This window comes from Anolis carolinensis, chromosome 1 (genome assembly GCF_035594765.1).
Source record: "Anolis carolinensis isolate JA03-04 chromosome 1, rAnoCar3.1.pri, whole genome shotgun sequence".
NCBI classification, from domain to species: domain Eukaryota; kingdom Metazoa; phylum Chordata; class Lepidosauria; order Squamata; family Dactyloidae; genus Anolis; species Anolis carolinensis.
The window spans coordinates 185,621,158-185,827,932 of record NC_085841.1 but is presented as its reverse complement, the minus strand read 5'-3'; the positions used below and the strand labels follow the sequence as shown (position 1 = coordinate 185,827,932).

Below are 206,775 nucleotides of genomic sequence, written 5' to 3'. Positions count from 1 at the left end.
AAAATGTGGTTTGTAACAAAACTTATTATTCAACAGCAGAACCTGGAAAAGTTACTTTCTTGGGCTATCATTTCCAGAATCCCTTTGTCATGCTTTTAATGGAAGTCATTTCTCCAGTCTTCGTTAAACTGTTCAATATATCTTCCAGCTTACATAACACGGATCTAAAATCACTTCCCACTACTTTAAAAGCTAATTTTAATATCCTTCAAATGAGGAGTCTTTCACTGTACACAAGCAGCTATGTGCATGGAGAGGACATAAAAAACCAATCTGATTCTGCAGTAAGACCCATACCATAGGGTAATAAATACACAATGAAGAAGCGACACAGGAATGCATAATGCCCACATAACATACACTATGCATATTACACATATACAAATCAGAGCTCTGTGTTGCCTGTGTTACCTGGACAAAAGCTAGGCACATTCATGTCAAGCCTGAATTGAAGCTGTGCAAAATAACGACACAATTTAAACATTGAAATTGAAATGTTGCCACCTGCAAGAAGCACATCAAATCAGAACCTTCCTTTGTTGGGCTTTGAGATCAAACTTTACAGAAATGCATTTCTACTCTCAGGAATACAAAACATGTTAGCTCCCAATGAAGCGTGGCAAGTGACTGAAATTTCTTTTTCTTTTTTGCAAAGCCCAGCTATTCTAGGATATAAATTAGTGCTTTTTCCTTGGTTAAAATAGTATTTGCTAGTATGATAGTTCAGTCTTTCACTATTGCATTATGCATTTTTGGACAATTTAAACATGCATGATTTCAATCAGTCCTACACATGTTTTAATGGAAAGCATTCGTGGGATAACACTGATGGGCAGAACATCAACCAGATTTTCTTGGATTGCAACTCCTATAACCTCTCTGTACTAGCTAGGGCTGACCATTGATCCAGCACATTAAAAAGAATATGTTGATGAGGTCTAAATGGAACAAGCACTTTCTGTGACACGTTTTGTCAGATAAATATATTCCTGTAAATCATACACATGTACAAAAGATGTGCCACAGAATTAATAGTTTTTATCTGCTCTGACTGTCATCTTGGCTGCAAAGTTATTACTCAAGTCCTAGCATGTGCACACGAAAATAACATTAACAGGTTCCACTGTTTGCTTCTGCCAGTTTAAAATAGTCATATTCAAAAATAGTTTTCAAAAAAGAAACTGGAATCTAGCCAGGCAACAGAGCACTGAATCCCACTTGCATAGCTTGCCTGCAAATCAGTACCTTTATGAATGTAAACTATTGGGCATAGATATTTGTCTTTGCAGAATACTAAAGAAACAGAAGAAAACATGCCTCAGCCTATTTCTAATTCCAGTCTAATTCCATACTTCCTGGCCTTAGTCTTGTGGACTGTATTCAGTATTTTCTGCTACATGGCTGGAAATGGAGTTACACTTATGGAAGGGGCTCTTAATAGCTGCATTGTTGAATGGAAACATCTTATTTTTAGAATAATAATTTTGAATATGGCCCAACGGTTATTTAATTTATTGACTCTACAAAATTAGAAGACTTATTAGCTACTTGAACCGGGGGGGGGGGGACGTGGGACTGGTGCAATTATAAGAACATCATGTTCCTCTCTCATTCAAGAAAGAGATGTACATGGAAACCTACCAGACTTCACTTTCTGGTCTAAAGCTAATGCAAATTTGAGTTTGCCAGGTTGAAATATCACTCACATTAAAAACAATCTGAAACATACAACTTCCATCCACACACTTACAGAAAACCATGAGCATACTGCCCTCAAATTGCTCCTTTAATGACATCACCTTAAAAACATCCAATCCAAACTTCTATCAATACTCCTTTAAGTTTTGAAATTCTAATAAACCACTTTCATAAACAGTCCTACCACTTTCAGGTTATCTTTGATATTGCTCCTATACATACTGTTTTCATTTTAAACTTGTTTCCATGTTGTTGTTATTTTCAAAATTCTGTGGTCCCTTAACATTCTATTAATCCCTTCTATTAATCTATTAATCCCTTAAAATCATATCTGACATCCCTAGTGAGCAAAACTTGTATAAGTATTACAGATTAGCATAACAGTTGCATATGTCACTGTATTTCATTTCCCCCTATATGAAAAAAAATCATAATTATTTTACATCCAAATCAGGTTTCTTTTTTTTAAGAGATAACCTTCTTATAGCACAATCCTCAAGTTTGTTCTAAAGTAAGTCCCATTGATTTCAATGGAGATTATACCCACTGGAGGTGAATTTAGGACTGCACCTTTGGTCAAGCAGAATCCTCACTGTAACTAGTTTGAGTGTGCACAGCATAATACAAGAACACTGATTTTATTCTCATAAAAGACGATTTGCCTTCATCATCTTGTTGCCCTCCAGATGTGCTCCTACTAAACCTGCCAGAATAGCTTAAAAACATTACGGTCCAACACATCTGGAAAGTTTTCAGACACTTCTGCTTAAACATGAAGGCATATCTCCATGCTTTTATGAGTTTCTCCTACCATTCAAGGTACTTTTCAACTTTGAAGCAAATTTGGAAAAAGTGGTAAAGCCATTTTAAAAAAACTGTCTAAGCTTGTGTTCTCAAGCTGTAGGGCCCCCAGGTGTTTTGGCCTACAACTCCCAAAAATCCCAGCCAGTTTACCAGCTGTTAGGATTTCTGGGAGTTGAAGGCCAAACATCTGGGGACCCACAGGCTGAGAACCACTGGTCTAAGCAGACATGGTGATACCATAACAAATTACTGATGATCCACCCTGTCGAGATTACTTTTCTCACAAGTAAAACACACAAAAGAAATCCCAAACAACTAATTCTAAGGGGAAAAAAGATAAAATTGTCCAGTGCATATGCTACTGTTACTGGGCAATACAGTTCCCTTTGTGCAGTTGTGAAATGTACAGTCTAAAATGAATAACTATAACTACATGTAGTGCTTAGCATCCTCTCGTTTATTTTTTCCTCTATCTCAAGAACACTTAAATCAAATTAAATAAATGTCAGCACCCCATGCCACTTTGCATGAGACTTTCTTCCTCATGACAAGCTAACTATCTGTCACTCTTTTGAGAGGGCATTATATGACTTAGTCATGTCTACATTAAGCGCACACGCTCCAAAAAGTGAATACTGCTGTTCAAAAGCACATCAACCATACAAAACAACTACATGAGCATTCACTTGCATCTTTTCTCATACCCTTATCTCACATACTCTTTACAGGATCAGACTCAGGAGGAATTCTTTGTGGAAATCTCTAGTTACAGGTTGACATTTGATGGATCAGATATTTAGATACATTCAACAATCCTTCCACATCTACAGTTTTCAGAGATAAATATGTACTTCAATTACCTTGGAATACTCAATCCCTTTTCCCTCTAATTCTGAATTAATACTCAAAAAAGATTTTCTTAATTTTGGAAGTGAATCATGTTTTGTGTTCAAGAGGGAAGTACATCATATTAGCACGATATGAAGAGCACTGTCCTGCTCTCTACCTCTGCTATGTTGCCATACATATTCATACATATTCATGCATGAGCAAGCCAAGATGTGACAGTAAAACAATGCAACAGAGACACTTCCCGAAGAACTATTCTGTCTGGAGAGGGACAATACAATATTTAAAGCAGATTGTAGCAAACAACAAAAAGACTCATCTAAATAATATATCAATAGACACACACCCTGACGGAACAAATTTCCCCCATTCCTCAGTTGCATTTTTTTCCAGTTCAGATTTGCCAAACTAAGATGGACTCAAGGTGAAATGTGGGAGGTTTTAAAATCTATATATGTGAAAAAATTTAGAGGAATGGCTAAAATGCAGAAGATCACCTGGCTCATATCTGGGGGTCAAACAGGAACTTTTCTTCTTGTTTGTTTTGTTTTGTTCTATTTCTGGCACAGCAACAACATTCCTGTCCTAAAGACTTTTGATCATGAAGCTTAGCAGCAGGTTATCTCAGCATCATGATCCAGTAAATTAGATCACTGGATCATGGCCTTCATAGTCTATAGGTGACAATGAATAGCAGCATTGTGGTGATTTAGATCAGCACACCCAGGTAAGCGCTTTTACAACAAGGAATGCTAACCTAAAAATATTTGCCACATTCCATGATATGTGCCCAGGGAGTTTAGACATCTTGATTTTCATATGGCCATATTTACCCAGGATTGTTACTTTCATATGTGAATGCCAACACCTATTGATCTTTTACACCTCTACATGCACACATACACACTCAATATATTTAGTGCTGAATTAGCTTATTGCTTCCGTTTCTGTTATAAGTAGAAGAAACAACAGATGCCAATTTGCATATCTGCCTGTGGAAATTGTGCTGTTGCCACAACATAACGGAGAAAGTTCAGATATATGATTGAAATATGATCAGAAAGATTTAAATAAATTTGTGGTATCTCTCAAGAGAAGGCAGGAGCAGAAATCACATGGAATCTTGAGTGTTATATTCAGTTTCTCCTGATGAAATCTGGCTGATCCGTTTGCTTGAACCCCATAACTTTCGGGAGAGTTGGCCTGCCCGCATCTGTTCAGAGTAATTCAGAGAAACAAAGGAAGGGGGGGGGGGGGGAGAAGCGGATAAAAGGGATAAATTAAATAAAAACTTCAGACAAATCTGGAAAAGTGTAGGCAGCACAGGATACAGAGCAAACACAAAAGGCCATTTATTCCAGCAATAGTGCTTGGAAAATTCTAAAGCAGACAGACAAGCAAAACAAACGTAGATGTCTCTGTTGTATATTGGAACTGGTATGGGTCACATTGTCAAGTGTTTTTATAGAGACAGCACTTGGCATCTCGCTAAAATGTTCTGATTCTTGAAGAAAGACAAATTCAGACTATTTTTGGTGCTTTTGGGGGGGGGTCCAGTTTCATAAAACAAATAGGAAAAAGGGCACCACATTAAGTAGAAATATCCACATAATCCTGTATTCGTAAGTGAATGTACAATGTGCTGAACACAATGGGACATTTCTAGACTTGCATAGGATAGTGCTTAGAGCTAAAACTAAGCACTTGACAATGTTTTGGGGTGGTGAGGGTTGGACAGCAAAACAAAGTATGATCCCACACAATAGCAATGAGAAAATGGAAAGATAAAATTGTCATGGTCCCAATTCAACATAGTATTGAAATTGTTCTTGAGTGAAATAATTAGCGTATCATATAATCTATTGTGAAATAAAATAAAATTTTAAAATAAATAAGAAATGAAAGCCTTTGCCCACATCCATAATGGCCTGATTAGGCTGGTGCAGTTAGAGGCACATGCCTTTCTATGATTTTCGAAGCACACCAATCTTTTTGGCAAATATGCTTTTGCCTTTCTCAGACCTATGGCTCAGGCCCCATTTTGGATCAGAGGCAATCAGTGCAAATATCTTCCAGAAATGTGCAAGTGCTTGCATGACATTTGAGAAACAAACTGCAAAAGCGTTTACTTGCCCCTCAGGAAAAAGTATAAGAAAATTCTCAGTTATTTCCTGGCATCTTCTGCAGATGTTAGTGCCGAGGTTTGCTTGACTTAAGAATACACCCTGTGAGGCATCACTGTGAAATCAGAAGAAGTTTTCTCACAGAAGACGTTGGTTAATTCCATCAGTTCAGAACGCTTATGTTTGCCTCTTTCCTCAACGGCACTGGAGGACTTTGGCGCAGTTTCTCTAAGAAATACCTTTGGTGAGACCCCTTTTGTGCAGCAGGGCTAAAATGCAGGCCTAGTGAACGCTGTGCAGCGGATACTTACATCCAACATTTTTCTATTCACCATTCAACCCCATGGCAAAATGTGCCATCCAGTCAATGCTTAACTATAAACCGGAAAGCAATTAAGTGAAAACCTAAAAAATATTCTTAAAATATCTCCAGTCTAAACCAGTGTTGTTTCCAACGTCTAATGTCAGGAAATGCAACTAGTGTTGATGCTTTAGGACTCCCATCACATACAAGTGAAGCCCATAGGAGGTCCCTGGCCTCAGGAAGTCTGGGCTCTTCTGAAACTATTCTCAATTCTCCCAACTACCTTTTTGGCCTTCCTTAGTTCAAAACCATAATTGCTGTCCAAAAAGGACAAGACAAATGCTGGTGGGAGGGTGTGCAAAGGAAAGGGCATGAGGATTGTACTGATGTGCTCACCTGCTGAGCAATGATGACTCAAAAAGTCACCGCTCTGAAACAGGAATGACAGTCTACAGAAGACTCTGCTATAAGACAATGTCAGGAGCAGTAGCACTGATGCTTTAAGATTTCATCACATGCAAGTCACCACTTCCCCATTCCCACATACTTCTAAAACAGTTCGTGGACAAAGTACAGTGGAGCTCATAATTTTGCTTCCAGATGTCACCCATAGTGTTTCATCAGTGAACTGTGTCAGAAGTGTGGAGAAACCGGGGGGGGGGGGGGATTTTCCTGCTTCTTGGCAGGGGGTTGGACTGGCTGGCCCGTGACGTCTCTTCCAACTCTATGATTCTATGAAGCTGGTGAGAAATCATCTCCTGAGCTCTCCCTAGAAATGGGAGAAAGTGCTTATAAACACTTGGGATGAGATCTGTTAGATTCACCTGTGTTGAATTGTTTCAGTGATGTGTAGGAATGGGCTTTCTTAAGAACAGTGCCCTGGGTTTCCCCTAGAATAATGGGAATAAGGAGCCCAAAAGTGGTGTCTGTCTTAAGAACAGTGCCTTGGGTCTCACCTAAGTGGATGGCTGAGGTGGGAGGCGATCCTGTGTGATGAGGGCAAGTAAATTCTCTGTCTTATTTAACGACAGAATCCCACGCAAAGAAGACAATTCCACCTGCAAGAAGATGATTTCCCCCGCTTTCCCTTGTTTTCCCCAGCTCCATCTGATGAAGCCCTTAGAATGACATTGCTCTAGGGCATGCAGCAATTCACCTGGTTAATTATAACAAGCAAGGACCATAAAGTATTGTTGGCGTACTCAGCCCAAGCCAGTACAATCTGTATATGTGTATTGGCACACATGGATTTTACTACATGTTTCCCATCAATTCTATTTGTTTCTAGCAGAAGGGCTCTGTTACAAAGAAATGAGAGGAAATTATTTCTTCCCTTTAGGGAGCTCAGGCTTGCCCTGCCAAAGAGGTGATCGCTTGCTCAGCTGGAAAGCAGAAATAAGCGAGTTTCCCACTGTTCGGTAGATAAAGTTCTTGAGGGTAGGTTTTACCTCTGCTGGCTTCCCAACACCAACAATAATCAGCTTGCCGTCCTCAAGGCCCACCAGAATATGACTGAACTCTTTGGTAACAGAGAGGCAGCGAATGGGCAGTCGCATGGCTAGAGGGGAGATGCTAAGGCTCAGGCTGAAACAAAGAGATCAAACATCCTATGAACTTTACAACAGGCAGAAGAATTGCACAGAATCTGTATTTTAAGGAGAGAGAAGTCATACAGACAACAGTGACACCAAACAAATGCCTGGCATATAGGTTAAGGTCATTTTAAGACTCAAATCCAAGCTGTGAAAATTGAAGCAAGGCTTTGTTTCAATGTACATACAGTTCCAAAAAAATTCATTGGCATTACAGTTGACTATTCTGTCTTCTCAAAAGGATGTTACTAATAACGTTATGTAACAACATTGGGGGGGGGGGGGAAGTCTGTACATGGTTATTTCCTGTTTAATTGTGTGGTACTTACTTTACTCCAGAAACTAAGTTATTGGGGCTGAGGGTAGTACTATTATTTCATTTAGTATAGGCACTTCATTTGTAATTTTCCTTTATGAAAATATGTCATTTTTAACCTTTGTCCAGACAGCAAAAACAAAGTTTTTACAGTTTAGTAAACTTTCCCCATATTTTTATGCTATATCAATAAGGAAATGACATTTATAACCTAGGAACAAAAATCATGTTACATAGTGATATTATTTACATATCTTGTTTATATCTCTTTCCTCCCAAGACTGAGTTCTAATACAGCTCACAGCATGACTGTTAAAAACAGATACAGCTAAAAGCTCAGTCACAATAAGAAAATAATAATTAAAATAAGCACCCAATTAACAGATGTTTAAGAGTATACAAAATGTGATTGGGTTGGATCTAAAATTGGGCATTAACTCTCACAGCAGGGCTTCTTTTCAAGTCTCCCTAACAGCCTCCTGCTTTCCCAAAAATCTTCCTCAGAGTATCAGAGAAAGCAGCTCAGTAAGAGATTGCAATGGGAAGGAGGAATTGCCAAAAGACAAAAAGAGGCACCCTGAAGAAGCAGAGGAACAATACAATAATAATTGTTAATAACCATAATAATCATCATAGAAATGTAGCTGGAAACTGCATCCACAGCCCTGTCTAAAGCTTAGAAACAGACCATAAAAAAGGAAGAATAGCAGAAACCGTCAATAAAATGTGCACCACAAATCTGATACCAGCAGCATCTGTTTTTAAGATTCTAAGAGGATGACTCGCAATTCTTCATGCTAGCCCAGGCATGGGCAAACTTTGATCCTCCAGGTGTTTTGGACTTCAACTCCCAGAAACCCCAGCCATCTTACTGGCTGTTAGGAATTGTGGGAGATGAAGTCCAAAACATCTGGACAGCTGAAGTTTGTTCATGCCTGGGCTAGATCATCTAAAGAAATCACAAAAGAGTTCAGATGGTTAAGAAGGACTCATAGATTTCAGGACTATTTAAGTACTAATGTCATCTAATGTTTAGAGGGCTGGACTGAGACTTGGTAAATCCAGATTAAAATTCTCAATGAGCTATTAACACTCTTTGTGTACACGTCTGGGTACATCTACACTGTAGAATTAATGCAGTTTGACACCACTTTAATTGCCATGGTTCAATGCTATCGAATCATGGGGTTTGTAATTTGGGGGTGCACCAGCACTCTTCGGCAAAGAAGGCAAAAGATCTTTTAAAAGTAAAATACTGTGATTCCATAGCATTGAGTCAAAGCAATTAAAATGGTATCACACTGCATTAATTCAATAGTGCAGTTGTACCTTCAGTCACTCTTTGTGTGACTGAAAGTACAGAGATTCACAAAGTTGGTGTTAAGATAATATGGAGAAAAAAGAGTCACATATGTAATCTTGAGCTCAGTGAAGGAAAGGCAAGATATAAACATAAATAATCATAAGTACCCATGTTTCTATTGTGGATTTTGCCTGGGAAGTTGTTTCTGAGATACCAGACCATCTGACTAAGGTGTTTCCATGTCAACATTCCCTGGTGTTTGAAGACTACTATAGAACTCTATAGCTGTTGTTCTGTGGATAATCCCAGGCCTCAAAGCCAGCAAAAAGTTAAGAAACACTATTTTCAATCTTCTCCATTACCTGTAGAGGTCTCTTATGGATAGGAATCCTTGCACACTCCCCATTACAATATATTCTCCAGTCACACAGAGATCTGACACTTCTTCCTTCAGGCTCTCAGAGCCCAAATACTTTCCATTCACAGAATAGAGGTGGAGTGCATTTTTATCCTATTTGGGATGAAAGACAAAATAAGTCTACAGATATAAGGCAGTTAAGACATTTTACAGAACAGAGAGGTAACTTGTCCTCCACAGGCCACGGCAATATGAAATCATATTTACAACACAAAACAAATGATAATTGTAATGGCTCCTGGCATATGTTTTTGCATTGTGTAATTTTAAGTAGTTGTTTTAATTAATATGTTTTAATTATGCGATTTTAAAGTATAGGTTGTTTTATTTTGATATGTATCCAAAGCATCGAATTATACCTTGGTTGTGATCCACCCTGTGTCCCCTTCGAGGTGAGAAGGCTGGGATATAAATAAATTAAATAAATAAATATTTGTGGCCTATAGGCCAATTTTTACATAGTGGCAAAGAGAGAAAGAGAGAACTCTGGAGGAATATCACCTCCACACTTCAATGAAAGAGGTGGGGCTGAATGTTTGAGATCCCCTTCATCATAGTAGAAGATAATGTGAATGGATGCATGTGCAACTAGATTAATCTTTCACCTCTTTCTGGAGGCAGGCAAATCATTACATTATGTAACCTGATTTTTGTTCCTGGGTTATAAATGTCATTTTTCATTACACCATGTAACCTGATTTTTGTTCCTGGGTTATAAATGTCATTTCCTAATTGGTTCTATCATAAAAACATGGAAAAAGTTTATTAAACTGCCAAAACTTTGTTTTGGCAGGGCATCCTGCAGCACATTTTTGCTATAGTTTTTCAATGAATATCTCGTTGAGTCTCTCTCAACAAATTCAACATAGTTTGTAGTAGCAACAAAAATGAAGTTTCTGGAATTTAACAACTACTTCCAACATAAGTACTGCACAATTAAACAGGAATAACACTTTCAAACCAGGAACAGATTTTTTTCAAATTTTGTTACAAAGTGTTATGAGTAGGATGTGTGATAGACAACCGCAGGTGCAAGGTCTAAGAGAAACCAGGAAGGTTCCCTCCGGCTTGCCAATTGTGCACGACCAATACACAGTAATAATCCCTGCTCATTCTTTTCCAGCTCAGCCTTCTGCAGCACTGAGCTGGAATATAATAGCAAACAGAGAGGACTTTTTAGAAAACAGCACCAGAAGGAAAGTCCCAGTCATACTCCATGGAAAAGAAAATAGCTCCAGTGATTAAACAGTTCCCCCCTTCTGCTGTGAGTGAATGCTGAAGTAGGACAATAGGCAGTTCATCATACATGTTAATACCAAAGGAAGGAATTTCAGGGGTTTCCAGATGTTACTAAACAGCTTTCTTCACGATTCCTCACTGCTGGATGTGTTGTCTATGGCTGCTGATAATTATGGTCTATCAGAAATACCTCATCATTCCCAGGGTGAGGAAGAGGGGAGATATGGAATGAAACACCTAACCTAGGCCTGCACCACTTGTGGTCCCTTTGGGTGTTTCAGCCTCCAGCTCCAGAAGCCCTGGCCAGCTTGTCCAATGGACAAGAATTCCAAGAGCTGAGGTCCAAAACACCTGGGAGGGCAACCGTTTGTGTAGGCTTGCTCTAAATTTTCACTATGAACCAAGGATACAGTAAAGAGGCAGGATTCCTCCAGCCACTACATGGAAACATATGTAAAGAAATGAGATGACGAATGCCTTGTGAGATGCTATTTCCAACATTCTCTCTTTCCCTTCACTTGTTTCATACATGAACAGTGATTTCTATAGAAACCATGATCAAAAAGACATATGAAGCTTGAATATTGACCACAATTTCCAAACTAGATATTAAGTTTCATTCGGCTATAACTGCCTTGATTCAAGGACAGTGAGACAGATTAGGAGTCACCCTTCAGATATTCATCAAAGCAGAACAAATTGTTACTTAATAATAATTTTAGATCAACAAATGCTATTTGTTGTCCAAAGTTGGAAGATTCACTACCTTTAGGTTTATCCCCCCTCTCCCACAATTCATATACATTTGGACATGAGTAGCCTTATTCCCATGAGGCTTATTGTTGTTACCTGCCTTCATGTTGACTTTGACTTATGGCAGCCCTATCATCAACAGCTCTACTTGGGTCTTGCAAACGCAAGGCCATGGCTTCCCTGATTGAGTCAATTTGCGACTATAAAACCCATGATCCAGAGACAGTCAAATGTGGCACATTTTCCTGATGCTATCTTGGTTTGTCTTGATTGTGAAAGCCACCCCTTAGTTACTATGTAGAATTAAACTATTGTAATTTAATCTCTTCGATTCTTAATCTTAATTGGGAAGTAAAAAAGGACTAGAGATAAAAGGGAGCATTGTACATCAACAATACTGTAGAATTAATGCAGTTTGACACCACTTTAACTGCCATGGCTCAATGCTATGGAATTCTGGGATAGTTTGGTGAGGGAATAGCCACGCTTTGGCAGAAAAGGCTAAAATTCTTGTGAAACAACAACATCCATTATTCCATTACATTGAGCCATGGTATGTAAATTGATGTCAAACTTATTACTGTATATGCATGTATGTGACTAAGTTTCTGTGGGATCACTACTTGTGTATGTGTGTGTTAAGAGAAAAACACCTGGTCAATTACAACTCATGGTTGAGTAATTGGAACAATCAGGGCTAACAGGCTTGAGCCACTCCCTGAATGGGGTATATCTGGGAAATGTTTGTAATGTCTTTTGGGGACTTACTGAATACTTGCTGAGAGCCTACTATGAAGATGCATGAGTTTAATGCAAGGAACTTTATGTGAGTTTTGTTGCTGGAAGTTTTATTGTGATTTTTTGACTCTGCTACTTAAGAGTAAATTTATGATTTTCTTCCATTTTCCTGGTTTGTTTTATTTTTTGCTCATTGTGGATACAACAAAGTACTGGATAAGTCTGGACAGGACTGCACGCAGTTTGTTTTTCAACAAACCCGTAACAAAACTGAAGTCTTAGGATGCATAAAATTGGCAGCTTAACCATTCACTTCTTACGGACTGCAATCTAATCATATCACATTGTGCACCAACACACCCCAGTCTGTGTTGTTGTACACTGCAGGTGTACATCCATGCATCCAATATTCTTTAGAAAGGAAGGTCTGCAAAAAAATGTCAGCAAGAAAGGGACTGGCCAGAAGCAGTCCTATTTTCCAAGGTCCTAATGCCACGTCACCCCCCCCCCCCCCCCCAAAAAGTAAGTTACAATACATGATTTTAGCCCTTTGTGGGTTTAGTCTGACTTCATACCTTGAGGGATGTCTTTCCTTCTAGACTTGTGTGGACGACTGTGTGTCCCTCTGAGGATACAGCCAGATTCGGAACAGTGAGCAAGAGCGAACTCTCACAAGGTGGCCTCAAAGTCCTCATGTACTGACCTTTCCGAATGGTGTGAACAATCACAGTTCCATCCTATTGAAAATAAAGGAAGGACAAATTTTGATCCCAATTTTTCTGAATAGTTACTTCTAGCAAATTTACTGGACATACATGAAATCATATTAAACAATCCAATTCAATGAGTAGTGGCTTATAAAAGCCACTTAGATAAACAAAAGCAAGCCAACTATGATAGACGCAAAGTCTGCTATGATAGACGATGTTGTAATATGTTTAAAGCATCCTCAATTGCAACTCCCAAATTTGAAATTCCTTTCTTCAAATGGCCTCAGACTATGTTTTAGGAGAAAGCCCAGATCATTTCAAAGAAAGTATTTATAATACTTTTTTACGCTAAGGATGGTTTGATGCTGTCCTTTACCAGTACTCCTCCACCCACACATAAATACTGGTTTTGATTGTATGAACATATTGTAGCTTTCAAAAATATCCTACAAATTTTATCCTCAATATTCAGTTCCTCCTCCTTTAATATATAAAAAGAAATATTTAAAAAGAGATTAAAAATCCTATGACTAAACTTGAATGGTATATCATTTTTACATATAACCTATAATCTGAATCATCAGGGTACACCATTTAGCCCTACACTCTCCCCAACACTCACTTTAGCTGTAAACACATACCAGTACTTGGAAATGAATGTGTCTATTATGTTCAGTGGGACCTAACTTAGGAGAAGTATGCATAGGACATACAAATTTATAGTACAGTGGAAGGGAACGGATGGTCATAAATGAAAGGACAAGAATAAACCAAGTGATCCTAGTCTACGAAAAAAGCAAAAGGTATACCATAGAAGCATGTTGGAGCTATAAGCCCAAAGGGGAAATGATATATAAACTGACCTTGGCCCCTGAGGCTGCCATGTCAAGCTCTATACTGATACCGACACAAGAGACTTCACTGGTATGTCCGTACAGAATTTGCAGAGGTTTAGGGGACAAACCTATAGGCGCGCCTCCCTGGTACAAAAAATTAAAAATAAGAAAAATTTAAAACGCAGAATTATTACATTAAATTAGATGCATTTGCCTCTGGCTGAACACTCATATCATTCATTTGTTGCTACCTTTTTTTTTACCCAAAGGCAACATGAAGCAATTTTACTTAAAGCGACAATGCAAAAAATTATTATTATACCATGTAGTATTATTTTGTTTTAACAGTATAGTAAAGGTAAAGGTTTTCCCCTGACATTAAGTCTAGTCGTGTCCAACTCTGGGGGTTGGTGCTCATCTCCATTTCTAAGCCAAAGAGCCGGCGTTGTCTGTAGACATCTCCAAGGTCATGTGGCCGGCATGACTGCATAGAGTGCCATTACCTTCCCGCCGGAACGGTACCTATTGATCTACTCACATTTGTATGTTTTTGAACTGCTAGGTTGGCAGAAGCTGGGACTAATGGTGGAAGCTCACCCCACTCCCCGGATTTGAACCACCGACCTTTCGGTCAGCAAGTTTAGCATCTCAGCTGTTTAATCCACTGCGCCACCGGGGCTTCTTTTAACAGTATAGGTAAAGGTAAAGGTTTCCCCTGACGTTAAGTCCAGTCATGTCTGACTCTGGGGGTTGGTGCTCATCTCCATTTCTAAGCCGAAGAGCTGCCATTGTCCGTAGACACCTCCAAGGTGATGTGGCCTGCTTGACTGCATGGAGCGCCGTTAACAGTATACTGCTGTCTTATTCATAAATCAAATGCCAGTGTTGTCAGCCAAAGCTTGCCCTCAAAATAACAAGATCCAAATTCCAAAATGGACTTTGCATTACCAGTGAAACAGAGGTTTCTCAGCAAAAATAGAACAGGGGCCTCATTGTCACCTGTATATCTTCTCCCTCTAGTAAAGGTTTATTGATACTACCAGTTAAGCTATTCCGCTGGAGAAAGGCCCATTTGAAACAAAGGATTTGGGAATTTGGGTGAGGGGTGAGGATAGGATTCCCAATGTAGAAGGGGATAACAGTTTAGAAGGAACCAATTACTAAAAATGAGTTACTTGTAACCAATTCCGTTTTAAGCATAGATCTTCTTTGAAGCTTGTAGCAGTAGATCCATTTTGTCACATCCATCTTAAATACATTGCTAATAGAAAGCGTGAAGAAGAGTCTTGCATCCAATTGTGCAGCTAAATCCTCCAAGGAAATGTGTCCAATCAATATACAAAGCAAATCTTTTGGCACTTTAAGAAAAGCTTTCAGGCGGTAGCACCTACTTCACTGTATATGTTATCATCATGGCTCTCCGGCACATGCCCACTGAATAATGCAACTGTTCTGTGACACAATTCGCATCTTTGCATGGCTTATATTTCCCCACACTTCAGAAAAAGGACCAATCATCAAAAAAGAAAAAAAGAAAGCTTTTTAAATAATCTCATCTGAAGCTCAGTCATCTCCTTGCAGCTTAACCCATCTAAAGATGTTGTTTTGTAGTGTTTCAGTCCTCTGCAGGTTGCTGGCAAAGGATCTGTAAAGGTTAACGTACCTGCTGAACTATCTGCCATATCATACAAGTGGTGTCCCTTGAGCCCGAAATTAAATGGATGCCACAGATGTCCATAGCTAGGCACGTCACAATATCTGTATGAAGGTGGGAGGGGAAAATAATTAATACAGGGACTCTTATAACATCCCCCAGTTTTTCAGTTTTTAGAGACAGATGGGATGTGCTTTACAAACCAGAGCCACAGTTTTCAATTGTGAAACAAAGCAGCAGGAGTATTCACTCCGGCAGACACAAACTTTCACATACACAAAACCAATTTAAAGTAGTACAAGTACTTATTAAAGAAAGCGGTTATGCTCTTGAACAATTGCTATTCATTTCCACAGAAGGGGATATTCAAAATGGACTGAGTACATCAATATTCATGGCGATAGGGAATGTAGTCTTTATAGTCAGACACAGTATGCCTCTGAATTATAGTTGCCGGGGAACAAATGGGGCTATAATGAATCACAGTTAACAGGTTGAAGCACCAGAATGTTTCGAACAATGACACTACCACACTTTCCTGTTGCTTATGAGCTCAGCACCCCTCTACACTGCCATATGCAATCCAGATTATTTTATTTGAACTGGATTATATGGCAGTGTAGACTCATATAATCCAGTTCAATGCAGATCATGTGGATTATCTGCTTTGATAATCCGGGTTCTATTGCAGTGTGGTCTGAGCCAAGGGAAATATTTTGTTAAAAACCATAGCTTTTGCAAAAATCTCAGTCTAACAAATATATATGAGCATAAAATAAGGGAAGGACTATATGTGCCACTTTCAGTTTTTGGGAGAAAAGGTAAGATATAAAAGATGTAAACTGATATGGTGGGGATGGAGGAGGAGGAGGAATAATAAGTACTGCTTTCTAGTTCTCCTGCTCCTTCTATTGCTATTAAAGCAGTATGCTAACATTCATTATAGTATTAAATTGCCTTATCTAACATTTCACTGGTTAAGTCGCAGATGTTTCAATTATCTTTGTCTCAGCAGGCCAAATCAGAAGCATGGACACCATATCACATTATCACACATTGCCAACACAAGGAGCTTCCGTTCTTTGTCAAGTCAGAGAGAGAACAAAAGCACTTGCACACAAGCCATTCATTGTTGAGCTATGTTCTGAATCATCCAACGGAATCAACAGGATCAACAACCCTGGATCCCAAAATTACAACCACCGTTCTAATTTTCTGCAACAAAAATATATATTTTCAGTGATTGACTTCTTTTGCCCTTTTTCCTTTGTATGCTGCTTTTGCTCACTGATCAAAGCAACATATAGGCATGCCATTTTATGCTTCTTTGCTGCTGTTGTTATCATCATCACATTTATATCTTTGTTTCCCCCTAAAACTAGGACTAAGCGGTTGACAAAGATTAAAATAAATACAGATAAAACCACACATAAAAAGTAAACATTCAAATAATTTTAAAAATTCAATTAATCTACCCATAGAGGTAAACAAATCTGTTAAAACAGACAAAACATAAAAAAATAATAATAGTGGGACATTCCTTGGTGATGCAAAGACCAAGGAAGCAGCTGGCCCAACTCATCCATTTAAATATTGGTTGTCTTTATGAAACATGACTTACCCATATGCCTAATATGTTGTGCTATCAACTTCCCCTTGGTGAGTGAGGTCACTCGGATGCTGTTATCCCAATGCCCTCCACTGAAAAGCAACTTTGCATCGTGGGACACCACAAACAGCTTGGGTGTGATCTCAAGCCCTGGGGCAAAAGGACCGCTCACACTTCGCTGTGTCCTGCAAACAATGGCTTATGTTAAGAACTGCTAACATGTAGTGCTTGTTCTTCTCAGAATCCTCAAATCAAGCAACAATACTGGATAATACATGAAAGTAGGATATACTACAGTCATCTACATAGATGTACAACGAAATTATGTAAAAGTGCGAACAGTAATTAGCATTTATGTAATCCTTCAATTCCTCCAGGTATTGTCAAAGGCTTTCATGGCCAGAATCACTGGGTTGCTGTGAGTTTTCTGGGCTGTATGGCCATGTTCCAGAAGCATTCTCTCCTTATGTTTCACCCACATCTATGGCAGGCATCCTCAGAGGCTGTGAAGTCTTTTGGAAACTGGCAAGTGGGGTTTATATATCTGTGGAATGTCCAAGGTGGGGGAAAGGAATGCTACTGGAACATGGCCATACAGCCCGGAAAACTCACAGCAACCAGGTATTGTTTGACTGCAGGCCTACTTAGGAAAGCCAATGTTAAAGCTTGCTGGGAATTGCAATCCAGCAACAGTGGGTTGCTGTGAGATTTTGAGCTGTATGGTCATGTTCTAGCAGCATTCTTTCCTGATATTTCACCTGCATCTGTGGCAAGCATCCTCATAGGTTTGTTCATAGATCTCCTAGAAATTAGGCAAGTAGTGTGTGTGTGTGTGTGTGTGGACTGTCCAGGGTGGGGAAAAGAAGCCTTGTCTGTTTGAAGCAAGTGTCAATGTTGCAACTAGCAAACAAAGGTTCTTTGCTTCAGACAGACAAGGGTTCTTTCACCCACCCTGGACCGTCATCAGATATATATACACTCTACTTGTTGCATTTCTAACAAAGACCTCTGAACAAACCTCCGAGGATGCCTGCCACAGATGCAGGTGAAACGTCAGGAAAGAATGCTACTGGAACATGGCCATACAGCCTGAAAAACTCACAGCAATCCAATGATTCCGGTCATGAAAGCCTTCGAAAACAAGTCCAGCAACATCTTAGGGCTGCCTAAATTTAAAACACAGGTGGGAAATATGTGCCCCTCAAGATGATGCTGAAGTGCAATGCTCAATTTTCCCCACTGACAATGTTGGCTGAGGCTAATGGGAGTTACAGTTTAACAACATTTGAAGGGCTGCAGAACTCCTAGCCCACTCTAAATGTTCACAGATTATTATATTAGCTTGATAAATCCTCTCTAAAATAGGCCTACTGTACTATGAATATTAATTAACAGCATATTTATATAGCCAGGGCAGGGAATGACTGTCTATTGGGTGCAATCTGTAGAGGTGGCTATGAAGGGAAGGGTGTCCTTGTTTAGAAATGACAAATGGGGGAGAAAGAGTCAGACTAAGGGTGCAAACCTTAAGCACTCCTATTCCCAATTCAGACACAGATGAATTGAGGTCTGAAGTGGGAGCATGAATGCTTTCAGTCTGCTGGCAATTCTTATCTACTGCATTATACAAGTTTTCAAAGACTTGCAACAAACAAAGGAAATGTCAGACTGATAAGCAACAGTGCATTTCCCCATCACACACACTTTTGCAACTGGCTTCAGCAAAGCTCTGCTTGCTTCTTAAAATAGTTTCCATGATGCTTTTTAAAAGAGGCTGGATGCCCATCTGTTAGAGGTGCTTTTCCTGCATGGCAGAGGGTTGGACTAGATAGTCCATGTAGTCTCTTCCAACTCTATGATTCTATGCTAGAACCTAAAAAAACATAGTTTAAAGATTTCTTTCTAGCTAGGGTATCAAACCAGGATCAGAGCATTATCATTTATTAGACTAAGATGATTATGTCTCCCCTGGCTTAGCGCCTATTTTCATTGAGAAAATATTATCCTCAAATGAAAACACATCCAACCACAGTTATTTATGAAGTGTGCCCAAACATTAACATATTTTCATTACGTATGTGCTTTTCACAAAAAATTATATACTGCTTTTGATAAAGTAGGCTCTTAGTCTATCAATACTATCTCACAGTTAAGTCCCAGAAAATGAAACTTTTCACTCACTTGGGATTTGTCACAGTTTGATCTCTGAGGAAAGTGAAATAGTTGGAAATATTTCGATCATAAGGTAGCCATCCATGGGTTCCAATAACACAGTTGAGACTCACCGTTACCTTCAGATGGACACAGTCAAGGGAAAACAGAGAAACTATCAGTAAAATTTAAAGCAAAATATAAAAACATTATTTCATGACAGTGAATGAGTATGAGCACAATTCATCCTCTTTCACTGCCTTTTTCCTTTTATTGTGTGTCTTTAGATTATACAATTAAGAGAGGACCTGTGCATCTTCACTTGATTTAGGTATAATGCTTAAATACTATACCAAATGTAAAATAATCAATAAGAAGAATCAATAAGAATTACTTCGGCACAATTACAGTACTTCAAATTGTTTGTTCTTCTGATGTTCCACTGTTCTGTAAGGCAACAGCATAAAGCTGACCATAAATTTATCTTTTTAACTGTGTATTTCAGTGATTCTCAACCTGGGGTCCCCAGGTATTTTTGGCCCATAACTCCAGAAATCCTAGCTAGTTTATCAGCTGTTAGGATTTCTGGGAGTTGAAGGCCAAAACATCTGGGGACCCACAGGTTGAGAACCACTGGTGTATTGGATAACTGCAGGTTAATTCTTTCGGCACAAACTTTTTTGCATTTCAGGCTTACCAGGGTCTCTGGGCTCCCCTGCGACATGAAAGAACGGTACTGATTCTTGGGAACGATGGCCTTAACAATAGGTATCCCATCACTGATTCCCTAAAAGAGAGAGAAGCAGGAAAACATTTCAAGTTGACAACTCAAAAGTATAGGACAAATGTATGGCCAATCTCAGACCACTGTTGAAACGAAAACACAGGAACCCTAGGTTTCCATTTGGTGAGAACTTCCTTTCTACATTCAAAAACTAAGACCAGAAACAATTTCCAGACATTGGGGTGAAATCATGTGCTTTCATTTGAGCAAATAGCGTGAATAAAAAGGAAAACAGGTATAAATTGACATTGGGAGATTATTTTAGGAGCAGTGTTCAAAGAGGTAACCATGTTAGCCAGGTATAACACAAAAAGAAGGAAGAGAGAGGTGGGTTGAGAAAAAGGAAAACTACAAACATCATAAAGACTGATATTTTAAAAATACATAGCTTCCATGGATATCAGTCTATTTTGTAAGATGCAAAATACAATGATATTAAAATCTCAGGACATTACACTTATTTATAAAGCTGTGTGGGTGGGATGAAATGTAATAGAAATAAGAAAGATGCAAGACATTATCTTCATTCTAAATCTTCAAAGAACTGTGCTGTCTTTGAAGTATTTCATATCTTTGCAGTGGTCACTTAGTACTGAAAGAAACTTAGGTTCTTCCTTCACACACTTACTGAGGAAGTGTCCAAAGTCTCTCTATTCATAAATGTTAACTCCTCTCTCTTCTACTTCATTTTTAAAACTCCTGCCTTTCAGTTAGTAGGTTTCTCACCTCTCTTCCTGTCAATAGAATACTAGTTCTAACTCGTTAAAAACCATCAAAATATGCTCAAACTCTCATAATCTCAAATGGCACTTCGCTGCAAGAATGAAGTGACACTCTAAATCTCTCCATTATTCCAACTTGACTTATAAGAAACTCTAACCATTTAAATAAGCCTTGTGCATTGGCAAAATAAGCTTTGTAATGAGTAAGATATATTCCAAACGGAGAAGCAATTGTGGAATAGAAGTGAACTCCAGCCACACTTAGATTTCTAAGCACCTAAGGCCAGATTTGATGCCTCATTCTGTGACCTTCCTGGGAGTTCATCTTGCTCACCACAGGAATGGCAGTGGCAGCCAAGGAAGACGTGGGGCTGCAGTCAACTACCTGTGGAAGCAAAGGTCTGCCTACACAGGACAGATCCCTCTGTTGACCAGCCACTTATTTTGATTAGGCTTAAATCATAGCTGATATTGCCTGCTGTTACCTCAATGAAGAAGGACTTCAACTCAGGGAGATGCTGGAACAGATTGAGGGTAGAGCTTTCACTTTTGGTTTGCTTCTGTAGGACTTCCTCTGCAGAAAGTCTCACCGGATGAGGTTCCTGGGGAAATCATAATAATTTAAGCTTAAATCCAGTCACGAGTTCCAACTAAAATAAGCCTATTTATCAGACACACACCTCGTTTTTCATATATTCTCACTCCAAGCTGTTTAGGTCAAAACTAATATTCTGAATTTTGCCTGGAAGCAAACTGGAAACCAATGCAGCTAATACACGAGTACAGGCAATCCCCGACTTATAAACAACCCATAGTTACAAAAGGGAGTGAGGCAACAGGAAGTGAGAGAAACCTCCCCCTCGGAAGGGAAAATCACTCCTGGAACTTATTATGGGGGAAAAGGGGCTCTGCTGAAGTTTTATCACCATCCCTTTCCACAACAAGCCAATTTTTTCAAAATCCAATTATTAAAGGGACAGAAACTAAGGTGAGAAAAGGCAGCAAAGGAAACACCACAGGAGTGTTAGCTCTTCCCTAGGCTATCTAAAGCTTATCTATCTATCTATCTATTTTTGGCTGGAGTTAAATCTATACACAGAATAAAAGTGAAAATCTGTATGTGTACATGTGGCACAAGTGTCCGCTCACACAGACAGCCTCTGGCCTACAAAAACAGATTATAGTTCCCAGTGCTGGGGAGTCACCAAGTCACTCCCTCAAGACATTACAGGTTACAACGAGTACATCTCAGGGTTCCTTTCTCTCTCTATTTGCATGACCCCACCCACTGCCTTTCCTTTAACCCTTTCCTACCCATTCCTTTGACAGACAGCAAACAAAGGAATTGATCAGCAACTGAACATACTAGAGAGAGACGTTTGGGGAGAATTCACCATGATTTTTAGGAGTTGTAGGGACTGGGATGTATAGTTCACCTGTAATTTAAGAGCCCTCTGAACTGCACCAACGATGGACCTATAATTAACTTAGCATACAGATCCAACATGCCAAATTTGCATACTGGCGGAGTTTGGGGCTGATTGCCCTCGGAATCTGAGAATTGTAGTTCACCCTTATCCAGAAAACACTGAACTCATCAGATGACGGATCTGGACCAAACCTGGCACACAGACCCAATATATCCAACTGTGTACACTGGGGGAGTTTTGAGAGGGTTAACCCAAGATTTTGGGGAACTGTAGTTCACCCACATCTTTATGTATCTTCTAATGGGAGCATTCATAAAAAAACAAAAGCAAAGATTGGGTATTTTTTCTAAGAAATAGTGTAACATGTAACAAAACTGATATTACCTGGCATACAAAAACAAACAAGGCCCTTTTCAAATCACTCAGGCATTGCTGGGTATCCAAGCTAGTAAACAATAAACTTTATTTATACCCCGCCATCATCTCCCCAAAGGGACTTGGGGTGGCTCACAAAAGCACTCCAAAGTGCAGCATATAAAGTAAACAGTGCATAAGTATAAAAACAATAACGCATACAATTTAACAACCCCCACAACAGACGTATAGCATCACATAAAATAAAACTTACATACAAATGCAACTTAAGAACAAACCTACAGAACCAATCTTGTTCATAACTTGGGGACTGCCTGTAGTTGCATTTGGTCTCTAAAACACATACATAACGACAGTCTAATCATTACATTCTTCAGCACTGGTAACATCTAAATACTTGGCAAGGATAGCTCTACATAGCATACATTGTTTCTGTTATTAACTGCCACCAAGATGACTTCAACTTATGGCAACTCTATGAATAAGAGACTTCCAATATCATCAACAGCGCTGTTCAGATCTCAAAGTCTCGGGGCCATGGCTTCCTTCATTGAGTCCATTCATCCATAATGCAGTCTTACTCTATTCCTGCTGCCCTCTACCTTCCCAAGTATTATCATCTTTTCTAGTGAATCATGCCTCCTCATTGAAATTTGATAGCCTCAGCTTAGTTTCTTTGGAGGGCTAAGCCTTCATTTGCTTTGTTGTTGCTAATTACTGTCAAATCAACTTTGACTTATGTCGATCCTATGGATGAAATACCTCTAAGTGACCCCATGATCAACAGTCCAGCTCAGGTATCGCAAACTCAGGGTCTGTGGCCTCCTTGACTGAGTCCATCCATCTGAAACACAGTATCCCTCTTTTCGTATGGCCTTCTACCTTGCCGAGCATTGTTGCCTTTTCTAGTGAGCCAAGTTTTCTCATGATATACCCCAAGTATACAGCCACAGCCCCACATCTCTGGATGCTCCCCATTGTATCCCTGTTGTGCCATCTACCCGCAGTAACAGCAAGAGCAGTATCAATCTACCCAGTCTTTCCTCCTCGTTTCCTTCCTCACAAGACAAGCAATGTCAGAACCACAAAATCCCACTCTTATATCAAATCAGGGTCTCTCTTAGCCTGTCCTTTGCACATATATTTTCTGTGGCGGCAGCCAAATCATTTACCTTTAGCAACTGACAAGGTGTTTGTCCAAAATTGTTAATCATCCCTTCCAAAGCTTTCCTTTCTTTCTCATCCGTCAAGGCATCCAGATCTACAGCTCCTGGAGGTGGTAGAAAATGGGAAATAATAAGTGAAATGAAAAAGAAGATTAAAGACAGCACTCTGTGAACAACTCCACACGTCTTCTCTATCGGATATCACACTGGCCTGAATCCTACTGTTTAATTCCAAATCAAGACAACCAATTGAATCAATTGCTCAGTGGTGTGCTTATTTACAACCTGTTGACTCAAAGGATCTACTTTAGTTGACACTGCCAATTTAATTGATTTAAAATCACAAGCTAAGCTATAATTAAAACTGATAAAAGTCACTGAATCGAGAGATGACCCATTGTATCAGTTATTCAGTGGTGAGACAACACTTATCTAAATTTCATTAACTTAATCATTCTAATCTGGTGGACACTATCAATAGAATATAAACCACTCGTATTTTATTTTGCTTAATATTGCATACACAAAAGCTTCTGTCGCTTTCCAGTAGCCTTGTCAGAGAAGGCAAAGTCTAAAGACTTAAGGCTTGTTTGTGGTATAGTGCAGTGGTTTCCACTCTTGGTCCCCAACACTGTTGGGACTTCAGCTCTCAGGAGACCCAACTATAATGGTTACTGATGGTGGGTTCCAGGAGCTGCAGTCCACTCTTGAACTTGTACAGAGGGATTATTGAATGAGAGTTAATCATTCCACCTTCAAATTTTATGCTGCCAACACAAATTAGCTGCAACAGGTTGCTAGCATAATGAATTTTGACATTCTTGACATACACAAACCAAATTAAGAGCAGCAATTTAGAGTTCATAGTAGACATTCTCCTCTAGATAGAGGCCCCCGAGTATGATATAGACATTCCTACCTTACTCATTTATTCAGCAACAGCTGATTTATAAATTAGTAACCATATAATACTGGGCTGTAGTCAAAACAAAACATTATGTGCATCTTCCTATTTATTGTAAATGCAGAAGAAAGCATATTAAATCTTTATGAGTTAAGAACTGTGCTATAAGTGTCACAATTTTGCTACAAGAAAGCTACGGTATCAGACAATCTCCACCTCATTCTCGGTGAGGAGAGGTAGGCAACAATAAATTTTATTATTATTATTATTATCATCATCATCATCATCATCATCACCATTGACACACGGATAAGAAGAAAATATGGTACCTTCATAAGTACAGTAATAGAAAACATTAAATGCTTCTACTGCAGCTGGCCCCCTCTGTTTATATCCAAAAATCAGATCTATCCATTCATGCAGATGAGCAGAAATGTATTCTGACTCCTAAGATAGACAGAAAGTAAATTCTTGAGAACAGGAATTCCTTTTTGCCAGCTTTGCTCTTGTTAAAAATGACAACAGAGATACAAAACACCAACTGGCAAAATATTTACTATGCACAAGTTCTATTTTTTAAAGGCGTGTTATTTACCCATTTACACAAGTATCACAAAGATCCTCAAATTAGGATGAATATACAAGTATACTGGGAAGTGCAAAAAGGGAGTTAACATTGAAGTGTTAGAAAACACTGTGAAACAGTAATATGTCAAGGGAAAACAAATGGTTTTCCCAGCTTGCATTTTGTATTCAGCTAGTATTCAGAGAGATAACATCTGAATCTGTGCAGGCTCGCAAACTAGGAGGTAATGCTTTCCATATCAATGTAGCAATATATTTGTTCATATGCTAGAGTTATATACCACCTATCTCCCCAAAATGAAACTCAAAACAGCTTGTAACACTATTAAATAAAAAAACCATGTTTAAAAAATGAACAAATAAAAATAAAAGCAACTTTTTAAAAAAGTAAAATACACCATAAAAATCCTTGTATCTGCAAAACACAATCATAACAATATATTTTTATAAAAAAACAGGGAGATTTCAAACATCTTTGCGATGAGTGGTTTAGAAAGAGAGAACTGCTTTAAAGGTTTTGATGCATCACTAATCCAGGCAGCCATCAATTCTCTGGGTATTTTTGCCTTACAGACCCCCAAATCCCTTTCCCAATAGCATTCCTCAATTTTATAGACCAAAACATCTGCTGGAATAAAGTATCAATCACTGAAACACAAATGGAAGCTTTTTTTTTCTTGCAGTCACATCACAGAGAGGTGACAAACGATAAGGAAACTCCTCAGAAATGGGAGGTACAGGAAATACAGTTCCAAAAAACACCCAAACAAATTCAGCTTCATTAATCAAATGAAGATGTATTTTTCTGGCATTGGTTTTGGGGGGGGGGAGGTTGGTTATTTTATTTCTGCCTGAGTCCACACAATTCCTGAACCAAAATGAGGCAAGAGTACAATTTTTGCAGCTGTTTTGTTTTCCTTTGCACCTGAGATGTAAGGTGTAATTGATGTTTAGATGAAACACCCCAGTTATCTGCAGACAGTGCACTATTTTCTATAGAAAAGGCAAAACATCAGTGCAACAAGCAAATAAATAAAAGATACCATTCCCTTGGCTTTGATGAGTTCTCACTTTAAATGGGAAAATCTGCTTATTATATTTTCAATATTATTTTTTATTACAAATAAATACACAGACTATATATCACATTCTAATAAAGATGGAGAAATCTGAAAAGTAAAGTACAGTCTCTGAGTTACAGACATCTGACTTACAAACAATTCATAGTTAAGTACGGGGCTGAGACAACAGAAGGTGAGAGAAGTCTGCCCCTACGGACAGAAAGTGAGGTTAAATCTTCTGAACAGAGGCAGACAGCAAAACAGTTTACCTGTCCAAACACATCTCCCTCTATGAACCACTGTGGAGATTAAGATCTTCCAGGGAGGCCCTGCTCTCGGTCCCGCCACCGTCACAGGCGCCATTGGTGGGGACGAGAAACAGGGCCTTTTCAGTGATTGCCCCCCGGCTATGGAATTCCCTCCCTGGCAAGATTAGATTACTCCCCTCCCTCCCGTCCTATAGAAAGATGGTAAAAACCTGACTGTGGGACCAAGCCATTGGGGCAGTGCAATGAGGCAATAATAGGAAACCTACTCTGCTGACCGAAGCCAGCATGGTGTCCTGAATTGGTTTAAACAGCTGATTTTAAAGTAGATATAACTGATTTTAATGTTTAACGTTTTAATGTTTCACGTTTTTAAAGTTTTAATGTTTGTGTATATTTATAATTATTTTATGTCCCAGCATGGAGTGCTTGCCATATATACGAGGGTTATCCAGAAAGTAGATTACATTTTGGAATTAAAAATGAACAAAGTATAGGAAAAAAAGATTTATTCCAGTAGAGTCTCACTTATCCAAGCCTCGCTTATCCAAGCCTCTGGATAATCCAAGCCATTTTTGTAGTCAATGTTTGCAATATATCGTGATATTTTGGTGCTAAATTCGTAAATACAGTAATTGCAACATAACATTACTGCGTATTGAACTACTTTTTCTATCAAATTTGTTGTATAACATGAAGTTTTGGTGCTTAATTTGTAAAATCATAACCTAATTTGATGTTTAATAAGCTTTTCCTTAATCCCTCCTTATTATCCAAGATATTCGCTTATCCAAGCTTCTGCCGGCCCGTTTAGCTTGGATAAGTGAGACTCTACTGTATATGCAGTTGAAAGCCACATTTAAATACTCCTTTTAAACATAGTCCCCATTCAAATTTAGGTACTTATCATAGCGATGAATGAGCTTGGCAATTCTTTCCTCATAAAATTTTCCCGCTTGCATCTTCAACCAGTTGGTCATTGGGGCGAAATATAAATTGTGTGTGTGTGTGTGTGTGTTTGTGGGAAACAGGGCAATAACAGGGAAACAGGGCAATAACTTACCAAAGCTTTCCTGTGTTTATAAATGAAGTCCTCTGGGGAATGTGCCCATTTTGGGAGAACAACATCATTCACAGGCTCTTTTGAGATCTGTAGTTGACCCAGATTGAAATCTGTACAGTGCAGATAAAACAACATGGTTTCCACAACAGACCATACAAAACAAAACAAAAAACAAACCTTTATCAAAAGTTCCTTTTACCAAAGCCAAATAAAAAGGAGGTAACTCAGTACATTATCAGAAAAATTCATTTCAGGAAAAAAATTAAACCTTCGTAACGATGAATGATACATCAGAAGTCAGAATTAAAGATACAAGTGAAGACCTCTCTCTTCTGGCAGGCCTACCCAGGCAGTTTTAATGATGAATTTTAAACTCCACAGCATGCCTTGTTTTTGTTCTGTGTATTTTGATACATATTTTATGGAGGTATGTTTTAATATGTGTATTTTATGGAGTGTTTTAACTTGATTATGTGTTTATGTTTTAGTAATGCTTTAACCTGCCTGGAGCCATGAGGAGAGGTGGACAAGAAATAAAAATATCATCATCATCACCATCATCATCAACAGCACCTTGCTAAATTTACTCTCTTTTTTTGTCAGGTAAGTCTGATTTTCTATCTATGGGATCAGGACTGTAGCCAAGCATCTTACATAATGTAACACAATGTACATTAGGAAAATGTGTCCATTATTGGATAACCCCACTCACTGTTTTGGTTTTCCAAAAATTCTGGGAAGTAGAAGAACTCTGGGATCAGCTCCTTCACATCATTCGGATTCTCCATGAGTGCTTGCCAGGTAGCAGAAATGGAGTGGAACTGTCGATCTGCACAGTCAAATCTGTGGGTTAGGAAACACACATGTGGATTCTGAGAAAGCTTGGAATACAGTTTCAAATTCCAAAAGCAAGTTGTCCTTTATTTATATCCAAAACTCAACTGCACTAAGATTCCGCCCACAAGACACAGCCCTCTGTGCACATCTCCAGCAACTTCTCCATAATCCTTTAAATTAGGGGTGGGCAAGTACAGAGTGGCCAGAGATCAATATCATGCCCCCCAGGAATCTCCTGCCTGGGGGGGGGGGTGTCACAGACGGCCCAAAATATCAAAAAACAGTGGGGGTAAAACTTGGAATTGGCTAGAAGTCTGCTTTTAACTTTAAGTTAAACAGTTTTGATGGGTAGTTTTGCAATCACTGTCTCTCAGTGCTTCCGGCACAGGCAATTTACGCTTTTTAATAGATAGATAAAGTGTGATCCGGAGCCTCCGGTGGCTCGGTGTTTTAAGGCACTGAGCTGCTGAACTTGCAGACCGAAAGGTCCCAGGTTCAAATCCGGCGAGCTGAGTGAGCTCCAGCTTCTTCCAACCTAGCAGTTCGAAAACATGCAAATGTGAGTAGATCAATAGGTACCGCTCCGGCGGGAAGGTAACGGCGTTCCATTCAGTCATGCCGGCCACATGACCTTGGAGGTGTCTACGGACAACGCCGGCTCTTCGGCTTAGAAATGGAGATGAGCACCAACCCCCAGAGTCGGACACGACTGGACTTAACGTCAGGGGAAACCTTTACCTTTTAAAGTGTGATCCAAGGAGCTGAGAGGAGTAAATGCCATAAAACCATTCCTGGAAGGGCATTATTTGGCTCAGCCTGATATAAAATATTTATTATGGATATACAATAAAACTGTGTAAACAACAATCCCAATTATTAATTTAATTTTCTTTCTATAAGTTCAATCGTAAAACTGTTTACTCAGAAGTAAATCGCAGTGTATCCAAATGTGATTTAACTCTCTGGCATGCAATTTTCTGAGGGCAACTTCTAATTTTAAAAAAAAACAACTTCTGCTTTTCCTCTAAGAATTTCAGAATGGTGAACTACACTACTTTCCCCACAGAACAACTCTATCCATCTCATCTCATACGGGTTAGAATCAACAGCATACACAGTAGCATCCCATCAGACAGTGTCATGCCAGCTACATGGGTGAAGCAGGGCAGAAACAACACGCCACTGCAGTAATACAAGATGCTTCCAGTGTTGCTTGTATCTATAGGGGAAAGCTGCACATTCATGTTTTCCCCCATGTAACTGCCCTCCTGGCAAGCCAGGCAAGGTGAAGCAAGGCAAGGCGTGGGGCGCCAGATTCTCCAAGCCTTGCAGCAAAGTGGAGCACCATGCCTCCTGTCGCCAGCCATCTGATGAAGTCATATGAGGTAGATTAGTTATGGATGAGAGCTCCAGCATAGATGAGGGAGCTTTCAACCAAAGTCTTCTAAGTCTAAACTAGGGATAAAAAACAAAAATGGAGGCAGGGACCATGGGACAGCTACCTTTCTCTACAATTCCTGGAAGTTCTCGTTGACAGTAGTATATTATATCTTTACTATCCCTTGGCAGAGATTTCACATAACAAAGACTCTTTTATCTTGGGAAGCAGACAGGGGACACATCTGCGCTGATCCTTACATCAATTTCAAACCAGCATAGAAGAAAGCTGTGGGCAACTTATTAAACTGGAAATCTTGGTTGGAGGGCTAGAGGAGAGCTTTCCAAACATTTCATGTTGGTAACACATCTTTTAGACATGTCTCATTTCCTGACACAATGATTCAGTTTTACTAGGAACTCAGACTCCTTCTACAATGCCTTATATCCCAGGATCTGATACCAGATTATTTGGCAGTGGAGACTCCTATAATCCAGTTCAAAGCAGATAAACTGGGATCAGATCCTTAGATGTTAAAACAATCCTTTATAAGAGATACGGACACATACATGAATGATAACAACATATCTCATGAAAACCTTCTATTTATATTATGATTTATTGATTATTTTATACAGACTCAGAGGTTTCCTTACACAACACACTTACAAACTGCAGTCAACACACTAACAACAGTTTGGAAAGCTCTGGTCTAAAGAGGTTCCAAGATTTGTAGTAGCCTGTTTGCCAGCCTGGAGATTTTTTTTCTCAACTTCTCCAGCCAGAGTGTGAATATGTGGATCAGTGAAGCACTTCAGATTTTGGCACAACACTTCACACTTTGCAGAGTTGCTTCCACTGTATGATGTTATTTATATTGGAGGACTCTGATGTACATTAAGGACTCTATTTCTGACTATTCTCTGACTTTGCTTGTATCAGTTTAAAGCAAGTATGGGCAAACTTCGGCCCTCCAGATGCTTTGAACTTCAACTCCCACAATTCCTAACAGCCGTCAAAAAATCCAAAACACCTTGGGGGGGGGGGCAAAGTTTGTCCATGCCTGGTTTAAAGACTTTAAAGCATGCTGCAGTATGCTTTTACAGTATGGGTTGAATAGTTGCCAGACTTTCCAGCTGATTTAAAGTTACAGTAAATGGTCAGTGTACATGTCCCCACAATCAAGAGAGCCTCATGCAAACCAGATTCTGACCATCTGGATTGATCTTGTGGTTCAGATATCCTGTCATTTTCAACTCTATGGTTGGCATTAGAGACACGTTATACTGAAAGTTCAGCTTGCAATTTATAAGAGAAAGGCATTCTTGTTCTGTCAGAAGAAAGACTTTTGTGAGGTTTATTGTTATGATCAAAGGTCCGCAAGACTTCCCATAACGTCAACAAGAAAAAGAATTTCTCTGAAATATCTGTGGACTCATCACAGCATAATCAGATAATCTTCAGCCGAGGAAAAATAAAATATTTAAGGCAGACATGTTTTACAGAAAGATAACAATTCAACAATAAAAGAGACTACAAGAATCAAGGCTCTTCCCATTTGTTCATGTCATACCTGCCACTCTGAAGCTGGATGTGTAATGTGGTAAAAGGCTCTACTCGAATGAGGTAATGCATCACTCCGGCCGCATTGGAGTAGTGAGTGCCGTAGTGGAACTTGTCAACGATTCCAAGGGGATCCTCAAAGTTCTCATACCTAAAACGCAGAGGGAGGGGGAAAGTGTTTCCATTACTCTGGGACTGGCTGTAGATGTTGAGAAGGATGAGAAAAACAGTGGGGTGTTGTGTGGTTTTGGGCCGTGTTCTAGCAGCATTTTCTCCTGGCATTTTGCCTGCTTCTGAGGATCCTCTGAAAATGCCAGCCACCGATGCAAGCGAAATATCAGAAGAAAATGATGCTAGAACAGCCATATGGCCCGGAAACCACACAAAGTTTATTAAACTACAGCACATTTTGCTCTAGTTTTTCAATGAAGATCTCATAGATCTCAACCAATTCAACAAAGTTTGTGGCAGTCATGAAAACGAATTTTCATGTTAATGTGGGATTTGTATATAGTGTTTAAATGCAATTTGTTTCATGCCTGTATTGCATACTGATTGCATCATCCAGAGTGTACTATAGTCTGGAAAGAGTTAATTGCTAAGAAGCTGTGATGTCCTTGATGTGTGGCTGGAACTGGGGAGTGTCCAGACACAAGTGTGTATGCATTACTGATTGCATCAGTTCTGTTCTGTTCAGTTCTGAGTTGAGTCAAGTCCTGTGTTCGCCTGCAAGTCTGTTTGTCTTGATTACTGCTTACAGTAAAACTTGTATATAATTTTACCAAAGTCTACTTCTGGAACATGACCACACAGCCCGAAAGACATACAACTCTCTGGATGTTTCTTCGTTCTGCGCTCCACTGATTCCATCCAACTACTGCTGCGCTGTGTAAATTACTTTGACAGTTTCTGGGGTATAACAACTACTTTCAAAGTCAGTACAACACTATTAAGCAGGAAATAACACTTTCAAACCAGGAACAGAAAATATTTCCAATTTTGTTGCATAGTGTTATCAGAACAGAAATTATATCCACATAATAAGGAATATTGGCTAAATACTTTTGAGCAATTAAATATTTTAAAATAAAATACCTTTCCTGTACAGCTTTGACATTCTTTTCATTTGCCACACCAATAGGTTTGGACAAATCTCGAAATATAGCAGGATTATTCAAATCTAATTCTTCTGAAGTGTAATCCTTTAGAATCCATGGAAACTTAAAGAAGGGAGAAAAAATATCTTATTCCAATCAGATATTTCTTTATTCATAAATTGCTAACACCATATCTGTATTTGTAATGTATCTGTAATGGGCCAAAAAAACTTACTACAGGATATTGTGCAAGGTCATTGTAGGTTCGCCCCGCCATAGTATTTAATTGAATGAGGTAGTCAAAGTTGGAAATCTCTCTGTTCACCCATTTCTAAAGAACAAACAAATGCAATATTGTAACTATTAACACACAGGACAGGAAATCACATATCTTACCAATATTTCAGTTTCTCTCGACATTAATTAAAAATAGAATTTCCAAGCCATTTCTGGTAATATTCTACCTGGGTCAGTCCTGATGCTTTAAATAATTCTTGGGGAGATCTGGTCCCACTAATATTAGGCGAGCAGAGAGACAGAATTCGGCTATACACTTTATTCCTTGCCTACAAAAAAAGAAGGTACATTGTGTGACTCATCCAATAAAATGCCAAGAAACTGTTCTGCAATGAATGAGCATTTCTCCCTAAATCCACTCACAAACACATTCATCAATTTAGCCAAAGTGTTGTCGAAGGCTTTTGTGACATAAAATGACTACAGCCATCTCTGAATATGATTTCAAAAGATCCAGAACGTATTACTTGTCACAAAAATATGGGAACTCCTTTGCTGCTTTTCAAATGCAACTTCTATATGCCATCATTATCTCCCAGCTCCTATAGGACAACCCTTCAAGTCAGCCATGGTATTTGTAACTTATTACTTTCAAGCTCTAGCAGAGAAGTATTAAATGTTTGTTAGAAAATAAGCAGGTTCTACAACAGGTAAGAAGATCCAACCAGTCCATCTTCCAGGAAATAATGCCCGACTGCTCACTGGAGGGAAGGATATTAGAGGCAAAGCTGAAGTATTTTGGCCACATCATGAGGAGACAGGAAAGCTTGGAAAAGATCACGATGCTGGGGAGAATGTAAGGAAAAAGGAAGAGAGGCCGACCAAGGGCAAGATGGATGGACGGTATCCTTGAAGTGACTGGCCTGACCTTGAAGGAACTGGGGGCAGTGACGGCCGACAGGGAGCTCTGGCGTGGACTGGTCCATGAGGTCACAAAGAGTCGGAGACAACTGAACAACTGAGCAGCAGCAGCAACAACAACAGGCATGCACAACTTGGCAGTAGCAAGTTAAATTAGGCAAAACCTTTTTGGGCGCATATGGGTTTTTAGTACCTCATTTTCAAGTAAGGGTATAATTAATGAATAAACTATTTTGCAAATAAACCATATTATAAAAAGGGGAATTTTCAATTACCGTATATACTCAAAGATAAGCCGAGTTTTTCAGCCCTTTTTTTAAGCTGAAAAAGCCTCCCTCAGCTTATAATGGGGTCAAGGCCAAGGCCAGCAACGGAGCCTGCAGGCTATTGCTTATAATATATGATATATTTTTCTCTTACCCTCCCTTATCAGTGTGTTTTCTTTTGCAAAGCCTCCCTCACTCATAATCAAGGGAATGTTTTGAAAAAGGAAAGACGCCCTTGCAAGTCAGGAAGACGAAAAATATCTATTCATTAATCTTATGAAAGCATTTTCCCCTGAAATATTTGTTAAACTCTCCTAAAGATATATAGGCATTAACCCCTTGCAAGCTTTTGCAATCCTTATGTACCTTAAAAACCCGACTCTTCCAAAAGGCCTTTGACGTTTAATTGTTGTTGGATTGATCTATCTGCCCATTCCATAATAGCCCCATTCTTGATGTGTTGCCATTGTTATACTGCATTTTATTGTCCATTATTATTATTATATCCCTATCTATCTACATTAATTTTTAATATATTTTATATTAATTTCCCCTCATATGTTTGCAGGTCTTTGTTAATCCTCTATACATACAAATCCATGTACCTGTATATCTGTAGCCATACATATACATTATTTTTATATATGAATTTACCCTCATATGTTTTCAAGTCTCTGCAAATCCTATATAGATATAATTATCTATATAAAGAGAGATGTCTGGATAGATATGAATATATTCTTACCTACCTATATATAGGGCTTGCAAATATTACAGGGGGGAAATGAACACACAAATATATATAGAAATGTCTAGATAGTTATGAATATATATATATATATATATATATATATATATAGTTTGCAAATATTGTAGAGGAAATGCACGCGTGCGCACACACACACACACACGCACAGGATTTGCAAACGTTTCAGGGGGAAATGCATATGTGAAATTAATATCTATAATTATAGATCTATATCTAGCTCTGCATTGTTTATATAAGCATTGAATGTTTGCCTGTTATTATGTTGGCAGCTGGCCTGAATCCCCATGGAGAGCTAGGGCAGGGTACAAATCGGTATTATTATTATTATTTTATTGTATGACACAGCAAACAAGATAGACATGCTGGATTTCACAAAATCACAAGTCGAACACTTCCCAAGCGTTTAGGACTGTGTGATGTATTTTCGGATGATGCACGCAGATCCCAGTAGGGTGGCCTTTTGCAGTTATATTATTATTATTATTATTATTATTATTATTATTATTATTATTATTATTATTATTATTATGTTATTGTTCATACCATATTGTTTTTGTTGACCCTACTTTTCCACTTATAGAGCTAGTTTATTGTTTTTCTTTGAAATACGGTAAATATTCAAAAACATTTAACCTACTGATGCCTTGATTAATGTAATTTTATTGGTATCTATTTTTATTTTGAAATTTACCAGTAGCTGCTGCATTTCCCACCCTCGGCTTATACTCGAGTCAATAAGTTATCCCAGTTTTTTGTGGTAAAATTAGGCACCTTGGCTTATATTCGGGTCGGCTTATACTCGAGTATATACGGTAATATCAATTAATTACACTTATTATGTAGGATTTTTATTTATTATGAAATCATATTAAAAACATTTATTAATTAGTGAAATGTAAACAGCATGATAACCTGAAAAAATTATTCAAGCTTACCAGAGTAAGAAGTCTAAGTCTGAAATAAGGCAGAAGCCTCATCTGACCAACCCTTCACAAACCCAGTTTAGACTTCTTCCTCTCTGCCAGGATTTTTTTTTTTTTTTGCATGGCCCCAGGTATATAGGTATGCCTCAAGTGGCAGAAAATTCTCTGTTAGGTCTCCTTTTCTCTCCTGAATTAAGGGACCACAATGGGATGTTTTGGGGGACTTTTTCACAAAGCATCATGAGGAGTGTTTTTGAACTGTGCAGCTAACTTGAAACTAGACATTCATTCATTATGAGGTATTATTATTATTATTATTATTATTATTATTATTATTATTATTATTATGTTTATTTATACCCTGCCTTTTCTCTCTACAAGATTCAAACATTAAAAGCATTTCAATACAATTTAAAATCTGCAAATAAATTAGAAGTAATCTTGCAATAAGAAAAGGTGTCTTAAAAATTTCACTCTAAATGAGTATTCTGCATGAAGGGTCTTTAAAAATACATACCTCCTTTTTAAAATTAAGGAAGTAGTTTGTCTGGTCAATAAAGAAGATCTCCAAGGCTGATCTCCTCAAGTTATAGCGACGTAAGTGAATCTCTCGAATTTGAGAAAGAGGCCACTTAAAATCAAAGCCAATACCTGGAGACAAAAGAATTTGAGACATTATTCTGAAATACAGTAATCAAGTATGCATTTACTGCTGTCATAAAAAGTAAAGAAGCTTGGTAAAGTGGTTCAGAAAAGATCAGATGCCTATAAGAAAAATGTTTTTATAAATGAAAATGCTAAAACTTTCTGGAAAAGTGTCCACAATTCTAAAACAAAGGTTTTTTGGTAGACTCTGTATCATAAATTCCCACAATTTAATGATTACACTGCCAAACAAAATATTTTTAGAGTCTTTTAAACCTGTTCATAAGGTTATTTGGGGTACTGATTCAGAAAATTGCATTTGATAGACAGCATCAGCTCTAGTTTCTTAAATATAGTTATCGTGATTTTCTGTGGGAGAGCATATGGCAACTGATACCTGACATATGTTCTGTATCTCAAAACCTAGTGCTGATAAGGGGAAGCTGGTGCCATTTTGGAAATCAGTAGGTTACATATACAGTAGAGTCTCACTTATCCAACATAAACGAGCCGGCAGAATGTTGGATAAGCGAATATGTTGGATAATAAGGAGGCATTAAGGAAAAGCCTATTAAACATCAAATTAGGTTATGATTTTACAAATTAAGCACCAAAACATCAGGTTATAGAACAAATTTGGCAGAAAAAGTAGTTCAATACGCAGTAATGCTATATAGTAATTACTGTATTTACGAATTTAGCACCAAAATATCACGATGTATTGAAAACATTGACTACAAAAATGCGTTGGATAATCCAGAACGTTGGATATGCAAGTGTTGGATAACTGAGACTCTACTGTACTTAGGAACAGAGCTAACATTTGAGGCACCAAATGTATGTTGGCCAGTGTTCTAGTTCATCAGACTCAAACTTCCAAACCCTTGCATTCCTTTAGTTCTCAACAGGAACGTCTATGTGGCCTGTGAATTATAGGAATGATGGTCCAAGTTATCTAGAAGTCACCCGGCTGGGGAAATATGAGTGATCTCACCTGTCTATTCTAACTGGCATTATATGAAATAGAGGTACATCTTAACTCAGGTGGCAGAGTTATTGTTTAAGTAGAGATGGCACAGACTGAGGGAACATCTCCACTGTAGAATTACTATGGAATCATGGCAGTCATAGTTTTACAAGTCTTCAGCCTTCTCTGCAAAAGAGTGCCTCCCAGGACTCTACTACATTGAGCCATAGCTGTTGAACTGGTGTCAAACTGTATTATTTTGGCAATGTATATGCACCATAAGTCGGAAAACATCTGGCTTATAAAGCATGTGCTCAGCTTCTGATTTATGACCTTTCAAATATGTTAGGTGTAATTCTATAGCACAAACAATTTGGTGAAGTCAACATGAAGTGTGTCTGCATCTGGATATTTGTATTATGCCAGGGAACATGCAGATAAATGTTTACCTCCTTCTACCAAGTCAACAGTTGTCAGTATCCCTGAACTATCTACATGTGGGACAAACTCAGTGGAATTTCTCAAATTCCTCTTCCTGCACTACTGGAGAAAGATCACAGTAGGTAAGTATATTTTATGTGTAATATTGTGCCATGGAATTTTATTAAATTTTGAAATAAAAATTAACAATACAGATAATACAAAGAACACATACAGTACTTCATGCTTCCCACTGTTCAGCAGTTTCTCTTCCCAATAACCAAGTGTAAAATGGAGTTATTGCCCATACGTTTTCCCCCATGTAATGCAGGATTGCAAATGGATCTTGAAATAATACTTTTTAAAAAGCTTCATGTTTATTCAAAACTTGATGTGGGGATATCAGACTGTATGGGGCAGAATGATACCAAGAAAGTCTATCTGAGGCATTACCTTCCTCTTTCTCAAGGCTTCCATCATAAAAATAAATATGTTGCGTAGTGACCTCCAGTTTGCCAGGTATTATATTAATTATTGTAATAAGTTCACAGTCTTCAGAAAGCACTAGTTTCTCTTTCTGACTTTGTTCTTCCTTCTCATCTCTGCAACAACAAAACAAAATAACAGGCTCAACTAGTAACATGAGTTCCAAAACTTACAATAAGGCAATATACCTTTCAGCACATTTTAAGTTAGCATTACATTGATCCTTATAATAGCTCTGGTTACTTAACTGCAGGTAAAAGATGAGAGCTCAAGAATGTTTTCAAACTAGACTTCAGTATGCGATCCTTCTATATCATAGTCACAGGGGTTTCAAGACAATGTTGTCTGCAATTTACAACCTTACCAAGTTCCCCCACTGCTTCTTCCATTTTTTTTCCTTATCATAGAAATGCTATTAAGAAAGAGAAGAGAGTTTCACAGTGACTTTGAATTGGTAGAGCAATGAGCCATCCATCTGGAAGCTCACTATGTCGGAGAAACAGATTTCATTTCCAGCCTTAATCACAGTTAAGGGCACAAATGTCCTAATCTTGTGGTTAGCATTAATCAGGATCCACATCCTTAACAGGATTCTCTAATGCATTTCAGAACCTCTTACATGGGAATGTGTGGCGGCCAGGAGTGCCTTTACACACTTAAGTCTGATGCGCCAACCACACCTTTTCCTTGAGATGTTGGATCTGGCCATAGTGGTACATGCCTTAGTGCAGGGGTCCTCAAACCTTTTAAGTGGAGGGCCGATTCACAGTCCCTCAGACTGTTAGGGGGCCGGACTATGATGAAATAGTCCAAAATTAAGATTGTTGTTGTTGTGTGCCTTCAAGTCGTTTCAGACTTAGGTCACCCTAAGTCTAAGTTTTGGGACAGAGGCCAGGTAGACGATCTCATAAGACCATAGGTAAGCAAAGAGACCTCCAAAGACCATCTAGGTGGTCTCATAAGACCATACATAAGGAAAGGTGCCCCCAAAGGCCATCTAGACAATCTCATAAAACCACAGGTAAGGAAAAGTACTCTCAAAGGCCATCTAGACGGTCTCATAGGACCATAGGTAAGGAAAGTGACCTCCAAAAGCCATCTAGATGGTCTCATAAGGCTGTACCTAAGCAAAGAGACCTTCAAAGACCATCTAGACGATCTCATAAGACCATAGGTAAGCAAAAAGACCTCCAAAGACCAGGTAGACTTAGGTCAACCCTAAGTCTAAAAGTTTTGGACAGGGGCCAGGTATATGACCTTGGAGGGCCGCATCCGCCCCCCGGGCCTTATTTTGGGGACCCCTGCCTTAGTATATTCCATTTGGGTTACCATAATGTGCTCTACATGGGGCTGCCTTTGAGGAGTGTTCGGAAACTTCAGCTAGTCCAAAGAGCTGCGGCCAGATTGGTAACCAGGACTGACTATAGGGAATGAATAATCCCCCTATTCCAACAGCTTCATTGGCAGCCAGTTTGTTTCCAGGCACAATTCAAAGTGCTGGTTGTGACCTTTAAACCCCTAGACGGGTCAGGTCCAGGTTATTTGGCTGATGACATCTTCCTGAACGAACCTGCCCAGGCACTCAGGTCTTCAGGAGAGGCCCTTCTCTCAGTCTCATCTCCATCGCAACCTCAGTTGGTGGGAAGGAGAGAGAAAGTGGGCCTTCCTTCTCAGTCACTGCCCCTTGACTCTAGGTCTTCCTTCTTCCCAGGGAAGCCAGAATGGCCCTCTCCCTGCTGTCCAGAGGCAGGCTAAGATCTTTCTTTTGAGGCAAGCTTTTAAAGATAGTTTTTCAGATACTAGCCAGAGGGTGCTGTGTCATATAGTTTAATTGTTTTTAATGGTTTGTTGGTTTTAACTATGTATTTTAATAAGTCCCATATATAATTCTATTATAAAGTTTATATGCTTTAGGTTTTAATTGACACATTGCATGATTTTTAGCGTTAGCCACTTTGAGTCTCATTTGAGAGAGAAAGCAGGATATAAATACTAATCATCATCAAGGAATAAATGACAGGCCAATCCCATTTATACAAATCCCACCAACTCACTAGGTCTACCCTAGCCATAAGCAGCTCCTAGATTTCAATCTAGGTCAGTTCAACCAAGGCTGCCTTAGGCTTTTGCATCTTGAAAACAGTAACTTATTTATTTATTGGATCTATACCCTGCTTCTCTCCCAGGTTTGGACCCAAGGTGACAACTTGTCAAACTGGAACCCCCAGTGGCGCAATGGGGTGGTCTCCCGTCTGTCAGCTCAAGCTTCCCATGCGGGGACCTGAAAGAAACCTCCCACAGGATGGTAAAACATTTGGACATCCCCTGGGCAACATCCTTGCAGACTGCTCATTCTCTCACACCAGAAGCAACTTGTTCTCAAGTCACTCCTGACAAGAAACAAAAAACCATGTCAAATCCTTACCAAAATGAAGAAATTTGTTAAACGTGTTTTCTGATTTCTTAATCCTTTGTTCAAACCAAAATAAGATACTGAGCATGTCTAACTTCCTGAAAAAAGTATTAACTAGCCCTTTAGATCCTAGACCTTGCCTTCCCAGATCAGGCTACATACATGTTTGCAATGGATGCTGGATCTTCATCTGGCAGTTCAAGGATATCATCTTCCATACCACTGACTTTCACTTGCTTCACAGCTTCCAGGAGCAAAGCCTCACTCGATGGCGGCATTTGCTGCACCCCTATTAAAATAAAGTGAAGTTTCCAGGTAAACAAAGCCAGCTCTTTCATTTGTGAATGAAGTAACTGCTTAAGGACACAACTGTTGCTTTCCAACACTCCGCCCCTATCAAATTTCTACTAGGAATTTACAACCACAAGGTACAGTGATAGCTACCACCTTAGGTGGGACTTGACACATTTATGGAAGCCAGGGTTTTTAATGGCATCAACAACATCATAGGTGATTACTTGTGGCCGATTATGACTGTCTTCCAGAAATAGAGTGTTGGCAATGGGTCTGTACATGACTGTAAAGACCTATTCTAGATCCACATGGCCTTTCGAAGTAAAGACACAGATTTCCAGATGGAAGGTGGTCCTGACAAGAGTTTGCTTGACACACCTTCCTCTTGATGCGTTTCTCCCTTTCACCCTCCATTCTTGCCTCTTTGAATTCCACGGCACTGTTGGTCACAGCTGACCTCCAGTTAGAAGGCTTGAGGGCCAGGGTTTCCCTGTTCTCGGTGTCCATGCCACAGTTTTTAAGGTTAGCATTAAGCCCCTCTTCCTTTCTTGAGTTGAGAGTAGAGTAACTGCTTTGGGAGTCAGTGATCAGGCATTCGAACAACATGGCCAGTCCAGCAAAGTCGACAGCAGAGGATCATTGTTTCAATGTTGGTGGTTTTGCTTCTTCCAGAATGCAGACATTTGTCTGCCTGTCTTCCCAAGAGATTTGAAGGATTTTTCAGAGACAACACTGATGGAATAGTTCTAGAAGTTGAATGTGATGTCTGTAAACAGTCCACGTTTTGCAGGCATATAACAGGGTTGTGAGGACAATAACTTTATAAACAAGCATCTTGGTATCTTTATGAATGTCCCGACTCTCAAATACACTCTGCTTCATTCAATGGCTATTGATCATGGCTACTAGCAAAATTTCATGGTAATGATTCTGTATGCTAATTGCTGAGGAAAACGAAGGGAGGATCCCATATGCTTCCTGATTCAAATTACCCATGAACAGAATGCTGGAATATATAAACTTTCAAACTGACCCATCCTGTTCTTCTGCCTGCCATATTATCAACTGAATTACACTTTAATCTATTTTACATGAAAATGGCTGATTTTTTAAGAATATACAAACACACACGCGCACACACACCTACACACACAAAACACCTACAACTCACATTTTCTTGATACCAAAAAAATAATGATACAACATCATGAAATGAACACAATCACTGTAACAACTTACCGAGATTGTCCCTAAGGGCACTGGCATCCAGGTGAGGGTTGAAATTGTAATTCTGTACTAATTTTAGCCTCATTTGTGAAAAGTTTTCCACATTCGAAAGTTTCCAGTGAGTAATATTTGGTTTCCTGATGAAAAGAATAAATCCAAAAAAAGTTGAAATATGCCATACACAACACTAACTGCTAGAACAATTAATATTAAAAAGTCATGAGAGAAACAAAGAAACATGGGTTTCAAAGTTCCCAGACATGATGATTTCTTATTACTGCATTTTTGTTTCTAAGACAAACTTTTTCCCCATACAAGCCTTTCTAAAAATGGGACACATCTTAGAATTGCGAGTGGTTTTTTTGTATACATAAAGGTTTTTTTTTGCTTTTCCACACAATCTTCCTATACAACTCCAGTACAATAGAAAAGATGCAAGGAATGGGGAGGGGGGAAGAGTTGGTTCTTTCCCATACAACTACAACCACTTAGGCTTGAGCAGAAAATGACCATGCACAGAATCCAATGAGCAACTGATGCAATACTGACATCCAATTAGTATCTAATAGTGATATCCAATAAGCAATGGTACAATGCTGACAATGCTGTCCCAGAATAATGATATAATCAGCCAATGCTTGCAGTGGTCCTCCTGAGGTCTTGGCAGATGATGTCAGCATTACATGTGATACTGTATCTGTCAGCATTGGATCTGATATTGCATCTCTCCTTGCTTCAAGTGAAATTGAATACAAGACTATGTAGCTAATTAGTTTGGCAATTGTACAGGAAAGAAACCAATACAATATGAGACACTGTCTGACCAAACAAGACAGAAAAGAGCACTTCCACCTACCTTTCAGCCCAGGGACCCTGTTCACAAGTGAGGTAGAGTTTGGTGGCCCTCCACTGCCTCAGGGTTGCTGTGTGCTGGTTATTCAGCTGTTTCAGCATGCTATTGTAACGCATATTTTCCTGCCGTGCCCTTCTGTTAAACGGCTCCACAAAAAACTCCTATAGCAAATTGTTATAAATGAAGATGACAAAATCCTAAGTGCTCATGAAATTATAAAAGGGCACTAACTACAAATAAAAACAAAAAACCCCACAAACACTTATTTTATATGCAGTGTTCCCTCACTTATCATGGGGGTTATGTTCCAGGACCACCTGCCATAAGTGAAAATCCGCAATGTAGGGGCGCTATATTTGGACACTATATAGGGACGCTCCCGCCGCTGCTGCTGCTTTGTGAGGCAAAAACAAAGCTGCTTCAGCCTCGTTTTCTCTCCCTTCAGATTCTACATCCTTCCTTCCTTAGGCTTCTCCTTAAGAAGGAAGTAGAAAGAGGGATTTATAATATTTTTTATGATTTATAATATTACTAGCTGTGCCCAGCCACGCGTTGCTGTGGCAAAGTATGGTGGTATAGGAAATAAAGTATTGAGGAATTGGTGGTAGTTAAGGTAAAGGGTAAAGGTTTTCTCCTGACATTAAGTCCAGTTGTGTCCAACTCCACGCTGAAGTGGATCATATGGCAGGGTGGAGTCAAGATAATCCAGTTCAAAGCAGATAATATAAGATTATAAATGGGTTATATAGCTGTGTGGAAGGGCCTTGAGTCTACACTGCCATATAATCCAGTTCAAATCTGATAATCTGTATTTTATAAGCAGTGGGGAAGAGGCCTAAGAGAGGCCTAACTCTGCCTGTCCCCTGGGCTGCGTGGGTTACTAGGAGACCAAGTGGGCAGAGCTTAGCCTTTAAACTGGCAGCAATTGGATAAAAACAATTATTCATCTCCCTCTAATTAAGATTTTATTTTTATTTTATTTTTATTGTATGAATGTAGAGGCATGGATGAGGAGTTGTGCTGCCAAGTTTAGTGTTTCTGGGATGTGTAGTTTTGTTGTTTTGTCCTAGGCCGAAATTTCATTACCCTTTTATATATATAGATTTTAGTGTTTATTAAAATACCCCGAAACAGTGAGTCTGCAAAAAGTGAACTACGAAGTAGTGAGGGAACACTGTATCTGTAAAATGACTGGAATTCCCCTGAAACAATCAGGGCTAGGTAACACGTCCCAACAAACGATTTCCCCAAGCAGTAATCAGCCAGGTTTTGAAGATGCAAGGCTTTTCAATGCTAATCAAGGTAATTAATTGCAACATTCACACTTGCCTCCAACAGACAAGAGTTCTTTCTCCCAACCTGGACTTTCTACAAATATATATAAACCCTACTTGCTTTGTTTCCAATAGACCTCACAACTTCTAAGGATTCCTGTCATAAATGTGAGTGAAACGTCAGGAGAGAATGCTTCTGGAACATGGCCACACACCCCAGAAAACTCAGAGCAAGCCGATGACTCCGGCCATGAAAGCCTTCAACAACACAATTCACCCTCTGCTTACAAAACAACATGGCTTTACCTGGAATTTGAGCTTGCTTTCTCCACGCTCCCGCTCCCGTTTATGGATGTTCACCATCAGTGCCTCGTAGCAATCTTTCCAATATACAGCCATATTTTCATGGCCATCGCTGAAAGTGCTGAGTTCATACTGCTTCATATTTGGAATAATCTGGTGCACAAAGGGCAAAGGGATTAAAGCAAACAAGCTTTCTTTCATCTGACGGAGAAAGAAAAGTACAAAGAGGCAATAAAAGAATTGTAACTTACATATTTAGCAATGTAAACCTGCCATTCATCAGTGCTGCAATAGTCCTGGAAGTCCTCAAAAAAGGAAGGGCTTCCATTAGTAGAAGGCAGGGACGGTAAGTGCAAGTTCATAAACAGAAGGTCGTATATTTTAGAAACCAGTGTCCGAACAAGAGGGATCAAGAAGGAATATGTTTCTGTCTTTTCTCTGATAGATCTGCTCAGGATACCTTCCAACTTGCCCAGGAGGTAGCAGGACTCTGCTTGGTTGTCAAAGGCTTTGGTCTGAAGAAGGGTGTTGAGCTTGGCTGCAGCCATAGCACAAACCTAGAGAGCAAGAAAAATAAAGAGAAACCCATTCACCCATATCCCTAACAAACTATAAAAATCACCCCAAAGCTATTTCAGGGTGGACAATTATGTCCTTCCAGATGTTGTTGTGCTGCAGCTCTCATCAGCTCTAGCTAGCACAGGTAATGGGGTAGGAATATGGGTGGTGCTGTCCAAAACATCTGGAGCTGTGGTTCTCAACCTGTGGGTCCCCATATGTTTTGGCCTTCAACTCCCAGAAATCCCAACAGCTGGTAAACTGGCTGGGATTTCTGGGAATTGTAGGACAAAACACCTAGGGACCCCAGGTTGAAAACCACTGATCTGGAGAGATATAGTTGCCCACTTTGGTGCACAATCAAATCTGTTTATCTTATTGAATCACATGCCAACTATCGTACACCAAGACCAAAAGTATTAAAGTAGAGGATAGCATTTGATAAAACTCATTCTACAGATCACCACACATCTTCTATTAGACATTTTCCTTTATGGATTTGTGTTAGGAAATTTGTGACAAGCCAAAGAAATAACCATAAATTGAACCATATGAGTTTCTCGGAGCCCTTGTTTATCTTGACATGTGAAGTGGGGTAAAAAAATAAGTGATATCCATTTGCTACTTAAAGAAATCATAATTTCTACTTGAATCCATATATGTGAAACTATGGTTTATTCAAACCATTGTTTCACATATATGGATTCAAGTGGAAATTATGACGATTAAAACAGCAAATGGATGACACTTATTTTTTTGGCCCACTTCACATGTCAAGAAAAAACAATAGTTCCTGGAAATCAAGAGTGCACAAGTAACTGTGGTTTGTTCCAAACGAGAAATGGAAATCTATAATTGTGCATAAAAACAAGAAAAAGGTGTACAGGAAAGCTCATATCTGTGGCTTGTCAAAGCAAATTCTTATCACAAAGAAGCTCAGACCTTCCCACTTCTAAAACTATTTTTTTTAATTACTGGATCACACAAGATCTGGATGTTGCTACTTTCTGTTCCTTTCTGTAGCTCCGAATTATATCACATTACTGACAAACAACAAACCTGTAAATTATCCTGTCCGATGAATCCAAGAAGCAGTTGGATCTGTACTTGAGAGAGCTTCACATATTCTGGACCAGATGGGTACCATACTGACAAAGTATCCATGAGAGTCACCAGTTCTTCCAAAAGCTATGTGAAAGAATATTCAGATGTCAGGATAATATAAAGAAAACATTAAGCAAGAAGGTAATCCCATAAGTAGTCCTTGAGAAAACAAGACAAGCAATGTACACAATGTACAACTTAACATCACAGAACCATCAAAAATCAGAATAGCTGAGAAACAAACCACAGGGGCATTATTACTAATACCGAACAATGTTATTATGAAGTGTGTTGTCGAAGGCTTTCATGGCCAGGATCACAGGGTTGTTGTATGTCTTTCGGGCTGTGTGACCATGTTCCAGAAGTATTCTCTCCTGACATTTCACCCACATCTATGGCAGGCGTCCTCAGAGGCTGTGTGGCATGGATAAACTAGGCAAGGAAAGGAATATATATATATATATATATATATATATATATATATATATATATATATATATCTCTCTGTGGAGAGTCCAGAGTGTGGCAAGAGTCCTTTGTCACTGGGAAGCCAGCATTAATGTTTCAGTTAATCACCCTAATTAGCATTGGAAAGGTTTTGTCTCTTGCCTGGGGGGCATCCTTTGTTCAGTCATTAGCGTCCTTGGTTCTCCTCTTTCCTCAGAGTGTTGGTTCCCATCTACTGTTTTGATTTTAGAGGTTTTTTTTAATACTGGTAGCCAGATTTTGTTCAATTTCATCATTTCCTCCTTTCTGTTGAAGTTGTCCACATGCTTGTGGATTTCAATGGCTTCTCTGTGTAGTCTGACATGATAGTTGTTGCAGTGTTCCAGCATTTCTGTGTTCTCAAATAATATACTGTGTCCAGGCTGGTTCATCAAGTGCTCTGCTATGACTGATTTCTCTGGTTGAATTAGTCTGCAGTGCCTTTCATGTTCTTTGACTCTTGTTTGGGCGCTGCGTTTGGTGGTCCCTATGTAGACTTGTCCACAGCTGCATGGTATCCGGTAGACTCCTGCAGAGGAGAGAAGATCCCTCTTGTCTTTCGCTCACCGTAGAATTTGTTGGATTTTCTTTATGGGTCTGTAGATAGTTTGTAGGTTGTGCTTCTTCATCAGTTTGCCTATGCGGTCAGTGGTTCCCTTGATGTATGTATTAGTTCACCTTGGAGGAGGTGAGTTTTGCAGATTCTTTGTGCACGGTCTGTCAGGGCTTTATCTTAGATACCTTTATAAAAACTCCAACCGTCACCAAGTCAAAAAAGAAGCACACTCAATGCTCTGACATTGTGCTTCTTTATCAGTTTGCCTATGCGGTCAGTGGTTCCCTTGATGTATGGTTTATTTCTTGTCAGAAGCATTGCATAATAAATAAGTTTAAAAGTGATAAAATAAAGGAATCACAAACAGCTAAATAGTTTTGGACCAAAAGCGGGCAACAGCAATCGCATTGTCCGTAGCTTTAAACAACTCCTCCTCCGTGCATGAGGCAGGGCATTGTGGGCAAGCATACATATGAGGAGTTGTTTGTTCAGCTCCACAGTCAGTATGGTGAGAATACCTTTCCTCTGGGTGGATCTTTGCCTTGATTCTCCTGGCTTGTTCTTGGCCTTGCAGCTCTTCTGATGTCTGTGGTGGAGTATCCATTGGCCTGTAGAGCCCACTTTAGGTGGTTTAGTTCACCTTGGAGGATGTGAGTTTCGCAGATTCTTTGTGCACGGTCTGTCAGGGCATTGACTGTGCTTCTTTTTTGAAAATCAAAACAGTAGATGGGAACCAACACTCTGAGGGCAGAGGAGACCCAAGGACGCTAATGACTGAACAAAGGATGCCCCCCAGGCAAGAGACAAAACCTTTCCAATGCTAATTAGGGTGATTACCTGAAACATTAATGCTGGCTTCCCAGTGACAAAGGACTCTTGCCACACCCTGGACTCTCCAAAGATATATATCTTTTCCTTTCCTTGCCTAGTTTATCCATGCCACACAGCCTCTGGGGACGCCTGCCATAGATGTGGGTGAAACGTCAGGAGAGAATACTTCTGGAACATGGCCACACAGCCCAAAAGACATACAACAACCCTTATTATGAAGTGCCAACACTCAGATTTTTAATTGGCAACCATTCTGGAAGGTAAAGTACTTTTCAGAGAAAGGTGAAATTTCATCCTTTCTCTGTGTGAACATTTCCAGAGATGGACATCCTGAATTATATTACCAAAGAAGTTTATCTGCTCAGATCAATTTTTACAGGTGAAACTGGCATTTATTGAGTTGTGGCAGTTCTTTGTTGTTATGAACAAAAATTATATAAGTTAAAGTTTGACTAATACTCCAACTCAAACAAAAGAATGTGCTTTATTTATAATGTGATCAATTTTGCCTCAAAATGAGACAACCTCTGAGGATGCCTGCCATAGATGCGGGCGAAACGTCAGGGGAGAATAATTCTGGAACATGGCCATTCAGCCCAGAAAACACACAACAACCCTGTGATCCCGGCCATGAAAGCTTCGACAACGCATTAGACATTATTCTGCCAAACTGAGAGCTGAAATGCACTTGACATCATGTTATGAATTAGCTTCCAAATTTGTCCGTTTCTGAAATCAAAGTAACAACTCTTTGCTTAAAAGTGTTTTGAATAATTGTTCAAAATTTCCTGATAGATACTTGTGAAGTCAGTCCTAAATTTTAACTAACAAACCTACTCTTTAGAGCTCTCAAAACAACAAAAATGGATAGAAATAATACATTTGTAGTTAAAGCTTCACATGGAAATTAAATTTCAACCAATAACTGTAACACTTCACAGAAAGCTATAGAAAGACTTATTTAAACAAATGATAAGTTTCATACAAAATTGATATTCATATTTTTCTCATCAGATGCTTCTTTCTAATCATATACTTCTACTTTAAGTTGGAAGGTGACAATGGAGGTCACTTTTCTCAAGACACATTCTATAAGGCTTCATCCATACCTTTTCTGTCCAGAGACTTGAATTCACAAGACCTTCTGCCTGCAGGAAATCTTGCACAACAAGGAGAAGCCGGAAGGCATTTTCCGCATACACTGGAAGGGACTTGACATCTCTGCTGTCCGTAACTGCCCATTCGAGCATCTTCTCCAACAAACTAAGTAATAAAAGGAAAACATGGCTATAAAATCAACAACTTCCATAGATTCAAATTAAGACCAGGTCAGCCACAATAACATGATGGTTTGGGCACTGGACTATTACTCTGGGAATCAGGGTTTAAATCCCATCAGCTATGGAAATTCACTGGGTGATCTTTGACAAGGCTTACTCTCTCAACCCCAAAGGACAGCAAAAGCAAGCCCCCTCTGAACAAATCTTACCAAGAAAACCCCAAAATAAGTTTAGTATGAGACAGAAACAAATTGAAAGTACATAACAACAACAACAAATAAGCACAAAGGAAACACAAGGGTAATGCAACGATTCAAACTCAAGCCTATCAGCAATAGGGTTAGAAGCATTCCTGTTTCTATAAAATACCTTACTGTCACAAAGAAATAGCATTCCAATTATATTATTGAAAAATGAACAAGTGTTTCAGAGGGTTAAAACCCTGAAAAATAGCTGGGGTTTCTTTTGTCCCCAAATGTCTCCACTAACTGCTAAGGTACCCAGAAGACAATTTCACCACCTTTTTGTCACTCTCAGGTTAGGTCCAGAAGCCATTTTCCAAGAGGAAATATCTTTTTTAGTCAATGTTGTCTTGGGCTTTTTTAGCATAATATTGTCCAGAAGCTGTCTGTCCCCTGGCCATGTACAGTATTACATAGTCAAAGAAGAAGAAAAGAGATCTTGGGTTCTAGGCCTGAGGTATTTGAGGAAATTGTACTGGATGAAGCACATCAGCTCTAGTTCCTCAGATATGGTTATCATGATTTTCTATGGGTGAGCGGATGAAGACTGATAGATGGAATATATTCAGTATCTCAAAAACTAGAGCTGATAGGGGAATTAGCTGGTCAAATATACCCAGAAACAGAGCTAACATTTGAGGCACCAAATGTGTGTTGTCCAGTGCATATAGCAGGTAAAAAATTATGCCTTGTTTCTCAGGGTGCAGAGACTCAACTGAGCCCTGGGTCAACTTGAGAGAGTGTAAATTTGCTCTCCTGCTGATGGAAGGGGAGATATATGATTTTCAGTCCTTTCTCTGGTATCTTTCTGAAAAGCTGCTCAACTCAGGCTGGGGGACCCTTCAAACAAGGTGGTGCTTATGACTCCAGAAAGAAGGAAGTATCAGCAAAAATCACTTCATACTCCATTGGATTTCAATCCCTTTTGCAGACATAAAAGTAATAGTGGATTCAACCCATTAATTCATATTTTAGTACAGAAGTATCAACTAATGAGTTTGTCACGGCTAAGTCCTAAAGGTGACACATACAAAATGTACACACCATCAACTTACCTGAGTTTTATTTCATCAGATGGTTGCAACAGCTCATTAGATATCCCCAGTTTGGTGAGAGCTGAGAAAACTTGTCCTCTCTCAATCCAAGCAGCATCGTCAGACCTTTCTATGCCTTTCCAAATCACACAGAGCAGAGCATCTGTGAGCAACTGTACAAGGTCATCTTCACATGCCTCCAAGAAAGTCACACATTTCGAAAGATTAGAATATTTTCAAAAATGCACTTATCTCATTCCACTTTACATCAACTTAGTAATCAATGGCACATTGCAACATCCTGTGTATATATAAAAGCTCTTGCCCCTTTGTCAATGAAATCTCTCTTAATGTTTTTTTTTGTAATTAAATTATTGATTTCAAAATGTATAGGTTTTTTTGCAAACAGAATTCTAAGATAATATTGTTGTTGTTGTTGTTGTTGTTCCCCGCTTTTTATCTTCACAATTCAAAGCAGTGTACATTAAAAGCATTTCTGTACAATTTAAAATCTACACATATATAAACATTAAAAGAGAATTAAATATCACAGGTATTACAAATCTAGCTAAAATCCATACGTACATATTCAAACTACAAGGAACATAAATTTGAGTGACACAAAAGTGTAAAGTGTAAAAGAGCAAACCATGAAAAACTAAGATCTGGGCCCTGGAGAGGAGTTTAGCAATTTTATTTATTTTATTTATTTACTTATTGTTGTTGTTATATATTAATTCATCAAAAGAGCAACATGAACCTGCTCCTTCCCCCTTAAAATGATTGGATTACTGAACAAATAGGAAACTTCTCTGTTCTATATGGGATCGAGGATTAAGATGCCTGGCAGCAACAATTTTTTAAAAGTAATATAAAACTAAATAAAATGAAACACAAAATTCAAAAGTGAAGCCTCTTTCAGAAGTTGTAAGACAGCCCCTTCCTTACCTCATGAATTTCAAATAATGAAAGATCGGCAGTGAATGCCACCTCCTCTGCAGCACCTGGTTCTTTGTCAAGCTGCCCAGAAAACGTCTTAGTGTGATCACTGGGTGAAGGGGTGCTAGGCAAACTATCTGCCATCTGGCTCCCATTATCACCCATTTCATAGGAGTCAACACTTGACAAGTCCAAACTTAGGTGTGAAGGATTCTTTTGCCATAACTCCTCTTGGTCCTCTGGTCTAAACGACATCTCTGCCAGGGCGTTGTCTTCGAGCACTGACACAGATTTGCCATCTTCTAAGCTCCACTGATCACATGAACCATTCACAGATGCAAAACTGGTCCCATCTTCTCCATCTGCCTTGGAATGGCAGCGTTTTGAGTGGTCTTTGACAGAAGTTCGCCTTCCATCCTCTTTAGCAAAATCTCCATTTCTGACGTCAGCATTCTCTTTCAGGAAGAGTCTCGTCAATGTCTCCTGCCAGCCAAGCTGTTGAGAAATCTGTTGCGCTGCATCCTGCTGGGAATGTAGAATTTGCAAAAGCTGTAGAAAAAAATAAGAAGACAAGTTGAAGACCCAAACTTAATGAACCATGCAAAGCCTTTTAGTTATTCTTCATGTTCTACTTCCTGAATGGATTCGCTCTGTAGGAACAACCATGCTTCCTCCCTATAGATCGAGAAACCATTCTGTCTGGGAAAGAGCCATGAAAAGTATGTTGTCGGACATGTATTAGACTAGAGCCATTCTGTCTGGGAAAGAGCCATGTATGTTGTCGGACAAGTATTAGACTAGAATGTGATTTATAATGGAACTATTGACCTGAATCCTGACTCATGAAACAGTAATAAGATTAGACCCACTGAAATCAATGGGATATAAATTAGTCATTAATAGTTGTTTTTTTATTTCACTGTATTTACTTCAGTGCATCTGTATGAGGGCTGCTAATCATGAGGACCTCTGGATGATGTTGGTCCACAACATCCCACTTTTCTCACCATTAATTGTGCTGGCTAGGAATGCTAGGACATGTAGTACAATTCATACTCCTCACCTATATGTTTAAGTATGATTAGGCTGAGTTCCAATACAATGAATCTGGTTTGCTGTTGTAAAACTGATCTTGCTAAGCATATAATCATTCTATCTTTCTTCTTCTATCTTTCTATATCTTTCTATCTTTTTCTATATTTCCATTTTATCTATTTATATATATTTTATTTTGTGTGTGTGTGTGTGTGTGTGTGTGTGTGTGTGTGTATATATATGAGTGATGGAATCACAGAAGTGGACAAAACAACAAAACTACAGGCCCCCAAACCTCGAAATTTGACAACACAACCCATCATCCACACCTCTAGGTTGATACAACAAAAAGAAAAGAAAAATAAAGTCCTAATTAGACGGAGAGGAATAATTGTTTTTATCCAATTGCTGCCAGTTAGAAGGCTAAGCTCCACCCACTTGGTCTCCTAGCAACCTACTCAGCCCAGGGGACAGGCACAGTTAGGCCTCACTTAGGCCTCTTCCACAGATTATCTAATTTGCACTGGATTATATGGCAGTGTAGACTCAAGGCCCTTCCACACAGCTATATAACCCATTTATAATATTATATTATCTGCTTTGCACTGGATTATCTTGACTCCACACTGCCATATAATCCACTTCAGTGTGCATTTTATACAGCTGTGAAGAAGGAGCCTCATATAATCCAACATAAACAGGCCGGCAGAACGTTGGATAAGGTGAGCATGTTGAATAATAAGAAGGGATTCAGGAAAAGCCGATTAAACATCAAATTAGGTAATCATTATACAAATTAAGCACCAAAACATCATGTTATACAACAACTTTGATAGAAAAACTACTCCCATGCGCAGTAATGCTATGTAGTAATTACTGTATTTACAAATTTACCACCAAAATATCACAATGAATTTAAAACACTGACTACAAAAACATTGATTACTAAAAGGCAGACTGCGTTGGATAATCTAGAACACTGGATAAGCAAATGTTGGATAAGTGAGATTCTACTTTAATATGAAATAATTACTGTGATAGAATAATACAGAACAATATAATCTCTAAAACCAGGACAGTAAATAAAGAGCAACACTTTGAAAGCAGGAAAATTGGAAATTCCACAAAGGAAATAATCAGGGCCAGTTAACATCTCCCCAGAAAGGATTCTTCCAGAAAGGAAGCTGAGAAGGGAGTGAAGCAGTGTGTATTACCAAAGTCATTATTATTACTATCATTACTATTATTATTATTATTATTATTATTATTATTATTATTATGTTACTGTGAACCGTGAAAATGAATACAATCTGGCTCCAAGTATTCAAAAACACTAAAATCAGAATATATAAAAATTACTGTGATATAATAAAACAGAACAACACAATCTCTACAATCAGAACACTAAATAAAGAACAACACTCTGAAAACAGAGGAATTCCACACAGGAAACAATGAGGGCCAGCTAACACCTCCCAACAAAGTATTCCCATCATCAAAGTCTGGCAAATTCTCTGTTTTCTCAGGGCCACAGACAACAGAAGCACATAAAATATCGCAAAGAACACCACTCTGAAAACAAGGGCATTCCAGACAGGAAACAATCCGGGCCAGCTAACACCTCCCAACAAAAAATTAACTCAGGCAGAAAACAGCCAGTCTTTAAAGCTGCAAGGCCATTACATGCTAATCATTTTCCCTAATTGCAGCATTCATACTTGCCTCCAACAGACAAAAACAAACCAATCAGAAATATTGTATATTCACAACCTTTAGGAAATAATATCCCCTGATGGCGCAGCGTGTTAAAGTGCTGAGCTGCTGAACTTCTGGACCGAAAGGCCACAGGTCTGAATTGGAGGAGCGGAGAGAGCCCCCACTGTTAGCCCCAGCTTCTGCCAACCCAGAAGTTCGAAAACATGCAAATGTGAGTGCATCAATAGGTACTGCTCTGGCGGGAAGGTAACGGCGCTCCATGCAGTCATCCCACATGACCTTGGAGGAATCTACGGACAACGCCGGCTCTTCGGCTAAGAAATGGAGATAAGCACCAACCCCCAGAGTCAGACACGACTGGACTCAATATCAGGGAAAACCTTTACCCTTTACTTTAACTACCACCAATTCCTCAATACTTTATTTCCCATACCACCATACTTCGCCACAGCAATGCGTGTCCGGGCACAGCTAGTGAATTATATAATTACACTATGTAACAAAATCTGGGGGGAAAATCTATTCCTGGTTTGAAAGTGTTATTTCCTGTTTAATTGTGCAGTATGTACTTTGAAAGTGGCCGTTCTACCCCAGGAACTTGGTTTTTGTGGCTGCCACAAACTATATTGAATTGGTTGAGACTCTACATATTCATTGAAATACTATAGCAAAATGTGGTGCAGAATGTCCCACAAAAACAAAGCTTTTGCAGTTTAATAAACTTTCCCCATGTTTTACGATAGAACCAATTAGGAAATGACATTTATAATCCAGGAACAAAAAATGTGTTTAAAGTATTATTTAAATCCCAAATTCAAAATTAATTAATGTTCACAAAAAAAACACTCACAGACACATCAAATTTTAGAATACATAGCTATGGAAAAGGGGCAAACAATCTATACTTTCCTTCTAATGTTGTCCACAGGGCCAGTTCAACCGCGGGGCAAATTAGGCAGTTGCCTGTGGCGCCATCTTCTAGGGAATGCAGTTGAGGCGCTCCTGCGTGTGCGCACATACGTGCATGTGTGCACGCGCACCCCCCCGCCTCCCCACCTTTGGGGTCTGTGGCCGCCTTTGGCCTGTGGCTGCCTTCGGGGCCTGGGCCTAGGCCAGGCCCACCTCTGGGGCCAGGCCCGCCTCTGGGGCCAGGCCCGCCTTAACCCACACCTATGGCAGGCATCCTCAGAGGTTGAGAGGTCGGTTGGAAGCTAGGTAAGTGGGGTTTATATATCTGTGAAAAGTCCATGGTGGGAGAAAGAGCTCTTGTCTGTTTGAGGCTAGTGTGAATGTTGCAATTGGCCAGCTTGATTAGCATTTAATGGCCTTGCAGATTCAAGGCCTAGCTGCTTCCTCCCTGGGGGCATCCTTGGTTGGGAGGTGTTAGCTGGTCCTGATTGTTTCCTGTCTGGATTTCCCCTGTTTCAGAGTGTTGTTCTTTATTTACTGTCCTGATTTTAGAGGGTTTTTTTTTAATACCGGGGGCCAGATTCCCTTTCGGTGGCCTTTTAATTATCTGCCTTGATATTCTGGGTTATATGGCTGTGTGGTAGGACCCTCACTGCTCTTACACACAGCCATATAACCCAAAATATCAAAGCAGAATAGCCCACAATATCTGCTTTGAACTGGGTTATCTGAGTCCACACTGCCCTATATCCCAGTTCAATGTTTGGTGCTAAATTCGCAAATACAGTAATTCTTACATAACATTACCATATATTGAACTGCTTTTTCTGTTGATTTGTTGTAAAACATGATGTTTTGGTGCTTAATTTGTAAAATCATAATGTAATTTGATGTTTAATAGGCTTTTCCTTACTCCCTCCTTATTATCCAACATTTTCACTTATCTAATGCTTTTATTTTTCAGTGATTAGTTTTTTTTTTACACTTGAAAATTACCTAGTGCTGGCCCTGACTGCCCAGGATAGTTAATGATGAAGGAGAAGCTGGGAGCTGTAATCCAGCCACATGTGGAAGGCTGCAATTTGCCCATCCTGTTTGCCCATACAAAGACAGTGCTCCACAGAGCTGGTTGGTACAACCACTTGATGCCATTTTCAGCATGTAACTCCATCAACAGAAGCACCACCAGAAAGAAGTAAATTGAGTAAGTACAAGTATTTCCTGTGATAAACCCAATGTCCATTGTCAGATGTCAAAATAACACACTGTCAGTCTTTCACACTCCCAGGGGTCAGAGGCACAAGAACTTAGTGAAAGAGGGGGAAATGAAAATGCTGAAAAGTGAGGGAAAGTGCAAAGAACGTGAGCCTGGCTGCTGGCCCCACGGAGCTGTCGTATTCTTAAGTGATGAAGGATCACCCCCAACTCCATGCCCAGATCCCAAATGTGGGGATGCCCTGTGAATATTCTCATGGCAGCTTTGTCCTCAGGAGGTAAGTAGGGACTGTTGTGGGATTATTCACAGCCAACCGCAAGAAAAATCCAATTTAGTTCTTTATGAAGGCATGATGAATTTCCTTCCAGAAACAGTGGATGTGGATATATCACCAGATTCTGTTCAGTCTTTTGACTAGTGATGCAAGCTATTTCTTGAAAGATCTCATTTCAAAACGATAAGGTGTAATAACATGACCTCCAAATACAAGACTCAAGTTAAGCATGACACTGCCAAAAAGAGCTGCCCGTCCCTTTTGCTATATAATTTATACACAACAGGGTACAGTGCCACAAACAGATCAATTTAATGTTCTGCTCTTTACATTTGGCTAAAACAGAACACACAAGGCCCATATTCCATGGCTTTTCCATGTTTTATCTTCAACTGTAATATTAAGTTCTTCTTCCCAAACTCATTTAATTCTTGAAGGGAAGCCATACTGGGTTTCAATCAATATGTGGAGGCAACCTGTTCTTAGGATCTTTCACAAAATGCTCTTAAAAAACAAAACAAAGGGAGTGCTTGCATGTGTTATAATTAAAGGGTCAGCTCTGAAGTATGTTACCTGAACAGAAGGACCCACACAGTGACAGATTAGCCCCAGATTAAGTGTTGTCAATATGTAGAATCCATAAGGCTTCACATTCTTACATGACACCAATTATCCAGACTGCAGAATAACAGAGGGTTAAATAAAGCCATCACCAGGAAAGGAATGGAAATTAGTTTATATTGCTAAACCTTCCACACCAAGAAAATATCACGATCAAATTGATTGTGAAATTGCCACAGAATGCTGAGTCAGGAGAAAGGGGTTTTGAAATTCCCAATTTTACAAATAAATCTATTATTAAGAAAGTACATAGGATATCCTGCAAAAAGTACTCTGCCTTTAGAAATCAAGCAAATTCATTTGCATCATATTCTTCCTTTTGTTTCGACCAATAGACAATAACCTGGTCCTGCATCATTCCACTAACCTTTCGACAGATGGCCACTCTGATGTTTATATCCGCTCTGTGAGCCAAATATATGACTGCAACAAAGTCCCTGTAATTCACAACTGGATCTGCAGAGTAAAAATTAAGACACATGCAGTGAGAGGAAAATAAGGTTATATTTCACATCCACTTCCAAACACACCTGTGTATTTGCTGTTTCAAATTTGCCATTAAAGCCCAAAAATCAACTGAAGTCACCAGTGTATTTTTATTATTTTCCAGTGAAAAAAAGGGATTCAAATACGTTTGAGTTTCCTTCGTATAGTTGTTCAAATAGCACCTCCCCCCCCCCACCCCAGTTAGGCATGCTGCATAACTATTTAATAAATGTACCAGCACTCAGAATTTGATTGAGAAGGTTCTTGATGAAAGATACAGTAACCGGAGAGTCATTCAGGAGCAGTCCCAGCCCAGAATAACCAACTTCTCTGAGTTTCATACGTTGTTTGCTTCGTTCATAGACTTTTGTGCACTTCAGCATCTGGTCCACAATCTGCCAAGAAAGGATACAAAATGCTCCAGCAGCTGTCAGACATATAAAAACATTATTTACTTGACAACAGAATGCAAGCAGATTCTTCATATGTTGAATGAAATCTTTAGGAAATCACAATGAATTCTGGACTAAAGTCTATACAAAGTTGTTTTTGTTTTCCTTCTAACAACAGAACACTTTGTTGTTAAGCTACTACAGGGACATAATGAGTGTCACTAGAATATGGGATATTAATATACTTATCATTTTGGTATCTGAGGTCTTTGAAGAGGGAGGGGTCTGTCAATTATATGGATCCACAAATGCATACAGTGCTTTTCTGTAAGATTTTCTCACAAAAATAGTGCAGAACATATACATCTCTAGGAGCTCTATTCACGAGGAACAAAGACGTTGCAAACATGAGAGTACTACAGAAGTCTGGCTAAACTAAGGCTGGGTGAAGTGTCCAGAAGCTGAAAAGCAGTCCCCATCATTTTTCATCATTGAGCTATGTTAGTTATAGCTATGGGCAAGTCAAATTCCCACTACCTGGAGAACCATCCATTCCACACCCCAGGGATAAATCTTCTCCCTGTCCTTACTGACTCAAGACAGTAAAATCAAACCTGCTTCTTTCTGTATAATCCCATTCGGGTACATATTTCTTGGTCATATTACTGTGGACGATTGGAAGGAGAAACAGCAGAACTAGAGTTATGTCCAGTTTATCTACAGTGAGTTCAACAGAAACAATAGTTTCTTGGCACGCTACACATATTATAAAACTAGTTAATACCCATGCCTCATGGGGGCTCTCTGGACCAGTATATGACATCTACTTTCTGGATCCGAATAACTTCAAATAATTTCAAATAACTTCCTCTACCATTCATACAGCTAACTAGTCACCTTGGCAGTGAGCTACATTTTTTTGCTCCTGACTTCATTTCCAAGAGACAAACTGAACTTGTCACCTCATTACCATACTCACAAGTTTTGTATTTCTATTGCTGATCACACATAAAACAAGCACATTCATAGCTATAAAGGCCTGTTCCTACGTGTTTCAATCATCAGATGAAACAGATCTAAGGCTGTGAAACCTTATGCAACCAATTTCTTTCTTTTTGTTAGTTTCAAAGGTGCTACAAGATTTCTTTACATACTAGCTCATCTATGCCTTTGATACTTGAATTATTATTATTATTATTATTATTATTATTATTATTATTATTATTATTTCTTATCCACCTCTCCTTGTGGCTTGAGGCGAGTCACAGCAGAGTCAAAACACACAAATACTACAAAAATTCTACAAACACACATATCAAAATGTAGTTCTATAAAAGAATACATAATAAATGCACAGGACAGAGATTAAAACTGCTACTGCCTTGTATCCTATATAAAATTTTATAACCACCATGACACAACTTTTTGCCAAAGAACAGCCGTTTTTGGCAAAACAAAAACACATTTATACGAATTCATCTTCATCTTGCTAGAATTATAATTTATGAGGAGGAAATAAAAATACCTTGAAGACAAGCTCCTTTAGTCTATCAGAGTACCTCTGATTCAGCAACAGAGCATAGAGGATGTCTGCATTTCCTGGCTCAAAAAGCAACAAGAAAAGCTGGTCACGGGTTGGACTGGTGTGAAGCAGGCCGAAGAGCACCTCCAGGATCCCAATTAGCTTGGAAAGAGAAAAGAGGGAGAAAAGCAAACATTCAGTAAGGCTCAATAAGCAACATTTAGGCAATTTTCATTATCATTCCCTGCAAAGAAGTACTGGTTCTCTCTCTTTCCAAAGATGCAGCAGTTGTTTGAAGCATGAGGTACTTCATGGGAGCCAACTCTGGCTGAGTGAAAGAAGGCCAATATGACTCTAACTATAGGCTGTGCCCTGCCTCCATATACATTGAAAGATGGGGACCATGGAGAGATGAGCCAGCCTAGGCAGGCAGGCAGGCCAGTGTAACATGGATTGGGATGCTCACTGTTCAACTGTGTCCATACCACAGAATTACAGCCGTTTAATACGACCTTTCACTGCCCAAACATGCTTTGGAATCTATGGTTTGTAGTTGCAGTTGTTAATAACCTTATAATTCTCTGCCAGAAATCAAAGTCCACAGATCAATATCAGTTTCTGAGCCACTGGCTACTGGTCTCTGGCAAGTTACTGGACAAGAAACATATAGTTGTTTTCAATGGATACAAACTTAGTGCCAGGCCCTGGCACACTAGAAGCAAAAAAAAACAAAAAACAAAACAAAAACTAGCTGGTTCCTCACAGCGTAAGAAACACTACATCATGACCAAACTACAAATTCCAGGATCACATAAGATGAAACCACAGCAGTTTATTTTTGCTGTGTTTGTGCAGTAAGATAAACCCAAAACCCACATAGTTTCTTTAATGTGTTTGACCTAAACATTTAAGTTGCCCGATTAATTCCTAGAGCAAGCAAGTTATTACTTGCCCATCTTTATTCCCCAAAGACCAAAGGTTCTAGCCCATTTAGTCTTTATTTAAATAATTGTACCTCCATTGTATTGCTTAGCTTTCTAAAAATGACTGTAAATACAGTAGGAAATGGCTGTGCTTTCTAAGTAAAGCTCTCAGCCTTCGAGGATCTTGCTGGAATTTAACATCATTTTATCATATACATCACAATAAAACAAGGCTCAGAATTGTCCAGATGATCCCAATCCCGGAGCAGAAACTATATGGGGAAAAAACATGGAAAAAAATGTGACACTGCATATGTTCTTGCAACTCCTATCAACCCCCCACCACAAACTAGGCTGGATAGAGTTAAAGAACACCTGCAGGGCCATATGTTTCCTAGCTTTGACCTGGTGAACATTAGTAAGATATTAATCAAATTCATTTCTCCTTTATACTGTTTTAAAGAAGGATTTAGCATTACATCTGCACCCACATCAAGTCTGACATCAATTTGCTTAAGCTGTTTCTGGAAAACCTACTTCACACCCTGATTAAGAAACTTGACAATACAGTAATATCAATATCAACTAGGGTTGATCAGTTTGAACAAAAGTGATTTGTAAAATTTGGTGGTTCGTTTTGTATATCCCCTGAAAACAGGCTGGGGGGGGGGGGGGAGAGAGAGACTAGAAAGCCAGCGGAAACCAATTAAGAGAGCAAGATTTTCAGATACTGGAGGGGATGGAGTTAACACTGCAATATACCTGAGGCAGGGGTCTGCTGTGGGGGCTAATGGAGCAGACAGGATTACCTGCAGCGTCTTTTCTTCCTCCCCAGCAGCAAAGTGTCAATTTCTTTTGGAAAAGTTCCCTAGGCTTTTCCTCCAGAGAGGACCCTGCTGGGAACTCACTTTCCCAGCTGCACTTGCATGGGGCGGGCATTGAAAAGTCTCTGAGTTCCTTTCGGAACATGCTGGGAGTTGAAGTTTCTCTCTCTGTGTTTCTCAGCCACTAAAAGGCCTATTTGTATCCATGATCTGATTGACTGAGAATGGACACAACCAACCACTATAATTCCCAGAACCTTCTCTTGTGGTTTGTCTTATTTTTTAAAAATGTTATGGTAAAAATGAAAAATAATTCTAAAAAATCGGTAGAGGTCTAAAACTGATGTAGGTTTCATGCAGATAGGCCATAAAATTACTGAGGACTAAGCCTCTATAGGTTTGGGTCAAATCTTTGCTGAATGAAAATGGCAACCCCTCTCCCTCCCGATTTGAGAATGTGGGATTATCCAAAAAAGTAACCAAAAATGGCATGCTTTTTGGCCCAAAACTAGTATCTTTGTACGAGACTAATATCAACTGCTTTAGAAGGAAAAAGCAAAGTTAAATTTAATCCAGGATTAAATATATACTATTATTTTATTTACTTATTTCACATTATGTACAGTGTGGTTTTTATCACACCACTGTGAAGATATATGGAGAAAAATATAACTGAATATATAACTGAATATAGACACACGAGCTACCTGTTCTTCATCATTGATAGCTGCTATATATCCCATAATGCTCTGGACCTCTTCATGTGCCCCTCCTTTACTCAAGAAATATTTGATTAATCCATAAAGAGATGTTCTTATGGTTCTAAGATCATCTGGAGCCAAGTCACTATCTTTGTAACTATTCCTAACAAAAACAAAGAAGAGAAATGTTAGTATATTAGGAATATGAAAGTCATAACTGGAACTAATTCACTCACTTTTCTTTCCACTAACACTTTACACTATGCATATTATTTACTTCGATTAACCACCCTCTTTTGTCTGTAACCAGTATTGAATACACAGTCTTAGCACATTTTTAAAATGTTGTTCAAATAAAATTATAATTCTTGTTATAACTAAATTTTTAAAATGTTTCACATGTTTTAACTAACATAGAAAGGGAGCACCAACAGAATAAAGATGAGAACAAAGAAAATTAAAAATGTCCTAATCGTATATTTAACCATTACAATCCCAATTTACTTTGAGCTAAAGCTCTCCTTTAAGACAATTGCTTTTAAATTATTACCCACCTTCAAGAAATAACTAACACTTTTTAACTACCCTTAAAGCCTAGACTTTAAGATCTAGACTATCAGGAAGGCTATATAGCCAGAATATCATCCTACAAAAGGCCCAGGGATGGGAGCTAACAAGTATACTATAGTTTCCCATTCATTAGACTGTCATGCTCACAGAAGGAAGCATTGCTTTCAATAGTTTTGGTTTATGTCTTTACCTCATAAAACTAAACTCAAGATCACTATATAGCAAATTAAGAAAGAATCTGAGATGACATACCCATAATAAATCCTCAGAGTATCCAGTAAAAACTGTACGCCATATTTTTTTCGGAAAAGCCTCCTGCTGTCCCTGATAATTGTAGAGATGTACTGGATGTGGCCTAAAAATGGGTACATTTGCCATTAGAACAGACCAAGCAAGCCTTTAAAATACTGTGGACCACTCTGCTTACTAGATTGGTAGATGTGCTCAACAAGATACTGAGACCACCTAATTTACCACAAGATTAAAAATCTTTATGTAACCTAACTATGCACACAGGGTGCATTTATTATTATTTTTTATAATTATTATATCCCACCTTATATCTGAGAATGTCAGGGCAGAGTTGAAATATGTAGGAATAACACTTCTACACTTCTTTCCTTACATACACAGACCCTGATTTCTATTTTATTGGGCACATACACATAAACCCACATGACTATCTCAAAGTGAGCCCAAATTAATAAACCAAGTATAATTATGATATGCCAATTTGAATATTCCACCAAACTGTTAGTTAAAGCAATGGTTTCCAATTCCACTGTTGAACCGTGATTTCAAACTCTGGTTTTCTAGCTGATCAAAAACCTTGGCTTCTCAGTTTAAACATCACAGTTCTTGCATCTCACTATGAAGTGTCTCCAAGACTGGAGACACTTTCTCATATTATAATAACCAGCATTATAAGACACAAAAAGCAAAGGAATTTATGCATACACACACATGCACAATTCATATGCACAAAGCATATTTGATTTGACATTTGCTGCACTGGCCTAAATCCAAATTAGTCCCAACTACAGCAGACTATTAGTTGTGCCTCTGCTTCTAGCAATAACGCAAGCATTGCCACCAGCCAAGTTTAGGGGTGGGAGAAGTCTTCCTTTCATTCTGTTGCCCAACTTAGTCCCAGAGGCTGCCAGCTATTAAACCTTGCATGGGAGCTTGTTTCCCTCTCTAATTCAGCAATAACTAATCTCACCAATTCGGAATGGGAAGTCTCCACGGTTCCAGATGCTGAAGTCAAAAAGTAAGTGCTGATACATCTGTTGCAAAAGATGTGTGTTCTTGGCTGCAGAGACCTGTTCTATCAGTAACTGGACAGCCATCAATATGTTAACATCCACAAAACTGGTAGATACCTAGGGGGGTAGAGAGAGGGACAAGCAAACAATTACACTGTGTAACAAAATGTGAAACATTTTCTGTTTCTGGTTTGAAAGTGGTATCTCCTGTTTTGAAAGTAATAATTCTACTCCAGAAACTTTATTATTGTGGCTGCCACAAACTATGTTGAGTTGGTTGAAACTCTATGAGTTATTCACTGAAAATTAGCACAGGATGTCTCTCCCACAAAAACAAAGTTTTTGAAGTTTAATATACCTTTCCCATATTTTTATGATAGAAACAACTAGGAAATGACTTTTATAATCCAGGAACAAAAATCGTGTTACATAGTGTTATCTGTATTTTCTTTTCTTTTCTTTTTTTAAAGACTAGTCAATTTTGGTCTCAGTTGATAAACCTGTTTGAGAGAGTTATGGGAAAAATGGAATTATCTCTCCAACCAAAAAGAGGACAGCCAACTCTTGAAAGCAGCATTGCCCCTTTTCTGGAGAAAGCAAAAAGGAAGTGTTTGAGTGACCAGCCGGAGGTATATTTTAATCTGTTATACGCCAAGTCTGGCCCCTAATTTAGAGGCACAAACCTCCCTGAAAGGAAAGGCTTTTAATACTTTAAAAAAACAAAATGTACATTGTCAGTAGTTCTGAGGGTAGCTTTAAAAGTGCCTTTAATTATGTTGAACTTTTGCTAATATTGTAATATTTGTGTGTTTTAGCAATTTTAGGTCCCTTCTACACTGCCATATAATCAAGATTATCAAAGCAGATAATCCACATTATCTGTGTTGAACTGGATTATATGAGTATACACTGCCATATAATCCAGTTCAAAGCAAATAATCTGGATTTTATATGACAGTGTAGAAGGGGCTGGGAAAAATGGAAGGATATAAATGTGTTTATAAATGAATTTTAAAAAATGAACCGATGAATATCTATGATAATGAGGAAACTATGCCAGCCACTGTGCTGAAAGAAAAAAATTCAAAAGGAGGACTACTACTAGAACAACTGGTATTGTGATATGGACTAAGGGCTAATCAACAATAACAATAATAATAATAATAATAATAATAATAATAATAATAATAATAATTATTATTATTATTATTATTATTATTATTATTATTATTACAACTGAAAAAAGAGTTATCCAAAAGCACTGCACATTCAAGTTCAACATGGAACAAGAACTGGCAAACTGAACATCACACCTACGGCCTAAATTATCAACACTGGCTAATTTACCAGAGAGATAAATCACATTCTCTGCAATTTGGCGAAGGACTAACATTCTTCTGTAGCTTGTTCATACCTTCTTCAAAAGGGCTCCTAAAGTTGCAACTCCGTGCGTATGAACGAGATTATCCTGGTTGATTGGGTGCCTCTGAATAAAGTGCTTTATCATCAAGATGAAAGTTGCAATAATGTTCTTCTCCAAGCGGGCCTCTAAAAGGTAGAAAATAAGACTTCAGCTCAAAATAACACTGCCAAGATACTCTTATTGTGGTCATTGTTCCTATTATTGCTATCAGCATCAGAATTATGTATACCCTGGTTTTTCTTCTGAAGCCAGGACTCAAGAACAGAAGAATGGCAGGAGAAGGACGTAAAATATGGCTCTTGTTTATTTTTTTGTCTGTTGCTTTTGTTGCCCAGTCCCCATTCCCACATAAAAGGCTACATGAATGTTTCATTGTGCAACTCTTTCCCTACCTGAAGCTCTGGTGGAGGTTAACATCACCCAGTCTCCTTCTACAGGCGTCAGTAGCTCAGGAGGCACAAATTCAACCTCTGGCCTCTCAATTAAATGTCCATCCAGGAAGCTGATCTGCTCTAGCAGCGGGAACAGCACATTTAGGCCGCCTATACAATTGATCATATCCTTAAAATAGGATCAAGGTGGAAAGGTTGGGAAGAGAAAGAAGCAGTAGTAAGTCTGTTGAAATCAACTGCAAACCAACCAACTGCAAGGGGAAAATCTTCAACAGTACAAAAGCAGAATAAAATGATCACTTCTAAAGCAAGGAACTTTTTGTATGCTTCGCAATAGAATGCCAAAAATACCCTGTAAGAGCTTGGAAGTTCCCAAAATATGCCCCCGTGCTATCTACAGGGTGCATTTGGAGACAAAGGTGGTTTTTTAGGAAGCAAGTAAGGTGGGGATACAGTCCTCCAGGGTCTCCCTTAGTCTTCTACAGGTGCCTACCCCATCTTACATTTGTGACATAATGAATGAAAAATTGGACCAAATGAAGCACAATTCGTTTACAATTTGTTGGATTTGAAATGAATGCCATGTAAAACAATATGCATATTAATTTATTCTTTTTAGAATACTTGCTGGCTAGGGTCACATAAGGCTTCTGGCAGAACAAGATGGGCAATGTGTGTTGGACTGCAAAGCCACTAGGCTTACTGAACATAGCTAATAGGGAGAAATGGCTGGAAATGCAGCTCAACATCACCTACAGGGCCACCCAATCCTCTCCTGGGGTAAAGCGTAACCCGTCCTTTTCTGAAACGAGTATCAGTTCTTCCTTTCTTGTAGAAGACAAAGGGTTCCCATTTATTTATTTTGGAAGGCAGTAAGTGGGGACACCACGGAGACACAGCTATTAACCTTCCAATTTGTTCACCACAGTCTGGGGAAGGAGACCACTTGTGTCTCTACCTCAGTATGTTCCTGACTGCCGCAGTTTAGATTCTCATCCAAAGAAGCTTGCTTTTTGCAAAGAAACTTAGTTAAGACACTCACTTTCATTGCAATTTTTTTAGTTATTAAATGGATTGCAGCACATGATACAAAGATGGAGCTTCATTGTGTTTCATACACAATACAGAAAAGAACCAAATTGGGATCAACCACATATGGTGGAGTAAATTCATCCAACTAACTCTCCAAGTAACAAATGGGTAATCATAACTGTCCCTGAGAAAAGGGGTTGTATTGTTCTTATTTATTTGCAGATCACTCTTAGGTCCACTCTACACTCCCATATAATCCAGATTATCAAAGCAGATAATCCACTTTATCTGCTTTGAATTGGATTATATGAGTCTACAATGCCATATAAAAGGAGATAATCTGGATTTTATATAACAGTGTAGAAGGGTCCTCTGAATCTTTCCTGTTGTGATAAATTCAAAAATGATCACACACTACTATAGTTCTCCACTGAGGAATTCCTCCTCCAATACTGTGGGAAGCTGTAGTGCAGGCATGAAATGAAGATTGCAATCCTAGCACATATTTCTAGATGGAGAGGACATGTTTCTATCAGTCATGTACTATTCCACCAACATTATGACCAGCTGAATTCTCAAAAGAAGAAGAAAGCACCAATGGAGAGAACTATTCACCACTCCCTGAACAAGCTGGTATGTTGCATATCTGTTTCTCAGACACGTAAACCATTCAGATCTATAGTAAATCACATAGAATTTGCAACAAGCTACTGAAGAATCCTACCTTAATGTCCCAGTTCACAACTTTGTTCCCTGTTAACCTTCCATGCAGAAGATTTGGTGAAAGGTCAAGACATATTGGACTTCTGCAGGCCTGCCCATAAGAAAGAGAAATAAAAGGAAATTCTCATAGTATTCTACATACCCAGGGAAATTCTCCCCTTTTGCTTTCTACATCACCAACAGCCTGCATTTCTCCATCATCCTCCCCCTAATGCTGATTATGTTGAAACACTTTTAGATGGACAGAAGACAAGGAAAAGTTGGGGAACTGAACAGGTGTAAAATCAGTGTTGTTTGTCAGAGACAAGGTAAACTGAGGTATAACTATATGTGATCGATCTTCCACTTTTAACAGAGAGTACTTGTTTAGTTGCTAGCTGGGGTTCCAAGTACTGGAAGAGCCTTGCTTAGACAGAATCCATCTAATGCAGCATCCAAAATCAACAATGCTGGCCACCTAGATTGGTCTGGATGGGCACAAAACATTGCCTAATTGTCCTCCTCTGCAGGGCCTCGGAAAAGAGAGCTATCCTGAACCTTTGAACCCACTTTCGATTTACCCTAAAACCATCAATGGCAGAAAAATAAATGGATTGCTACCTTGGGAGTATAGTGAAGAAGTATTTTACTAGGCAAGTCAGACACTTCAGATTCTTGAGACTTCCATGGAGTTAAGCAATTTGGACCTTAAAAATGAAGAAAAGAACAGTAAATTCATATGGGTGTTAACAGTTGTAATGACACTTCATCCTGTTGTAAATACTAAAAAACAGTCTTTCTCAATCCACCAATAAGTCATGTATACAACAGAAGCATGCCAATACACATAGCCAGCTCAAGGCATGTGTCTCAATGCACATCTGTACTGTGATGCACATCTGGTTCCAATGACCACTGGGCAAGCATCTCCTGATCCAAATGAAGTGTATGAAGTCACTGGTTAAGTAACAACCTGCTCAAGACTAAAGTGAGAAAATATAAAAGTCCAGATCCAGTGAAAAGCACTGTCAAAAGAAAACCACACTCTCTCCCTTGTAAGCCTACCAATCCCTCCAAAATATATCTACATTTCTATCTGGAATTATGTCTCATGACTTATGTACATTCCAGTTTCTCTTGTGCATAAGACTTATACTGGCATAGATATCAATGATGCTTAAGAGCAACCAGATTTTCTCATTCATCAGGAGTACAAGCTAATTGGGCATTCAAAAAACCTGAGGTCTAAAAAAGTTAATTTTCCAAGCTCTGTCCCAATCCATGGAAGGAATGTAAAAAGTAAGCCAGCCAGAGCACAGCCAGCCAATCACAGCTCATGGCATGCTGGGGGAAGGCGATAGAGGATACAGCCAATCATAGATAGAAATAGTCAGTTAAAACCAATAATAGGGTAAATAGGAAGAAGGGAAAGGATGAAATCGGGATAGAGTTTTTGCGTGATAAAAGCTGAGAATATGGATAGAATTTGAGGAGAGTACTATTTTTTTGAAACTGAAATGTTACTTAGGAAGGAAAAGAGGAGATGGTGAACCCAACAACCAACACAGACATATGGCAGCCACTAAACAAAGATGTGTTGTCGAAGGCTTCCATGGCTGGAATCACTGGGTTGCTGTGAGTTTTCCGGACTGTATGGTCATGTTCCATAAGCATTCTCTCCTGACGTGTCACCCACATCTATGGTAGGCATCCGCATTCAGGAGAGAATGCTTCTGGAAAATGGCCATACAGCCTGGAAAACTTAGAGTAACCCACTAAACAAAGATCTCAAGTGCAATAGGGCAACGTTGGGCTATCTCAAAGAGGTCTGTCATAAGGACCTCTCTCTAGATATGGATGTGTATGTGTGTGTGTGTACGTGTTTATGTATATATACATATACACATATATATATATAAAACATTTTACATTTTCATTACAGAAAAATAAAGGAAAATGCCCAAAAAATCCACATATTTATATATACCATTTTGGTGTAACTTGTACTCTTAGCCTTTCCATCTCTATACTTGTCTACTAATATCTATCTGTTCCCCGCCCTCCCTCTCCCTCTCATCCCCTTCCCTCCAAGAACAGTTTTACCTCTCTTTAAAATATTATTTTATTTGTTCGATCATGAAAATAGTCTGATTTAGTTCCTTGTATTTTCTTTTCCCTTTTCCCACAACAACAAGGACCTATATGCATACCAGTAAGGGTTACAAAATGGATAGCAACAAATTGCAGAGACCAGGAACATGAGAAAGTAGATCAGAAAGTCAGTTTCAGAGACTTGAAGATATAACTGCAAATGGAAACCAAAATGACTTCTGAGCAGACTGAAACTGAAAATGAAGAAAAGAGAAGAGGCTTAAAGTAGTACTTTTAAAAAAAGTGCATTTTGGAATGCTCACCTGCCAAATACAATACTTTCACATGTGAAGGCTGCAATATTTCATGGAATATGATGACTGATCCCAGCTGGCCTTCCAGAGAGGTAGGGCATCCCCACTCACTGTCTTGAGTCCCTGCTGAGATCAGCTTGGTGACTAACTCTGGCTTCGCCATCAGGCCGCCCCAGTTGCTTGGACTGAGGATCCCGCCCAACGAGGTCCGATGGGGCATAATAGGGGACGAAAAAGGCGGGTCCGGGATCTGTGATGGTGGGGGAGTGGTTGTCCTTTGGCCGGCAGAACCGATGCAGCAAGATGTGAAAGCCTATAAGATTTCCACCACGTGAGGGGAAAAAAACATGAGGAAATCAAATGCAGTAAGACACACTGCAGATTTCTTTAACTGGTAAATGTCATACATGGTAAACGTTGACAGAGAGAGATATCCAAGCAAAACCCGACTTTTGAGGGATAGGCTACACTTACTCAACAGTACAGAAAATATTCTGTGTATACTGCTTCATGTATCTCAGGATTCAACAGCACAAATAAAAATAAATTCAGAGGCTCACAGGCACAAAACTGAGCTTTGGCTACACAGTATTGACACTTAACAAGAAAATTAGCTACTGATTGCACAGACCACATTTTGAAGCAAGGGGAGAGAAAAGCAACAAGTACTTGTGGAATCAAAAGACACCGTCAGAAATATATCTGTATTGCATTTATAAAGCGATTCAAATAACGTAAGGGTCATTAATATGAATATAATAAATCTAATGCTATCACTCTCTTCTTGCAAGCAACAGACCTACTGGACAATTACTCTTAATGTCTCTCTGCCATGTGAATCTCAAATTGTTTTTATCCCCTTCCCTTTTGCCTATTATTTGTTATTTACTCTTTTGAAAATACAATCTTGCAATGCAAACTGTCTAGAAGAAATTATTATTATTATTATTATTATTATTATTATTATTATTATTATTATTAAACTTCATTTTACTTATACCCCGCCTTTCTACTCGTGGGGACTCAAGGCGGCTTCAGTGTGAAGGTAGTGTAAAATATATTAAATAAATGATGTGCACATAACCATTTTATTACAATAAAATAGATTGTGTGAATTCAGAGGCAAAGTACATAAAGATAACTAGTACTGCCAATATTAAGCAAAAAATCATACATAGGGCATCAAGGTGCCATATGGATGACATAACACGATTTCTTTACATTTGTTGTTGTATACTTTCAAGTTATTCCCAAATCATGGGAATCCAAAGATACAGGGTTTCCTGGGTTTGGGAGTGTGAATTGCCCAGGACTACCCAGTGGCATTTAATGACCTATTTTTACTTATTCTTTTCACATTTTAATGTACTTTTAAGAACCTTTTTCAAGGGTGGGTGGGTGGATATTCAGGCATTGTTTCCAAGGGTTTACATCAACACCTAAAAGGACAGGGTCCAGTTCTCCTTGGGTTCCCCAGATAACCCCATTCCCTTTCCATAGCACCATAAATAGGCATTTTCCCATTCCTCTCCTCAGACTTAGTTACTGGCAAAAAGTGCTGACTGTTCTCTACTATTCACGCAAATCACTTATTAAAATTTATTAGGTTTGTTGAATTGCTTGTTGTAAGGACAGAAAACAAAATATTTCCCAGTAATACCACCCTTTCAACTAGTGCACACTATGATTCATTTCCAGTTGACCTCTTTGGAAACAGCAGCAACAATGAGTCAAAAACTGTCCCAACTAGCCTTGGCTCTGCCACACCAATGTGCACCACTGTGAAAAGCTAAAAAAAAGAGTCCATTGTCACCTTGCAGGCAACCCCACTCTGGAAGGAAAAGCAGGTCGGAAAGAAAGAAAAAAGGAACCAAGGAAGTACAACAGAGAGACGGGGAAGGAGGACAAGTCAGTCAGCGAACACCTAGTCCTTAATCTTGCACTGGGTTCTGCCTATTGCTTTCAGGCTGTTCCAAAGAAGTAAAATAATCTTCCAAAATACGTTGGGTTTTTAAAAATATTGCTCCTGTTTGGGATTCCATTTCCCCCTTGGTTTTACATCTACATAAAGTATCTTTTGCCTTTGCTTCTCACAAACATTCACAATTGCTACAAGCCTATTTTCATCTATTATTGGTAGTCTGCTGTTGGAAGAAAGTACAATATGTGAAGTGAGAGAACAGATCGTATTGCTCCTTGATGTTTTAAATAAACATACTTATTTTGCAATTTCTAGTAGACTCTAGGTCAATGTATTTCACTGGCCAGGAAGAGCAGCTATTCACTCACATCTGGTTCCTGCTGGCAGCTTTCAAAAGCAGCTGCCTTGGTTGAAAGTTACATTCCTGTCATATTATGTCACAGTAGCTACTGAGAAATATAAATAGATTTAGTCACTCAGTTTGCTATACAAGTTGCTCTTTTTAAAAGCAAAGAGTTGTCATGGACTTGACACAGGAGAAAGAACTGAGAGAATCTCTCAACATAAATAAATACGCATTGACATGAGACAAAACAGGAATGTGTTGTTGAAGACTTTCATGGCCAGAATCACTGGGTGGCTGTGAATTTTCCAGGCTGTATGGCCATGTTCCAGAAGCATTCTCTCCTGACATTTTGCCCACATCTATGGCAGGCATCCTTAGAGGTTGTGAGGTCTGTTGGAAACTAGACAAGTGGGGTTTATATATCTGTGGAAGGTTCAGGGTGGGAGAAAGAACTATTGTCTGTTTGAAGTAAGTGTGAATGTTGCAATTGGCCACCTTGATTAGCACTGAATGGCCTTGAAGCTTCAAAGCCTGGCTGCTTCCTGCCTGGGGGGATCCTTTGTTGAGAGGTGTTAGCTGGCCCTTATTGCTGTCTGGAATTTCCCTGTTTTTTTAGTGTTGCTCTTTATTTACTGTTCTGATTTTAGAGTTTTTAAAATATTGGTAGCCAGATTTTGTTCATTTTCATGGTTTCCTCCTTTCTGTTGAAATTGTCCACATGCTTGTGGATTTCAGTGGCTTCTCTGTGTAGTCTGACATGGTGGCTGTGAGAGTGGTCCAGCATTTCTGTGTTCTCAAATAATATGCTGTGTCCAGGTTGTTTCATCAAGTGCTCTGCTGTCGCTGACTTCTCTGGTTGAATGAGTCTGCAGTGCCTTTCATGTTCCTTGATTCGTGTTGGGATAATGCTGCATTTGGTAGTCCCTATGTATGCTACTTCTCTTTTGAAAGCCAATATACCTTGGAGTACAACAAGAACAAAAGCAGAGACTTACTTCATTCATAGCAGGAAATCTGAGTGGTGCTGAGAGCTTCTGTTGCCCGTTTACATAAATGTAGACAAGGCTTTGACCAAAGGGTCTTTTCCCAGGCATATGAACAATGGTTATGTTGTGCTGTTGAGAAATTTAATAACAATGTTCAGTCAGTTTAGAATGGTTACAAATTATAAAATCACAGAATCAAAAAACTAGACAGTTCCTAGCACTGGCCAGACAAGACCATGTCTATGTTTTCAAAGTGCTATACGCATGCCAGATGGAAACAGCCTCCCTTACCCAGAGAGAGTCACAGAAGCAATGGTCAGACAGCATCACAGTCGCATATTCCTTCTTTGTGCACACAGCCACCACAAGAACTCCAGAACATGTAATGAATGCCTCAAAGCCCATTCCGCTTCCAGTGAAAAAACTAAAAAAAAAGAGGGGGGAGGGAGGAATTTTCAGGAATGAGAGTCACACTCAATCTTTTTACACACTTTCCTCATAAACTCGCTACAGAGACAATGCAGGTTTCTTTCTAGCCCTTGCAGTTTTCAAATATTGCCTGGTTTCAATCTGCACTGCAAATTCATTAGGCTACCAAAATGTAGCAGATGGAAATGAGGATTTAGGAAATTGTTCTTCAATGTATACAGAAATCATGCAAGTGCTTTTCAATAGGTGGCACTCTTCACTAACATTTTTGAATATTGTATTCCCAACATTAGACAAGAAGATGCTAGGCTATTCACTGAAATATGAATATGGATCAGTCATCTCTCCCAGCTATTCAGAATGACAATAGCGCCATCTATACTCTCAATTTGCCTTAACAGAAGAAAAACCAATTGTATTGTCAAAGGCTTTCACAGCCAGACTTCTGGGATTTTTTAAAATCGTGTCAGAAGCAACTTGAGAACATACTGCAAGTCGCTTCTGATGTGAGAGAATTAACCATCTACAAAGACGTTGCCCAGGGGACGCCTAGATGTGTTAGTTGGTAGGCTTCTCTCATGTCCCCGCAAGCTAGAGTTGACAGATGGGAGCTCACCCCATCTCGCGGATTAGAACCAGCAACCTTCAGGTCAGCAACCCAACCTTCTGGTCAGCAGTCCTGCCGGCACAAAGGTTTAACCTATTGTGTGGTTTCTGGGCTGCAGGGCCGTGTTCTAGCATTTTCTCCTGACGTTTTGTCTGCATCTGTGGATGGCATCTTGAGAGATCCTAGAAACCACACAACACCCCGAAAAGCAGTTGAACAATTTTAGTATTAAACAGGAATTTGTTTTTGTGCTTTGTGGGAGCCCGAGTTCAACATCTGGAGGACAACAGTTTCCACGTTCCTGGGCTCCTCCAACAGTTCCTCCCACAGAGTAAGATGTCAACTACTATGTTTAACTTCTAACTTCTTATCCAAAAATTGGAAGATCTCTTAGGAAAAGGGATGCTTTGCTTGCATTTCATGCCTTGAATAAAGGTCCAGATTCCTTCAGTACATACCATGGGCCCTGTCTCTCTGTTGAAAAAAATCTTAGCTGAGTAAAAGCAGAGAGTCTTGGAAGAGCAAAATGCACCCTAGGCAAGTTGCAGTCAAAATATATGCTATAAAGCTAAATAGGGACCAGACTGGCCAAGATATTGTTCTGGGGCCCCTTCTACACTGCCAAAGAAAATCCAGATAATTTTCTGGATTTATATGGCAGTGTAGACTCATATAATCCAGTTAAAGCAGATAATGTGGATTATATGGCAGTGGCAGTGTAAAAGGGGTCTGGGAGCTCCCAGGAGTGTTGAGCTTTCTGGAAATAAGACTGGAATAATATGCCAGTACACACTTATTAATACATTCCCACACACACACCTCTTATCTGCCCAAATATACCTTTGCTTTTTGTCTTCACATGCGTATCAACATCATCCCCAATGGGTTTATAAGTCAAAAAGACAGTGTGAAAACACTTCACTGTCTGAAGCAACACAACAATTGGCACTCTATACTCATACAAGACAAGATTCACAGTATTCAATCAGCCATGTTAATTTGGTGCATGAGACAGGAAACTTCTCCCCATCCTGACAGCAGAGTAATGAGTAAGGGTGGATCTAATCTGCCCTATATCCCAAGATCTGATCCCAAATTATCTGCTTTGAATTGGATTATGCGAGTCTCCACTGCCATATAATCTGGGATAAGCAGATAATCTCGGATCGGATCCTGGGATATAGGTCAGTGCAGAAGGGGCCTGAATCACATTTTCACACCACCCAGAATCTGCTACTGATTTTTGGGAACTGTCTCCCTCTTCCTGATGATAGAGCTAGTGTGGCCTCTTAGACTGAAGCTTGCATGAATTCTACAATTCTCAAACTCACAGGCTTTTTCCTTTCTCCCACATCACAGACTGAGGCCACCTTGGCCATTGAAATGCCTTTTGCCTTAATTTACTGAGCTATGAAGGCACAAACAGAGGATTAGAAAAAACCTTTTTCTTCTAAAAAAGTACAACCAAGAACTTTTCTTCCATCTTGCCATCATGGTTGCCATACCTGTACAGTTGTTTTCTCTTGCCGCCCTTGCAACTGGCATTGAGAGTCACTTGGTCTTGGTCCAGGCACAGCCAAGCACTGAAAGCAAATGCAGAACCCGGCCACTTGTGAATGGCTGGCAATGAAATGCCCGCCATGCTGTGCGATAAGTCAAAATACTGCAAAGCACTGTCCAGGCCCTGTTTTCGAGCCATTGCAAGGATCGCCCTCATCACAGGGACAACATACGGGTGTGCCTGCTTTGGGTCCTGAGTCCTGAGTAGCCTAATAAGCTGGTGCAAGTCTTCAGAACTCATGGACTGACTCCCCAAAGAGCCCAAGAGGCCGATCAGATTCTCCGCACAGACCCCATGCAGCAGGGAGTGTCTACTCAGCGTCTGAATGATACGAGAGACCATGTTTGTATTGACACAGATGGCGCGACTCTGCCGGTTAATGCAACAAATCCGCTTCAACAAGTTTGAGATGAAGACCTGAACATCATGTGACTCGAGCTCCGGAAGCCACTGGATCAACAGCAACAAGGGCTGGACGTTGCTTATGCCCAACATACCAACAGATGTGTGGTCACCCTCAATTGCCTATATTGGAAAGAAAATCAAGTAAGTTACCAGGAGGTTGGATAGCTAGAAACTGAGCTTAAGAATTGCCCTTAAAAACAAGAACAGTGTGTTCTCTGGCACATAAAAGTCTGGGAGGTTTTTCTTTGAGGAGGAAACTTCCGTGGTGGTTTCACAGAGTTCAATTTATCATCATGAGCAACAGTATACAAAAGTCACAATAAGTCAATCACTCTTTAAAGCAGCACTTTCCAAACATTTCATGTTGGTGACATGCATTTTAGTCTTGCATTATTTCGCGTTACAGTAATTCAATTTTACTTGGAAATCAGAAGTTAAACCAACCCCTCATATGAGATAGGGACACATACTGTCCATCAATTGTAATAACGCAATGTACAGTGGACACAACGTATCTCATGAAAAACTTTCATTTATATTTTTAAAAATATATGTAAGATAGTAACATAATTTTCAATATTTTTATAATTTATAAATAACAATATGTTATCAATACTAATATTAGTAATGTTAATAATACCAATCAGCACTTTTGCTGTGTAAAAATGCAAGCAAGTTGGTACAGTAGAGTCTCACTTATCCAAGCCTCACTTATCCAAGACTCTGGATTATCCAAGCCATTTTTGTAGTCAATGTTTTCAATATATTGTGATATTTTGGTGCTAAATTCGTAAATGCAGTAATTACAACATAACATTACTGTGTCTTAACTACTTTTTCTGTCAAATTTGTTGTATAACATGATGTTTTGGTGCTTAATTTGTAAAATCATAACCTAATTTGATGTTTAATAGGCTTTTCCTTAATCCCTCTTTATTATCCAAGATACTCGCTTATCCAAGCTTCTGCCGGCCCGTTTAGCTTGGATAAGTGAGACTCTACTGTATTGCTTATTTCATATTAGACTCAAGAAGTTTCTTGTTACTTTCATGCAACAAACTTACACACTGCAGTTGGCACACTAACATGTTGCAACACACAGTTTGGAAAGCTCTGCTGTAAAGTCTTATTTATGCTACAACACAGTAAGATAGCTTTGGAATTTTTTCATGATTGCTGTTTGCAGTTGGCAGAATTCATATGTATGGTACAAATAGACTAAAATGATAATTAGTTCATATTTATTTCACAATGAGATAAACTGAAATTCAACTAAAGTAGACTTCTTAAATCAATAAAAACTTAATCCACTTCTGTTGTTCCAGTGGATTTGGTCTAGTCGAAAACAACAACTAGATTAGGATCATTATAGATCTGTTGTAATGTATAATGTGAAAATCTACACACATATGTATTGTTGAAGGCCTTCGTAAATAATAATTACAACAGCAACAATAGCAACAACAACTTTATTTTTTATATCTCGCCTCTATTTCCCCGAAGGGACTCAGGGCAGCTTACATGGGGACAAGCACGATCCAACAAAAATTAAAACCAAAACATAGATTAAAACATCTCTCAATAGAATCACCAACATTACAAGAAGACAATAACATAAAAACAACATCATCAACATGGCTGGAATCACTGGGCTGCTGTGAGATTTCCAGGCTGCCACATCTATGGTAGGCATCCTCAAGAGGTTGTGAGGTCTGACCTCACAACCTCTGAGGATGCCTGCCATAGATATGGGTGAAACACCAGGAGACAATGCTTCTGGAACATGGTCATACAGCCCAGAAAATTCACAGCTACACAAAGATATATTTATGTGCATGTGCCGGGCTGTGGCGCAGCTGTTGAGCAGCTGCCTTAAATCACTCTGACCATGAGGTCATGAGTTCGAGGCCAGCCCGTGGCGGGGTGAGCACCCGTCAATTAAAAATAAAAAATAGCCCCTGCTCGTTGCTGACCTAGCAACCCAAAAGATAGTTGCATCTATCAAGTAGGAGATAAGGTACCACTAATAAAAGTGGGGAGGCAAGATTAACTAATTTACGACCTGGTATGAGGAAGTGCCGTCAGTGTGAATGATGAAGCAGCTGCTCCCCCCTGTGGCCAGAATCGAACATCCCCTCAGAAGAAAGTTAACTTGCCTCTGCGTGTGTGTCTCTCAGTCTCTGTTTGATGTGTTTATGGGCATTGAATGTTTGCCCTATGTGTGTTATAATGTGATCCGCCCTGAGTCCCCTTCGGGGTGAGAAGGGCGGAATATAAATACTGTAAATAAATAAAATAAATAAATACATGCAAATCAAGACACACACACAATGTGTATATCTATAAATTCATGCAAAGAAAAGTAAGGATTAAAAACATATACACAAATGGAAATTAGACTGTGACATTTCTATGGAAAGTCAGAATATATACAAGACAAGAAACAAGTATAAGTTGTTGTTCCATTCTTATGTACATTTTGCCTTTGCATAGAAATGCCACGGACCTTGCTCCTGCCTCTTTTTCTTTGTACTAATTGATATGCCTACATATGGTGCTTTAGTTCACAAAAGCTTATGAAATTATAAACCTCGCAAGCTTCTGTGATTGTACAAACAATCTCTGTTGATTTGGTGACAAGCAACTAATGCAATGACCCTGTTAAACAACATCCAAAATAACTATGCCTCTCACCATGTTCATAAGTTCTTCAAGTAGTTCCCGTGAAGGCTGACCCATAGATTTAAGGACTTCAAATATATGAGCATAACCAATCCGTTCCTTAAACACTTCCTGGGGAAAGGGGGCAAAATTAAGATGGGCTGTAAGCAGCGTTGTCTGTGAATTTACAGAGGTATCCCTAAATCACAATTTCAATGCCAAACAAGTTCCAAGGTTAAATGTAAACTCTTCATTTAAAAGTGCAGAATTTATTTTTGGTGACTTTACATACTTTTTCTACAACAACATCAAAATGGCCACAATTTTATGTAGCTAAGATTCCCTCCCTCACCTTTGGAAAAACCAAAAGGAAATGTCTCAGCATTCCCAAAAGAGAGTCCACGAATGAAATAAAATGTTCAGGTTTCACTTACCTGCATCCAATAAATTTTGTCCTCCCCAGGAATTTTCCAAGTTCCCTTAAATTCTGTGATATGCTTTTGCCAAAATTTACCAAAGAGTCACACTGGAAGACCTACAAATTCCTAAATAAGATACCTCTCTATGAATGTTCTAGGTCCTCCAGGGCACAATTATGATAATTTCCGACAGAAGTCATTCATTTCAATATGATTTCCTAGTATCCATGGTTTCCATTTTCCATGGTAAGTTCAGGAACATTTCTCCTGCAGATATAGGGGTAATGCTGTATTTGTTTTATTATCTGCCCGCTAACCTATACTCTGCAAAATGGCAACTAAAACTGGAGCAACACATAAAGCAAAATAAGGTCTGAATGTGCCACTTCAGACTACAGATGAAAGATACTTCTTTTGAGTGCTCTCCTATATATAAAAAAGAAATAAAAACTCATAATCGAGATAAGTTGAGACCCAGTCCTTTGTCCTCCTAGTTTTCCAACTGCAGTAATTTTTTTGATGTAAGCAGAAAATTAAAAAATATTATTTTCATACCTCAAAAACAGTGCCATCTATTCTAGCTTCTCTGCAACTTACAAGGTCATACTGATAAATGTAAAGAAGACAGGTTTGCGGACAACAGCATCCATGCATTGGCAGTAAAGAACATATGCTTTGATGTTTTAAATATACAGTGGAATCTCGACTTACGAGTGTCCCAAGTTACAAGCTTTTTGAATTACGAGCCATCACTCATCCAATTTTTTTATTCGACATGCGAGCCAGATACGAGTTATGAGCCCCTTCCAAGATGGTGACCACGCTAGGGGACTAAAGTAGAGAGAGAATGGCCAGAGGTTGACCGCTCCAGCCGCCCGCCGAGGGATTCCGCCATTGCTCGGACTGTGGGGAGGCTAAGAGGGAGCTGCTTAGGAAAGAAGGAAGGAAGGAAGGAAGGAAGGAAGGAAGGAAGGAAGGAAGGAAGGAAGGAAGGAAGGAACGAAGGAAGGAAGGGCTGTCTGAAGCCCCTGAACCCTATGAGGCCTTGGCAAATGGGTTTACGTTGTTCTGTGACCAAGCTCTGGAACTGATTAATAGCATTTCAGTGGGGAAATTTGCTTTGACATATGAGCAAATTGAGTTATGAGCTTTATGACCCTCCATAGATAACTGAAACAATGGATAATACCGAGCCCTGTATTTTAGCCCAGTAGCATGAATGAATGAATGAATGAATGAATGAATGAATGAAGCTTTATTTATATCTCACCTCATCTAGCAAAGGGACTTGGAACGGCTTACAAGCATACCACAGAATTGCACTGGAGGTCCTAAAGAAGCCCACAAACCTTTCAGCAGGAGAAGATATTGTTGAAGGCTTTCATGGCTTTCGGAGAGGATATTGTTTTGGAGCATGGGTAAGTGTCCCCATGTATCTCAAATATGATGAGAGGAGGGCTATACTGTATAATGTCTCACACCCTCACGGTGACTCTAATCAGCATTACTACAAAAAGAATCACCAATATAAATTACATTGGGTGTGTTCACATTTCATAGTAAGTCATATATTGTTGTTTAAACTGTGTGTACATAGCAAATGACCCAAAAAAAATCCTCCCAAAACAAACCACAGCTTGCCTTTCCTCCTTCTGATTTCTTACTTTGTTAGGTCACCCACCCATTTTGTCAGTTCCTATTTCAGGGCAAGCAGCTGGAGAAACAAGACAGTTATAAGCTTGGGAATCGCAATAAGCTATAGTCCATGTAAGCCAAGAAGTAACTATGGATTCAAAATGCAATTTTCAGCTGGTTAACAAACCACGGCTTGTTAGCAGAAGCAGGTTTGCACATCACAATGAACCAGATTTCAACAAACCACACCATGGCTTACATCAACAGAACATTATCAACCAAAGTGGTGTAAGAAGACTGGAATTACAGTTGTGACGAAGAAGCCCTGCTTACCTTAGCAGCCGGCGATTTGTGCATCACTGCTGTGAGGGCTCGAATGGCCGATACTGCTAAGTGGTCCAGCTGTCCCTGAAACACCTGAAAGCCGCAAAATACAAAATGTATTATACATAAATGTAATTAGTGAACACTTTGAAGAAGGCACCCCACCCTGTTGTCACTTGCCAGGAGGAAAACAAGGGCTCATCCACATGCTTCTCAATAATCACCCCACAAAAGGAATGGATTTTGTGACACCACAGCCTACAAAGGGAGAGGACATCAGAGAAAGGTAGCCACATATTTGAAGGAGGAAGAGGAGCATCCACACATACTCATTAAGACAGTTCGACTGACAAAGTTTCCTCATGCTGCAAATGGACAATCTCAAGAGGGAGGGATGTCTACCAGTGTTGTAACTATCAATCCTCTGTTAGAGATGTGCAAAACCAGTGGTTTAGAAGTGAAGCATTCTCCAAACACATGAAATCTTCTTCAGAAGAAGGGACTTTTGATTATTCACTGAGGTCCCTTCCGCACTGCCATATAAAATCCAGATTATCTGCTTTGAACTGGATAATATGGCACCGCAGACTCATATAATCCAGTTGAAAGCAGACAATGTGGGTTATTTGCTTTGATAATCTCGATTATACTGCAGTGTAGAAGGGGCCTCAGTCTACAGCCTGTTGTTTCTTCAACGTATTAATCTCCAATCCTTCCTTCATAAGAAGCCAATAGTATCTCAACTCAGAAGAGTCACAAGTCTTTCTTAAAAGTTATTTCATATTAGTAAGAAAATTTTGCTACTCTTTTTTTGAAAGACTAGATACGGTATATTTTGCCACTGAAATAGGGAGATCTATTAGTTAACCTGCATAGAATAATGTGAAAATAAAGTGATACTGTGCACAACAATGAAATGGGCAGTCGTTAAAAGATGTTAAATGAATTGATTCTTATGCAATGATCACCATGCTGAGTTATAAACAGATTAATTTAGACAGAACCAGAATTTCATCAGTGCATTATTTTCACATATTTAGTCATTTGGCACAAGAACCTATTTGTTGTTAAAATCTCTACATGATGGTTAAAGAAGTGTTAAGTAAGAAGTGGAAGGTCTGAAGTTTTCATGATGACAAAAGGAAACATTAAAAGTAAAACCCACTGTCTCTTCTTCCCATCTCCCAGATTCAGTCTGTCCATTAGGAACATTGCTTTTGGCAAAAGAATCAAAACATCAAATCCAACCACACAGATTCCACAAAGCCCAGAGCCCAAAACACCACAGTGCTTAGACAAATTTTAAAAAGAAGTGAAGGTGAAGGAAGAAAGGGGGAAACTAAAATAAAATGAAATCACGAAGTTGATGATTTTGAAACTGGACTTCTATTCCTGGACTTCACCTTTGTTCGTTTGCAGTAAAAGTAATATTTGGAGCTTCTTTAAACTTGAATTGTAGTTTTCAGTTAATTAAAATGATTGGATATTCTGTGTAAATGCTAATCTGTGAACAAATCAGAATTGACCAGGTATTTGAAGTGAGCACATCTGAGGTGAAGTTCAGGAAACAGTTCGTTCCACCAATTGGTCACTGTGCCTCGGATTCAACTAAAAGCAAAATGCAGTCTTGCTGGAGATACCTGTTCCTGATTCATTTCTGTCAGTAATTTGTTGGCAAGGTCTTTCTCATTCTTGTCTGCCACCTTATTGTTAGCATTTAAAAACAGCTGTTAAAATGGGAGATAAGAATAATGGTAACTGGTGTGTTAAGTAGTTCACCCACAGCTGGCACGATGAAGACTGGGGCAAAGCATTACAAATATCCCAAAAACCTTGCCACTGATAAGTTAACACAACGATGGTCACAAGTGAATGTCATCCTTTCCAAAGGGAAGAATGAGGAGTGTTTTTTCTTCCCAAATATGGATTCAGCATACTGAAATATGCAGAGAGGAAATTGCCACAAGCGGCCATGGATGCAGAAAAATGCACCAACATTTTTACTTTTACTAATGGAGTCAGAGTGGAAGAGGAGCTTCTCTTTTTTTTTAAAAAAAACACTTCACCACAAGCATTTTGAATTCAGTAGGATAGTCTGTATACAACACCTTGAGCTTTTTACCAAGGAGGTGCCATTTTGCCACAAATTTTCAATGTCTTCATCCTGTTCCCCTTAAACATGATTAAGAGTTAAGAGCACTTGTTTGACCACAGTTCATATTAAGCATGTTTTTTATTACTCCAAACTTGAAAATTATTCAGATCTTACGTCTAAATTTCACATCCCATTTAATTGAGAAAATCTGCTTTCAAAACCTGTCAGTTGAGAGGATGAGAAAATAAAAATGATGCTATGCTCCTAATCATGTAACTATGACAGAGAGATAGGGAGCATTGTATATTTTCAAGCAAAGTTTGTCAAGATACAATGACTTTATACCACTTGCAAAGGCCTGCTGCCATACATGTTGTAATCAAGGTCAATATTACAATAGTCCTTCCACATTTGCCAGTCCCCACAAAAATGGAAAATGCATGTAAATTATGAATGCTTATTTCTAATCAGAGAACACCTCCCTATACATTTGCAGGTTCTCCAACATGATTTTATGGCCAAATCTGGTAAAAGTTGACCACAGATTTGCTCTGGCTGACCTACAAATCATTTTTTTTTTTTTGGTTTCATGTAAAGTAGGAGTGGAGCAAGCAGCAAACACAGCTATCCTCCAATAATCAAATGTGCCAGTGCTTAACCTGCAAATGTGAAGAGACAATGTTTTACATTTCTATCTTGCCTATATTCCATAATCAAATTTAAGATATCTTATACTATATTGCCGGTCAGTTTCGCATACAGATACTCATCCAAGCTACATACCCTGTTTCCCCGAAAATAAGACAACCCCTGAAAATAAGACCTAGTAGAGGTTTTGCTGAATTGCTAAATATAAGGCCTCCCCCAAAAGTAAGACCTAGCAAAGTTTGTCTTTGAAGCATGCCCACCAAACAGAACACCAGAGCATGCAGGATTGTACATGTAAATGTACATACCATATTGTTGTACATGGAAATAATGGTAGTAAAAAGAAATTCTTGATAGGATTCACAGTTTGTCTGATTATGCTGGTTTGTGATGACAACTACTGTACAATATATAATAAATGTTCATTTTTGTTCAACAGTAAATGTGAATTCTTCTTCATGTAAAAATAAGACATCCCCTGAAAATAAGACTTAGTGCATCTTTGGGAGCAAAATTAATATAAGACACTGTCTTATTTTCGGGGAAACATGGTAGGTATAGTTTCACTAAGGGCCTATCTACACTGCCATATAAAATCCAAATTATCTGAATTTAGGATAAGACCTGAAGTTTCATGCTGCTGCCAGTTCTTGAGTAATAACCTTAACTTGTTCATTTGATGAGATTGTTAGGATATCTGTAGGATATTGGTAGGATAGCACAGGAAAACAAGTAAACAAATTATACAAGTAAACAAATTATACTTAAAAATAAATTTGGCATTATACAAAACAATTAGCTGTGGATGTCAAGCATACATGAACACCTGGAACCCTAAAGAAATGATACTGGGAACTCTCCAGATTGCAATCAAAAGCAATATGTGAGGTTCCAACAGGTAGAGAAAAAAAAACATCAGATAATGGCTGATGGCTAATTATGAGGAGTAAGGGGTAGAAAGAGTAAGAGTATGAGTGTGCATCTTTGGATGCCCAATAATGAGTAAGCATTGACTGTAAGAAGGACAACAAGTGGCGTGAAGATGAACATCATCAAAGAGATATGGATATGTGCAATTCATTTGCAGAAAGTTGATCCAGAGATGATTTTCCTGTTCACATTGGAAGAAAAATTCATTTTAGGGAAGTCTAACGCTGATTTGGGGAAATCTCAATTGCTTTGCCTTGTATGAAATTCTGGTAAGTATGTTGCTATACTATCTTGGGTCAAATATAAGGACATTTCAGTATCACGCCAAGTCTTCGCTTTGTACTCAGTTTCTTGAGCCCATTAGGTTTTGCATTCCCTTCTTTGAACTGGATAATGTTTTAACCACAGAAGTGATAAGTAAGGCCTGCAGTTTTTCATTGCACTCACTGTAGTGCTTGATATCTGGTATTTCCTAATTTGGGGAACTGTAATTGACACTGACTGCAACTGTCTCTGCAAAGAGCTTTACCAGCTTTTTTGGAGAAGTGAAGATAGAGCCATCAAACTTCCTTCATGCACATCATGTGCTCTACATCTGTCCTTCTCTGAAAGTCTTACTTTTACTTGGTTCCAGTATTTAAACATACCGTTCATATCCTTTTATGGCCTCCCTATTAAGATAACAAAGCTACTCGAGTTTCAGTCTGGCATAATTTGCCTTGCAAATTAAGCAGATCTATTACTTGATCCAAGGATAATTATAGTGTTCTATACCCTCAATATTCTGAAGAGTGAAATCTATGGAAGGACAGAGACCTCTCTCTCCCTCTACTCCAGGGATAGTAAGACTGAGTTACTTCCATCTTACTCAACAATGGCCCTATTGGGAATCTAACAATAGGAGCTCCACATTAGTAGATACAATTTCCTACCATTGTACCTTTTACTTGTGGTGTAACATAAGTAGAATAACATATACAAGATTGGTATTTGGGCATGACTGCTTGAAAAAAAACACAAAGGAATGCTCAGTATTTCAATGATGGACAGACATACAATCGTGACAATGGCCCAAATTAAAAGCTCAACCCTTGATAAACAATAACTAAACCTTTGAAAATGTCATGAAACAAAATTGAATGTTTTCTGTGCATATTCTAATTGGCACCACATGTCAACTGGGAACACCGCTACATTCAGATTTACTCAGGTGTAAGTGCCACCAACTTTAATGGGATGTATGGCTTCATGGCCAGGATACCTGGAGTTTATTCTGTAGAATCTGATCGTCAACATGTTCGGATTTCATTTACATAACAACTGAAGGTCAGGTTCAAAGGTCCACAGGCTTCCTGTACATGGTGTTTTGCAAACTTAGAACCATCTTAAGGAACGAATACTCTTCTCACCTCATTTTTCTCCTCATCAACATGAGCCCCTTTTCCTTCCCATGCTAAGTTTTAAAGTAACGTATGTAGCACTACTTAATAGTTAATGTTCACCAGGTTCCTCTCAAAAAAAGTCTGAAAAACCACATTCTAGTGTACAAGAGAAGTTTGGTTAGTACAGTTAACCACCTTTTGGAACCTAATAGACACTATGCATCTTTACTTAGAAATCCTAGAGTTTCGAAGGAGTTACTTCTATCATACATAAACGTAGGTAAGTATACTAGTTTATGTTGGAAAAGGGAATGGGGAAATAATCTTCAGATGCTGTGGGAAGGACATATTTCTTAGTATAACATCTGCCTGACAAATTACAATATTTATATCCCGCCCTTCTCACCCGAGCGGACTCAGGGCGGCGTACACAATTGGCAACAATTCGATACCAACACATAATTAAACATAACAGTAAATAAAATCCATTACAAATAATTAATACAGTATAAAAATATAAAACATATGGTTAAAATCCGTTCATCCAATATCCTTGTGCTTCAGTCCAGGCTGTCTTAATCATTTATTCATCGAAAGCTTGGGCACATAGCCATGTTTTTAAGGCTTTTCTAAAACTCAAAAGGGTTGGGGCTTGTTGTATATCCCTGGGGAGGGTGTTCCATAGCCGAGGAGCCACGACCGAAAAGGCCCTGTCCTTCATTCCCGCCAGCCGCACTTACGAGGCAGGCGGGACCGAGAGCAGGGCCTCACCAGATGACCTTAAGGATCTTCCTGGCTCATAGGAGGAGATACGTTCGGACAAGTAGATTGGGCCAGAAGCATTTAGGGCTTTATAGGTCAAGACCAGCACCAATAGAATGGTATTCTGAGAAGCATTCAACGACTTCAGGAACAAAGGGACTGCTATCCAATTTATATCTGACTGCATAATACAGAGCTCCATGTAATTAGAATGAAAATATGTGGGTTGTTTCTTTTGTGAGTACAATGTATTCTTCTATTATTCATGCCCCCTCCAACTGCCAATAAAACAATTGAATATGAGCTGCACATCTGAGCAACAAAACAAAAATGACTCCCCTCCAATGTTCTGGAAGCACTCATGGTATTAATAGCGTTAAGGAAGCACAAGCTGTTTCTCAGGGGAAAAATATTCCTTGCATCAAGTCACTCCATACAGGGTTATGGTGAAGATTTTATCTAATGTATAGTCAAGACATTAGAACAACTAAATGCTTATAAAAGCTGGAACAATGAGACATACACACACAGCAGGAAAGAACTAGGACACAATATTCTGTTTACCTTGCAATTCTGCATCAGTCGAATAAGATGCTCAAAACAGTTGCTGTTAAGGAAGATAGCTTGCAGTACAGGCCTATCTGTGCAGTCTAACATGGCGGTGATGGTATCTATAAGCAGAAGTGGTGGGGTTTTTTAAATCAAAGAGAAAGTGATAACATATTTTAGAACTTCAAAACTATTAATATACCTTTCAGAGCACAGATGGTAACAAGAATTCACTGTAAACTTTAAGGAAGGACATGTCAAATGTGCTGAATTGAGTACTAAACACACAAGAACAAGGGACGCTTTTGTGAAGACTGAAAATAAGAGGAGTCCCACTGTGTTTAACTGAAAGGTCATTGTAGTGTCGTATTGCCTTAATAGACACCCAGATGCCTATGAGAAGGCCACAATTAGTGTATAAAAGCAACAGTTATCTCCATATATTACCACCTAGCAACTAAGGCTCACTTAATAACAGTTGTTATTAATTGTCTTCAAGTCAACTTCAATTTATGATTATCCTATGAATGAGAGACCCTAAAGTCACCTTATCATCAACAGTTTTTACTGGCTCAGAGCATGGCTTCTTCAATTGAGTCCACTCATCAGTTATGCAGTCTTCCTCTTTCCTACTGCTTTCTCCCCTAACAAGAATTATTGCCTTTTTTAGTGAGTCATGTCTTCTCATGATATGCAGTCTTAGTTTAGTCATAATAATAAATAATAATAAACTTTATTTTTATATCCCGCCCCCATCTCCCCGAAGGAACTCGGGGCGGCTCACAACAGGGACAAGCCCGAACAACAACAACATATTTAACATAAACGTAAAACATTCTAACAATACACAAAATAAAATAATGGATAAATACATTAAAAACCAAGCAGATAAAATCAGAGTAATTAAAAGCAACCCAGTGGGGACAGGTCATCTTAGCTCCTAGGAAGAATCTCGGCTTGATTTGCTCAGGGACCCATTTATTTATCTCTTTAGCAACCAACAGTATCTGCAGAACTACAGAAGCCCGATTTAGTCACCATCACTAATAGACTGCTTTGTCCTCTGAGAAAACCGGGTAGACATTACAAGCAGGGCTGTAGCCAAACCGGGGGGGGGGGGGGGGGGTGATGGGTTCAACCCCCCCTGAAATTTTTCAGGTTTTAAAAAAACATGGTTTACTCATGAATTTTAACTGATTAACCAAATCCCCACGAGTGTCCGCTGAAGCTTATTGGTGGAGACCGATTTCTAAATTATTTTGCATTATGGAACTACTCTTCATAATTCACCCAGCATGGCCAACTGTAAAAGATAATGGTAGTTGCACGCCAACTGAAGATTCTCCAGCATTCATGCTAAGCAAATCATTTCCCCCAATCCTTTACCACTGGTCACGCCGAGTGACTCTGATCAGCTGCACAAGTCAACATACCGGGAAAACCAATGCCCTCCAAGAGGAAAATGTAGACCCAGGCATCATGATCCACCTATAGCCTTTGGCCATCTTGCAAAAGATCCTTTTACTTACTCAGCATTTGAATCTGTAGTGCAATGAACCTGCTTTCCCACTGTCGAGACCTTCGGGAGTTAGGCAAAGCTGCATGGTCAGAGTTGAGCAATTTGAAGTAGTTCTCCAGTATGGTACTGGTTTCCACTTGCCGCTGGTCTGAGCTGCTGGTCAGAAGGATGTGAACCACTTCTGTCAGGCACATCAATGTCAGTTCTGCCTTCCGGCTCACTTCGTCTGGGTCTCTGTTATCCCACATGTCGCAGTCTGCTAATACGCGCATCAAGACTTCCATGGTGGCAGGAGATATGGCTTGAAGAGCATTTCTCTAAAGGAGCAAAAAGCTCTCGGTATCAGAACTATTTCTTATAAATTAAAAAACTCTTAGTATCAGTAACTATTTATTATATACAAAAGTCAACAACACAATGAAAAAAATCCCCAATTTTTTCTAAATCGTTTTTTTTACTTTTCCCATAGCAAAACTGGATACTTAGAGGAACACAGAAAAAAAATCTATGATGAAATATTTTCTGTTTAATAATTAGTGATTTTTAAAAATATAAGGTTTTACTCACTCCAAATGTCAGGGTCAACATAATTTGTGTACTGTGCAAATTTCAAACAATAATTTCTGTACATTTATCAGACATATACAACACTTATTACTGTTTATGAAAGAAGCTTACTGAAGTGCTGCTGAACATCTTGCATTGAATGAGTCTACCGCAACTTGTGTTGGAGTATAATTCCAATTAATTTATAGATTAAACACATTTGAAAACTGTTGGGTTTGGAAAGCCTTCATTTACAACACAGTCTGAGAAATGTCCAACCGCTGCTTCTCCCGGATCATATATTTTAATCCCCATGGCAGTTTTAGCTCCTGTATATAGAGCCTGCTTTTAGCTGCTGCAAATCTCTATTTTATTGCACTGGTATGCAATATTCATATTCAATATTTCTGTTAGTATAGATCTGTTAAACTGTGTTGGTGTTTTTTAAAAATATGTGTTGTTGTGGCTGCCACAAAATAGGTTGAACTGGTTGAGACTCAATGAAATATTCATTGAAAAATTACAGAAAAATGTGCTGCAGTTTAATAAACCTTTCTCACATTTTATGATAGAGCCAATTAGGAAATGCCATTTATAACCCAGGAACAAAAATTGTGTTACATAGTGTCAAAAGCCAAAACATCTATGATTGCAGATACCACTTCCCATGTCCTATGGCCAAAAATATTATATTAATATCTTCTCAGCATTCTCCTCACCTGCCCACCAGCCACGATAGCTCCAAACAAATGTAGCAGACAACATTTTAGGCTTTCCTTGAGATGTTCACTTTCTTGAAAACACTCTGGGGGAAAAAAGAAAACAGTTTCTACACCAGTCTTGAACTTAAAAACATGTATAGACAAGTGTCCAAATAAACTCTTTAATTGTCACAGTAAAGGTTAACCCTGGACTGCTATGTAAACAATGTAAAGTCATCATAACAAGTGTTATTTATTTAGTTACCAAAATGTTTAAAGGACATAGGATCAGCCTCAACTATAGGACAGATTCCCCAATAAATCAATCTTCTAAAGGATAAAAGAGGGAATTTACTGATTAAACATTACAAGCAATAAGAGCATAACATTATACATGACTAATTTTATAGCTATTAACTTGGCTCTGCAGCCACTGAGGAAGGTCCAAGAATACATACAATATTAAAACACTTCATATTAATGTGTTGTCGAAGGCTTTCATGGCCGGGATCACAGGGTTGTTGTATGTCTTTCGGGCTGTGTGGCCATGTTCTGGAACATGGCCACACAGCCCGAAAGACATACAACAACTTCATATTAATTCTAAATTCATATCTACATTTCTGGCTTATTACATTTTTATCTTTTTGGTATCTTGGAATCTTTTGTGTGTTTTTTTCTGTTAGTGGAAGCTTGTGGATACAGAGGGCCAACTATAATTTTTTTACATAGTTCTCAGTGCTCTTTAGGTTTTACCCCAGTTTGAGTCCCCAGATGTTATCAAACAACTCCCATCACTTTTGATTATCCACTTTGCGAACTGGGGATAATGGGAATTACAACACACCAGCACTTGTAGCTCTGAGTTTGGGGAACTGTTAAAGGACATTTTAAGGTCAGATATCATATCTGCAAGCTTTATGTCTAAATTCAGACTCTACCATTCTGATTAAACAGAACAAACTGCAAACTGCCAGATGTTACTGTATCCCACCAGCTCTAATCTAGTCACAGTGTCTAATGATAAGGAATACAGGAGTTGTAATCCAACATCTGGAGGGCCACATAAAATGACACAAAGGGCTGGATTTAGCCTGCGGGCCTTGAGATTTGACACAAATAACATTTTACCTTCAAATCCTACTGCGTAGAAATACTATCATGAGACCACTTGGATAAATAATTTTAAAAGAGTTTATTCAGCTGAGAAATATGCTTTTTAAGAAAAATATTTGTAAAATATTGGCCCAAAATATACACCTGGAGTAGAAAAAGCATAGGCTAAGAGCCATATTTCGCCTTCACAGCCATTTTTGTTCCCTCTAAAAGTAATGGTGGCAATTGTGCATGCCTCCCCAGGACCATAAGCCACAAGAGAACTGTTTTCCAACAAGAAAGTTGACTGAACACAATAACAGTCCAGCCACAATGCTAAACTTTATTAAATCTAAAATAGAAACATAAACTTCTGGTATGTTAAAGGGGGTGGATCTCACATGTCCAAGACTCCCTGTTGTTTCCTTTGTAATGGTTTAAAACAGGACAACTGAAAATATGGTCTCCAGATCTTGTACTTGTTAAAGGTGACCAAATGTTCCATGAAACCAAGGCTATTTTTGGGATGGCTGAACTCCTTTTGACTAAAACTGGGCCAGGCCTGACACATTCCTCTGAAAAATCACTCCACTGTATTTTTGCTCTCTTGCCATACCTGACATAAGGCAATTACAATTTCATAGCTATAAACATTAACCTGGAAGCTGTTGCCATAGCAATATCCTAAACAGATAAACCCGCTGCAACCAAAACTGAAAGGATTATTTTGTTGGAATTAGGAACATGAGGAACTCCCAATAAGCCAGCAATGTTAAAATGCCACCGCTTTATCCTACCCCCCAAAAAAGCTCAGTTCTAATAACAAGGGAACTATTGAAACAAAATCTGTATTTAAGAACTTAAAACTTTTATGTAACTTTACTTAAGAGCAAATAGCTTTTACATAAGAGTAAATAGGAGGTTCCACATTACAGCTCAATGAACCATCAGCAGTACATACTTAACACCTCCAAATCCTTAATCTTGAAGATTTTTCTTTCAAAAGCGTGCATAAAGAAACGTTTTTCTTGTTAGGAACTTTGAAACAACTCCCAGAAATCCCAGCCAGTTTATCAGCTGTTAGGATTTCTGGGAGTTGAAGGCCAAAACATCTGGGGGCCTACAGGTTGAGAACCACTATATTACATAGAGGCAAAAATTAACAATGGCATGAATGACAATATGAATTAGAAGAAGGACATTTTTTTCATTTTATCAGAGGACTGATATATTTAAATATCATTTCAGCACTGATCACCTTGGAAAGCAAGAATCTTATTCCTTAAAAGTCTCTTACCCTATAAACATCTATATAATAATATAAACATTAATCCTCATGAACACTAACATGGGATACTCACGGTAAAAGAAAGGGACAAACTCCACGGTGAGCAAAGCTGGTTTGTATTTTTGTCTGCTTTTTTCAACAGTTGTCATAATTCGCCTGCAAAATATTTTTTAAAGAAAATAAATGTATATAGATTTATATAGTAGAGTCTCACTTATCCAAGCTAAACAGGCCGGCAGAAGCTTGGATAAGCGAATATCTTCGATAATAAGGAAGGATTAAGGAAAAGCCTATTAAACATCAAATTACATTATGATTTTACAAATTAAGCACCAAAACATCATGTTATACAACAAATTTGACAGAAAAAGTAGTTCATGTTATGTTGTAATCACTGTATTTACGAATTTAGCACCAAAATATCACAATATATTGAAAACATTGACTACAAAAATAGCTTGAATAATTAGGAGCTTGAATAAGTGAGGCTTGGATAAGTAAGACTCTACTGTACCCAGGCATTAGGGAATACGCATATTTATTTACTACACAGCATTTATTTATTCAGACTAAATTAAACAGTATTCCACATTGCGCTATTTTTAATACTTCCTAGATACTTTCTGACATGACTTTATTTCTACATCTTCTACTTTTAGATAGGAATGGAAAAACTTTAGATTATCTGGCTTTACCATTTAAGTTTTATAAATCCTAGAAGCAGTTTATTCTGATCTGCATAAAAAACTGCTTTGTACATTAGAAAATTAGTAGCTGGGTAGGTTTGTAGATAATGATCACGGTCAAATAATTATAAACAACGATGAACTGGAAAATCTTCCAATGGTCTATGTTGCCTGATTTAAATGTGATACTCAAACACATTCAAGACTTTATGTCAAAATATTTTCTGGAAAAACTGCAATTCTGTAAAGGGAACAGCATATCAAGTACTTTCCATATATTTAATTTAAAATTACTATAACATTTCTCAGGACACATGCTAAAGAGAATTGTATATGATATATCTTACATCAATAGTTTAACTTTCTTTTGCTGATGTATAGCTGTAATAGCTTTCATTTCACTTGTTTTCTACACTTTTAAATTTCAAATTCAGAAAAATTAGATTTCACTTGCTTTGTATCATTGAGGGGACAGTGCTCGAAAAGCAGTCACTGCTGGGGCTTCACTGGTGGAATAAACAACAAGTGGATCTTTGGTGTAAAGAAAACTATTTTTTACATGGAATATGTTAATTTTTTCATCACTGCCTGAAACTGTATTGCATTGACAAAAACTGTGCTATTTATATTGTGAAGAGACTGAATTCACAGAAAATAAATATTCACACTAGCTTCATACATACCCTGCAATTTTTTGCCGCCAATTTCGATACGGATCATACAGACTTTCACAAAAAGCCAGTGCGTGCCTCACAAACTCTTCTATGGGCGTTTGATCCGCCACTTCTTTCTCCTTGGTTTTACTTTTTAACTGAATAAAGACAGAGAAACAGGGAACATTATCATCCATAAAAATGCTTCCAGACACATAGATTTTGCAAGCATGCAGCCCTAGGAAGAAAAAAATATTAATCCCTAGATGAGGAGCCTCTGGGGACAAAATTAGGGGACTAGGGGCATCTCTTCCCTGCTCTAAACCAACATCAGTCCAACACCTGACCAGGGCCTAGATTTTAGCAAAGATTAAGGTTTTCAAAAGGTTCACTGAAAATCTTACATAAGTTATTTTCACAACTGTGTAAGTAATGCAAACAGAGTAACCAAAGCATATACCACCTATGTACCCATCTCACAATTCGCCTTTCAGCCGCAAGCTGATTTGAAATGGACTGAGTCCAAAAAGCAGTTTTGAGAGTCGGTGTGACATTTCCTACCAGAGAAAGTACCTCTGGGTCAAATACTGTATATTTTTTCCTGTGTATTTTTCCAGGGCTCAACCACCAAACCTCGTTTTAAAGCCAAGAATGACTAAGATGACTTTAAAAAGCAGATTGTGAATTCCCCTCTGCAAAGAAAGAAAGAAAACAGCATCATACCAGAGATAAAATTGGCAGAAGTTAACCATCAGAATGGGAAAAAAAAACTGCTGCTTTGTGTGTATTTTCAAGTCAGCCAGCACTGAAGAGTTCTTGGGGGGGGGGGGGCACTATCACACTTAATGCTTTTAAATAATTTTTCAAGTAAAATTTCCATCATGAACGTGAGCACAAGGCTAGTGGCAGCAGCACTTGGTCTAGCAACAGCAATGCACTATCAAGCCTAAAGCTTTCGGCACGGTCTGATGCTCTAATCCAAAAAAAGTAATTTAAGGATAGCATTTTCTCTAAGTCTTAAGTCCCACTGGCAATATGGGAACAAATCTTACTGACTTACAGTTGTTCTTGTAACTAATATTTATGCAAAAAACTTGGAACATGCAAAGTATACTATATACAAATGCTTACAACAAGTACCACTACTGTTGGCAAAATTAGTAGAAATACCTTAATTTTGAACATTTATAACAACAGTGGAGGTTCAATGTAAATTTAGAACAAAACTGTTTTTAACAATAATATATTTGCAATGTACAAAATACATTTATTACTGGTACAGGTTGGGCACCTTTTATCCAGAATTCCAAAACACTAACCAAAAAAAAAAATCCAAACTGTCTACATGGGACAGTGACACCTTTGCTTATTGATGGTTCAATGTACACAAACTTTGTGTCATGTCTAAAATTCTAATTTAAATATTGTGTATAAGACTGCCTTAAGGCTATGTTGATATCAAATATGAATAATGTTTTGTTTAGACTTGGGTCCCATCTCTAAGATAGCTCTTCATGTACTCCTATGCAAATACAAGTAATCCAAAATACTTTAAAAATTGCAATCCAAAACATTTTTGTCCCAAACATTTTGGATAAGTTTCACCCAACCTTTATTACTTTTTAAACATAGTTTATAATAGTGATTCTCAACTTGTGGGTCCCCAGATGTTTTGGCCTTCCACCCTTCAAAATCCTAATAACTAGTAAACTGGCTGGGATTTCTGGGAGCTGTAGGCCAAAATATCTGGGGACCCACAGGTTGAGAACCACTGGTTTACAGCAATAAATTAGGCCCAAACATTAAGATTAGAAGGCAGAAATATTAACATCCTTCTGGTATAGTTATTCCTTCATAGCCTTAATGTGAGTATACGTGCCTTCAAGTCACCTGTCAACTTATGGTGACGCTGTGTATGTTTTCTTAGGCAAGGAAAATTCAGGTATTGTTTTATCTGCTCCTAAATAAATGTCCAAGTGCTTACAGAACATTGTGGAACAGTTACAATACACTGGTGTGAGTAAAAATATTCCATCAGCCTTCTTAATTCCTTCTGCCCAGCAAGCCTTTTTTCAACCAGGCATTTAAATCTGAACCCTAGCAATGCAGTAGGAGTGTACAATCCAATTGTAAAGGCAGGTAGGTGTGCAGACAAAAATACTGAGTGACAGGTAACAGAGCAAGATCAAGAGTTAATTTGAAAGAGGCATTAGTTACTGACTATGAAAAGGAAAGTTAAGCAAGTTACCTGCTGAATATAGAGGGTAGTCATCGTAATGACATGATTAATATAGGAACAAGTCCCAATCTCTTCCACATTAGCCAAGTTTCTGGAACAAAAATAAACACATGAAAGGTAAGTTCTGGAAAAACTAACTGAACTTAATATGATTTAACATTGTGCAAAAAAGATTGACAAGAGGGGATTTATATTAATATTGCTAAAAGGATTTTGTGCAAAGTGTGAAAACACAGAGTGACCTCACATTAAGAGCCTGCATGCCTTCATATTTGAAATATGACCCAAGGCAGGAGGCAGGAAATCCTACCACGTATGAGCCTTAAAATCCTTACTTAATCAATAACAACATTGTTCACAACCCAAAAGCATGTAGAAATAGAGCATTCAAACTTTGTAACGATCACCTGTACCATGTGATATGTTTGGAAATGAATTAAATTAGAACCAAAAATATGGAAACATAATGTGTTTCACACCAGATGGCCTGCCCATATATCACTCCAAATTCTCCCAAACTGATGTCACACCATAATTATGAGAATGGAAAGCATGTGATGTGAGAAGATGGTGCTGTGAAAAAGTTAGAAAGAAGTAGCTTCACGAAGCGTTAAGCAAAAGAACTGGGAGTTGGCTGGACTGAAGGAGGAAGTACCAGTGCCTCTCCCCACAAAACACTTCCATGTTTTCTCTAAAAAGGCAATCAGTTTAAATAAAATACCGGCAAAGGATTATGAAGAATTTGACGAGGAGGAGTGACAAGGCCTGTTGCGGTTCTTCCAGTCCTTCCGATAATTTCTGGACACAGTTCAGCAGCTGCAACCTCAAGACCTGAAGAATGTTATCAGGAAGCAGCGATATTCCAGGGGGAACATCATCCACCCTAAATATTAAGAAAGCAAAACAACACTCATTGATCGTTTGCATGTACTGGCAATACTATTATTTTTGTACAGAACAATAAAGAATTCTGACAGCTAAATGCCAAAGGGCCAATAAATTAAAATCATAATAATAACTTCAGTATGAATTTTTTCCCTCCACTTTAATCCTATAATTAGACATCTAAAATATATATATTAGATTTTCAAAACTGTGTATCTTCCCTAACAACTGGCACATGAAAGTGATGAGATCATAAACAGGTATAGGCTCGAACACTGAATACGAAACAGATGATCCACATATAGCATGATATATTATAAGGTTTCAATGGCCATAACGCTTCTAAAATAAAGCACCCTTTAATCCCATTACTTTAAACAGTAAGGACGCCACTATATACTCAGTTTTATCATGGGTTTAGAAGCACTTAATTTAAGATAGATTATGCCAAATATATTTTACAATTTCTATGTTTTACAGGGAATCAAAGAAAAGAGCATTAAAGCAATGTACTACTGGAGGGGCTGAGTATAGCATGAACTGAGCAGGGCACGTATCAACAGTGTAGCCTAAACTGGCCCAGTTTAGAAGCAAATCAAAAGCCTGCTCAAGTGGGATGGGCCAAATGGATCATGGAATTCGGGTATTCATGTTAGCACTATTCCCCAAATGTACCTAGCAGCATGACAGACCAAGTTCAGCTAACAGAACTCCAGACTTCCTACAGTCAGTAACCTTGATGTCATGGGGTTCCTAGGAACTCATACTCAGTTGCGTACAGTTGCAAAGCCCTCTCCAGACATTCATGATCAAAGCATAAATATATCTGACTCTCCCTGGTCCTTTTTTTGGTATTAGATGGAAATGGAAAATAAACCAAATCTCTATTTAGATTTAGTTAGACAGTGTACCCTGTTTCCCCAAAAATAAGACAGTGTCTTATATTAATTTTTGCTCCCAAATATGTGCTAGGTCTTATTTTCAGGGGATGTCTTATTTTTTCATGTCTGGACACTACTAGAGAAATGTGATGTTTTTGTGTCCCAAACATTGCACTGGGTCTCAGAATTTCTCTGTGAACACCTGCACATCCACAACAGATCTTTATGGCACTGAGTTTTGCAATAGTGGTCTTCAAATCAAGGATAGGTAAGAGTTTCTTCCTCGGCGGCGGCAGCTCCCTCCTCCTCTGCCATAGAAGGTGTGTGCGGTGTAAAGAAGGAGGGAAAGGCGCACGCGCCTTCCTAGGTGGTGGTGGCAGCTCCCTCCTCCTAGGTCTTACTTTCGGGTGATGTCTTATATTTAGCAATTCACCAAAACCTCTACTAGGTCTTATTTTCGGGTGATATCTTATTTTCAGGGAAACACAGTAGATCCCAACTTTTCTATCAACAAAATGTAGTTCTTTATATTTTATTAAACCGTTTAAAACTTTGCTATTCATTGCTGCATATTGTTGCTAACAGATTGATGTAAATGGATGGTATTCAGAAATGTTTTACCCCTGCCAAAGGTTTTGTGACCCCAGCATTGAGCTAAAGGGACCCCATTTGGGTATGAGATCCACAGTTTAAGAAGCAATGGTCTATTTCATCCAAGAACCTACAGATGCCACTCCCACACTGTCCTCTGATCTCCCATCCCTGTATCTCAGGTCTTTCAGTGGTCTAATTTGAATAGCAAAAACCACACAAATGAGTGATACTTCTCTAACTTGCATATGTGTCCATATCTCTTACTATAAGCAGTTTGTTAAATCTCTGTTTTACTAGTAAAGCTAAATTACTGTGTCACAAAATGATGTCTGCCTAAAAAGTGTGTCACCAACATGAAATGTTTGGAATGCTCTGCTTTACTGCAAAATGTTTCTTTATTTTTGCTAACTACAAAAGATGATTTCATTAATTTAAACAAGCACTTAGAATCATGCTGCTCTCCAAATGTTACTGAAAAGGTCTCAGTACATCTAGAGTGCATCTATACCAGGGGTCCCCAAACTAAGGCCCGGGGGCCGGATGCGGCCCTCCGAGGTCATTTACCTGGCCCCCGCCCTCAGTTTTATAATATAATATATTGTATATACATATAATATTGATAATAATATTATAATGTAATACAATATAACACTAATAATAATACCATATGATAATATTAATTATATATTCTATGTTACATATAATATTACTAATAATATTACAGTATAGTGGTATAGTTCAATATAGTAATATATAATGCTAATATTGTGCTATGCTAATAATATAATATATTGTATGTACATATAATTTGTAAGCCACTCTGAGTCCCCTTTGGGGTGAGAAGGGTGTGATACAAATGTAGTAAATAAATGCAGTAAATAAATAAATACATTTTAGACTTAGGCTTGCCCAAAGTCTGAAATGACTTGAAGGCACACAACATCAACAACAACAACAACAACAACAATCCTAATTAACTTGACTATCTCATTGGCCAGAAGCAGGAGCACACTTCCCATTGAAATCCTGATAAATGTATGTTGGGTTAAAATTGTTTTTATTTTTAAATATTGTATTGTTTTTTCATTGTTCTTGTTTTTGCACTACAAATAAGACATGTGCAGTGTGCATCGGAATTTGTTTGTATTTTTTTTTTCAAATGATAATCCGGCCCCTCAACAGTCTGAAGGATTGTGGACCGGCCCTCGGCTTAAAAAGTTTGAGGACCCCTGATCTATACTGTTGAATGACTGCAATTTTATACTACTTTTACTGCCTATAGAATCATGGGAAATGTAGTTTTACAAGGTCTTCAACCTTCTCTGCCAATGAGTGCTGGTGCCTCGCCAAACTACAAATACCATAATTCCACAGCATTGAGTCATAGCAATTAAAGTAATATCAAACTGCACTAATTCAACAGTGTAGATATATTCATAATCATCAAAGCCTACAAAAAAAGGACAGGATGTTTGGAGTTGTAGTCCAACATTTGATGAGTGACATATCCCCACCTCCATTTAACAACAACAGTGCTAACAACAATCCTGAGCTTTTGAATTTTTGGCGCATTTCTGCCATTTCCTTGGATCTAAAAAATAGAGAAGGAGAAGAAAACTACTGTATTTCGTCAATTCTAAGATGCACTTTTTTCCTATATAAACATCTCTAACAATAGGGTGCGTCTTAGAATAGCAGGTGTATCTTATGTATTTTTGTCAGTGGTGGTGGAACTGAAATTAGGGTGTGCCTTGCAATTGAAGAAATACAGTACCAGTACAGCCTAATACTCCTATTATTTTACTCAGTATTTCATTCCCTAAACAGAACTAACTGGTTCTAAACCTCTGTGCTAACTGCAAGGTCAGAAGTCAAATGAGAAATATCATTTTCAAGAATCATTACAGGAGTTCAACAATTGCCTACTTCAAAAATGTCCCCAAAAATATAGTTAAACAGAAAACCTGACATGTAGTGCTGTACTACAACTACATTCATTTTGTGTCTGAATCAAACATCCTGTTGTTCAAGACACCTTGTCTCAGGGACTTCCTTGTCTGTACATTCAGCACCATCCCTAGACAAGAGATTGAGAGATTTGAATTTCTTTAGCAATATGAAAAAAGATCTCCCTTCCAGGGAGGCAAACAGGCTTTCACCAGCTGGCAAGGTTTCACCCTTTCAACTGTAAGTAGAACAAGATGCCACGGATGCTCTGGGAGTGGATTAATCTTTTTGTGTTCTGCAAGCACAGCTGTCAGGAGGCCTATTTTGCTGCCGGGTGCCTGGCCTCTTCTCTCAACAGAAGTAGCAAGAGCCACACCAAGAACTGGCATGCTAACATCTAGGAAGCCGGGACACTTATTTCTCAGTACATAACTCAATTGGGATATTGTTAACCAGAAAAAGGGGCACATAGGATCAGAACAACTTCCATATGAAGAATTACAATGTTTGAGACTACATACTTGCTTAGTATAAAAGAAAGGTGAGTCAGAGGAGAATGCGATAAAGGTATGTCTACGTATGCCTGAGTGGAGGAAATAGAGAAAAACTCTGATATCATACTCTCGTAAAAATAAGAACTCAGAATCCAGCAAGGTTGAATGTTGGAGGAGTCAATACAAAAGGAAAATACAGGCATTCCCTGAGTTACAAACATCCTACTTACAAACAACTTATAGTTAAGAACAGGACTGAGATAAGAGGAAGTGAGAGAAATCCACCCCTCGAAAGGGAAATTCACTCCTGAGAGTTATCACAGGGGAAAGGGGTCTCCACTGAAGCTTTCTCAACAATCCTTGTTTTCACAACAAGCGAACTTTTTCAAAATCCTATTATCACAGGGACAGGAGTTGAGGCGAAAGTCACACACTCAACTTCAGAAATATCAATGATATGGTCACAGTAAGTCGGAAACAATTTGAAGGCATATATCATCAACAACCAGAGGCAATACACACCATGGACCAGTTGCTTGGGGGAGCACCAGCAGATAGGAGGTGCTATTATACTCCAATTTTGTTTATGGGCTTCTCACAAGGTGTCTGGTACATGGACACTTTGCGAGCAGAACAGTGGACTAGGAAGGCCCTTGGGTCTCATACATTTGATTCATTACATTCTTAGACATACATTCCCACTATTATTTCAACAGAATTTAGCATCTTATAGTACTGGAGTGCTAACCTATTTCAAGAATGAACTGGGGAAGAAAGGTCTGCTAAACATAAATGCAATTAGCAACATCTCAGCTAGAAGGCCAATAATTATTGCATGGAAAGTTTTCCTTAAAAAAATAAAATTCCAAGTTTCAAAGCATTATGTGTATGCTTATGTTTTCTATACCCTGCTTTTTGTCTCCACAAGAAGACTCAGTTATAAAACATAAAACCAATTCTAAAAAGTAGACATTTAAAACAATTGCCACCCTCCCTATATAAATCCACCTTTGTATTCGATACTTGGTCGGCATTACAAAAATATATCACAAGTATACTGCGGCATATTCTGAAATATATTTCGTGTAAATCCAAATCATTACAGATATCAAAAATCAGTACTCTTCTAATCTAATATCAACACAATAAATGGATGATATGCTGGGGATGCCAGTCATCCAAGTAGCAGTCTTCCATTCCCCTGGATATTTTCTCTTGTACATCTGTTTACAACACAAGTCCAACCACATATGCTGTTTTTTTAGGTCACTACTTAATCCTGTCATTAATCTCAGAGCAAAACACTAGATTTTAAACTGAGCACGCTAAAAACATCACCACACTATGATGAGAAAGGTATTGTTCATACAGAGTTTCAGTTTGTGGATTACTCCTCCTTCTTTTTAATCTTCTGTCATGTTGTTATCCAAAAATACTATTACAGTAGTTAAGAAATGAACACAGAAATACTCTTCTCTAAAAGGTAATACAGTAAAAATGCAAATTACTACAATGTGCCTGCAAATCTACATAATACATGAGATCAAATGTGACCCACGAGTCACGGATTGTAGTTGGCCGAGTACTTTGCAAAGTCTTTTGTAATTAGAGATGAAGGAAAAAATATTTTTGGCTACAGTGTTGTTAAATAGTTCTGAACAATCCAAAGGTAGATGTAGCCATCCGTATGAGACATAAATTAAGGCTTCAATCCTGAAAGTAGTTATTCAAAGGTCTAATTTGGAAATTTTAGATTCTGGGCTCAACGGTTTTATACACATAACAATTTAGATGGCAACTTGTGTTGAGGAGGAAAAAGAAATCTGCAGTAACTGAATGTATTAAATGAATTACAGTGTTCCCTCATTACTTCGCAGGTCGCTTTTTGCGGATTCGTTGTTTTGTGGTTTTTCAATAAACTCTAAAAGAATATTATAAATCATAAAAAATTACAATTTACAGCTTAAGGAACGGAGGAAGGAAAAGCCGAAGGGAGAGAAAAGGAGCCCAAGCAACAACGGAAGGAGAAGTGATTTATCAACACATGATTGGTTGACAAAGACTTAAAATAGCGTATAACTACTAAAATAATGTATAAATATATAGCGTCCCTACTTCGTGGATTTTCACTTATTGCGGGTGGTCCTGGAACTTAACCCCTGCGATAAGTGAGGGAACACTGTAATCCAGTTTATGGTCTACAAGATAACAAAAAGCATCCATGTATTTTTCACCTTCCCATCATCATGAAGAAACCACGTGGTAGATTTTTCCTCCTTTTTCTTCAATTCTGAATTATAAATAAATGCATACAACTCAAAATATGTATCTTTGGAAACTGAGCACCAAACTGTATTAGTCACTGGAGGGAAGCTGTACTAAAGGGCATGCATCAAGCAAAATGTCTAGAAAACTACACATACAGATTGAGCATCCTTTATCTGGAATTCTGAATTCAGAAAAACTCCCAAATCCAAAATTCTTCATATAGGTGGCTGAGATAATGTCATCTTTACTTTCTGATGGTTCCATATACACACACACTTTGCTTTATGAACAACATTTTTTTAAATGCTGTATAAAACTACCTTTAGGATATGTGTAGAAGACGTATATGAAACATAAATGAATGTCATGTTCAGACTTGGGTCCCATCTCCGAGATACCTCATTATACACATATATATGCAAATACAGGAAGTCCAAAATCAAGGGAGAGGGATCCAAAATCCAAAACACTTCTGGCTTCAAACATTTTGGTTAAGGTATACTCACTCTGTAATTGGAAATATGTAAAAAAAAAAAAAGTATGCATTTCCAGAAGAAAAAAGAAAAAGGGTGCCTCACTATCTGACATAAAACAAGGAGGAAAGTGCATGAAAGGTTGGAGAAATGCAACGAAATCTAGACTTATTATCTTCCTCAGCATGTACTCAGAAGAGAGGGTGTTCATCTCCAAAGTCCTGCCCTGAATGTTCAACCACCTTTATTAAGCAGTCAGCCGCTATGGACACACTGTGCTGACTCCTGAGTTAACACACACAGGATTCTGCTTTTGAAGTACATTCAAAATTATTTCCTGGTTCAGTGCAAACAAGAATGTTTACTCAGCTTCATAATTTAGCAGTTCAAAGCCCATTTTTAAATAATGTAAATCAGGACAATCAAGAAATACCAGTGAGACTTTCCCCCCATAGACACCTAATTCATATGGAGGGTTTATGTTGGTTTATTCTTACTTTGAGCAAATTATTAACTTGCCATGGTTTAGAATTCATTGGAAGCTGTGTGTTGAAAATACAAATATAGCATATTATAGAAGCAGGACCCTGAAAATACTGTATCTGTCTTTCGATAAAAGGTCTAAGCCGTGGACATCTTATCAAGTAACGCTTTGTTAAAATAATAGCTTTTGGCATCTTCCTTGTTCTGAGATGGTTAATCCATCCCAAGTTTTAGCCTGAGTTTTTACTATCCATGTTGCTGAACTTCTTTGGGGATACAGTTCAATCATTTCCAACTTAGAGCAACTTTAAGGCAAACCAATCTCTGGATTTGTTCAGAAGTTTGCCATTGCCTTGCTTTTGAGGCCGAGAGTGTAATTTGTTCAAAGTCAACCAGTGAGTTTTCAGGGTCAAGCAAGAATTCGAATTCTTGTAATCCAACACTCAAACCACACTGGAACCTTATATATCTTCTTTAAAGTAAGTCTACAATCCAGAGCAGACTCATCATTCCCACCTAGCCTCATTCCCAGAAAACCTGGGTACAAATAGCAGAATCTTTCCCTATAAATCCATGGACTGAGCACAGGAACTGTAACAACCAACATCACCCAGATCCTGCTTTCCCACCTGTTTAAAATTTACATGAAGAAATATTTAAGATTGTTTTGGCAAATGTTGTCAGATGGCTTTTACCCTACTAGATTCTAGATATGGCAATTTTTTTCTACTTTGAAAACAAAGCCGAGCTAAGTAACTGCATTTTTGTGCAATCTATGGTGACAAAGACACTGATATTGATTAGGAATGTCAACAGAACAAAACTGGAGAGCAAAAATACATATAACAATGACTCTGTTATATATTTCAGCAATATTTGCTCCTGATCTTTTTTAAACTTGTACTGAATGATTTCTGGGATATTTTCTGATCTAATGCAAATTCCAATGTTATTGAAGGAGATAGAAATGTTGAGTGAAGAATTTGTGAATACAGCCTCAATATCTAAATACATAGGGTCAGGAAACACAATCACCAGCAGTGGAGTACAGTAGAGTCTCGCTCATCCAACGTAAACGAGCCGGCAGAACGTTGGATAAGCGAATATGTTGGATAATAAGGAGGGATTAAGGAAAAGCTTATTAAACATTAAATTAGGTTATGATTTTACAAATTAATCACCAAAACATCATGTTATACAACAAATTTGACAGAAAAAGTAGTTCCATACAAAGTAATGCTATGTAGTAATTACCGTATTTACAAATTTAGCACCAAAATATCACGATGTATTGAAAACATTGACTACAAAAATGCGTTGGATAATCCAGAATGTTGGATAAACGAGTGTTGGATAAGTGAGACTCTACTGTATTTGTTTTGAGTAACTGGTGTCCTTTCATTTACAAAAAAAAATTGTAAAAGTGTATTTTTAGTACTGGTATTTCCAAAAGCGTGTTATGGCACGAAACAATTACAAAACAAACAAAATATCTGAGAACCTTTATTTTTATTTATATGCCGAAAGACCTAACATAATTAGTATTGGGAGAGAGTTTCCAATCCCAGTTGTAAAACTGTCCCTGCTAAGGAAATTCTTCCCTAATGTGAAGGGCCATTTGTTGTATGCTTCATTCACAAGCAACTGCAGGGTATTATTTTGATACTGTAATGATCCCAGCAAGGAAATTAGCACATTGGCACACTGCCTGCTGATTATTTTACCCACTGTCCCACTGCAGAAGTAACAGCCAGCGTATGTTGAACAGTGCCAATATATGTTAATTATCTGATTAGCAAACCTTCTGCCAATTTTAAACGAATAGAAAAAAAATATCTCCCAACACATTTTGTTCTGTATGGAAACATAGCTTGGATAATATTACCATTAGGCTAAAATTATGGATTTTAATATGAGCCAGGGATAAGGAGGGTCATTTTGCAGAGAGGGGCAAGCACCTCGGGGATTCAAAAAGGTCAGAAGCAGAGTGATGGTGGAGAGAGTAGAGGGGGTCAGTGTTTCTTTTAGGTTCTCCTGGGTGGACTAAGCTTTTTCCTCTCATCACTCTTTTAAAAAAAAGGGGGGGAAGATTCATTTTAAAAAGAATTAATACAAAATACTTGCTTTGACCTGTGGATAAGTCGACCAAAGGATTTAGGGTTGATTTTTTTTATTAAAAATTCTGAGCTTATACGTGAATATATAGAATAATGTGAGTTTCTTATGACGTAGCAGATAGTTCAGATAATATGCTGTCTTAGCATTGTAGCACTAGACTTTTGTGTCCTATTTTCTTGGTTCAATTGGCATAGATGGTCAGACTGTAACTGTGATCTTAATCAGCTAGTCACTAACCATTTATTCTACCAGGAGACACCATCCTACCAGATAAGGGTTGAAGGTAGGAAGCTATACACAAAATTAGTCCTGCCTTTGTTTGCTGAAATAATTAGATCTAGTTAGTCTCAACTACTGTAATTCTATTTATTTCCAAAAGTATACTTTATGCAGATCTAACAATGGATTTAGCTCATGTTCAGTAATGTGCACAATCACTAGCTTTATATTCCACATTTTTGTGTGAAATGTTTACACACAAACCACAGTGTAGTAATATTCTATATAAATAATATACATTTTCAGACATATACAGATACACATTATGTATATACTTATATAACATACTAGCTGTGCCCGGCCACACGTTGCTGTGGCGAAGTATAGTGGTATGGGAAATAAAGTATTGAGGAATTGGTGGTAGTTAAGGTCAAGGGTAAAGGTTTTCCCCCGACATTAAGTAAAGTTGTGTCTGACTCTGGAGGTTGGTGCTCATCTCCATTTCTAAGCCGAAGAGCCGGCGTTGTCTGTAGACTCCTCCAAGGTCATGTGGGATGACTACATGGAGTGGCGTTACCTTCCCGCCGGAGCAGTACCTATTGATGCACTCATATTTGCATGTTTTCGAACTTCTGGGTTGGCAGAAGCTGGAGCTAACAGTGGGGGCTCTCTCCGCTCCCCCAATTCAAACCTGTGGCCTTTCGGTCCAGAAGTTCAGCAGCTCAGCGCTTTAACACGCTGCGCCATCAGGGGATATTATTTCCTAAAGGTTGTGAATATACAATATTTCTGATTGGTTTTTTTGTTTGTTGGAGGCAAGTATGAATGCTGCAATTAGGAAAAATGATTAGGATGTAATGGCCTTGCAGCTTTAAAGCCTGGCTGTTTCCTCCCTGAGTGAATTTTTTGTTGGGAGGTGTTAGCTGGCCCTGATTGTTTCCTGTCTGGAATTCCCTTGTTTTCAGAGTGGTGTTGTTTGCGATATTTTATGTGCTTCTACTGTCTGTGGCCCTGAGAAAACAGAGGATTTTCCAGACTTTGATGATGGGAATACTTTGTTGGGAGATGTTAGCTGGCCCTGATTGTTTCCTGTCTGGAATACCCTTGTTTTCAGAGTGATGTTGTTTGCGATATTTTATGTGCTTCTACTGTCTGTGGCCCTGAGAAAACAGGATTTGCCAGACTTTGATGATGGAAATACTTTGTTGGGAGGTGTTAGCTGGCCCAGATTGTTTCCTGTGTGGAATTCCCCTGTTTATTTACTGTCCTGGTTTTAGAGATTATATTGTTCTGCATTATTCTAGCCCAGTAATTATTTCATATTAAAGAAGAATCTCACTTATCCAACATTCGCTTATACAATGTTCTGGATTATCCAACGCAGTCTGCCTTTTCATAATCAATGTTTTTGTAGTCAGTGTTTTAAATTCATTGTGATATTTTAGTGGTAAATTTGTAAATACAGTACAGTAGAGTCTCACTTATCCAACATAAACGGGCCGGCAGAACGTTGGATAAGCGAATATGTTGGATAATGAGGAATTAAGGATAACCCTATTAAACATCAAATTAAGTTATGATTTTACAAATTAAGCACCAAAACATCATGTTAGACAACAAATTTGTCAGAAAAAGTAGTTCAGTACACAGTAATGCTATATAGTAATTACTGTATTTATGAATTTAGCACCAAAATACCACGATATATTGAAAGCATTGACTACAAAAATGCGTTGGATAATCCAGAACGTTGGATAAGCGAGTGTTGGATAAGTGAGACTCTACTGTAAATACTACATAGCATTACTGAGCATGGAACTACTTTTTCTGTCAAATTTGTTGTATAATATGATGTTTTGGTGCTTAATTTGTATAACGATTACCTAATTTGATGTTTAATTGGCTTTTCCTGAATCCCTTCTTATTATCCAACATATTCACTTATCCTGCCGGCCTGTTTACGTTGGATAAGTGAGACTCTACTGTATATTTCTAATCTTATATTATCTGCTCAGAACTGGATTATCTGAGGCCCCTTCTTCACAGCTGTATAAAATGCACACTGAAGTGGATTATATGGTAGTGCGGAGTCAAGATAATCCAGTGCAAAGCAGATAATATAAGATTATAAATGGGTTATATAGCTGTGTTGAAGGGCCTTGAGTCTACACTGCCATATAATCCAGTGCAAATTAGATAATCTGTGGAAGAAGTCTAAGTAAGGCCTAAATCTGCCTGTCCCCTAACTGAAACCTGGCTGTCCCTTGGTTGCTAGGCAACCAAGTGGGCAGAGATTAGCCCTCTAAACTGGCAGCAATTGGATAAAAAAAATTATTGCTCTCCCTCTAATTAGGACTTTATTTTTCTTTTCTTTTTGTTGTATCAACCTTGAGGCGTGGATGATGGGTTGTGTTGTCAAATTTTGAGGTTGGGGGGCCTGTACTTTTGTTGCTTTGTGAATTGCTGTGATGCCATCACTCTTTTATATATATAGATGTATTAAATCAGCCAAACTATGTAACAAAATTTGAAAAAAAAATCTGTTCTGGTTTGAAATTATTATTTCCTGTTTAATTGTGTGGTACTTACTTTAAAAGTAGTTGTTCTACTCCAGAAACTTTATTTTTGTGGCTGCCACAAACTAGTTTGAATTGGTTGACACGATAAGATGTTCATTGAAAAACTATAGCAAAATGTGCCGCAGGATGTCCCGCAAAAACAATGTTTTTGCAGTTTAATAAACTTATCCATGTTTTAATGACAGATCCAATTAGGAAATGATATTTATAACCCAAGAACAAAAACCATGTCACATAGTGTTATTATTATGCAGCAATCAAAAGAAAATTTATTTCTACATACCGAGTAGGTAGTTTCTCAAAATCCACATCCAGAAACTGTTCATAGCTAGAAACAAAACTGTCTAGCCATAGCTTCAAATAGTCTGGGTCTTTCTGTGAAGGAAAATAGATGTATTAAGTTGAACGTCATCCAAAAAGCATTTAAAAGTACACTCTCACCCCTCAAAAAGAATTCTATCATAATTATGTATTTAGTTGAACTGAGCCTATATTAATTTTTGCTTGATGTCTATTTCATGATATTTGCTACTAATCAGACTGTTTCTGATATTTTCAGTAACAAGTCTAAACATTTTCCCAGAGATATGGTTTCCTAAAACATTTTTTCTAAGGTAAAAAAATCAGTACTTTCTTACAATTAGTTGATTTTATAACCTGATATATGTTAGGACAGCCTTCCTGAAACCAATGTGTTTCAGATACTATATCCCTGCATCATGTTCAATGAGAAGAGACATAGTAAAAGGAAAATAAGCAAACAAATAAAGCAACAAAATGACCTTTACCTCTTGGTAGACTAGTCACTTTGACTCTCTTTTGTGGAGAGAAAAAGCGTGGTATAAACAAACAGGAGGAGGAGGAGGAGGAGGAGGAGGAGGAGGAGGAGGAGGAGGAGGAGGAGGAGGAGGAATGAGAATGAATAGAAAGGCTTTTCTCTCAGATACAGAACAGGCGCATACACAAACAGAAACAATTGAAAACAGATCTCAGACATCTAGGGCAGTGAACATAGATGGGCAGAAAGAATGGGACCATTTTCCACATCAGCACCTTCCAAATAGGACCAAAAAAATACAACCTCTCTTATAGTTCAATTTTTGAATAACTTGGGTAGGGGAAGTTTGGAGATAAATGTAGGCAAAACACTTAAGAGTAGACATAGGTAAACTTTCTAACTTGGGGGCCGCTTGGCAGGCCAGAGAGGGGTGGGCGGGCTGAGAGGGAGGGGGTTCTCCCCAAGTACCCTCCCTGCCCTATCCTGCCCCTTCTCTTCACTTTTGGAGGCAGAAAGTGAAGGAAAGGCAGGAAACGTGGTCTTGGTCAGGATGAGATGGTGGATAGGAGAGAAAAAGTGTATCCTTTACACCCTGCATTGCCTACTCCTGATACATAATCCTAGAATCCTAGAGTTGGAAGACACTCCAAAGGCCATCCAGTCCAACCTCCTGCCATACAAGAAGGCACAATTCAAAGCATTCCCAACAGACAGCCTCTGCAGAAAAGCCTCCAGAGAAGGAGACTCCACCACACTCCCAGGCAGCCTATGCCACTCTCCAGGAAGTTCTTCCTGATCTTTTGAGTCGAATTTCTTTCCCTGCCATTTGAACCCATTGCTCCCTTGTATCCTTGTCTCTGAAACAGTAGAAAATCAGTTTTCCCTATCTTTCCTCCTCAATGGGACACCCTTTTAAATCTTGAAACATGGTTCTCATGTTCCCTCTCAACCATCTCTTCTCCCAGCTAAACATCCCCCAGGAGGAAAAGAGGAAGGAAAAAGAGAAGGAAGAAAGGAAGAGAAGGATGGATGGACGGATGGAAGGAAGGATGGGTGAAAGGAAAGGGAGGGAGCGAGCGAGTGAGGAAAGAGAGAAGGAAGGAAAAACAAAAGGGAAAGAAGGAAGGAGAAAGAGGGAGAGAGGGAAGAGGGAAGGAAGGAAAGGAAGGAAGGAAGGATGGAAGGAGTAAGAGGGGGGTAAGGAAGGAGGAAGAGAAGGAAGGAGGAAGGAAGGAGAGAAGGAAGGAAGGGTAGGATGGTGAGAGAGGAGGGCCTGAGAAAAGAGCCCAAGGGGCCGCATCCGGCTTCTGTACCGGTGTTTCCCATACAATAACCACAACAACTAGATGTTGGACCATTTGGACATAGGCACTAAGCAGAGACCCCAAGGGCCATTTCAGTAACTTCCTGGCCACATAATCTTACTGTGTAAAAAACACATCATTTCCACAGGGCCAGTTCTAGCATAAGGCAGGTTGAGACTATCATTTCAGACAGTGTATTTGAGTTGCCATGAAATGATAGACATATTCTATAGGTAGAGATAGGGAGAGGTGGTTAAGAGATTGTCTGTCTCCTGTGCCCAAAGTAAGTCAGTTGGCTTTAGGTACTATGCGCTCTGACAGAGGGAGGAAAGCGACATCAATGCCCAAGGCAACAAAACGTATTCAGCCAGCTCTGCGTTTCTTTAATCAACATGCTGATTTTTAAAAAGGCAAAAATAGCATAATTAAAACTATGGCTCAACAAGAGGTGAAACATTCTACAGTTAGAAGTTAAGCTACCATAGCTTCAAATCACAATATCTCTCTCAGGAGCAATGCAAAAATCTGTTTTCCAGAAACTGGTTAGAATTCAAAACGGACTCCTCCATAATGGTTGATATTATTGCTTGCCTTCAAATTGTTTCTGACATATGGTTGCCCAAAGTCAAGCCTATTATAGGATGCAGCAGAAATACAGGTTCAGAATTCCTTATATAAAATTCCCAAATCCAAAATAATCCAAAATCTGAAATTCTCTGCATGGGATGACTTGAGATAGTAACACACCTTTGCTTTCAGTGTAAACAAGCCTTCTTTATTGCACAAAATTATTAAAAATATTGTATAAAATTAGCTTCAGGCTATATCTATAAGGTGCATATAAAACATAAATGAATTCTGTGTTGAAACTTGAGTCCCACTTCCAAAATCTCTCATTGTGTGTTTATACATGCAAATCCAAGTATTCCAAAAGGTGAAAAAATCTGAAATCCAAAACATTTTGGATAAAGCATACTCAGCCTGTATACAGATGCATGCGTATATGCATATCTACATATATATACACACACATCTCTTAGAACAGCCATGGTTTAGTGCTCACGGCACTAAAGGGACAACTATACTTCTTAAGTAAATATCTTTCACTTTGCTTCTCTGGTCACAATCAAACTGAATGTATCAATACAAAGTTAATTTTGAACATGGAGCAACTAAAAAAATCACAAATCACACCATATAGTATGTTTTAAAGATCTTGTAAGAAATGTAAAAAGAAGGACAAGCTATATAGCAGAGACAGTGAAACTGTAACCCATTTGACATTATTGAATTAATGCACAAACCCCATATCTACAGAAAATATGCTTCTCACTTTATGTAGCTTTATCAAAACACAGAAAATCCTACTGAAATGAAGGACTTCTGGCTTAAGAATGGCATCGTCATATATGAGGACCGAGAAAATGCCTAAAAAGGAATATTTTGTCAGACATGGATAAGTGAAACCGTGGATACCGGTCCTGTGGATACGGGGGTTGTGCTGTATTAATATCATCATTTTACTGGAAACACTGACTAATGAGGCAGATAGCAATCGGAGTACAATAATTTCTCAGACGATGTTCACCAGAAAATAAGAAGAGCCCTTAGTAAAAAAATAGTTCATCTGAGTCTTTGCTTCCTGAAGAAAAAAGCAAGACTTCTACCAAGAGTTGAATCTTGCTTCAATGGCAGTGATGGGTCAATGACATCCATCACACTTGAGGGGAAAATACAGGGATTAATTCTATGGCAAATTCAGCTCCTCCACATCTTCCTCATTCTGTCTAATTCTTTCCATATGATCTTGCCAGGTTTTGAGATATTTGAGGAGGTAGACTTTTCCCGTTTCTAAAAAGCTCCATGTAAGTGTTTGATATGGACATGAAAGAGGGCTTTCTTGTGGGTTTTTCCAGAGTTAGAATGCCCTCCCACAAGTTGGCCCCTCGCTGATCTCCTTCTGCCAGCCCCAGTTTTCATTTATGTTTTAAATGCCATTAAATTGTTTTGTTTTGTTTTTTTAATTTAGAGCTGTTTATAATATAATACCTTCAGTTTTTTTTAAATAATCATTTGTTTCAGACAGACTCTATATTAATCAATGCTGTAAGCTGCCATGGGTCTAGTAGCGAGGGAAAAATACATGATAAAAGCAAAAGTGAATAACAAATAATACTAGCCTAGCCCTTAAGAGAGTCACCCCCACAAAGAGAGAGAGATAAAAAGTTACTATGAATTCTGCTAAAAGCAACACAAAATTGATAGTCCTTCCTTAACATGAGAAAATTGCTTGGGCGTGGGAAATGGTGTTTCAAATTGACTTTTAAAACTAACCTTGGCTATGCAACCTTGTATCTGGGAGCAATATGTTTATCCTTGCTTTCTTCGCCTTTTCTTTTTTTAAAGAGTATTTTTCAAAGAGTAAGACTTCCAAGGATGGGTTTTTTTACAGGGAGGAAGGAAAGAATCATAGAATTGGAAGAGACTGCGTGGGCCGTCCATTCCAACCCCCTGCCATGCAGAGAAACACAATCAAAGCACTATAGACAGATGGCCATCCAGTATCTGTTTAAAAACCTCCAAAGAAGGGAGGAAGGGGAGAGGGGAAGGAATTAGATGGCCATATATTGAATCCAGGGAGGAGTCTAGTCAGTGATAGACATCATTTCAATACAATATTTCAAACTGTTTCAAAAGTTGTGGAAATACCAAAAATGTACTCATTACAAGAAATCCCCGGGAGACAAACATCAGACTTATACATGACTCCTAAGTTAAAAATGGAGGGTGAGACAACAAGAAATGAGAGAAATCTACTCCTAGGAAGGTAATTTCACTCCTGGAAGAGCTATTATGGAGAAAAGGTGTCTCTATTGAAGCTTTATCACCAATCATTGATTCTACAGCAAGCCAAATTTTTCAAAATCTAATTATGACAGGGACAGAAAGTGCAGTGAAATCTTCTGAACGGGGGCACAGACAGCAAAAAACAAACACAACAGGCTTGTTAACCACTCCCTATGCTATCTAAAGCTATGATATATGTTTGTGTATATGTATGTGTGTGTGTGAATACACACACACACACACACGGCTGGAGTAACACTTTAAAAATGTACCTCTTCCAATTTCCATACAAATTCAACTTAAGAACAAACCTACAGAACCTATCTTGTTTGTAACTTGGGCACTACCTGTACTTGGGACTTCTGCATATAGTAAGACAATGCACATGAATGATGTTGAGATAAAAGCATGTGATATTTCTTGCTACCACACATACAGTCAGATGCTACACTTTGTAGCTCCAAGGAACTCCAGCGCAATCCACAATGGGCAACAAGTCCTCAGAACATCTATTGCTTCCCAGAATTCTTAGATGTTTCAAAAAAGTTCTCAAAGAAATAAATATATGATGCTCTTTGGGACCCTAAATCTTGAATTAGACACATTTTTGTGATCCATAACAGCAAAAGATAAATTAAAGGTTAAGTATTGCTGTTTTATGAAAGGCTCTGGGCATACGTCTATTCTCTATCCTCATTTTCAGCTAATGTTGCCAACATGGGTTGGTCCTAAGAAGATTAGAGGGGAAGGTCACTCTTACACACATTTTTGAAATTGTAAGAGAAATACTCCCTCCCCAAAATACTCAAGACAAACAAAGACTTTACTGAAGTGCTGTCACGGTGGATACTTTCTTTTATACTGCTCGATAACATGCTTATACATCACTGGGGGAAAGAGCAAGAGAGCTTTACACAGTCTCAAAAGGATGAGCTCCAGTGTCATCCATGGTCACATTTTCCAAAGGTCAAACACAAGAAAATATAGTCACTGCTCATAAACCACAGTAGATGTACTACTATGTAATGATTTTATTTAAAAGCCGCCAATACTCACTGTTTTAACCTTTTAAATCCTTTTAAACTCTGCAAGATATTTGAGTAGAACATGGAATATAAATAGTAAAATAAATGGGACAGGACACAATTTGGCTTGCATTGGCTATATTTACTGAGAACTCTGTTGAACGAGTGAAATGGGCAGAAATGTTAAACCAAGTGAACACTCGGGAATTATCAATCTCCTTATTCCTTGTCCCACCATTTTACTTCTTTATTTGCAATTCAGTTTTTGACTTTAAGAGCTGAAAGTATTTATCCAGAGGTGTAGCTCAGTGGTTCTCAACCTGTGGGTCCCCAGGTGTTTTGGTCTGCAACTCCCCGAAATCCCAACCTATTTACCAACTGTTAGAATTACTGGGAGTTGAACGCCAAAGCATCTCGGGATCCACTTGTGTAGCTAAAGCAAGAACTAGATCCCCTAGCGATAGTCAGTTTTGAAAAGCAAACTTTTCAAAGCAGAAATATAAAACTGAGATTAAAAGCCTCTTAGCAAACTGACCCCCTTCAATCCTGCGATACTGTATTTACAAAAAAGAATGAAAGGACACTTTGAAAGTAGTTGTTATACTCTAGAAACTTTATTTTATGGCTGCCACACACTATGTTGAATTGGTTGAGACTCTTATGAGATATTCATTGAAAAACGAAAGCAAAAAGCGATGCCCGATGTCCCGCAAAAACAAAGATTTTGCAGTTTATTACACCTTTTCCATGTTTTATGATAGAACCAGTTAGGAAATGACATTTATAACCTAGGAACAAAAATCATGTTACATCATGCAATCTGTGAGAAGAAAAAGATAAGGACATGAATTTGCCTTTGGGTGGCAACTTTATTGAAAGATAAAAAAGAAGCCAGAGAGGAGGAATAAAAGAATTATAGCAGCACTTTTAATACCATTTTTATTTATTTTTTATGAATTTTCAGATGAAGTGAGGTTTGTATCCATGAAAGCTCATGCAAAAAATAAAAACCAGTTTGTCCTTCCCTTTCTCCTTTTTTGCGCTGCAGGAGATTAACATGGCAACTGTCTTGAAAATTTGTCCTAATAGAAACTAGGAGGCATTTGAGTTAAACTTTTTGTGCCAAATCTCTTGTCAAACTCTGGGCAATATTCACATGTAATACATTGGTAGAGCCAGGAATAAGGAATGGGTGACTTAAGTGTAATCAGACTAGTCAATTTTAATCAATAGAATCATAGAATCATAGAATAGTAGAGTTGGAAGAGACCACATGGGCCATCTAGTCCAACCCCCTGCTAAGAAGCAGGAAATCGCATTCAAAGCACCCCCGACAGATGGCCATCCAGCCTCTGCTTAAAAGCCTCCAAGGAAGGAGCCTCCACCACAGCCCCGGGGAGAGAGTTCCACTGTCGAACAGCTCTCACAGTGAGGAAGTTCTTCCTGATGTTCAGGTGGAATCTCCTTTCCTGTAGTTTGAAGATAGAAAGCCCAAGTAGATAAATGAAGGCTCTGAGAATTTGGGGCTTTTTACACAATTATAGCCCTATGTTGTTGTGCGTCTTCAAGACATTTTTGACTTTTGGCAATCCTAAGGCAACCCTGTCACAAGAATTTCTTGGCAAAATATGTTCAGGGGGGATTTGCTTTTTATTTCCTCTGAATGTGTGACATGGCCAAGGCCACCCAATGGGTTTTCATGGCCAAGATTCGAACCCTGGGCTATGTCGGGTTGCAATCCAACATTCAACCACTATATCACACTGACTCACAATTCCTCTTAAATTGTCATGGCATGGCTGCATCCTTTTTCTTTTTTTCTTTTCTTTTTGGTATACATTTTTATTGTGGTATATGAAGAAAAAAAAATACAATCTTTAGAATTCAACAATCAGGATACACATATTATTTCCCCAGTCCCATCACCTTCCCATTCCCACCCATGAACCACCACCCATGACTTCAGAAACTAAGCCACAGGGCACTAGTGTCTAACAAAACTCTATCCTTTACATTAATAAATTCCTCTATTTCAAAATCTATTTTTGTCTTCTTTTTTAAATACCCAAAGGCAAGTCCCCATTTTCTAACAAATTATTGTTTCTTCCATTTAAGCCATTGGAGAGCTTGGCCATTTGGATATACTGAACTACTTTTTATTTCCAATCCTTAATGAGTAGTTCTTTCTCCCCCAAGACTTTGCTATTGTAATTCTCGCAGCCACAAAACTATGTTGGCAAATTTCTACATCACCTTTACTAATTTGCTCTTGAAACAAGCCCAACAGATATCTTTCTGGGTTTTTCTTGATCTGTTTAGAAATCATTTTATTGGTTTCTTTTGTCACCTTTTTCCAAAAAATCTTTACCTCCTTACACGTCCACCAAACATGGAAGAAGGTGCCTTTCTGCACTTTACATCTCCAGCATTCCCCCGTTGGGTTTTATCTATTTTGGCCATTAATTCACGTGTTATATAATTTCTATAGAACATTTTACACATGTTTTCTCTAATGGACCCCATTATTGAAAATTTAAATCCTTTATTCCATAGGTATTTCCAATTATCCAAATTATATTTTTCCCTAGGTCTCTAGCCCAGGAGATCATTATTGTTTTAATTAAATTATCTTCTAGGTTTTACTCTAGAATATATTTGTATAACCTGGAGATCAATCCTTTATTTTCTTTTTCCAAAATATTCTCCAACTCCGATATCTTTTGGGGAACCTGATTTTGAAATCTTTCCTAAATATATCCTGTAGGTGATGCCACCTAAACCATTCATTTATTTTTAACTCTTCTATCCCTTTTAATTTCCATAGTCCTTTTTCTTCCATTAGATATTCTCTATACGTTCTCCATTCCTCATTATATGTTGGTTTTAGTACTGCTTCCATAAAGGGCTCCATCTCTTCCTTTTATCTTTTCCATAATGCTAGAAAGGTATCTGTTATCGGGTACCTATTAAAGTCTTTGTTAGCTTTATCTTTCCCATACCATAAGTAGACATGCCAGTCGAATAGCATGGTTGCATCCTGTGGGATCCTGGGATTCATAGAATCATAGAATTTATAGAATAGTAGAGTTGGAAGAGACCACATGGGCCATCTAGTCCAACCCCCTGCTAAGAAGCAGGAAATCGCATTCAAAGCACCCCCGACAGATGGCCATCCAGCCTCTGCTTAAAAGCCTCCAAGGAAGGAGCCTCCACCACAGCCCCGGGGAGAGAGTTCCACTGTCGAACAGCTCTCACAGTTCTTCCTGATGTTCAGGTGGAATCTCCTTTCCTGTAGTTTGAAGCCATTGTTCCGTGTCCTAGTCTGCAGGGCAGCAGAAAACAAGCTTGCTCCCTCTTCCTTATGACTTCCCTTCACATATTTGTACATGGCTATCATGTCTCCTCTCAGCCTTCTCTTCTGCAGGCTAAACATGCCCAGCTCTTTAAGCCGCTCCTCATAGGGCTTGTTCTCCAGACCCTTAATCATTTTAGTCGCCCTCCTCTGGACGCTTTCCAGCTTGTCAACATCTCCCTTCAACTGTGGTGCCCAAAATTGGACACAGTATTCCAGGTGTGGTCTGACCAAGGCAGAATAGAGGGGGGAGCATAACTTCCCTGGATCTAGACGCTATTCCCCTATTGATGCAGGCCAGAATCCCATTGGCTTTTTTAGCAGCCGCATCACATTGTTGGCTCATGTTTAACTTGTTGTCCACGAGGACTCCAAGGTCTTTTTCGCACACACTGCTGTCAAGCCAGGCGTCCCCCATTCTGTATCTTTGATTTCCATTTTTTCTGCTGAAGTGAAGTATCTTGCATTTGTCCCTGTTGAACTTCATTTTGTTAGTTTTGGCCCATCTCTCTAGTCTGTCAAGATCGTTTTGAATTCTGCTCCTGTCTTCTGGAGTGTTAGCTATCCCTCCCAGTTTTGTGTCGTCTGCAAACTTGATGATCGTGCCTTCTAACCCTTCGTCTAAGTCGTTAATAAAGATGTTGAACAGAACCGGGCCCAGGACGGAGCCCTGCGGCACTCCACTTGTCACTTCTTTCCATGATGAAGACGACGCATTGGTGAGCACCCTTTGGGTTCGTTCGCTTAGCCAATTACAGATCCACCTAACCGTAGTTTTGTCTAGCCCACATTTTACTAGTTTGTTTGCCAGAAGGTCGTGGGGGACTTTGTCGAAGGCCTTACTGAAATCCAGGTACGCTACATCCACAGCATTCCCTGTATCGACCCAACTCGTAACTCTATCGAAAAAAGAGATCAGATTAGTCTGGCATGACTTGTTTTTGGTAAATCCGTGTTGACTATTAGCAATGACCGCATTTGTTTCTAAGTGTTCGCAGACCACTTCCTTAATGATCTTTTCGAGAATTTTGCCTGGTATTGATGTGAGGCTGACCGGACGTAATTGTTTGGGTCGTTCTTTTTTCCCTTCTTGAAGATAGGGACCACATTCGCCCTCCTCCAATCTGCTGGGACTTCTCCCGTTCTCCAAGAACTCTCGAAGATAATTGCCAGTGGTTCTGAAATAACTTCCGCTAGTTCCTTCAGTAGTCTTGGGTGTAGCTGATCTGGCCCTGGGGACTTGAATTCGTTTAGAGAGGCCAAGTGTTCCTGGACAACTTGTTTCCCTATTTGGGGTTGGATTTCCCCCAATCCTTCATCCATTCCGTGTTGCTGAGGTTGAAGATGGCTTTCTTTTTCTGAGAAGACCGAGGCAAAGAAGGCATTAAGTAGTTCTGCCTTTTCCCTGTCCCCTGTCGCCATCACCCCATCTTCTCCTTGCAATGGCCCCATCGCCTCCTTTTTCTTCCTTTTTCTACCAACGTAAGCAAAAAAGCCTTTTTTGTTGTTTTTTATGTCCCTGGCAAGCCTGAGCTCATTTTGCGCTTTAGCCTTGCGAACCTTTTCCCTACAGGTGTTGGCTATACGTTTGAATTCTTCTTTGGTGATTTCTCCCCTTTTCCACTTCTTGTGCATGTCACTTTTGAGCTTTAGCTCAGTTAGAAGTTCTTTGGACATCCATTCTGGCTTCTTTGCACTTGTCTTATTTTTCTTCTTTGTTGGCACTGTTTGCATTTGCGCCTTGAGTATTTCACTTTTGAAAAACTCCCATCCATCCTTAACTCCCTTGTTTTTTTAATATCGGCGTCCATGGAATGCCGCTCAGTAATTCCTTCATTTTTTGGAAGTCAGCTCTCTTAAAGTCCAGAATGCGTGTTTGACTTGTCTTAGTTTCAGCATTCCTTTGTATTGCAAACTGCAGGAGCACATGGTCACTTGCCCCTAAGGATCCAACCACTTCAACTGTATTTATCAGGTCTTCCACATTTGTTAAGATTAGATCAAGAGTTGCTGATCCCCTTGTTGCCTCTTCTACCTTCTGGACCATAAAATTATCTGCAAGGCAAGTGAGGAATTTGTTGGACTTTGTACTCTTGGCTGAGTTTGTTTTCCAGCAGATATCGGGATAATTGAAATCGCCCATGACTACTATATCTCTTCTTTGTGCCTGTTTGGTCAGCTGTTGACAGAAGGCTTCATCAAGTCCTTCATCCTGACTCGGAGGTCTGTAGTAGACACCCACGACAAGATCTTTTTGAGTCCCGGTTCCCTTGATTCTTATCCAGATGCTTTCAAGCTGGTTTCCCGGATTACAGTCTTGCATTTCTTCTGCAACGTAACTGTTTTTGACATATAAAGCTACTCCCCCTCCTCTCCCCTTTGTTCTATTTCTGTGAAAGAGGTTATAGCCCTCAATGGTTAAATTCCAGTGATGGGAGTCATCCCACCAGGTTTCAGTGATGCCTATGACATCGTATGTGTGGTGCTGTGCTAGGAGTTGGAGTTCGTCTTGCTTATTTCCCATGCTCTGAGCATTAGTGTAAAGACATGTAAGCCCCTGTGACCTCCCCTCGAACTGTTTATTTGGGATTATTGTGCTCTCTGTACTTGGTCCTTGCTGTGTTTGTGCAGCCCTCCTTTTAGCCTTTCGGCGGTTCCCTGTGGTCGTGGGTAATATAGTGTTCGCCAGGCTGTTGTTCCCCTCCCCCAGTGGATCTAGTTTAAAGTGCGCCTGATGAGGTTTGTGAGTCTGTGTGCAAAAAGATGTTTTCCTACTTGTGTGAGATGCACCCCATCGCTTGCCAGTAGTCCATCCTCTTGGAAGAGTAGACCATGGTCAAGGAAGCCAAAATGCTCCTCTTGACACCATTTTATGAGCCAGTTATTGACCTGTACTATTTTTCCGGCCCTTGTAGAGCCGTGTCCTACAACAGGGAGGAGGGATGAAAAGATCACATGTACATTATACAGTTTTAGCTTTGTTCCCAGAGCTCGAAAATCATTTGTGATCTTTTGAAAAGTATGCCTAGCGGTGTCATTGGTACCTACATGAATCAACATAAGGTGGGGAGGGTGATGGGGCTTTAGGAGCCTGCTGAGCCTCTGAGTGATATGGTGTATTTTTGCCCCCGGGAGGCAGCATGTTTCTCGAGCCATCCCATCCGGTCTGGAAATGATGGCTTCCGTTCCTCTAAGGAGGGAGTCACCTACTACCAAGACCTGTTTCCTTTGAGGATTGACAGAGTCCCTTTTGTGCAAGACAGTGTGTATGTCCCCTGAAGAGTGTTCCTGTTGAAGTGAATCATGTAGGTGTAAAGTGTTGTCCTCCTCCTCAACATCCCCAGTGCATTCATCAATGACAATCCATTGAGATACATCCGAGAGCCCATTACTCTCCCAAGGATGTTCCTGTTGCTCCTGGTCTATGATTGGGGATGGAGCATTTGCATGATTACATAAGTGTGACTGTGGTGATGCACTGTCCCCATCAGGGCTATCACCTGCGCATTGATCCAGGGTGGTCCACTGAGTGGTATCTAAGAAACTGTGGTCCTCCACAAGATGTGTTTCCTGATTGTATGTTAATGATGTAAGAATTTCAAATCTGTTGTGTAAATGCAGCTGAGCAGAGGAGTTCTGCGGAGGCTGCCTGGTCCTGCGTCTCCTTCTATGGGTGACCTCCTTCCAAGCCTGAGGGTTGTCTACCTTTGAGTTGATCTCCCCATAAGGTTCCTGATCATGGTCTTGGTGGTGTTGGTGTGATGCAGGCTGCTGATCTACAGCAGCGTGTTGTGCAGTGTCCAAGAAGAGCTCGAGTGCCTGAATGTCCTTAAGGGTCTTAATACGGTGCTCGAGCTGTTGGATCCTCTGCTCCATCAGAGTCATCTGTTTGCATTTGGAGCAGATGTAGTTGTCTAGTTTTTGTGTGAAAAAGCGGAACATGCCACAGCTGGTGCATGTGATGGGAATGTTTTGCTTTTGTTGCATCTCTTGGTGAGCGTGGTGGCCAAGTGGGATCTTTGTACAGTTAAGTAATATGCACGCACTTTATGTGCAAACTGCAACAAACCACCTCTTTGTGTATTTGTTTATGTTGCTTTGTTTCCTGTATGTACTGCAAAGGATAGTTAGTAAAGGTGCCTTTTTCTTAGCCAAATCTTAGCCAAATCCTACCTGAAGCCAGGGAGCAAAAATGTCCTCCTGCTGCCTCTGCTTCTGCGAGAATCAACTGCCCTTCTGGGATCAGGCTCTGGCAGAAACTCACACTGGCAAATAAAGCTTTCCCAGAAACTCAATTAACAGGGGACAATGCCTGCTGTCAATCAACTTAAGTACCTGGCTCTCTTTCAACACAACAGTCACACAACAGTTAGACTTTGACCACAGGAGCCAAGCCCACACTCAGTTTAAAATCTTAGCCAAATCTTAGCCAAATCCTACCTGAAGCCAGGGAGCAAAAATGTCCTCCTGCTGCCTCTGCTTCTGCGAGAATCAACTGCCCTTCTGGGATCAGGCTCTGGCAGAAACTCACACTGGCAAATAAAGCTTTCCCAGAAACTCAATTAACAGGGGACAATGCCTGCTGTCAATCAACTTAAGTACCTGGCTCTCTTTCAACACAACAGTCACACAACAGTTAGACTTTGACCACAGGAGCCAAGCCCACACTCAGTTTAAAATCTTAGCCAAATCTTAGCCAAATCCTACCTGAAGCCAGGGAGCAAAAATGTCCTCCTGCTGCCTCTGCTTCTGCGAGAATCAACTGCCCTTCTGGGATCAGGCTCTGGCAGAAACTCACACTGGCAAATAAAGCTTTCCCAGAAACTCAATTAACAGGGGACAATGCCTGCTGTCAATCAACTTAAGTACCTGGCTCTCTTTCAACACAACAGTCACACAACAGTTAGACTTTGACCACAGGAGCCAAGCCCACACTCAGTTTAAAATCTTAGCCAAATCTTAGCCAAATCCTACCTGAAGCCAGGGAGCAAAAATGTCCTCCTGCTGCCTCTGCTTCTGCGAGAATCAACTGCCCTTCTGGGATCAGGCTCTGGCAGAAACTCACACTGGCAAATAAAGCTTTCCCAGAAACTCAATTAACAGGGGACAATGCCTGCTGTCAATCAACTTAAGTACCTGGCTCTCTTTCAACACAACAGTCACACAACAGTTAGACTTTGACCACAGGAGCCAAGCCCACACTCAGTTTAAAATCTTAGCCAAATCTTAGCCAAATCCTACCTGAAGCCAGGGAGCAAAAATGTCCTCCTGCTGCCTCTGCTTCTGAGTTCTGAGACATAGTTGTCTCATGGGCATCAAAAGGAATTGTAATTGCCCTTCCTTCAACTACACAACCCAGGATCCTATACTATGTTCCTATGGTAATTAAAGGGGAAACTTAGCATTATAAATATGTGGTGTGAAAAACCCCTGGGTTTTAATCTGAACTTCAAATAATCTATCCAAATATTCAAAAACATTTAACCTACTGATGCCTCAATTAATGTAATTTTATTGGTATCTATTTTTATTTTTATTTTTGAAATTTACCAGTAGCTGCTGCATTTCCCACCCTCGTCTTATACTCTTATACGTTTTCCCAGTTTTTTGTGGTAAAATTAGGTGCCTCGGCTTATATTTGGGCTGGCTTATACTCGAGTATATACGGTAATTTGAACTAGAACCATGCTGCCTGTAAACTAGAGGGTGAGGGTATGGTTCTTAATGTGTATGGTCCTGAATATTGTGAATAAGATGCTCACAACAACCAGCTATCATAGTGTGCAGTGCGGACACAATACAAGTTCTTTTGATTGGGCTTGAGTTATACGCTGGCTGGAACCTTGAACATTTCCAAACAGACTTCCCCAAGCTTCCGTTAAACTTCATGATACAATCAGGAGAGCAAAGTTCAACACAGTTTGCAGATACATCAGGAAGTAGAGGCTGTGATAAACAAAAGCTGGATCAACCGGTGCCTATTTTCAGTATTACATTCCGCGCTCTCTTTCAATGTGCAGCTCGCAGCCGGGTCAAACTTGTATCCTGGTGCAAACAGTCATCATGTTGGTCACAAAACATTTTGTCTAGTTTAGCTTTAAAAGAGTACATACAGATCTAATCAATGCATCTCCAAAGACAAACCACTGTATACTTGCCCAACACATTATATATGGTAGGCACACTATTTACAATCTCTACTGTGATGTTCTAAATATTACCATGTAACTTAGAATGGTTCACTATCTGCTGAAGACCTATTTGGATGGTCCCTCATCCCTAATAATTTTAATGAAATATTTTATTTTTATCACTTCATTTTACTATTTTCTCTTTAAAAACAAGTATTTGAGGTTCAATATGCATATACATATACTGTATGTGTATGTATGTATGTATGTATGTATGTATTATATTTCTTACCCACCTCTCCTCATGGCTCAAGGTGGGTTAAAGGTAAAGGTTTTCCCCTGACATTAAGTCTAGTTGAGTCCAACTCGGGGGGGGGGGGGGGGATGCTAATCTCCATTTCTAAGCCAAAAAGCTGGCATTGTCCGTAGACATCTCCTAGGTCATGAGGCCGACATGGCTGCATAGAGTGCTGTTACCTTCCTGCTGGACCTATTGATCTACTCATGTTTGCATGTTTTTCAACTTCTAGGTTGGCAGAAGCTGGGACTAAAAACAGGAGCGCACCCCGTCCCGCAGATTCGAACCGCTGACTTTCCGGTCAACAAGTTGTGCAGCTTAGCGATCTAATTCGTTGTGCTACCACAGGTTATAGAATAATTAACACAAATATTGTAAAAATACCACCAATACATGTATTAAAATGTGTTTCTTTAAGAGATACATGTTAAAATGTATTTCTATAAAATACATATTAAAAAACACAAAACAGAGATTAAACAAAGGAGACAAGTTTTAAATTTATGTTTAAAAATTGGCTGGGTAGGCTTGCTGGAAGAGATAGGTCTTTAGATTATTTTAAACATTTTAGGTAAAAGGTAAAGGTTTTCCCCTGACGTTAAGTCCAGTCATGTCTGACTCTGGGGGTTGGTGCTCATCTCCATTTCTAAGCCGAAGAGCCAGCATTGTCCGTAGACACCTCCAAGGTCATGTGGCCGGCATGACTGCATGGAGCGCCCTTACCTTCCCACCGGAGCGGTACCTATTGATCTACTCACATTGGCATGTTTTCGAACTGCTAGGTTGGCAGGAGCTGGAGCTAACAGCGGCCGCTCCTGCCGCTCCCGGGGATTGAACCTGGGACCTTTAACGCACTTCACCACCAGGGCCCCTATGACATTTTAACATTATATTTGAAAACTGCTATACTTCAAGCAATACAAACACTCCATTTGTAGTGGTTCCTTTACACAAAAGTTGCCAAAAAAACTCGTTTGCTTTCAAGTTGCTTTTGATTTGAACCTTAAGGCAAATCTATCACAAGTCTTTCTTCACAAAATTTGTTCAGAGTGGGCTTGCCTTTGCCTTCCTCTGAGGCTAAGGTCCCTTCCACACTTTTTCATATCCCATTATTTGATCTCAGATTATTTTCTTATTCCAGTTTATCTGGCATATAACCCAGTTTAAAGTAGAGCTGGGATCAGATCCTGCAATATAGGGCAGTGTATAAGGGGCCTAAGAGAATATGATTTGCCCAAGGTCACCCAATGGGATTTCATGGCTAAGTAAGAGATGCAAACTCTGCTCCCAGAATACTAGGCAAACGTTCAAGGCACACACGTGTCAAACACAAGGCCATGGACCAAATCCAGCCCGTGATATCATTAACTGTTTTAACGTTTTAGTTCATTGTATATCCGTGTAACGGCATCAATTGCCACTTGTAAGCCGTCCTGAGTCCCCTCGGGTGAGAAGGGCGGGGTATAAATGATTGAAATAAATAAATAAATAAATAAATAATTTCATGTGGTCCGTAAAGCCTTCAATACTAGGACAACACAGATACTTTTATAAAGTCTTACAAGCAACCCAAAAGGCCAATGTGACCCTTGGTGACAATGAGTTAGACACCCCTGCACTACACTCTGGTTGCTCTTCAGCTAAGAAAAAACAATTCAATCTTGAAGCTCTGAGCATAGCTCCAGACAACCTTTCTCACACACGTACTCCTTTTTTTCTTGCTCTCTGTCTAGTCAATTTTACCAGGGGAAAATTATAAAGAGGGGAAATTATACATACCACCCTGAATACCTCAGAGGCAGGTCAGGAGAAAAATGTAAGACACGCTTAAATACAAGGAGGCAAAGCATGTCTGGAATCAGCCTCAGGAACCAGATGCATATATTGAGATTTCTATACAATAGGACCCCACATCTGTTATTTCATTTATTCACATCCAACAAAATAAGCCTTATCTGGGCACTTTCTAGGGCCGCCAGTGTGACTCTTTCTTGGACCAGAGGTCCTTCATTTCTATAGGATTCACTATTCTCTGTGGCTTCACGCGAAGTCCAGGAATATATCTGCCTCTGGTTCCAGGGACACAGAGATTGTACAATACACCTTTCTATTAAAAACTATCAAAGTGTAACAGAGCAAATCCAAATAAATTAATAGCATCATTAAAAGCAGCAATAAAAAATTTTAAAATACTAAATTGCAGGACAAAAGGAACAAGAAGAAAACGAGTCATAAAAAGATTTGAGTTTTTTTACTTCATGTTTAAAGTCTCAAAGCAATAAGGATATGATTAAAATAAAGTGTCTGTAGACACTGGGCAACACCCTTCCACGCATGCATGTACTTTTTAGTACAGGGTGTGCAAACCCTTTGAGCATCCCTTACTCTCTCATATCTCAAACTCAGGATAAGGAGGTAATTTGGGTGATAAAAATGTAGTTTCCTCCCATCATAAGGACAAGGATTGTACTTCATCTGTAAGAGAACTCTCATTTCTTCCTACTCCAAACTGAAATTGGGCAGAACTAAAATATCAGCCTTATTCTATCTTCCAGATGGGACATGGAGCTAGAATGAGTCCTGAATCTGAGCAGGAAGGTAAACAGACCACAAACAATAACATTCACTGAAGGATCCACCAAGTGCCAGCACTGCTTTCAAGATCCCCTTGAAGAGAGATTAGAGCCACTATCTACATTAGAGAGATAATAAAACAAGTACTTTCCTGGCCTTCCGTATTTTTATACATCAAATGCTTTTAAAGGATTCTAAAATTATTTTTAAATTTGCATTAACAGACTATGTATTGTGATCAGTCTCTAAATTCTGAGGCATTCATATCAATGGCATTTTGGTCATGCCAGAAACCCCACTTATTTCAGTAAGCATTGAGTGCAATAAAGATCCTGGATCAATGAATTCTAACAATATACTGTATTCTACAATTTTCCTTACTACTGTGGCGCAGTGTGTTAAAGCACTGAGCTGCTGAACTTGCAGATCGAAAGGTTGCAGGTTCGAATCCAGGGAGCGGAATGAGCGCCCGCTGTTAACTCCAGCTTCTGCCAACCTAGCAGTTCAAAAACATGCAAATGTGAGTAGACCAATAGGTACCGCTCTGGCGGGAAGGTAACGGCGCTCCATGCAGTCATGCTGGCCACATGACCTTGGAGGTGTCTACAGACAACGCCGGCTCTTCAGTTTAGAAATGGAGATGAGCACCAACCCCCAGAGTCGGACACGACTGGACTTAATGTCAGGGGAAACCTTTACCTTTACTATACATACACTTTCTATTATGAAACATGAATTACTTGTGTCATAAGAATACAGAGATGAAATAATCTAGTAATTCCAGGATTATCTGTGGTTTTTGGAAAGTTTATTAACTGTCCCAAAAACAATTATGTTTTATTGAAGATTGTTTTCATCAGTTGCAAGAATCATAAACTGAATAAAAGACAACCAGAAAGTGACTTTCAAGAACTGTGCATGATAGAAAACATTATGTGTGGCAATCTGATAAAAGCCACAGGAAAGTGGTATCCTATGCAATCCCCATGTTCTTCCAGATATACAGGATAATCTAAAAGAGAATGCTTTGACTCCAGCTAATACCAAAGGATGCTTGCTGTCCATTTCTAAGGAAGTCCTATTAGGCCTCTATCATTTAATTTTAGGCATTCAAACAAAACAATAGTTTAACTCAAAATAGTAGCACTGTTTATGTTTCTATAAAATATTTTAAACATATAAAACCTTAAAATCTATCTTTATTAATTTGGTTAATAAAGACTTCGACAACACATCTGTTAATTTTGCTTTGTCTTTTCTATTTATTAACATACACATATGTGTATGTGTGTGTGTGTGTGTGTGTGTGTGTGTGTTTGTGCAGTCCCCGGATTACAAACAAGATAGGTTTGTTCTTAAGTTCAATTTATGTGTAAGTTGGAATAGGTACATTTTAAGTCTAGCTCGAGATATATATATATATAAACAAACACACACACACATGTCTCGCTTATCCAACCTCCACTTATCCAATGTTCTGTATTATTTAACGCAGTCTGCCTTTTGTCAATACGTTGCGATATTTTGGTGCTAAATTTGTAAAACAGTAATTATTACATAACATTACCATGTATTGAACTGCTTTTTCTGTCGAATTGTTGTAAAACATGATGCTTTGGTGCTTAATTTGTAAAATCATAACGTAATTTGACATTTAATAGGCTTTTCCTTAATGCCTCCTTATTATCCAACATTTTCGCCTATCCAACATTCTGCTGGCCTGTTTACGTTGGATAAGCGAGACTCTACTGTGTGTGTGTGTGTGTGTGTGTGTGTATGGGATGTGTATTTGGGATAGCACAGGGCAGGGTTAACACCTCTGTGGTGTTTGTTTTGCTGTCTGCATCCCTGTTCAGAATATTCCCCCTCACTTTCTGTCCCTGTGATCATTGGATTTTGAAAATCACAGGTTGTCTTGGAAATAAGGATTGGTGATAAAGCTCAGTGGAGACACCTTTTGCCCATGGTAACTCTTCTAGAAGTGAATTTCCCTTCCTCAGGGCAAATTTCCATTCACTTCCTGTTGTCTCACCCAGTTCTTAACTATGAGTTCATGTAAGTTGGATGTCTGTAACTCAGGAACTGCCTATATTTCAATTGGAGTAGTGATACTTTTTTAAAACCTAGCATAGAGCTTAAATGCCAGAGGTATGTCCCACAAAGATTATATATACAAAAATTAACATTGAATTTCTTAACTTAGACAGAATTCCCCTGAGTGAGTGACTGGGAAGCCCAGTAACCCAGATTTCAGTACAATGCGGTCGCTGTTGCCCGCTTTTGGTCTAAAATTATTTAGCTGTTTGTGATTTCCTTTATTTCATCACTTTTAAATTTATTTAATTATGCAATGCTTTTGACATGAAATAAATAAAGTACTCTCTCTGCTGCTATATGCCAAATAGTGCCCCAGCTCAGTACCAACTGTTCATCAACTTTTGCTACAAGAACAAAGAAAGGCAACCAAAATTATCAAAGGAATGGCTGATGTAGATGCGTATGTTTACCATGGAGCAAAGGGCTCAAACTGCAGGAAAAGAGATTCCACCTAAACATTGGAAAAAATTATGGGAAGAAATGCTTGAGAATGAAATATGCTGCTTCCTCAGAATGTGGTGAAACATGGAGGTTTTTAAGCAGAGGCAGGATGGCCATCTGTCAGGCAGGTTCTGATTGTGCTTTTCCTGCATGGCAGAAAGGGATTGGACTGAATAACCCTTGTGGTCTCTTTCAACTCTAAGATTTTAGGATTCTACGACAGTTTAAATATAACTCAGATTGAATATCAGTTTCTCACACTTGTTTCGTTCCAGGTTTTCTTCCAAATGGAGAATTGCTAATCAGAGCAGGGTCAAACCATTATGCTGGCTGAGCTAGAAGACAAGATAGCACCCATTCACCATCCCCTCCAGTTCCAAATATGGAGAAGCCAAATAGTCTGGTAATCAAATTTTACTTCAATATTAGTCACTGGGCAGCATCTTGCAATTGTCCTGAAGGCTGTATATGACCATGCTCACAGTTATGGCAAAGCCCAACACAGTGAGAACAGCATATGAAGGCTACTAGATCCATGCGGTTCCTCAACCAGTGACGGACAGCCTGTGCAGAGACTCACTTCTTATGAACTCGTAACAATGAACTCCTTTGATAATATACTTTATCAAAGAGGTATTCGGCCATTTGTTTTGTGGATTCATCCATTTCTCTTCAGGGCATTTGATTTCACAGACTCTTTGGCTCGCACTCTAGTTCATTATATATCACAAAGAGTGCTGTAACCAACACTTTGCTGCTCATTCAATACTCAACTGAGCTGGCCCAGTCATATGTTATAGACTGACATAGCTGCTTCAGGCAGCTTTCTTTCTCAGCTCATGAAAGGACAGCAAATTGGGTAATCTGTTCCTTCAAAGAGGAAATACAGTGAAAATGGCTACATACTCATTCATTCACTAGTGCACTACAATTTTTCTAGGCATTGATAATATCTACTTTAAAAACTAAAAGCAAGGAAACACAGAAGCACTGGAACATTATTATACTTCAGCTGTCTTAGAATCTCATATACCAAACTCACAGCATAAGAATGCTGCTTATCTCCACCAAAAGTGATCAGTGCCCTTCAAACTGCCCACCACTTTTTAATTTTAATATAGTATTTTTATCTGTGTTTTAATTAAAAAAGGGAAAAGGTATTCATATGTATTTTTAAAGATAATATAAAAATTGACCATTATTATTATTAAAATGACACAGTATTTGGGGGGGGGGGATAAGGGTCTAATTCTCAATCTTCGGGACCTCACACAACCCATTAGCCATAACTTTTCAACCACTGGCACAACTATCAACAAGCGTGGCAAACCCACACTGAAGGAGATAAAAAAGAGGCAAAGGTGAAACACTGTATGAGTTTTAACAAGGCAAAAAGCCTTTTTTCAAGAGTTAACAACTTAATAACTGGTTATTCACCTCTTTTGAAGATACTCTAAGTTGGGGTGGGGGGGGGGGAGATAATCATAGGCTGCAAAAAGCCAATCTTAGGTAGATTCAAAAATCTAAAAATACTGCATAGAAAGAGTTATACACAAATGAGCAGCAAGAACATACAAATTAATGTATGTTCTTAATTAATGCTTGCATGATAGCCATCGTTATCTTGATAATTCATGCATAACAGTATGAATGTAACAATCCCAGTCACAATAGGGCTGAAGAATGCAACCTGTAGAACCAATCCATGGATGCATAACTTACTTAGTATTAGAAGATATTCTGGGGAAGGACTAACCATTTTGTTGTTGCTGTGTGCCTCCAAATTGTTTCCGACATATGGTGTCTCTAAAGCAAATGTATCACAAGGTTTCTCTCTTCAGAGGAAGGTTTACCTTTGCCTTCCACCGAGGGTAAAAGGGCGTGACTAGCCCAAAACCAACCCAAAGTTTCTACATCTAATTTGAACGCTGGTCTTTAGAATCACAGTCCAGTGCTCAAGCCACTACACAATGCTGATTCCTTAGACCAGAAATACCACTGAAAAAAGTCTGACAAAAACGTGTGGGTTTGGAATACACACAAAGGATATGTGTTTTTAAAAAGCCATTTAAGGCCAAATAAAAATAGGCACTAAGAGAAACAATTTTTAAGTATGATGGCTTAAATCCAATTATTTCCAAATAGGGTAAACATGCCGTATTAATGAATTTACATAAGAGTTGACTTAATAAATTTCCACTGATTTAATGAGTCTGTTATTTAATGGACTGAGCCCAAAAACTTGCTAGAGTTTTCCTTTGATCCCATTAAATGACAACCCAGGTTTTGTGTCTCTGCATATTGATTTTCACAGTATAACACTAACCCAAGGTACATGTACCTAAAGCTAGATTATCTTTTTATACTTGGAGAACTTGAATTCCCACATGGCTATAAAAATACCATAAATACAATCTGAGTGACTAAGAATTAGCTGCTTTTATATGATATCCAAAATCTGTTGCCTGAAGTGATCATCTCATTCTAATAGTAGTGTCACTTAAGACAAAATATATATAGTGCTATAAGACAGAAGATCACGAAGCTCCCCAAGATAAATATCCCGTGAACTCCTAAATGTCAGTTCAGTTTCCTAAAACATCCAACTTTTTGCTCTCTTTGGCAAAAATAGATAAAATGGGTCATCATATCTCCTTAGGACACTGAAGGATCCGTGAAAAAAAGTGTGTGTGTTGCTCACTGCTGGGAGATCCTGAAAAACTGTTTTAGTCAACATCCAGAAGATACAATAACATGATGGTCATTCAGATCCGCAGAAATAAAACAGAACAGTCGAGAAATACATTTATTAGGCCTGATACATTACATTCCTAATAAATATAATGGTCCACCTATGGAATTTGTCTTGTCAGTAGTCTTGTCAGTAGTGGGGTTGTTTCAAAATATTTTAATCATAACTCAGTATAACAGAGAACTGACTTCACAATGAAAAACTCCCAAAGGAGGATCCTTTCTCTTGTGACTAAACTGCTTCCCTACTAAACATTTCATTTAGTTGAGTTACAGGGCTGCAAATGAATGGGCAGATTAGTACATAAATATGGCTATATGGTGGACTGGTCTTATAATAGCAAGGTAAAAGGGGGTGGAAAGAAAAGGATAACATGTTCCACTTTCTACAGGTCTTGAGTCTTCTGTTCCATGAGAATACGTTGCACAGTAACAACAACTCCTGTTTGCTGTTTTTAGAGACAAAGAGCCTAGAGAACTGGCTGCATAATTTAGTTCATGACAAAGTCTTCAGACTTCAGGAAAATTTGTCCCCTTCTTTTCTGAAGGGAACGGGTAGGCTATTTCACAAGGCTTACTGCTATGCAAGCATGATATTTACACAGAGATCCAGTTAAACCACGAGATCACCATCTCCTCATCTAAACCTCTACATGCGGAACGCAAGTCTCCGCAATAAACGACATTTGCTCACAAGGTGCAATGTTTGGCAGCTGGCCACTTGTGCTTGGGGCTTTTGGAGAATGTTTGTTTGTTGCTCAAGGTGTGAGCACATCCATTCCAGCCATGCCACCCATAAAATGCCCATCACCAGCTCACATTAAAGATTTGCATAAGTAAGATGCACCCATGCACCCACACCACAATCACCAGTGGGGACAAACCAAGAGAAAACTCCTAAGACACAGTCTCCCACCAACCTGCCTTTCTCCTAGTGAATGTAGAGAAGGTAGGTAGAAAAGATAGAGAAGGAAATTGCAATGCAACACTTCAGGAGCCAACCAGGGTTTTTGGAGGGACGGGAGAACTGTATAGTATATCATACCTTCATTTTTCCCCCTTCTGGTTTGGAATTTGAAGTGCCAAAGCACAAAGCAGGTAACTCTATGCGGTTATACACCAATAGAAATCTAATCTAATCTAAATCTAAATCCATAATAAAAGCGAAAACCCGTATGTGAGTATGTGGCACAGGTATCCGCTCACACAGACAGCCTCCGACCTCCACAAACAGGCTACAGTTCCCAGGGCTCAGAATCCAGCAAGTCACCCCTTTACACTGACATTACGGTTACAGCAAGCTCCATGAACATGTAGCCCATCCCCTGCCAATGTCCTTCCCAAACACTACGACCCACCACCCAAGGAATGCTTTCATTTGGGGACCATTTCATCCTAGATTTTGCTTTTTCTTCCACCACAGGCAGGCATTCCAGGGTTCTCCATTGCTGTGGAATTTGCATGGCCCCGCCCACTGCCCTTCCCTTTCAAATCTGTCTGCATAACAAACACAGCAGAACTGAGCAGCAACTAAACTTACTGGAGGAGTTTGGGGATTGACTGCAATGGTGGAAGTTGTAGTTCACCCTGCATCAAGTCACACCACTGTGACTCCTACTGGGAAATTTAGAGGAGTTGTAGTTCACCTACACCCAGAACACTATGAACCCAAACAATGATGGGTCTGGCCCAAACTGGCCATGCATACCTGATATGCCCAGATTTGAATACTGGTGGATTTTGGAGGGGAATTGCCCTAAACATTTGGGAGTGGTAGGTACTGGGATTTATAGATCACCTGCAATGAATGAGAACTTCTAACCCTACCGATGATACACCAGGACCACACATGGCACACTGAGCCCCCATAACCAATGACATTTTCTCACCACAACAAGCCAAATCTTTCAAAGTCCAATTATTACAGGGACAGAAAGTGAGGTGAAATAATCTGAGACAGCAAAACAAGCACCACATGAGTGTTAACCCTTCCATATACTATCCAAAGCATGTATGCGTGCACGCACACACACACACACACACACACATGGAGTTAGACTTTTGAAATGTACCTGTTCCAACTCGCATACAAATTCAACTTAAGAACTTACAGGACCTATCTTGTTCGTAACTTGTGGACTGTCTGTATTAAGGTTTTAAGGTTACTTAAAACTATGAAACTGTGGACATCTACACATTGGGTCCCCAGCATTTGGAATGGGTAAACTGCCAGGATTACAGCCTGTAGGACATTTCACCAGAGCATGGAACAGGCTTTTTAATGCACTTGCTTTTAATTTTTCAAAAATTATTATGTGGTATGTTATTTTTCTGTAATTATTCATTATTGTTCACAAAAACATGTTTTGAAAAGTAATAAGGAATCAAAAGAAGGTCAAATTACTTCCTTAAAACAACTTTTTTTTTACCAATCACAACATACCTAAATCTAACCTGCCTTTATATCTCCGAAGACCAGCTACACATCAGAAGATGATTTTCAGCCACATTTAAGAAAGAAGGGCAACCTCTTCTTTCCTGTAAGACATTTGCTTGACATAGGAAACATTTTGACCAGAAGACCGTATAGCAGAAACAGCCAATTTTTACACTGAGCAGATACCTTGAAAAGGCACAATGGATTCATACATTATGCAGCTATGAACCTCATATCAAAACACTAACATCTGTACAGTATTCTTAAAAACCCAACAAAGCCCAGACAAGGACCTATCTATTTCAAATGAAGATGCATCCACTTACTAAAAATCCCACCAAACCAAGATGATTAGTACTGAATCAAAATCCCAGGACAGAAATGGAAAGGACAGAGAGAAAAAACTCCAGCAACACCTTTGAGAATTGTAGCATGAGTGGATTTCAATCCACTTCTTCAAAGGCACGAAGGGGTCACAATTAATCTAATTTCAGTTAGTCTCAAAGGTACTAACACAACTATTTTCTTGGAATATACGCCATGTTTGTCATCTATAGATGTTTTGTGGGGAATTTTAACCTGCGATGGCATGAGAAGTGAAGCTAACTTTTATAATAACAGTAAGAAGAAGAATTTAATTATTACCCGCCTCTCGTCATAGCTCAAGGCAGGTCACAACACAGACCATTTTATATACAATGGAATACTAAAATGGTATCACTTGTATAAAGTCCCCTTGGGGAGATAGGGCGGAATACAAGTTTTATTATTATTATTATTATTATTATTATTATATAATAATAATAAAATTAAGGTTTGGCTTTTGGATTTTGGAAGGGGGGGGGGGTTAAAGTTTTCAAACCATGGATGATTGAAGCCAAATCTATGGATACAAAGGGCTGACCACCATATTATATAATACTCCAGCCTTGCCAATTCCCTTTAGCAAAACTGTAGATTTCAATAATCATGCCATGAAAATACAAACATGTAAAATAACAGTTTTGTAGTCGATTCGATTTATCCATAGCAGTCACCCTTAACTTTTAACTGTTACTAATACATTTATTTTAAAGCCATTAGCACAAAGAAAAAAGTCATTTTCCCATGGAGAAAAGATGAATACAGAAAAGTCATGTCTGCAGTCCAATCCAAGTCACTCAATTCAAGTCACTCAACTGATAACACACCGATAAACAAACAGTTCTAAGATATATGAAAATTGTGATAACAAGCTGTACAAATGCAGTGTTTTGCCCTGCATGCATAAATACCATACATAAATCACTTGTAGATTAAAGTTTTAACAGCAGTAGCTTTTGCCTGATGGGCTTTTAAATTCAAAAACTCAGGCATTCTCCTCAACAGATGCTGGCCCAATTAAATTCATCTTAACCTACTTTTATTACCTGCTTGTCATGCACAACTACAGCAGTCTTTAAAGTGCTTCCCCCCGCCCAAAATATAAATTAGAATCTGTCTGATAATCTCCTAATGATCTGAATTTTAAAAAATATATTATCACTGGAGGAATGTTCATTCATTTCATATAAAGACTGCAATTCAAGATAAGTCCTAGTGAAAAGAGTGAGACTTTCTTCCAAATAAGATTTTTTTTCTTCGTTTGTAACTGCTATGAGAAATAAACCTGCATACTACGGTGTCAACACCTGATTCGGTCCCTGGATGTTGTAGGGAAAGTCAATGTAGTTTATTGGTTGGACCACTGGTTTACAATGCTGGAGACCAGGATACAAACATCCGCTCAGTCATGGAAACCCACTGGGAGACTTGGACAAGTCAAACTCTTGCAGCCTCAGGAAAAGGCAACCCCCTCTGAATAAATTCTGCCATGAAAACCCAGTGGAAACACTGCTAGAAGTTGGAAACAGTAACACACACAGCAATAACAGATGTTGTGATCTGTAACTATCATCACTAACATCCAATTAGTAGTATCCAAACAATTTATGGGGACCCAGGATTGGGATTCTGGAGTTGTATACACAGCTCAGAAGCTCATTCAATGGCTGTTGCATGGGCCTAGTTAGCAATGGCAGCAGAGACACTTTTCAATACAAAACACTTTCAGTTAACTTACTATTATTTATTCCTATGGCTACCTTTGGGTCTTGTGTACATGGAGCTTTGTATACATAGCGGTGACTCTGGGGAAATTTGCATACAACATTGTGAGAGTGCTATATTTCCACTTTAATTACCAAGGCAGGAGCCCTCGCTGGCGCAATGGGTAAACTCTTGTGCCAGCAGGACTGTTGACAGACAGATTGGTGGTTCAAATCAAGGGAGAGTGGGATGAGCTCCCTCTGTCAGCTCTAGCTCCCCATGCAGGGATATGAGAGAAGCCTTCCAAAAGGATTGTAAAACATCAAACATCCACGCATCCCCTGGGCAACACCCTTGCAGACAGCAAATTCTCTCACACCAGAAGTGACTTCCAGTTTTTCAGGTCGCTCCTGACACACACAAAAATGCCAAGGTAACAATGCTGGGGTCTGTAGTTTGCAGAGGGACTAGTCCAGGCAAGGGCAAACTTTGGTCCTCCAGATGTTTTGGACTTCATCTCCCAAAAATTCCAACCAGCTAACCGGCTGTTAAGAATTGTGGGAGTTAAAGTCCAAAACACCTGGAGGGCCTAAGTTTGCCCATGCCTGCACTAGGGCAATGATTCCCAAACTTGGGACCTCCAGGGATTTTGGACTTCAACTCACAGAAGTCTCAGCCAGCATGACCAACAGGAATTCTTTGAGATATAGCCCAAAACATAGGGACAAAAAGGATGTTGCTATAGTAGTTAAAAGTGACACACTGTGCTATAACTGCACAGTGTGAAAGTGTCCTCAGACTCCCACTTCTTTTGCGCTACTCTATACATTTTCCCGCTGTACAATGTGGAAGAAACATAACCTCAGCAGACCTAAGCAACCTAATGAGTAGGGTCCAGTTAAAGAAGCTAGAGCCTTCTGCCCAGTTTCTTCTGCCACCATCGTCAATTTCACCAAATGTTTGCAGTGATGCAACACATAGTTGGCCTCCTTCTTCACTGTTGGCCTCCTTCGACAAGCAGGCGGGGAAACAAGCCAACTGAAGCTCACTTGGTGAATGATATATAACTGGTCACCTCTATTGGAGAACACAGTATATGCTGAGAGTATGTGCCCGGATGTTGTTTCTGTCCCCCATGCTCTGGGCTTATATATTTTATTTAGGTGAACTGGAAAATGACCAATGTCCAAGGTCAGAAAGCGGCAACATATATTTTGCCTCAAGGGTCAAAATATCTGACAGGAAGCAAAGGGAAGAGCAATGCTAACTAGTTTCAGGACATTTCTATGCCTCGAAGGATTGTCACTGGTCATAATTCACAACTGCCCGCTATGGGTTTTAAATATCAGCAGCTGATAATACAATGTAACAAAATTTGAAAAATATTTTGTTCCTAGTTTGAAAGTGTCATTTCTGTTTAATTATGCAGTTCTTACTATGAAATTAGCTGTTATATTCCAGAAACTTTGTTTTTATGGCTGCCACAAACTAGGTTGAATTGGTTGAGACTCGATGAGATATTAATTGAAAAACTATAGCAAAATGTGCTGCAGGATGTCCCGCAAAAACAAAATTTTGGCAGTTTAATAAACTTTTCCCATGTTTTTATGATAGAACCAATTAAGTAACAACATTTATAACCTAAGAACAAAAATCATGTTACATAGAGTAATGCTTGAAGTCAAGACGGTCAGTGTATCTGTCAAATGTTGCAGAAAGGAGGAAATCCACATTCCCAGTCATTGACTCTACCTGCTAAGACTGTTCGGAGTTTTTTGGAATACAATGTCCAAAATCCTCAGTCTGCAGGGCCAGTAGCTATTCTAGGACTCTGGTACTATACTCCAAAAAAACCAAACTTTTCCAAGCTCTGTGTATATGACTTTACCCCAATTTTCCATCAAATGAGTGGGCTCAAGGTTACAATTGCCTGCAATGTTTTCAGATGCTGATTTCCACTTTATGTGGTTACAATTACTAGGAAGAAAAAGTTAGAAGTCAATTGTCAAACAAGTTAATAACTGTTAGATACCACATGAAGATCTCCAGCTGAGCATTAGTGCTCTTTTAGATTATAATATCTGTTCCCTGTTGAGAATAAAAACCTGATTAGCATAGCAATAATGAGCTTCTTAGTAAAACAATAGGACATTTGTATTTCAAAAGCTTGCAAGCTTAAGAAAAATTCTGAATCACCAAATCTCTGAAGAACATTTTTGCATATGTTTTGCTTTCAAAAAAATGTAATGCTAAATATCTGGGACAGTAAAACTGCTGAAATAACAGTAACATTAGTATTATTAAAATCAAAATGAGAAAAAATGAGTACATTGAAGCCTAACAAGAAGATATAAACAGTTATTTAGTTTGTGATTTACCAGCTTTTCTATTTCTGTATCATCTTTAGCAACACTCATGAAGTTACCATATGACTAAGAGATATTTCAGAGTTTATATATGGATAAACTAAGATTTAAGTACACAGGACACTAAAGTCAACCCTGTTTAGCAAGCAAACCAACATGATGGGTATGCCTTACGCTATTAGATATACACTAGTATTTTAGAAAATCTCCTAAGTTAACATGGAAAGACACAATGCACAAAGCAAATCTTAATTACCTGTTTTATGAAAGACTCTAGAAAACAGCTATGTAAAGAACATAAACTAAATAGATCTGTGATGACACTGGCCAACACACATTTTGGTGCCTCAAATGTTAGTCTTGTTTCTGGGTATATTTGACCTGCTGATTTCAAAAATGGCTCCAGTTTCCTCCATCAGCTCTAGTTTCTGAAATACAGAACATTTGCCATCTACCAGTTGCCATCTGCTCACCCATAGAAAGCCATGATAACCGTAAACTAGAGCTGATGTAGTCTATCTAATGCATTTTTCTGAATTAGCGCCCCAAATAACCCCTGGAACAGGCCCCAACAACTTTTTTGTTGGGCTGTGTAAGTTTTACAAAACAGAAGTCTTCTCTGGCAATGATCTGATTTTCATGAAAAAGCATCAACTAACATAAATCCAACAAATATTTGTAGTTACCTTATTGCAGTACAGCATCCAAAGTTCATACAGCCTCTCTCTGGAAGCCATCCTTCACTCCTTCCTTCTTGGTCATGCAGCACCATACATTCAAGATCCTACCATGTTCACTTTCAGAGCATCAAAACGTTGCTTTTGATTTTTGGATTCGATCCAGAGGGAAGTAAATGAGTTCCTCTAATACTAGTGCATAAATCAAATGGTTCAAGGTAATTGCTTCACTCTCCTTTCCATGAACGAGGCTTCAGATTTAATCTCCAAAACTACAAATGAGCCCTTTGGAGGTTGCAGGAGATATGAGGATGCAGGAATGCCAGAATTATCGCAAAAGCCCTGGATTTGTTTGATGGATGAAATCTCAATAAAACGACATTTGATTCCAAGTGTTCATCATCTTCTCAATGTCAAACAGAACATTAAGCAGCAGCAGATAATGGTAGCGGGAAACGTTCTTTTTCTGTGTTTCATAAAGATCAACCAACATGCACAGATCACCTGCAGAAAGAACAAACTGACAATGTTTTTAAAGCATATGAGGGCACTTTACCTCTTAAAATTTTACTGAACTTCAAACCTGGGGCTAGAGATTCTATTCGCTGGCACTATTTGTCTAGCCATGTGAAAAAAAGGTAGCATAAAAGTAATCATTCAGTACAAATTTTTTCCAAAATCTGCTGGTTTCAGAACAACCGATGCCACTTTGCATCCCAAAGAAATTGCACAAGTGCAACTGTTCCCTCTGAACAGAAGGAAAATGAGCTGAAAGCCTCCCTCAACAGATTAATAAAACCAAAGGATCTCAAACCAGACAGCCTGCAATGCTGATACAGGTCAAGTGTCTAAAATCCTTGGAACTAGAAATGTTTTGGGTTTGGATCATTTGCATATACATAATGAGATATCTTGGAGATGGGACCCAGGTTCAAAGAAGGAATTAATTTCTATACACATAGCCTGAAGGTAATTTCATACACAATATTTTAAAAGTGATGACGATGTTTACTTATATTGTTATTTTCTCTCCACAAGGAGACTCAAGGTGGCTTACATTAAAAGCATTTCAATACAGTTTAAACCTACAAATATTAGAACAGAATTAAATATCATTGGTATTTTTAAAATTCAGTTAAAATCCATGAAAACATATTCAAAACTAAAAAACAACAGCAGCTCCTGATTTGATCTTAAAGACAATCAGTTTTTTATGATGCTCAGAACCTGTATAGAAGTTCTGTGGGAAAAATTCCGCCTCCTCTGCTTAAAAAATACGAGTTGTGTGCATGGTAGATAGGTAAAGGTAAAGGTTTTTCTCTGACATTAAGTCTAGTCTTTTCTCTGTCGTGTTCTTTGGAAGCTTGTTTAGACCAAGCTATTGGCCTTTGAAAAATATTCTGTTCCTGGTTTGAAAATATTATTTCCTGTTTAATCTGTGAGGGCAACACATCTGGGGAATGGAGTTCATTTCTTATGCTTCTGCCATTTGTGATAGGAAGACCAGTTGGGATCAAGTGAGAGCAAAGTGGTGCCCAAAAATGTAATGCCACACAAAGTAGCCATGAAATAAATACATGAAAGAGATGGCTATATCAAGGTTTACTGGTTTTGATATGTTTTGCCCTACAACTGCACTTCAAGGTTCTCAATGCCACTGTGAAATTCATTGTAGGAAAATATCTTGCAGATTCCTATTTCCCACTCCTGGGTCATTACACTATGTAACAAAATATGAGCATTTTTCTGTTACTAGTTTGAAAGTGTTATTTCTTGTTTAATTGTGCAGTCCTTACTTTGAAAATGGTTGTTATACTCCAGAAACTTCATTTTTGTGGCTGCCACAAACTAAATTGGTTATTTATTTATCGTGTCAGAAGCAAATTGAGAATACAGTTATAATGTATTTTTAAAAACACTAACAAAGTGAAAAACTTGGCATTATACTAAATTTCCTTTGACCAGAAGCTGGCCATTTGAAGTGCCTCTGGTGTTGCTGTAAGAAGGTCCTCCATTGTGCATATGGCAGGGCTCAGGCTGCGTTGTAGTAAGTGGTCTGTGAATTGCTCTTCTCCACACTCGCATGTCGTGGACTCCACTTTGTAGCCCCATTTCTTAAAGTTGACTCTGAATCTCGTGGTGCCAGAGCGGAGTCTGTTCAGCATCTTCCAAGTCACCCAGTCTTCTATGTGCCCAGGAGGGAGTTTCTCATCTGGTATCAGCCACTGATTGAGGTTCTGGGTTTTAGCCTGCTACTTTTGGACTCTTGCTTGCTGAAGTGTTCCCGCAAGTATCTCTGTAGATCTTAGGAAGCTGTGTCTTGGTTTAAGGCGTTGGCATGCTGGCTGATATTTGAACAGGGGATGTGCCAGAGATGTCAATGCTTTGGTCCTTTCATTGCGGGCTGTGGATATCGGGTGGTGCAATACCAACTGAATAGTATAATTTCTCCAATAGTGTTGGGCGTAGACTTTCTGTGACAATGGGGCATGTCTCATTAAGAGCAATGTGGTGCGAAGTATTCCACACTGGGTATTCGTATTCAGTAAAAGGTAAAGGTTTTCCCCTGGACATTTAGTCCAGTCGTGTCCAACTCTGGGGGTTGGTGCTCATCTCAATTTCTAAGCCGAAGAGCCGGCGTTGTCCATAGACACCTCCAAGGTCATGTGGCTGCCATGACTGCATGGAGTGCCGTTACCTTCCCGCCGGAGCGGTACCTATTGATCTACTCACATCGGCATGTTTTCAAACTGCTAGGTTGGCAGGAGCTGGGGCTAACAGTGGGCGTTCATTCCGCTCCTGGGATTTGAACCTGGGACCTTTTGGTCCTCAAGTTCAGCAGCTCATTGCTTTAACACACTGTGCCACCAGGGCCCTCGTATTCATTAGCAGAGCGCAATGGCAGATGTCTTCACTGTATCTGGTTGTGATCTTCAGGTTGAAATTTAAATTGGTCAAGACTTGATGCGATGCTCATTGCATAAAATATAGCAAAATGGGTTGCTGTGAGTTTTCCAGGCTGTATGGCCATGTTCCAGAAGCATTCTCTCCTGACGTTTCACCCACAGCTATGGCAGGCATCCTTTCTGAGGATGCCTGCCATAGTTGTGGGTGAAACTTCAGGAGAGAATGATTCTGGAACATGGCCATACACAGCAACTCAGTGATTCCAGCCATGAAAGCCCTTGACAACATCTTAGCTGCAGGGATGTCCCGCCAAAACAAAGTTTTGTGCAGTGCAATACACTTTCTCCATGTTGTTATGCCAGAACCAATTAGGAAATGGCATTCATAAATTGTGTGACATGTCTGGGGTTGAGAGATGCTTAGGTGGGGCATGGGGCCAAAGAAAGGCTGGAGTCCCAGGCATTTCCTTGACCCTGGCAAGCTCTCTTTCCTTTTCCCCTCAGCATTGCCTCCCCTCTGGCTGCCATTGGCCTCCTCCCCCAGAGCCCGCTGTCTCCTGGGGGCTGAGATTAAATAGCCCAGCTTCCTCGTTGTTGTGGTCCCCTCCCAGCCTCCTCCTCCTCCTCCGTTCCTCCCTCGCTTCCTTCCAGGCCGAAGCCTTGCGGACCCTTCCCTCCCTCCTTCCCTCTGCATGCATGCAGACCCCGCCAAGGCACTCGCTCGCTCACTCACTCACTGACTGACTTACCTGGGAAGAGGCGCCTATGGGCGCGCGCGCGGCCAGCTCAGCTCAGCTCAGCTCAGCTCAGCTCAGCTCCCACGGCCCAGCGCCGCAGACCGAGGGAGCAGCTGAGGCGGCGATTGGCAAATAGGAAGCCACATCGCCCGCTTCGCGCCCCGCCCACATTCCAGCGCTGCCTCTCGCCCCGCCCTCCTTCCCTTGCTCTTTCCCGGTCGCGCAGAGATGACGCCATGACGCCAAGGAGGGCTTCTTCGACTCCTGGCACGAATCCCTCCCTTGCCCGCAATTACCCTTTTCACACCTCGAACCAGAAAGATAAGCGGGTGTAAATCATAGTACAGTAGAGTCTCACTTATCCAAGCTAAACGGGCCGGTAGAAGCTTGGATAAGCGAATATCTTGGATAATAAGGAGGGATTAAGGAAAAGCCTATTAAACATCAAATTAGGTTATGATTTTACAAACTAAGCACCAAAACATCATGTTATACAACACATTTGACAGAAAAAGTAGTTCAATACACAGTAATGCTATGTAGTAATTACTGTATTTACGAATTTAGCACCAAAATATCATGATATATTGAAAACACTGACTACAAAAATGGCTTGGATAATCCAGAAGCTTGGATAAGCGAGACTCTACTGTATATCCTGTTGCGATATGTAAGAAATCAGTTAATGTGTGTGCGTCAACTGCAAAATAAGCCTGGGAGTTTTTGATACTGTTGCAATTTTGTTCAGGCTTGAGCTGAGCAGGTGCAGAGAGACAGTTGGAAGAGAGAAGCAGAGAGAGAGACACAGGGTTTGAAGTACAGTGCCAACCTAGCAGTTCGAAAACATGCCAATGTAAGTAGATCAATAGGTACCGCTCTGGCGGGAAGGTAACAGCGTTCCATGCAGTCATGCCAGCCACATGACCTTGGAGGTGTCTACGGACAACGGCGGCTCTTCGGCTTAGAAATGGAGATGAGCACCACACCCCAGAGTTGGTCACGACTGGACTTAACGTCAGGGGAAAATCTTTACCTTTACCTTACTAGAGTCTCACTTATCCAACATAAACAGGCCGGCAGAATGTTGGATAAGCGAATATGTTGGATAATAAGGAGGGATTAAGGAAAAGCCTGTTAAACATAAAATTAGGTTATGATTTTACAAACTAAGCATCAAAACATCATGTTATACAACAAATTTGACAGAAAAAGTAGTTCAATACGCAGTAATGCTATGTAGTAATTACTGTATTTACAAATTTAGCACCAAAATATCAGGATGTTTTGAAAACATTGACTACAAAAATGTGTTGGATAATCTAGAATGTTGGATAAGTGAGACTCTACTGTATATCCTGTTGCGATATCTAAGAAATCAGTTAATGTGTGTGCGTCAACTGCAAAATAAGCAGTTGATACTATAATATATAATAACTAGCTGTGCCCGGCCATGCGTTGCTGTGGCGTTGTCTGGTGGTGGTGGTGAGAAATTGTTGAGGTAGTGGTGGTATTGAATGTCTGTTGTATGGTTGTCTTTATGTTTAGTATGCACACTGAAGTGGATTATATGGCAGTGTGGAGTCAAGATAATCCAGTTCAAAGCAGATAATATAAGATTCTAAATGGGTTATATAGCTGTGTTGAAGGACCTTGAGTCTACACTGCCATATAATCCAGTTAAAATCTGATAATCTGTGGAAGAGGCCTAAGTGAGGCCTAACTGTGCCTGTCCCCTGGGCTGAGGAGGTTGCTAGGAGACCAAGTGGGCGGAGCTTAGCCTTCAAACTGGCAGCAATTGGATAAAAACTATTATTCCTCTCCCTGTAATTAGGACTTTATTTTTCTTTTCTTTTTTGTTTTATTAACCTAGAGCCGTGAATGATGGGTGGTGTTGTCAAATTTCGAGTTTGGGGGGCCTGTAGTTTTGTTGTTTTGTCTGCTGCCCTGATGCCATCACTCTTTTATATATATAGATTATAACATATTGAATATACATATAATATTCATAATATTATATTGTAATACGATATACTAATAATACAATATAATAATGTTAATTATATATTATATTTTACATGTAATATTACTAATAATATTACAATATATTGATATAGTACAAAATAGTAATTTATTGCCAGTATTGTACTATGCTAATAATATAATATTGTATGTAAGTTTAATTTGTAAACCGCTCTGAGTCCCCTTTGGGGTGAGAAGGGCGGCATATAAATGTAGCAAATAAATTACAGTAGAGTCTCACTTATCCAACATAAACGGGCCGGCAGAATGTTGGATAAGCGAATATGTTGGATAATAAGGAGGGATTAAGGAAAAGCCTGTTAAACATAAAATTAGGTTATGATTTTACAAACTAAGCATCAAAACATCATGTTATACAACAAATTTGACAGAAAAAGTAGTTCAATACGCAGTAATGCTATGTAGTAATTACTGTATTTACAAATTTAGCACCAAAATATCAGGATGTTTGAAAACATTGACTACAAAAATGCGTTGGATAATCCAGAACGTTGGCTAAGTGAGACTCTACTGTATGCTCTTGCTTCATGAGCTGCTGGAAGGAATTTATCCACATAAAGGAAAGACGATTTTAAATCTCTCATAAAAGGATATAGAGTAGTGTACATCCAGGCTTAATTTCTTCTCCATCCCCCAGATACTAAAGTATCTTGGAGCACATGTTTTTATTTGGCACAATAGCTCCATCTACACTGCCATGTAACGCAATTTGAAATTACAGTACATGGACAGGGTAGACTCAGGACCCTCCTACACTGACGTATAACCCAGAATATCAAGGCAGATAATACACATTATCTACTTTGAACTGGATTATTTGAGTCTACACTGCCAGATAATCCACTCCAAATCAGTTAATCTGGATTTTATATGGCAGTGTAGTAGGGGCCTCAGGCAGGCTCTACATTGCTATATAATCCAGTGTGAACTGCATTATATGGCTGGGTAGATGAGGACAATAAAAGGGGTTCACCAGCACCTAAACAGTTCACAGAATTTTTTTAGCTGTTCCAAAACTGTTATCTTCTGCAAATTTGTTTTTACGCATGTGTTTATTATACTTCTAATCTCAGAGGAAATGTTACCTTTTTATTGCAGTTCTGTGAATCTACCAAGCAGAAGGCACTGTGATTTATAAAAGTAAGCTTTTCATGTTCTGGCTAATCGCCGGTGACACATTATTCTGATCTAGGGATAGGAATCATGTTGCCTTGCAGAGTTTGATCTACCGGTATATCAGGTCAAATTCCTTTGGACAAATGGTGCTTCCAGCAATTTCTTCAATTGCAAATTCTATGATGTATAATGATATTCGTTATACAACATGGCAAAATCAAATTTTGCTGTTGGAAATATTTTTTAAAATATTTTTTCACATCAGATAGAAGCAACTGATCCATACAATATATGCATAGCATTTTTGACCAAAGACACACCACTTTGTACTCACAAATATTGAACATAATATACTTTATAACTGTCTGTTAGCCTTCTCTGGACAAATCCTCACTATACAGTTGCAGTCTTCATGAAATGCCGTCCTGAATTATTTTCTGCCATTGGAACACTTTGCCACTTTACAGTTCACCTCAGCATCAGGTCATTTATGAATAAATCAAAAGGCATGAATAATTAAGGCCTCTGCAGACGTTTTCTCCTTAAATTGCTTCTGTGAAAGACATTGTTACCTTAAGCTTAATGCACTCCTGTTGCTACTTGCTGTGGCCAAAAATACTCTTTAACAAACATGGCAGTAACACTGAGGACCTGTCCTACAGAAGTATAATGCATCACCCCATAGGTTAGATAAAGGTTTTCCCCTGACATTAAGTCTAGTCGTGTCCAACTCTGGGGGTTGGTGCTCATCTCAATTTCTAAGCCGAAGAGCCGGCATTGTCCATAGACACCTCCAAGGTCATGTGGCCGGCATGACTGCATGGAGTGCCATTACCTTCCCGCTGGAGTGGTACCTATTGATCTACTCACATTTACATGTTTTCAAACTTCTAGGTTGACAGAAGCTGGGGCTAACAGCGGGATCTCATCCCGCTCCCCAGATTCAAACTACCGATCTTTCAGTCAGCAAGTTCAGCTGCTCAGCGGTTTAACCCATTGCGCCACCAGGGGTTCCATCATCCCATAGCTAACAACAAAAAGTCCCCTCTGGTAAGCATTTATACAAAGCACCAGTCAACAGGCGACATCATCAATAAGTGAAGAAGAGCCTTTGACTTCCAGATATTTTGGGCAAAGGTTAAAGCTCTCACATGCTCTGGAAACAGTATCACCACTGATAAGGAACTATGGGAGATGTCATTGGAGATATTCAGAGAGCCAAAAAAATCCTAGTCCAGACCAAGGCTGCTTCTCCCTTACTTCTGAAAGATAGGTTCTTTCTCTTATACTTAATTTGAATTATACAGAAAAAATATGACCTGGAACAACTCTAATGATGAAGCAATATTTCCATTTCCAGTTACCTCTAATTGCACTTTGCCAAGTTGGAGATAAGGAACCAACACAACCCAGTGCTTTGTTTAAAGATCACTCTGAATTTCTTTTGCAACTAACAGCCACTATGATTAAAAGGTAAAGGTTTTCCCCTGACATTAAGTCTAGTTGTGTTCGACTCTGGGGGTTGGTGCTCATCTCCATTTCTAAGCCGAAGAGCAGGCGTTGTCCGTAGATGCCTCCAAGATCATGTGGCCAGCATGACTGCATGGACTGCCGTTACCTTCCTAACCGAGTGGTACCTATTGATCTACTCACGTGCATGTTTTCAAACTGCTAGGTTGGCAGAAGCTGGGGCTAACAGCAAGAGCTCACCAAGCTCCCTGGATTCGAATTGTCGATCTTTCAGTCAGCAAGTTCAACAGCTCAGCTATTTAATCTGCTGCACCACCAGGGGCTTTTATTGATTTTAAACATATCTGTTACATTCTTGAAACTGCATGCAGTGTAAGCAAAGAATATATAACTTGATCCCTAATTTCGTGCTCAGAGTAAACAAGCCAAAGGTACTGTTAAGTCTGCAGATCAGTCATTTCTAAGGTATATCAATGGTTAACAGAACATTCAGACAAGACTAAGAATCACAGTACTGAAAAGCACACAATATAGGTGAGCATCCCTAATCTGGATTCCGAAATACAGTCAGTCCTCCACATTTTCAGGTTTGATTTCTGTGGATTTGATTATTTGTAAATTTGATCAATATGTTCTCCAGTGTAATTTTATAGTTAGTGTCTAGCAGACGTCAGCCAGGGACATGAGAGAAGCCCCCCGCAGGATGGTAACATATCCGGGCGAACCCTGGGCTTTCACACCAGAAGCGACTTGCCTCAATTTGCTTCTGACACAATAAAAAACCATAGCATCATTCTGGTGGGCTTACAGGTTCCCAGAGAACACTTATCCAGGCATAAACTTCAGTTTGCTTTTGCCTGAGCCTTCTGGGAAAGGCAAGATTTTGGGCCTCCTGATAACCGTCGCCCCCGCTTTCAAATTGATTTGAAAACGCAGCAGAGAGTTCCATAGATTACTCTCCGAAAGAACGGAGCGGGACCGCAACAGACCATTATTAAAAGACCTTTTTTTTTCCTTCATTTTCCCTTTCCCTGAACTATGTAACAAATCCCCCCAATAAAAGTAGCATTTATTTTAACAGTAACACTCTCTATCTGGTTATTTTGTATCTCCCTCTGACTCCTTCCTTTTTGCATGCGGTTTCTCTCCCTCCCGTCCTTTAACTCCGGCTGAGGTTCTCCGCCATAGATTAACATGGCGGACGATATAAATTGGCTCATATCTCTATCAAAATTACCCCTAGAACGCTCCTCTTTTAGTCTTAACCCTTTCTAAGGCTCCTGACTCGAAGACAACCAGCAGACCCGGAATCGGTCCAGTTTTCGGCATCTCAACAGCTGACTGTCAAACGGAACCGCGTTTCTTTCCAAGCCAAGTTGCTGCTTTATCCCGGGTTTTTCTCTCCCCGCGACTCGCGGAATGGTTCTCCCTGGCCCCTTTCTGTGAAATGGGGATGGGGGGATCGCTCTCTCGCGGGGGAGACATAGTTCACCGAGGACCCTCACCCTCTACAGCTGCCAAGGGATGCCCGGACGGGGGCCCTCCACGTTTCATTCATAATTTCATAATTTTATGAAAGAGAAGAACACTCTTCCCCACACCTACCCCTTGGACTTATGAAATCCTATACCTCCAAAGACTTACTAACCCATATGTGCCCCTTCCCCATGCCATCTCTATGAATTCCTTATGAACTCTTTCCCCTCATGTATTTGTGAATTTTCATATTCTATGTACATGACTCACTGTTGTATGAATTTCAAATTGTTGGGCTAACTTCATGGATTGTGAAATCATGCTGCTTGAACCCTACTTCTATGTTGGATTCCCCAGATGTTGTGAACTTCGTTCCTATCAAATGTTTTCTATTGCTCATTTATATTGTTTATATCATTCATGATTCCCCTTTATGCAATGTCACCCACCTTTATGGATTCTCCTTTATCTACCTATCTGCCTATATGTATTTACACTCTTTGGGATCCCCGGAAAATATGTGTTTTTCCCAGCTGGGTTTATATTCCAACTTTATTTTCAATTTTCATTTTATCCCATATAATTGACAGATCATGAAATCAAATGGGAAATATTATGACCCCAACCTGAACTCTAGCCCCATGACTCAGACCTCCCTTCCCAAAAACAAAGGATAATCTGCCACAGTTTAATCCCATCTCATTCCGATCGCATGGACAATATAGGGCGAGTCACCAAACTCCTAAAGGTGACTCGCCCCCAAGGCAAACATTGTCACATCTCAGGCCAGGACGCCGCAGGAAGGCACCCTGTGGGGCCGTCAATGATGGCTCATCACCACCCATCACCACTTCCTGTCTGACACCCCAAAGACATATCTAAAATCTGCGAACGTGACAGGACCCCGGACATCCTTGATGGGTGTCATTAATTCCTTTAGAAATTGGCTGGGCCAGAATTAATCCGATGTTTCCTGTCCGGTCACCGCATTGTTTCTATAGCTCCCGCCTCCTCCTCTCTGATTGGCCCGAGGGGGGACAAAAAACGGCTCCCCATTGGGCCAGCAGGGCAAGGCGGGAAACGAAAGCCCGCCTCGTTCAACCTCTCAGCCTATCCGCGATCAGATGGGCAGGGAAGCGGGGCGGGAAATTCAAAGGGCTGTCAGACCGAAACACTGTATAAATATGACTTTATTTGAAACATATGTTACGCTAGTAGATTGAATGATCGCTATTAGCGTCCTTTTCAGCTGAATTGCTCAATAAAACTCCTTGGCGGATTTTCCTTCAACTTGGCGGACCTTCTTCATTCCAGGCTTCAGGTTGTATTGCGGCTTATATTCTTCTTTTGGCTTCGCCAAGGTCCGTTCCCTCAGGACCGGATCGGCTCTCTCCTTAAGGGACCCGATCCCCCAGAAACGCGGTCGATAACATAATTTGGCTTTACCACGAAGGGACTTGCTTGGAAGTTCCAAAAATAAATTTTTTTAGGCTAAAATTCCAAGCGGCGACCTTGGTCCAGATATTCTGGGACAGGTTGGGGAGAGAAACGGCTGCAAGGAGGGCCCTCCGACCAACAATTTGACCTCATTTCGCATCCAAATTTCTCTGGCAGCCCCTTTCTCTCTCTAGATCTGACTCAGGGTACTGAACAAAGGAGCCAGATAGGAGGAAGCAGATTTTTAGCTCCTCGAAGGAAAAGCGCCAACGTGAAACAGGGGACGCCCTGTAAAAATAAAAGGGAACCGGCCCCGTTGTTAAGACCCAGGTGGGCGGAGTTCTGGAGGTATTGCACTTCGGATCAGGGCTCGGTAACAAATTCCTGGTGAAACGCGGGAACATCTGGCGCCCGGTGGTGTGTGAGAACAGTCTGGCTTGTAAGATTACAGGTTCTAGGATCGTGGGGTAGGGGGACGATTGTGTTCCCGGGGCACCTGCGGATCCCACGAACGCCAGCCATTCAGCCTTGGTGTAGGGAGAACTCTTGAAAGGACGAGTTGCATCCAGCCGGTGGGTGAGTCGTTACTCCATTAACTGTCAGGTACTGGGCAGGGGCTGAGCCAAGGATGGGTGTTTGTTCAGCACGCCTGGGGCGTCCCACCCCAGCAGACATCCCCAAGGATTCTCCTTTGGGCAAGATCCTGGCCGATTGGGGTGGGTTTGCATCGAAAAACATGGTGCAGGCCAGGTTGGTCCAACTAAGCAAGCGTAAGTGGCCCCTCGTGGCCCTTGAAGGAGGAGTCGCTTGGCCTCCACATGGCAGTGAGGATGAGAGTCTCATTTTGAAACTCCAGAGCCATTGCCATGGGGAGGGCAAGTGGACCCAACTTGCTTATGCTGCAATGTTCATGGCCTTAAGCCAGAGGGAGAGTGGAAGGAGAGAGGGGGTCCAAGTCTTCCCATGCAGGGACGTGGGCTCCAAACCCACTCTCCTTAGAAGCTCCTCTCTAGACCTACTTCCCCTCCCGCCTCCACCAGAAGAGGAACTTCTGGAGACATTTGCTTACCCCCCACCTTACCAACCCAGACCCCCATCCCTCACCCCACCTCATCCCGCGCCCCCTCCCCCCATTTTGAGCCCTGCACCGATCCAGAGCCCCCAAAGTGACCCTTCTAGGGAACCTCTGCTTCCCGGGATTCCCACTCTCCTAGACTCACTCTCCCAACCCCCTACCCTTTCGCCCCATCTCCCTTCCGTTCCCCAGCCCTCTCCTTCCTCCCAGCCCCATCTCCCCTCCGTTTCCCAACCTCCCATTCCCTCTCAGCCCCCCCAATCCTCCCTTCTCTCTCCTCCTCCCAACCCCCCCATTCTCCAATCCTCTTTTCCCTCTCCTTCTCAATTTCCTTTCTCATTCTTTAATGGCTATCTCCCATACACGCTACCCAGAGGATCACCTTTCCCGACCCCAGACCCTCTCGCCTCTCAGACTTTATTCCACCCTCTATTACTCCCCTCTGCGCCTCCTGCAGGGACCTCCCCCGTCTCTTCAGCACCCCCAGCTTCTCAAACCACCCCACCAGTCCCCCTAGCGCCCAAAAGACCCAGCCCCAACTGTCCCCCTTCCACTCCTTCGTCAGAAACTTCATCCCTCCCCCCTCAAAGGGTTTCCCAAACGCAAGAGGATCCCTTTGAGCCCCTCATCACCAAAAATAGCCTGCGGACCCGCCCCGCCACTGTAATGGCCCCCCTACGGGAGGTGGTCGGGGCAAGGGGAGACCCGGTCCTAATTCATGTCCCTTTCAGTACCACAGACCTCATTACCTGGAAGAAGACAACTGCACCACTCTCCCAGGACCCCTCAGAAATGACCGAACTTTTTAGAACTATTTTTCTAACCCATCGCCCCTCCTGGGCAGATGTTATGACTCTCTTGGGCTCTCTCCTTACTCAAGAGGAGAAGCGCCGCCTACTGGCCGCAGCTCAGGCTGAAATCATGAAGGCTGATGTAGATGACGGTAGAGATGCTGAAATTATTTTTCCAACAAAGGAAGACCCCAGCTGGGACTATAATACCAACGCTGGTATGATGTCTCTAAAGGCCTTCCATCGTGCCATCTTGGCTGGCCTACCGTTGGTCTATCCTCGCCCCATAAACCTTTCTAAATACTATGATATAAAACAGACTCCTGAGGAAAGCCCCTCTGATTTTTATGATCGGTTATGTCGCACTGCAAAACAGTGGACACACATTGACCCCTCTGACCCCCAAAATGCATCCTCTTTAAATTCCCTGTTCATTGGCAGATCTTGCAGGGACATTCGGCTAAAACTCCAGAAACTGGAGGGGGGAGCAGGCATGCCCATCTCCCAGTTAATCAACATTGCTTTTAAGGTGTTCCACAACCGGGAGGATGCGGCAGCCCAGAAGGAAGAAGATGACCGAGAGGCTCAAGCACAGGTCCAAGCAGCCAGTATGGTGGCTGCACTGGCAGAACGTGACAGGGGACGGGGAGTTGGGGAGAACAGAGAAAGGCCAGTTTGGAGGGACAGGGGGCAAGGAAGAGAACCACCAAGGGAACTCCGTTGTTATTACTGCCAGCAGAGGGGGCACTACAGGAGAGAATGTCCCGATCTCAAGGATAAGGGACCAGAGAGCCGGGTCATGTGACTAGGGCAGCGGATCGTCTTGGCTCCCAGTGACCCGTTGGTGCCATTGAAGTTAGGAAAAAGAACTGTGGATTTCCTTCTAGACAGTGGGGCCACCCATTCAGTGGTCACCGAAGGGTTTCGGGGAACAGACATGGGAGCTAGGAAGACTCAGGTAGTGGGGGTCTCAGGGAAAGAGGCAGAGAGGTCTTTTCTCAAGCCCATGGAGTGTGAGGTGGGAGGAAAGACTCTGTCTCATGAGTTCCTGTACATGCCTGAGTGTCCAGTTCCCCTTCTGGGCCGAGACATCCTTTGCAAAATCAGGGCGCAGGTCACCTTTGGGCCAGAGAAGATCATCTTGGCTGTCCCAGAGGAGGAGGGGTGGAGGATACAGGCTCTCCTGCTCCATCAGCCCAGCCCAGAGGCTGACCTGATCCCTTTGGCCATTCTGGAACAAGTCGACCCTGTTGTGTGGGCCGATGGGATTCCAGGGAGGGCCAAGAACGTTGCCCCAGTCAAAATTGCCCTAAAACCGGACATCAGGCCTCCTAGGATTCCCCAATACCGCATCCCCCTCGAAGCCAAAAAGGGCCTCCAGCCCATCATTGAAAATTTTCTGAAGCACTCTCTGCTGAGAGAGTGCGCCTCCCCTTACAACACACCTGTGCTGCCAGTCAAGAAGCCCAACTCAGATGAATACCGCTTTGTGCAGGACCTCAGAGCCATCAATGCTGTTGTGGTGGACATTCATCCCGTGGTGCCTAACCCCTATACTCTTCTTTCCACTATCCCTCCTTCCTGCTCTTGCTTTACTGTTCTGGACTTAAAAGATGCCTTTTTTTCTATCCCTCTGCACATAGATAGCCAAGAAATATTTGCCTTTGAGTGGGAGCATGTGGACTCGGCCAGGAAGGTACAGCTCTGCTGGCAGGTTCTTCCGCAAGGTTTCACCTGTTCTCCTACGATCTTCAGCCAAAGCCTTGCTTCGGAGCTGGACAGGTGGCCGGATCGGGACCAGGGGGTCCTTCTGCAATACATTGACGATCTATTGCTTTGTTGTGAGGATGTACCCACCTGTGAAAGACTTACCATCAGTCTCCTCAACTTCCTGGGAGAGGCTGGCTTCAAGGTCTCCAAAAAGAAAGCTCAAATCTGCAAGGACACTGTGCGTTACTTGGGGTTTGATGTCTCTCAAGGACAGCGGGCTCTGGGGCCGGAGCGGAAGGAAGCTATCTGTAAGGTCCGAGAGCCCAAGACCAAGAAGCAACTGCGGGGTTTTTTGGGCATGGCTGGCTTCTGCAGAATCTGGGTGCCCAACTTCGGACTGCTCGCCAGGCCTCTTTATGAGGCAACCACCGGACCGGAGACTTTCCTCACCTGGACCGCAGAATGCAGGACAGCCTTCGATGCCATCAAGAAAGCCCTCATGTCTGCACCAGCCTTGGGACTCCCTGACATGACCAAGCCCTTCTTCCTTTATGTTCACGAACGTCGGGGGGTGGCAGCGGGGGTGCTGACCCAACCTCTGGGCAGCGCCAAAAGGCCAGTCGCCTACTTCTCTAAGCGACTGGACCCCACCAGCCTCGGGTGGCCAGCCTGTCTTCGTGCCGTGGCCGCCACTGCTATGCTGGCTGAGGAGGCCCGGAAGCTGACATTGGGCCAACCAATGACTGTCTATGTGCCCCATAGCGTCCTGGCAGTCCTGGATGCTAAGGGGACCAACTGGCTGTCAGCAGGACGGCTCACTCGCTACCAGGCTTCGCTCATCGACCAGGGAGACCTCACCCTGGCCACCACCAACTGCCTCAACCCAGCCACCCTGATGCCCATCGAATCAGCCGAAGGGGACGACCAGGAGCCACATGATTGCATCGCCACCATTGAAGAAGTCTACTCCAGCCGGCCGGACCTCAAGGACCAACCACTTCCCCAGGCAGACTTGGAATACTACACTGATGGGTCGAGCAGTGTCCATCAGGGCGTGAGGAAGGCGGGCTATGCAGTTGTTACTCTGTGGGACACCATAGAGGCAGAGCCATTGCCAGCCGGTACCTCCGCCCAAAAAGCAGAACTCATCGCCCTCACCAGAGCTCTGGAGCTGGCAGCAGGAAGGACTGTCAACATCTACACAGACTCTAAGTTTGCCTTCAATGTCCTGCACGCCCACGGAGCCATCTGGAAGGAGAGGGGACTGCTGACCACTGCAGGCAGCCCGGTCAAGCACCAGGCGGAAATCCTGAGGCTGCTGGATGCTGTCTGCAAGCCCACTGCCGTTGCTGTCATCCACTGTCGGGGACACCAGGTAGGAGACCAGGACGCTGCCAGGGGAAACAGGAGAGCAGATGCTGCGGCTAAGGGGGCCGCCAACAAAACGCCCACCTTCCAGGGAGCCCTCATCCCGGACACCACCATCACCAGCCTCCCTCTGTATGGAACTGTGGACGATGAGTTTGCTAGGAAGGAAGGACTGACACAGGATGGGGGTTGGTGGAAGGACAGCCAAGGCCGTCTGCTCCTCACAGATCCCCTGATGCGTGAAGTGGCCCTCCGCCTTCACAAAAGCACCCACTGGGGTCATGATGCCATGCTGGAACACCTCAGATCCTTCTTCATTGGACCACGCATGGCCCAACAGTCTATCTGGGCCTGTAAGCGATGTCTCCTCTGCCTAAAGAACAACCCCAAGATCCAGAAGAAGCCAGAAGTGGGGCATCTCAGGGCAGGACTGCAGCCAGGACAGGTATGGCAGGTGGATTTTGCTGAATTGCCCTCCAGTAAGAAGTACAAATACCTGCTGGTGTTTGTGGATTGCTACAGCGGGTGGCCTGAAGCTTTCGCCTGCTATACTTGTACTGCCAAAGAGGTCACTCAAGCCCTCCTCCATGACATCATCCCACGTTTCGGCCTGCCCCTCTGCATTTCTTCGGACAACGGGAGTTCTTTCATCTCCAAGGTCACCCAACAGGTCTCTCGGGTCCTCCAGATCCGGTGGGACTTGCATTCCAGCTGGCACCCAGAAGCAAGCGGCAAGGTTGAAAGGATGAACCAAACCCTTAAGAGACAAGTGGCGAAAATCTGTCAGCAGGCTAACCTACCTTGGCCAGAGGCTCTTCCACTCGCTCTCACTCGAGTCAGGGCTGCCCCTAGGGGCAAGTTAAAATTAAGTCCTTTTGAGATTCTTTATGGTAGACCTTTTCCTTCTTCCCAGGTTCCCTTGAAGGCTGAACACCTACATGAGGTGGGCTCCGAAAGCCTTAGAGCTAGGCTGTCTTCTCTTACCTCTGTCCTCTCTTCTCTAAACAGGTACCTACTCTCCCACCTTCCTGTCCCCTTGGATGCTCCAGTCCACGACTTTTCCATTGGAGATTGGGTCTTCGTGCGGACGTGGCGACCGGAGCCTCTGACTGAGAAGTGGGTCGGACCTCACCAAGTCCTCCTGACCTCCTACACCGCTTGCAAGGTAGCTGGAATCCGTGCCTGGATCCATCACACCAGGCTCAAGAGCGCTCCTGAACCTGAGCCAGCCCCCACCAGCGGTGAGGAAGACAAAGATCTGTGGACAGCTGAGCTGGGAGACGACCTGAAGGTGTTATTCCGGAAAACACCTCCTCAGGGACCGCCGCCCGCGAACTGTCCTGACCCACACCCTCCCGAGGCCCGGAGAAAGACCAAAAGCCAGAGACCAAAGCACAAGACCCTCTCCAAGGACCTCTCCAAATTCCATCCTTCTAGCACCACGGGAACACCCCCATTTGGACCTACAAACATTTGACAGCTCGCTTTGACAGCTGTCAAATCGGCCCTCACTTCAACCCCCGCTCGGAAGAGCTAACCCCACGATTCCACTGGGAGCTGTCCGGCGTGCTGAATCAGGAGCCGTGAGTCCTAATTTCCCTTCTAATTTTCTCTCTGCTCTCTCCCTGTCTTTCCCACTAGGAGCTGTCCCTGGTACTTAACCCTAGAAAATGCTAACCCTAGTTCTCATCTTTTCTCTGACTCTCCCTGCCAGTTCTAGCCCGGTGTTGTATGAATGGCTTTCTTCTAAAGTAAACTTCTGGCAACAGTTGGCCACAAAAGCCTTAAATGTCTCAGATTTTTGCCTGTCCAGTGGAGCCTCAGCCACAGACCTGTTTTCCACCTGTTTAATTGGCATTCCAGAACCTCTGGAAATTTTTAGAAATTATACCATGTTCCAAGACATCCCAAAGGATATGTCATACAGAGATCTCTCTAACTGGGGAAGAGTCTCCATGGACAAGTTGCCTGGCATGGCTGCCATCCGCCTTGCTCATGTTCCTCAGGCAGAAAATTGTTTTCAAATACCCACCTGCATCGGTGAGTGCCATCAGCTTCCCATTGACAACTCTCTAAATTGTACACGTATAGAAAAACTGTCTCATTTGAATGCCCATTTGGTCCTGCCCCCAGGATGGTTTTTCCTGTGTGGACAGACAGCCTATGGTTATCTACCTGCCAATACCTCCATGGGGAATTGTGCATTGGGTAGGCTGTCTCTTTTTATGCCCTCCAAGAACGACTTAGAGTTGGCACACTCTTTGGGTCGGAAGGCAAGATCCATTCAGAACTTGGACCCGAATTGTGACCCCTCAGTAGTGCTAAAAGGTATCCCACAATTTGTGGCGGCTGCATTGTTCACTCCCGGAGTGGCCTCAGCCATGAATTATAGGGCCATAAAGCATCTGGCCTGCGCTCTGGTCAAAAACATCAATTATACCTCTCAAGCCTTGGCATCAGTGGCAAAGGAAATGCATGAGCTGCGGGAGGCTGTATTAGATAACAGGGCAGCTATTGATTTCCTCCTATTGAAAAACCACTATGGCTGTGAGAGTGTAAGGCACATGTGCTGCTTTAATTTGACAGACCAGACTCCTATGATTCGTAAATCCATCGAGGGTTTGAATGATTTGGCCTCAGGAATTAAGGAGACGACTGGATTCGACCTTAGTTTTCTAACCGACTGGCTCCCTTCTTTAGACTGGTTGAGGAAAGGTTTTCTCCTCTTTCTAGCTGTAATCCTTTTCCTTCTAATAATAAGCTGTTGCTGGTCGCATTTGCCCGCTCTGTTCCAAATTTGTCGCAAAAAGAACCATTCGAACCCCTCTCAGCAGATGGCCATGCTGCCGCTAAGAGGTTATAATGCTTATGCGGTAGGGCAGGGGCGAAATAGGCTCCGCCCATCTCGCCCCGCCCTCCCGAGTGGGGGTATGATAACCGTCGCCCCCGCTTTCAAATTGATTTGAAAACGCAGCAGAGAGTTCCATAGATTACTCTCCGAAAGAACGGAGCGGGACCGCAACAGACCATTATTAAAAGACCTTTTTTTTTCCTTCATTTTCCCTTTCCCTGAACTATGTAACAAATCCCCCCAATAAAAGTAGCATTTATTTTAACAGTAACACTCTCTATCTGGTTATTTTGTATCTCCCTCTGACTCCTTCCTTTTTGCATGCGGTTTCTCTCCCTCCCGTCCTTTAACTCCGGCTGAGGTTCTCCGCCATAGATTAACATGGCGGACGATATAAATTGGCTCATATCTCTATCAAAATTACCCCTAGAACGCTCCTCTTTTAGTCTTAACCCTTTCTAAGGCTCCTGACTCGAAGACAACCAGCAGACCCGGAATCGGTCCAGTTTTCGGCATCTCAACAGCTGACTGTCAAACGGAACCGCGTTTCTTTCCAAGCCAAGTTGCTGCTTTATCCCGGGTTTTTCTCTCCCCGCGACTCGCGGAATGGTTCTCCCTGGCCCCTTTCTGTGAAATGGGGATGGGGGGATCGCTCTCTCGCGGGGGAGACATAGTTCACCGAGGACCCTCACCCTCTACAGCTGCCAAGGGATGCCCGGACGGGGGCCCTCCACGTTTCATTCATAATTTCATAATTTTATGAAAGAGAAGAACACTCTTCCCCACACCTACCCCTTGGACTTATGAAATCCTATACCTCCAAAGACTTACTAACCCATATGTGCCCCTTCCCCATGCCATCTCTATGAATTCCTTATGAACTCTTTCCCCTCATGTATTTGTGAATTTTCATATTCTATGTACATGACTCACTGTTGTATGAATTTCAAATTGTTGGGCTAACTTCATGGATTGTGAAATCATGCTGCTTGAACCCTACTTCTATGTTGGATTCCCCAGATGTTGTGAACTTCGTTCCTATCAAATGTTTTCTATTGCTCATTTATATTGTTTATATCATTCATGATTCCCCTTTATGCAATGTCACCCACCTTTATGGATTCTCCTTTATCTACCTATCTGCCTATATGTATTTACACTCTTTGGGATCCCCGGAAAATATGTGTTTTTCCCAGCTGGGTTTATATTCCAACTTTATTTTCAATTTTCATTTTATCCCATATAATTGACAGATCATGAAATCAAATGGGAAATATTATGACCCCAACCTGAACTCTAGCCCCATGACTCAGACCTCCCTTCCCAAAAACAAAGGATAATCTGCCACAGTTTAATCCCATCTCATTCCGATCGCATGGACAATATAGGGCGAGTCACCAAACTCCTAAAGGTGACTCGCCCCCAAGGCAAACATTGTCACATCTCAGGCCAGGACGCCGCAGGAAGGCACCCTGTGGGGCCGTCAATGATGGCTCATCACCACCCATCACCACTTCCTGTCTGACACCCCAAAGACATATCTAAAATCTGCGAACGTGACAGGACCCCGGACATCCTTGATGGGTGTCATTAATTCCTTTAGAAATTGGCTGGGCCAGAATTAATCCGATGTTTCCTGTCCGGTCACCGCATTGTTTCTATAGCTCCCGCCTCCTCCTCTCTGATTGGCCCGAGGGGGGACAAAAAACGGCTCCCCATTGGGCCAGCAGGGCAAGGCGGGAAACGAAAGCCCGCCTCGTTCAACCTCTCAGCCTATCCGCGATCAGATGGGCAGGGAAGCGGGGCGGGAAATTCAAAGGGCTGTCAGACCGAAACACTGTATAAATATGACTTTATTTGAAACATATGTTACGCTAGTAGATTGAATGATCGCTATTAGCGTCCTTTTCAGCTGAATTGCTCAATAAAACTCCTTGGCGGATTTTCCTTCAACTTGGCGGACCTTCTTCATTCCAGGCTTCAGGTTGTATTGCGGCTTATATTCTTCTTTTGGCTTCGCCAAGGTCCGTTCCCTCAGGACCGGATCGGCTCTCTCCTTAAGGGACCCGATCCCCCAGAAACGCGGTCGATAACACTCCTTCTCCCTGTTCAACTGCTTTTGCACTTTGTAGCCATGGATATAAGATAAGTACAAAGGGTTAAGCAAGGGGAAGGAGCAACCTGAGCATTTTTTGAAGCAGCTGAATAAGTGGGACAGCAAAGGATTAATCGAGACTGTCCCTATCAAACTGGAACAATGAGAAGATTGCTTTCAGGAAGTCGGCTCCCATTCACTTCTGACCTCTCGTTCTCTGTACAATACACCTTTCTGCATTTTTTGCTGGGAAATAAGAGATTGCATCATTCCTACACACAACCGGTTTATTGCTGCCAGAACAAAATGATGGACTAATCAAACCAGTGGTCTAATCCAGCAGGACTCATCTTCTGTGTTATTATCTTTTTCTAAGACTAGTCATTGGGTGGGACTTCAAATAACCAAGTGACTGCTTCCACATATTTACAGCATATAATGATGGGTCTTCCATGAAAGATTCTGAAATACATTCACTTAGGAATTAGGTACATACTCATTATTTGATTACTTCACTCACATCTGGAAATGGCTCACTCTATACTGAAAGTCCTTCTTCTGATTTAAACTTATTTAGCCTTTATAATCTTTTGACTTGGAAAGGTGGCTGTGTCAGCAAATAAAAGGTCGAGAACAATGGGCGATTGTTTCAAGCTAGTAAACAGGGAACTTGAAAACGCCCGAAAGAAACAACAATACATGTGGGCTTTCCATATTCCCAGTAGCAGCTTAGAAGATATAAGTAACAAAGCTAACCTATCCCAAATAAAAAAGTATCCAGATATACTGTCGGGCACATGTGACAGACATACCACAATACAGAGCATTTTTATTTCATTTGTGTGTACAATTGTATTTTATTTTGTTGTGTTTTTATCTTCTGACTATTGTAATTACCCGGGCTTGGCCTCATGTAAGCCGCCCCAAGTCCCTTCAGGAAGATGGAGGTGGGGTATAAAAATTAAGTTATTATTATTATTATTATTATTATTATTATTATTATTATTATTATTATTATTATTATTTAAGAAAGCCACGCCAACCCAATTGGTTGGAAAACAGTAAAACTAGGATCCATGTCTTGAGTGACTCAGGATTCCATCAGACATCACCTTTGTTGGCTCTTTGTGGTGGTGGGAAATTCAGTACTCTCATTGGAGCATTTGAAGTATCAAGTCCATTTAATGGTCTACCTCTGAAAGGCAAAATATGGTGTGACAATATGCAAATAGTCCTTGTTGGTCTTAATAGTCTAGCTCCAGTGAACATTATGGGGTGAGTCCAATGTACACAATAGATTATTGGAGATGATGTGGTGAAACTGACTCGGGGCATAGGTGTTAGATCATTCTCACAGTTGATCCCAATCTTATCAATGGGAGCCAGAAACACTCTGATGTACATTCATTGAGTAATCCCCCGCCCATCTCCCAGTCAGTTGTGCGGAGATTATAGAAATTAAAGACAGAGGTTTTCAGTGCAACCAGACAAGATTCCAGGAACAGTTTACACAAATGTTTGATATAAGACAAAAGGCATGGCTTACTGGGTTTTGCAGAGCTGCCGTTTCCATTTCATATAACTTTATATATTTTATAATATGGGGTTCGATTTCTCGATATCATTTCATCCCAATAACACAATGAAGCAATGATGCTCAGAGGGTCTGCCACGTGCCCAAAAGTCCACATTTCAAACCTTAGGGTGAAAGGCATTTTGGGTCTCACACTGGTCTCAAAACCAATTACAAAAAGTTCAGATGTTTATGTTTCAATATCACATTGGAAACCCAGAAAGAAGTTAACATTCTGTATCAACCAACACATATTATGTAAATTGAAGGCATGTCCCCTTGTGTGAGAAGAGAAATTAAATGTCAACATCCAGCTCCTTTTCTACCTTTATATAAGAAAATAGTTGACAGCATTATAAGAAATCCTGCTTTGCTAAATCCTTGAGATCTTCCCCCAAGGCAACTTATCATCTTGCCTCACTACTCTATGCTCGTTTTTAATGCACCCATATTTTTCTTCATATTACAGGGACAGACAATATGAGGAAATGCAAATGCTAAGGGAGTTCACAACTTACTTTTAAAGGAACAGTTAGAAAATAGATTTCATTGTGTTACAGTTAGCTAGCTGAAAATAAACCAAGGTATTTCAATGTACAAAGCGTGTAGGATAAGAGCAGAGCACAACATGATCACACATATAATTTCTGAAAAACCTGTTTACTGGTTCTTCAGATTATATATCAAGGGTCAAGCTTTGTTGCTTTAGAACTGTTGTGAGAACTGCTTTTCGCCCCTATTCCAATGGTGTAAAGCAGTGGTTCTCAACCTGTGGGTCCCCAGATGTTTTGGCTTACAACTCCCAGAAATCCCAGCCAATTTATCAGCTGTTAGGATTTCTGAGAGTTGAAGGCCAAAACATCTGGAGACCCACTTGTTGAGAACCACTGGTGTAAAGATAGCTTGAGAAGTGGACCTTCAGTTCAAGCTTCCACAAAATACTTGGTCTAAGAGACATACAGTTGCCTCCTATTTTTTGTTTAAAAAAACCCAGCATCAGTGAAATTAAATTAGCTGAGTGCAATCATCCGATGGCACTTTAACACAACAAAGTTCTCCAAAATCTCTAGAAACCTCCCCTCTAGTGTTGAAGAAAGTGGTTTGAAAAGGACATTCTACGGTAATTTGCCTGGGACATCTTAAAGCATTTTTAATTGAAGTACAGTAGAGTCTCAATAACAACAACAACAACTTTATTTTTATATCTTGCTCCCATCTCTCCAAGGGGACTTATCCAACATAAACGGGCTGGCAGAACGTTGGATAATGAGGGGTAAAGGAAAAGTTTATTAAAAGTCAAATTATGTTATGATTTTACAAATTAGACACCAAAACATCATGTTTTACAACAAATTGACAGAACAAGCAGTTCAATACATGGTAACATTATGTACTAATTACTGTATTTACGAATTTAGCACCAAAATATCTGAATATATTAAAAACATTGACTATTAAAAGGCAGACTGTGTCGGATAATACAGAACATTGGATAAGTGAGATTCTACTGTAATAGCAACCATTTTTGATATAACAAACTCTGCAGGGGCCTTATTTTAAAGCCAGTATTCATCAATAACAATGCGCAACAGCACAAAATGTATTTCTATCCTTGTCGCCTCCAGTCTTTGTCAACACCTCCTGGATGGAGATAACATGGAGATCGAAGGGATAAATATCAATGCCTAGCTTGGAAGTTTAGCATACTGCCCTAATGAATAAATTAGCATACAATTTGCATACAAGAGAGATCAAGCAAACAAGAGTAAATTATTTGAAGAATGGTTTCTGTTTATTAGCTCCATGAACGATGACAAAAGGAAAGTTGGTTCTTCTGCAAAACAGGTGGAATGATGTCTTCTGAGAGCTTGGCTTGAGATGACTGTGGTTGCTTCATTCCAGTCCTGGGCAAGTGAAATAGTTTGTTAATTTTGCCTAGTGATACAGTCCATTGGTAGATAACTGTAACAAATCAAGCAATTGCTTGGTCTTTATATATGCTTCATTCTTATTGTAGCAATTGTTGGAAATAATAATAAAATGTTTCTTTACAAAACACCAGCATTTCTTGTCTTCTCTTTGCTCTAAAAGTTTTCCTTGCATTTCCCACAGCTGGGAAAAGAGGAAGTATAAAACTACAGTCATTGATTTAATTGCCATCTGGAAGTTTAATGTAGAACAGAACTAAGGTTTACTTTAAAAAAAAACCGTATTAAAGAACATCACAAGCTGAGAGAGAATTACAGCTGTATTTACACATCCTTATGTCCTAAAGACTCTCCTTTTAGAATAACCACAAAACAAAAGCTGACTGAAAATCATAAACTCATTCATGTAAGCATCAAGTCTATGAAACATCCTCCCTGATTAGTAGGAAACTAAAATAACAGCCATTCTAAGATGATTGATGCGCCCATGGATTACTAGAGGAAGAGTGGAGCAGGTTTTTGTTTCTCGCAGATGTTGGATTAGGGTTTTAAACATCAAGCATGCCAACAAGATAACTCTCAGGCATCCTTGTACTGAGAACACACCAAGCTTCAAACAAGATTCACTTTATTTTTCACAAGCAAATTGCAACAGCCTGTGAAAAGAGTGGGAAATCTGTAATGTTCCTCATGGTGCAAGACTACAGCTTCCTTCATCCCTGTTCATTGCAAAAACTAGGTGGCATTAATAGGATTTGGAGTCCAATATCTAGATCAAGCATGTGCAAACTTTGGCCCTCCAGGCGTTTTGGATTTCAACTCCCACAATTCCTTAACAGCCGGTAGGTCCAAAATACCCAGAGGGCCAAAGTTTGCCCATGCTTGATCTAGATTCTTGTTCTATGATGTCAGCACAACAAAAGCTCCAAGCAATAATACAGAAAGCCAAAGCTATATCTGGTACGTTCTGTACTGCAGTTAAATTAGATCAGAAGGATTTGGGAGCATTAGAAATTAAATGACTGGAATTGATATTATTTTTGATTTTACTGTTGTGTGATATGTTAAGACATGTTTATTCTCTCAGTGAGGTTTTGCAAATGCATGAGTGCTGATTTATCTATTTATTTAAAATATGGGACAAAGGGGGAATTCAGGTCTCATGTTACTTGCATTAGGATGTAAGCCTGCAGATGAAGAGCTAAAAGAAACAGGTAAGATCTATTGTTTTATGAGCAGGGGTCTCGCCCATTAATGTAAGGTTTTTTTCATGTCGGGAGCCACTTGAGAAACTGCAAGTCGCTCCTGGTGTGAGAGAATTGGCCGTCTGCATGGACGTTGCCCAGGGACGCCTGGATGTTTTGATGTTTCTTCCATCCTTGTGGGAGGCTTCTCTCATGTCCCTGCATGGGGAGCTTGAGCTGACAGAGGGAGCTCATCTTCGCTCTCCCCGGGTTAGATTCGAACCGGCAATCTTCACATCAGCAATCCTGCCGGCACAAGGGTTTAACCCACTGCGCCACCGGGGGCTCCATTAATATAAGTAACATCTTGAAACACCTCAGTAATAAATTATAAATATATTTTATTGATGTGTGTGCACACACAAGCACTATACACACACATGCTACATTTTGAAAGAAAAAATATATTATTGAAAATAAGACATAACAATTTCAGAATTCAAAACAAATCTATCATAAAGAGAGAGAGGGGGGATAGCATAACAACTCTTTCTGAAAAAGGAACAAAAATTGCATTAAATGAAAGTAAGTATATATGTACACTTGTATGAATCACCAAGTATGACTCCCTGACCTTTCAGAAATGTCTCTGTGCTGCTATAGCTTGTAAAACTTGTGGAGCTCACTAAAATGCGCCATCCAAATTGGAACGGAAGACATTGATGCCATGAATCAGTTTCGGCTGCATCCATTTGGGTTGAATCACCGGCAGGCTCTCCTTGTCACGGCCAAAGAGGGTGGGAACGTATCTGCATTGCCTTGGGGGAAGTTGTTTTGCGCTGCGCAGGAGAGTGAGGTCCAAGATGCCTGATTCATTCATGCACCACGAAGCATAGGTTTCATCCGTGGGGCACGGGTGTGGAGGATAGACCATCTTTATGAGCTTGGGCTGCATCACATGGTTCACTAGATCTTTCTTAAACATTTCCCAGGAATTATGCCGGAGAAAGACTTGGCACAGCTCATCATCACTGAAAAGGAAATGCAACATGGGGAACTGAGTAGAGTTTAGGTTGTTCAATGGCAATTCACCAGAACATTTTCACTGTTTGATAGATAAATAGGCATGTACATAGATAGATAGACAGAGGAGTAAGATGTATGTTTATTCACGGCTTGCGTATTTACCTGGTGTTGCCCAGGTTTTCTAGTGGTAGGTAAAGGTAAAGGTTTTCCCCGACGTTAAGTCTGACTCTGGGGATTGGTGCTTATCTCCATTTGTAAGCTGAAGAGCCAGCGTTGTCCATAGATACCTCCAAGTCATGTGGCCGGCATGACTGCATGGAGCGCCGTTATCTTCCTGCCAAAGTGGTACCTATTGATCTACTCACATTTGCATGTTTTCAAACTGCTAGGTTGGCAGAAGCTGGGGCTAACAGCAGGAGCTCACCCCACTCCCCAAATTTGAACCGCCGACCTTTTGGTCAGCAAGTTCAGCAGCTCAGCGCTTTAACCCGCTGCGCTACTGAAAACTCAATTTCTAGTGGTATTTATTAGAAAAAAAAATTGTACTTCAAACCCCAACAGAATGTTTAATTGGGTAATGAAGAGTATGGGTGCCAATATCTATCAAGCCACATAGGAGTCCTTGTGGAACAACTAAATACACAGAAAGGCAGTCCGCAAGTTACGAACAAGAGAGGTTCTGTAGGTTTGTTCTTAAAAAAATAATCTGCAATATTTGATCACTGTAATAAATAATAATAAAAAATTATTTATATACCACCCTTTCTCCTCGGGAGGATTCAGGGCGGTTTCCAATACAGTAGAGTCTCACTTATCCAAGCTAAACGGGCCGGCAGAAGCTTGGATAAGCGAATATCTTGGATAATAAGGAGGGATTAAGGAAATGCCTATTAAACATCAAATTAGGTTATGATTTTACAAATGAAGCACCAAAACATCATGTTATACAACAAATTTGACAGAAAATGTAGTTCAATACGCAGTAATGTTATGTTGTAATTACTGTATTTACGAATTTAGCACCAAAATATTATGATATATTGAAAACATTGACTACAAAAATGGCTTGGATTATCCAGAGGCTTGGATAAGCGAGGCTTGGATAAGTGAGACTCTACTGTATAGTAAAAGAAACCATACAACAAATTAAATGGAATAATAGATATAAATATAAAAAACATACATTCAAAACAACCACAAGGATTAAAAGACCAATTGCAAAATGCTCCATTAACGGGGCCAAGATATAATGACCAGGGTTTCAGCATGGGGATGACCAACTATAAGGTGCTAGCAAGCTAGTGCAACAGAATAGCATATGGCCAGGAAGTGGATAAAGTGCTAAGCAGGGTCCTAGCAGGGGGGCCTACCACTACTCCTGCTCAAAAACGCACAGGAACCACTAGGTTTTCAGATCCTTGCAGAAAGCGGACAGTGTTGGGGCTTGCCTTCTCTCTCTGGGGAGGCTGTTTTCGAGAGCCAGAGGACCACCACCAAGAAGGCCCTCTCTCTCGTCCCCACCAGCCATGCTTGTGACAGTGGTGGGAGTGAGAGGAGGGCTTCCCTGGCAGATCTCAGACTTCTGGGATTGTATTTTGGTGGAGCACCAGAACTGCTCAGATGAGAATTCTACTCTTGTGTTGCTGGAGTTTCAGAGTGACTCTGATGGGGATTGTGGGATTCAGGTTCCAGATGTTCAGGATGATAGGATTCAGGTTCAAGATGACTGATGGAAATTATGGGATTCAGGTTCAGAGTGTCCCTGCTGTGAGAGATGAGGAGCAAGGAGGCGTTCCCATGGCAGGGAATGGTGTTGATACTGGAGATGATACCGAAGCTAGCCAGGTGCAAAGGGAGAACAGCTCCCGGTTAGATAGCATGCAGACAGAAGCTGCTGCTAATGAGCTGTCTGGCCTTGATGAAACAGAATCCCTGGATTGAGCTGGCCGTTTGGAATTTTGGGTTCGCAGGAGTGTCAGAATAGCAAACAAGAAAGAGGTCAGAGGCCAAAGAAATGCATTCATGCTATGCAGAGATATTAGAAGGTGTGCTGAGAGAGAAACCTTTGTCAAAAGCAACATCTCATTTTGAGTCTAGAAGCAAGCTCTTGCTTTCCTGGATTACCTTGCAGCTTTGTGTATTCAAGTTCATGGGACTTTGTCATGTATTCATGGAACCTTGTTTTATGCCTAATGTTTTCTTGGATTATTCTTTATAGCTTTGGTTTTGCAACAATCTTTTGGATCTTTACTTTTGCTTTTTAAGAACTATTTATTTCCTATTTCCTAACAAACTACAAAAGACTTCAACCAGTGTACAGCCTGGTGTGTTCAGCAAGGTGAAACTAACCTGAGGTGCGACATCTCGCCTCTAAACTGCTGATCCCAAGATTTCATAGGAAGTTGAAGGGAAAATACTATAACTGTGTAATGCAAAGGGCCTCCTGAAGAACTTCATGTCCCCACCCATCTTTGTTTTTGACACTGCGCCTAATGCCTCGTGACATTCTTCTGTTCTTTCTGGAGACCAGCAGCCTAACCTATTACTCTCTTTTGCTGTAAATATTATGAATGTTGAGGTCTTTTCCTACCCCAGGAACCAATGGTTCTGGATTGTAATGGCGCTTGCTTTCTCTCTGCTGGCTATTGGTTCCTCTTGTGAATTTTAGGACCAGAACTTGTCATGCAGGGAAAGATAAAGAAAGAAGCAAGCATCTTGTTTTCTGTACAGATGATTAGCATTGCAGAAACCATTTTATTGGTTCCCCTTAGTGAGAGATCTCCATTCAAATCAAGGTAGAAATCCAAGATTTTAACGCTGCTGTAACAGGATGTCAACCTGTGCTCACCAAAAGAAAACAGACATATAAAGAATGGAAAACTTGCTGACCTAAAATCATAGGTACAGAAGACTCTCTGTTAACCTGAACTCAAGGAACCAGAACTTTCAAGCAACCAGCAAAAGATATTGAAGAAATAATTCTAAAGAATACACTAATTTCTGAGCTTGGAAGAAATTTCTTTTTTCTGGTCACAACTCCCAGAATGCTACAACCATGAAACCTGCCATGCTGATTGACAGATTCTGGAAAATGTACCCCACAAAAGTAATTATTTTCATGCTCTATGTAATGGTTTCTTCACTATGTAATTCCCTCCCCATACACTCACACAGTGGAATTCAACTATTCCACCATCATTTTCATACTTGAGCCATATATACCTGGGATATTTAGTTGTCAGATTGCTTAACTTTGCTCTTGTGGTATCATCGGAAAATTCCTCAATCTTCTCCTTTTTCAAACGGATTATCTCAGCCCCTTTACTGACCAAAATCATTGTGCGGTTATCTTGCAGGTTGGCCTAAAAAGAAATGCAAACAATGCAAAGACCAGTTTTAAGAACAGTGCAACCATTGTGTGTTTCCAGAGTTTTGCTCAGCTCTGAGGATGAGCTTTTCCACACAAATATTCTGCTCCTCACTCCTATATTTGCAGCTTTGATTAAAGAAAAATGCAAATATCTAGCCTTTTTGCAGTATTTATAGTGATATAATGGGGCAATATCCAGGCAATATCCAATGGATCTGAAGAAGAGTGTACCACAACTGAAGAGGTGGTTTCATATCCGCAAAAACTCATGCAAATATAAAAATCTGCCTTTACAGTGCTGACACATTACTTCTTCTTTTCCCCTTTTCCCCTTCTCTTCTACATTTGTATTTTATCAGGAGTAATTCATTGCCATGTTACGTGTTACTCTAACCATGAGTGATGCAATTTACATGCTAAAATTACAGTGTTGATGTGTTGTTGAAGGCCTTCATGGCCGGAATCACTGGGTTGCTATGGGTTTTCCGGGCTGTATGGTCATGTTCCAGAAGCATTCTCTCCTGACGTTTCACCCACATCTATGGCAGGCATCCTCAGAGATTGTGAGGTCTGTTAGAAACTAGGCAAGGGGGGTTATATATCTGTGGAAAGTCCAGGTTGGGAGAAAGAACTCTTGTCTTCTTGAGGCAAGTGTGAATGTTGCAGTTGGCCACCTTGATTAGAACTGAATAGCCTTGCAGCTTCAAAGCCTGGCTGCTTCCTGTCTACGGAATCCTTTGTTGGGAGGTATTAACTGTACCCGGGGTTAATATTTTTCAGCAAAAACTGGGCATCATTACTAAAGAAAAATAGTAAACACTAAGCCATTTCTTTTCTGGTCCCAAGGAGAGTAATAAGTAAGGCATAATGATGTTGCTTTTATTGAGTTGTTTCCCAGCCTCCATCATTTAATCTTTGGTTTTTATTCACTGTTTTCTCCTTCATGCAACAAGGGAAGAGTGAAATCTGACTACGGCAAAGGAGTATTCTTTCATCCTAAGCTTTAGACAAGGACTGCAAACAGGGGGGCATCAAAACCAAAATATATTTGCTAGCCCAACTTTAGATCCACCACCAGATGACATTCTGTAGGCCAATATACTCACTATGTACTCCCCTTTATGCAATTGATCCATCCTCATGTATACTGCTGCAGAAACAGAAACTGGCATCTCTCCATAAGATGTGGTATACGTTAATTTATTTTCAAATTCTCTTCCTGATATAATATTTTGAACCCTCTCTTGTTCATCTTCAAGATGCTGTTGTTCCTCATCAAATGAACTAGAAAATGGAGGTGTAAGCTTGTGGGTCAAGGCTTGCCTATATCAATCAGGATTACACTATTTTAATAAAGGTAACATTTTTCTCAATTTTTTCTCCTTCTAAGGGCCCTTCTACACAGGCCCATAATCCACGATGGGTCACGGGTTTACCTGAGGTGTCCAAATGATGCCTCAGGTAAACCCAAATTAATGCGGAAAAACCTGGGTTTTCCCAGTTTACTCCAGATTAATTTGACACCTGGAAAGATCCGGATCTTAATGCAAGATCCAGTTTTTTCCAATTCCTGTGGGAATTGACTCATTGCACAATCCCGAAGGTCTATCCCCATTACCATGCCGATTCTTCAGGCTCCCCACCCCCTCCACAAAAAAAAAAAAAAACCTTCCAGCATGTCATTTGGACACGTCAGAAGTTGTCTTTGAGGGCCCTGCGCATGCAGCCAGGCCCCTCCAGTAGGTTTTGAAGCAGAATGAGGGGCTGTGTGGCTGGCTACATGCCCTCCTGGGACAACCTTTGGTTGACCCGGGAGGACATTTAGCCAATTCCTAGGGAAAATGCAGGGTTTGGGGGAGACGTGGGGACTAGATCCCAGGAGGAACTGGGATTAAATATCCCAGTTCCTCCCTGGATTTAGTCCTGTCTGGAAAGGCCTTAAGATTAAAATACAAAGTGGAAATCACACCCTTGTACAAATACTTTCAGAATGAATACAGTCAGCTCTTTGATTAACTGCAGATTTGAATAATACAGTCTCCTTAGGAGACTTTCGTCCAACACAGCTCTATGGTTAGTTGTGCTGAAGAACCTATACTGCAGTGGTTCCCAACCTGTAGGTCCCCAGATGTTTTGGCCTTCAACTTCCAGAAATCCTAACAGCTGGTAAACTGGCTGGCATTTTTGGAAGTTGTAGGCCAAAACACCTGGAGACTCACAGGTTGAGAACCACTGACCTGTTGTTTCCTGGAGATAACACTTCCCTAGTCATTTGTAGATCATCCAGCCTGATTCTATGGCTATTGTCTGGTGGAAGTTGACCACAGTCATGCTGAAGGATCCAGAGATTCCTAAAGAGGTGTTATCTTAAGTAAAAAGTTGCAGTTTTTTAAATTCATGTTTTTTCTACTTTTGCAGGATCCTTTGTCCCTAATCCCAGCAAATGTGGAGGGCTGGCTGTAGATCACTGCTTACTTTCTTTAATCCCTGACTTTAGAACGATAGCGGGAAATACAGGACCGCCCATAAATCACTGGACTGCAACCCTCATTATCCTAAAACAGCTAAAGCTTCACTCTACGGACAAGCAATGTAATTTATCTCACTCTTCACTATGGAGATTCCCACCCTCTACCCCAGCACAGCATCTAACCAACCTGACTGTGCCTGCATCACCTCTATCCAGACTCTGGCCCTTCATGCCTGGCTTCCAGCATCCTTATTGCAATGCCTCTGGCTTCACTGCCTTAGGCCCCTTCTACACTGTCATTATAATCCAGATTATCAAAGCAGATAATCCATATTATTTGCTTTGAACTGGATTGTGAATCTATACTGCCAAATAATCCTGTTCAAAGCAAATAATCTGGATTTTATATAGCAGTGTAGAAGGCGCCTTGGTTGTGTCAGATCCAAATTCCATGGCAGTCTATCATAAACTAAGCCACAAATCTGAGAAGCTCCAGTAAACCATGCACAAAATATTCATCCAGTAGTTTGCATTAGCCTACTTATTTTCTCCTATAGCCCAGTTTTATTTTCAAATTATTTGGAAGCAAATCATGGCACGTCTAAAGTCTGCAAAAAAGAAAAGAAAGCCCAAATAAATGTTTATTTGGAAAGAAATTAAATAGCCTCTGGGTTTCTTTCTCCTGCCATTACCACTACGTGAAAACCCTTAAGAAAAAGCCTACTACTCACCTCTTGTCACATGTATCCACTCCTATCACTACACTTTTTTGACTCCTGTTGAAGAGACAACTTCCCACCTTGTATCTACTGTAGGCTTGGTGCTGCTGGTGAGTATAATATTCTTTCAACTCAGCCAGTTTGTACCCAGATTCAGCACAGGGGCTCCACATGGTGCTTTTAAATCTGTCCACAGAAGTTATGGCTGGAAACAAAGAAAAAAGATACCTTTGCAACGAGTTGTGCTCGAACCAAAAAAACAAGCCACCTTTCCTTTTAGCATGTACAGAACTTGCCAGTAACACTGTAATCACCATGTTGTCCATAATGGTACATTTTTCAGAATCACAGCTTCTAAAATGTTCCGGGGAGGGATGGTGGAGGCATAATTAAGTAATGCTTAATTAAGTGACTTCTATCCCCCCACCACCCCCAAAAAACATCTCTTTCTCCCACACCCACCAACATCGAGATATGTATCATGCACAACCACTTTGCAAGACTAGTAGCATGTTGCCAAACGTTTTAGAAGTGTTTGCAATGTTGCCAGAAAGTACATGAGATGTCTGCTGTTTGTGTGCTTTGCCTCTAGTGACATTTCTGGGAATATGTTATACTATAGGTAAGGGTAAAGGTTTCCCCTGACGTTAAGTCCAGTCATGTCTGACTCTGGGGGTTGGTGCTCATCTCCATTTCTAAGCCGAAGAGCCGGCGTTGTCCGTAGACACCTCCAAGGTCATGTGGCTGACATGACTGCATGGAGCGCTGTTACCTTCCTGCTGGAGTGGTACCTATTGATCTACTCACACTGGCATGTTTTCGAACTGCTAGGTTGGCAGGAGCTGGAGCTAACAGCGACCACTCACGCAGCTCCCGGGGTTTGAACCTGGGACCTTTCGGTCTGCAAATTCAGCAGCTCAGCGCTTTAACGCGCTTCGCCACCGGGGCTCCTAGATGTTATACTATAGCAAACTATAAAATGGAATGGAACTAAGTATTATTGACATATTGAATTAACCCTTACTTGTGGCTCATGGTCAAACAAGTAACGTGCTACTGAGAGTAAAACAATGAATCTTAGAATCATAGGATCATAGAATAGTAGAGTTGGAAGAGACCTCATGGGCCATTCAGTCCAACCCCCCCACCAAGAAGCAGGAAATCTCATTCAAAGCACCCCCGACATATGGCCAACCAGCCTCTGCTTAAAAGCCTCCAAAGAAGGAGCCTCCACCACAGCCCGGGGGAGAGAGTTCCACTGCCGAACAGCCCTCACAGTGAGAAGTTCTTCCTGATGTTCAGGTGGAATCTCCTTTCCTGTAGTTTGAAGCCACTGTTCCATGTCCTAGTCTGCAGGGCAGCAGAAAACAAGCTTGCTCCGTCCTTCCTATGATTTCCCCTCACATATTTGTACATGGCTATCATGTCTCCTCTCAATGTCCAAAGAGAAAGACATTACTTTTCAAAACAGCATAGTCAAGTCCTAGCTATAGATATAATTTTAGTGCCATGACGTACAATCTAGAATCCTCCAATGTTGTTGGACACAGCCAACAGGGATCGCAAAGACTATAGTGTTCTTTAAAGAACTGAGTTCCTTATCTGGAAATTCAAAATCCATAACATTCCAAAATCCAAAATTGTCTATATAAGTGGCTAAGCTATATAATTTTTTTATTAGAAATTAACTTTGTGTTTAGACTTTGATTCCATCTCCAAAATATCTCATTAAGTACTGCATATGCAAATACACCAAAATCCAAAACACATCTGGTCCCAGGCAGTTTGGATAAGGGATACTCAACCTGTTTTTGTTCTGAAACAGGTTAGATATATATGAAACAGAACCATACATTTAAAAGCACAATTGTTATTTGCACAAAAATCAGTGTGTTGACTTTCGTTGCTCCACCTTCCACTTAACAAATGAACAACCAACAAACTAACTTTGCGCATATTATTTTTTCCCTATGTTGAGATGACTTCCTATTAGGACCAAGAGAGAGTTTTGAACTAGATGTCAAGTCTGCATATACACAAAAGCCAAAATCAAATATACCAGCAGCCAAGCGCCGCCGTTCTTTTATCTGTAGTTTGCGCTTGGGAAAACACAATTGCTTGGAGAGCCACTTGTGATAAGATGGACAAGTGGTGAGATCAACCAGTCGCAAAACCTCACAAACGCCCTGTTGAAATAAAAGGGAAAAAAGCAGTTGAATTGATATTGGGACGCATAATCAGAGAATTTGCTGCAAAATGTCTAGGAAGTGGGTCAAATCTTCCCAACATGATGCTCTTTGGACACATTGGACTACAACTCCCATCACCCCTAAGCATGAAGACTGCTTTAAGCATAGGTAGGCTGTAATATTAATAGAAGGAATTATGTCCCTCTTCTTCAGTCATAAAATACAGTCATGTGCAGATTAAACTTTTGCAGATATTATTATTCACAGATTTGATTTAAATAGTCTCTCTAGAACTCTATATAGGTCCTCCAGCCCAACTCTAGGTCACAACACACAAACAAGAAATCGCTATGAATTCTATTTACATCATAAGCATTCAAATTCATTTCTGGACTGATCTCCTTCAATTCTAAGGCTTCATGTGTGACCTTTTTTATTCTTCAACTTTGCCATCATGTTAATTCTGTTCCAATAGCAAAGGAGTTGCATTCCAAACTATCCAGAGGTCTGATCTCAATTGCTTGAGTATAGCTTGAACTCCTCCTTTTCTATGCCCTTAAACTAATTTCCTGGCCTTGACTCCTTTTGAGGATCTCAGTGCTACTTCAAAGCTGTCCCTTCCCAACAACAGGCCAATAAACCACTTCATTTCTGAATGTTAATCATTTAATTTTCAACGAATGTATCTACTGTTCTCTAAATTTTTCAATTATGTAATACTATTACGTAATATTTTTTTTTCGTTATTTGTTTTAAAGAAGTACAGAGATACCCAAATACAAGTCTTTTTCTACCATCAGCAACATCGCCTATTATAATAAATTCATTGGCCCTTAACGTGCCACAAGATTCCTCACTTAAAAACCTTGCCTGTAAGCCAAAATTATGAAAAGAAAGGAAGACAGAACTGGTTTTGTCTCTAACTAGGAAGAAAAAAGAAACCAGGTTTTGGGGTTTCCTTAGGCATATGTCAAGTTCCAGCAAGTCTGCCACCCGTTTCAATAAATTAGAATGGGCATGAGTTTTAAGTGATTAAATCTGGATGTATCTGCATATTATTAAGTCACTGCTTCACATATATGTCACAGAAAGCATAGTGTAGTGGTTTGAATATGGGACTAGGACTCTGGTAGATCAGGGTTCAAATCCCCATTTGGCCCTGGAAACCCACGTGGTGACCGTGGGCACCTCACACTCTTTCAGCCTCTGAGGAAGGCAAATCCCCTCTTGCAAAGAAAACTCCTGATAAGTTCATTTTAGAGTTGCTGTAAGTCAGAGATGACCTGAAGGCAAAGAATAACAACAACAACAAAGCCCCATCTGGGAAGAGACAAGATCTCCACACAAGAGAGTGAATTTCTTCTTAGAGCCCTTCATGGCCAGGTTTTATAAATATATCATATTAATAATTTACATTTTTTCAAAAGCTTTCCAATTAATAATGCATGTATCCCTAGTCAATTAAAAGAATGTTTAACCAGTTAGCAGCCACAATCCTAAACCCAACCCAAACTAGATGAACAGCATGCTTTTGGTTTCCATGAAATCTATGCTCTACTGCACAACCAGAAAAGAGGCAACACATCCCCCCATTGAAGATGACAAGCGGATGCAAAGCTGCATTAAACTTGCATATGTTGATTTTAATGCATACACATATATTTAGAGATAATATCTATCTTTTATGCTTTATTACAGTGGATTATGATCAAATAGATGAAGTATGCACATGGTTAGTTTCCTGTTCAGGCACTAAATGTAGTGGGCAGTCTGATTTCTCTCATTACTATTACTCTCATTACTCATAATTCGTTATCTCATTATCAGGTTCAGAATGCACAGCTCTTCAGCTACAATCAGACCTCCATATCCACAGGTTCGGTATTTGTGAATTCAACTATCCATGGTATGATTTTTTTAAATCCCAAAAACAAACACTGATTTTGAAATTTAATATAATTTTACTATCCTATTATACATAATCCACAGATTTTGGTATCTAGGTTGGGGGTGGAAATCTTGGAACCAAACCCTAACAGATACTAACGTCCCACTCTAAGTGACACTTTCAAATAGAAGACTATTCTCTTACTGTGCTTCAAACAGAAGACCATCTTGTGTAATATAAGATACAGGACACTTTTATATTTAAAGTTCTAGAACTGGAAAGCTTGAAAGGAGCAATTCCCTGGGTTACTTTTCTCTCATTCTACAAAAGGTAAAAGTAAAGGTAAAGGTTTTCCCCTGACATTAAGTCCAGTCATGTCTGACTCTGGGGGTTGATGCTCATCTCCATTTCTAAGCCAAAGAGCCACCGTTGTCCATTGATACCTCTGAGGTCATGTGGCCGGCATGACTGCATGGAGCGCCATTACCTTCCTGCCGGAGCGGTACCTATTGATCTACTCACATTGGCATGTTTTCGAACTGCTAGGTTGGCAGAAGCTGGAGCTAACAGCGAGCGCTCACTCCGCTCCCAGGATTTGAACCTGCGACCTTTCGGTCTGCAAGTTCAGCAGCTCAGTGCTTTAACACACTTCGCCACCGGGGCTCCTTCTACTACATTATTTATATTCTATATTTACCCAGATCTTGGAATCAAGATGGCTCTAAGGCAGTGGTTCCTAACCCTTTTTTTGACCAGGGACCACTCTCCAACACTAATACCAAAAGAATTACAAATCAGTTTTTGGTCAACTTTAGATTTTGTTTGATTATTTGGGATGCTGATTCAGAAAACTGCACTGGATAGACCACAACAGCTCTAGTTTCTGATACAGAACATATGCCATGCAGTAGTTGCCATCTGCTCACCCACAGAAAACTATATTTAATAAACCTCGGCACTATAAGAGGGTTTCGTGAGACCAGTCACTCTTGTTGCAACAGTGTAGGCCACGGACCATATTTTAGTTCTTGCGGACCACACGTTGGGAAGCACTGCTCTAAGGAGATTTGATTTGATTTGTTGGGTTGGTGATGCTTTTGGAGCATCATCCAAATTCATACCATACGTTTTTAGAGAAAATAATTTTCCCCTCTTAAAAATATCCTAAACATCTCACTTACAAATGGTAAGACCATGAAAAGGATCTCCACATGTTGGAAAAGGACATGTTATGAAACATTGAATGCAAAGTGATCTCACCTTCGAAATCAGTACTACATTGGAGGAGTCTGAAAGATCATTGGTGATCACCTGCCCATAGTGGGACCGCTCAGCTTTGCAGACGTTACTTAGGTCCTCTATTGAAGAATCTGGCAATGATGCAAAAAGATCCAGTGTTCTGAAAACAAAAGGAAACACTTGTAAATTTTTCTTGTAATTGAAATACAGTACAACCTCAAGGCTTTCGTGCATGTTTGATTTTCAAGCAATCCTTACATTTTATGGAGGCTTAAACTACCTTTAACAGTGTCATTCCCGTGTCTCTACACCAAACTTTGTACCAAGAACACATGGCGTTCAATTTAAAAGGGGGAGCAGGAAAGTGAACATGGCAGTGTTTTATTGTGAGCTTGATCAATACCATCCCTGATATTATGCTTTTCTTGGGTTTTATTGCGCCATTCCTTTAAGTCATGTTATTGAAATCTACTTCACTCAGTCTCATAAGGGTAGCTTAAAAGACTCTGCAAAAAACAAAAACAAAAAAACTTTCTTTGGGTCTTTGTTTTCAGATCTGTTCCTGAGGTTTATTTATTTATTTATTTATTTATTTATTTATTTATTACAACATTTATATCCCTCCCTTCTCACCCCCAGAGGGGGACTTTGGGGTATTGATGCAAACAACTGCATGGTATAGACCACATCAGCTCTATTTTCCTAGATATGGTTATCATGATTGTCTATGGGCGAGCAGTTGGTAACTGGTAGTTGGCATGTGTTCTGTATCTCTATAACTAGAGCTGATAAGGAGAAACAGGTGCCATTTTTGGAACCAGCAGCACATATATATCCGGAAATACGGCTAACATTTGAGGCACCAAAACATGTGCTGGCCAGTGTTATTGATATTCTCCTTTAGACTCTTGTATGGGCTTTAGGGATTGTCATTTGCAAAGTTTTTTAATCCATATTAATGATAACATTACTGACGCCTGTATCCCGCCCATCACCATATGATGGGTTCATCTGTTGTTTATAAAAATGTAGCTGTAATAGTGCTATGACAGCAAAATGGTACAATGGTAGGACATGCTATACCCTTATGATGATATAATGGCAAAGAAAACACAAAATCAGAAATCAGAAGAGGGGGTTAAGGGGTATTTTAACATATTAGAAAAATCTTTTCTCCCAGCTAAGCACCAAAAGCAGCCTGTGACTTCTATGTCAAATATTTCCTTGGGAAACTTTGGGGGAGGAATAACCCAGTCACACCTTCATAGGACCAACTAATTGATCTTTCACATGAGAAAGTCCTGAACTGCTTACAGAGACATAGTTGGATAAAGGAATCATTAACCAATTATATCAAGGGTGAAAAAACACAGTTTCAACAACCTGTAGCACAACAATGCCTGAAGAGCAATAATATTGTGCAGCAAGGCTGAGGCAAAAGCGGAACTATTGCATGCTAATGATAATATAACAGCATGATGTGATAATGTCTTTCATCTCCAACTGTAGACCAACATATTAAGACTGTGCTCCCCTATCATTTTAATTCCGCCAGAAGGCATAAAAGAGGGCAGCACAGTGCTGGGAAATCTGTACAACAAGTTTGAAACAGAGACGAGCACTATAATAAAACTTATAATAATAAAACTTTATTTATACCCTACCCCATCTCCCCAAGAGGACTCGGAGCGGCTTGGAACATTATACAGCTGAGGAAAAAAGTCATGAAAACCAGTTGTTTTCTGAAACTAACTCCAACAGTGTTAGAATAGGAGCTGACTTATATTTTCATACTAAATAACCTTTAACGCCATACAACCCAAGGCTTTGTAGATTCCACATTCACTGAGGAAAATATTTAATATCATTAGGCAATCTGTGGTCTTCCAAATGTTATACTACTATAAGGTTATAACCTTAATCAACCCTCATTGAATGTCTAACACCATCTTGGAGATTATATGTCGCCCAGCTCTGAAATAAATCAAGTTGTTTACCACACCAAAACAAATAACATACTATAGAAAAAGAAGCAATGCAAGAGACTGGGGAAGAGAATTACATAAAAAGACCTTACCTCAAAAAATCAAACCGAATTTTTGATTCTCGTTTAAGTTCCTGGTTTAGTTTGAAGTTGAAAAAATCTTTCTTATCCACAACCAGTAATTCTGTTTCTTCCATACATACAACAGTTGCCATTCTCTTTGTGCCTTGTAAGAGGGCAACTTCCTGTTAATATTCAAAAAGATATAAATGAGAGAAAGCAAAAATACAGGTGATGATTTCAAACTAGTATTTGATTCAAGAAGTCCCCAGGTCCAGCTTTCTATTCTTTTCCCATTAGTTTTGATGGATTTTCCGTTTATCCTCCCTCCCCTATCTTTACTTCTTCATGTTTCTAGACTCCTGTTTGCATGTTCACGTGCAAAATGTGCTCCACATATAAAACCCCAAAACCACACAAACACATTAGCTTGGAAAAGAAAGGCCACACTGTGTGGTTACCCTTGTAGATTCAAGCATCCATGACTTGAAAATACTGTTTTACAATTCCAAATCCTCGATTTTACAATTCAGAATTTGGGTACCATTTTACTACGATGTTTTAATGGGATAAGCATCCATGGGTTTTGGAATTAGTCGGGGGCAATCCTAGAACTTCAGTGGATACCAAAGGCCCACTGTCTCATTCATGAGAAGTGATGACATGAGACAGATTACACTTACTCCAAAACAAGCACCTCTGTGAAGTAGAGTTGGAGATGGCTGCACAAAGGCGTTGGTCCCATCCTCATCATCAGTGACAGCAACTGTACCAAAATAGATGAAATAGAAACTGCACCCGGATTGCCCCTTCTTGATAATCACTCTCCTGCGTCCAAACCTGGGAAATGGAAGATCAGGTGACATTACAAGGAAGCACAAATGAAGCTCAATTGGAAGGCTACCGTCACGAGTATATCTTCAGCAACTCAAAGTTGAAAACAGGTTGAAGATCAATACACACTAAGGATGCACAGTACATCTTTTCTTATTTAGTTCTCACAAGAGAGAATAAAGGACTTCAAGTGCTTTTTTCTCTACTAAGTTAAATTACAATAGTTTTTTTTCCTAAAAAGGTGGAAGAACAGTCATGAGAACAAAGATTGGTGAATCTGCCTGATAGCATGAATGAATTGATGGCGATATTGAAGGTGTTCAACCAGGTACGCATCCACTATCAATGATAACCTGACTCTAGTGCCGTGGTTCTCAACCTGTTGGTCCCCGGGTGTTTTGGCCTACAACTCCCAGAAATCCCAGCCAGTTTACCAGCTGCTAGGATTTCTGGGAGTTGAAGGCCAAAACATCTGGGACTCACAGGTTGAGAATCACTGTTCTAGTGGAAGAGAAATGTTGTGCAATAAACTCCTTAGACATCAATCCTATTCCAATTTACATCTGGAAAGTTGCATTGAAGGATTTATTTTTTTAGTAGAAATATGAATAAAAGAGTGGAAATGATTAAAACTACTACTACTACTACTACTAATAATAATAATAATAATAATAATAATAAGTTTATTTATACCCCGCCTCCATCTCCCCCAAAGGGGACTCGGGGCGGCTCACAGATAATATCAGATAAAAACAGTGACAATAAACAATACATCAATAAACAAAAACATACACCAATTATAAAATTTAAACATTAACCTATGAAAATAAAAATACACTTAATAAAACACAGAATTAAAAACAGCGAAGCTGAGTAATAGACTAGCTAAAGTGCACTTTGTTATAAGTTGTAAACTCAAGATAACAGATAAAGTGCTACAAATTCATTGGAGGTCAATTTGGGATGGGAAGGACCCTAAGTAATATTTAACCAGGAGAAGTGAGACCGATGCAGGAAAGGTCAAGGAACATAATTAATTATGGGGGTGGGCAGTCTTTAACCAAAGGCCTGTGTGAAGAGCCAGGTTTTCATGCTCTTCCGAAATGCCGTCAGGGTGGGGGCTTGCCTGATCTCCCCGGGGATCGAGTTCCAGAGCCGGGGGGCCAGTACAGAGAAGGCCCCCTCTCTTGTCCCCACCAGCCGCGCTTGTGACGGTGGCAGGAGCGAGAGGAGGGCCTCCCCCGACGAACGAAGAGATCGTGCAGGTTCATAGGGGGAGAGACAGTCACAAAGGTAGGAGGGTCCCAAACGGTTCAGGGCTTTGTAGGTGATCACCTGCACCTTGAATTGGGTCCGGAAAGTGAACGGCAGCCAGTGGAGCTCCTTAAACAGGGGAGTTGACCGCTCCCTGTATCGGGCTCCAGTTAGAAGCAAGGCTGCCGAGCGTTGAACTAGTTGAAGTTTCTGGGCCATCTTCAAGAGCAGCCCCACGTAGAGCGCATTGCAATAGTCCAATCTAGAGGTAACTAAGGCGTGGACTATCATGGTCAGATCAGACTTCACGAGGTATGGTCATAGCTGGCGCACAAGTTTTAATTGTGCAAAGGCCCTCCCGGCCACCGCCGACACCTGAGCATCAAGCATCAGTGATGAGTCCAGGAGGACCCGCAAGCTGCGAACCTGCACCTTCAGGGGGAGTGCGACCCCGTCAATCACAGGTTGCCACCCAATACCCCGATCAGACGTACGACTGACCTGGAGGACCTCTGTCTTGTCAGGATTAAGCTTCAGCTTATTCACCCTCATCCAGCCCATCACAGCCGCCAAGCACTGCTCCAGTATCTGAGGGGCTTCCTTGGAGTTTGGTGGAAAAGAGTAGTAGAGTTGGGTGTCATCTGCGTAGAGATGACACCGCACTCCAAAACTCCGGATGACCTCTCCCAGCGGTTTCATGTAGATGTTAAAAAGCATGAGGGACAGAATGGAACCTTGCGGGACCCCACAGGTCAATGGGCAGGGGTCCGAGCAGGTGTCCCCCAGCTTCACCAACTGGGAATGACCCTCCAGGAAGGACTGGAGCCACTGCAAAGCAGTACCTCCAAGGCCCATCCCGGAGAGCCGACCCAGAAGGATACCATGGTTGATGGTATCAAAAGCCACTTAGATGTCCAAGAGAACCAGCAGGGTCACACTCCCGTCTAGATCCCTGTGGAAGTCATCCACCAAGGCGACCAAAGCTGTCTCAGTACTATGACCAGATCTAAAGCCGGACTGAGATGGGTCCAGAAAATCTGTGTCATCCAGGAAACCCTGGAGCTGCGAGGCCACCACCCACTCCAGGACCTTGCCCAAGAAAGGTAGGTTCGAGATTGGTCTGTAATTGCTCAATGTGGTCGTATCAAGGGAGGCCTTCTTCAAAATAGGCCTCACTATGGCCTGTTTAAGGGCAGGTGGAAATTTACCTTGAGCCGATGAGGAGTTAATTATCTTCACAAACCAACCTCCCAACCCTCCTTCTGCCGATTTAATTAGCCAAGGGGGCAAGGATCTATGGCACAAGTGGTCACTCTCACCGCACGCAGGATCCTGTCCATGTCATCCAGGTGAACAAGCTGAAACAAATCCCACAAAATAGGACAGACAGGTGTCTCAGTTATCTCACTTGGCATTGCATCTAAGCAAGCATCCAAGTCATGACGAATCTGAGCGACTTTGTCTGCAAAATTGTGCGTGAACTCGCTGCACCGAGTTGCCGAGTCCTCGGGTGCCTTCCCACCCTCGGGAGGGTGGAGGAGCTCCCTGACAACACGGAACAACTCCGATGGTCTATTATTCACGCCTAAGGAAAAAGACATTGTTCCATTCCTTTTTTTTAACGTACTGTTCAAAGCGAACCACTCTGGCCAGAAGAGTTTGCAGAGTTGGACTGTATTGTCGAAAACTTTCCAGAAGCTGCAAGCGGTTTTTTAAGTGCCTCACTTCTTGATCAGTCCTCCATGCTGGTGGCTTCCTGGTTATTTGGATTGCTCTAAAAGGAAAATGATCCTGGAAAAGATTTCAAGCAATTTTTCAATGAAACAATTCCTTCCATAGCAGTCCAAACTGTCGTTGCTGTTTCCAACAGACAATGCATGAGAAATATATTCTATCTGTTATTTTCAAAAGGCAAACACAAATCAATTTAATTGCCTAGCTTATCCTATAGAAACATTTATGCAGTACTCTATGAAATGGTCTTATAACAACGCCCCAATTACACAGAGAAAGCAAGGGGTGCAATATCTGCTCTAGACACATCAAATGATTGAGTAATCACAATACCAAGAGCTATGACAATTTCATACATAGTATTCTAGTTGGTTTTCACAACAATTTTTCCATATAAATGTTGTAGCTCAGCAGCAGTCACAACAGCCAGGGGCTGATGGGTTCCCTAATGACTAAGAGTCAGACTGGATTGTGGGCTTTCCTGGGATTCCTTCTAATGTAGGCAATGACAGTGAAACTGTGTCAGAAAGTGATGCCGGTGATGCGGAGACCCCCGCTTTTAAACTCATCTGACCTGCAGCGGGGAGTTCCACAGATCCGGATCGCCAGCGAAGTGGGAACGTGTTCTGACCGCAACAAATTATTATTAAATTCTTTTCATTATTTTCCCCAGCCCTGACATTGTAACTTATCCCTAAATAAAAGTATCCTTTCTTTTAACTTGTAACTCTCTCAAGTGGTTATTTTGTATCCCTTTTCTGACTCCTCTGCATGGGAAACTTCTCTCCTTTCCTCCACTAACCCAGCCGCCATTCAAACTCCGGCGGGAAGCCTTCCGGGCTCTCCCTGCCATTGAGTAACATGGCGGACGGAACAATTTGACCCATAACTTCATCAAAAATATTCCAAGCATGCCTATCTTTTATATCTAACCCTTTTGGAGGCTCCTGGTTCCGGGACAACCAACAGCGCCCGAATCGGTCCATTTTAAAACTCCGAATCAGCTGACTGTCAAAAAGCCGGCTCCGTTTGCTCTTTCCCAGCCGCAGCCGCTCCCCGGCTTTCGCGGCTGGTGGGTTGCCTCCGCAAGAACATGGGTTTTTCTCCAGGGCTGCTGCTGGTGGACTGCCATCCCCCCTGGGAGAGAGATGTAGTTTCTCCAAGGACCAGCTGTGATCTCTACAGCGGCAAGAGCTCCCGGAGGAATTTCTTCAGTTCATTCATTCATTTTTATGAATGAACGGATTCTTCATTCATATACTTACCTACAGTTTCATGAATTGCTGGGCTCCCAAGGACAGAAATCAACTTGAATTCTTTCACTTTATTATTTTTATGAACTTCCAAGTGCCTGAGCTGCTTATGAACTTTTCATGAACTATGAACCACATGTCTGTGAACTTCCTCTATTGTCTATGAACTCTGTGCATGAACTTTGATTATATTATGAATTGCCGGTACACACACATTGAATTCCCCAAATACTCTACATGAACTTCCCCTCGGAGAATGTATGGCATATCTTAGATATTATTTTAATTGTTACTTTAGATATCATTCCCTGATATATTTTAATCAATGAAGGCATAGCCTGAACTCCAGTTAACCCCGAAAATTCCCACCTTCCCTCACCCTGTATTCTGGGCTTCACACACAAAAGAGGATAAACTGTCACCATAAAAATTTAATCTATTTTACATCTGCATGGCCCATAACGAGAGATTGAGCCACCCCAGATCGGAGCAGTCCCCCGGGTGATAAAATCTCATATGGTAATGTTGACCACTAACTCACCTGGACCCTTGGGGAGCCATAGGAAGGCTTCCCGATGGTCCTGCCACCATAACCCCATGTTATCAATGTTTGCTGTCACCTCCGCCACACCTTAGGTGTTCATGAACTGTGTACATGAGTAAAACCCCGGACATTCCAAATGGCCCTATTCAAAACAGCAATAATCCTAGATTATCTTAGAAGGTGCTAGCCTCAGGTAGTCACTTTGCATAAGATATCCCCAATGATTCATTTATCAAAATCCATTGTCTAGCTGACTCCCGCCTTCCCCAACCTGATTGGCCCTGACAGAGTCTAAGGTTGTTCCTCATTGGCCAAGGCGCAGGGCGGGAAACCAAGCTCCCGCCTAGTGCAACGCCCTTGACCTATCAGCAACCAGATGGGCGGAGGGATGGGGCGGGAAATTCAAGCAGACTTCAAACTTGAAAATGTATAAAATGGCTTTATTTTCACCAAAATGTTACATCTCGCATGTCGAATTATCGCGGCTTGATGTCCTTTTCAGCTGAATCGCTTTAATAAAATGCTTTGACGGTTTTTCCTTCAACTTGGCAGAGCCTTTTTCTTTCGGTCTCAGGTAAATTATATTCCGGGTTATTTTCTACTTTCCGGTCGGCTCACCAAGGTTCGTTCCCTCATCTGAGAGACGGATCGGATCTCCCTCACAGGGCTGATCCATACCAAATCGCGGTCGATAACACCGGCACAGACGCAGGGCCTGAGAATGTAATTTCTTCTGAGCCTCAATGCCAGGCACAGGAGTTGGAATCATCCTCTCTAAATAAGGAGTCTAGCGAAGACATGAGAAACTCTCATGGGAAAGCACCTGGTGATACTGACCTCAGCAGGGAGGCATGTTTGTACATTAGAGCAGATAGCCAGCTTAGTAGATCAACATGGCTTCATGGGAAGCAGGAATTTCAGGGCAGATGTAATGTTTTTATGTCTGTTTATTCGGAGCTAACAGACACTCTGATTTCAGTTCAGGCAACATGGCTTTCAAGTACAGCTAGGCCTGGGTTCTCTAGTTTCTGTTTCAAGTCTTGGTTTTGGGATTTAAACATTCTGGAAGTTCTTCATGTTCTTGTTTTGTTCAAGTTTTTGCTTTTGGATTTAAGCTGCCTACGTATTTTGGGACTATCTTTACACCGTCTTGGTTGTGGATGTGCCAGAGACAATTGATTGCTGACTTTTTGGATTCTACACCTTATTTCCTTATCCCTGCGTTTTACTATATATCTTTTGTGTGTTTTTGCAATAAACTGTACTCTGGATTTTTGTGTGATGCTATGGTCATAGGTGGTTCCAGGCCTGAGGTGCGACAATAAAACGATTAAACCAATATGGCCTCAGGTTTCAAATCAGCAGTAATATCTCTTTCCACAGAAGTGCTATCAAGAAAACATAATGTGGCATTTTAACTCAATAAATCTTATTCCATTTTGGACTTCTGTGAATGCATTTGACCAATTTCCCCAAACATGTGCTTTGTTGCATGAACATTCAACAAATAATGCCAATCAGTACAAGGGGAGTAATTTGAAGAGAGAAAGGATTCCTTTTTTCTTTTCTTTTTTTGAATTCTTCTTTCTTTTCAAAAAGTAAACCAGGAGTTTAAAAGCCATTTCTCCTAGAACATGAGGCTGTAGATTAAACTTATTTTGGCAACCTTCCTTGAACTGTTGCATTCCTGATGTTTTGGACAACATCTCCCCACATTTGCGACCTCTGGGAATGCTGGCTGACGCCAATAGGTACTGGAATCTAAAACAATCTAGGGGCATCAGGGAAGATTGTGATAAGATCCTGGGATAAGCCTTATGCCCCTCTGACATTTCCAGCTATGCCTATGTAAACCTATACGTGTGTAACAATACGATCCATCCATTCTTTTTTTCCTTCTCCTTCTCCTTCCCCTTTTCATGGTGTTGACTCTTTCAGGTGATATGTCTATTTGAACATAGGCCCATCAGATGCCTCACTGGAAGTCCAAAAATAAGGATATGAATTCAACATCTTTCTTCCTGTAGTGCTCCCCAGCAACTGATATACTGATACACTATGTCTGGTACTTGCACTATATTTCTGGCATTACATTGACAGCTCTTAGAAAAGATACATTTTCAGACAATAATTGTCAGAATCCTCCAGTCAGCAGGACTACTGTCCATGCTAGATGGCAAATTCTGTAGTCCAAACAAGTCACTCTCCCAAGTTCTGGCTAACTATAACCTTATGAGGCCACTTTGAACTATACTGGCAATATGTAACACAATTTTTGTTCCTGGGTTATAAATGTCATTTCCTAATTGGTTCTATCATAAAAACATGGGAAAACTTTATTAAATGGCAAAAACCTTGTTTTTGCAGGACATCTTGCAGCACATTTTGCTATAGTTTTTCAATTAATATTTTATTGAGTCTCAACCCATTCAACACAGTTTGTGGCAGCCACAAAAATGAAGTTTCTGGAGTTGAACAACTACTTTCAAAATAAGTACCGCACAATTAAACAGGAAATAACACTTTCAAACCAGGAACAGATTTTTTTTTCAAATTTTGTTACACAGTGTTATCAACAATAAAAGAGAGGGCTTTATGCTCAAAGGTAAGTCTTATAGGATGAACTAGATATGTCACTTTTGGCACCTCGTGTCACTCTGTCCAGAAAAAAAAAATCACTAACAAGTTTATGTGGGAGCAGCTAAATTGCATCCCTATGTCATACCTAGCCCAAACACAGTAGATATAAAAGAAACAGGAAACAGTATATCAGGACCTTTGAAACGATGAATTCATGCTGCTCAAATACAATGTGTGAGCCGGTCTTTTCCTAAAAATAAAACATGGAACTATTAATTTCATTTTACAAACCATGAAAAGCAGATGTCTTAAAAGTCATCTATAGGCGCATTTAAATGTTATTTCCTTAGAACGATTACATCATATACGTTGTCTTTGTGTTTTAAGAAATCTCATTACTCTTTAAAGACTCACAACTTGATTGTGAGACGTGTTTTTGGAAGCAAAATTCAACTGCATGTTAGCATGAAGTGAACTTGAACACAAAATATGTATGTGATTGACCAGTTTCTTCTCTGCAGAGTAGCCCAGACTTTATGTTTTGAGTCAATGGAGCGGCTTATCGTTCTGTTGCCATGCAATACCCATTTGGCTAAAATGCAGAAGAGGGCCTTCTTGGTTGTGGAATCCACCATACGGTGCATGGGCTGAGTTATTGTGGAGAGATCAATTTACATTGAAAGGGCAATGAAGAAGATGAGGAGAAAAACCAAATGGCAAACAAGTATTGAGAGTTTATGATAACAGCTGGTAAAGATTTGTAAATTAATCAAGATGGCCAAATTAATTAGGCTGATAGAGGAAAAATATGTATTTAACTTTAAGAGGGATTTCAGATTTACTAGTTAAAATGTTCTAACAATCATGGGAGGAGACCTTAATTATGGGATTTTTAAGCTAGTAATATGTTGTTAAATGCAGAAGTGTGACTATGCAATATTTATTTAAAGAAGTAGACTAAAAAACCAACAGACAGAAAGAAGTCTGTAAATTAGGCTTCATATTTATTAGTCAAGTTTTAGTGTGTATGTCTGTGTATTTGTTTATTTTCTTTTCTGTGCTTACATGTTATTTGCATTGCCATTTGTACTTGTTTTTTGTTGTTGTACTGTAGTAGTATTAGTAAAAAGATCAATAGATTTTTTAAAGTTTAACTTTACAATTTGTTTGCTCATTTTATTATAGTTGCATCCTGATTTTTCTTTTCTTTCAATAAAAATCACAATTTTAAAAAATACACACATGTGAAGAGTATTTCATATCAGATGAAGGGTAATAAATTTCTGGGTCAATTTAGGCCCCTTCCACACAGCTGTATAAAATCCCACATTATCTGCTTTGAACTGGATTGTATAGCAGTGTGGCCTCAGATAACCCAGTTCAAAGCAGATATTCTGTATTATTTGCCTTGATAATCTGGGCTATATGGCTGTGTGGAAGGGCCCTTTGTCTCATGGGCTTAGCCAATCTTCATTATTCTACTTTATTTTTTTTCCTGAAAAGCAGCAATAAATAAGGTCAACAAGGATAGTAGCTGCATCTCATGAGACTTGTCAGCTAAAACATGTAAGGCCATATCATCTACCATTGTAATAGGTAGAGTAAGTTGGCCACAATAGGCAACAGATTTCTGGTATTATGTAAGTGCTGTATTTTTACTCTCAGGGCCGTGCCACACAGCTATATAACCCAGAATATCATGGCAGAAAATCCTACAATATCTGCTTTGTACTGGGTTGATTCCACATTGTCATATATTCCAGTTCAAAGCAGAAAATGTGGGATTTTATTCAGCTGTGTGAAAGAGGCCTCGATTAGAATGAACCTGTGGGATTTTCTGCCCCTGCTCCCAAAATTTTTTACTATACATAATTGTGTATAATTCTATTCCAATTATAAGTCGAGGGCAGTTTGGGGGCCAAAATTATGGATTTTGATAAGGCCCATGGGTATACTGAGGGTCATATTGAAAGGGAAACAATTTTCCCACCCAGACATTTTTCCACCTCAAAAAAGTCCAAAAGCAGCACTATGGCATAGAACAGTGGTTCTCAACCTGCGGGTCTCCAGATGTTTTGGCATTCAACTCCCAGAAATTGTAACAGCTGGTAAAGTGTCTGGGACTTCTGGGAGTTGCAGGCCAAAACACCTGGGGACCCACAGATTGAGAACCACTGGCGCAGAGGAAGCTGGTGCTTTTTCTAGTTTTTCCCAGGATGGGCTCAGCTTGTACCTTTTACTACTCTACGTTTTGATAAGAATTAAGATACAGTACTTACACTGATCCATGAATATGTTGGCCCAGGTTTTTGGGATCGAATTTCGACTAAAAGTTCTAACTTAAACATATATATATACAATAGCCAGCCTTAGAAACTTATGGGCAAAGCCTAAAAGGAAACAATATTTTTTCAAAAGGTAGTGTTTCAGCTAAAGGTCTTACTTCCTCTATCTCCCCACGGAAGTCTTTCTCGATCAGTTGATATCCTTGGAATCCCTTCAGTCCACGCCGGAAACACCGGCAGACTCTGATCATCCGGATAAGGTTGATAATGAACTTGTAGAAATTCTTGGAGTGGGCAGAAAAAAAAGAAGAGAGAAGATGTACAGTACTTCTATTTCAAAAATATGTGGCTAAAATGGTGACTGGGTAAGACACATAAGGCTGGCTCCATTAATGTAGTTAAATTTGAACACAATCTCTCTCAGGGCCCTTCCACACAACCAGGTAGATAATCCAGAATAATTGCTTTGAACTGGGTTATCTGAGTTCACACTGCGATATAACCCAGTTCAAAGCAGATGTGGGATTTTATTCAGCTGTGTGGAAGGGGTCTCATACACAAGGGGTCTCCACCAGGTTTAAAGGACCAAAGTCTTCTTCATCCAGGTACTGTATTTTGGACTTCCTTTCCCATGACTGTTACCACTGGCCATGTTAGCTGATGGGCAGTTGCAGTTCAAAATATTTGGGGGACACCAGTTGGGGAATGGTGCTCTTGCCAGTTTCTGATGCTCCCATCAAACCAAGAGACATTATTTTCACTCACTTCTTCCTTCATCCAGATTTTACTAAAATTCTTCTTCACTTTGGAAACACATAAACTGACTGATGTAAAAAATATCCTCTTTAAAACATCTCTTTCTTCCTTGATGATACTACTTATCAGTTGCTAAACCGGATTATGATTTCTAGTTGTTCCTAAACTGTGAAACCAAATTTTCCAGTGGAACATGATTAGTACAGTTAGCCCGCCACATTCACTGGGGTTAGAGATCCCCATAAAAACTTCTCTAGTAGTTTTGAGGTCTTCCAGCATGACTCTGATCAACTTCCACATAAAACTGAAAACAGAATCATATTGGAGGATCTAGTAACTCCTAGAAAAGTATTTTTAGGTAAAAATCTCTAGATTCTCTCTAAAAAAATCTTTGAGACCCCTTTCACACTGCCCCTATATCCCAGGATCTGATCTCAGATTATTTTCTTATCCCAGATTATCTGGCAGTGGTCACTCACATACAGTGTCTCCTCCCTACTTTGCGGTTCCCTTTTCGCTCCCTCACTGCTTCGTGTGTTTTTTTCTGAGAGGTGCGCATGCACAAAAGGTGCCAGTTTCCCTTTTGTGCATGCGCCTTTCCTCTCATCGGCGTCTAGCCGGGCCACTCTGGATGCCGCAAAAGGGAAACTGGCAGGAGGCGGAGAGGAAGAAGCGCAGGAAGAAGGTTTGCAAAGGGAAGAAAGGCTACCTAACTACTAATATAATGTGTAAATATTGAAATAAATATAGTGCCCCTACTTCATGGAATTTCACAATAAGTGAGTGGTCCTGGAACATAACCCCCGCGATAAATGAGGGAACACTGTAATCCAGTTTAAATCAGATAATCTGGGATCCAATCCTGAGATTTAGGGCAGTGCTGAAGGGGCCTAAGTTCTGCAGCATGACTGTAGGAAAATGACAATGGAGTGACACTGGGGAGCTTTGAGATTCCTAAAGAGAACATTTTTTACTCAAATCTGTGAATTATCAAGTCCCTGAAAACCAAAACCAAAAATATGGAGGGATGACTGTGTTCTTCTTCTTTTTCTCACACATACCCACACACTTCTGTAGTCTTATCTTTTATTGATAACTTCATCTTCATTCATTTTTTCTCTCCGAATATTATCCAGATTATCTGGAGGTGAAGGGGGCATTCAGGTGCCTAAACACAGAAGATGCATACCTTAGATTTCACTTTTCCACAAGTGGCATGATCTTCTTTACTTCCCCTTTTACCTTCAAAACAGAATTAAACATTAGGGTTTTTAAAAAATCTGCATTAGTAGTCACAAATACTTTCTATCTCTTTTTTCCTATTTCAAACACTTTCTAAAACTTCTAAAAAGTAAGTAAGTAAGTAAGTAACTTTATTTTTCTATCCCACCACCATCTCCCAGCTGGGACTTGGGGCAGCTAACACGGGACAAAGGCCCAAAAACAATAACCAAATTACAACAATTAAAACATTACAAAGAGTAAAAACACAATAAAACGACATTATGCAGAACAATAAATCAATCCATAAAAACTCATTTAAAACATAAAATGAGTAACAATATAATAAAATAAGATGCAGAAGGTGCAACTACTTTGGCTACATATAGGTACACATTCAGAGAATTTCCATTATTATTAGTTAGCCTGTAATTCAAATTAAACTTGCTAACAACAACAACAGCAGCAGCAGCAGCAGCAGCAGCAACAACAATAACAACAACTTTATTTTTATATCCCGCCACCATTTATCCGAAGGGACTCAGGGCTGCTTACAAGCAGGACCAAGCTCAGAACACACAACAAAATATGTCAACTAAAACACAGTTTAAAATATAATAGCATACAATTAAAAATGCAGCAGGGTATAAAAACATCATTAAAAGTGTATCTCTTTCTAAATATCAGACACTGGTGACAAGCAACAGAAGATGGCCACCAGTCTCAGACTACATTAGGCAGACAAGTGACTATTATTGGAAACAGACTAGACAAGGTAGGCCATGGTCTGCTGTAACAAGACAGTTTTCTGTGTGTGTCAGGAGCAACTTGAGAAACTGCAAGTCACTTCTGGTGTGAGAGAATTGGCCATCTGCAAGGACGTTGCCCAGGGACGCCCAGATGTTTTATCATCCTTGTGGGAAGCTTGTCTCATGTCCCAACATGGGGAGCTCGAGCGGATAGAGAGAGCTTATCCTGCTCTCCCCAGATTCAAACCGCCAACCTATCCATCAACAGTCCTGCCAACACAAGGCTTTAACCCATTACGCCACTGGGGGCTCCAATAGGACAGTGAAAAGACAGAGACTCAACCCCAAATGATTTGGCCAATTCTCATGCTCAGAATTGTTTGGGGTGGCCAGATTACTGTGGGAATTACATTATGTGACAAAATTTGGGGGGGAAATGTTCCTGGTTTGAAAGCGTTATTTCCTGTATACTTGTGTGCTCCTTACTTTGAAAATAGTTGTTATCCTCCAGAAACTTTGTTTTTTGTGGCTGTCACAAACTATGCTGAATTGGATGAGACTCTATGAGATATTCATTGAAAAGCAAAATGCTGCTGCAGGAAATAATGCATTTGAAGATGTTGTGGGGACTGGAATAGCTACAGAAAGGAATGTTGCTTGGGGTGTGGTGAAAGGTGAAAAGAGTAAGAAATGTCACTATGACAGACAAGTTTTTTAAAAAAAACTAGACAAGATCCTTCTTAAAACACACACACACACTAAGATAAGAACAGGTGGATTCTGCTCTACTTAACACTCACTAAGCCAAGGGCGCACAAGCTTTGTAGTAGGCATTTGTTTTCTCCAGGGCTGGGTAGACATGATGAGCAGCTTGCTGGAGTCAGCACCCTGGAGGCATGAGATTACTCCACCTGTGGCATTCTTCTTTTTACAGGATGAGAGCCAACGGTCACAGAACCAATCCAGTGGACTCTTAGGGTGGTCCGCATTCCATTCTTCTTCTAAAGAGAACCCCAAGGACAGCCTCGGGGACTGGAACTCAACTCCAAGGCCTTCTAGCATTCCACCACCAACAAGGGTTCCTGCAACGACCCAGGAGCCTGAAAACAGAGCTTTGAAATTCATTAGAGTTATCCTTTCGAGTCCAAAGGGCAACTTCTCTTAGAGCTGCGGTTTCAAAGTACAGTAGAGTCTCACTTAACATAAACGGCAGAATGTTGTATAAGCAAAAATGTTGGATAATAAGGAGGGATTAAGGAAAAGTCTATTAAACTTCAAATTACATAATACTTGTACAAATTAAGCACCAAAACATCATGTTTTACAAGTCCACAATTGGTTTGGGAGTGTGGCCGCACTTGTGTTGTTGTTGTTGGGCGTGTTACCCGCTGCGTGTTGCTGCCTAGAGAAAAAGCTGTGGATCCTGGCAGAAGGCAGACTGTGTTAGATAATACAGAACATTGGATAATACAGAACGTTGGATAAGCGAGACTCTACTGTAATAACAGTTTCAATATGCTCGAAAGCAACTAAAATAAATACTTCTGGTTATTTGAAAAATAAAACCTAAACATTACAAACGATTACATGAAAGACATATTGACAAGCTGGAAGGTGTTCAGAAGAGGGCAACTAAAATGTTTAAAGGTCTGGAGACCATGAATCATTATGAGGAGTGTCTTAAAGCGCTGGGTATGTTTAACCTGCAGAAGAGAAGGTTGAGAGAAGACATGATCGCCATGTTTAAATATGTGAAAGGATGTCATAAGGAAGAGGGAGCAGGCTTGGGTTTTTTTTGGGGGGGGGGGTTGCCCTTGAAACAAAGACTCAGAGGAATGGGTTCAAATTGCAGGAAAGATTCCACTGGAACACTAGAAAGAACTGCCTGTCTGTAAGAGCTGGTCATTAGTAGAACTCTATGCCTCAGTGTGGTGGGAATTCCTTCCTTGGAAGCTTTTAAACAGAGACTACGTGGCCATCTGTCAGGGGTGCTTTGATTGTGCTTTTCCTGCATGGCAGGGGACTGGACTAGATGGCCTATGTGGTCTTTTCCAACTCTATTATTCTATGGTTCTAAGAGAAACATGGGACATTACTTCTCCATTTCATGAGGTCACAGCTTCACAGTAACTATAAGTCACTGTATCAAGTAATTGTGAACTGTAAAAACAATTGTTTTGATCCACACTTGTCCATGGAAATGAGGGTCAGATGCCCCTACCTCAGTGAATGTGGATGTTCACTGCATACCATATTTTCTAATAAAGAAACCTGGTGTATTTTTGTGATGTATTTTGTGCTTTTGTGTTGTCCTGATAAAGGCAGCACCAAAAATTGGATTTTGGTTTACTAGTTTTGCTTTGCTTTATCGCAAGTGAAGCTCCCGTTGGAATATTTTGACCAGAATTGACACACATTCATCTCAGTTTTTTAAAACTCTCATAATGTATATTTTAAAATAAAACACTATACAATGTATTTAGCACACAACATATCACCAAATTTGTACAAACTGTAACATTCTCCTATCCACATTATAAGACGTTAATATTTACAGAAAAAAGGGGGTGGAATGCATATCTTTTGAGATTATTGGTATTGGTATTTCAGCTGCAATGTTAAAGCATGCATGTATTAGTAAAGGTAAAGGTTTCCTCTGACGTAAAGTCCAGTCGTGACCGACTCTGGGGGTTGGTGCTCATCTCCATTTCTAAGCCGAAGAGCCGGCGTTGTCCATAGACATCTCCAAGGTCATGTGGCCGGCATGACTGCATGGAGCGCCGTTACCATGCTGCACAATTTGTTAGCTGCACTTTAGTCCTGTTAACTCCTATGGTAACTAAGTCATGACACAATATGGAATATGGCTGTAGACATGTAGATTGCTTTTTAAGTCCCTTCTACAGTGCCATATAATCCAGATTATCAAAGCAGATAATCCCCATTATCTGCTTTGAACTGGAATATATGAGTCTACACTGCCATATATTCCAATTCAAAGCAGATAATCTGGATTTTCTATGGCAGTGTAGATGGGGCCTTAGAAAAGCAGTTTAAGACTGTGGACGATTTATCTCTCATTCTCCTTCCCAAAACTCCGCCGTCCCTAAATGGCATGGAAAAACAGTTACACAAATATCTTTACAATACAGCTTCAGTGAGAGCTATAGGATAGAACAGTGTGCAAAAGCTGTGGTAGTGGTCCTGTTCATCATTAACTGGAATAAATAGAGCCTCTTTTGAGTTTCAGCAGACCAGGATTTAGGAATTTTTTATCACTGTTTTCTTATGGCACTTTAAATCAGATGAGACATGAAGATTTCCTTTAAAATTCTGTTTTAAATTGAACTCTGCAATATGTGAACCAGGAATAATTCTGGCATCATCATTCACACTTGTAGGATAAATAGCAGTCTTGCATTCATGATGTGGCATTTAAACATTGTATGTGCTGCCTGCACATCTCTGGATGTCTCTCTCTCTAGGTCAGTACTTTATTTTCTTGATTAATGTTTCCTATGAAGACAGTGGCTTCTGGATTTTCTTTAAGAGAAAAAGAGAGAAAGAAACAGAAGCATTAGAGCAATATTTTGAAAAGGCTTTGCTCTTGTGCATAGCATCACTTTAAGCACCAACTGATGGACACAACGTGAGCTACTTGCTTGTTGTTGTTGCTGTTGTGTTTTGTGCCTTTAAGTTGTTTCCAATTTATGGTGATCCTCAGACAAACCTATCACAGAGTGTTCTGGCACTGAGAGTATATGACTTGCTCAAGATTACCCAGTGGGCTTCCATGGCCTCTTTGCATGTACAGTACAGTCTCGCTTATGCAACATAAACGGGGTAAGTGAAAATGTTGGATAATGAGGGATTAAGGAAAAGCCTATTAAATGTCAAATTATGTTATGATTTTACAAATTAAGCACCAAAACATCATGTTTTACAACAAATCAACAGAAAAAGCAGTTCAGTGTGTGGTAACGTTATGTAGCAAATACTGTATTTACGAATTTAGCACAGAAACATCGCAATGAACTGAAAACATTGACTACAAAACCATTGACTACTAAAAGGCAAACAGAATTGGATAATCCAGAATGCTGTATAAGCAAGACTCTACTGTAGTTCAACATGCAAAGCACTGCAAAACTCTGGCCTCAAGTTACATAATAAAGGATGTGAAGTCATTATTGCAGTATCACGTATATTAAAAGATAATAAACTAGTAAGGGGTGCTCTCACCATTCCAATCTTAAAAAAAAACTCTGAAAACTAAAGAAATTCTGACAGTATGTGATTTTGCTTCTATTTTGTGGGTCTGCATTAAAAGTATGGAGACTAATCCCTTCTGAGAATAGTTAAGGATATTAGAATTATAAAATCATAGAGGTAGAAGAAACCTCGTGGGCCACCCAGTCCAATCCCCTGCCAAGAAGCAGGAAAATGGCATTCAAAGCACCCCCGACAAATGGCCATCCAGCCTCTGTTTAAAAGCCTCCACCACACTTCAGGGCAGAGAGTTCCACTGCTGAACAGCTCAAATTGTCACTAAGGTTCAATCTGAATCACCCTTTATACTACACTTTGTCACAATCCATAATATTCATAACAAACACTGGGGAGGAAGCCAAGCTCACATGTAGAAAGCTGCTCCATCTATAGATGCAGTTAAGATATTCCACTTGTGTGAACCCACAGATATAATCTTTACTACTAATTTTGCATATTTCAGAGCACAGACCTCATAATGCAAATGGGTTCTGGAGAATAAGCTCTATTCTTTCTGTGCCAATCTGAATGTATTGGTTTCTTGAACAAAAGGATAGTAATACATACACATATAGAGAGAGAATGGGGCAGAGATTACTATTTATCTGTATCCTAAATATACTCTTACGTATATTTAATTCAAAGAAACACTGTCATGTATTCATCTGTCTGGATATTGCAGGGCAATGGCAATTCTCGAATGAAATGGGATAATCCGTTTCTTTTGTATCTTTTGATCCCACGGTAACTGTTTTAGTAAATATGGTCCTGGTTGGATGTTTACCTCTTTTGGAACACTTCCCAAATCCCACAATCTTTTTCTTGTAAAGAAAATAGCAGTATATGCCACCATTCTGAAATTCAAAATTTGACTTTCCGTATTGTTGTCACTTGTTTGCTCTGAATGCATTCATAGACATGTGACCCATTTCCATGTCCGTTATGGATCATGCCTTATTTAGATTGTAAGCCCGAGGTCAGGGAACTGTCAAATTAATGATTTGTAAGCAATTCCCTGGGAGCCTGCCTGGTTGAAAGGATGGATATAAATATTCCAAAATAAATAGCTGCAGATTACCTAAATATATGCTGTCATGAGAAGTCCTGATTTACCCTGAACTTTCATTATTACATGCTATCAGCTACCAGTTAGCCATCACATTCCATACCTTTGTGAAACAGATAAGAAGTTAACCCTGTGTGTGTGTATGTATGTATGTGTGTGTGTGTGTGTGTGTGTGTGTGTGTATATATATATATATATATATATATATGAACCGCCAAGAAAGAGTTCTACTTACTCAGTCTCAAATAGTTTTCTCCTATCTGAGCATCTCCTAAAATACTCTATTCACCTTTGACAACTTCAACAACCTGTGTACTTCCGAGTGGCACAAGATGATCAACTGTGACTGTTCTGTCATGCGCTGGGCCTGTAACTATTGTCTTTGTATAGGACGTATACTTTATGCCCAGCGGGAAGCCAGGGCGACTCGAAAGAGAGGTTCTTGAGGATTTCCCTGAAAAGGGTGGCCTTTTGAGTCTTTAATGAAATAACAAAGCCTTTATTGATGAACAAATAATAAATCTTCAAGGAGTCAAATAACACTTCAAGGTTTCCTTAATAAACTGTTGGCTTTTCAGTCTTGTCCTCGGGGGGACGGGCAATTGGCTTGGGATAACTCTGTAAGAAGAAAATCCCCTTATAACCTCTCCCAGGCTGTCTATCAAATGGGCCTAGCTGATGTGGGACCTACTATTCACCTTTGACAACTTCAGCAACCTGCGTACTGCCGAGTGGCACAAGATGATCAACTGTAACTCTCCCTTGGTCTAGTTCAGTATGCTCTCCAAGCACTGACATAGTGGCGCAGATCTGTGTTAGTCTGAGATTTGCTTGAAAGTCATGCTGATTGAGTGCAGGCTGGCTTCGTGTTTGCTTCTCTGTGAAATCTAGAAGAGTGACTGAGCCACAAGGAGGAGGAGGAGGAGGCAGCGGGAGCTTTAACAGAGGAGTAAGGTGGTTCACTGTTAGAAGGGCTGCTGCTCCAGGAGTAGAAAGAAGTGGTAGCTGTAACTGCAATCCAACAAAAAGAAAGCCCCAGAGTACAACAGTGTGGCTTTTTAAAATAAAAAAATCCAATTCCCACACAATATTGCTAATCCCAAAGAGAATAACAATACACAAAGGTTATTCTATGCACCATCCATAATAATATTTGAGCTGAGCAGTTTCTGAATACTCATGGATGCATACCAGTAGATTGAAATTATATCACTGTTCCCTAAATCAAGCTATCCCTTTCCTATGCCCCACCACTTAAACCCTCTAACCACACTGATGTGAAGCAACAGAGATGCTCAGATCATTACAATTCTGAAATCTAGGTCTCTCTTTGTAAAGGAAGTTGTTGGAAGAGAGCAAGGTCATGCAATGAGTGCTTAAGGTTTCCTTTTGGAGAGCTCACTTTTCATAGCCTCCTTAGGCGAGAGAATGTGGGATACAAATACTAGAAATAAACAAATAACAGCCTTAATGAGAAAATCCTAACTGCCCATGTCTCAAACAGATCAATAATGTAAGGTTCTGGAAAATAGTTTTGAAGCTTATTCAGTCCTTCCTGCTGCTATTATTATTAACTTTATTTACACCCCATCTTTTTCCTCGTGGGGACTAAAGGTGGCTAACAATCTCACATTAGACAAGCTTTAAAAGTGCAATACAAAAGTTTAAAAAACCAATTAAATAGTAAAAACAGAACTAAAATACAATAGGTAAAGATATTTGCCTAACATTAAGTCCAGTCGCGTCCGGCTCTGGGGGGTTGGTGCTCATCTCCATTTCTACGTGGAAGAGAAATTGCCTACATTGCCTGTAGATGCCTCCAAGGTCATGTGGCCGGCATGACTGCATTACCTTCCTGCCGGAGCAGTACCTATTGATCTACTCACATTTGTATGTTTTCGAACTGCCCTTTAAAACTCATAGCCCCCCCCCCTTGCATCCCACCCAATCTTCCCAAAGCGAAGTAGTGTGTATGGCAGTGTGGACTCCGATAACCCAGTTCAAAGCAGGTATTGTAGGATTTTCTGCCTTGATATTCTGGGTTATATGGCTGTGTGGATGGGCCTAGTGTGTGCCTACTATTTTATAGTCCAGTGGTTTTCAACCAGTGGGTCCCCAGATGTTTTGGCCTTCAACTCCCAGAAATCCTAACAGCTGGCAAACTGGCTGGGATTTCTGGGAGTTGTAGGCCAAAACACCTGGGGACCCACAGGTTGAGAACCACTGGTGTAGTCTGTGACAGTGTGTATGTTATAATGTTATTGATAACCTTTCAAAGTTGCTTATAGTAAAAAATCATTTAAAACTTGAGGAAAACGAAAGTCAATACGCCATCCCTTCATATGGCTTACTCAAGTTCATATAAACCCACCTTCCCAGTCCCACTCCAGAACTCCCCTCTGAGAAAGGAGCAGGGCAGTGCGCATGCGTGGCTCGCGTGACGGCGCGAGGGCATTCTAAGGCGCCCGCCCGCCCGCATCTTCGCCAACGGGAAGGGAGGGGTGGGAGGAGGCAATTCAGAACGAGGCTCCTCAACCTCGTTCTTGAATCTGGCAGGCGCCACCCCGGAGACCGCCGCGTTGCTTTCCGCGCAGGCGTGTAGGGGCGGGGAGCGCAAACTGGCACGCGCCGGATGTGAGAGGTATTTTTGCATACAGAAGAAAAGAGGCCAAGACAAGGGGGCATGCCTCGTCTCCCCCACTATTCCGGTTCCCGTTCTACTCCTCCATGAAAGGGGAAACAAGGCCCCCTTCCACACAGCTGAATACAGTCCCACATTGTCTGCTTTGAACTGGGGTATATGGCAGTGTGGACTCAGATGTCCCAGTTCCAAGCAGATATTGTGGGATTTTCTGCCTTGATATTCTGGGTTATACAGCTGTGTGGAAGGGCCCAAAGAAAGCAAGCACTCACTTTGGGTCTACACCTACACTGTAGAATTCATGCAACTTGGCACCACTTTTCACTAAGGTCCCTTCCACGCAGCTGTGTAAAATCCAAATTGAACTGGATTATATGGCAGATGGCTCAGTTCAAAACAGGTATTGTGGATTATCTGCCTTGATATTCTGGATTATATGGCTGTGTGGAAAAAGCCCTGGCCTGCCTCAGTGCTTTGAAATGGATTGTGTTATTAATTATACTTAGGCTGGATCCACACTGCCCTCTATTTTAGGATCTGATCCCGAATTATCTGCTTTGAACTGGATTATATGAGTCTACACTGCCAGATAATCTGAGATAAGAAAATATTCTGGGATCAGATCCTGGGATATAGGGCAGTGTAGATCTACTCTCATAGACCCCTTTTACACTGCCATATCATCCGGATTATCAAAACCGATAATTCACATCTGCTTTGAACTGGATTATATGAATCTACTCTGCCAGATAATCTGCGATTAGATCCTGGGATCTAGGGGCTGTGTAGATCCAGCCTCATAGGCCCCTTCTACGCTGCCATATCATCCGGATTGTACTAAAGCAGATAATCCACATTATCTGCTTTGAACTGAATTATACGAGTCTACACTGCTAGATAATCTGGAATAAAAAGATAATGTGGGATCCAATCATGGGGTATAAGGCAGTGTAGATCCAGCCTTATAGACCCTTATACACTGTCATATCATGTGAATTATATCAAAGCAGATAATCCACATTATCTGCTTTGAACTGGGTTATACGAATGTCAAATAATTTGGGATGAAATAATCTAGGATCAGATTGTGGGATGTAGGGGCAGTGTAGATCCAGCTTCATAGGCCCCTTCTACACTGCCACATGATCTGGATTACAGTGTTCCCTCACTTATCACAGGGGTTACATTCCAGGACCACTCGCAATAAGTGAAAATTCGCAAAGTAGAGACGCTATATATTTATACATTATTTTAGTAGTTATACACTATTTTAAGTCTTTACCAACCAATCGTGTGTCGATAAACTGCCTTCTTTTCCTCTCATTGCCGCTTGGGCTCCTTTTCTCTCCCTTTGGCTTCTCCTTCCTCCCTTCCTTAGGCTGTACATTGTAATTTTTTATGATTTATAATTGTCTTTTAGAGTTTATTGAAAAACTGCAAAACAGCGAATCCACAAAAAGCGAACTGCGAAGTAGTGAGGGAGCACTGTATACCAAAGCAGATAATCCACATTAACTGCCTTGATTATGTGGATTATTTATTTATTTAATTTATATACCGCTCTTCTCCCCCAGGGGGACTCTACATTGCCATATAATCTGGGATAAAACGATAATCTGGGATGTCCACACTGCCATATAATCCGGATTGTATCAAAGCAGATAATCCACATCAGGGGTCCCCAAACTAAGGCCCGCGGGCCGAATGCGGCCCTCCAAGGGCATTTATCTGGCCCCCGCCCTCAGTTTTAGACTTAGGCTCGCCCTAAGTCTGAAATGACGTGAAGGCACACAACAACAATCCTAAGTAACTTGACTATCTCATGAGCAAGAAGCAGGCCTACACTTCCCATTGAAATCCTGGTAGGTTTATGTTGGTTAAAATTGTTCGTATTTTTAAATATTGCATGTGTTCTTTCACTACAAGTAAGACATGCGCAGTGTGCATAGGAATTTGTATTTTTTTCAAACTGTAGTCCGGTCCCCCAACACTCTGCGGGACCATGGACCGGCCCTCTGCTTAAAAAGTTTGAGGACCCTTGATCCACATTATCAGCTTTTAATTAGATTCTACGAGGTTACACTGCCATGCAATCCAGTTCAAAGCAGATCATCTGGATTTTGTATGGCAGTGTAGACTGTTGAGGGGCCGAATTATCATTAAAAAAAACCCGAACAAATTCCTATGCACACTGCATATGTTTTATTTGTAGTGCAAACAACAACAACAACAACGAAAGAAAAATACAATATTTAAAAATAAAAACAATTTTAACCAACTCCGGGCTGTGGCACAGGCTGGTGAGCAGTCAGCTGCAGGCAGCTGCAACAAATCACTCTGACCAAGAGGTCATGAGTTCGAGGCCAGCTCGGAGCTGCGTTTGTCTCTGTCTTTGTTCTACGTTAAGGCATTGAATGTTTGCCTTATATGTGTAATGTGATCCGCCCTTCGGGGTGAGAAGGGCAGAATATAAATACTGTAAATAAATAAATAAATAAATAAATGAACTCAAACCGATCAGGATTTCAATGGAAAGTGTGGACCTGCTTCTGGCCAACAAGATAGTCAAGTTAATTAGGATTATTGTTGTTGTGTGCCTTCAAGTCATTTCAGATTTTGGGTGAGCCTAAGTCAAAAATTTATTTATTTATTTATTATTTACTACATTTATATCCTGTCCTCCTCACCCTGAAGGGGATTCAGAGCGGCTTACAGTGTATATGTATATACAATATATTATATTATTAGCACAGAACAATATTAGCATTATATATTACTATATTGAATTATACCACTATACTGTAATATTATTACTAACATTACATGTAATATATAATATATAATTAATATTATTATACGATATTATTATTAGTATTACATTGTATTACATCATAATATTACTATCAATATATGTATTATATTATTAAAACTGATATAAAAATATTATATTATAAAACTGAGGGCAGGGGCCAGGTAAATGACCTTGGAGGGCCACATCCGGCCCCCGGGCCTTAGTTTGGGGACCCTTGGTTTAAAGCAGGGGTCCCCAAACTAAGGCCCGGGGGCCGGATGTGGCCCATCGAAGCCATTTATCCGGCCCCCATGGCACAAAGGCAGAAGGGGGTTGGGCTAAATGACCAAGGGGTCTCTTCTTCTCTTACAACCCTTATTATTATTATTTTATTGTATGACACAGGAAACAAGATTGATATGCTGGATTTCGTATCACAAAATCACAAGTCGAACACTTCCCAAGTGTCTAGGACTGTGTGATGTATTGTCGGATGATGCGTGCAGATCCCAGTAGGGTGGGCTTTTGCAGTTATTATTATTATTACTATTATTATTATTGACACAACGACGTTGTATGACACAGCAAACAAGATAGATATGCTGGATTTCGTTTCACAAAATCACAAGTCGAACACTTCCCAAGTGTCTAGGACTGTGTGATGTATTTTCGGATGATGCGTGCAGATCCCAGTAAGGTGGCCTTTTGCAGTGGCAGATCGTAATTTTCTCAATGTCTATTGTTTCCAAATGCAGGCTGAGATCTTTTCGCACAGCACCCAGTGTGCCCATCACCACTGGGACCACCTGCACTGGTTTCTGCCAGAGTCTTTGAAGTTCAATCTTGAGGTCCTGATAGCGGCTGAGTTTTTCCTGTTGTTTTTCTTCAATGCGACTGTCACCTGGGATGGCGACATCAATGATCCAAACCTTGTTCTTTTCCACAACTGTGATGTTTGGTGTGTTGTGTTCCAGAACTTTGTCAGTCTGGATTCGGAAGTCCCACAGTATCTTTGCGTGTTCATTTTCCACAACCTTTGCAGGTTTGTGATCCCACCAGTTCTTAACTGCAGGGAGGTGGTACTTGAGGCATAAGTTCCAATGAATCATTTGGGCCACATAGTTGTGCCTCTGTTTGTAGTCTGTCTGTGCAATTTTCTTACAGCAGCTGAGGATATGATCAATGGTTTCATCGGTTTCCTTGCACAGTCTGCACTTTGGGTCATCAGCTGATTTTTCTATCTTGGCCTTGATTGCATTTGTTCTGATGGCTTGCTCCTGGGCTGCAAGGATCAGGCCTTCTGTCTCCTTCTTCAGGGTCCCATTCGTGAGCCAGAGCCAGGTCTTCTCTTTATCAGCTTTTCCTTCAATTTTGTCAAGGAACTTTCCATGCAGTGTTTTGTTGTGCCAGCTGTCAGCTCTAGTTTGTAGTGCGGTTTTCTTGTACTGGTTTTTTGTCTGCTGTGCTTTGAGGAGTTTCTGATTTTTGACTTCAATCAAAGCAGGTTCTTCACTTTGTTTTACATATTCTGCCAGGGCATGTTCTTCTTCTTTGACTGCTTGTTTTACTTGCAAGAGTCCTCTGCCCCCTGATCTTCTAGGCAGATACAGCCGGTCAACATCACTGCGAGGGTGCAGTGAATGATGAATGGTCATGAGTTTTCTTGTTTTTCTGTCCAAATTATTATTATTATTATTATTATTATTATTATTATTATTATTATTATTATTTGAAATACAACGAGATGAGTCCATAGCAGATACTCTGTTGGCTGTTGTATTGGATCCCACGTCAGACACTTCCCAAGTGTCTAGGACTGTGTGATGTATCGGCGAATAATGCGTGCAGATCCCAGTAAG

At 40.1% G+C, this 206,775-nt stretch overlaps 2 protein-coding genes across 8 annotated transcripts; both read right to left on the bottom strand.

Annotated features, from left to right (window-relative positions):
* Window positions 1-943: 943 nt before the first annotated feature.
* Window positions 944-144,028, bottom strand: nbeal1 (neurobeachin like 1). 4 transcript variants are annotated; one of them, XM_062962103.1, is made up of 56 exons: window positions 143,893-144,028; window positions 140,247-140,741; window positions 109,376-109,467; window positions 96,873-97,034; window positions 96,161-96,242; window positions 93,943-94,070; window positions 92,647-92,729; window positions 90,209-90,294; window positions 88,954-89,260; window positions 87,440-87,546; window positions 82,699-82,785; window positions 81,068-81,151; window positions 78,714-78,812; window positions 75,559-76,139; window positions 73,309-73,441; window positions 73,027-73,146; window positions 69,774-70,077; window positions 67,981-68,066; window positions 67,382-67,471; window positions 65,626-65,794; window positions 65,225-65,358; window positions 63,768-63,927; window positions 62,798-62,900; window positions 61,982-62,138; window positions 59,531-59,689; window positions 57,849-58,008; window positions 57,495-57,583; window positions 51,366-51,905; window positions 50,439-50,614; window positions 48,971-49,124; window positions 45,944-46,072; window positions 44,578-44,883; window positions 44,330-44,479; window positions 42,753-42,910; window positions 41,909-42,033; window positions 40,538-40,664; window positions 37,930-38,078; window positions 35,962-36,095; window positions 32,793-32,894; window positions 32,564-32,659; window positions 32,327-32,451; window positions 31,242-31,382; window positions 28,166-28,296; window positions 27,454-27,563; window positions 24,808-24,925; window positions 23,581-23,678; window positions 21,089-21,205; window positions 19,795-19,884; window positions 19,128-19,237; window positions 16,959-17,131; window positions 15,347-15,441; window positions 13,711-13,827; window positions 12,713-12,874; window positions 9,352-9,500; window positions 7,227-7,362; window positions 944-4,564 (listed from the first exon to the last, which is right to left on the bottom strand). In XM_062962103.1, exons 2-56 carry the CDS (start codon window positions 140,295-140,297, stop codon window positions 4,463-4,465), a joined length of 8,133 nt encoding a protein of 2,710 aa, XP_062818173.1. In that variant the 5' UTR covers window positions 140,298-140,741; window positions 143,893-144,028; the 3' UTR covers window positions 944-4,462. The 4 variants fall into 4 exon arrangements, with proteins under 4 accessions (XP_062818173.1, XP_062818169.1, XP_008113170.2 ...); XM_062962099.1 differs by having other exon boundaries at window positions 944-7,362; XM_008114963.3 differs by lacking the exon at window positions 82,699-82,785.
* A 20,624-nt stretch (window positions 144,029-164,652) lies between these two features.
* cnbd2 (cyclic nucleotide binding domain containing 2) lies at window positions 164,653-202,109 on the bottom strand. Of its 4 annotated transcripts, none has more exons than XR_010000677.1 (15): window positions 201,856-202,109; window positions 194,950-200,420; window positions 193,369-193,421; window positions 191,582-191,707; window positions 189,335-189,388; window positions 184,655-184,818; window positions 181,623-181,779; window positions 180,973-181,124; window positions 178,917-179,055; window positions 175,639-175,765; window positions 173,592-173,784; window positions 171,497-171,674; window positions 170,243-170,382; window positions 166,629-167,025; window positions 164,653-164,786 (listed from the first exon to the last, which is right to left on the bottom strand). XR_010000677.1 is itself a non-coding variant. In XM_062962092.1 (13 exons), the coding sequence occupies exons 1-13, from the start codon at window positions 195,272-195,274 to the stop codon at window positions 166,680-166,682; spliced, it is 2,154 nt and encodes a 717-aa protein (XP_062818162.1). In that variant the 5' UTR covers window positions 195,275-201,832; the 3' UTR covers window positions 166,379-166,679. The 4 variants fall into 4 exon arrangements, 1 of the variants encoding a protein (XP_062818162.1); XR_010000676.1 differs by having other exon boundaries at window positions 194,950-197,692; XR_010000678.1 differs by lacking the exon at window positions 201,856-202,109 and having other exon boundaries at window positions 194,950-197,692; window positions 200,183-201,832.
* Between the last annotated feature and the right edge of the window lie 4,666 nt (window positions 202,110-206,775).

Excerpts from the sequence above, each read along its gene's own strand:
- cnbd2 (XM_062962092.1), bottom strand. The coding sequence starts at position 195,274 with ATGAATTTCAAAGCTCTGTTTTCAGGCTCCTGGGTCGTTGCAGGAACC. Across the intron at positions 175,766-178,916 it reads ATGTAGTACTGATTTCGAAG|GGCGTTTGTGAGGTTTTGCG; the intron begins GTGAGATCACTT and ends TTATTTCAACAG. Across the intron at positions 170,383-171,496 it reads TGCATAAAGGGGAGTACATA|GCCAACCTGCAAGATAACCG; the intron begins GTGAGTATATTG and ends ATTTCTTTTTAG.
- nbeal1 (XM_062962099.1), bottom strand. The coding sequence starts at position 140,297 with ATGGCTTCCAGAGAGAGGCTGTATGAACTTTGGATGCTGTACTGCAAT. Across the intron at positions 65,359-65,625 it reads AACCTCCACCAGAGCTTCAG|AGGCCCGCTTGGAGAAGAAC; the intron begins GTAGGGAAAGAG and ends TCTACCTTTTAG. Across the intron at positions 62,901-63,767 it reads AGACTTCCCATTCCGAATTG|GCCACATCCAGTACATCTCT; the intron begins GTGAGATTAGTT and ends ACCCATTTTTAG.